This window comes from Mobula hypostoma, chromosome 6, assembly GCF_963921235.1.
Source record: "Mobula hypostoma chromosome 6, sMobHyp1.1, whole genome shotgun sequence".
Taxonomy (NCBI): domain Eukaryota; kingdom Metazoa; phylum Chordata; class Chondrichthyes; order Myliobatiformes; family Myliobatidae; genus Mobula; species Mobula hypostoma.
In genome coordinates this window covers 101614910-101881732 of record NC_086102.1, presented here as the reverse complement: position 1 = coordinate 101881732, position 266823 = coordinate 101614910, and the positions used below count along the sequence as shown (strand labels likewise).

Genomic DNA, 266823 nt, shown 5'->3' with positions numbered 1-266823 from the left:
ATAATTCCCACACCCCGTACTGCTAGGTTTTACCTCCTCCCCAAGATCCACAAACCTGACTGTCCCGGTAGACCCATAGTTTCTGCCTGCTCCTGCCCCACTGAACTTGTATCTGCCTACCTGGACTCCATTTTCTCACCCATAGTTCAGTCCCTCCCCACCTACATCCAGGATATATCCCATGCCCTCCACCTCTTCAATAACTTCCAGTTCCTCGGTCCCAACCGCTTCATCTTCACTATGGATGTCCAATCCTTATACACCTCCGTTCCCCATCAAGAAGGCCTCAAAGCCCTCCGCTACTTTCTGGACAATAGACCTCACCAGTTCTCCACCACCACTACCCTCCTCTGGTTGGCGGAACTGGTACTCACACTTAATAACTTCTCTTTTGGCTCTTTCCACTTTCTTCAGACTAAGGGTGTAGCTATGGGCACTCGCACGGGCCCCAGCTATGCCTGCCTCTTCACTGGTTATGTGGAACAGTCTGTGCTCCAAACCTATTCTGGTACTGCTCCCCAATTTTTCCTTCGCTACGTTGACAACTACATTGGTGCTGCTTCCTGCACCCATGCTGAGCTCGTCAATTTCATCGACTTTACTTCAAACTTCCACCTAGCCCTCAAATTCACTTGGTCTATCTTGGACACTTCTCTCCCCTTTCTCGATCTCTTGGTCTCCATCTCTGGAGACAGACTGTCCACTGACATCTTCTACAAGCCCACTGACTCTCATAACTACCTCGACTATACCTCTTCCCACCATGCCACATGCAAGTATGTCATTCTCTATTCCCAGTTCCTCCATCTCTGCTGCATCTGCTCCCGGGATGAGGCTTTCTGTTCCAGGACATCTCAAATGTCCTCTTTCTTTAAGGATCATGGTTTCCCTTCTGCCATCATCGATGATGCCCTCACCCGCATCTCCTCCATTTCCCGCACTTCGGCCCTCACCCCATCCTCCCGCCACCACAACAGGGACAGAGTTCCACTTGTCCTCACCTACCACCCCACCAGCCTCCGGATCCAGCACATTATCCTCCGCAACTTCCGCCACCTTCAACAGGACCCCACCACTAAGCACATCTTTCCACAGGGATCGTTCCCTCCGCGACTCCCTGGTCCACAAGTCCTTCCCCACGGATCTCTCACCCGGCACTTATCCCTGTAAGCATAAGTGAAACCCGATGCAGATTGGGGGACCGCTTCGTCAAGCGCCTCCGCTCCGTCTGCCACAACAGACAGGATCTCCCAGTTGCCACCCACTTCAACTCTGCTCTCCATTCCCATTCGGATATGTCCATACATGGCCTCCTCAACTGCCATGATGAGGCTAAACTCAGGTTGGAGGAGCAACACCTCATATACCGTCTGGGTAGTCTCCAGCCCCTTGGTATGAATATTGAATTCTCCAACTTCCGGTAATTCCCTCCCCCTCCCTTCCCGTATCCCAGTTTCACTCTGCCCCCTCCCCCAGCTGCCTATCACCTCCCTTATGGCTCCGCCTCCTTCTACTATCCATTGTTCTTCCCCCTATTCCTTCTTCACCTTTCCTGCCTATCCCCTCCCTGCTTTCCCTCCCCCACCTCTTTAACTTTCCCCTTACTGGTTTTTCACCTGGCACCTACCAGCCTTCTCTTTCCCACCTTCCCCCCACCTTCTTTATAGGGCCTCTGCCCCTTCCCTCTTCAGTCCTGATGAAGGGTTCCAGCCCAAAACGTTGACTAATCGTTTCCACTGATACTGCCCAATCTGCTGAGTTCCTCCAGCGTGTTATGAGTGTTGCTTTGACCCCAGCAACTGCAGAATATTTTTTTTTGATTCAGCCATGCATGGCTGGGGATTTAATAGAGGTTCTCACAATGACAGAGATGCAGACATTATAATTACAGGCAACATTCTATATTATTATAGATTCAAGCAAGCAAACAGCACAATTTGCACTGACATAAGGTTTCAAAGAATGATACACATCTGGAATAGGAAATGGAGTTGCAGCCTTGACTTTAGAATCATTGTGGGTTTCTGTGACAAGGAAAATATGTCTGGGTGAACTTTAACCAGTTGAGTGACTTTCTATGTCCATATGATTTTATACCTCAATTAAAATAAAAATACTCACTAAATTTCATTCTATTTCTCCTATCTGTAGTGATGTCATTAATCTAGTAAACTGAAGAACTCAGGGAGTTCTGATTAAAGACTGTATTGGATGGGGCTCATGCTGCCCACCCAAGAGTATTCAATGCAGAACATTTAATGGTATATTTTGACTGTGCAACTGTTTTGGCTGTTTTCAGGAAACTAATTATTGTGGCGAATCCCAGTGTAGAGAGCAAACTGGGAATGTTCCCAGGAATTTACTGCTTCAAGATATTCTAGCCAGCAAGTGTGCTGGAAGGAGATGGGTGAATTACACTATTCATTTCCTCCTCCCTTCTATATGGAATAACATTGATCTCTGCATGGTATTCATGTACAGAACAGTAGTGTCGCGATTAGCATAATGCTTTACAGTGCCAGAGACTTGGGTTCAAATCCCACCACCATCTGTAAGGAGTTTGTCTGTTCTTCCCATAACTGCATTTCCTCTTGGTGGTCCGGTTTCCTCCCACATTCCAAAGATACACGAGTTAGTAAGGGTTAGTAAATTATAGACATGCTAGGAGCATGGTGACATATTTGGGCTGGGCCACAGTGTGTTGGTCATTGACAGAAATGACACGTTTCATTGTATTTTTCAATGTTTCAATGAACATGCGACAAATAAAGCTAGTCTTCACCTCCATCTCCTTTAAATTCGGTGTAGTCCAAATTACATCTGGTGAGTAGCCTATCAACAAGTAATCTGTTGGTCCTCCATTTAACCTGTCACTCAGATGTCCGATGGGAAGTCTTGAAAAGACTACCCATAATTAATTTGCCAATGTTAGTCACCCCAAACAACAGCAAGAGCTGGGAAGGGGAATTTGAGAACTTCATTGATGATTAACCCAAAAACTGGAAGCTGAGAAACAACTATGTGAGCTGACAATGGTGGAATCTTATGTTACAATGAGTTTGGCAAGGCAGGCTGACACCACCATCAAGAGAGAAGACATTGTTAAATTTCAAGTTTGTGCACAAAGTTAACCCCACTAAACTGTTGAGGCCAGAAGTCCAAGACCAAAGAAACATGAAGGAAATTAAAAAAAAATTCTGGTCCCCTTATTATAGGAAGGATGTGGAAGCTTTAGAGGAGATTTACCAGGAAGCTGTCTAGATTAGAGAGTATGTTTTAAGAGACTAGTTTGAGTGAGCTAGGGCAGGTTTTTTTTGGAGCAAGGAAGGATGAGAGGTGACTTGATAGAGCCATACAAGACGATAAAAGGCATAAATAGAGAGGACAGCCAGAGACTTTTGCCCAGGGTGGAAATGGCTAGTACAAGGGAGCACAATTCAAGGGGAATGTCAGAGGTAGGTTTTTTTTCCCCACACAGAGTATGGTGAGTGTGTGGAACACTACCAGGGGTGGTGGTAGAGGCAGATACATCAGGCACATTAAGAGACTTAGATAGTCACATGGATGAAATAAAGGTGGAGGGCCTTGTGGGAGGGAAGGGTTAGATTGATGTTGAAGGTTAGAAGTTCATCACCATATCTTGGGCTGAAGGGCCTGTACTGTGCTGGACTGTTCTGTGTTCTATACATGCTCCCTGTTCACTGCCTCTGTGCCCATCAGTACAGCACAGAGCTGGCTGGGGCTATGAACCTGGACTTAGGTGCAGAGGACTAGAATCAGGCTAGGCATAGTCCCTGACATCTCATTCCTGGCCTCAGACATAGTTGGGTTGTCCCTGTGGCATGGCTTCAAGAGGGTTTCAAGCTCGTTAGGTAGCCCACAAAGCCCAGCGTTAGTACAGAGCCGAAGTCTAGCATTGAAAGAGATCAGGGGATGCAGGCAGGTAGGGCTTAGTGGGATGTGAGAACAATATGTGTGGCCCATCCCATGGTCTCCTTGTGCACCATGTACACAGATGCTTTCAAAAGAAAATTAGAGAAGGGAAAGATAGAGTTAGGGGTATGCAACCTTAGCTGGAGTATCGATTCATTAAGCCAATTGGTCTGTGTATTACAAATGTTGTGTTCTAGTGGAGTGTCTAATTTCTGGTAGTGTAATGGTTAAGATACTGGTCCAGTAACCAGAAATATGGATTACTGATTCAGAAAAAAATCCTTCCTATCAAGGCAACTGAGAAATTTAATTTCAAATAATTAAATTTAGGATAAAAAGTTGTACCATCATGATTGTATGGCCATACTTTGATCTAACTCCATCTCAAAGTTCAAAGTAGATTTATCAACATCACCATATACTACCCTTAGATTCATTTTCTAATGGGCACTCCCAGTAAGTACAAAAAAAAACACAATAGAATCAATGAAAAACTGCACACAAGATGGACAAACAACCAATTTGCAAACTACAAATACAAAAAAAACAAATAATAAATAAATATGCAATAAATGTTGGGAACATGAGATGACAAATCCTTGAAAGTGAGTGTATAGGTTGTGGGAATTGTTCCATTTTGGGGTGAGTGAAGCTATCCCCTCTGGTTCAAGAAACTGATGGTTGAGGGGTAATAACTGTTCCTGAACCTGGCAGTGTGGGTCCTGAGGCTCCTCATACCTCCTTCCTGATGGCAGCAGCAAGAAAAGAGCATGACCTGGATTGTGGAGTTCTTGATGATGGATGCTGCTTCATGCAAAAGCAGTCCTCCTCAAATCTCAAAGAATGATGAGTTGGAATACAGGAAGAGTATAGAGATCTTAGTGACATGATGCTATGACACCAACCTTTCCTTCAAAGTCAGAAAATCAAAAGAGCTGGCCATTGACTTCAGCAAGGAGCATGATGTCCATGTTTCTGTCTACAGCAACAGTGCTGAGGATCAGACCTCAAGGTTTCCTGAGCCTGTCCTGGTCCAACCACAGTAATATTACAGCCATGAGTGCTCACCAACTTTCTCAGGAGGATAAAGAAATTTGCAATGTCCCTGTCATCCCTTGCCAATTGTTATTGATGGCCCATAGAAAGCATCCTTTCTGGATGCATAGTTGCTTGCTATGGCAACTGCTCTGCGCATGACCACTAGAAAATGCAGAGTTGTGGACACAGCTTGGAACATCACTATAACCAGCCTCACCTCAGATGGATTCTGTCTATACTTCTCACTACCTCAGCAAAGTAGCCAATCTAATCATTGACCTCACCTACGCTGGACATTCTCTCTTCTCTGCTCTTGCATTTGGGCAGAAGACTCAAAAGCCTGAAAGCATGTACTACCAGTCTTCTACCCCTTTATTATGAGACTACTAAATAGATCTCCGATACAGTAAGTTAGACCCCTGACTTTACAATCTACCTCATTATGATCTTACAACTTATTGTCTACCTGCACTGCATTTTCTATGTTGCTGTTGCACTTTACTATATAACATTGTTATTGTTATACCTTGTTCTGCCTCAATGCACCATACAACGATCTCTATGAACACTATGCAAGACAAGCTTTTTACTGTATCCTGGTACATGTGATGATAAACAAATTCTAATTCCAAAGCTAAACTTCAAGACATTCAGCTCTGGAGTAACTAAGAACCAACAACAAAGTTGGTCAAGCCTGCAACACCCACAATCCCTGAGCATCAGACTGCACCTGTGAATGGCTGCAATGAATTACAGGAAGCCGGCTCCATCACAGGTGCAACTCTCCCCACCATCAAGCACGTTTTCAAGAAGGTGGCATCCATCATTAAGGACTCTCAGCATCTGGGACACGTTCTCTTCTCATTTCTACCATCAGGGAGGAGAAAAAGGAGCCTGAAGGTACACAATCAATGTTTAAGGAACAGTTTCTTCCCCAATGTCATCAGATTTCTACACAGTTCATGAACGCTACCTCATGATTCCTCTATTTCATTATTTATTATTTTTTATTCGTTATGTAACTTGATTTTTTAATGTCTTGCACTAAACTATTACCATGAAACAACAAATTTCACAGCATATGAATGTAATAATTAAACCTCTTCTGATTCTGAAGAAACAAAGTAGAAAGTTAGACCCATTGCAAGGGGATTTGATGATTCACCAAATGGAACTAAGAATAAACTAAGTCAAATATTTCAACTCGGATCAGCAGCTCAATCTGCTGAACACAAAAGGAAAGGAAAGTCTAAAGTTTCATGTATTGATCATTGCTCATCTGTTCATCTCCAAAAACAAAGCAAAAATGCTTAACTCTCATTTCTCCCAGGATTGTCACCTTGTCATGATGGAGAGGCTTGTGAGTTCCTGAGATGTCTGGAGTTTAGCCATCTAGCACTTAGCTCCTGGTAGGGTCACCCATGGTGCTAAGGTCAATGGGCAGCATCCAAATAAAGAGCAATCCAACCAAGACCTCAGTGGAGGAACTGACAGAAGATGATGACACATCACAATGGTAGCGAAGGTGGAGGAAGGCTGCAGCAGTGAAGGGTCCCCAGTCATCTTGCATTGTATGCCCAGACTTTCCAATGACCCTGACCCCAATCTGTCAAGGACCTCGTAGTAGCTGCCCATGCATCCCTAATGCACATTAAACAAAGTCACAAACAAGAATTATCTATTAAGGGAATGCGCTCCTACATGTTGGTGTGGATCCCATATTGTGCTCTTTAGCCAGCTGAAGACCCACAGATTGACAACCTCTTAGAAGAGCTGTACTGAACTCAAGTGATTGCATTACTACTACTTAGTTCTCACCTGTGGCTGCACCAAACACACCATTAAAGCAATACAATATGGAAACAGGCCCTTTGGCCCATTGCATCCATGCTAACCATCAACCATCCATTCTGACACAATTCCATTTTTATTCTAACCACATTCCCATCAACTTCCCCCAGATTCTATCACTGACCTACACAACAGGGGGTGGGAAAACTGATAGGGTGACAAGAACAGCACACTCCAGGTCAGGACTGACTGAACTCACTGCAGCACAGTGAGGCAGCACCTCTGCCAGATGACCCATGAAAACAATACATTTGTTTTTAAGATGGCTTATGTATAAAGTAGATCATAAACACAGGGCATTCTACAGATACTGGAAACCTTAAGCCATGCACAAAAAGAAATGCTGGAGAAACTCAACAGGTCAGGCAGTATCTACGGTGGAGAATAAACAGTAAATATTTTTGGGCTGAGACCCTCCATCAGAACTGGGACTTTGTAGACCCTCGGTAATTTAGCAGTAAGCGCAACATTATTCCAGCTCGGGGCCGTCTCTAAGGAGTGTGTACGTTCTTCCCATGTCTGAATGTGTATCTTTCCACAGTCCAAAGGCACGCCGGTTGGTAGGCTAATTGGACATTGTAAATTGCCCTGTGATTAGACCATGGTTAAATAGGTGAGTGTCTGGGCTGGGTGCCTCATTGGGCTGGAAAGGCCTGATCTGCGCTGTATCTCTAAATAAATTAATTAAAATAAATAAAAACAAGTAAATCCAGTCCTGATGAATGTTCTCGGCCCAAAACGTCGACTGTTCATTCTCCTCCATAGATGTGCCTGACCTGCTGAGTTCCTCAAACACTTGTTTTTTTGTGTGTTTAAAGTAAATGAAATGGTAAACAATAGATGGTGATTAGATTACACTGATAACTCTGAAAAGTGTCCCAAGATGCTTCACGGTATAAGGAGAGAGGAAATAAATCAAGATCAAAAGTAAATGTGTTGTTTGTTATTGCATCTTCTCAGGAGATTTTATTGAGGTGTATAAATCTATGAGACCAAGTAAACAGAAAGGACCTATTTCCCTGAGCAGAAAGCTCTGTAACTAGGAGACATAGATCAAAAGAAGAGAGGGTGGCTCGGTAGTGTAGTGGTCAGCACAACGATTTACAGTACCAGTGACCCGGGTTCAATTCCCATCGCACGGTAGTGTCGTGGTTAGCATGTTTTACAGTACCATTGACCCGGATTCAATTCCCATTGCATGGTAGTGTAGTGGTCAGCACGACGATTTACAGTACCAGTGACCTGGGTTCAATTCCCATCGCTCGGTAGTGTAGTGGTCAGCCCAACGCTTTACTGTACCAGTGACCCGGGTTCAATTCTCACCACTGGAGTTTGTATGTTCTCTGTGTCCATGTGGGTTTCCTCCCACATTCCAAAGGCATACTGGTTGGTAGGTTAATTCGTCATTGTCTGTCATTAGGCTAGAACTAAATTGGTGGTGTGACTCGAAGGGCCAGAAGGGCTTATTCTGTGCTGTCTCTCAATAAATAAATAAATAAAATTTGGAGGAAGTAGTATTTCAAATAATGAGTGATGGTTGTCAAGAACTCACTTAGTTATCTAGAAATACAGCACAGTAGCAGGCACTTCTGGCCAATGAGCCTGCACCACGGCTGGTGGCCAATTAACCAACCAACCTGCATGTCTTTAGAATGTGGGAGGAAATTGGAGCACCCAGAGGAGAACACGTAATCATGGGGAGAACGCACAAACTCCTTACAGCTACAGGAAATGACACACTGTGCTGTGTTAACATTCAAGCATCTTGCCAGCTGTAGTCTACAGTCAACCACAGAAACAACAGTGCTAACTCCTGATCGCTGGGTGTTTTTAAGTGTGCTGAGGAAAAGATTTACTTCAAGTAACACGCACAAAATGCAGGAGGAACTCAGCAAGCCAAGCAGCAGCTATGGAAAGGAATAAACAGTCAACTTTTGAGCCGAGACTCTTCATCAGGACTCTCCTCCATAAATGCTGCTTGGCTTGCTGAATACCTCAAGGATTTTGTGTGTGTTGCTCAAGATTTCCAACATCTGCAAAATCTCTTGAGTTTATGGTTTACTTCAAATGCCGGTCATCCCTTAAGTATAATTTCTGTTTGTTATACTATGCTGATCACAACGTGAAAATTGTCCAACCAGCTTCTCTGGGATTAAACAGCTTGTCATATGAAGAGTGTTTGATGGCTCTGGGGCTGTATTCACTGGAATTCAGAAGAATAAGGTGTGACCTCATTGAAACCTATCGAATAAGACCTTGATAGTGTGGATGTGGGGAGGATGTTTCTATAGTGGGAGAGTATAAAACCAGAGGACACTGCCTCAGAATAGAAGGGTGAGCTTTCAGAGCAGAGATGAGGAGGAACTTCTGTAGTGAGTACAGGCCTAGAGCCATCAAATGCTCCTTATATGTTAAACTTTCATTCCCAGAATCATTTTTGTGAACTTCCTCTGCACCCTCTCCAATGTCAGCATATCCTTTCTTAGATAAGTGACCCAAACCTGCTGACAATACTGTAGTGCAGTCTGGCCAATGTCTTAGCATTACATCCTTGCCTTTGTATTCTAGTTCTCTTGAAATGAATGCCAACATTGCATCTGCCTTACTCACCACTGACTCAACCTACAAGTCAACCTTTAGGGAATCCTGCACAAGGACTCCCCAAGTCCCTTTGTAGTTCTGATATCTGAATTTTCTCCCCGTTTATTCCTTAGAAGCATAGAACCATAGAACACTACAGCACAGAAAACAGGCTATTCGGCCCTTCTAGTCTGTGCCGAAACTTTATTCCGCTAGTCCCATTGACCTGCCCCCAGTCCATAACCCTTTAGACCTCTCCCATCAATGTATCTATCCAATTTATTCTTAACTTAAGAGTGAGTCCGCATTTACCACATCAAATGGCAGCTCGTTCCACACTCGCACCACTCTCTTAGTGAATAAGTTCCCCCTAATGTTCTCCCTAAACCTTTCCCCTTTCACCCTAAAGCCATGTCCTCTCATATTTATCTCTCCTAATCTAAATGGAAAAAGCCTACTCGCATTTACTCTGTCTATACCCCTCATAATTTTGTAAACCTCTATCAAGTCCTGCCTCATTCTTCTACGCTCCAAGGAATAAAGTCCTAACCTGTTCAATCTTTCCCTGTAACTCAACTCCCAAAGACCCGGCAACATCCTAGTAAATCTTCTCTGCATTCTTTCAATCTTACTGATATCCTTCCTATAGTTAGGTGACCAGAACTGCACACAATACTCCAAATTTGGCCTCACCAATGTCTTATACAACCTCCCCATAACATTCCAACTCCTATACTCAATGCGGTACTTTGATTTATGAATGCCAGGCAGGATGCCAAAAACCTTCTTTACAACCCTGTCTACCTGTGACGCCACTTTCAGGGCATTATGTATCTGAACTCCCAGATCCTTTTATTCCTCCGCACTCCTCAGTGCCCTACCATTTACTGTGTATGTCCTACCTTGATTTGTCCTTCCAAAATGCAACACCTCACACTTGTCTGCATTAAATTCCAACTGCCATATTCTGGCCCATTTTTCCAGTTGGTCCAGATCCCTCTGCAAGCTTTAAAAGCCTTCCTCGTTGTCCACAACGCCTCCAATCTTAGTGTCATCAGCAAACTTGCTGATCCAATTTACCACATTATCATCGAGATATGAACACATGACTGTGCAGCCAGATTCAAGGAGAACCTGATCATTAAATTTGCAGACGATACCACAGTGGTGGGGCTCATCAGCAAAAATGATGAAACTATGTACAGGGAGGAGGTCAAACACCTAGAGAGCTGGTGCAGGGATAACAACTTGATGCTTAATGTCACCAAAACCAAGGAGATGATTGTCGATTTCAGACGGTCTCAGCCTGAGCACACACCCCTCAGCATCAGCCGCTCCACAGTGGAGAGAGTGGAAAACATCAAGTTCCTTGGGGTGCAGATCTCGGACAATCTCTCCTGGTCCAGGAACACCACTGGGATTGTGAAATGGGCCCAGCAGAGATTGCACTTTCTGAGGAAGCTTAAACAAGCATCACTCCCCACTAACATCTTAACTACATTCTACAGAGGCGTGGTTGAGGGTGTGCTGACATTTTGCATCACAACCTGGTACTCCAGCTGCAGTGCTATCGACAAAAAAGCCTTGCAAAGGGTGGTTAGGGGAGCAGAGAAGGTTATTGGGGTCTCCCTACCTTCTGCCCAAGACCTCTTTCAGAGTTGATGCCTCCAGAAGACACGGTACCTCATTAAAGACCCCTCACACCCTCTCCATGAACTGTTTGTTCTTCTGCCATCAGGCAAACATTACAGGAGCATCAAAACTAAAACCACAAGGCTACTTAAACAGCTTCCTCCCACAGGCAGTCAGACTGCTAAATAGCTGCTCTACCTGACTCTGCTTTGGACACTTTTAACTTGCACTGGACACTTATAACTGATTTTAACTGACATGTGGCTGTTGTGTTTACTATTTATTGTTATGATTATTATTTAGTGTTGCATTTGTTATGTTATGATTGCACTTCCCCTGAGGAACGCCGTCTCATTCTGCCCTGCAGAGCTGATGTACGGTTAGAATGACAATAAAGTTTTTTGAATCTTGAATCTTTGAATCTAGATCATTGATACAGACACAAACAACAATGGTCCCAGCACGGATCCCTGAGGCACACCACTAGTCACAGGCCTCCAGTCTGAGAAGCAATCATCCACTACCACTCAACACACACCAAAGTTGCTGGTGAATGCAGCAGGCCAGGCAGCATCTCTAGGAAGAGGTACAGTCGAGACCCTTCATCAGGACTAACTGACGGAAGAGCTAGTAAGAGGTTCGAAAGTGGGAGGGGGAGGGGGAGATCCAAAATGATAGGAGAAGACAGGAGGGGAAGGGATGGAGCCAAGAGCTGGACAGGTGATTGGCAAAAGGGATATGAGAGGATCATGGGACAGGAGGCCTAGGGAGAAGGAAAAGGAGGAGGGTGGGAAAAACCCAGAGGATGGGCAAAGGGTATAGTCAGAGGGACAGAGGGAGAAAAAGGAGAGAGAGAGAAAGAATGTGTGTATATAAATAAATAACGAATGGGGTACGAGGGGGAGGTGGGCCATTAGCGGAAGCTAGAGAAGTCAATGTCGTGCCATCAGGTTGGAGGCTACCTAGACGGAATATAAGGTGTTGTTCCTCCAACCTGATTGTGGCTTCATCTTTACAGTAGAGGAGGCCGTGGATAGACATGTCAGAATGGGAATGGTTTGTGGAATTAAAATGTGTGGCCACTGGGAGATCCTGCTTTCTTGGGCGGACAGAGCACAGGTGTTCAGCAAAACGATCTCCCAGTCTGCGTCGGGTCTTGCTAATATATAGAAGGCCACATCGGGAGCACCGGACGCAGTATATCATCCCAGCCGACTCACAGGTGAAGTGTTGCCTCACCTGGAAGGACTGTCCGGGGCCCTGAATGGTGGTAAGGGAGGAAGTGTAAGGGCATGTGTAGCACTTGTTCCACTTACAAGTATAAGTGCCAGGAGGGAGATCGGTGGGGAGGGATGGGGGGGACGAATGGACAAGGGAGTCGCGTAGGGAGCGATCCCTGCAGAAAGCAGAGGCGGGGGGAGGGAAAGATGTGCTTAGTGGTGGGATCCCATTGGAGGTGGCGGAAGTTACGGAGAATAATATGTTGGACCTGGAGGCTGGTGGGGTGGTAGGTGAGGACCAGGGGAACCCTATTCCTAGTGGGGTGGTGGGAGGGTGGAGTGAGAGCAGATGTGTGTGAAATGGGGGAGATGCGTTTGAGAGCAGAGTTGATGGTGGAGGAAGGGAAGCCCCTTTCTTTAAAAAAGGAGGACATTTCCCTTGACCTGGAATGAAAAGCCTCATCCTGAGAGCAGATGCGGCGGAGACAGAGGAATTGTGAGAAGGGGATGGCATTTTTGCAAGAGTCAGGGTGAGAAGAGGAATAGTCCAGATAGCTGTGAGAGTCAGTAGGCTTATAGTAGACATCAGTAGATAACCTGTCTCCAGAGATAAGACAGAGAGATCTAGAAAGGGGAGGGAGGTGTCAGAAATGGACCAGGTAAACTTGAGGGCAGGGTGAAAGTTGGAGGCAAAGTTAATGAAGTCAATGAGCTCAGCATGCGTGCAGGAAGCAGCGCCAATGCAGTCGTCGATGTAGCGAAGGAAAAGTGGGGGACAGATACCAGAATAGGTTTGGAACATAGATTGTTCCACAAAGCCAAGAAAAAGGCAGGCATAGCTAGGACCCATACGGATGCCCATAGTTTGGAGGAAGTGGGAGGAGCCAAAGGAAAAATTATAATAATCCGGTCACCCTTCTATTCTGAGGCAGTGTCCTCTGGTTTTATACTCTCTCACTATAGAAACATCCTCTCCACATCCACACTATCAAGGTCTTATTCGATAGGTTTCGATGAGGTCACACCTTATTCTTCTGAATTCCAGTGAATACAGCCCCAGAGCCGTCAAACATTCTTCATATGACAAGCTGTTTAATCCCAGAGAAGCTGGTCGAACAATTTTCACATTGTGATCAGCATAGTATAAAAAATAGAAATTATACTTAAGGATCCCACCACTAAGCACTTCTTTCCCTCCTCCCACCTCTCTGCTTTCCGCAGAGATCGCTCCCTATGCGACTCCCTTGTCCATTCGTTCCCCCCATCCCTCCCCACTGATCTCCCTTCTGGCACTTATCCTTGTAAGCGGAACAAGTGCTACACATGCCCTTACACTTCCTTCCTTACCACCATTCAGGGCCCCGGACAGTCCTTCCAGGTGAGGCGACACTTCACCTGTGAGTCGGCTGGGGTGACATACTGCGTCCGGTGCTCCCGATGTGGCCTTCTATATATTGGCGAGACCCGACGCAGACTGGGAGATCGTTTTGCTTGTCACCTACGCTCTGTCCGCCAGAGAAAGCAGGATCTCCCAGTGGCCACACATTTTAATTCCACATACCATTCCCATTCTGACATGTCTATCCACGGCCTCCTCTACTGTAAAGATGAAGCCACACTCAGGTTGGAGGAACAACACCTTATATTCCGTCTGGGTAGCCTCCAACCTGATGGCATGAACATTGACTTCTCTAACTTCGGCTAATGTCCCACCTCCCCCTCGTACCCCATCCGTTACTTATTTATATACACACATTCTTTCTCTCACTCTCCTTTTTCTCCCTCTGTCCCTCTGAATATACCTCTTGCCCATCCTCTGGGTCCCCACCCCCCTTGTCTTTCTTCCCGGACCTCCTGTCCCCTGATCCTCTCCTATCCCCTTTTGCCTATCATCTGTCCAGCTCTTGGCTCCATCCCTCCCCCTCCTGTCTTCTCCTATCATTTTGGATCTCCCCTCCCCCTCCCACTTTCAAATCTCTTACTAGCTCTTCCTTCAGTTAGTCCTGACGAAGGGTTTCGGCCAGAAACGTTGACTGTACCTCTTCCTAGAGATGCTGCCTGGCCTGCTGCATTCACCAGCAACTTTGATGTGTGTTGCTTGAATTTCCAGCATCTGCAGAATTCCTCTTGTTGTCCACTACCACTCTCCCACACAACCAATTTCGAATCCAGTTTACAACCTCTCCATGGATACCTAGTGTCTGAACCTTCTGAACTGACCTCCCATGTGGGACCTTGTCAAAGGCCTTACTAAAGTCCATGTAGACAACATCCATGGCCTTTCCTTCGTCTACTTTCTTGGTAACCTCCTTGAAAAACTCTACAAGATTCGTTAAACACGATCTACCACGCACAAAGCCATGCTAACTATTCTTAATCAGCCCTTGTATATCCGATCTCTCAGAACACCTTCCAATTTACCTAGTACTGATGTCAGGCTAACCAGCCTCTAATTACCTGGTTTACTTTTGGAGCCTTTTTTAAACAACGGAACGGCATGAGCTACCTTCCAATCTCTGACACCATACCCGTGGCTAAGGACATTTTAAATATTTCTGCCAGGGCCCCTGCAATTTCTACACTAGTCTCTCTCAAGGTCCAAGGAAATATCATGTCAGGCCCGGGGGATTTATCTATCTTTATTCGCTGTAAGGCAGCAAGCACCTCCTCCTCTTTAATCTCTATATGTTCCATGACACTACTGCTTGTTTCCCTTCCATCCATATATACACTCTGCCAGTTTCCTCAGTAAATACTGACGCAAAAAAATTGTTTAAGATCTCCACCATCTTGTGAGGCTCCACACATAGACGAGCACTCTGTTCTTCTAGGGGACCAATTTTGTCCCTTACTACCCTTTTACTCTTAATATACTTGTAGAAACCCTTCGGGTTTACCTTCACATTATCTGCCAAAGCAATCTCATGTCTTCTTTTTGCCTTCCAGATTTCCTTCTTTAGTATTTTGTTACATTTTCTATACTCTTCAAGTACCTCATTTGTTCCTTGTTGCCTATTCCTGCTATACACCTCTCTCTTTTTCTTAACCAGATCGCCAATATCCCTTGAAAACCAAGCTTCTCTATGCCTGTTAACATTGCCTTTAATGCTGGCAGGAACATGCAAACTCTGCACTCTCAAAATTTCAGCTTTGAAGGCCTTCCACATACTGAACACATCCTTGCCAGAAAACAACTTATCCCAATCCACTCTACCTAGATCCTTTCTCATTTCCTCAAAATTGGCCCTTCTCCAATTTAGAACCTCAACTCGAGGACCAGACCTATCCTTATCCATAATTAACTTGAAACTAATGACATTATGGTCACTGGACCCAAAATGTTCACCTACACATGATTCTGTCACCTGACCTGTTTGGTTCCCTAATAAGAGATCAAGTATTGCATCCTCTCTCGTAGGTACCTCTATATATTGATTTAGAAAACTTTCCTGAACACACTTGACAAACTCCAAGCCATTTAGCCCTTTCACAGTGTGGGAGTCCCAGTCAATATGTGGAAAGTTAAAATCCGCTACTGTTACAATTTTCTGTTTCTTACATCGGTCTGCTGTCTCTCTACAGATTTACTCCTCCAATTCTCTCTGACTATTGGGCGGTCTATAATATAACCCTATTAGTGTGGTCACACCTTTCTCATTCCTCAGCTACACCCGTATGGCTTCTGTAGACGAGCCCTCCGGGCTGTCCTGTCTACGCACAGCTGTGATATTCTCCCTGACTAGTAATGCCACTCCTCCCCCTTTCATCCCTCCCCCTCTGTCACGTCTGAAACAACGGAACCCCGAAACATTAAACTGCCAGTCCTGCCCCTCCTGCAACCAAGTCTCACTAAAAGCAATAATGTCGTAATCCCACGTGCCAATCCACGCCCTAAATTCATCTGCCTTACCTACAATACTTCTTGCATTGAAATAGATACACCTGAAAACATTTCTATCACGTACAAACCTTTGATTTCTGTCTATACATGCAGTCCTCGCTTGACCTTTATCCTCCTCCACCTCACTATCTGCTCTAACGCTCTGGTTCCCCTCCCCCTGCAAATCTAGTTTAAACCCCCCAGAGCAGCACTAGCAAATCCACCCACAAGAATGTTAGTTCCCCTCCAGTTCAGGTGCAACCCATCCCATCTGAACAGGTCCCACCTTCCCTGGAACAAAGCCCAATTGTCCAGAAACATGAGCCCTCCCTCCTGCACCATCTTCTTAGCCAGGTATTTTGCTGCATTATCTTCCTATTTCTAGCCTCACTGGCACGTGGCACGGGTAGCAATCCTGAGATTGCAACCCTGGAGGTTCTGTCCTTCAACTTTGCACCTAACTCCCTAAACTCTTTGCAGGACTTCCTCCTCCTTCCTATCCACGTCATTGCTCCCTACATAGACCACAACATCTGGCTGCTCACCCTCTCTCCTGAGAATACTGAGAACTCGATCCGAGATATCGTGAACCCTGGCACCAGGGAGGCAACAGACCATCCGGGATTCTCGATCTCTCCTACAGAAACTCTTATCTGTCCCCCTAACTATCAAATCCCCTATCAGTACTGCTCTCCTCTTTTCCCTCCTTCCCTTCTGAGCTGAGGGTCCAGTCTCTGTGCCAGAGACGCGACCACTACAACTTATCCCTGGTAGGTCGTCCCCACCAACAGTATCCAAAATGGTATACTTATTGTTGATGGGAACAGTCACAGGGGTGCTCTGCTCTATCTGTCTACTCCTCTTCCCTTTCCTGACAGTCACCCAGCTACCTGCCTCCTGACTTTTTGGGGTGACTATCTCCCTGAAACTCCGGTCTATTTCTGCCTCTGCCTCCCGAATGATCCGAAGTTCATCCAGCTCCAGCTCCAGTTCCCTAACTCGGTTTGTCAGGAGCTGCAGCTGGATGCATCTTTTACAGGTGTTGTCATCAGGAACAATTGTGCTGTCCCTGACTTCCCACATACTGCTTACGGAGCACTCGACTGCCCTAACTGCTGCCTCCATTACTTACTCCTAAGTTAGTTAAATTAATTAAAGGAATTTACCCGGCCTTACATCACTGGGAACAAGCTCGTCCTCAGCCTCTGCTCGCCGAAGCCTACTACCAAAAAGCATGACTATGCACTTCCCTACAAAATATTCAATATGTCACTTCTTTGCCCATTCTCCTAATTGATCAGTCTTTCTGCAGACTCCCTACTTTCTCAACACTACCTGCCCCTCCACCTAACTTCATATCATTTGCAAACCTATCCATAAAGCCATCAACTTCATCATCCAAATCATTGACAAATAATGTGAAAAGATGTGGTCCCAACACCAATACTTGCATGAGAACAAACTGCCACCAACTCTCTTCACACATCTCCCACTCCCTCCCTCCTTTCCCACTAACTGTTGAATATTAATCTAACTCTTGCTTTACTGGAGCTCAAACTATTTTTATCTCATTATCTCTCAGAAGTCCCCTGAGAACCCCAAAGATGTTGTGTCTTTCCATTAACTTGACCACCAATTGGAAAAGACCTTTCCAGCTGAATCTTCCAGCAGTGGGTCTGTGCAGATCATGTGCAATCTGTAATTTTTGCTTCAGAACCCATTCAGACAGTGAGTTCCAGACCCAAAAAATTCAAAGCCAAAGTCAAGTTTATTGTCATAAGCGCAAAATGGAATACTTTGTGCCCCAGGAACCTTTCCCCTTAGGACTAGAGCTACAGTATGTTAACGAATTAATTAATTAATTAGAGATACAGCATGAAACAGGCCCTTCCAGTCCAACGAGCTGCACCACCCAACAACCCACCATTTCACTGGACAATTTACAATGACCAATTAACCAGCACGTGGCAGGGAACTGGAGCACCCGGAGGAAACCCACGCACTCATGGGAAGGATATACAATCTTCCTATGGAGGATGCTGGAACCGAACTGCAGACTCGGAGACCCCGAGCTGTAATAGCACTCCACTAACCACTACACTACTACGGAAATTCAAGCTTATTGTCACCCAACCATGTACACGCATACCACCAAGCAAAACAACATTCTTCTGGAATAAGATGCACAACATGGTACATATAACTCACACACATACATAAACTGACAAATAATAAAGGTGCATTTACGACACAAGTCAAAAAGTAAACAGTATAACGTTACTGGTGCCTCATACGTGGTGAGACCTGGGTGGTGGCAGGGAGTTCGGCAGTCTCTCACAGCCTGGGGAAGAAGCTGGGGGCAAGAGAAGTTATTTAATGGTGAAAAGTGAAATACTTAAGGGGAATTTGAGGGGGAACTTCTTCATTCGGGCGTACGAATGTGGAAAGAGCTGCCAGCAGAAGTGATAGGTGCAGGTTCATTTATAACATTTACGAGAAGTTTGGATGAGTACATGGATGAGAGGGGAATGGGGGGCTATGGTTCAGGTGCAGGTCGATGGGAGTAGGCAAGAGACCAGGCTGGCACAGACTAGATGAACAATGGGCATGTTTCTATGCTGAAGTGTTCTATGAGACTTCAGGTACTGGAAATCTGGAGCAACACAATAAGTTCTGGAGGAACTCAGCGGGGCAGGCAGCATCTGCGGAGAAAACCGGACAGTTGACATTTCAAGTCAAGACCCAACTTGCAGCAACATCACAGACAAGTAGCAATATACACAAGCAAAAACATAAATAAAGCTGGGTATGGTAACTGCTCCACTCGTGGCTGCAAGAAACTGCAGAAAGCTGTGGACACAGCTCAGCCCATCATGGAAACCCAACTCCCCTCCATGAACTCTGCCTGTACTTTTCACTGCCTCAGTAAAAGCAGCCAGCATAATAAAGACCCCTCCCACCCCAGGCAGCTCGTTCCATATACACACCACCCTCTGAGTGAAGAAGTTGGCCCCTCCAAGGCCCTTTTTAAGTCTTCCCCTCTCAACTTGCATGATGTAGAATTTGTACAACATCTACAAGGAGCACAGTCACAAGGAAGTAGCATCCATCATCAAGGACCTCCGCCATCTGGGCCATGCTCTCTTTTCACTGCTGCCATCGGGCAAGAGGTACAGGAGCCTCAGGTCCCACACCACCAGAGTCAGGAACTGTTATTACCTTTCAACCACCAGGCTCCTGAACCAGTATGGATAACTTCACTCACCTGATTCCACAACCGGTGGACTCACTTCCAAAGACTCTACAACTCATGTTCTCAATACTATTTATTTATTTATTATTATATTCTTTGTATTTGCAGTTTGTCTTCTTTCACACATTGTTTATTTTGTCAGTCTCTGTGTGTAGATTTTCATAGACTCTATTGTCTTCCTCTGTCCTACTGTGAATGCCTGCAAGGAAATGAGTCTCAGGGTAGAATATGGTGACATTGATTTACTTTGAACTTTGAATTTTTCAACATGTGCTTTCCAACTGGTGAAGTACTCTTTCTCTCATCAGAAATCCAAACGTATATAGTTAGTTCCTACCCTGACAGTTTATAAAGGAATAGAATATGGAGAGGAGTTGAGTGGGATCAGATAAGATAACAGACCACCAGTAAGGGCAAAGACTGATGCCCCATGCGTGAAACAGAGAACAGAAACACAATAGAAATGGAATAAAAGCATTAAAAAGATTAAAGATTAAATCAAACATGAGATTCTGCAGATGCAGGAAATCTAGACTAACACAGACAAAGTGCCAGAGGAACTCAGCAAGTCTAGCGGCATCTATGGAGAGGTGAAGTCCTGATGAAGGATCTCAACACAAAACATTGACTTGTTATTCCTCTCCATTGATACTACACAACCTGCTAAGTAACTCCAGTATTTTGTGTGTGAAGATTAAAGATTAGCTTCATTTGTCACATGTACATCAAAACACACAGTGAAGTACCAACACAGCATGCCCACACCTCCCTAACCCTAACCCTATGTCCTTAGAATGTGGGAGGAAGCTGGAGCACCCAGAGGAAACCAAGGGAAACTGAGAGACATGAAAGAATGAATGAGGTGGGTTGTCATCTCGGAGTGAGTTCCAGTGCCACTCCAAGGAGCATAGCATGAAATGCTAGGTTCACGCTCCAGATTGAGTGGACTCTAATGCATTGTAAAGATCTTGTATTTAAAATATATAAAGATATTTAAAATATATTTACAGTAGGGGACTTATCCCCAGTATCCTGTGCAATAATAATCGTTAAAATAGATTATCTTCACCATTATCTCTCTGCTGTCATTGAGATATTTCTGAGCACAGACTGGTTGCTGCATTTCCTTAAATCCAACTGCTCCCTATTGAAATGTAAGCACCATCTAATCATAAGACCATAAGACATAGGAGCAGAAGTAGGCCATCTCAACCCCAGTCTCAGAGCAGCTGCAGAAGACTCTCAAGAGGGTGGACGAGCAGTCGGAGGTCACGGTGCACATTGGGTAGAAAGGGGGAAGAGGTCCTCTGCAGTGGGTATAGGGAGTTAGGGGTGAAGCTGAAGAGCAGGATCTCTCAGGTAGTAATCTCTGGATTACTCCTAGCACCACATGCTAGTCGAGGCAGGAATAGGATGGTAGTACAGATGAATCATTGGGTGAAGGAGTCGTGCAGGGGGCAGGATTTCAGATTTCTGGATCATTGGGATCTCTTCTGGGGAAGGTATGACCTGTGGAAAAAAGGATGGGTTACACCTGAACCCAAGGGAGACCAATATCCTTGTGGGTAGGTTTGCTAATGCTGTTGGGGAGGGTTTAATCTAATTTGGTAGGGGATTAGGACTGGAATGATAGAGCTAAGGGTGGGGCAGTTGGTATACAAGTAAATGGACTGTGTAATGAGAAAGTGAAGAAGAACAGGCAGATGATGGGGCAACATTGCAGTCAGTGGGATAAGTTGAAGTGCAACATGGGGGCAAAATTGAAAAGGGTGATGATTACAAGACTGAAGGTGTAATATTTGAATGCACGCAGTGTATGGAATAAGATCTTGTAGCGCATTTAGAGATTGGCAGGTATGATGTTGTGGACATCAGTGAATCGTGACTGAAAGAAGATCAGAGTTGGGAGCCCAACATCCAAAGATACACATTGTATTGAAAGCCCAGGCAGGTAGGCAGAGGGGATGGCATGGCTCTGTTGGTAAAAAATGAAAGCAAAAACTTAGAAAGAGGTGACAGGGATTCTACATCTTTCAATCCTATATGAGTGAAATTAAGAAAGTGCAAGAGTAAAAAGACCATGATGGAAGTTATATACAGGCCCCCAAACAGTTGCCAGGATATGGAATATAAATTTCAATGGGAAATAAATAAAGGCAATGTTATGATAGTAATGGGGCATTTCAATATGCAGATAGATTGGAAAAATCAAGATGGTTCTGGATCCGAAGAGGGGGAATTTGTAAAACGTCTACAAATAGCTTTTTAGAGCAGCTTGTGGTTGAGCCCACAAGAGGAAAAGCAATTTTAGATGGGGTGTTGTGTAATGAACCAGATTTAATCAGGGAGCTTAAGGTAAAGGAACCCATAGAAGACAGTTATCATAATATGATAGAATTCAGACTGCAGTTCGAGAGGGAGAAGATAAAGTATTGGTATTACAGTAGAGTAAAGGGAATTACAGAGGCATGAGAGAAGAGCTTGCCAAAGTTGATTGGAAGCGGGTGTTAGAGTGAATTTTTTTGGGGTAGATGATTTGTTTACAGTTAAATGACTTTGGCCACCAGACTGCTATTTTAACTGTTTGACAAAGGACTGTGGATTGAGTCCACCACAATGGGCTTCCTAAAAGGTGTGAATACCAGATGCTTCTGGTGCCTGATGCTGTAGTTTCAAAGACAGTCTTATCTATACATTATAAATATTAGTTGTCTTCCATGTTAGCATGTAAAATGCCAAATAAATGTATTGTGGATTGAACTAAAGGCTGTGGATACCAACCCAGACATGTTGGCGTTGGAAAGAAAGGATAGTGTGATATTTTTATGTAACTTCAAAGGGAAACGTTGTCTATGCATTGTCTGTAACTTTTTAAGTAGCGATTGCCTTTGTGTTTAGCATATAAATATCGAGCCCACATTTAGCTAGCAGACCTTTCTGCGGAAAGCGTCTCCATCCGTAAGATGCCTGCTTGTTGTGTCGAATAAAGAAGCTGCTTTTTATCTACCAATGACTCTGTCTCTCTGGTAATTTCATCCACGCTACAACAGGGGGCACTAGCAGGGATGATGGCAAAACAACAGTTTCTGGGAGCAATTTGGAAAGTGCAGGATAGATACATCCCAAAGATGAAGAAGTATTCTAAAGGGAGGATGAAGCAACCATAGTTGACAAGAGAAGTCAAAGGCACATAAAAGCAAAAGCAAAGGCAAGTAATAGAATTAAAATTAATGGGACGTTAGAGAACTGGGAAGCTTTTAAAAACCAGCAGAAGACGACTAAAGACAAAACATAAGGAAGGAAAGATGAAATATGAAGGTAAACTAGCCAATAATATAAAAGAGGATACCAACATTTTTTTCAGATATATAAAGAGTAAAAGAGGTGAGAGTGGATATTAGACTGCTGGAAAATGATGCTGGCAAGTTAGTAATAAGGGACAAAGAAATGATGAACAAGCTTATTAAGTATTTTGGGTCACTCTTCACTGTGGAAGACACTAGCGATATACCAGAAATTCGAGAGTGTCAAGGGGTAGGAGTGGGTGTAGTTACTATTACTAAGGAGAAGATGCTTGGGAAGCTGAAAGGTCTGAAGGAGAGCATTCCGACAGGCTGCATCACCGTCTGGTATGGGGTGTGCGGGGGCTACTGCACAGGACCGAAAGAAGCTGCAGAAGGTTGTAAATCTAGTCAGTTCCATCTTGGGTACTAACCTACAAAGTACCCAGGACATCTTCAGAGAGCGGTGTCTCAGAAAGGCAGCGTCCATTATTAAGGACCTCCAGCACCCAGAGCATGCCCTTTTCTCACTGTTACCATCAGGTAGGAGATACAGAAGCCTGAAGGCACACACTCAACGATTCAGGAACAGCTTCTTCCCCTCCGCCATCCAATTCCTAAATGGACATTGAAGCTTTGGACACTACCTCACATTTTTAATATACAGTATTTCTGTTTTTGCACGTTCTTAAAAATCTATTCAATATACATAATTGATTTACTTGTTTATTTATTATTATGTTTTATTTTATTTATTATTATTATTATTTTCTCTCTCTCCACTAGATTATGTATTGCTTTGAACTGCCGCTGCTAAGTTAACAAATTTCACGTCACATGCCAGCGATAATAAACCTGATTCTGATTCTCCCTGGACCAGATGGACTACAGCCCAGGGTTCTGAAAGAGGTAGCTGAAGAGATTGTGGGGGCATTAGTAATGATCTTTCAAGAATCACTAGATTCTGGAAATGGTTCCACAGGACTGGAAAATCGTAAATTTCACTCCACTGTTTAAGAAGTGATGGAGATAGAAGAAAGGAAATTATAGGCTGGTTAGCCTGACTTCAGTGTTGGAATGATGTTGGATTCGATTTTTAAGGATGAGGTTTCAGGGTACTTGAAGGCACATGATAAAATAGGCCGAAGTCAGCATGGATTCCTTAAGGAGCAATATTGCCTGACAAAGCTGTTAGAATTCTTTGAGGAAATAACAGGCAATATAGAGAAAGGAGAGTCAGTGGATGTTCTTTACTTGGATTTTCAGAAGGCTGCTGACAAGGTGCCCTACATGAGGCTGCTTAACAAAATAAGAGCCCATGGTATTACAAGAAAAATACTCGCATGGATAGAAGATTGGCTGACTTGCAGGAGGCAAAGAGTGAGAATAAAGGGGTTGGCTTTATTTTCTGGTTGGCTGCCTGGTGACTAGTGGTGTTCTGCTGGGGGTCAGTCTTGGGACGGATTCCTTTCACATTATATGTCAACGATTTGGATTTGATGGCTTTGTGACCAAGTTTGCAGATGATACAAATATAGGTGGAGGACCAGGTCATGTTGAGGAAGCAGGGAGTCTGCAGAAGGATGTAGGCAGATTGGGAGAATGGGCAAAGAGGTGGCAGATGGAATGTAGTGTCGGGAAGTGAATGGTCATGAACCTTGGTGGAAGGAATAAAGGCATGGATTATTTTCCAAACAGAAAATTCAAAAATCAGTGGTACAAAGGGACTTGGGAGTCCTTTTGCAGGAATTCCTAGAGGTTAACTTGCAGGTTGAGTCAGTGGAAAGAAGTCAAATGCAATGTTAGATTTTATTTTGAGAGGACTAGGATATAAGAGCAAGGATGAGATGCTGAAGCTTTATAAAGCATTGGTCAGACCGCACTTGGAGTAATGTGAGTAAATTTGGGCCCTTATCTAAGAAGAGATGTGCTGGCATTGGAGAGAGTCCAGAGGAGATTCATGAGAATGATTCCAGGAATGAAAGTGTTCACATATGAGGAGTGTTTGATATCAAAAAATTAAAAAGGATTGGGAAGGAACCAAATTGAAGAAAGAATTTCAAAAATGGTCAGGGTGGGGGGGAAGGGTAAAAGAGATAATTTACTTCAAACCTTTCTATCAGTGCAGCACACTGTACTGTAAAATATCTTTAAGACTGACAAGATGAAGAAATCCTGAAGCAATCGTTCATCTGTGTCACTGAGTAACAAGAGGAGCTTCTCTGCTCAGTGCTGAGTGTGATGGATGAACAGGGAGAGGTTTGTTGAGGGTGTTATTCATTCCAGTACATCCTGAATTCCCAGATGAGTAGGACCAGCTGGTAACACATTGCCTCACCATGTATGCAAAGCTGCCAGGCATGTACTGCAGGGGAGCACCAGAGGGCAGCACTTAGCAACTCTCCTCCAAAGAGATGCCTGATCTCCAAGCCTGCTTGAGCATTGTTTGAACTTCACCGGCTGAGAGAATAACATGGGGGCTTTAAATATCTGAAATAATCTTTCACTGCTTCTACGTGCTTGTTTTAAAAAATGTAACCCTACAAAGTTAGCACTCAAAATCTAGAACATAGAGCATTACAGCACAGTACAGGCCCTTCAGCCCACGATGTTGCTCCGACCTTTTAACCTACTCCAAGGTCAATCTAACCCTTCCCTCCTACATAGTTCTCCACTTTTCTACCATTCATGTGCCTGTCTAAGAGTTTCTTAAATGTCCTGAATGTATCTGCCTTGGCAGGGTGTTCCATGCATCCACGTGTAGAAAACATACCTCAGACATATCCCCCTATACTTTCCTCCAATCTTCTTCAAATTATTCCCCCTTGTATTAGCCACTCCCACCTAATTTATTATCACTGATTTACATGACATAAAATTTGTTGTTGTGTAGCATATAGTTCAAAGATGTAACATACAGTTCAAAGACGTAGCATACAGTTGAAAGACGTAACATTAGATTATAAGACGTAACATTAGATTATAAAACGTAACATTAGATTATAAGACCATAAACATAGGAGCAGATTTAGGCCATTTGGCCCATCGAGTCTGTTTTGTCATTTGATCATGGCTGATTTATTATCTTCCCCAACCCCATTCTCCTGCCTTCCCCATGTTACCTTACTTCTTTACTAATCAAGAACCTACCAACCTCTGCTTTAAATATACCCAATGACTTGGCCTCCACAGCTGCCTATGGCAATAAATTCTTCAGATTCAACACCCTCAAGCTAAAGAAATTCATCCTCAACTCTAAAGGGACATCCTACTATTTTGAGGCTGCGACCTACGGTCCTAGGCTCCCCCACTACAGGAAACATCCTATCCATGTCCACATCCTATCCAAAGTCTTTTAATACACATTAGATTTTAATGAAGTCACCCCTCATTTTTCTAAGTTCAGAGGTACAGGTCCAAAGCCATCAAACGTACCTCATATGTAACCCTTCCTCTCCCAGGATCATTCTCATATGTAACCCTTCCTCTCCCAGGATCATTCTCATATGTAACTCTTCCTCTCCCAGGATCATTCTCATATGTAACCCTTCCACTCCCAGGATCATTCTCATATGTAACCCTTCCATTCCCAGGATCATTCTCATATGTCTCTTCTGCACCCTCTGCAATCCTTCCTACAATGAGGTGACCAGAACTAAACATAATACTCCAAGCGTGGTCTTATAGAGCTGTCACATTGTCTCATGGCTCTTGAACTCAGTCCCCCAACTACTGAAGGCCAACCCTATCAATTTGCACAGCAACTTTGAAGAATCTATAGACAAGGACCTCAAGATCCCCTTGTTCCTGCACATTTTTATTTATTTGTTTGTTTATTTATTTATTGAGATATAGCGTGGAACAGGCCCTTCCAGCCACTCTGCCCAGCAATCCCCCGATTTAACCCGAACCTATTCATGGTACGATTTACAATGACCCATTACCCTACCAAATGGTAGTTCTTTGGACTGCGGAGGAAACTGGAGCACCTGGAAGAAACCCATGCGCTCGTGGGAAGAATGTACGAACTCATTACAGGGAGTGTTTGGAATTGAACCCAGGTCACCTGTACTGTAAAGCTTTGTGCTAACCACTACGCTACCATGCCACATTGCTAAGGATCCTACCATTACCCATGTATTCTGCCTTCAATTTCAACATTACAAAAATAAATAAGTAAATAAATAAAGCTAAGAAAAAGAAATAATGAAGCAGAGTTCATGGGTTCATGAACCATGCAGAAGTGAAGAAGCTGTTCCTGAATTGTTGGGTTTGGATCTTCAGGCTCCTATACCTTCTGTCCAATGGTAGTTATCAGTCGAGGGCGTATCCAGGACGGTGAGGGTCCTTAGTAATAAATGTCACCTTCTTCACGCATTACTCTTGAAGCCACTGCCCAATATATCCTGGAGCACTCCTCCCACCCCCACACACCATCTGCAGTATCTACAGGAGGTGTTTCCTCAAGAACAAAACATCCATTATCAAAGGTCACCAGCATCCAGGCCTTGTCATCTTCTCACAGCGGCGGGTCAGAAACCTGCATTCCCACATCACAAGGTTCAACAACAGCTACTTCCCTTTAACCACTCAGTTCAAGTCAAGTCAAGTTTATTGTCATTTTGACCATAAGCTGCTGGTACAGTACACAGTAAAAATGAAACAACCTTCCTCCTAGTGCTACATGAAACAACACAAAACTACACTAGACTATGTGAGACAGCACAAGGCTACACTAGACTACGTAAAACAACATAAAAACTGCACTGGACTACAGACCTGCACAGGACTACATAAAGTGCACAAGACAGTGCAGGGCAGTACAATAATTAATAAACAAGACAATAGGCACAGTAGAGGACAAATTACAATATAATAATAAATGATGTAGGTGTCAGTCTAGACTCTGGGTATTAAGGAGTCTGATGGCTTGGGGGAAGAAACTGTTGCACAGTCTGGTTGTGAGAGCCCGAATGCTTCGGTACCTTTTGCCAGATGGCAGGAGGGAGAAGAGTTTGTATGAGGGGTGTGTGGGGTCCTTCATAATGCTGTTTGCTTTGCGGGTGCAGCGTGTGGTTTAAGTGTCTGTAATGGTGGGAAGAGAGACCCCGATGATCTTCTCAGCTGACCTCACTATCCGCAGCAGGGTCTTGCGATCCGAGACGGTGCAATTCCCGAACCAGGCAGTGATGCAGCTGCTCAGGATGCTCTCAATACAACCTCTGTAGAATGTGGTGAGGATGGGGGGTGGGAGATGGACTTTTCTCAGCCTTCGCAGAAAGTAGAGACGCTACTGGGCTTTCTATGCTATGGAGCTGGTGTTGAGGGACCCGGTGAGATTCTCCACCAGGTGAACAACAAGAAATTTGGTGCTCTTAACGGAGGAGCCGTCAACGTTCAGCGGAGAGTAGTCACTCCGTGTCCTCCTGAAGTCAACAACCATCTCTTTTGCTTTGTTCACATTCAGAGACAGGTTGTTGGCTCTGCACCAGTCCGTTAGCCACAGCACCTCCTCTCTGTATGCTGGCTCATCGTTCTTGCTGATGAGACCCATACGGCTGTGTCATCGGCGAACTTGATGATGTGGTTCGAGCTGTGTGTTGCTGCACAGGCGTGGGTCAGCAGAGGGAACAGCAGTGGACTGAGCACACAGCCCTGGGGGACCCCGTGCTCAGTGTGATGGTGTTGGAGATGCTGCTCCCGATCCGGACTGACTGAGGTCTCCCAGTCAGGAAGTCTAGGATCCAGTTGCAGAGGGAGGTGTTCAGGACCAGTAGTTTCAGCTTTCCAATCAGGTGCTGAGGAATGATTGTGTTGAATGCCGAACTGAAATCTATGAACAGCATTCGAACGTATGTGTCATTTTTGTACAGGTGGGTTAAGAACAGGTGGAGGGTGGTGGCGATGGCGTCGTCTGTTGAACGGTTGGGACGGTACGTGAACTGCAGAAGGTCCAGTGAGCGGGGCAGCAGGGTCTTGATGTGCCTCATGACGAGCCTCGCGAAACACTTCATAATGACGGATATGGGTGCAACGGGATGGTAGTCTTTGAGGCAGGACACTGAAGACTTCTTCGGCACGGGGCCGATGGTGGCAGCCTTGAAGCACGTTGGAACGACGGCGTTGCTCAGGGAGATGTTGAAGATGTCAGTGAGAACATCTGCTAGCTGGTCTCCACATCCTCTGAGCATTCTGCCAGGAATATTGTCTGGTCCAGCAGCCTTCCGTGGGTTGACCCTGCGTTCTCCTCACATTGGCCACGGTGAGACACAGCACCTGGTCATTTGGAGGAGGGGTGGTCTTCCTCGCCGCCACGTCGTTTTCCGCCTCAAAACGAGCTTAGAAGTTGTTCAGCGCATCTGGGAGGGAGGCATCACCAGCACAGTCAGGTGGTGTTGTCCTGTAGTTGGTGATGTCCTGAATGCCCTTCTACATGCACTGTGTGTTGCCACTGTCCTCGAAGTGGCTGTGGATTCGCTGGGCATGTGCACGCTTTGCCTCTCTGATGGTCCGGGACAGTTTGGCCCTCACTGTTGTTAGGGCTGCCTGGTCACCTGCTCTGAAGGCGGAGTCACGGGTCTTCAGCAGCGCATGCACCTCCGCGGCCATCCGTGCCTTCTGTTTTTTTCTAATCAAAATATACTTTATTAAAAATAAAATTATGTACAATAAACCATCCTTTACAGATGTTTCCATTACGGTCTATACATTTCCACACGTTTAGCCACCCACGTGGCACTCTGTTGTATCACCTTTCCACACCATTGTTGAGGGGTATACTCCCCACCACCCGACCCCTCCCACTCCCGCGGGTGGAGAAACCTATACTGTGGTCCTTCCCCACCGGGCCCTTGCGGTGGCTGCACCAAGTTTCAGTGCGTCCCTCAGCACGTACTCCTGCAGCCGAGAATGTGCCAGTCGGCAGCATTCTCCCACCGACATCTCCATGTGCTGGTAGATCATCAAGTTTCGGGCCGACCAAAGAGCGTCTTTCACCGAGTTGATGATCTGCCAGCAGCACCAGATGTTGGTCTCCGTGTGTGTCCCGGGAACAGCCCGTAGATCAGAGAGTCCTCTGTTACGCAGCTGCTGGGCATGAAACGTGACACTAGCCCGTTCATCCTCCTCCACACCTTCTCCGCGAACCCACAGTGTGCAAAGAGGTGGGTCACAGACTCCTCCTCACTGCAGTCCACCCGTGGGCAGCGGGGTGTGGAGACGACGTTCCGGGCGTACAGGAGGGATCTGACTGGGAGAGGCCCTCTCACCGCCGGCCAGGTGAGGTCTTGGTGCCTGTTGGTGAGGTCTGGCGATGAGGCATTTTGCCAGATGAGCTGGACGGTCTGCTCAGGGAACCACCCCACTGTGTCCATCACGTCCTTCTCTTGCAGTGCCTGCAGGACATTACGTGCCGACTACAGACTGATGGCCTTGTGGTCAAAGACGTTCTCCTGGAATAATTTTTCTACGAAGGACAGGTATGGTGGCAACGACCAGCTGACTGGGGCGTTGCGCAGGAGTGGGGCCAGACCCATCCTTCGTAGCCAGGGCGACAGGTAGAACCTGGGCACATAGCGGTACTTGGTGCCCACATATCTGGGTTCTACACACAACCTGATGCGGCCACACACCAAGCTGGCCAGCAGGGTGAGGGCGACACTGGGGACGTTCTTGCCCCCATTCTCCAGGGACTTGTGCATGACGGTCCGTTTGACCCCTCCATCTTGGATCCCCAGACGGATCTGAAGACGGCTCGAACAACAGGAATTCTGCAGATGCTGGAAATTCAAGCAACATACATCAAAGTTGCTGGTGAACGCAGCAGGCCAAGCAGCATCTATAGGAGGAGGTGCAGTCGACGTTTCAGGCCGAGACCCTTCGTCAGGACTAACTGAAGGAAGAGTGAGTAAGGGATTTGAAAGCTGGAGGGGGGGGGAGATGCAAAATGATAGGAGAAGACAGGAGGGGGAGGGATAGAGCCGAGAGCTGGACAGGTGATAGGGAAAAGGGGATACGAGAGGATCATGGGACAGGAGGTCCGGTAAGAAAGACGGGGGGGGGTGACCCAGAGGATGGGCAAGAGGTATATTCAGAGGGACAGAGGGAGAAAAAGGAGAGTGAGAGAAAGAATGTGTGCACAAAAATGAGTAACAGATGGGGTTAGAGGGGGAGGTGGGGCATTAGCGGAAGTTATAGAAGTCAATGTTCATGCCATCAGGTTGGAGGCTACCCAGACGAATACAACCTTATATTCTGTCTGGGTAGCCTCCAACCTGATGGCATGAACATCGACTTCTCTAACTTACGCTAAGGCCCCACCTCCCCCTTGTACCCCATCAGTTACTTACTTTTATGCACACATTCTTTCTCTCACTCTCCTTTTTCTCCCTCTGTCCCTCTGAATATACCCCTTGCCCATCCTCTGGGTCCCCCTCCCCCTCCTTGTCTTTCTTCCCGGACCTCCTGTCCCATGATCCTCTCGTATCCCCTTTTGCCTATCACCTGTCCAGCTCTCGGCTCTATCCCTCCCCCTCCTGTCTTCTCCTATCATTTTGCATCTCCCCCCCCCCCTCCAGCTTTCAAATCCCTTACTCACTCTTCCTTCAGTTAGTCTTGACGAAGGGTCTCGGCCTGAAACGTCGACTGCACCTCTTCCTATAGATGCTGCCTGGCCTGCTGTGTTCACCAGCAACTTTGATGTGTGTTGCCTGAAGACGGCCCGGGTGATTTCCGAGCTGTAGGTGCGGGGGACGGGCCACATCTGCGCCAAGTACAAAAGCCCTGAGAGCACCTCACATCTGATAGCCAGGTTCTTGCCCGTTATCGAAAGGGACTGCTCTCCCCACAGTCCCAGTTTCTGTTTTACCTTGGCAGTCCGCTCCTGCCAGTTCTTGTTGCACGCCTCAGCCTCGCCGAACCAGATGCCCAACACCTTCACGTGGTCAGATCTGACGGTGAAGGGGACACTGGATCGGTCGGGCCAGTTGCCGAAGAGCATGGCTTCGCTCTTCATGTGGTTGACCCTGGCCGACGCTAGCTCGAACGGTTCGCAGATGCTAATCAGTCTGCGAATTGACCTCAAATCAGAGCAGAAGATGGTGACATCGCCCATGTACAGGGAGGTTTTCACTTGGGTCCCTCCACTGCCTGGCAGCGTCACCCCTCTTATGCCCTCATCCCTCCTGATGGCTTCGGCAAAGGGCTCTATACAGCACACGAACAACACAGGGGAGAGAGAACAGCCCTGCCTGACTCCAGACCTGATGGGGAAGCTGTCTGTTTCCCACCCGTTTTCCTGGACTGTACTACGGATGTCTGTGTAGAACAGTCTGATCCAATTCCGGATTCCCTCCCCAAATCCCATTTAGGAGAGTACGTCCGCCATGTACGTGTGTGTGGCTTTCTCCTGGTCCAAGCTGACCAGGCAGGCGTCCACCCCCCTGTCCTGCACGTAGGCGATGGTGTCCCTCAGCAGCGCGAGGCTGTCCGAGATCTTCCTGCCCGGTACAGCACAGGTTTAGTCTGGGTGGATCACCTGTCCCAGAGCCGACCTGACCCTGTTGGCGATAGCCTCGGACAGGATCTTGTAGTCCACATTCAGGAGAGAGATGGGCCTCCAATTCCTAATGTCCTCCTTTTCCCCCTTCTGCTTGTAGATGAGGGTGATGATGCCCTTCCTCATGGACTCTGACATGCAGCCGGCCAGAAGCACAGCGTTGTACACTTGCAGCAGGTCAGGCCCATCCAGTTCCACAGAGCCGAATACAACTCAGCCGGTCAGCCGATGGACGACAGGAAGTTGCGGGAGGCTGTGGATTCTGTAGCCTTTTCGTCGTACAGACCTGCATAGAAGGACCTGCAGATCCTCAGTATGTCCGTCTGCGAGGACGTGACTGAGCCGTCCTCTTCCCTAAGGTTGTGGATCAGAGAGCTTCCCCCTGTGCAGCTTTTGGAAGAAGCGTGAGCACGTCTTCTGTGTCAGCGCGTGTGTGATGGTCTTGGCCGCAGTGACGTCGGCGATGCACTTGCTGATGAGGCTAGTCACTGATGCCGTGTACTCATGCCATCGGTTGCCGCCTCCCTGAACATGTGCTCAAAGCAGCCTTGCAGAGCAGAGATGGCTCCTGCTGGCCAGGTTTTCACCTGGTCTGGAGCGCCTGACGAGCCGTCTGTATGCTGGGATTAGCATAACAGAGATGTGGTCTGAGTAACCGAGGTGAGGGTGGGGCTCCGCCCGCTATGCGTCGGGGATGTTTGTATAAACAAGGTCCAACGCGTTCTCCCCTCTCGTTGCAAAGTCTACATGCTGATGGAATTTGGGGATCACTGACTTTCAGGTTCGCGTGGTTAAAATCCCCGGCGACAATAAACAGACCATCAGGGTGTGCGTTCTGCAGTTCGCTATATAGCCCCGTACAGTTCACAGAGCGCCTCCTTCGCATTAGCGCTGGGTTCTTGCTCCAACCTGCACAACATTAATTATTACCTCAGTATAAAGCACTATGACCTTCTAAGGTGAATCACTTTTCCAGATTCATAACGGCAGGTTCATAAGAAAAACACAAACTAATCGTAAAGAATGCACAATTTTTACAACAAAGCACACAACTGGAACAGAAAAGAAGTCCACCATTGTGCAAGTGGTCATAGTGTTGTGGACTGCGCACTTCAGGAAGGGAAGTCAGGAGAACAAGCACCAGTCCTCACCGAGGGGTCAGTGGTGGAAAGGATGTTCTGAGGTTCTGTCCTGGGTCCAATGCATTGATGCAATCACAAAAAAGGCATGAGTAGCCATGCTCATTAGGACCGAATTTCTACACGTTTCTACAGATGTACCGTGCAGAGCGTTCTAACTTGGTTGCATCAATGACCGGTACATGGAGGCTCCAGTTTACTGGATTGAAAGACACTGCATCACGGGCACAACCCTCACCACCATCAAAGAGATCGTCAAAAGGCAATGCCTTAAGGCAGCATTCACCCATCTGGGATATGTCCTCTTCTCATTACTACCACCAGGGAGGAGGTAGAGGGGCCTGAAGATGCACACTCACATTACAGAAACAGCTTCTTCTTCTCTGTTACCAGATTTCTAAATGGTTCAAGTAGCCATGAACATTACCTCACTATTCCCCTTTCCACTTTTTTTGTAATTTATAGTCATTTTTACGTCTTGCCCCTGTACTGCTGCCACAAAACAACAATTTTCACAGCGTCTAATAAACCAGATTCTGATTCAGATGGAGTATTGGGTTAATTCTCAGAACGAATGTGAAGGCCCTATAAATTTGCTGGGGTGGTGCCAGGGAAGAGGGGGATCTTCCCTGGGCAGGGGGATCAGGAACTGAAGGGCAAAGGTTGTAAGTGAGATGGGAAAGAGTGAACAGGAACTTGAGGGGCAACATTTTTACAGAGAGAATGGAACAAGCTGCCAGTGGATGTGGGCGAAGTAGGTGTGATAACAATATTTAGAATACAGTTGGGCAGGTACATGGATAGGGAAGGTTTAGGGCCAAATGCAGGCATTTGGATGAGGCAGCTTGCTTGGCATGGGCTAATCAGGCTGAGGGCCTCTCTCCCTGCTATGACAATGACACAAGGTTCGTCTGGGAAGGTTGGTTTCTCTTTGGAGCAGAACCTTCTGGGAATGGCCAAATTCATGACTGGCTTAGACATCAGATATAAAAGGAAGCTGACCCATGTTCACAGGGTTTGCACTTTTTAAATGTAATTTTTTATTCTTTATCACTACTGAATGTTGTCTTTGTTGCATGTTACACAGTGACCAACACACCACAGCAAATTCCTAACACACGTAAATGTGTCAGGCGAATAAAGTTCATCCTTGATCTTTGACCAGTGCTTAGATTGCCTGAATGCTCTAGGCAACCGGCCAAGTTCAAATCGGAGTCCGCTGGAGGCAGAATATGGACTGCCTTGGGGTTAGAGAACTGTGTATGTGCGTGGATGGGAGGTGTCTTGTTGTGCTCTGATTGGCTGTGCTCTATGTTATCCTGCCAAGGCATCGTGTACATGCGGCATTGGCGTTGGAATAAGTGGTGCAACTTGCGGGCTGCCTCCAACACACCCCTGCATGTGTTGGTTGTTAATGCAAACGATGCATTTCACTGTATGTTTCGATGTACACGCGATAGATAAACTTAAATCTTCGATCTTGAAGTGTTGGAGGATAGGATTAAAAAGAACGAGTGCCCGCTGGTCAATCTACACATGATGGGCTGAAAGGCCAGCCTCCATGGTTTATGGCTTCCTGAAGGGAAATAGGTTGCAAACCAGTGAAAATAACTTGTAGCACCACAGAGAAAGAGCAAGATAATGGGGCTAAGGAGAATGCTCCACAATGGACTAGTACAGTCTTGATTGGTGAATGGCCTTTTCCAGTGCTTCAAAAGTTCAGTGTTTCTACCAACTTCCATTTTAAGTAATGGATGGTAAATGAAGTAATTAATATTCACGTCACAAATTAGAATAACCTTTAGATGTTAATAACTGAATGATATTCTTAAGCATCCCACTGGGGAGAACATTTCCCCTCTACATCCCGACACCTGGCCAAAAGCCACAGGCACTCAGCTCGCCGCCATTAAACAGAAGCACTTCTACAAGCTGTGGACACCAATTCTGCGGGAGGTAAGGTCGTTAATCACTTGACAAATGCGCCGCGAAAATGCAGCATGAATGTGTTCAGGGGAACGTCCCCGCTGCTGGGTGCCTTTGTAGGTCCCTCTGGACAAACAGCAGCCCGCACCGGCCACTCCGCCCCTGGCAAAGGATTCCCGAATTCATTAGCACCCAGATTGGTCTCGGAACCCCCCCCCCCCCTTAGCAAGGAATGATGCTTCTTAAATCTGCCGGGGATCTGATCCCGCTCGATGCTGTTGCCTAGTGACTGCGGGTTGTCACCGTGGCTCTGGAGGAAGAGGGAGTGTTTGCAATGCGAGGTGCTGTTGGAAACAGACAACAAAGGCGCGAGAGAGAGGTACCCGCGCTGTCGCCGTCAGCAGCACAGGACCTTTCACATTTCTTCCTAGTCGGGGAGGAGGGAGCCCATATTCTACTGGATTTGGTTTGCTGCGCAGATCTTCAGGAGGACTGACGGGCGGACACCCTATCGCTTAGCGGTAAGACCCAGCGCCCCGCTTCCCCTGGCCGCGCCGGGACGCGCGTCCTCCTGCCGGCAGCGCTGAGCTCAGGAGCGGCGAGAGTCGGAGGCAAAACCCGTAGCACGGTATTCCCCCACTCCCCCTCAAAAAATATCGTTCGCAGGGCGAATCTTAACAAAAATCTGGCAAGTACAGGAAACAAAGATAAAGACACCGACGCTGAAAATGCGGCGTTGAAAGAGATAAGATTCGTTTGTCCAATTCCAACATTACTAAACTGATTTTCTCATCTCCTAGTTTGTTACTGTATATATACACTACAGATGTGTATGTAAATGTTGTATCATAAACACTAGATCAGAATATCTCTTACATATATATACATGTCTTATATACTATATATTTATTTTATTTATATATGTGTTAATGTTTTATGTAGATATATATTCACTGAACGTAAACGTCGGTGTACCCATATCTGTGTGTGAATGAGTATTCTATATATAATCTGTCTATGTATATAATCTTGAGCCTCCTCTCTATATTTAATATCTGTCAGCAGCATACTAATCTCAGGGGATTTCCGTAGATCTTGCCTAAATCGTGTATGTGAAATTCCGAGGGTATTGTGGCTTCCACGCGAACATATACCTGTGCACTGTTTTTTCTCTCTGCGATGTTGAAACGTTGGTTACTTTGCTCTGCCGATACTATGCGTCTATTGTCTGGGGCTGCACGTTCTCGCAGACTACTGATTAAGGAGGAAAGTTCACTCCGCAGTGGGTGTTGTTGTTCTTAAAAGACAATCAGAAGGTGAGGGGCATAAACCTTAGTATCTCTAACTTCCGTAATTTCTCCCCCTCCCCCCTCTCTTTTTCCAGTCCCCATTCTGGTTCCCTCTCACCCCTCCTCTTCTCCTCACCTGCCCATCACCATTCTCTGGTTCCCCTCCTCCCTCCCTTTGGCCCATGGTCCAATCTTCTCTCCTATCAGATTCCTTCTTCTTCAGGGCTTCATTGCTTCCACCTATCACCTCCTGGCTTCTTACTTTATTCCCCACCCACCCTCCCCCTCACCTTGTTTTACCTATCACCTGCTAACTTGTACTCCCCCCCCCCACCCACCTACCTCTTATTCTGGCTTCTTCCCCCTTCCTTTCCAGTCCTGATGAAGTGTCTCAGTCTGAAATGTAGACTGCTTCTTCTCCCTTCCACAGATGCTGTCTGACCTGCTGAGTTCTTCCAGCACTTTGTGTGTATTGCTCAAGATTTGCAGCATCTTGTGTTGATGACCATCAAAACGTTTTGTCTCTCATCTCTCCATCCACTCACCCTGCTCCCGCATCTGGGGAGTCACTCCCACAAGGTATCTGAGGGGGCCAGTGAACATCAGGGCAAAGCTCAACAGATCCTGGAGAGGCACCAGGTGGAAAGACCAACTGATGACCTCAGGCTCAACCCAGCATTGCACAGCTCAGTCTCTGCAGCAAGTACAATTTAGGACTGGTTAGATTTAGGCATCATACATCCTCCTCCAGTATAATGTTAGTAGTGCAGTTGACTTGTACTGAGCAATTGCCCTCACTGAGTCAGAGTCACAGAACATTCTAGCACAGAAACAGGCCGATTGGCCCATCTAGTCCATACCTGATTGTTATTCTGCTTAGCGTTATTGACAGGCCATATCTCTCCATACTCATTCCATTCATGTACTTATTCAATTTTTTCTTCCCTTGGTCAATTAGATAGATTGGACACAACAAGACCACTCAAGAGCTGGCAGCCACCTTTCCTCACTTGTTGTAAGTAGCCAGCTGTGGTTCTTTGGGGAGGTCTGCTCTGGGCCAGAATGAGATGAGGCTGGAGTCTTGAGAACAAAGACCCAGGTTGTCCCTTCCAGTGGTGTGGGAGGGAATTCTTCCTTGTCTAGAGTTGCCCTCCATCAGATAAGGTTTTAAATTAAGGTCCTTCCTGTTCCGCAAAAAGTGGTGGATACAGCCCAGTCTATCTCAGGTGTATCCCTCCACACCACTGAGCACATTTACAAGGAGCTGCCACAAGAAAGCATCACCCATCATCAAGGACCACACCATCCGGGCCACGCTCTCTTCTCACTGCTGCCATCGGGCAAGAGGTACAGGAGCCTTAGGTCCCACACCACCATAGAGTCATAGAGCATTACAACACTGAAACAAGGCCTTCAGCCCAATAATTATTATTCTGCCTAGTCCCACCGACCTACACCTGGACCATAACCCTCCCATCCACGTACTTAACCGAACTTCCCTTATAAATGGTCCCGGAATAGTCACTACACTACAACAATTGGTCTTCCGAACCAGCTCAACATTGAACTGAGTCCGCAATCTGTATACACTCTTCCAAGGACTCGATCTCAGTAATATCTGCGTACTTTTCTGTTAATATTTGCATTATTTGTCTTTTTTTGCATATTGATTGTTTGTCAGCTTTTGTTTATTTATAGCTTTTCATTAAATTCTGTCATATCTATTTAGTTTCCTGTAAATGCCTGCAAGAAAATTAATCTCAAGTGGTAAATGGGGGTATACAGATACTTTGCTAATAAATTTACTCCAACTTTGACTTTGATGCTAAAAGATCTGGTGGCAGTATTTGAAGAATGTAGGGTTAGAAAGTGAAGACCTTTCTCTGGCTAAGTGAGGGGCTGGTGAGAGAGCAGAGGGGCAGGATTTCCTCTCTCACTCTTCCTGTGTGCCCTGGCCAATATTTATCTTTGATCAACCTCACTACACAGTGTGGGAACTTATCGATGCCGGCCACGATTCCAAACTAAGATGATCCCATTTGCCTGTGTTTGGCCCAGATCCCTGTAATGGGGTGGCACGATAGTGTCATGGTTGGCATAGTCATAGTCATAGTCATAGTCATACTTTATTGATCCCGGGGAAATTGGTTACCCTATTGTCATAACCCTATTACAACTCTAGCAACCCGGGTGCAGTTCCACTGACGTCTGTGAGGAGTTTATACATTTTCCCCATGGCTGCACAGTTTTCCTCTGGGTGCTCTGGTTTCCTCCCACATTCCAAAGACGTACTGGTTAGTGGTGTAATAGGTCACATGGGTGGAATTGGGTGCTGGATGGGCCGGGAGGGCCTGTTACCATGCTGTATCCCGAAAGAATGAAAGAAAGAAACAAACCTCTCCTGTCCATGTACCTGCCCAGCTGCCTTTCCAATGTTGTAATTGTACCCAACCTCTACCACCTCCTCTGTGCGATATATGCACCACCCCCATGTGATAAACCTGATGTTTAAATCTTTCCCCTCTCACCTTAGTCATGGCCCTTTAGATTAAGAATCTCTTATCCTGGGAAAGACTGTGATCGTCTCACTTGCCACGCTCCTCACAAACTCAACCTTCAGCCTCCATCAACCTAGGGAAAGCAGTTCCAATCTATCCAGTCTCTCCTCATAACTCAAGCCCTCCATTCCAGGCAAAACCCTTCTGAATCCTTTCTGCACCCTCTCCAGCTTAAACACATCTTCAACAAGAGGCATCGTAGGACAAAGAATCTGCTCCTGTGGTGTTCTACACTCCATAGATGTGGGCTCCAAGACCCCTCTGTCCCACCACACTGCTAAAAATCCTGCCGTTGACCTTCTAATCTGCTTTCAGGTTCAAATGTCCAAAGAGTATCACTTCACGCTCCATCTGTCACTCTCTCCCCCAACTCTGCATCTTGTCAACGTCCCATTCTAACCTTTGACAACCTTCTACACCACCCTTTGTGTCATTGGATAACTCCTCTGCAAGTTTGCTATCATCTACTGTGCCTTCACATTCCTCCCATCTGCAGAATACAAGAAACAGTGACAGGCCATTTAGCCCTGATGTCTGCTTCACCAATCAACAAGTCCACAGTTTGGACATAGTTTCCTGAAAGTGGCAACACAGGTAAACAGGAATGGTGAAGAAGGTGTGTGGCAGGCTCACTTTGATAGGTCATGGCATTGAGGACAAGTCTTGGGACCTCATGAAACAGTTGTTGAAGACATTGCAGGACCCCACGGGAGCGTATCAGTCAGAGTACTGCTTTACAGCACCAGCAATCCAGAGATTAGGGATCAATTCCCATCGCTGTCTGTAAGGAGTTTGTACATTCCCCCTGTGACTGTGTGGATTTCCTCTGGGTGCTCCGGTTTCCTCCCACACTCCGAAGACACACAGGTTAGCATTAGTGAGCTGTGGGCACGCTATGTTGGCACCAGAACAATGGCGACACTTGTGGGCTGCCCCCAGCACATCCTCGGGCTGTGTTGGTCATTGATGTAAATGACACGTTTCACTGTGTGCGTCGATGTTTCAATGTACATGTAAATAATAAAGCTAATCTTAAACAACACACAAAATGCTGGTGGAACGCAGCAGGCCAGGCAGCATCTATAGATCATCGTTTCTGGTCGAGACCCTTTCTTCAGCTAATCTTAACATGACGCTGGTAAGACAGCACCCTGAGTCATGTGCAGTTACGACCATAACACTCTAACACCATAAGACACAGGAACATGACTGGAACATGACTAATCTTGACATGACACTGGTGAGACAATACCATGAGCAGTGTGCAGTGAAGACCTTAACACTGTAACACCATAAGAGACAGGAACAGAATCAGGCTATTCAGACCATTGAGTCTGCTCTACTCTTCAATCATAGCTGATTTGTTTTCTCTCTCAAACTCTTTCTCCTGCCTTCTCCCCGTAACCTTTGACTGATCAACAACGTATGAACCTCCACTTTAAATATACCAAATGACTTGGCCTCCACAGCCATCTGTGGCAATGAATTCCACTGATTCGCCACCCTCTGGCTAAAGAAATTGCTCTTCTTCTCTGTTCTAAAGGGACAGGCTTCTATTCTGGGCTCTCCCACTACAAGAAACAATTGTGCCACCTGTACTAATCACTCCACCACAATGATGTGTTGAAAGGGAAAAGCAATAACAGAATGCAGAATATAATTGAAAGTTCAAAGTAAATTCAACATATATGTTACCATATTCTACCTTACTAACGCTATAATGTTCCAATTAGGAGAAAGTGCAGTTGATATAAATAGTAAGGTGCAAAGCCATAATGAGGTAGATTGTGAGGTCAAGTGTCTATCTTATCATACTAGGGGGCTGTCAATAATCTTATAACCATGGGGTAGAGGCTGTTCTTAAGCCTGGTGGTATGTGCTTTCAGGCTTAGGCACTCTTTATCTATCTAAATACTGATTTATATGTTTATTTGTTTGTTTCTTGTAACAAAGTATTTTTTTCTGTCCTGCGCTGTACTGCTGCCACAAAACAACACATTTCATGCCGTATGTCACTGATAACAACACCGGTTCTGCTGCTGATTCTGCCTGACGGAAGAAGGGAGAAGAGAGCAACTCCTGAGTGGGTGGGTCAGTGATTATGTTGGCTGTTTTCCCGAAGCAGGGAGAAGAGTAGACAATCGTCGGAACTACAGAGGATCAGGGTGAGTGGAACAGACAGAATGAGGGATTCCTTTTCTGCTTCACCGATGCCATCGGTGTAGGTGCTGTGCAAGTGAACCCAATTCAGCCAAGACAATGAATCAGCTGCAGTATTTAACAATCCTAATCACATTCATTCCTGCACCAAACTGATTGATGCGGCAAATAAATGGCAGCAACGAGCCCGGCTGACGAAGGGTTTCGATTTGTCTCTTTTCCCAAACGTGATACGAACCCAGAAGGAAAAAGATCTTTATGTTCAGGATGGAAATCTGTCCAAAATTCTGTCCATATAATGCGATCCTTGGATAACTCACCGCTATACTGTGAATGATGAAACTCGCTCAGCACCAGAAGCTCAGAGTAGCATAACGATGTATCGAGTATAACTGATTCCTCATTGCACCAGAGACCTTCGTGATCAATCTCTGCTACACCACCAATAAACCATTTTTCTTTCATCATGTGCCTAGCTAAGAGTAATTAGAGCATAGAACAATAAAAGGTTGGCACAGTACATGCTGTTCAGCCTATGATGTTGTGCCAACCTTTTAACCTACTCTAAGAAATCTAGCCCTTCCTTCCCACATATCCCTCAATTTTTCTTTCATACATCTGTCTACCTCAGAACCTTAATGTTCCTAATGTATCTGCCTCTACCATCACCCCGGCACCCACCACACTCTAAAAAAAAATGTCTCTGACATCTCCCCTAAACTTTCCTCCAAAGTAAATTTATTATCAAAGTGCATTTATGTCACCATATACAACGTTGAGGTTCATTTCCTTGTGGACATACTCAGTAAATCGAAGAACCATATTAGAATCAATGAAAGACCGCACCCAAAATGGCAGATAAACGACCAGTGTGCAAAAGAGAACAAATCGTGCAAATATAAAAGAAAAAAGAAATAATAATGATAAATAAATATCGAGAACATGCAATGAAGAGTCCTTAGGTTGTATGTATACATCTTTGCTTTCTAGATGTCCCAGGGTCGAGTGAAGAGCCAATGAAATGGCATCTGCTGTTGACTTGTTGTCATAGTAGGCAAATCGGAGCAGATCCAAGTCTTTTCTCAGGCAGAAGTTGATATGTTTCATCACCAACTTCTTAAAGCACTTCATCACAGCGAGTGTAATTGCTAATGCATGATAGTCTTTGAGGCAGGTTGCTTCCCTCACCTTTAGAGAGGTTGTCTATTGTTCTCGGAATCTAACTCATCGTGGTCTTGCACGTTATTGTCTGCCTTCACTGCACTTTCTCAACATCAAAGTAAATTTACTAACCAAGTACATATATTTCACCGTATACTACCTTGTGATTCACTTTCTTGCAGGCATTTACAGGAAGATAAAGAAATACAATAGAATTTATAAAAAACTATACATAAACAAAGATAGAAAGTGCAAAAGAAGGCAAATTGTGCAAATATACAGTATATTTAAACCATTCTGAGAACATGAGTTGTAGAGTCCTTGAGTCTGTAGGTTATGGGATCAGAATTGAGGTGAGTGAAGTTCAGAAGCCTGATGGTCAATGGGAAAGAGCTGTCCCTGAACCTGGTGGTATGCAGCCTAAGGCTTCTGTACCTCCCGCCTGATAGTAGCAGTGAGAAGAGACCATGGCTTGGATGGTGGGGGTCCTTGATGATGGATGCTGCTTTTTTTAGGGAAGTGCTCAGCAGAGGGAGGGCTTTGACTGTGATGGAGGGGTTGTATCCACCACTTTCTGTAGACTTTTCTATTCCTGTGCATTGGGCTCTGTAAATGTAATGCTATATTGTGCATTCTGTTACTGCTTTTCCATTGTACCTTCCACCAATGTGATGAAATGATCTGTATGGATGGCAAGCAAACAAAGATTTTCTCTGTCCCCTGATATACTTAAACTTCTGTGACCCTATTTAAAATCAGGCATAGGTTCTAGGTTCACAGAGTAACAATAACAGTGCTTTTACATCTCCATAGAAACCAGGCTCTTTCTGTGCCATCAATTTCAGTGATGTTGTGAAGTTCCTAGGTCTGAACTTGAACCCTTGATTCACATTTGAAAGTGTAACCATAGACTTACACCTGATACTCAGAGCGTCTCATAATACAACAGGTTTGCCAGTGAGGAAAAGAAGCTGCTAATGTGATGAATAAAGGGGACAGTAAAGATCATCGATGGCTATGGAGGAGGATTGTGGAGTCATAGATCACTACAGCACCAAAACAGGCCCTTCAGCCCATCTAGTCCATGCTGAACTATTATTCTTCCTTGTTCCACTGACCTGCACCTGGTCCATACTCCCTCGCATGCATGTAGTTATCCAAACTTCTCTTCAGTGTTGCAATCAAACCTGCATCCACCACTTCGCTGGTAGCTCATTTCACATTCTCACCATCCTTTGAGTGAAGAAATTCCCCTTCAATATTTCACCTTTCACTCTTAACCTATGATCTTTATGCTACTTGTCTTGTCAAACCTTGGTGGAAAAAGCCTGCTTGCATTTACCCTATTTATACCGCTCAGAATTTTGTGCACCTCCATCAAATTTCCCTTATGGGCCAGGGGAAGAAAGGTCAACCTTTCCCTATAATTCAGGTCTTCAAGTCCCAGTATCATCTTTGTAAATTTTCTCTGTAATCTTTCAAATTTATTGATTTCTTTTCTGTAGGCGGGTGACCTGCAGTGCACACATATGCCAGATTAGGCCCCATCATCGTCAATGTAACATCCCATCTCCTGGTCTCAGTACTCTCATTTATGAAGGCCAGCGTGCCAGAAGCTCTCTTGACCACCCTGACTACCTGTGATACCATTTTCAAGGAATTATGTATCTATATTCCCAGATCCCTTTGTTCAATCACATTCCTCAGTGCCCTACTGTTCACTGTCTAAGTCCCACCCTCCCTGGTTAGTCCTGCCTTCCTGCCTCACACTTGTCTGCATTAAATTCCACCAGCCATTTTTCCGCCCATTTTTTCACTGCCCACTAGGCCACCAATGTAGGTATCATCCACAAATTTGCTGATCGACTTTACCACACGATCATCCAGATCACTGATATTGATGACAAACAACAGAGGGCCCCGCACCGATGTCAAATCCAATTTACTATGTGACCCTATACGCCAAGCGACTGAATTTCAAGAACGGAAAAGCCTATAAAAAGTGTTGGACAGAGCCCAGTCCATCCGAGCACATCTACATGGAGCACTGCTACAGGAAAGCAGCATCCATCATCAGGGACCCCCACCACCCAGGGCATGCTTCTTCTTGTCACTGCCATCAGGAAGGAGGCAGAGGAGCCTTAGGTCCCTCACCATCAGGCTCCTGAACCAGTGTGGATAACTTCACTCACCCAAACTCTGAACCCACGACACACTGAATAGCTTCCAAGGAGTACTTGTTTATTACTTGCACAGTTTGTCTTCTTTGCAGATTGGTTGTTTCTCAATCTTCGGTTGTGCATAGTTTTTCCTTGATTCTGTTGTATTTCCATATTCTACTGTGAATGCCTATAAGAAAATTAATCTCATATGGTGACACATACATCCCTTGATGATAAACTTATTTTGAACTATTCTTGACCAACGATCTGGCACCTTGTCAAAGGCCTGATCCCAGTCCCACTCCAAGTTTTGATAGTTTTCCTTGCTGTCTGAGTCTGGGGAAAGGTCTGGAAGAGGAACAAGAAAGGCAAAGGAGAAGGGAAAGGTTGAGTATGGGGTGAGAAAGGACTAGACAAGGGTCTGGGAAAGGAGAAGGGAAAGCTTGAGTATGGGGTGAGAAAGGACTAGACAAGGGTCTGGGAAAGGAGAAGGGAAAGCTTGAGTATGGGGTGAGAAAGGACTAGACAAGGGTCTGGGAAAGGAGAAGGGGAAGTCCATGAGACTATAAGTCACATGAGCAGAATTAGACCTGTTGGCCTATTGAGTCATTCCAACATTTCATCATGGTTGATTTATTATTCCTCTGAACCCCGTTCCCCAATGAGATCACCCCCTACCATTCTTCTAAACTCTAGCAAGTACAGGCCCAGAGCCATTAAATACTCCTCAAAATTAACCCTTTCCTTCCTGAGATAATTCTTGTGAACCTCCTCCAGACCCTCTTCCATGCCAGCGTATCCTTTCTTAGATAAAGGGCCCAAAACTCCCTACAATACTCCAATTGCTGTCTGACCAAAGCCTTATAAGTCCTCAGCATTACGTCCCTATGCAAGGGTGTGTAAATGGTAAGTTTCCAGGGAAGGGGACAGGCTGTAATCATGGGAATCCAGGGCCATTTGTTGAGTCTGGGACTTGCGTTGTGCTTCACTGGGTCAAAGAACAGAGAGAAATTTCTGCTGGTGTAGGAACAGTCTTCACAAAGCTGCACTCAGCACATATAGAATGCCTGTGGGTTGCAGCTGTGAGATTTGCAAGATCACACCAGGTTGTATGAATGGAATTTCAATGATGTTATTGATTTTAGGAGAAAGCGACGTCAATAAAATTAGCACTGTTCACGAATCTCTCCTGGAAATTCCAAGAAATAGATGAGTCAAGTTATGACAAACAGTGGGGATTAAGGAGCCATCACCAATGAACTGCAGTCTCGTTAATTATGTTGTTAGGTGCATCTTTTAAATAGCAAGTTAATTAAGACCCTGTTAAGACATTAAGGCATGAGATCCACAGCAACTAGTCTGTGAGTAATAGTATAGATATCACCAGTCGTTGCAGTGGTTAGTTATCAGATGAACAACCCAGTAACCACAGCAGCTTACACTAAGTAACAAACCAGAAATAAATTCAAATCTCATGAGGGCATTTGTGGATTTTAAATGTGATTCATTAAATAATGTTGAATTTAAAAATTAATTTTTGGATTGAGCAAATGAATCCCGCATGAACTGAACAGGTTGTTTCCTATTTCGTATCTTAATATAGAAAACATCGAGAGTGACAGCACAGTCCAGGCACTGCAACCCACGATATTGTGCCAACCTTTTAACCTGCTCTATGATCCATCTAACCTTCCCTCCCACATAACCCTCCATTTGTCTATCATCCATGTGCTTGTCTATGAGCTTCTTATTTGTCCCTAATATATCTGCCTTTCACACCACCAGTACCTGCTCACCACTGCATATAAGAAACTTACCTCTGATATCCCTCCAATCTCCTTAAAGTTATGACCCCTTTTTTCCACCCTGGGAAAAAGACTCTGGCTATCCACTCGATCTGTGCCTCTTATGATCTTGTACACCTCTATCTGGTTACCTCTTATTCTCCTGCAGCTTGGTAGGTTATGGGCCAATTGTAGGCTGATTAGATTAGCTCAGATAGACACCTTGGTCAGCACAAAAGAGATGGGCTGAAGGAATTGTTTACATGCTGTGTGACTCCATGACTCTATAAGCCATTGGGTTCAAGACAGTGTTTAAAGAAGGCCAGAATGGTGAGAAAGTAATCAATACAAATGAGTTTATTTATTTATTTAGAGGTAAAGCACTGAACAGGCCCTTCCAGCTCAACGAGACACTCTGCTCAGCAACCCACCTATTTAACCCTAGTCCAATCACAGGATAATTTACAATGACCTACTAACCAGTATGTCTTTGGACTGTGAGAGGAACCTGGAGCACACAGAGGACCCCCACACATTCACCGGGAGGAAGGAACAAACTCCTCACAGAAATTGAACTCTAAACTCTGAACTCGAGAATGCCCCAAGCTGTCATAGTGTCACCCTAACCACTGTGCTACCATCGTTGTGGCTATCCGTCTTCGTTCTGTTGATCTACTTATGGGCTCTCAAGTGGCTTATGAGTCCAATCTTGGCTTTGAAAGTTCTTCCACATTCAGGACAGGTAGTTCCAGAGGGCAGATCAGGCTTTGGTTGTTGTTGCCTCTCTTTCCATTTTCTTCTAACTCTGCACATTTGTTGGCTTTGAAAGTTGCTGTTCCTTCTCGGAAGATGGCTTGCCAGAGTTTCCTGTCCTTGGCATTGGTTTCCCAATTGTTGATGTTGATGTTACATTTCTTCAGGTTGGCTTTCAAGACGTCTTTGAATCTCTTCTGTTGTCCACCTCTTTTACACTTGCCTTCTTTAAGCTGGACTGCCAGTATTTTGTTATCTTTTTTCGATGTGATAGAATTAAAACACATTGGTAATCAGCGTCAACACCACTCAATAACACTGCTGAATTACTGTTAATCGGATTTATTTGACTGAAAACAGTGGGATTTTGTCAGCTTTTCTTCTGCCTGCCAATTGGTGAGATAATCCATACTCTGGCTGTCCCGGGGCAAGACATTACCAAATCCTTGAGGCATAGAGAAGGATAAATTATACTGGAGATTTAATGTTGCACGTTTGAGTGCTGGGGAAGTGTTTCATTGTTGGAGGAGCTATATTTTGGATGAGCTAAGAACTCACATTTCATGGAGTCATAGAGCACTGCAGCAGAGAACCAGACCCTTCTGACCATCTAGACCATGGCAAACTGTTATTCTGCCTGATAATAGGGCCTCAAACTCCAGACTTGCTGAAGTATCTGGACAAGCACTTAAATAACCAAAGCACAGTCATCCACAGATCCAGTTCTGGTAAATGGGGTTAGTATTGTAGCTACCTGTTGTCACGACATGTGAATATGTGAATACCTGACCTGGGTGTAAGTGATAAAACTTGTGGACTGTGAGGAGCACTAATCAGCAGATTGGTCTCCAAAGGTACAATGGAGAAATCTGATCTTCGACAACTGGGCAAGTCTTTCGTCTTCCACAGCTTAGCTGACTGCCAAGGTTAGATACTTCTGAAAACTTTGAAATTATGATGAGTAAAACTGTAAACAAGATATATTGCAGCTTTGTAACTCTAGGTAGGCCACTTCCAGAGTATTGCACCCAGTTCTGGTCACCCCATTACAGGAAGGGTGTGGAATGCAGAAAGTGCACAGAAAAGGTTTATCAGGATGCTGCCTGGATTGGAGAGCATTCGGTAGAAGGGGAGACTGGACCAACTTGTGTTGTGTTCTCTGCAGCAGTGGGTGCTGAGGGGAGAGCTGATTCTGAGAGGTAGAGATCCCTGGTATCTTTTCCCAGGGTTGAAATGTCTAATACCAGAGGGCATGCAATTAAGGCGAGAGAGATACATTTAAAGGAGATGTGCGGGACAAGTTTTTTTACGCGGAGTGTGTTGGGTGCCTAGATTGTGCTGCCTGGGGTGGTAGCGGAGGCAAGTATGAGAGAGGCCTTTCAGAGCCTCTTGGGTAGGCACATGAATGTGTAGAGAAATGAGGGATACGGATGTGGTGTAGGCAGTAGTGATTAGTTTAGTAGGGAATTTAATTAGTTAGGCAGAACATTGTGGGGTGAATAGCTTGTTCATGTACTGACTGTTCTGTATTTTTACTCAGCATCAAAGGAGTTGGTGGAATTAGTTCCAATCATTACCTCTGGATAGAGACTTAAATAGGCAAAACATAGGAGTGACACATGTATAATGCTGGAGGGACTCAGTAGGTCAGGCAACATCTGCGGAGGGGAATAAACTCAACATTTTGGGGCAAGATCCTTCCTCAGGTCTGTGGCCCAAAAAGTCTCAGCCTGAAACGTCAACTGTTTATATCCCCCCCATAAACGCTGCCTGATCTGCTGAGACCCTTCAGCATTTTGTGTGTGTTGCTCTGGATTTCCAGCATCTACAGAACCTCTTAAGGCTTGGAAGGACAGGGTGCTAATGCGGACTAATGGGATGAGCGTGGATGGGCAAAGCATTGGCATGGATGTGGTGGGTTTAGGAGCTTGTTTCTGTGCTGTACAACATGATGATGAGGTAATTAGGAGAAAAGAAATTTACCATCCCCTGGATCCTACAATCCCCACTGAAGTCAGTGGGGTAGTAGATCCCACAGCAGTCCTGATTCAGTCTTGATCTTTTCTCATACTTTTGTTCTGTTCTGTTCTGATCACTTCATTATAAGAAGGATGTGGACGTTTTAAAGATGGTGAAGAGGAGATTTGCCAGGATGCTGCCTGAATTGAAGAGCATGTGTTGTGAGGATAGGTTGAGTGAGCTAGGGCTTTTCCTTGTGGGGTGCCAGAGACTTTTTCCCATGGCAGAAATAGCTAATGTGAAAGGTATAATCTCGTGGTGATTAGGGGAAAGTATAGGAGGGTATCAGAACTGGGTTTTTTTACACAGAATGATTCAAGACTCAAGATTCAAAAAAGTTTATTGTCATTCTAACCGTACATCAGCTCTGCAGGGCAGAATGAGACGATGTTTCTCAAGGGCAGTGCAATCATAACATAACAAATGCAACACTAAACAATAAACATAACAATAAATAGTAAAACACAACAGCCACATGTCAGTTAAATCAGTTATAAGTGTTCAGTGCAAGTTAGAAGTGTCCAAAACAGAGTCAGGTGGAGCAGCTATTTAGCAGTCTGACTGCCTGTGGGAGGAAGCTGTTTGGTAGCTTTGTGGTTTTAGTTTTGATGCTCCTGTAACGTTTGCCTGATGGCAGAAGAACAAACAGTTCATGGAGAAGGTGTGAGGGGTCTTTAATGATGTACCGTGTCTTCTGGAGGCATCGACTCTGAAAGAGGTCTTGGACAGAAGGTAGGGAGACCCCAATAACCTTCTCTGCTCCCCTAACCACCCTCTGCAAGGCTTTTTTGTCGATAGCACTGCAGCTGGAGTACCAGGTTGTGATGCAAGAGGTCAGCACACTCTCAACCACGCCTCTGTAGAATGTAGTTAAGATGTTAGTGGGGAGTGATGCTTGTTTAAGCTTCCTCAGAAAGTGCAATCTCTGCTGGGCCCATTTCACAATCCCAGTGGTGTTCCTGGACCAGGTGAGATTGTCCGAGATCTGCACCCCAAGGAACTTGATGTTTTCCACTCTCTCCACTGTGGAGCTGCTGATGCTGAGGGGTGTGTGCTCAGGCTGAGACCGTCTGAAATCGACGATCATCTCCTGGGTTTTGGTGACCTTAAGCATCAAATTGTTATCACTGCACACAACCAGAATGATGGTGGTGTGGAATATCCTGCCCGGGTAATGGTACAAGCAGATACATTAGGGACATTTGAGAAACTGTTAGCCATGTGTGAGTGCCTCACTAAAGTAAAGTGAACTAGACACATTTTCTCTGGTTGCCATGGTTTTCTTTCGATTAATTTGAGGAGTTACAAAACATAACAGGCTGGAAGGACTGCTCCTGGGCTGTACTGTTCTATGTTCTATGGTTTCTGACACCAGATTCAACATCTGCTGGACGAGTGGAGCTGCCTCCGCAAATCATTGGAATAGACAGTTTCAACCTGCATCTCCACAACACTTTGATTCTTTTAATATCTATAATTGAAGCTCCACATTCTTCTGAGATGACCTTTATGTTTCACACATGTACATCGAAATATACTGTGAAATGCGTCATTTGCATCAACGACCAACACAGTTGAAAGATGTTCTGGGGGCAGCCCGTAAGTGTCACCATGCTTCTGGCACCAACGTAGTGTGCCCGCAAATTACTATCTCGAGCCGTACATCTTTGGAATATGAGAGGAAGTTGAGTGCTCCCATAGGAAACCCCTGCAGTCACAGGGAGAACATACAAACTCCTTACGGACAGCGAAGGGAATCAAACCCAGCTCTTCGCGCTGCTGTTGGAAAGTGTTGCTGTAACTGCCATGCTATCATGCCACCCCTGGTAGAGAACAAGAGTTCCCCAATGTCAGAATGAAGAAAGGTACGGAATGCCCTTGCCCTTTCTCCGAGACCCTGGCTCCTGGCATTAGACTCCTCGTGTTTACGTTTTTAAATTCACTACTGCAAAGCCTCTTCCGGTGATGCCGACACTGAAGAAGTTTAAATCTTCTCTTCGACGGGAGTACCACCTCTCACTGCTCCCCATCTGTAATTTCCTCAGCTCTTCAACTTTTTGACCACATTTTGACTCAGACTCGCTTACTAGCTCTTCCTTCAGTTAGTCCTGACGAAGGGTCTCGGCCCGAAACATCGACTGTACCTCTTCCTAGAGATGCTGCCTGGGCTGCTGCGTTCACCAGCAACTTTGATGTGTGTTGCTTGAATTTCTAGCATCTGCAGTATTCCTTGTGATTAGACTCCCCATTCCATGTTTCCACCCAGCTGATCCCAAGAGGAATTTTGTGAGTTTCAATGACATCAGTTCTGCTTGCCTCATTATAGAAAGGATGAGGAAGCTTTAGAGAGGGTGTGGAAGAGATTTATAATACCAAACGACATAGGAGCAGAATTAGGCCATCCAGCCCATCGAGTCTGCTACACCATTCCATCATGGCTGATCATGGATCCCACTCAACCCCTTACACCTGCCTTCTCGCCATATCCTTTGATGCCCTGACCGATCAGGAAACTTCAACCTTAAATATACCCACAGGCTTGGCCTCCACTGAAGTCTGTGGCAGAGCATTCCACAGATTTACTATTCCCTGGCTAAAAGAAAATCCTCTTTACCTCTGTTCTAAAGGGTCGCCCCTCAATTTAGAGGCTGTGCCCTCTAGTTCTGGATACCCCCACCTGAGGAAACATCCTCTCCACATCCACTTTATCTCGTCATTTCAACATTCAGTAGGTTTCAAACAGATTCCCCTTTGTGCATTCTTCTAAATTCCAGTGAGTACAGGCATAAAGCTGCCAACCCCTCCTCATATGCCCAGGATGCTGCCTGGAATAGAGAGTATGTCTGATGAAGATAGTTTAAGTGAGCTAGGGATTTTACCTTAGGAGCAAAGGAGGGTGAGAGGTGTCTTGACAGAGGTGTACAAGATGATCAAAGGTATACATCGAGTGGATAGTCAGGACCATGTTCCCAGGGTGGGTAAGTCTAATACAAGGCAGCATAATCTTAAGGTGATTGGAAGAAAGTATCTAGGGAGGGATGTCAGGGGGAAGTTTTCTTTATGCAGAGTGGTGGGTGTGTCACACCCTCCTAAGGGTGGTGGTAAAGGCAGATACAGAAACCTGTAGATAAGTACATGGATGATAGAAAGCTGAAGGGATATGCAGGAGGGAAGTGTTGGGTCGATCTTGGTTAAAAGGTCGGCAGAACATCGTGGGCTGAAGGTCCTGTACTGTGCTGTAGTGTTCTATCCAATACCCGAGGAAACCCTTTTAAACCTCCAATCTGATACATCTAGCAAGATCAACAACACTCTGGCGAAGCTACTGACCCAGCTGGAGATCACCGTGCCAGAAATGCTTCTTAAACTCCGGACCGCACCTGGACCCGACCAGCGAGGCCTGGACTGAGGCCCACGACGTTCCCGGAGACCCGCGGCCTGCTACCGTGCCAGAGAGCTTGGAGACACAGCCCATTCCGACCAGCAACTCTCCGGAGCAGACGACCACACAGAAGTGACGGCGGAGACCTCAAGGTGCCCCAGACGCTTCCCCAGAGCGACGACCGTAAAGCCCCGTTGCTGGCCATTCACAGCTGCTGGAAGTGAGGCCTCTGCCACTGACCTCAGAAATCGAGCCCGAGGCTCGGCTGGAGCAGAGACCTCCACAACTGTGACTCCGCTTAAGGACTTGTTTCAGCAAGCAGCCTGGCCATCCGGGATTAAGTGTCGGCTTCGGGGCCTGACCCAATCAACAGCCTGGGCCCCCGGCAGCTGGAAGTGGGGCAGCGGAGCCTCCCCCTTTACTTGGCCCGACCCGAAGCACCCGACGACGCAACCCATCAATCAATCCCCGCAGGACGTGGCCACGAAACTCAAAGAGCTGACAACAACACACTGCATCAATGGAAACCTGGAAAGATGCACTATTTACCGAGGAAGCGTGGGAAAAGAGCTGGGCTGCTGGTCAGATTGAAGCTGAGGGGCTTCAGGGTCCCTATGCCCACCATCCTCCTAGCTAATGTGCAGGCCATCGAGAACAAGGTGGATGATCTTAAAGGGAGACTCACCTACTGCAGGGAGATGAAGAACTGCTGTGTATTCAGTTTCACTGAAACCTGGCTCTCCCCTGCCACCCCAGAATGTGCCATCCGAGCGGAGGGATTTTCGATCCATTGGACGGACCGCACGGCGTCTTTGGGCAAGATGAGGGGAGGTGGTGTCTGCCTACTGATCAGCACTGCGTGGTGCTCGGACACAGTGGCACTGACAAGCTCCTGCAGCCCAGACCTGGGACACCTGTCGGTGAAGTGTCGTTCCTACTATCTGCCACGGGAATTCACCTCGGTCATACTGACAGCGGTCTACATTCCCCCCTCCGAGGCGGACGTGGAGTGTGCTCTGAACATACTGTATGCCAACATCAGTGAACTTGAGACCAGGTATCCGGAGGCTTTGCTCATTACAGCCGGGGACTTTCCCAGGCCAACCTCAGAAAGGCGCTGCCAAAGTTATACCAACATGTCTCCTGCCCCACTAGAGACCTAAATATACTTGACCACTGCTACACAGCAGTCAAGGATGCCTACCGTTCCATCCCACGACCTCACTTCGGAAAATCAGACCATCAGGCCGTACTCCTCCTCCAGGCTTACAAACAGAAACTGAAGCGGGAGGTCACAGTGTCAAAAGTGGTGTCGCGTTGACGGAGGAAACGGATGAGGTCCTCCATGACTGCTTTGAATCGGTGGACTGGTTAGTATTCGAGGACTTGGCAGCTAGCCTTGATGTATGCCTCAGCTGTCACGGACTTTATTTGGAAATGCATGGAGGACTGTGTGTCTCGCAAGACGATCCGGGTATTCCCTAACCGGAAACCTTGGATGAATTATGAGGTCAAGACCTTTTTAAAGGCTAGAGCTGTGGCTTTTAGGTCCAGGGATACCAGTCGCTACACGGAACCCAGGCGTGAACTCCAGAAAGCCGTTAAGGACGCCAAGAGGCAATATCGAGCCAAGTTGGAAGCCCAGGCTAACCAGAGGGATGCCAGTAGACTATGGCAGGGTCTAAATGAGATCACTGGGCACAAAGAAAAGGCTGGGAATATCAATAACTGTGGCACTTCTCTTCCTGACGAACTTAACGTATTCTACGCAAGATTCAAACAGAAGAGGAGCGTGCCGCTCCCTCCGGATGAACCGGACCTGGTGGCATCAAGATTCATCATCACCGAGGAGGACGTTAGAAGGGCCTTCCTGAAGATAAATCCAAGGAAGGTGACGGGCCCAGAAAGCGTCCCAGGACGGGTTCTCCGGGCCTGTGCAAGCCAGCTAGAAGGAGTGTTTGCTGACATCTTCAACTGCTCCTTGCTTCAGTCTAAGATCCCCTCATGTTTTAAGAAGGCAACGATAATCCCAGTGCCAAAGAAGAGCAAGGTGGCATGTCTGAATGACTATCGACCTGTGGCTCTGACATCAATTGCTATGAAGTGCTTCGAGAGATTGGTTATGGCACACATCAACCACAGCCTACCGGTCAACCTCGACGCTTTGCAAATCGCCTACCGGAGCAACAGGTCAATGGCAGATGCCATCTCTCTGGCCCTACATTCCTCCTTAAAACACCTGGAGAATAAAGACGCATATGTAAGGCTCCTTTTCATTGACTACAGCTCTGCCTTTAATACCATCATTCCAAATAAACTGATTCCCAAGCTCCGGAACCTGGGCCTTAGCACTCAGATCTGCAGCTGGATCTTCAACTTCCTCACAGAGAGGACGCAGGCTGTAAAAATAGGGGACAAGCTCTCCTCTACAATCACTCTGAGCACCGGTGCCCCACAAGGCTGAGTACTCAGCCCCCTGCTGTACTCACTGTACACCCATGATTGTGTAGCCAAGTTTCCATCAAACTCAATATATAAGTTTGCTGATGACACAACAATTGTAGGCCATATCTCGGGTAATGATGAGTTTGAGTACAGAGAGGAAATTAAGAACCTGGTGGCATGGTGCGAAGACAATAACCTATCCCTCAACGTCAGCAAGATGAAGGAATTGGTTGTTGACTTCAGAAGGAGTAGCGGAGTGCACGACCCAATTTACATTGGTGGTGTGCAAATGGAATAGGTCAAAAGCTTTAGGTTCCTTGGGGTCAATATCACAAGTGACCTGACTTGGTCCAACCAAGCAGAGTTCACTGCCAAGGCCCACCAGCACCTTTACTTCCTGAGAAAACCAAAGAAATTTGGCCTGTCCCCTAAAACCCTCACTAATTTTTATAGATGCACCGTAGAAAGCATTCTTCTAGGGTGCATCACAACCTGGCATGGAAATTGTCCTGTCCAAGACCGGAAGAAGCTACAGAAGATCGTGAACACGGCACAGCACATCACACAAACCAATCTTCCGTCCTTGGACTCACTTTACACCGCACGCTGTTGGAGCAGTGCTGCCAGGATAATCAAGGACACGACCCACCCTGCCAACACACTTTTTGTCCCTCTTCCCTCCGGGAGAAGGCTCAGGAGCTTGAAGATTCGTATGGCCAGATTTGGGAACAGCTTTTTTCCAACTGTGATAAGACTGCTGAACGGATCCTGACCCGGATCTGGGCCGTACCCTCCAAATATCCAGACCTGCCTCTTGGTTTTTTTGCACTACCTTACTTTCCATTTTTCTATTTTCTATTTATGATTTATAATTTAAATTTTAATATTTACTAGCGATTTGTAATCCAGGGAGCGGGAAGCGCAGAATCAAATATCGCTGTGATGATTGTACATTCTAGTATCAATTGTCTGGCGACAATAAAGTGTAAAGTATGTTTCATCTCTCATTCTTCTAAACTCTTAAGAGTCCTTGTAGAAGGAGGGAGCAAAAGTGGAGAAAGTGAGCAGTTTCAAGTTCCGGGTGTTGATACCTCTGTGAACCTAACCTGGACCCAACACATTGATGCAGCTATAAAGAAGGCAAGACAGCAGCTGCATTTCATCGGGAGTTTAAGGAGATTTGGAATGTCATGTAAAACACTCAAAAATTTCTACGGATATACTGTGGAGAGCATTCTGACTGGCTGCATTACCATCTGGTATGCGGGGCCTTCTGCACAGGATCGAAGTAAGCTGCAGAGACTTAGCGACTTAGGAATAGCTTCTTTTCCTCTGCCACGTGATTTCTAAATGCACATTGAAACCATGAACACTGCTTCAATGCTTTTTATTTAGTTTTTCTCTACTTATTTAACTATTTTATATATATATAAAATTAAATATTTACTGTAATTCAGTTTTTTTCTATATTTATCATATACTGCATTATACTGCTACCACAAAGTGAACAAATTCCACGGTGTATGCCAGTGATATTAAACCTGATTCTGATTCTGATTCAAGTCAACTTGATCTCCCTTGTTATAACAAACATGCCATCCCAGGGATGAGTCTGGTGAATCTTCACTGCACCTCCTTTATGGTGAGTGCGTCCTTCCTCAGCTGAAGCAACCAAAGATGTAGACAATGTCACTCGGGCTCTAATTACAATGCTATAATGACCACTGACCTTCATGGCATCTTATGAGCTGGCCTCCGGTGATTTCTGTGTAAGAATAACCAGGAAGAGACATTACTGTATCTAATCACATCCACAATAGTTTATTTTCATTACCCTCATCCTGCAGCACAAGAACAGCCCCTTCAGCACACAATGTCTATGTTGAACAGAATGCAAAATTAAATCAAACCTTTCTGCTCACACAATGGAATTGGTCTTTGAATTCTTTCATTATTGTCACATGTACCAAGGTACAGTGAAAAGCTGGTCTTGCAAACTGTTCACCTATTAGATTTCACACTGTGTGTTGATGCTTTGGATGATGGCTTTGTGGCCAAATTTGCAAACTGTACAACAATAGGAGGAAGGGTGGTTAGTGCTGAGGAAGCAGGGAGTCTGCAGAAGGACGTAGACAGATTGGTACAAAGGTCAATGAGGTGGCAGATAGAATATAGTGTAGGAAAGTGCATAGTCATGCACTTTGGTAGAAGGAATAAAGGCACAGTCTATTTTCTAAACAGGGAGCAAATTCATAAATCAGAGGTGCAAGGGACTTGGGAGTCCTCATGCAGAATTCCCTAAAGGTTAACTTGCAAGTTGAGTCAATGGTAAGGAACTCAAATGCAATGTTAGCATTTATTTTGAGAGGACTAGAATATAAAAGCAAGGATGTAATGTTGAGGCTCTATAAGGCACTGGTCAGACCACACAGAGTAATGTGAGCAGCTTTGGGCCCCTTATCGAAGAAGGGATGTGCTGTCATTGGAGAGGGTCCAGAGAATGTTCACAAGAAATGAAAGGGTTAACGTATGAAGAGTGATTGCTGGCTCTGGGCCTGTACTCGCTGGAGTTTAGAAGAATGAGAGAGTATCTCATTGAAGCCTATCAGATATTGAAAGACCTAGATAGAGTGGATGTGGAGAATACATTTCCTAAAGTGGGGGAGTCTAAGACCAGAGGACACAGCCGAAGAACGAAAGGGCATCCCTTTAGAACAAAGATATGGAGGAATTTCTTTAGCCAGAGATTGGTGAATCTGTGGAATTCACTGCCACAGATGGCTGTTGAGGCCAAGTGATTGAGTATATTTAAAGCAGAAGTTGATAGATTCTTGATTAGTAAAAGTGTTAGAGGTTACAGGGAGAAGGCAGAAGAATGGTGTTGAGAGGAATAATACATCAGCCATGTTGGAATAGCAGAGCAGACTTGATGAGCCAAATGGCCTAACTCTACTCCTGTGTCTTATGGTCTAATTACACGGTGTATTGAGGTAGACCAAGTTAAAACAATAGCAGAATGCAGAATAAAGTGTATCAGCTTCAGAGAAAGTGCAGTGCAGGTAAAAGATAAGGTACAAGATCATAATGAGGTAGATTGTGAGGTGAAGAGTCCAACTCAGCTCTTGCATATTCATGTATCTATTTAAAAAATTCTTAAATGTCACGATTGTATTTGTTTCTGCCACTACCATGGCAGCCCATTCCAGGCACCTTCCGATCTCTAACTAGCCTAGCACATCCTACCTAAACCTCAGCTGTGGTGCAGAAGTAAAAACAACAGATGTGGTCATTTTCCAACATTGTCATTTCTCTTTAAGAATACGCAAGGACAGCTTCTACCCATTTGTTATCAGACTTGTGAGCAGACCACTTGTACAGGCAACATGGATCATGGAAAAATGGAGGCCTACGTAGCGGGGAAGGGTTAGGTTGATCTTGGAGTAGGTTAAAGGGTCGGCACAACATTGTGGGCCGAAGGCCCTGTACTGTTTTGTGTTCTTTATTCTGCATTCTGTTGTGCTACCTCAATGTACTTATAAATAGAATGATTGTCTGGATGGCTCACAAACAAATCTTTTTACACATGTCATTATAATAAACCGATTACCAGTTGTAGGCAGCTGCCCTTAGGACCCGTGCAAATAAAGGTCCAACTACTGAATCAGTGAAAAACATGCATGCAATTTTATTAACTTGATACTTTAACACCTTCCCAGTTCTTACCAGGGCACCAACGCTCAATGGTCACTATATCAGGTACACCTGGACACCTGGACACCAGCTCGTTAATGCCAATATTGAATGAACCAATCATGTGGCAGCAACTCAATGCATAAAAGCATGCAGATATGGTCAGAAGGTTCAGATGTTGTTCAGCCTAAACATTAGAATGGGGAAGAAATGTGATCTAAGTGACTTTGACCGTGGAATGATTGTTGGTGCCAGACAGAGTGGTTTGAGTATTGCCAAAACTGTTGATCTCCTGGGAGTTTCACTTACACCACTCTCTCGAGTTTACAGAGAATGGTGCAAAAAACAAAAAAAAAAATCCAGGGAGAGGAAGTTCTGTGGGCGAAAATGTTTTGTTTTTGAGAGCAAGGTCAGAGGAGAGGCCAGACTGATTCAAGCTGACAGGAAGGTGACAGCAACTCAGATAACCACACGTTACAACAGTAGTGTGCAGAAGGGCATCTCCAAATGCACAACACTTCGAATTTTGAAGTGTATCAACTACAGTGCAGGAGACCACAAACATACGCTCAGTGGGCACTCTTTTAAGTTCAGGAGGTATCTAACAAAGTGGTCACTGAGTGTAATTGGGCATTTAGAACAACACGTAAGGCCCATCTAACTTCTGGGTGTCTCCGTTTTCATTTCTGGAGGTAGGATGTCTGAGGGAGAGATGTGTACATTCCTTGTCAGTGAAGCTGCTTACTCTTTCAGTGTTAATGTCAATGTTAATACCTTCTTACATGGCTCTACAGTAGAGGGATACTTGCTACACAGGAGATGATGCAATCTAAAAGAAGGCAGAATGCACTGGGAATTCTCAGCAGGTCAGGTAGCACCTGTGGAGAGAGGAACACTTAACATTTCAGTTTGATGACCTTTCATCAGAATTAGAATAAGCCTTCAGCGGGATGTAGATTAGATGGAAGCTGGGCAGAGCATTGGCAAAAGAAACTTAATCCTGACCAGTATGATGTGAAAAGGCAGGAGCTCCTGATGGCCATTTTGACTTCCCATTCCCATTCCCATGTCGGCCCATGGGCTCCTCTACTACCACGATGAAGGCAGGTAGTGTAATGGTTAGCAAATACTTCACAGCACCAGTGACCTAGCTTCAATGTCTGCCACCATGGGTAAGGAGTTTGTACGTTTTCCCCTTGACCGCATGTGTTTCCTCCGGGTGCTCCAGTTTCCTCCCACATTCCAAAGACATGCGGAGTAGTAGGTTAATTGGTCACATGGGCTCGGTGGGCTAGAACAGCCTGTTATTGTGCTGTATCTCTAAATTAGAAATTAGGTGAAGAAGGCATTTGGCAAGATCCCCACCATCTGGGCCATGCCACCTCTCTACTTACTGCGAAGGCTGAGGAAAGCCCATCTCCCACCCGCTATCCTCACCACATTCTACAGACATCCTGAGCAGCTGCATCACTGCCTGGTTCGGGAATTGCACCATCTCAGATCGCAAGACCCTGCAGCGGATAGTGAGGTCAGCTGAGAAGATCATCAGGGTCTCTCTTCCTGCCATTACAGACACGTACATCACACGCTGCATCCGCAAAGCAAACAGCATTATGAAGGACCCCACGCACCCCTCATACAAACTCTTCTCCCTCCTGCGATCTGGAAAAAGGCACCGAAGCATTCGGGCTCTCATGACCAGACGATGTAACAGTTTCTTCCCCCAAGCCATCAGACTCCTCAATACCCAGAGCCTGGACTGACACCAACCTACTATACCCTCTACTGTGCCTGCTGTCTGGTTTATTATTTATTGTAGTGTCTGCACTGTTTTGTGCACTTTATGCAGTCCTGGGTAGGTCTGTAGTCTAGTGTAGTTTTGTGTTGTTTTTTACGTAGTTCGGTGTAGTTTTTGTATTGTTTCATGTAGCACCATGATCCTGAAAAATGTTGTCTCATTTTTACTGTGTACTGTAGAAACGTAGAAACATAGAAAATAGGTGCAGGAGTAGGCCATTCGGCCCTTCGAGCCTGCACCGCCATTCAGTACGATCATGGCTGATCATCCAACTCAGAACCCTGTACCTGCCTTCTCTCCATACCCCCTGATCCCTTTAGCCACAAGGGCCATATCTAACTCCCTCTTAAATATAGCCAATGAACTGGCCTCAACTGTTTCCTGTGGCAGAGAATTCCACAGATTCACCACTCTCTGTGTGAAGAAGTTTTTCCTCATCTCGGTCCTAAAAGGCTTTCCCTTTATCCTCAAACTCTGACCCCTCGTTCTGGACGACCCCAACATCGGGAACAATCTTCCTACATCTAGCCAGTCCAATCCCTTTAGAATTTTATACGTTTCAATAAGATCCCCCCTCAATCTTCTGAATTCCAGAGAGTATAAGCCTAGTCGATCCAGTCTTTCATCTTCCATCCCAGGAATCAATCTGGTGAACCTTCTTTGTATTCCCTCTATGGCAAGAATGTCTTTCCTCAGATTAGGGGACCAAAACTGCACACAATACTCTAGGTGTGGTCTCACCAAGGCCTTGTACAACTGCAGTAGTACCTCCCTGCTCCTGTACTTGAATCCTCTTGCTATGAATGCCAGCATACCATTCGCCTTTTTTACTGCCTGCTGTACCTGCATGCCCACTTTCAATGACTGGTGTATAATGACACCCAGGTCTCATTCCACCTCCCCTTTTCCTAATCAGCCACGATTCAGATAATAATCAGTTTTCCTGTTCTTGCCACCAAAGTGGATAACCTCACATTTATCCACATTAAATTGCATCTGCCATGAATTTGCCCACTCACCTAACCTATCCAAGTCACCCTGCATCCTCTTAGCATCCTCCTCACAGCTAACACTGTCACCCAGCTTCGTGTTATCTGCAAACTTGGAGATGCTACGTTTAATTCCCTCGTCTAAGTCATTAATATATATTGTAAACAACTGGGGTCCCAGCACTGAGCCTTGCGGTACCCTACTAGTCACTGCCTGCCATTCTGAAAAGGTCCCGTTTATTCCCACTCTTTGCTTCCTGTCTGCCAACCAATTCTCTATCCACATCAATACCTTATCCCCAATACCGTGTGCTTTAAGTTTGCACACTAATCTCCTGTGTGGGACCTTGTCAAAAGCCTTTTGAAAATCCAAATATACCACATCCACTGGTTCTCCCCTATCCACTCTACTAGTTACATCCTCAAAAAATTCTGTGAGATTCATCAGACATGATTTTCCTTTCACAAATCCATGCTGACTTCATCTGATGATTTCACTGCTTTCCAAATGTGCTGTTATCACATCTTTGATAATTGACTCTAGCATTTTCTGCACCACCGACGTTAGGCTAACCGGTCTATAATTCCCCGGTTTCTCTCTCCCTCCTTTTTTAAGAAGTGGGGTTACATTAGCCACCCTCCAATCCTCAGGAACTAATCTAGAATCTAAAGAGTTTTGAAAAATTATCCTTAATGCATCCACTATTTCTTGTGCTACTTCCTTAAGCACTCTGGGATGCAGACGATCTGGCCCTGGGGATTTATCTGCCTTTAATCCCTTCAATTTACCTAACACCACTTCCCTACTAACATGTATTTCCCTCAGTTCCTCCATCTCACTAGACCAGCAGTAATGGTTGAAATGACAATAAAAAGTACTTGACTTGACTTCTGGCAGGACATACAGAACCCTGAGACCCACATCACCAGGCTCAGGAACCATGACTTCCCTTTAGCTATTTGATTCTTGAACGACCCGCACATTCACTACCTGGGTACAGCAACACTATGACCACTTTGCACTACAATGGACTTTGTTTCTTCTCTCTTATATAATTTTGTAAAACTCATGTTATTCTGCAGAATGTTGTTTATGTGATGCTGCTGTAACTTAACACTTTCAAAGATCAAAATTAGCTTTAATTGTTAGATTAACATTGAAACATACAGTGAAATGCATTACAACAGGAATTCTGCAGCCCGCAAGGGTCTTCATGCTTCCAACACCAACTTCACACGCCCACAAATCACTAATCCTTACTGTTGGAGATACGGGGAGAACACACAAACTGTGGTGGGAATTGAACCCTGCTACAACAGCGTTACACTAACCGCTAAGCTACCATGCCACACTGTGACCCTGTGCAGGCGCACAGTATGTGGTAATAAACCAGACTTTGACTTTGCTCATCAAAATATTTCTTAAATTCTCTGAGACAAGCTGCTCCCAACAGCCCCTCAGGCAGTGTATATCTGATTTTAAGCACCCTCTGAGTGAAAGCAGCTCCCCGCTATTCCAAGTTTATTACTCCCTGCCTTAAACCTATGTCCTGTGGTCAAAGTTCTCTCTGCCAAGCAGAAGATTTTCTCACTTTCTATCCTATCTATACCCCTCAGAATATTTCCATAGCTCTATGAGGTTTCTTCTTTGTATCCTCTGCTCTAAGGAAAAGAAAACCAGCCCATCAAGTCTCTTGTTATATTTAGACAAGAGTTTGATACGTTCTTGATTAGTCGGGGTGTCAAATGTTACGAGGAGAAAGCTGGAGATTGGGGTTATGAGGGGTAATAAGTCAGCCATGATGGAATGGCGGAGCACACTCTATGGGCCGAATGGCCTAATTCTGCCTCTATGTATAGACCCCCAAACAGTTATCACTGAGACTCCATGCCAAGACTCCAAGACCCTGGTGCGTCTCCTCTGCACTCTCTGCAACGTAATCATATCTTTCCACACTGATGATCCAGAACGATACAGAGTGCTCCAGCTGAGGCCTCCCATGGTTAACATTTCGAGAAATCAGGTCATCATAGTAGCATAGTGGTTAGCATAGCTGCTTTACAGCACCAGTGAACACCAATCGGGGTTCGATTTCTGTCGCCATCTACAAGAGGTTTGTATGTTTTCTCCGTGACTGCCGGGGTTTCCTCTGGGTGCTCTGGTTTCCTCCCACATTCCAAGTAGCATTAGTGAGTTCTGGGCATGCGAGCCTATGCCTAATCGCCTTTGGAGTAAGCCAGTTACTGAGCTATTTAAGGCAATCACATTGGTGGGACTGGAATTTCATATGTACCAGCGGGATAAACATGAAAGGCTTTTATGGAAACAGAACAATGTAGCAACATAGGAGAAGGACTATGTCTGCGTCTGCAAGTCTGGGAGAGGGATTGGAGGTTGGAGCCTCAATGTCTGCGAGTCTCAGCGATCAGGGCCAAGGACTGGTAGTCTGTCCTGGGGCTGAGGCCTGTGTGTGTGTGTGAGGGGGGTGGGTGGGAAAGGGACATGTTTCGCTGTTAGTGCCTTGTTTTATTTTCTCATTGTTGTTGCTGTTGCTTGTGTTGTTCTGCCGAACATTATGGGCATGTTATCTTGGCGCTGGAATCTGTGGCGTCACTTGCGGGCTGACTTTAACACATCTTTACTTTTTGTTGGTTGGTAACACAAACGATTTATTTCATTTGTATGTTTCGATGTAAATGTGTTAAGTAAGTCTGAATCTGAATCAACCCAATCGCAGCCTAATCTCTGTCTCAATCCCATCTCTTCACCAGGATGTTGCCTAACACAGAAGCATTCAAATGTGAGGAGAGCAGAGACTGGTGATTCGCAGACAGTCCTCCAGTAGATGGGGTGCAGCGATAGTGTTGTGGTTAGCATGACGCCACTACAGCATGGGTGTCCCGGAGTTCAGAGTTCAATGGCAGTGCCACCTGTAAGGAGATTGTACCTCCTCTCTGTGAGCATGTGGGTTTTCTCCGGGTGCTCCAGTTACTTCCCACTTGTCCATACACATACCAGCCAGGAGGTCAGCTGGTCATTGTAAAGCCACCTATGATTAGGCTAGGATTAAATAGGTGGGGTGCTGGTCGGAGCAGCTGGATGGGTCTGAAGAGCCTGTTTGGCGGTATATCTCTAAATAAATAAAACAGCACAGAAACAGGCCCTTTGGCCCAACTCACCCATTCTGACCAATGTGCCCATCTAAGCTAGAGCCCTTTGCTGCATTTCGGCCATATCCCTTGGAAACTTTCCTGTCCATATACTTACCCAAATGAGATTACGTCTGTTCTGCATGGAATAGAGGGGATATCATTGAGACACACAAGATGGTGAGGGGTCTAGACAGAACAGACTGCAGGGATGCATTCAGGCAGGGAATGGAGGAATATGCAATACGTATGTGTAGGTAGATGTGCAGTTTAATGGCACAGACTGTGTGAACTGAAGGCATTATTCCTGTACTGTACCATTCACACTCCATGGGCTATCTAATGCTGGCTGTCTCCCTATCACTCTTTAGGAACGATGTGATTATGTAGGTTTTCACAAATAAAACGAAGTGAGGCACTTTATGTTTAATGAAACCTGTAACACATTTTTATTGAACTCCAAAACCCACACACAAAAATACGCTCAGATTCCTTATGTAGCAACGTTATCACGTCAGAACAGCCTCTTAAAGTGAAACCTGGTTGTGAATTATGTACAGTTCCTCCAATTATGTTAACCTACAATTGTGCTGGAGAGGTGCCGAGGAGATTCACCAGGATATTTCAATTATGAAGGTCAGGAAAGGCTATGTTAGATTTCATTGAACCAAAGAAAGCTGAGATGAGCCCTGACTGCAGTTTGATTAGCAGTCACAGGATGAACTGTTTTCCCGTGGCAATGGGATCTAGAGCTAGACGTGAGGGGTAGGAGATTGATTAATTAATTAACTTAGTGATACAGCGCGGAACACTGACCCAGTGAGCCACTCTATCCAGCCACCGACCTATGTAACGCGAGCCTAATCACAGGACAATTTACAATGACCAAATAACCTACTAACTGATACGTCTTTCGATTGTGGGAGGAAACCGGCGTGTTCACGGGGAGGACGTACAAACTCCTTACAGACGGTGTTGGAATTGAACTCCAATCTCCAGAACAACTCAAGCTGTAATAGCATCACACTAACCTCTGAGGAAGAACTTTTGCCATAAGACATAGCAGCAGAATTAGGCTGTTTAGCCCATTGAGTCTGCTTCACTAAGGGGGTGATGCAGTGCCCGAAGGGGGTGGTGGACATTTAAGTATCTGGGCTACAGTTAAACCACCAAGGGTATGGACCAAGTGCTGATAAATATAGATGGTTGATATGAACACGGTGGGCCAAATGGCCTGTTTGTGAGCTGTGTGATTCTATATCAGTGATAGATAAAACTAGAAGATATGCGAGGCCTCCTTTGGTCGGGTCAACCATGGATGTTGTGTCCTAGCAGTCTTTGTATGTAAGCAGGGCAGTACAAGTTGGAGAGCAAGCTGTTGCCCATGCAGCAGGCTCCTCCCCACCACACAACTGATGAATCTAAATGGAGAGCAGGGAGCAGTACAGTTTTGCACCAGTGATTTCACAGGAGTCACCAGTCTGCATTGAACTCAAGGACTCCAGCTCCGGATCTTTCCTCAGGGTTTTCTCCCGAAGCCTTCCCCATCAGTGGGAATAGCCGCAAGGCAGCAGAGGATTGAGATCAGTGTTTTCCTTTTCCTAGATGAGCTGCCATCCACAGCTAACAAGCCCCATCTGCCTGAGGTGACTTGTTTGAAGGCGCCAGCAACCCACCTTCCCCCCCTCCTGTCAGTAGAAACAGTCCCACTGGGCTTGGTAGCTAAGCCACGCACAAAGGCCAGGGGCCGGACTTGGTTGTCAGAGGCTATATGAGGCACACCACTGAATAGACAATGGAAGCTTATCCCCACTAGACCACACCCCTCTCCCACTCTGACACGCTCAAGGATATAGATACAGGTTAAAAAGGTAAGGGGTGTAGAAGGATCTGAGGGGATTTCTTCACCCAGAGACTGGAATGCATTGTCTGTGCGAGTGCTGGAAGCAGAGTCACTGACACCATTTAAGAAATCTCTAGATGAGCACTAGGCATCAAACTGAATGGGGCATGAACTCATTGTGGACACGGTGGGCAACTGGCTTGTTTACGTGCTGTAGGACTCCAGGACTGGCTGTGCCCTGTAGCCCTTGATGCATGCACACTTAAAACAATACAGAACATTCTGACGTGTCACTCCGCTACTGCTAAACTCAGGCTGGAGGAACAACACCTCAACAATCGGTGTGCCTCCAACCCAATGACAGGAATTTCAATTTCTCCAGATGCTGGTAATTTCCCCTTCCATGTTTTTCATTCCCCATTCTGGCTCCCCTCTCAACCCTTCTCTTTTCCTCATCTGCTCATCATCTTCCTCTGATATCACTCCTCCTTCCCTTCTTCCATGGTCCACTGTCCTCTCCTATCAGATTCCTTCTTCTTCAGCCCTTTACCTCTTCCACCAATCACCTCTCAGCTTCTTACTGCCCCACCCATCCGCCACCCCCCTCACCTGGTTTCACCTATCACCTGTCAGTACTCCTTCACCCCCCATCCCTCACCTGGTTTCACCTATCATCTGTCAGTACCCCTTCTTCTTCACCCCCATCCCTCACCTGGTTCACATCTCAACTGTCAGTACTCCTTCTCCTTCACCCCCCATCCCTCACCTGGTTTCACCTATCATCTGTCAGTACTCCTTCTCCTTCACCCACCACCACCCCTCATCTGGTTCACATATCAACTGTCAGTACTCCTTCTCCTTCACCCCCACCCCCTCACCTGGTTTCACCTATCACCTGTCAGTAGTCCTTCTCCTTCACCCACCACCCGTCACCTGGCTTCACCTATCACCTGTCAGTACTCCTTCGCCCACCATCCCTCACCTGGTTTCACCTATCACCTGTCAGTACTCCTTCTCCTTCACCCACCACCCCCTCACCTGGTTTCACCAATCACCTGTCAGTACTCCTTCATCCTCACCCCCATCACCTGTTAGTACTCCTTCTCCTTCACCCCCATCACTCACCTGGCTTCACCTATCACCTGTCAGTACTCCTTCGCCCACCATCCCTCACCTGGTTTCACCTATCACCTGTCAGTACTCCTTCTCCTTCACCCACCACCCCCTCACCTGGTTTCACCAATCACCTGTCAGTACTCCTTCATCCTCACCCCCATCACCTGTTAGTACTCCTTCTCCTTCACCCCCATCCCTCACCTGGTTTCACCTATCACCTGTCAGTACTCCTTCACCCTCATCCTCTCACCTGGTTTCACTTATCACCTGTCAGTACTCCTTCACCCACCACCCCCTCACCTGGTTTCACCTATCACCTGTCAGTACTCTTTCACCCTTATCCCCTCACCTGGTTTCACCTATCACCTATCAGTACTCCTTCACCCTCATCCCCTCACCTGGTTTCACCTATCACCTGTCAGTACTCCTTCACCCACCCCCATCCCTCACCTGGTTTCACCCATCACCTGTCAGTACCCCTTCTTCTTCACCCCCATCCCTCACCTGGTTTCACCTATCACCTGTCAGTACTCCTTCTCCTTCACCCACCCCCACCCACTCACCTAGTTTCACCTATCACCTTTCAGTACTCCTTCTCCTTAACCCACCCTCATCCCCTCACCTGGTTTCACCTATCACCTGTCGGTATCCCTTCTCCTTAACCCACCCTCACCCCCTCACCTGGTTTCACCCATCACCTGTCAGTAGTCCTTCTCCTTCACCCACCCCCATCCCTCACCTGGGTTCACCTATCACCTGTTAGTACTTCTTCACCCACCACCCCCTCACCTGGTTTCACCTATCACCTGTCAGTACTCCTTCTGCACCACCCCCTCACCTGGTTTCACCTATCACCTGTCAGTACTCCTTCTCCACCACCCACCACCCCCACTCACCTGGTTTCAACTATCACCTGTCAGTACTCCTTCTCCTTCACCCACCACCCCCTCACCTGACTTTACCTATCACCTGTCAGTACTCCTTCTCCTTCACCTTCCTCACCTGACTTCACCTATCACCTGTCAGTACTCCTTCTCCTTCACCTTCCTCACCTGGTTTCACCTATCACCTGTCAGTACCCCTTCTCCTTCACCCCCACCCCAGGTTCCAGGTTCTTCCCCCTTACTTTCCAGTCCAGATGAAGGATCTGGCCCTAAAACGTCGACTGTTTATTCCTCTCCATATGAGATGATGCTACCTGATCTGCTGAGCTCCTCAAAGTATTTTGCGTGTGTTGCTCTAGATTTCCAGTGTTTTTTATGTTGAAAATATTGAAACCAATTTGACTAAATGAAGTAAAGAGCTCTATTTAAAGGCTAGCCTGCGCAAGTGGGCTACACTGTTGTGAGCATTTATACTTGTGTGTTGGCGTGTCTGCATCGCTCAGCAATTCACCACCAAAACGCTAGTTGGTGATGGGGTTTCTATGCCACTGTGTTGAGTTTCTTCATGTTGAAACTCAACATGAAGAAACTCAAACTTCAAATAATGGCGATTGAAACTGAAGGAGGGTGAATTTTCTGTGCTTGTCCGGCCACTCAGAGACATGGAAAAGGAAATACATTTCAAATATTTTCAGATGTCGGCAGGTAGATTTGACGATTTGGTTCATCATCTCTGACCATTTATTTTGCATCAGTGTACGCACAGTATACTCAGAGACTGGCAATCACCTTTTGAGTTTTAGCTTCAGGTGGAAGTCAACAGGCTGTAGCAGCTAGCTACAAACTGGCGTCAAGCACAGGGTCCTCCATAATTTCGGAGGTCTGTAAAACTTTATGGAAAGCATTGCAGCCAGAGTTCCTTCCCTGCCCATCAGCCGTCGAATGGAAAGCTATTAGGGCTTAATTAGGAAGGGGAAAAAAGATTATGAGAGAAAACTGGCAGAGAACATAAAAACGGACTGTAAAAGCTTTTATAGATATGTAAAAAGGAAAAGACTGGTAAAGACAAATGTAGGTCCCCTGCAGACAGAAACAGGTGAATTGATTATGGGGAGCAAGGACATGGCAGACCAATTGAATAATTATTTTGGTTCTGTCTTCACTAAGGAGGACATAAATAATCTTCCAGAAATAGTAAGGGACAGAGGGTCCAGTGAGATGGAGGAACTGAGTGAAATACATGTTAGTAGGGAAGTGGTGTTAGGTAAATTGAAGGGATTGAAGGCAGATAAATCCCCAGGGCCAGATGGTCTGCATCCCAGAGTGCTTAAGGAAGTAGCCCAAGAAATAGTGGATGCATTAGTGATAATTTTTCAAAACTCGTTAGATTCTGGACTAGTTCCTGAGGATTGGAGGGTGGCTAATGTAACCCCACTTTTTAAAAAAGGAGGGAGAGAGAAACCGGGGAATTATAGGCCGGTTAGCCTAACGTCGGTGGTGGGGAAACTGCTGGAGTCAGTTATCAAGGATGTGATAACAGCACATTTGGAAAGCGGTGAAATGATCGGACAAAGTCAGCATGGATTTGTGAAAGGAAAATCATGTCTGACGAATCTCATAGAATTTTTTGAGGATGTAACTAGTAGAGTGGATAGGGGAGAACCAGTGGATGTGGTATATTTGGATTTTCAAAAGGCTTTTGACAAGGTCCCACACAGGAGATTAGTGTGCAAACTTAAAGCACACGGTATTGGGGGTAAGGTATTGGTGTGGGTGGAGAATTGGTTAGCAAGGAAGCAAAGAGTGGGAATAAACGGGACCTTTTCAGAATGGCAGGCGGTGACTAGTGGGGTACCGCAAGGCTCAGTGCTGGGACCCCAGTTGTTTACAATATATATTAATGACTTGGATGAGGGAATTAAATGCAGCATCTCCAAGTTTGCGGATGACACGAAGCTGGGTGGCAGTGTTAGCAGTGAGGAGGATGCTAAGAGGATGCAGGGTGACTTGGATAGGTTGGGTGAGTGGGCAAACTCATGGCAGATGCAATTTAATGTGGATAAATGTGAAGTTATCCACTTTGGTGGCAAAAATAGGAAAACAGATTATTATCTGAATGGTGGCCGATTAGGAAAAGGGGAGGTGCAACGAGACCTGGGTGTCATTATACACCAGTCATTGAAAGTGGGCATGCAGGTACAGCAGGCGGTGAAAAAGGCGAATGGTATGCTGGCATTTATAGCGAGAGGATTCGAGTACAGGAGCAGGGAGGTACTACTGCAGTTGTACAAGGCCTTGGTGAGACCACACCTGGAGTATTGTGTGCAGTTTTGGTCCCCTAATCTGAGGAAAGACATCTTTGCCATAGAGGGAGTACAAAGAAGGTTCACCAGATTGATTCCTGGGATGGCAGGTCTTTCATATGAAGAAAGACTGGATGAACTGGGCTTGTACTCGTTGGAATTTAGAAGATTGAGGGGGGATCTGATTGAAACGTATAAGATCCTAAAGGGATTGGACAGGCTAGATGCGGGAAGATTGTTCCCGATGTTGGGGAGGTCCAGAACGAGGGGTCACAGTTTGAGGATAGAGGGGAAGCCTTTTAGGACCAAGATTAGGAAAAACTTCTTCACACAGAGAGTGATGAATCTGTGGAATTCTCTGCCACAGGAAACTGTTGAGGCCAGTTCATTAGCTATGTTTAAAAGGAAGTTAGATATGGCCCTTGTGGCTACAGGGGTCAGGGGGTATGGAGGGAAGGCTGGGGCGGGGTTCTGAGTTGGATGATCAGCCATGATCATAATAAATGGCGGTGCAGGCTCGAAGGGCCGAATGGCCTACTCCTGCACCTATTTTCTATATTGCAGCGTAGGAGGAAATGCGATGCTACCAAGCGGACCAATCACAGTTGTTGCGGTCTGTGTCACGGCGTGACATAGTTACATTTTGGGAGAGGTGCGCGTTAGGCTACGGAGTAGGGTTGGTGTAGAGTACAGCATAGGGTACGTGGCTACGCCGTACCTACGGCGTACATTTGATGCACAAGTATAAATCAGCCTTAACTTTCCCCTGTCAGCTAGTCAAGTCAAGTCAAGTCACTTTTTATTGTCATTTCAACCATTACTGCTGGTACAGAACATAGTAAAAATGAGACAACACTTTCCAGGATCATGGTGCTACATGAAACAATACAAAAACTACACTGAACTACGTAAGAAAAAAACACAAGAACTACACTAGACTACAGACCTATCCAGGACTGCATAAAGTGCACAAAACAGTGCAGACACTACAATAAATAATAATAAATAATAAACAAGACAATAGGTGCAGTAGAGGGCAGTAGGTTGGTGTCAGTCCAGGCTCTGGGTATTGAGGAGTCTGATGGCTTGGGGGAAGAAACTGTTACATAGTCTGGTCGTGAGAGCCGGAATGCTTCGGTGCCTTTTGCCAGATCGCAGGAGGTAGAAGAGTTTGTAAGAGGGGTGTGTGGGGTCCTTCATAATGCTGTTTGCTTTGCGGATGCAGCGTGTGGTTTAAGTGTCTGTAATGGCGGGAAGACAGACCCCGATGATCTTCTCAACTGACCTCACTATCCACTGCAGGGTCTTGCGATCCGAGATGGTGCAATTCCCGAACCAGGCAGTGATGCAGCTGCTCAGGATGCTCTCAATACAACCTCTGTAGAATGTGGTGAGGATGGGGGGGGTGGGAGATGGACTTTTCTCAGCCTTCGCAGAAAGTAGAGACGCTGCTGGGCTTTCTTTGCTATGGAGCTGGTGTTGAGGGACCCGGTGAGATTCTCCGCCAGGTGAACACCAAGAAATTTGGTGCTCTTAACAATCTCTATGGAGGAGTCGTCGATGTTCAGCGGAGAGTGGTCGCTCCGTGTCCTCCTGAAGTCAACAACCATCTCTTTTGTTTTGTTCACATTCAGAGACAGGTTGTTGGCTCTGCACCAGTTAATGCAGTCTGTCATTTCACTGGGCTTGCATCAAGTGCTCTGTTGCCCCAGGCAACTTCAGCCAGTGCTTCACTCACCCCGAGACCCAGGAAATCTGTGGACACTCACATTTCCTGCCTGGATTCGGTGTCCCAGGAACTGCTCGGGAACATCTCCTGGGCAATCGGACTGGACCCCAGCTGAAGATTGAGCCCATGATTTAGTAAGTGCTATGCTGCCATTGAAGTGTGTGGTGCCGCTTGTGGGCTGCCCTCAGCAGGTCCTTGGGTTGTGATGGGTGTTAATGCACCTGATGCATTTCACTGTGTGTTTCCATGTTCAGTACATGGCGGGGGGGGGGGGTCTCACTGAAACTGACTGAATATTGTAGGGCGGATAGAGTGGACGTAGAGAGACTTCCATACAGGAGTAGTCTTGGACCAGGGGGCACAGCCTCAGAAGATAAAGACATCCCTTTAGAACAGAGATGAGAAGGAACTTCTATAGCCAGAGGGTGGTGAATTCATTGCCACAGACGGCTGTGGAGGCCAACTCATTGGGTATATTTAAAGTGGAAGTTGATAGAATCTTGATTAGTAAGGTCGTCAAAGGTTACGGGGAGAAGGCAGGAGAATGGCATTGAGAGGGACTCAGGAGTAGATTTGATGAGACAAATTCCTAATTCTGCTCCTATGTCTTACGGTTCATGTGATAAATAAATCTGAATTTGAATCTAATTCATTTACAAATAATAATTCTCCAGTCTGGAGTTGCCTCACCCTTTTTCCCTTCATTTGCTTATTTAAATCGCTTTTCAAGTCAACTGCTAATCTACTTTCTATGCCTGCTTAATCTCGATATTCTCTGTACTTCCTCATTTATTTTGTACATTAATCTGTCACTGGCACATTGTGAGAGCATGGGAAATGAAAGGCAGGGTGACCCAAACAACATTGTATACTGTAGGATGGCTTAGTGCCTCAGACATGACGCTTCAGGACTGGAGACCTGTTAACACTTCAATCAGTTATTTCCTTTGAGGCTGTCAAGAGGAAACAAAATCATCACTACCATTCGTCAGACTCATTGCGATATTTTTAGGTTCAATAATACTCAATGTCAAATTTACAAGAACAATGCCAGGTCTTGAGGACCTAAGTTATAAGGAAAGGTTGAATAGGTTGGGACTTTAATTCCTGGAGTGTAGGAGAATGAGGGGAGATTTGATAGAGGCATACAGAATTATGAAGGGTACAGATAGGGTTAATGCGAGCAGACTTTTTCTACTGAGGTTAGGTGACACTGGTTCTTTAAGATGGTCATCGCTGGGGTGGGTAGCGGGGATAAGCTCCCACTACCTATCAAATGCTCCCAGTGCTGTGCGTCTCAAATGGCCTTCGCCTGTGCCTTTGCTACTAAGCCCGGCAGAACCATTTCTACTGTCAGGAGAAGAAACAAAGGCAGGCAGATGGAGCTCGTCTGCTGTGCTTGGCAGCTCATCCAGGAGAAGGGAAACTGTTATCTCAAGCCTCCGCTTCCGTGAGGATATGCAGGGAAGGCTTCGGAGTAAACTCCGAGGAAGAAATCCAGAGCTGGAGTTCTTCCGGCAGTCTTACATTGAGTTCAACTCCCACAACGCTGCTGGTGCAAAACTATTTTGGTCTCTGCCGTTCCTTTGGATTCATCAGCTGCAAGAAGAGGAGCAGTCTGCAACATGGGCAACAACTTGCTCTCCATATCACACTGCCCTGGCTTACATAGCACATAGACAACCAGCACTCAATATCCATGGTTGGCCGCAACCAATGGAGGGCCTCAAAGTGTGAGGTGAGAACTAGAGGTCACAAGTACAGAGTGGAAAGGAAAATACTTGGACTATAAGACATAGGAGCAGAACTAGTGGAAAGGGGCCGAAGAGGGAGGAGATGATGTGGGCCATGGGAGAAATGGAAGGAGGAGGGCTCCCGGAAAGGGAGGTGAGGAGAAGAGAAGAAGTGGGATGGTCATCAGGATGGGGAACTGAAAAAGAGTGAGGAGAAGTTGCTGGAAGTTGGAGAAATCGATGTTCATGCCATCAGGTTGGAGACTGCCCAGACAGAATATGAGGTGTTGCTCCTCCAATCTGAGTTTAGCCTAGATGGCGGTGAAGAAGGCATATAGTCGCTCCCTACGCGACTCCCTTGTCCATTCGTCCCCCCATCCCTCCCCACCGATCTCCCTCCTGGCACTTATCCTTGTAAGTGGAACAAGTGCTACACATGCCCTTACACTTCCTCCCTTGCTACCATTCAGGGCCCCAGACAGTCCTTCCAGGTGAGGCGACACTTCACCTGTGAGTTGGCTGGGGTGATATACTGCGTCCGGTGCTCCCGATGTGGCCTTCTATATATTGGCGAGACCCGACGCAGGCTGGGAGACCATTTCACTGAACACCTACGCTCTGTCCGCCAGAGAAAGCAGGATCTCCCAGTGGCCACACATTTTAATTCCACAAAATAATCTGCAGATGCTGGGGTCAAAGCAACACTCACAACACACTGGAGGAACTCAGCAGGTTAGGCAGCATCCGTGGAAAAGATTGGTCGACGTTTCGGGCCGGAACCCTTCGTCAGGACTGTAGGGGGAAGGGGCGGAGGCCCTATAAAGAAGGTGAGGGGAGGGTGGGAAGGAGAAGGCTGGTAGGTTCCAGGTGAAGAACCAGTAAGGGGAAAGATAAAGGGGTGGGGGAAGGGAGGCAGGGAGGTCCCCTATTCTTTCTTCACCTTTCCTGCCCCACCTCCCCTTCGTACCCCATCCCTTATTTATTTATTTATTTCTCTCTTTTTTTTTTCTCTCTCCCTCTGTCCCTCTCACTATAACACCTTACCCATCCTCTGGGCTCCCCTCCGCCTTTCTTTCTCCCTAGGCCTCCCGTCCATCCCATGATCCTCTCCCCAGCCTCATATCCCTTTTGCCAATCAACTTTCCAGTTCTTAGCTCCATCCCTCCCCCTCCTGTCTTCTCCTATCATTTTGGATCTCCCCCTCCCCCTCCCACTTTCAAATCTCTTCTTTCAGTTAGTCCTGACAAAGGGTCTCGGCCCGAAATGTCAACTGTACCTCTTCCTATAGATGCTACCTGGCCTTCTGTGTTCACCAGCATTTTTTATGTGTGTTGCTTGAAGGCATATAGCAAGCTGGCCTTCATGCCACACCTGTACAAGATGTTAGTGAGACTCCACATGGTGTATCGTGTTCAGTTCCGGGTTGCCCATTGTAGGAAAGGTTCATTGAAAGGGTGGTATTGGGGTTGGAGGACTTGAGTTCAAAGTTCAAAGTAAATTTACTGTCAAAGTGTGCATTTGTTACTACAACACTACCTTGAGATTCATTTTCTTGCAGGCAAATGAAAAAATACAATAGAATTTATGAACAACTCTGCATAAACAAAGACCGACAAACCAATGTTGTTCAACTAAAATAACACTTGAGAACGAGTTGTAAAGAGTCCTTGAAAGTGAGTCTGTCGTTGGTAGAATAGGTTCAGTGTTGAGGTGAATGGAGCTATCCACTCTGGTTTAGGAGACTGATGGTTGAAGGGTAATAACTGTTTCTGAACCATTGACTCCCTGTTTCCCTTTGGTTCCCTGTTTTCCCATGGCCCTCGGCCTTGGTGATTAGAGGCAATTTACTCTCGGCTGAACCGGTAGTTTGTAGTCTCCGGCTTTCAGTTGTTCAGCGTGAGAGCATTTGCAAAGTCACCAAGGTACTGCGTGCCAATGTCATCTGGCCGGAGCCAGCCTAGTCTCCGCCCAAAGCGAGTGCCGGTAATTTGCCTTTCCTCTCTGGAACAACCCTGTCAAGTTACCTCGCCAAAGCGAGCCTGCAAAGTTTCCTCACCGAGGTGGGTCCATCAGTTAACCCGCCCAAGGGAATCAAGTCTACTGTTCCCGGGCCGAGTCGAGAGCTCGCCACTACCCGGCAGCATCCAAGTTCCAAGTCAAGTCCCGTCCCTAGCGGCTTCCAAGTTCCAAGTCAAGTCCTGGCCCTGGCGGCTTCCAAGTGCTGAGTCAAGTCCCGGCCCTGGCGGCTTCCAAGTTCTGAGTTGAGTCCTGGCCCTGGCGGTCTGTGATTCCTGTCCTACCCCCTTGTCTGAATCCCTTCTGTGCCCCTCTCGCCTCTAGCCCTCGTCTGCAGCCCTCACCTGCACCTCAGTCTAGTTCTATCGCCAGAGCTAGATAGGTACTGTCTGGTGTTCTTTCGTGTTGGTCTTGTCTTGTCCTCGCCTCCGTAGGGTAAGTTAGGCCGTCTTGCCATTTCCCCATGGGGGGTCATGTCTTGTCGTGTCTTGTCCTCGCCTCCGTGGGGTAGGTCAGGCCCTCTTGCCATTGCCCCGCGGGGTGTCATTTTCTGTCTTGTCTTGTCCTCGCCTCTGTGGGGTAAGTCAGGCCGTCTTGTCGTTGCCCTGGGGGGGATCATGAGTCATGAGTCCTGGCCCAATGTCCTGTTCCCAAGGAGGGGTCCTGGCTCTCTGTTCTGTGTGTGAGTCCCGGCCCTATGTCCTCGACCCAAGGAGGGGTCCCGACTCTGTGTTCTGTGTAAGTGTCCATGGTTCCATGTACCTGCTCTCCCAAGACTGAGGCTCTGTTTTTCCATGTTCCTCCTCTCCCTATCCCATGTCATGACCATGCCTGGTTCTGGGGTCCGAGCCCGAGGCAAGACCCAGGTACTGGGTCCTTGCCCAGTCCCTGGCTCGGAGCCCATACCGTAGCCTCTTCATGTCACCTCTAGTTCTGGGATCCGATTCCAAGTCCTAGCCCAGACCCTTGTCCCAGCCTAGTAGTAATCCTGAGTCCTTGTCCAATTGGCTATTCTTGCTCCTGCCTTGCTCTCCTGGTTTTGAGCAATAAACTAAATTTAATTAACCTCACAAGACGTGTCTTGCATTTGGGTCCACCCTTGCTCCCTATGCCCCCCCCCCCCCATTGTGACAGCCAGAGGCCTACTGAAGCTAGGAGTGTGAGTACAAAAAGAGCAGACTCAAGTAAACCTGGTCTTTCTTCAGCGGCTCAGGCAAGAGGAGTGTGTATCAGGTCAGAGCCCTACGCAAGTCAGGAGAAAGAGAGAGAGAGAGAGAGAGAGGATAAAAGGAGCAGATTTGGGCAAGGCCAGTCTTTTTGGACTGCACAGGCGACGGAAGTGTCAGCATCAAAGACCTAACCTCAGCTGCAAATAAATGAAGGGGTAGGCTCAGGCCATTGTCAGAGTGTGCCAGGGCTAGAGTGGGAAGACTTTGGTGTGAACAGGTGAAGGCACAGTTAAAAAGAGGCAAGACTTTTTTGTTTGGTATAGACTGGTCAGGATGGAATGCTCCTCCTGCCAGATATGGGAATTTGGGATACCTGACGATTTCCCTGATGACTAACCCAACTTCAGCGCCTGACTGACCAGGGCAGGAAGTTGGAACTGGTGTTGGATGTACTCGTGGTCTTTCAGGAGACGAGACTTTTGATGAGGTGGTCACACCCAGACTACAGGCTTCGGACAGTAGATGGGTGACCACCAGGAGAGGTAATCAGTTAGTGCAGGGTTTCCTTGTGCCCATTCCCCTCAGCAACAAGAACAGCCCTTCAGATACTGTCGGGAATGACCCATCAGAGCACAGCAGCAGCAGCCAGACTGGTGGCACTGTGGTCAGCTTTGAGCCTTGATAGGGAAGAGTAAATTCAGGCAATGCAGTAGCTATAGGGACACGATAGTTAGGGGGACAGAAAGGAGATTCTGTGGCCACAAAGGAGATACCAGGATGGTGAGTTGCCTCCTGGCTGCCAGGGTCTAGGATGTATCGGAACAGCTGCTAGGTATTCTCAAGGGGAGGGGAACAACCAGAGGTCATGGTGCACATTGGCACTATGACATCGGCAGAAACGGGAAGCGGTCATACGCTGTGAGTGCAGAGAATTAGGAAAGAGGCTGAAGAGAAGGACTTCCAAGGTGGTAATCTCCTGATTACTCCCTGTGCCGGTAGGAATGGGGTGATAGCACGGATGAATGAGTGCCTGAGGAGATGGTGCAGGGGACAGGGTTTCGAGTTCTCGGATCATTGGAACTTTTCCTGGGGAAGGGGTGACTTGTAGAAGTGGGACGGATTGCACCTGAACTGGAGGGGAACCTGGCTGGGAAGTTTGCTGTTGCTACTCAGGAGAGTTTAAACTGGTTTTGCAGGGGACTGGGAACTGGAGCCCCAGCTCAGTTCGGGAAGGAGCGAACTGGAAGGTAGATGTCAGGGAAACTATTGAAAGGCAAAATCCAAAAAACAGGTATGATGGGTTGGATAGTTTGAAATGTGTAGATTTTAATGCTAGGAGTATTATGGGTAAGGGTGATGAACTTAGAGCACGGATCAGTACGTGGAACTGTGATGTTGTAGCCATTACTGAAACTTGGTTGAGAGAGGGGCAGGAATGGGTGATTAACGTACCAGGTTTTAGAAAAGGTAGAGGAGGAGGTAAAAGAGGGGGTGGAGTTGCACTACTAATCAGGGACAATATCACAGCTGCATTCAGGAGACATAATGGTGGGGTCAGACACTGAGTCTACTAGGGTGGAACTCAGGAACAGGAAGGGTACAATTACACTGATGGGATTGTACTACACAAAAGCCAGGAGGGGCCATGAAAAGTCCTTTGGAAGTAAGATTAAGGTGAATCCCAAGGCATTCTATACATCCATCAAGAGCAAGAGGATAACTAGGGAGAGGTGGGACCACTCAAGGATAAATGGGGGAACATTTACTTGGATGCGGAGGATGTGAGTGAGGCACTAAGTGAGTACTTTGCTTCAGTATTTACTAAAAAAAAAGGACAGGGAAGACCAGGAGGTCAGTGCTGAGTGTATTAATACATTAGGATGTTTAGAGCTCAAGGAGGAGGAAGTGTTGGGCCTCCTAATGAGTATTAATGTGGATACTTCCCCAGAGCCTGATAGGATTTGCCCCAGGTTATGGAAGGAGGCAAGAGTTGAGATTGTTGGGCCCTTGACCAGTATCTTCATGTCTCCTCTAGCCACAGCAGAGGTCCCAGAGGACTGGCTAATGTTATACCTCTATTTAAGAAGGGAATAATGGAAACTCCTGGAAACTATAGACCGATGAATCTCACACCAGCTGTAGGGAAATTGCTGGAGAAAATCCTTAGGGGCAAGATCCTTAACGGTGTTGCTGAGCAGAGAGATCTTGGGATTCATAAATCCTTGAAAGTGGCTACACAGGTCAATAAAGTGGTTAAGAAGGCTTATGGAATACTAGCTTTTATACATTGAGGCATTGAGTTGAAAAGTCAAGAGGTTATGTTGCAACTTAATAAAAATCTGGTTGGGCCACATCTGAAGTATTGCATACAGTTCTGGTGATCCCACTACAGGAAGGATGTTGAGGCTTTGGAGAGGGGCAGAAGAGGTTTACCAGGATGCTGCCTGGTTTAGAGGACATGTGCTATCGCGAGAGATTGGATAAACTTGGGTTATTTTCTCCGGAGCGTCAGAGGCTGAGGGGAGATCTGACAGAGGTACAAATCTGGCAGAGAGTACCTGTTTCCTAGGATTGAAATGTCTAATACCAGAGGGCATGCATTGAAGGTAGAGGGGGGGAGGTTCAGGGGGGATGTGAGGGGTACATTCTTTACTCAGAGTCTTGGATGCCTGGAATGCGCTGCCTCGTATGGTGACAGAGGCAAGTACATTCGAGACTTTTAAAGAGACGTTTGGATAGGCACATGGATATGAGGAAGATGGAGGGATATGGACATGGTGTAGGTCGGAGGGATTAGTGTATCAGTGCTTTTGATTTGCTTTTTAGCTGGTTTTGCACAACATTGTAGGATGAATGGCCTGTCCTGTTCTGTGTTCTGTGTTCTATCACAAAGCCATTTACCACTTCAGATGAAGTATGTCTGAAGTGTAGGGTGGGGAAGGTGGCTATGTACTGGATCCCACCGTTCTGCAGTGTGATAAAATGAGTGGCATAGTGGCACAGGTAACAGAGCCACTGCCTCACAGCTACAAAGATTCAGGTTCGATCCTAACCCTGGGTACTGTCAATGTGGAGTTTGCACGTTCACCCTGTGAACACATGGGTTTCGTCCAGGTGGTCCCACATCCCAGAGATGTATGTGTTGGTAGATTGATCATTGTAAATTGCTCCCAGTGTGTGGGTGAATGGTGATTTCTGGAGGGATTATGAGGAGAATAAAATATGACCATTATAGGATTAGTGTAGATGGCAGGAGTGAACTCAATGGGTCGAAAAGCCTGTTTCTGTGCTGTAAAGGCCTCTATAAATCAACTGGATACCATGGCTTGGAATAATTACCAGTTCTTCCTCCTTCCCTCCACCATCTTACCCTGGCGTATTCCCCCTACCTTTCCAGTCTTGTCCGGAAACTTCATCTGGTGATCTCCCAATAGATGAGAGGCTGCCTGACTGGCTGAGTGCTTCCAGTGCTTTGTGTGTGTTCTTCAAGATCCGGCATTTGTAGAACCTCTTTATGCTTGCCTTTTTGACTTTGTCTGACCTTACGTGGTGGTGGGTTTTTCAATGTTTTCTCCAAATCTAAACATTAGCCATCAGAGGAGTAATGAGAAATGTGAACAATTGATAAGTGAGGAATATCCTTCCAGCAACCAGACTAATTAACTCATTAATAATTAATAGTTCAATTACTTGCTCAGTGACTGCCAGGAGACTTGAGGCTTCTGTAAATGAGAATGTTTGCATAGTTTATTTTTTATCATTCCGTTGAAAGACACAAGGACACAACACAGTTTAATAGGAGCAGGAGAGGCCACTCGGCCCCTCTAATCTGGCCCACCATTCAATGTGATCTCAATTTCTAATGTACCAGTTCCCCATCACCCTCAATTCAGAACCAGAATCAAAATCAGGTTTAATATTTATTGAGAGTTTCAGGGCAGAGCAGACCCTTCCAGTCCAAATAGCCATGCGCCCCAGCAACCCACCAATTCCTTTTTTTAATTTTTATTTAGCCACACAGGGCAGACTAGGCCATCCCAGCCCTTGTAGTCATGTTGCCCCACTAACCCCCAACAAACCCAGTTAACCCTAACCAGACTGTGGGAGGAACTCAGAGGTCCCGGGGAAATCCACGGGCACATGTACTAACTTTCTTACAGAGAACGCCAGAATTGAACTTCGAACTCTGACGCCCCAAACCGTGATGGTGTCGCACTAATCACTACACCACTGCAGCATATGTGATAAAATGTGTTGTTTTGCAGCAGGTATACAGCGCAATACATTAAAAAACTATAAATTATAATAAATATAGATATATTACATTTACATTATTACATTTTATATATAATTAAATTAAATATATTAAAAATCACATTAAATATGTTGTGTAAAAATAGCGAGGTAGTGTTCGTGGGATGGGTACATTCAGAAATCTGAAGACAGAGGAGAAGAAGCTAGTTCCTAATGTTCCTGTGCCTCCTCCCTGATGGTAACAATGAGAATGGGCACGTCCTGGGAGATGGGGCTTCCTGACGATGGACACTGCCTTTTCAAGACATCACCTTTTAAAGATGATCTTGATGCTGGTGGCAGAGCCAGCTGAGCCCACTGCTTTCTCTGATGCTGTGCCGTGGCCCGCCGTACCAGACGGTGATGCAGCCAGTTAGGATGCTCTCCACACTACATCTGGATCATTTCGCTCCAGTTTTTGGTGAATCTCAGACTCCTAATGAAATAAAACCATTGACACGGCTTCCTTGTAATTGCACCAATTGGCCAGGATAGATCTTCAGTGACGTTGCCCAGCAAGTTGAAACTGCTCATCCTTTCCACTCCAAGTTCATTGTCATTTGACCGTACAGATGTATACAGCTAAACAAAACAACATTTGTCTGGGACCAAGGTCCAAAACACAGTACATATATCATATACAGCACATGAAACAATAATATTAACAGATAAAAAATGTATTATGTAGATGTACAATTGACATAAAGTGCACATACAACACATAGTTAAATATACAATCATGCACTGCTACTAGTGCAGTCATCAATAATGTGGCAGCAGAGTATTCACAAGTCTCACAGCCTGGGGGCAGAGGTGTTAAGTGTTACATTATGATAAGATGGACTCAATGTCACAATCTACCTGTAGATGGCCCCTGCACTGTATTGCCTGCCTGCACTGCACTCTCTGTAACTGAAGCTTTAATCTGCAGTCTGTTCTTGTTTCCTGTACGATCTCAATGCCCTTTGTTCAGAATGATATATCTGTATGACATGCAGAAGAAAGCTTTTCACTGTATCTCAGTGCATGTCACAAAAATACCAATTACCAATTAGTTCTCCAGGTGTTCCAGAGAAACAAGAGGTAGTCCATTGGCTTTCTCCATGACTTCCTGTGCACTGAGAAATTTCAGTCCAAGGACATTCCAATTTCCAACCCCATATCTGTATTGACTTCGATTTCTCTGGAAAGTTGGGATTGAGGAATAGATACAACCAGTCCTAAAACACACACAAAAGTGGGTTTGCTAATCAACCTTTCAATACCACCCTTCCCAACTTCATTTTGATTGTTCTCCAGTAAGTAGGGTAACACTATTACAGCACCAATAGCTTTCAATAGGTATATTTAAGGTCAGAGAAATTCTTTTTCTTCACAAACATCCACAAAAACAGAGGAGTGCCCCAAAGAATGAATGACAGTTAAACGTTAGAACCCTAGAACCCCTACAGCTCCCCCTTTGCAGCAGCAAAGAAATGACCCCACCACCAGCAAAAAAGCATCAGCGCCCCCCACCAAGCACTCAAGCGTGAGAAAGGCATCAATAAAGACACAGACTTGCAGTACCCCAAAGACTACTCATTCACCCAGTAATTCGACATACTCTCTCTCTCTCATGGAGAGACATGGCTCTCTCTCTCCCTAATAAGGGAAAAGGAGGCATCCCTGTTTCACAGCGAGAGGGGAGACACAACAAACAACTCATTACTTACAGTGTTAGAAGTCTGTTGCATGGCTTTTTCCGAGCTCTGTGCCCAAAGAACTCGGGTCTCCGGGCACACAGCCAGCAGCCAGCTCGCTGCTTTCGATCTTCTGTGTACTCCCATGACACACCAGTCAGTGACAGACCCATGAAAATCCGGCTCCCGGAAGGCGCGCTAGTCTTCCAGTCCCTGGCGTATCAAAAAGCAGCCAATCATGAGGCCCTGAGAGCAGGTCCCATTTCCACAAAGAACCGAAGTCAGCTTGTAACTCCAAGTCAGGGTCTCCAAAAGAACCCTGAAAGGGAAAAATAGAGATATTAAAGATAGAAATAGAGCTGTTTCCGAAGATGCAAGCAAAGGAATTGCTGTTGGGTGCCATCATCCTAAGCTGCATCCCCCACGTTCAATTCCATTACTGTCTGTAAGGAGTTTGCATGTTCTCCCAGTGACCACGTAAGTTTCCTCCGGGTGCTCCAGTTTCCTCCCAAATTCCAAAGACGTACGGTTAGTAGTTTAATTGTTCACATGGGTGTAACTGAGCCATGAGGTCTCACTGGGTCAGAAGGGCTAGTTGCTGTGCTGTACCTCTAAATAAATAGTAAGCACCCGACTTCCTGCCCACTGTTAGTACAGAGTCAGAGAACACTAATTCACAGAAACAGGCCCTTTGGCCCATTTAGTCTGTGCTGGCCTGGACTTCTGCCTACTCCCATCTACCTGCACCCATTTAGAACATTAGGCATCCATTTAGAACAGACGTAGGGAGAAACCTCTACTGCCGGAGAGTGGTAAATCTGAAGAATTCATTGATATAGTCGACTGTGAAGGCCAAGTCATAGAGTATATTTAAGGCAGAGACTGAGAGGATCTTGATTGATTAAGGGGTTAAGGGTTTTTTATGCTGTGGACCAATGCCATTAAGCAAGGGGTTTCTGGACCCCGGACTGGGAACCCCTGGGCTACAGGGATGAGGCAGGAGAATAGGGTTGAGGAAAACAAATGGTTGAATAGCTCGAAGTGCAGAATGGCTGAATTCTGCTCCTTCATCTTATAGCCTTTACATGTATCCGAGTGTCATCTGTGTACTGCAAATCAGTAACCCACGCTGGGTCCACCTTAGAGATACAGCACAGTAACAGGCCCTTTTGGCCTTTTGAGCCAATGCCGCCCAGTTCCACCCATGTGACCAATAACCTAGTGACCTGTGCAGGTTAGTACGTTAATTGGTCACGTGGACTGTGGACTGTGGGAGGAAACGGGAGCACCCGGAGGAAACCTATGCAGTCACCAGGAGAACATACAGACATCAGTGGGGATTGAATCGAGTCTCTGGTGCTGTAGTAGCGCTCCGTTAAATGTTGTGCTACCATGCCATCCCGAAGATACAGTTCTCCAACATGTAACACTTCTCAAGATGCTTCACAGGACAGATGATCAAACTGAGTTTGATATTGGGCCTCGGAGCAGATATTGGGGCATTAAGAACATTCCAAATAAGAGAATAATAATAGAAAGGTTTAGGGGAAGAAAGGTCTCAGCAACAATTGGAATAAGGGATTAATCTGAAGCAATGCACGCAAGATGCTGGAGGAACTCAGCAGGCTGGCAGCCTTTTATCTAGTCATTTATTTATTGAGATACAGTGGAATCGGCCCTTCAAGCTGCACTGCCTAGCAATCCCCTGATTTAATCCTTGCCTAATCACGGGATAATATACAATGACCAATTAACACACCAACAAGTACGTCTTTGGACTGTGGGAGGAAACCGGAGCACCCAGAGGAAACCCACGCGTTCACAGGGAGAAGGTACAAACTCCTTACAGGCAGTGGCAGGAATTGAACCCGGGTCGCTGGAACTGTAAAGCATCGTGCTAACCACTACGCTACCGTGAGGGGAATAAGCAGTAGACATTTTTGGCCTTCATCAGGGATTAACCTGAAAGTTTGTCTGCTGAGTTTCTAAGTAGTGAAGGTGTTCACCTTCTGTGCCTCGCTGGACTAAGATCACACAGGTTAATGGTAGAAGGTGCACTCAGGAAGTCATCATCTGTGGATAGCCTGACCATATCTGCTCTCTTTGCCATCATTGCTGAGGGAGGCAGTTTTCGACACACTCAGGTCTTCTTTCAGATTTCGAGCATCTGCCTTCCCCCCCAGTGGAATTCTCTTTCTCTCCTTCTGCTGTCCATGAAAACTTCTGAGCCCTGCATTAAAAATCAGCTTCATCATTTCATGAATACTTTGAAGAGCAATCTCATGATTCTCTCTCTTTCCCCCCAGTTTCTACTCTGGTTAGATTACAGTTTGCATCTGTCTGTCACCACCTTTCCCTTTCTTTGAACTGAGTGTGTCTGCTTAGTGAGTACATGCATCATATATGTGAGTGTTCCGCATGTGTGTAAGCATGTGTTTTTGCTGCATGTGTTGTGACCATAGGTATGTACATATGTGCATATCTGATGTGTGTATGTATGCACAAGTTTGCGCGCACGTGTGTGTGTGTGTATCTGTGCAAATTTATGCATGTTTGTTTGGGGGGATATACACCTGTGTGTGGCCATATGTGCAGACGTGTGTGCGTGTGAGGGTGTGTGTTTGCATTTGTGTATGTGTGCATGCATGTGCGTCTCTGTGCGTGTGATTTTTGTGTATGTGTATGTCTGTGTGTATTGTGTTGATGCATGTGTTTTCTCTCTCCCTCTTGCTCTCTCCATCAAATGGATTTGGAATTAATCCGGACTTTGAGAAACACAGCTGCTGATACACTGGACCTAATTGTCGAACTGCTAAACCTGAAGGCGTTAATAATTCATGACATATGTCAAACTGTGGTGCCCCTTCCCACCAGCGCCATTTGTGCTAACAGGCTGTCATGCTGTGTTAATATGAGGCACATTACGTTCTGTCAAGCAGGGTTCCCACGAGACAACGCCACATAACGAGGAACTGTGTGCAAGTCTCCCCAAACCCACTACAGACAAGAAGTAATGTAAATATTTAATGAGCCCTGATATTTGATCTTCACCTACAGTCACTAATGTAATTGGAATGTTCTGTCCAACCATACCAGCTGAATAAGTCACTATGGGTGTAACAGGAACTATGTAGCAAACATCCCCATTCAGCCCAATCACTCATGGAAACTACAACACAAAAACAGGCCCTTCAGCCCATCTAGCCCATGCTAAACTGTTATTCTGCCTAGTCTCATTGGCCCTCACCTGGACCATAGCTCTCCATACCTTCCCATGTATGTACTTATCCAAAATTCTAAAACCCACATCCACTACTTCTGCTGGCAACTCGACCTACACTCTCCCACCCTCTGAATGAAGAAGTTCCCAAAAAGTTTCCCTTAAATACTTCAATTTTCAACCTTAACATATGAACTCTAGTTCTAGATTCATCCAACTTAAGTGCAAAACGCCTGCTTGCATTTACCCCACATAATTTTGTATACCTCTGTCAAATCTCCCCCCATTCTGCTGCACTCCAGGGAGTGAAGGTGCGAACCTGCTCAACCCTTCCCCATAACTCAGGTCCCAGCAACATGCTGGTAAATTTTCTCTGCATTCTTTCAATCTTATTGATATCTTTCCTGTAGGTGGGTGGCCAAAACTGCACACAATACTCTGACTTTGTCCTTACCAACAAATTATACAATTTCAATATAACATCCCAACTCCTGCACTCAATACTCTGAATTATGAAAGCCAATGTGCTTCATAATTCCTACAACCCTGTCCATCTGTGACACTACTTTCAAGGAATTATGGATCTGTATTCCCAGATCCCTTTGTTGTACGGCACTCCTCAATGCCCTACCATTCACTGTGTAAGATCTACCCTGGATGTCCTCACAAAGTGCAACACCAACACCTCACACTTGTCTGCATTAAGTCCATTCAGTCAGTTTTCAGCACATTTTTCCAGATGGTCCAGATCTCACTGCAAGCTTTGATAGTCTTCTCGCTGCCAACTGTGCCCCCAGTCTTGATGTGATGGCAAATTTGCTGATCCGGTTAACCACATTATCATCCAAGTCATTGATATTATGGACGAACAACAATTATTCAAAGCAATATTAGGACTGCGGATCTTTAATATGCCTCGAACCTTCAATAGTGACAATGTTACACCCAGCCAGAATCAAAGTGTTTGGAAAATTGCACTGTAAATTAGACTTTGTGACTACAGTGTAACTAGTAGCTAGGACTGATTCCATAAATGACTATACTTCACACATTGCAGTTGCTAGACAAATATATAAAATACTGGAAGAACTCAGCAGGTCAGGCTGGAAAGGAAATAAGCAGTTGGCGTTTTAGCAAGACCTTTCATCAGGACTAATAAACAATCAACATTTTCGCTGGAGTGTAGAAGAATGAGAGATTTGATAGAGGTATACAAAATCATGTGGGGTATAGAGAGGGTAAATGCAAACAGGCTTTTGCCACTGTGGTTGGGTGAGACCAGATCTAGAGGTCATGGGTTAAGGATGAATGGTGAAATGTTGAAGGGGAATGTTGGGGGGGAGTATCTTCACTCAGAAGGTGGAGAGAGTGTGGATCGGACTGCCAGCATAAGTTAAATTTCAGCACTTGGGAGGAATTTGGATAGGTATATGGGTGGGAGGTGTATGGAGAGCCCTGGTCTGGGTGCGGGTCGATGGGACTAAGCAGATTAATAGTTTGGTATGGAATAGATGGGCTGAAGGGCCTGTGTCTGTTCGGGCTGACACCCTTCATCAAGAAAATAGGTTTCAGACGGAAACATTGACTGTATATTCCCCTCCATAGATGCTGCTTGACTTGCTGAGTTCCTGTAGGACGTTGTGTGTGTTGCTTGAGATTACCAGCATCTCTTGTGGAGAAATTATCCTGCTTTTGTCAATGGAAGTTGCTGTAGAGTCTCACCCTACTATTTCATAAACAGAATGGTTTACTCACCAGGCTTTGTTTCTTGTCTACTTTAGACACTGTGAATTGATTTCTTTTTCTTTGGGCTTTGTAGTAAGCTCATTGTTTGCTGCTTTGTAGTACTTACCTCACTGGCTGGAGATGGCCTTTGCTAGTGGCAACCACTTATTGTGAATGAAAATAGTCAGTTCCTCTGACTATTTTCATTCACAATAAGTGGTTGCCACTAGCAAAGGCCATGTTTACTGCCTATTCATAACTGCCCTTGAGGAGGTGGTGGTGAGAACATATGTATTACTGTGGCCCTGGAGTCACTCAATATTATCAAAGCCTCAGCATTTATATGGCCTCAAGACGTACGCTCAACATTTCAGGAGCAGCTTCTTCAACTTTGCCATCAGACTTCTGAACGGTCCATGAACCCAAAAATACCACCTCACTATTCCTCTTTTGTACTATTTTTTGAAATTGTAGTTGGTAATGTTTTTCTGTCCTGCACTGTACTGCTGCCACAAAACAACAAATTTCCTACGTAGGTCAGTGATAATAAACCTAATTCTGATGCTAATTCTATTTCCTACAGTACTGCCAATGACGAAATTGACACAGACTGAGGGGCCTTACCCCTTCCCTGGCTGGGGAAGTACTGTATGGTTTACACGCAGACATGCCGTCCTCTCATTCTGTTCACTGTGCACCTTCCCCATAGACTAACCTCAGCTGTGGGTAGCAAAGATTTATGCCTGTTTGAGTCAACAGAGCACATTAAATTGTGATTAGCGGGTTCTGATGTTATTCTAATGCAGGGAAGGTCAGACCAATGAAGTGGTCTGCCAAGGAAGACCATTAATTCTGTCGCAAACCAATGTTCAGAGAGTCTGTGTGGAAGAAATAACTCTTGTGTACTCCTTGGTGGAGACACACATTACAAATTGTGAAAACTATTAATCACATTGAGAGCTCTTAATATATTTACAGGGATCATTTTTAATGCATGTGATTTAGAGTAAACTTCCAAAAGAGTGCTGAGGGAGTGTGGCATTGTTTGAGATGCTGTATTTTGCAGTAAACAAAATACCTGTCTGCCTTTTAAAGTGGATGTAAGAAGTTAGGGAATATAAAGTGGAGAATATGCCCAATTCATCACAGGCAAAGCTCTCCCAGCCACTGAGCACATCTATAAGGAGCCTTTGCACAAGAAAGCAGCATCCATCATCAAGGATCCACACCATGCAGGCCACTGCTACCATCGTGAGGGAGGTACAGGAGCCTTAGGTCCCACACCACCAGGTTCAGGAACAGTTATTACCACTCAACCACCAGGCTCCTGAACCGGTGTGGGCAACTAAACTCACCTCAAATCTGAACTGTTCCCACAACCTACAGACTCACTTTCAAGAACTCTGCAACTCAATATTATTTATTTATTTATCGTTGTTGTTATTATTTCATTTTATCTTTGTATTTACAAAGTTTGTTTATCTTTACACATTGGTTGCTTGTCAGTCTTTGTGCGTGTTTTTTCATTGATTCTATTGTATGTCTGCATTCTGCTGTGAATGCCTGGGTTGTATACAGTATCATGTACATACTGGATTAAAATTCACTTTGAACTTTGAACTTTTGAACTTTTGCGCATCCCTGCTAGAAATTACCCATCAAATAACATGCCCTAAATCAGATTATGTGATCACTCAGTTTGTGAGACTTGCTGTGTTAGGCTTCTCTTTGTGCAATTTCACAACAGTGAGTTGGATTTCCATCTTACCACCTCTCCTCATGCTTTCCTTCCACTGACCCAGATCAGATGAAGAACTCCTCCAGATTGTCTGCTACATTCACCTACGTGTCATAGTGATGGAGTCATACAGCACAGAAACAGGCCCTTCAGCCCACAGCGTACAGTAATGTGCAGAAGTCTTTGGCACATACTGTACATGCCAACCTTTTAGCTAATCCCATGTGGCAGCATTAGGAACGTATCGTTCTATGCCTAGCCGATCAAGTCATAGAGTCATAGAGCATGATAGCACAGACACAGGACCTTCAGCCCATCTAGTCCATGTCAGGCTGGTCTTCTGATTGGTTCTGACTGGTATATATACACACACAAGATTACTCAAATATTATACTGCTTAATTTCACAGTTATAATGTCACTCCCACAGGAGTTATTTTTTTCTCTAGTATAAATTTTTAGTTGAATATCTGCAGGCTTCAGCTTGATATCTTTGAAATGCCGTTCAAATTCATTTTATGGAATGACTGAAACAGCTGAACCAGTGTCCAATTCCATTTTAGTTAATTTGTTGTTCACTTCTGGCATAAACCATATTTTTTGCCTATTGCAAATTTTCACCCTGTAAATCTTAAGCTACATAATCCTGTGTCACTCTCATCGTTTTCAGATTTTTCATCAATAGTATGCAGATTAGTGCTCTTTTTGAAACTGCAACTTGACTATTTAGTGTTTTCTCTTCCCTGTGCAGTCCATTTAGTTTTGTCTGCTCTTTGTTTGTGTCCTACTTTTTGCTTTTTCAGCAATTTTCACCTTTAAATCTGCATTTGTTTGGTGTACATAAGCCCCTGCCACATCAGTAACATAATTTGTTTGGCCAGGCTGGTTTCTGTTTAGACATTGCAACTTTGTTCACACTCACTTTCATTTCTGACTGCAACTTGATTGCATCTCTGTCTGCAGTTTCCATTGAAACAGCAACTTCCACTGCTCTTTTAAATGTAAGTTGTGCTTCAGTTAGGAGCCATTTTTGAATGCCTTCTTAGATCACAAACTAAGTGATCTCTTATGGTATCATTAAGCCCAATACCAACTGACAATACTCAGACAAACTCTTCAAATCAGCACCAATCCTGAAATTTCTTTTTGATTTTCCTATGAAAACTAAAGTGTTCTGCAATCAACAGTGCCTTTGGTTCCAAGTATTCCTGCATCACCTTTACAATAGTAGCAAAGCTCATTTCTGCTGGTTTGGTTGGAGCAATCAAACTTCAAAGCAAGCTGAATGCCTTTAAAGTCAATTAACTTAGCAAACTTGGAACTCATTTCTCTTTGGCTATTTGATTTGCTTCAAAGTATGGTTCCAATAGCTCAGTATGCATGAGCCAATTGCCCGTTTTGTCATTAAACTCGACCATCTTTCCAATGTATCCAGCTATTTCTGGTTTTTTAAAATGATTATTATCATCCAGTGCTCACTCTTTATATTCACTCACCCTAAATTCTTCCACTTCCAGCCTTCTTTCTTTAAAAAACTCTATCATGTCTTCTTTTCTGAAGAACATGTGCTGCTCTGTTTTGCCATTTCTCAAAGTGTTTTTGTTTAGTACGAAAATCTTGCTTTGTTTTAACAGGTTGGTAGCCATTTTGGGTTCGTTTTAAAAATGCCTCATCACCAATGTTATATTTTGTAACTTCAAAATATTAAGTTAATTCAAACGAAAATGGGAGTCCAAAAATACAAGGTTAACTTTAAGATTACTTTAAGTGAGATGTGCAAGTACCATGTGGTAGCATGATGACGTATGCAATTAATGTGTGTTTATATATAAACCACAGTTGATTATTTAAACAGAGAATACTTAATCAAACAATATATATGCAGGATTACTCAAATATTATTGAAATATTAAATACACACCTATGACCTCAGTTCTAGACTCATCCAACTTCAATGGAAAATGCCTGCTTGAATTTACTCTGTCTATACCCCTCATAATTTCGTATATCTCTATCAAATTCCCCCTCATTCTCCTATGCATAAAGTTAATTTTTTATATATATTGAGAAAGCAAATGACTGAGATAAACATGAGTAAACATGGAGAATGAGACTGGTGAATTATTAACAATAAATAATGGCCGGGACACCAAAGGCTGCAGAATATAGAGCAAAACACAAAGTGCTCAAAGCTTCACCCGTAATAATGCTCTTGGTCGTGGTCCCTTACATATAAAAGCATTGTAGTAAAAATGAAGACACTATAAAGATGATTCACCAGTCCAATTCCTGAGACAAGAGGGTTGCCCTACCAAATAAAAAGTTTGGACCTATCTCCCTTAGAGTTGACAAGTAGGAAAGGCTGACCTTTTGCAAGCATATAAGATCCTAAGGGGGCAGATGTTAGGATGACACTAGTGGGAGACTCTCAAACAAGGGGACATAACTAAAAGTTAAGGAGCTAATACTGTGGGACAGGAATTTCTGCTCACAGAGAGTGTTGGATCTCTGGAATTCTTTGTCCCAGTGGCGGTGGAAGTTGGATCATTAGAAGTATTTAAAGTGGAGATGGGAAGAAATTTTCCTTGGAATAGAGGGGTAGAGAGAAGTCATACAGAAAATGTGTAGGGGCCAGCATGGACCAGCCATGGTGGGACAGGCTTGAAGGGCATGGCAGTCTCCTCCTACTCCTGCCTCTTGTGTTCACATGATCTTTCTTGGACTACAGAGCAAATTGTGGAGTCAAGACAAAAGGTAGGCCATTTGGCCCTTCTTACCACCATTCAGAGGCTGATCATTTATCTTAGTGCTTCTTTTTTCTACACCCTGGGTCCCTGATATGCCTATTTTCTGCTGTTTTAGAGATTTATGCCTCTTCAGAGCTCAGAACATACCTGTGTTTTTCCCCTCATCAACATAAATGTTACCTCCTGGACCATTGTCTTCTGTGGTTGGAATGTGGAAGTTCTGCTCTGTTTTTAGAGCAGCACCTGCGTCTGTAGAAAACATTGCTCACCTGCTCCATGGTCTCAGAACAAGGGGCTATGTATTTAAGACTGAGGAGTGAAATAATCTCTTCTCTCAGAGGGCTGTGGGTCTTTGTGAGGGCAGAGACTATGTGTATATTTAAGGCCAAAGTATATCTCAAATCGGTCATAATCAATGCATAAGAGCAGGAAAGTGGTTTTGAGTTTGACAATCCATTGATGCGCCTGATTTGTTGAGCTTCCTCAGCGACTTGCTTGTTGCTCCAGGTTCCAGATTGGAATAGCTTTTTCCTCTCCACCATCAGATTTCTGAATGTTCCATGAACACTATCTCACTATTCCTCTTTGTACTATTTATTTATTTGTAACTTCTAGTAGTTTGTTTGTCTTGCACTGTGCTGCTGACACAAAACAACAAATTTCATGATGTATGTCAGTGATTCTGAACGGGCAAGCAGGCTTGAGGGACTGATCGGTCTGAAGGCATAAAATCTAGAAGTAACACAGTGTGGCCCAACTCATTCATGCTGACTGAGGTGCCCACCAAGCTGGTTCCATCTGCCCGTGTTTGGCCCATATCCCTCTAAACCCCTCCTATCCATGTACTTAGCTAAAAGTTTGTTAATGTTGTTATTGTATCTGCCTCAACCATTTCCTCTGACAGCTTGTTCCATCTACACCGAGTGACCACCTTATTACATAGATAGATAGATAGATAGATACTTTATTGATCCCAAAGGAAATTACAGTGTCACAGTAGCATTACAAGTGCACAGATACACAAATATTAGAATAGAAGTAAGAAAGAATTTAAAAAGTTACCTCAAACCATCTAACAGGAAGGGGTCACCACTTACCCAAGTACAGGTTGATTCATTATAGAGCCTAATGACTAAGGGTAAGAATGACCTCATATAGCGCTCTTTGGAGCAGCACAGTTGTCTTACTCTGTTACTGAAAGTGCTCCTCTGTTCAGCCAAGGTGCAGAGGGTAAGAAACATTGTCCAGAATTTCCAGGATTTTCCATAGGGTCCTTTGTTCTACCACAGTCTCCAGCTTACAGAGAATGGCACAAAGAACAAAATACATCCAGAGAGTGTCAGTTCTGTGGGCAAAACGCTTTGTTAATAAGGTCAGGGGAGAACGGCCAAACTGGTTCAAGCCGGCAGAGAGGCCAGACATTACAACAGTGGTGTGCAGAAGAGTATCTCTGTTCTCACAACACGTAACATTTTGGAGTGGATAGGCTACAACAGCAGAAGACAGTTATATTTTGTAACTCCCAAAACATAGAACTAATTAAAAGAAACACACAGAGCAGGAATGCGCATACGAGTTTTGTTTTTCTACTTTAACTGAGGTGTGTGCGTGTGACATGGTGGCATAATGACATATGCCATTCACATACTTTTACATATAACCCATAATGAATTATGTAAATAAACAAAGAATGCTTGATCAAACAATATGAGGGTATATTTACAATATTACTGAAATAGTAAATATACAACAAAGACCACAAACATACACTGAGTGTACATACCTCCATCTGTGTAAAGAAGTTGCTGCTTGGGACCCTTTTAAATCTTTCACCTCTCACTTTAAATCTGTGCTCTCTAATTTTTAGTTCCCTTTCCCCTTCTATACTCCAAATGATTTTATACAGCTCTATTTCATCACCCCTCAATCTCCCAAATTCCAGTGCCTGCCAAACCTTTCTCCATAACTTGGGCCCTGAAAACCGGGCGGCATCCTGGTAAATCTTCTCCGTGCTCTGTCCGCTTTGATGGTGTTTTTCCTACAACAGGATAACTAAAACTGTACACAGCACTCCAAGTGCAGCCTTGTACGACTGCAACATAATGTCTTAATGCCTACACTCAGTGCCAAATGTCTTCTTCACCAACCTGAGTGCCAGCGATGCCTGTACTTGTATCCCTTAGTTCCCTTGTTTTGCAAAGCTCCCTTTACTTTAAAATCCTGAAGGACAGGATGAATGCAAGTGGCTTTTCCCCTTGGGTTGTACAAGACTGGAGCTGTAGCTTTAGGGTGAAAGGTAAAATATTTAAGGGTAACCTGAGGTTGATCTTCATCACTCAGAGGATGGTGTGAGTGTGGAATGAGCAGCCAGCAGAAGTGTTAGATGCTGATATGATTGTAACATTTAAGAGAAGTTTAGATAGGTGCATGGATGGGAGAGGTATGGAGGTCTATGGTTCTAGTGCAGGTCAATGGGATTAGTGTAACAAAAATATTTTAAAATTCATTCCTTTTCCTTTTCTGATTCAGCAGCAAGAGGTATCCACAAACAAAGGAGGTTAGTGGTTAAAAAGTATTACTTTATTAGAGTTACACAAAGAATAAAAACTAGAAAAAAAAAGATTAATAAAATATAAAAAGTGACAAAATAATACTTATCAACCAATCACTAACCACATCATACAATATACTACCAGACTGTATGTGTGTGTGTGTGTGTGTGTGTGTGTGTGTGTGTGTGTGTGTGTGTGTCTGTATCTCTATCTCTCTATCTCTACCTCCAACTCTTAGCACTAATCTCGGCCCAGCCTAAGAGAAGATTTTCACTTGCACAAAGATATTGTTATACCTGTCATGACCCTTTACCCTAGTACTTTCCCAGACAGCCATGTTTTCACTGTTATCTACTCTGACTGGTACTCACACTAAGTTCTCAAAACATGGCTGAGGACCGGTTCCTTTCTACACTCTCACCTCCCAGACAAACACTACATTATGGTTTGTAACTCCAAAAAGTAAAACTAATCAAAGAAAAACAAGGGAGTCTGAAATGAGAATCTAACTTCATTCTTTATTTTAAGCGAGGCGCGTTCATATCATATGCTAGCAACAAGACATATGCAATTCACACATTTTTACATATAAACCATAATGAATCATTTAAACAAATGAAGAATATTTAATCAAACAATATATTTACAGTATTACTGGAATATTAAATACTCAACACACCATTTTGTCTTACAAACTTCCATTTAGTGTTGCACATTTTAGCATTACCAAGGAGGAATCACATCTCACTCTTATCTCGGCAGAAGAACAGGCTGGCACAGACTAGGCTGATGGTCCTGGTTTTACACTCTGGTGCTCTATGACTGTGACTGTGACTACCCGGTTCTATTCCTGTTCGCACTGCTCGTGGTAAAAAGACCAAGGTTGTAGAGGTGACTGATCACTGTCAGTGCTGATGCAAATCAGCTGTCAGTGCAGAGACACTGAGCAAGATGAAAGTGGTTGATTTACTGCAGTAAATATGCAGCAGAAAGCACACAAACAGATCTGTCAGCAACAAAATACCGAACACATAAAAGATGGGAAAATCAAAACATCCTGGTTAATATGCCAGCAACCCCAGCTGAATTCCACTGCTCTCTGGGAGGAGTTTCTACGTTCTCCCCACGACTGCGTGGGTTTCCTCTGGGAGCTCTGGTTTCCTCCCACAGTCCAAACAAGTATGGTTTGGTAGGTTAATTGGTGACATGGGTGTAATTGGGCAGCGCGGGCATATTAGGCCAGAAGAGCCTGTTACCCTGCTGTGCCTGTAAAGGTAAGTACATAGATAGATAGATAGATAGATAGACCATCCAGGCCATTGTTGCCATCAGGAAGGAGATACAATCCTCAGGTCCCACACCACCAGGTTCAGGAACAGTTATTACCATTCTGTCATCAGGCTCCTGGACGAGAGTAGATAACTTCACTCACTTCACCACTGAACTGATTCCACAACCTATGGACTCACTTTCAAGGATTCTATAACTCATGTTAGCTGTATTTAATATTATGACTTTTTTTTGTATTTGCACAGTTCGTCTTCTTTTGCACACTGGTTGTCTGTCAGTCTTTGTAAATAGTTTTTCATTAATGCTGTTGTATTTCTTTGTTGTACTGTAAATCCTGCAGGAAAATGAATCTCAGGGTAGACTATGGTGACATATACATACTTTGATAATAAACTTACTTTGAAATTCCATCTTTTAACTATTATGCTTGGTTCTGTGCTGACGCATCCTTGCACCCTCTCCAATAGGCCTTGACTTCAGTATTTAAGGATGAAGCATTTCTGAGTCTCAGTGTCTCATCCTGCATATTTAAGGACAATTTAACTCTACTCTTCCACATCAGAGTCTGGAGGGTCTCAGAACCTCCTCCTTCTGCATCTGAACTCAATGCGTAGTCGGACCAAAGTGCATAGTTCCCTGAGGGTGGAATCTCATGTGGATAAGGTGGTGAAGAAAGCTTTTGGTATGCTGGCCTTTATAAATCAGAGCATTGAGTATAGGAGTTGGGATGTAATGTTGAAAATGTACAAGGCATTGGTAAGGCCAAATTTGGAGTATTGTGTACAGTTTTGGTCACCGAATTATAGGAAAGATGTCAATAAAATTGAGAGAGTACAGAGAAGGTTTACTAGAATGTTACCTGGGTTTCATCACCTAAGTTACAGAGAAAGGTTGAACAAGTTGGGAACAACAGGAATTCTGCAGATGCTGGAAATTCAAGCAATACACATCAAAGTTGCTGGTGAACGCAGCAGGCCAGGCAGCAACTCTAGGAAGAGGTACAGTCGACGTTTTGGGCCGAGACTCTTCATCAGGACTAACTGAAGGAGGAGTTAGTAAGAGGTTTGAAAGTGGGAGGGGGAGGGGGAGATCCAAAATGATAGGAGAAGACAGGAGGGGGAGGGATGGAGCCAAGAGCTGGACAGGTGATTGGCAAAGGGGATATGAAAGGATCATGGGACAGGAGGTCCGGGGAGAAAGACAAGGCGGGGGGAACCAGAGGATGGGCAAGGGGTATAGTCAGAGGGACAGAGGGAGAAAAAAGAGAGTGAGAGAAAGAATGTGTGTATAAAAATAATTAACGGATGGGGTACAAGGGGGAGGTGGGGCATTAGCAGAAGTTAGAGAAGTCAATGTTCATGCCATCAGGTTGGAGGCTACCCAGACGGAATATAAGGTGTTGTTCCTCCAACCTGAGTGTGGCTTCATCTTTACAGTAGAGGAGGCCGTGGATAGACATGTCAGAATGGGAATGGGATGTGGAATTAAAATGTGCGGCCACTGGGAGATCCTGCTTTCTCTGGTGGACAGAGCATAGGTGTTCAGCAAAGCGGTCTCCCAGTCTGCGTCGGGTCTCGCCAATATATAGAAGGCCATATCGGGAGCACTGGACACAGTATATCACCCCAGCCAACTCACAGGTGAAGTGTCGCCTCACCTGGAAGGACTGTCTGGGGCCCTGAATGGTGGTAAGGGAGGAAGTGTAAGGGCATGTGTAGCACTTGTTCCGCTTACAAGGATAAGTGCCAGGAGGGAGATCAGTGGGGAGGGATGGGGGGGAACGAATGGACAAGGAAGTTGCGTAGGGAGCGATCCCTGCAGAAAGCAGCGAGGGGGGGAGGGAAAAATGTGCTTAGCGGTGGGATCCCGTTGGAGGTGGCGGAAGTTACGGAGCCAGGGAACTTAAAATCATCGAAAAGTTTGAGAGCGTGAGAAGTGTCATGAACATAGTAGGAAGGGATTGAACAAGGGGGGATGTCTACTATAAGCCTACTGACTCTCACAGCTATCTGGACTATTCCTCTTCTCACGCTGTCTCTTGCAAAAATGCCATCCCCTTCTCGCAATTCCTCCGTCTCTGCCGCATCTGCTCTCAGGATGAGGCTTTTCATTCCAGGACGAGGGAGATGTCTTCATTTTTTAAAGAAAGGGGCTACCCTTCCTTCACCATCATCTCTGCTCTCAAACGCATCTCCCCCATTTCATGCACATCTGCTCTCACTCCATCCTCCCGCCACCCCACTAGGAATAGGGTTCCCCTGGTCCTCACCTACCACCCCACCAGCCTCCAGGTCCAACATATTATTCTCCGTAACTTCCGCCACCTCCAACGGGATCCCACCACTAAGCACATCTTTCCCTCCCCTCCTTGCTGCTTTCCACAGGGATCGCTCCCTACACGACTCCCTTGTCCATTCGTCCCCCCCATCCCTCCCCACTGATCTCCCTTCTGGCACTTATCCTTGTAAGCGGAACAAGTGCTACACATGCCCTTACACTTCCTCCCTTACCACCATTCAGGGCCCCAGACAGTCCTTCCAGGTGAGGCAACACTTCACCTGTGAGTCGGCTGGGGTGACATACTGCGTCTGGTACTTCCGATGTGGCCTTCTATATATTGGCGAGACCCGACGCAGACTGGGAGACCGCTTTGCTGAACACCAACGCTCTGTCCGCCAGAGAAAGCAGGATCTCCCAATGGCCACACATTTTAATTCCACGTCCCATTCCCATTCTGATATGTCTATCCACGGCCTCCTGTACTGTAAAGATGAAGCCACACTCAGTTTGGAGGAACAACACCTTATATTCCGTCTGGGTAGCCTCCAACCTGATGGCATGAACATTGACTTCTCTAACTTCCGCTAATGCCCCACCTCCCCCTCGTACCCGATCAGTTATTTATTTTTATACACACATTCTTTCTCTCACTCTCCTTTTTCTCCCTCTGTTCCTCTGACTATACCCCTTGCCCATCCTCTGGTTCCCCCACCCTTGTCTTTCTCCCTGGGCCTCCTGTCCCATGATCCTCTCATATCCCTTTTGCCAATCAGCTGTCCAGCTCTTGGCTCCATCCTTCCCCCTCCTGTCTTCTCCTATCATTTTGGATCTCCCCCCCCCCTCCCACTTTCAAATCTCTTACTAACTCTTCCTTCAGTTAGTCCTGACCAAGGGCCTCGGCCTGAAACGTCGACTGTACCTCTTCCTTGAACTAGTTGGGTCTTTATTCTTTGGAGAGTAGAAGGTTGAGGGGGCCCTTGATAGAGGTATTTAAAATTATGATGGGGGGGTAGATAGAGTTGACGTGAATAGGCTTTTTCCATTGGGAGTTGGGGAGATTCAAACAAGAGGACATGAGTTGAGAGTTAAAGGGCAAAAGTTTAGGGGTAACATGAGGGGGAACTTCTTTACTCAGAGAGTGGTAGCTGTGTGGAACAAGCTTCAAGAAGTGGTTGAGGCAGGTTCGATGTTGTCGTTTAATTTAAATTGGATAGATATATGGACAGGAAAGGAATGGAGGGTTATGGGCTGAGTGCAGGTTGGTGGGACTAGGTGAGAGTAAGAGTTCGGCACGGACTAGAAGGGCCGAGATGGCCTGTTTCCGTGCTGTAATTGTTATATGGTTATATAGTTATATGTTAGCTCATGTGGAGGGAAGAGGGGCTACTGTCTAAAAGTAAGTGTCACCCATTTAGGAGAGGGATAAGGCAACTTTTTTCCTTGAGGGTCACATCTTCGGAATTTTTTCCTCTGAGGGACGTGCAACTATTGGAGATTCTTTGAACATTTTAAGGTAAATGTGTTGTAAATAGATACTTGCTGAAGCTGTAGGGTATAAAGCAACATAGGGTGGAGAGAAATTCAGAGCTGAGGTTACAATCAGAGCAGATGTGAATGAATTGCAAGTGCAGATTGTTATTAATGATTATGATATAGTTGGGATCACAGAGACATGGCTCCAGGGTGACCAAGGATGGGAGCTCAACGTTCAGGGATATTCAATATTCAGGAGGGATAGACATGAAAGAAAAGGAGGTGGAGTGGTGTTGCTGGTTAAAGAGGAGATTAACGCAATAGAAAGGAAGGACATAAGCCGGGAAGATGTGGAATCGATATGGATAGAGCTGCATAACACTAAGGGGCAGAAAACGCTGGTGGGAGTTGTGTACAGGCCACCTAACAGTAGTAGTGAGGTCGGAGATGGTATAAAACAGGAAATTAGAAATGTGTGCAATAAAGGAACAGCAGTTATAATGGGTGACTTCAATCTACATGTAGATTGGGTGAACCAAATTGGTAAAGGTGCTGAGGAAGAGGATTTCTTGGAATGTATGCGGGTTGGTTTTTTGAACCAACATGTCAAGGAACCAACTAGAGAGCAGGCTATTCTAGACTGGGTTGTGAGCAATGAGGAAGGGTTAATTAGCAATCTTGTCGTGAGAGGCCCCTTGGGTAAGAGTGACCATAATATGGTGGAATTCTTCATTAAGATGGAGAGTGACATAATTAATTCAGAAACAAAGGTTCTGAACTTAAAGAGGGGTAACTTTGAAGGTATGAGACGTGAATTAGCTAAGATAGACTGGCAAATGACACTTAAAGGATTGACGGTGGATATGCAATGGCAAGCATTTAAAGATTGCATGGATGAACTACAACAATTGTTCATCCCAGTTTGGCAAAAGAATAAATCAAGGAAGGTAGTGCACCCGTGGCTGACAAGAGAAATTAGGGATAGTATCAATTCCAAAGAAGAAGCATACAAGTTAGCCAGAAAAAGTGGCTCACCTGAGGACTGGGAGAAATTCAGAGTTCAGCAGAGGAGGACAAAGGGCTTAATTAGGAAGGGGAAAAAAGATTATGAGAGAAAACTGGCAGGGAACATAAAAACTGACTGTAAAAGCTTTTATAGATAGGTAAAAAGGAAAAGACTGATAAAGACAAATGTAGGTCCCCTGCAGACAGAAACAGGTGAATTGATTATGGGGAGCAAGGACATGGCAGACCAATTGAATAATTACTTTGGTTCTGTCTTCACTAAGGAGGACATAAATAATCTTCCAGAAATAGTAGGGGACAGAGGGTCCAGTGAGATGGAGGAACTGAGCAAAATACATGTTAGTAGGGAAGTGGTGTTAGGTAAATTGAAGGGATTAAAGGCAGATAAATCCCCAGGGACAGATGGTCTGCATCCCAGAGTGCTTAAGGAAGTAGCCCAAGAAATAGTAGATGCATTAGGGATAATTTTTCAAAACTCGTTAGATTCTGGACTAGTTCCTGAGGATTGGAGGGTGGCTAATGTAACTCCACTTTTTAAAAAAGGAGGGAGAGAGAAACCAGGGAATTATAGACCTGTTAGCCTAACGTCGGTGGTGGGGAAACTGCTGGAGTCAGTTATCAAAGATGTGATAACAGCACATTTGGAAAGCAGCGAAATCATCGGACAAAGTCAGCATGGATTTGTGAAAGGAAAATCATGTCTGACGAATCTCATAGAATTTTTTGAGGATGTAATTAGTAGAGTGGATAGGGGAGAACCAGTGGATGTGGTATATTTGGATTTTCAAAAGGCTTTTGACAAGGTCCCACACAGGAGATTAGTGTGCAAACTTAAAGCACACAGTATTGGGGGTAAGGTATTGATGTGGATAGAGAATTGGTTAGCAGACAGGAAGCAAAGAGTGGGAATAAACGGGACCTTTTCAGAATGGCAGGCAGTGACTAGTGGGGTACCGCAAGGCTCAGTGCTGGGACCCCAGTTGTTTACAATATATATTAATGACTTGGATGAGGGAATTAAATGCAGCATCTCCAAGTTTGCGGATGACACGAAGCTGGGCGGCAGTGTTAGCTGTGAGGAGGATGCTAAGAGGATGCAGGGTGACTTGGATAGGTTGGGTGAGTGGGAAAATTCATGGCAGATGCAATTTAATGTGGATAAATGTGAAGTTATCCACTTTGGTGGCAAAAATAGGAAAACAGATTATTATCTGAATGGTGGCCAATTAGGAAAAGGGGAGGTGCAACGAGACCTGGGTGTCATTATACACCAGTCATTGAAAGTGGGCATGCAGGTACAGCAGGCGGTGAAAAAGGCAAATGGTATGCTGGCATTTATAGCAAGAGGATTTAAGTACAGGAGCAGGGAGGTACTACTGCAGTTGTACAAGGCCTTGGTGAGACCACACCTGGAGTATTGTGTGCAGTTTTGGTCCCCTAATCTGAGGAAAGACATCCTTGCCATAGAGGGAGTACAAAGAAGGTTCACCAGATTGATTTCTGGGATGGCAGGACTTTCATATGAAGGAAGACTGGATGAACTAGGCTTGTACTCGTTGGAATTTAGAAGATTGAGGAGGGATCTGATTGAAACGTATAAAGTCCTAAAGGGATTGGACAGGCTAGATGCAGGAAGATTGTTCCCGATGTTGGGGAAGTCCAGAACGAGGGGTCACGGTTTGAGGATAAAGGCAAAGCCTTTTAGGGCTGAGATTAGGAAAAACTTCTTCACACAGAGAATGGTGAATCTGTGGAATTCTCTGCCACAGGAAACAGTTGAGGCTAGTTCATTGGCTATATTTAAGAGGGAGTTAGATATGGCCCTTGTGGCTAGGGGGATCAGAGGGTATGGAGGGAAGGCTGGGGCAGGGTTCTGAGTTGGATGATCAGCCATGATCATAATAAAAGGCGGTGCAGGCTCGAAGGGCCGAATGGTCTACTCCTGCACCTATTTTCTATGTTTCTATGTTTCTATTAAATGGCAGAGCAGACTCAAGCGTCCTGGTCCTAATTTGCATTGTCATGTTACTGTGGAGTTGGAGGTGTCGGAGAACGCTTATCTGCCTCTACAGGAATTACAAATTAAAGGAAGACATTGATTCATAGAATCACACAGTACAGACATGGGCAATGAGATCATTAAGCACCAATCATGCACTAATCACTTTCTATAACCTCCCCATACAACTATCGAGTCTTCCCCTAGGTTTTACCACTCAGTTCTATAACCTGCCAACCGAACCCTGTTTGGAATGTGGGGGAAACCAGAGAAACAGAGGGAACCCACATGGTGATAGAGCCACATAAAATGCTGCAGGAACTCAGCAGATCAAGCAGCTTCAACACAGGGAAATGGACAGTCAAAGGTTTGGGTCGAGACTCTTGATTCCTCTCCAGAGATGCTGCTCGACTCCAGAATTTTCAGGAACACAATCAGGTTTAATATCACTGGCTTATCTTGTGAAATTTGTGAACCTTGCAGCAGCTCTACAAAGCAATACATGGTAATATAAAAAAACATGAAATACACTAAGTACATATAGGTATACAAAATAGTTAAATAGTGCGAAAAATAGGAAATGAGGTGTTCATAGGCTCAATGTCCGTTCAGAAATCATATGGCAGAGGAAATGAAGCTGTTCCTGAACCACTGAGTGTGTGCCTTCAGGCTTCTGGACCTCCTTCCTGACGGTAAAAATTGGAAGAAGGCATGTCCTGGGTGATGGGGGTCCTTAATAATGGACGCCGCCTTTTTGGGTAGTGCGGAAGCTAGTACCCGTGATGGAGCTGACTAATTTTACAACTACGATCCTGTGCAGTAGCATCCTCCCCCTCCCCAGTACCCAATGGTGATGCAGCTGGTCAGAATATTCTTCACAGTACATCTGTAGAAATTTTCAAACATTTTAAGTGAAATTCCAAAACTCCCCAAACTCCTGATGAAATATAGCCACTGTCTTGCTTTCTTTATAGATGCATCAATATGTTGGGACCAGATTAGGTCCACAGAGATCTTGACACCTAGGAACTTGAAATTGCTCACTCCCTCCACTTCTGATCCCTCTGAGGATTGGTTTGCGTTCCCTTGTATTACCCTTTCTGAAGTCCACAGTCAGCTCTTTGCTCTTACTGATGTAGTGTGCAAGGTTGTTGCTGAGACACCACTCAATTAGCTGGTATACCCCGCTCCTGTACGCCCTCTCTTCTCCTTCTGAGATTCTGCCAACAACAGTTGTATCATCAGCAAATTTGTAGATGGCATTTGAGCTATACCTAGCCACTCAGTCATGGGTATAGAGAGAGAGTAGAGCAGTGTCCTAAGCACACACCCTTGAGGTGCACCAGTGTTGATTGTCAATGAGGTGAAGATGTTATCACCAATCCGCACAGATTGTGGTCTTCCGGTTGGGAAGTCGAGGATCCAATTGCAGAGGGAGGTACGGAGGTCCAGGTTCTGTAACTTCTCAATCAGGACTGTGGGAATGATGGTATTAAATGCTAAGCTATGGTCAATGAACAGCATCCTGACATAGGTGTTTGCGTTGTCCAGATGTTCTAAGGCAGTGTGAAGAGCCGTTGAGATTGCATCTGCCACTGACCTATTGTTGCAAAAGGCAAATTGCAGTGAGGAAGACGTTGATTCTAGCCATGACCAATTCTCTCAAAGCATTTCTTCACCTTAGATGTGAGAGCTACTGGGTGATAGTCATTAAGGCAGATCACACTGCTCTTCTAAGGCACTGGTGTAATTGCTGCCTTTTTGAAGCAGGTGGGAACTTCCGACTGTAGGAGTGAGAGGTTGAAAATGTCTTTGAACACTTCCACCTGTTGGTTGGCACAAACTTTCAGAGCCTTACCAGGGACTCCACTGGGGCCTGCAACCTTGCAAGGGTTCACCCTCCTGGAAGACAGCTTGTCATCCGTTTCCAAGACAGAGGTCACAAGGTCTTCAGATGCTGCAGGGATCCTAACAGCTATAGTTTTATTCTCCTTTTCAAGGCGAGCATAAAAGGCGTTGAGCTCATCTGGTAGTGAAGCATCACTGCCATTCATGCTATTGGGTTTCACTTTGTAGGAAGTAATGTCCTGCAAACCCTACCAGAGTTGTCGTACATCCAATCTCGTTTGGAATTGCTTCTTAGTTCTTGAAATATCCCTCCACAAGTCATACCTGACAAGAGAAAATCTGCAGATGCTGGAAATCCAAGAAACACACATCTTCAACTGTTTATTCTTTTCCATAGCCTGGCCTGCTGAGTTCCTCCAGCATTTCGTGTGTGTTGCAAATCATACCTGTTTTTTTCTTCAGACCTGGGTCACCAGACTTGAATGCCACAGATCTAGCCCTCAGCAGGCAATGTACCTCTTGGTTCATCCATGGCTTTTGGTTTGGGAGTGTACAGCAAGTTTTCATAGGCACACACTCGTCCACACAGGTGTTAATGAAGACAGTGACAACTGCAGCGTACTGATCCAGATTCGAAGACGAATCCCCGAATACAGTCCAGTCCACCAATTCAGAGCAGTCCTGTAGGTGCTCCTGTGCTTCCCTTGGCAATACCTTCTTAGGTTCTGTCGTTTTCAGTCTCTGCCTATACTCAGGGTGGAGAAGTGTGGCCAGACTTGTGTGTGTTGCTCTGGATTTCCGGCATCTGCAGCCTGTCCTGTGGTCACAGGGAGAGTGTGCAAACTCCACACAGACAACACTGCAGGTCAGGATTGAACAGGGTCATTGGAACTGTGAGGAGTTGGCTCTATTTGCTGAAACTCTCTGTTTCCTGAGGTCATCTGCTCTTACATATTCTGTCCTATTGTGACTCTTAACTGCCCTTCCTTTACAATGTCCCAGGATACAATTCACGTGGGGCATCTTATGTTGGACTTTTCCAACGTTGTCCCCATCCTGAAAGAAGGAGATGAAAAATAACGGCCGGAACACTGGTGTACCAAGCAGAGCCACTGCCTCAGTCCTGACCTTAGATACCTTCTACATGTTCTCTGCAAGAGCAAGAACCTCTGGGTGCTACGGTTCCCTCCACCTCTCAAAGACATGCAGGATCATTGGCTAATTGGCCACTGTAAATTGCCCCTGGTGTGCAAATGAGTGATAGAATCTAGGGGGAGGGCAATGTGGGGTAAATAACAAAGAGGTAGGGGGAGGGTAATGTGGGGTAGATAACAAAGTGGTAGGGGGATGGCAATGTGGGGTAAGTAACAAAGAGTAACAAAGTTGGCACGGACTCAGTGGGCGGGCGCCCGTTTTCGTGCTGTACCGCTCTACAAGGGGTGAGATTTGTTCCACTCATAGAAACATAGAATCATAGAAAACCTACAGCACAATACAGGCCCTTCAGCCCATAAAACTGTGCCGAACATGTCCTTGCCTTAGAAATTACCTACAGTTACCCATAGCCCCCTATTTTTCTAAGCTCCATGTACCTGTCCAGGAGTCTCTTAAAAGACCCTGTCATATCCGCCTCCACCACAGTCGCCAGCAGCCCATTCCACACACTCACCACTCTCTGCATAAAAAACTTACCCCTGACATCTCCTCTGTACCTGCTTCCAAGCACCTTAATACTGTGCCCTCTCATGCTAGCCATTTCAGCCCTGGGAAAAAGCCTCTGACTATCCACATGATCAATGCCTCTCATCATCTTGTACACCTCAATCAGGTCACCTCTCATCCTCCGCCGCTGCAAGGAGTAAAGGCCGAGTTCACTCAACCTATTCTCATAACGCATGCTCCCCAATGCAGCAACATCCTTGTAAATCTCCTCTGCACCCTTTCTATGGTTTTCACATCCTTCCTGCAGTGAGGCAACCAGAACTGAGCACAGTACTCCAAGTGGGGTCTGACCAGGGTCCTATATAGCTGCAACATTACCTCCCGGCTCCTAAACTCAATCCCACAATTGATGAAGGACAATGCACCATATGCTTTCTTAACCACAGAGTCAACCTGCACAGCTGCTTTGAGTGTCCTATGGACTCAGATCCCAAGATCCCTCTGATCCTCCGCACTGCCAAGAGTCTTACCATTAATACTATATTTTGCCATCATAGTTGACCTACCAAAATGAATCATCTCACACTTATCCGGGTTGAACTCCATCTGCCATTTCTCAGCCCAGTTTGCATCCTATCAAAGTCCCGCGTTAACCTCTGACAGCCCTCCACACTATCCACAACACCTCCAACCTTTGTGTCACCAGCATTTTTACTAACCCATCCCTCCACTTCCTCATCCAGGTCATTTATAAAAAAAAACACAAAGAGTAGGGGTCCCAAAACAGATCCCTGAGGCACACCATTGGTCACTGACCTCCATGCAGAATACAACCACTACAACCACTCCTTGCCTTCTGTGGGCAAGCCAGTTCTGGATCCACAAAGCATTGTCCCCTTGGATCCCATGCCTCCTTACTTTCTCAATAAGCCTTGCGTGGGGTACCTTTTCAAATGCCTTGCTGAAATCCATATACACTACATCTACTGCTTTACCTCCATCAATATGTTTAGTCACATCCTCAAAGAATTCAATCAGGCTCATAAGGCATGACCTGCCTTTGACAAAGCCATGCTGACTATTCCTAATCATATTATGCCTCTCCAAATGTTCATAAGTCCTGCCTCTCAGGATCTTTTCCGTCAGCTTACCAACCACTGAAGTAAGGCTCACTTGTCTATAATTTCCTGGGCTATCTCTACTCCCTTTCTTGAATAATTGAACAACATCCGCAACCCTCCAACCCTCCAGTACCTCTCCCGTCCCCATTGATGATGCAAAGATCATCACCAGAGGCTATCTCTACTCCCTTTCTTGAATAATTGAACAACATCCGCAACCCTCCAACCCTCCAGTACCTCTCCCGTCCCCATTGATGATGCAAAGATCATCACCAGAGGCTCAGCAATCTCCTCCCTCACCTCCTGCAGTAGCCTGGGGTACATCTCATCCGTTCCTGGTGACTTATCCAACTTGATGCTTTCCAAAAGCTCCAGCACTCCTCTTTCTTTATATCTATATGCTCAAGCTTTTCAGTCCGCTGAAAGTCATCCCTACAATCACCAAGATCCTTTTTTGTAGTGAATACTGAAGTAAAGTACTCATTAAGTACCTTTGCTGTCTCCTCCGGTTCCATACACACTTTTCCACTATCACACTTGATTGGTCCTATTCTCTCACTTCTTATCCTCTTGCTCTTCACATACTTGTAGCAAGCCTTGGGGTTTTCCTTAATCCTGCCCGCCAAGTCGTTCTCATGGCCCCTTCTGGCTCTCCTAATTTCATCCTTAAGCTCCTTCATGCTAGCCTTATAATCTTCTAGATCTCTATCATTACCTAGTTTTTTTGAAAGTTTCGTAAGCTTTTCTTTTCTTCTTGACTAGATTTACAACAGCCTTTGTACACCACGGTTCTGTACCCTACCATCTTTTCCCTGTCTCATCGGAACGTACCTATGCAGAACTCCACACAGGTATCCCCTGAACTTCTGCCATATTTCCCTGAGAATATCTGTTCCCAATTTATGCTTCCAAGTTCCTGTCTGATAGCCACATATTTCCCCTTACTCTAATTAAATGCTTTCTTAATTTGTCTGTTCCTATCCCTCTCCAATGCTATGGTAAAGGAGATAGAATTGTGGTCACTATCTCCAAAATGATCTTCCACTGAGAGATTTGACAGCTGACCAGGTTCATTTCCCAATACCAGATCAAGTACAGCGTCTCCTCTTGTAGGCTTATTTACATATTGTGTCAAGAAACCTTCCTGAACACACCTAATAAACTTCACCCAATCTAAATCCCTCACTCTAGGGAGATGCCAATCAATATTTGGGAAATTATAATCTCCCACCATGACAACTCTGTTATTATTAAACTTTTCCAGAATCTGTCTCCCTATCCGCTCCTCAATGTCCCTGTTACTATTGGGTGGTCTATAAAAAGCATGCAGTAGAGTTATTGACCCCTTCCTGTTCCTAACTTCCACCCACAGAGACTCCGTAGACAATCCCTCCATAACTTCCTCCTTTTCTGCAGCCGTGACACTATCTCTGACAGTGCCACACCCCCACCTCTTTTGCCTCCCTCCTTACCCTTTGTGAAATATCTAAAGCCTGGCACTCTAAGTCACCATTCCTGCTCATGAGCCATCCGAGTCTCTGTGATGACCACAACATCATAGCTCCTGAAACTATTACCTTGTTTTCGTGCTGTACCTCTCTGCGAGGTGTGGGACTTGTCCACTCCTGAAACTATTACCTTCTCTTGTCCAATGTCGAAGCTGTCACCTTCCCTGCATCTCAGAACCAGAAACAGCACCCTCAGCTTTGCCTTCCACTCTGTCCTCTGCTTTCAGTGCCCCAGCTCAAGTTACAAGCCATTCACAGACACGAAGCAGAATAGCAACAGTCTTTGGTTTCTGATCCTCTTCAGGTCAGCTCGACAGCATCCGCAGCGTTTCGATGCAATGCTGCAGTGAGAATGTGGAACACAACACCCATCACCTGTTGGAGCAGCTTCTTTGATTTCAGGTAGGACAAGTTGATCTATAAGTCTCGCCGATGGCCACGTAAAGGGAGCCTTTGTGATGCTGTCTGCGTAATTTGGCAGAGGGAGGTGCAGGGCTGACACTGTACAGGAGGTTTCACTCAGCACATTCCAAACATCAGACATGGTTTGTCATATGTCAACATCCCTGCTTCTTTAACCTCTGATCCTACCCCTCCCTTCCTCCAGCTACTCCCTCCTGTCCCTCCCATCTCCCTATTTCTACCTCTCCTGCCCCCACTACCTCCCCTCCCCCTCCCCTCCCTATCACCTATGTAGTTGATCCTTCCTACCTCCCTTCCCTTCTATACCTACCCCTCCCAACTGCTATCTTTTCCCTCACTTCTCCCCTTCCTCCCTCATCCCTCCATCCCTCCTACTCCTAGGTCTTCTACTCATTCTTCCCTGCCACCAACTTCCTCCCTCTTGCACTTCCCTTTCTTCAATCCCTCTCTCCCTCCTACCCCTCCCGTTCTTCTACTCCCACCCTCCCTCCCTCCAGTCCCACCATCCCTCCTCCTCCTCCCTTACACACTCCCTCCCTCCTACCCCTTCATCTCTCCCATGCCTCCCTTCCTTAAAACCCATCTCTCTCTTATATCTTTCCCTCTCCCCTAGTCCTACCTCTCCTACTCCCCTCTTTTCTTCCTCCTTCTCCCTTTCATCTACCACTGCCTTTTCTACCTCCCACTCCCCTACTCCTACCCCTCCCATTTCTACCTCTCTCTTCCCTACTCCTACTGCTCCCTTTTCTTCCTCCCTCTCCTACCCCTCCCTTTTCTTCCTCCCTTCCTTCGACACCTACCTCTCCATCTTTCCTAAATCTCCCTCCCTCCTTCTACCTACTATCCATCCCTCCCAACTACCTTTCCTCCCTTGTATCTACTCTTTCCCTCCTACCCCTCCCTCCCTTCCACTCCTCTCTCCTACCACACTGTACTTCCTACCTCCTCCTTCATTCCTCCACACCTCCTCGCTCCTACCACACCCCTCCTGTACCTTCTTCCCTCCCACTCATCCCTCTCTCTTCAACTTCTTCCTCACCCTCTTTCTTATGTCTATTACATTCTTCCTATCCCTCCATTCCTCCTACTTCCTCCAACCTCTTTCTACCCCTCCCTCCAATCTCTGCCCTCCTGCTATAGGAGCAGTTCAGAGGGTAGATTGGAGAGGTTTAGCCAGCAGAGGATTTTTGGCGGTTTTCAGTGGAGTGTTTCAATGGGCAGGATTCCTCCCAAGGTGAGTGTGATTCTGCAATGAGTCTGAATTTGCATTTGTAGTCAGCAGTGAGTTGACAATACACAGTGACCATAAGACATAGGAGCAGAATTCGGCCATTTGGCCCATCGAGTCTGCTACACCATTATCCGTCTCACCACCACTCTCCTCCCTTCTTCCCCTAATCTTTGAGGCCCTGAATGCTCAAGAATCCATCAACCTTCACTTCAAATGTACCCAACGGCTTGAACTTCACAGCAGCCTGAGACAATGAATTCCACAGATGCACTACCCTCTGGCTAAAGAAATTCCTCCTGATCTCAGTTCTAAGTGGACGTCCCTCTATTCTGAGGCTGTGCCCTCTGGTCCTGGACTCTCCCACAATAGGAAACATCCTCTCCATGTCCACTCTACCTGAGCCTTCAATATTTGATAGGATTCAATAGTTCAATGGTTCCATTTAATAAAAGAGAATGTATCCAATATACTACCTCAAATTTTTACTCTCTGCAGACATCCTCGAAACAGAAGAAAAACCCCAAAGAACGAATGACAGAAACAACGTAAGAACCAAAGCCCCCTCCCCTCCCCCCACGCAGCAGTAAAAGCATCAACGCTCCCCCCACTTATCTCAGCGTCAGCTCCAGCTCCCACTGAGCAAGCACAGCAAAGCTCCAAAGAGACCACGATCTAGAGTCCAACACAAACCAGTGTCCCTCCTAACACTTCGACACCTCGACACTAATCTCAACATTCTCTCTCCCTAATAAGGAAGAGAGAAGTATCATTCCTGCTATTTCAATGAGATCCCCCCCCCCCTCATTTTTCTAAACTCCAGCAAGTACAGGCCTGGAGCTATCAAACACTCCTCCTCCAGTAACACTTTCAGTCCCAGTATCATTATTGTGGCCCTCTCTGCATCTTTTCTTAAATAAGGACCAAAACTGCTCACAATATTCCAAGTGCTGTCTGACCAATGCCTTATAAAGCCTCAACATTACACCCTTCATTGTACATTCTAATCTTCTCAAAATGATGACTGACTTTGCATTTACCTTCCTTACCACAGACTCAACCTGCAAGCTGACCTTTAGAGAATCGTGCATGAGTGACTGAAAATATCCAATGTGTTCTTTTTAATTGGTGGCTTGAGGTCCAGTCATTATTACAAGCCCATTCTGTACTGAGGTCTCATCACTAATACAAGCCTATTCTGTATTGCCATTCTGTACTGAGGTCTGGTCATTATTACAAGCCCGTTCTGTACTGAGGTCTCATCACTAATACAAGCCTATTCTGTATTGCCATTCTGTACTGAGGTCCAGTCATTATTACAAGCCCATTCTGTACTGAGGTCTCATCACTAATACAAGCCTATTCTGTATTGCCATTCTGTACTGAGGTCCAGTCATTATTGCAAGCCCATTCTGTACTGAGGTCTCATCACTAATACAAGCCTATTCTGTATTGCCATTCTGTACTGAGGTCCAGTCATTATTACAAGCCCGTTCTGTATTGCCATTCTGTACTGAGGTCTGGTCATTATTACAAGCCCGTTCTGTATTGCCATTCTGTACTGAGGTCTGGTCATTATTGCAAGCCCATTCTGTACTGAGGTCTCATCACTAATACAAGCCCGTTCTGTATTGCCATTCTGTACTGAGGTCCAGTCATTATTACAAGCCCGTTCTGTACTGAGGTCTCATCACTAATACAAGCCCGTTCTGTATTGCCATTCTGTACTGAGGTCCAGTCATTATTACAAGCCCGTTCTGTACTGAGGTCCAGTCATTATTACAAGCCCGTTCTGTACTGAGGTCCGGTCATTATTACAAGCCCGTTCTGTACTGAGGTCCGGTCATTATTACAAGCCCGTTCTGTACTGAGGTCCGGTCATTATTACAAGCCCGTTCTGTACTGAGGTCCGGTCATTATTACAAGCCCGTTCTGTACTGGCCAAGTGATGGTGGTGGTGAGTTGCCTTCTTGAACTACTGCTGTGCACTTCTGTTGAAGATCTCCCAGTTGCTTGTCAGGAGACAGTTCCCTGGTTTAGACCCAGTGATGACGAAGGAACAGCTACAGGTTTCCTAGTGTGACCTGGAGGGGAACTTGCTGATTCCATGCATCTCCCTCTGTGGATTGGGGGACCACTTCATCAAGCAAAAGGCAGGATTTCCTGGTGGCAATCAATCAGTTCAACTCCCTAATCCCATTCCGACATGTTGGTCCATGTCCTCCTCTACTGCCACATTCCGGAAGAGGAACAACATCTCCTATTCTGTCTGGGTGGCTTCCAACCTAACAGCATGGAAATCGATTTCTCCAACTTCCAGTCATTTCTCCCCCCTCCTCCCCTTCCACTCTTTTTTCATTCACTATACTAGTTCCCCTCTTACCCCTCTCCTCATCTGCCCATCACTTCCCTCTGGTGTCCCTCTACCTTCCCTTGCTCCTATGTTCCACTCTCCTTTCCTAGCAAAATACTTCTCCAGCCTCTCACCTCTTCCACCTATCACCTGCCAGTTTCTCACTTCATCCCCTCTCCCCCACCCACCCAAACTCCCTCTCTCCTGGTCTCACCTATCACCTGTCAGCTTCTCACTTCATCCCCTTTCCCCACCCACCCAAACTCCCTCTCTCCTGGTCTCACCTATCACCTGCCAGCTTCTCACTTCATCCCCTCTCCACCATCCACCCAAATCCCCCCTCTCCTGGTCTCACCTATCACCTGTCAGCTTCTCACTTCATCCCCTCTCCACCACCCACCCAAATCCCCCCTCTCCTGGTCTCATCTATCACCTGCCAGTTTCTCACTTCATCCACTCTTCCCCACCCACCCAAATCCCCCCTCTCCTGGTCTCACCTATCACCTGCCAGCTTCTCACTTCATCCCCATTACACCATCCACCCAAACTCTCCCTCTCTTGGTCTCACCTATCACCCTGCCAGCTTCTCAATTCATCCCCTCTCCCCCACCTACCCAAATTCCCCCGTCCTGGTCTCAACTATCACCTGCCAGCTTCTCATTTCATCCCCTCTCCCCCACCCACTCAAATTCCCCTGTCCTGGTCTCACCTATCACCTGCCAGCTTCTCACTTCATCCCCTCTCCACCATCCATCCAAATCCCCCTCAGCTGGTCTCGCCTATCACCTGCCAGTTTCTCACTTCATCCCCTCTCCCCCACCCACCCAAATTCCCCTCTCCTGGTCTCACCTATCACCTACCAGCTTCTCACTTCATCCCCTCTCCCCCACCCACTCAAATCCCCCTCAGCTGGTCTCGCCTATCACCTGCCAGCTTCTCACTTCATCCCCTCTCCCCCACCCACCCAAATCCCCCTCAGCTGGTCTCGCCTATCACCTGCCAGCTTCTCATTTCATCCCCTCTCCCCCACCCACCCAAATTCCCCTCTCCTGATCTCACCTATCACCTGCCAGCTTCTCACTTCATCCCCTCTCCCCCACCCACCCAAATTCCCCTCTCCTGATCTCACCTATCACCTGCCAGTTTCTCACTTCATCCCCTCTCCCCCACCCACCCAAATTCCCCTCTCCTGATCTCACCTATCACCTGCCAGTTTCTCACTTCATCCCCTCTCCCCCACCCACCCAAATTCCCCTCTCCTGATCTCACCTATCACCTGCCAGTTTCTCACTTCATCCCCTCTCCCCCACCCACCCAAATTCCCCTCTCCTGATCTCACCTATCACCTGCCAGCTTGTACTGTCCCCCACTCCATACTTTCTGATTCTGGCTTCTGCCTTCTTCCTTTCCAGTCCGGATGAAGGGTCGAGGTCTGAAACATACTTCCCTCCATTTACCGACTGGGTTTATTGGGCATTTTGGGTGTGTGTTTTTAACATTTCCAGTGTTTGCAGAATCTGTTCTGTTTATCACCTCTTACTTTGTCCTTCTTTGAGGTGAAGGATGTGGTTTTGAGAGTTGCTGTTTGGACGCTGTCTGCTGTATATTTCGTAGATGATACACACTGTAATCACTGTAGATGATACACACTGTAATGACTGTAGATGATACACACTGGAACAACTGTAGATGATACACACTGTAATGACTGTAGATGATACACACTGTAATGACTGTAGATGATACACACTGGAACAACTGTAGATGATACACACTGTAATCACTGTAGATGATACACACTGTAATCACTGTAGATGATACACACTGGAACAACTGTAGATGATACACACTGTAATGACTGTAGATGATACACACTGTAATGACTGTAGATGATACACACTGGAACAACTGTAGATGATACACACTGTAATCACTGTAGATGATACACACTGTAATGACTGTAGATGATACACACTGGAACAACTGTAGATGATACACACTGTAATGACTGTAGATGATACACACTGGAACAACTGTAGATGATACACACTGTAATGACTGTAGATGATACACACTGGAACAACTGTAGATGATACACACTGTAATGACTGTAGATGATACACACTGGAACAACTGTGGATGATACACACTGTGGCCACTGTAGATGATACACACTGTGGCCACTGTAGATGATACACACTGGAACAACTGTGGATGATACACACTGTAATCACTGTAGATGATACACACTGTATATGATACACACTGGAGCCACTGTATATGATACACACTGTAATCGCTGTAGATGATACACACTGTATATGATACACACTGGAGCCACTGTATATGATACACACTGTAATCGCTGTAGATGATACACACTGTATATGATACACACTGGAGCCACTGTATATGATACACACTGTAATCGCTGTAGATGATACACACTGTATATGATACACACTGGAGCCACTGTATATGATACACACTGTAATCACTGTAGATGATACACACTGGAACAACTGTGGATGATACACACTGTGGCCACTGTAGATGATACACACTGTTGCCACTGTATATGATACACACTGGAACAACTGTGGATGATACACACTGTAGCCACTGTGGATGATACACACTGTAATCGCTGTAGATGATACACACTGTATATGATACACACTGGAGCCACTGTATATGATACACACTGTAATCGCTGTAGATGATACACACTGTATATGATACACACTGGAGCCACTGTATATGATACACACTGTAATCACTGTAGATGATACACACTGGAACAACTGTGGATGATACACACTGGAGCCACTGTATATGATACACACTGTAATCGCTGTAGATGATACACACTGTATATGATACACACTGGAGCCACTGTATATGATACACACTGTAATCACTGTAGATGCACACTGGTGCTGGAGGGAGTAAGTGTTAATGGTAGTGCGTGTGATGTCTGTCACATGGGCATCACACGCACTACCATTAACACTTACTCCCTCCAGCACCAGTGTGCTGAGTGGTGTTGAGCTGCTGGAACATTTTGGAAAAATTGTAAGAAACAGCCCTAAAAATCTGTCATAGAATCTCTGCGGGCTTTTTCTTTCAAAACTGACATCTGAACTGTTACTATGGCATCTGGGCAAGTGGTGGCCACAATGCTGACTTGTACTTTGTGGGTGGTGAAATAACATTCCCTGGGTGTTTCAGCTCCGATCCAGCCAGGACTCAATCTTTTCATCTAGGTTTGAGAAAAGTTTATGGGAAATCTATTTACTTACACTTTGGAAGGACAAACTCCAAGGCAGAGTACAAAGTAAATGGCAGGATACTTGGTAGTGTGGAGGACTCTAAAACTGAACTAGGCTTGTATTTATAGTAAGGTATGGTTTCTTTTATGAGTTTGAACTTTAAAGTAAGATTTTGATGAATGAGTTTTGCTTTTTTATTGTGCCTGTGTAAGTAATCAGATTGAGTTAAACTGCTACAGGATCCTTTAATGTGTTGGATTGTTTCTGGTTTCTCTTTGACATTCTCTGTCTTTATCATCTTGAATTTGTTGGTCTTTTATTATGTATTTTTTATATCTTTTGTGTTAACCACCTGGTCCTGTGTTAGCACAAGGAACCCTTCTGTTTCTGGGAAGAGGTCTCCAACTCTGAGCCAGGTGTACGACGCTTCCTTGTCAAGGTCTAGTCTGCTCAGCTAGTGGGGACATCTTCCATGGAAAGTCATTCTCTTCCATTGGTTACCTATAGCGATAATTACTTCATTTTTCTGGGTTGTGCTTTCATTTAAGTTTAGTGGTGTGCACTTCTTATCAGGATAACATATGCTCATGTAGAGTGCTGAATCCTGTTTTCATTCATGAAAATATATCCTTAGAAGTTTTATCTGCGTGTTATCATTATTATGATGATTATTATTATTATTATTATTATTATTATTATTATTAGTGTAAATTTGTCACATGTACATGGAACCATACAGTGAAGTGCATCATTTGCATCAATGCCCAACACTGTCTGAATCTGTGCTGGGACAACCCACAAATGTCGCCCTATGTCAGGCACACAGAACTTACCAACCTTTACAAATCCGTACATGTTTGGAGTGTGGGAGGAAAGCAGGGCACCTGGAGGAAACACAAACACACAGTGGGATAGAAGCTGACCTTGGGCATGGTATTGCGTGTTTTCAAGCTTTCATGTCTCCTGCCCTTTGCAAGGGGGCAAAGCGATAATGTTTGGGGTTGTGGGGTCTTTGATTATGCTGGCTACTTAACTAGGGCATAAGAAGTGTAGTTTCCGTCATGTACTGAGCAGTGTCCACAACTCTCCGCAGTTTCTTACGATTCTGGGCAGAACAGTTGCCGTACCAGGCTGTGACGTACCTGTATAGAACGCTTTCAATTGTGTGTCTGTAAAAATTCATGAGGCTTACAAATGACATACCAAATTTCTGTCCGGTTCTTAGTAGACAGAGGCATTGGTCAGCTTCCTTTGTTGTGTTGTCTATATGGTTGGTCCAGAACAAGTTATTGGTGATTTTTACCTCTAGGAACTTGAAGATTTCAACCCCTTGACCTCAGCACCATTGAGGTTAATAGGAACATGTGCACCAACTTCCTCCCTGAAGTAAGTGACTATCTCTGTCATTTTGGTGACATTGAGGACAGTTTATTGTCATGACACGATGTCACCTGGTTCTCCAGTTTCTTCCTGTACTCCCACCCATCATTATATGAGATACAGCCCACTGTGATGGTGTCATCTTCAAACTTATAGATGATGATAAAGCAGAATCTGGTCACACAGCTGTGAGAGTACAGGGAGTAGAGGGCCGAGGACACAGCCCTGTGGGGAGGATAGTTTTGGTAGGGGTATTGCTGCCCACCCTCACTGATTGTGGTCTGTTGGTCAGGAAGTCAAGCATCTAGTCACAAATCCGGAAAATGAATCTTAAGTCTCAAGCTAGTAAACAGTATTTCGAGATACGTATATATGGTGGCATGCATTTAAGGTGAAAGGGGGTAATTTCAAAGCAGATGTGAGGGGCACGTTTTTTACACAGAGAGTGGTGAGTGCTAGAGGCAGATACATTATAGACTTTTAGATAGGCACATGAAGGTGAGGAAAATGGAAGGATATGGACATTGTGTAAGCAGAGGGGATTAGTTAGGTTGGTCACTTGATTACTCACTTAATTGGATAGGTCCAACATTGTAGACCTATCCAAAGGGTCTGTTCCTGCGCTGTTTTTTTTATGTACATGCATACTTTGATAATAAATTTATTGAAGGTGGAACTTTACACTTAAAGTAGGAGGCTGAGAACACAGCCTTGTGGGGCACCAGTGCTGAGGACAATCCTTACTTGATTGCAGCCTGTTGGTCACCAAGTCAAGAATCCAGTTGCAATGGGAGGTGCTTACTTCCCTTTAGAAATAAGTTTGCATGGAATTGGAGTATTGAAAGCTGAGTATAACGTGGGTGACTTTGTTGCCCTGAAGTTTCAGCAATGAATATAGGGCCAGGGAGATAGCTCCTGTCAGGGACTTGTCTCTTTAAACGGGCCTCAGTGTCCATCCCTGACCCCCTTTCACCACTTCCAAGGACTCTACACTTTATGTTGTCAGTATTTTCATTTGTCTTCTTTTGTATATTGGCTGTTTGTTAGTCTTTGTTTATGTAGAGTTTTTCATAAATTATATTGTATTGGTTTATTTTCATCTAAATGCCTACAAGAAAATGAACCTCAAGGTAGAATATGGTGGCAAAGTAGCAGATGGTGATATATATGGTGGCAAGGTGTAGATAGTGAAATATATGGTGACAAGGTAGCACATGGTGATACATATGGTGACAAAGTAGCAGATGGTGTTATATATGGTGGCAAGGTGCAGATAGTGATATATATGGTGACAAGGTAGTATGCAGTGACATATATGGTGACAAGGTACAAATAGTGATAAACAGTGGCATGCAAAAGTTTGGTCACCCAGGTCGAAATTTCTGTTACTGTGAATAGCTAAGTGAGTAAAAGATGACCTGATTTCCAAAAGGCATAATGTTAAAGATGACACATTTCTTTAATATTTTAAGCAAGATTACTTTTTTATTTCCATCTTTTACAGTTACAAAATAATAAAAAAGGAAAAGGGCTCGAAGCAAAAGTTTGGGCATCCTGCATAGTCAGTACTTAGTAATGCCCCCTTTGGTAAGTATCACAGCTTGTAAACGCTTTCTGTAGACAGCTAAGAGTCTTTCAATTCTTGTTTGGGGGATTTTCACCCATTCTTCCTTGCAAAAGGCTTCTAGTTCTGTGAGATTCTTGGGCCGTCTTGCATGCTCTGCTCTTTTGAGGTCTATCCACAGATTTTCGATGATGTTTAGGTTGGGGGACTGTGAGGGCCATGGCAAAATCTTCAGCTTGTGCCTCTTGAGGTAGTCCATTGTGGATTTTGAGGTGTGTTTATGATCATTATCCTGTTGTAGAAGCCATCCTCTTTTCATCTTCAGCTTTTTTACAGAGAGCGTGATGTTTGCTTCCAGAATTTGCTGGTATTTAATTGAATTCATTCTTCCCTCTACCAGTGAAATGTTCCCGATGCCACTGGCTGCAACACAAGCCCAAAGCATGATCGATCCACCCCTGTGCTTAACAGTTGGAGAGGTGTTCTTTTCATGAAAGTTTGCACCCTTTTTTCTCCAAACAAAGCTTTGCACATTGCGGCCAAAAAGTTCTATTTTAACTTCATCAGTCCACAGGACTTGTTTCCAAAATGCATCAGGCTTGTTTAGATGTTCCTTTGCACACTTCTGACGCTGAATTTTGTGTTGAGGACACAGGAAAAGTTTTCTTCTGATGACTCTTCCATGAAGGTCATATTTGTGCAGGTGTCGCTGCACAGTAGAACAGTGCACCACCACTCCAGAGTCTGCTAAATATTCCTGAAGGTCTTTTGCAGTCAAATGGGGGTTTTGATTTGCCTTTCTAGCAATCCTACGAGCAGTTCTCTCAGAAAGTTGTCTTGGTCTTCCAGACCTCAACTTGACCTCCACCGTTCCTGTTAACTGCCATTTCTTAATTACATTATGAACTGAGGAAATGGCTACCTGAAAACGCTTTGCTATCTGCTTGTAGCCTTCTCCTTTGTGGGCATCATTTATTTTAATTTTCAGAGTGCTAGGCAGCTGCTTAGAGGAGCCCATGGCTGCTGATTGTTGGGACAAGGTGAGTCAGGCTTGAGTCAGGCTATAAAGCTTTGAAATTTGCATCACCTGGCCTTTCCTAACGATGATTGTGAACAAGCCACAGCCCTAACAAGCTAATTAAGGTCTGAGACCTTGGTGAAAGTTATCTGAGAGCTCAAATCTCTTGGGGTGCCCAAACTTTTGCATGGTGCTCCTTTCCTTTTTTTCACTCTAAAATTGTACAAAAAAAAATACACTAATCTTGCTTTAAATGTTAAAAAGAATGTGTCATCTTTAACTTTATGACTTTTGGAGATTAGTTCATCTTCTACTCACTTAACTATTCACAGTAACAGAAATTTTGACTGGGGTGCCCAAACTTTTGCATGCCACTGTATATGGTGACAAATATAGTGACCAGGTAGTATATGGTGACAAGTTAGCAGATGGTGATACATATGGTGACAAAGTAGTATATGGTGACAGGGTGCAGATAGTGATATATGTAGTGACAAGGTAGTATATGGTGACATATATGGTGACAAGGCAGTAGATGGTGACATACAGGTTCAAGATAATAAATTTACTTTGACTTTGACTTTTCTCTTCACAGGTACTGACCAAACTGCTGAATAGCTCTTTTAGCAATCTTCCCTCATTGTTGTAACTCTCTCATTTTGGCAACGTCGTCATAACTTGGGGTCACAGAGTATAGTGGTTAGTGTAACGCTATTACAGCACTAGTGACATGGGAACAGCTCTGCTGCTCTCTGAAGAGTTTATACATTCTCCCCGTGACCTCCTGGTGCTCCAGCTTACATAAAACATACAACATTACAGTCCAGTGCAGGCCATTCGGCCTACGATGTTGTGCCTACTCTAAGAACAATCTAATGTTTCCCTCCTACACAGCCCTCCATTTGCCTATTCAAGATTCCCTCAAATGTCCCAAATATGTCTGCTTCAGCCACCATGCTCCCACACTCCCAGTGTAAAAAACTTACCTCTGCCATCCCCTCCATACTTCCCTCCAATCACCTTAAAGTTAAGCCACCTTATATTAGCCTTTTCCACCCTGGAAAAGGTCTCTGGCTGCTTACTCTATTTTGTACCATTTTGTACACCTCTCATCCTCCTTCGCTCCAAAGAGAAAACCCTCCCACATTCCAAAGACGTACGGGTTATTAGGCTAATGGATGACATGGGCTTACCTGTGCGGTGCAGTCTTGTTGGGCTGGAAGGACCTGTTACCGTGTTGTACCTCGAAATAAAAAAAACTTTAAAAATCGCAGAGCCTGTGACTCGGAATTCAATCCTGGCCCTAGGTGCTGTCTGTGTGAGTTTACACATTTTCCTTGAGGGCACGGGTTTACCCCCAGAACACCAGGACCTGGCACCGGATATTCCTGCCTTTCCATATGATCCTTGATTCCTTACTGCAGGCCAGGCACCTCAAGGCACTGGAACATAGAAACATAGAAAACCTACAGCGCAATACAGGCCCTTTGGCCCACAAAGTTGTGCCGAACATGTCCCTACCTTAGAAATTACTAGACTTCCCCATAGCCCTCTATTTTTCTAAGCTCCATGCACCTATCTAAAAGTCTCTTAAAAGACCCTATCGTATCTGCCTCCACCAACATTGCCGGTAGCCAATGCACTCATCACTCTCTGAGTAAAAAAATTTACCCCGACATCTCGTCTGTATCTACTCCCCAGCACCTTAAACCTGTGTCCTCTTGTGGCGACCATTTCATCCCTGGGAAAAAGCCTCTGACTATCCACACGATCAATGCCTCTCATCATCTTATACACCTCTATCAGGTCACCTCTCATCCTCCGTTGCTGCAAGGAGAAAAGGCCAAGTTCACTCAACCTGTTTTCATAAGGCATGATCCTCAATCCAGGCAACGTCCTTGTAAATCTCCTCTGCATCCTTTCTATGGCTTCCACATCCTTCCTGTAGTGAGGCGACCAGACCTGAGCATAGTACTCCAAGTGGAGTCTGACCAGGGTCCTATATAGCTGCAACATTGCCTCTCGACTCCTAATTTCAATTCCACGATTGATGAAGGCCAATACACCATATGCCTTCTTAACCACAGCGTCAACATGCCCACTAATTCCTCGTGTTGCCAACGATGAACCGGGCTCTGAAACCTCACACTCGCTCCTCAATCACATTTTATTTACTTATGCACAAGGAAAGTTCAAAGTAAATTTATATATCAAAATACACTTACGTAACTGTATACTACACAGAGATTCATTTTCCTGCAGGCATTTACAGGAAAACAATGGAATCAATGACAAGCTACACACAAAGACTGACAAACAACCAGTGTGAAAAAGAAAACAAGCTGCAAATACAAATATATTAATAAGTAAATAAATAATATTTACTTGAAACTCATGGAATCAGTTCAGTGAATGCAGCAGGCCAGGCAGCATCTATAGGAAGAGGTACAGTCGACGATTCGGGCCGAGACCCTTCGTCAGGACTAACTGAAGGAAGAGCTAGTAAGAGATTTGAAAGTGGAAGGGGGAGGGGGAGATCCAAAATGATAGGAGAAGACAGGAGGGGGAGGGATGGAGCCAAGAGCTGGACAGTTGATTGGCAAAAGGGTTCTGTTAATGCCCCTCCTCCTCTTCATACCCCATCCCTTATTTATTTATTTATTTATTTATTTATTTGTTTGTTTGTTTGTTTGTTTGTTTATTTATTTATTTATCTCCCCCCCCCCCCTTTTTCTCTCTCTCTTTTTTCTCCCTCTGTCCCTCTCACTATAACTCCTCGCCTGCTCTCCATCCTCTGGGCTCCCCTCCCCCTTTCTTTCTCCCTAGGCCTCCTGTCCCATGATCCTCTCCCTTCTCCAGCCTCATCTCTTTTGCCAATCACCTGTCCAGCTCTTGGCTCCATCCCTCGCCCTCCTGTCTTCTCCCATCATTTTGGATCTCCCCCTCCCCCTCCCACTTTCAAATCTCTTACTAGCTCTTCTTTCAGTTAGTCCTGACAAAGTGTCTTGGCCTGAAACGTCGACTGTACTTCTTCCTAGAGATGCTGCCTGGCCTGCTGCATTCACCAGCATTTTTTGTGTGTGTTGCTTGAATTTCCAGCATTTGCAGATTTCCTCATGTTTGCATGAATCAGTTCAGTGTTGCGGTGAGTGAAGTTATCCACGGTGGAGGAAGAGTTTGATGGTTGAAGGGTAATAACTGCTCCTGAACCTGGTGCTGGGGATTTAAGGCTCCTGCACAGTGAGATGAGACTGTGGCCTGGATGGTGATGATGGATACTGCTCTCTTGTGACAATGCTCTTGTAGATGTGGGGAGGGCTTTGCCAATGATGGACTGGACTGTATCCAACACATTTTGCAGAAGAACTGCACAGGCCTTGTCACTACACTCTTCTTAAGTTTTACACAGAACTGACTAGTTGGATACAGATACTGCCCAATTGGTCACCTTCCTTAATGGATGATCAGTCACCAATCACACTACAGTAATACTGGTATTAATGGCCAATAGAATCTATAAACGCCAATAATACTTCAGAATTAGTGAAGTAACTGACCAATAGTAAGTGTCACCATAGAACCTGCTGAGATCCTCCAGCATTTAGTGTGTGTTCCTCTGGAATTCCAGCATCTGCAGAATCTTCTGTGTTTGTGATTTGCCTCCTTATCTTCATTAACCACCTTTTAGAACCTTCAAAACTGCAGCTACTCTGGGAGAAAAGAAACTTAATGAAACTTTCCTTTCCCTCAAACTACGAGATCACATAAATCCCAAGTCACCCTCTCTCCTGTAATCACGTGGCCTCAAAGCCTTAGGAAAGTTGATGGATGTGAAACCATCTCTCTATCAGTCCATCGCTCCAGAAAAAATAAACCATCATGGAAGCTAATTGCTTTTAGGGTTCTCACTGGAAATCCATTCTTTGCCCCAACCACTGTTTGAGAATTCCCGGGATTATTACCTTTCAGTTATTGCAGTTTATTTCAAGGCTTGTTACCATGTTAATTGAAGTCGTCTAAACTGTCCGTGCTGGGCAAACACTTCCCCCTCAGCTAATGCTCTCACCCAGTGTAAAGGCCTGCTTAACATAACATAAGCTCATCTCAGCTCACAAAGTTTATTATAGTTAACATTTAATCACCATTCACACCAGCCTTTTAACAGAAGCAGCAAAAAGAAGGTACCGAACAATTATAGCTGAAGTCCCTCCATCAAAGTCCAGGGTGCTATCCCCAGCTGGGGTGTGACAGTTGGCAATCAGCCTTTGGCTTTCACAGCAATTTCTTGTCAACTCCCTCTTTCTCCCTTGCCTCCCAAAGTGACATTAACTTCGGCAGCTTGTCAATATCTCCACGGCAACAGTCATAGCCTCTAGTGTGGACTTACCCCGCCAGGGTCTTTGTTTGCAGGCACTGAGTGTGCCTAATAATCGCATGGAGTGAAGGAAGGGGGGAGAAATGTTCCGACATGTGTAGCTGCAACAAATGGTGTTGAATTTCATGTTGTCTTCTAGCTTAAGATGAGAAACAAAAGGAGCATAACTGACTTGAGATGGCAAAATCAGTTTTATAAATATCCATTTTTTCTAACTGCTTTGCTTTTCTGCATCTTGATGTATTTGACCATTCATGGTTTGAATTTGGTAGGAAATATAGAAGGTGTCTGTGACAGCACAGCCCACGATGTTTGCCAATATGTGAACCTATTCTAAGACCATTATCACCCTTCCCTTCTACATAACCCTACATTTGTCTTTCATCCATGTGCATAAGATCCATAAGAATCTAAATACTTAGCATATTTATAGAAAAGGACAAAGAGAAAGGCAATTTTACTAGACATTGAAATTACTTCATAAAGTCAAGTTTATTGTCATATTCCAAGTACGTGCAGGCACTGATTCAATGAAAAATGTACTTGCAGCAGCATTACTGTACGCAGTGAAGTGGCCACGGAGTGTCTGTTCATGGTCTTCCACTGCTGTAGACCAGCCATTTCAAGGTTCAACATATTGTGTATTCAGGGATGTTCCTCTTCACGCCGCTGTTGTAATGTGTGTTTAACTGAGTTACCGTCGCCTTCCTATTAGCTTGAACCAGCCTGGCCATTCTCCCTTGATCTCTCTCATTAAGAAGGCATTTTTGCCTACAGAACTGCCACTCATTGGATTTTTGTTTTGTTTTTCGCACCATTCTGTGTAAACTCCCAGGAGATCAGCAGTTTCTGAGATACACCAACCATCCCGTCTGGTACCAACAATCATTCCATAGTCAAGGTCATTTAGATCACATTTCTTCCCCATTTAGTCTGAACAATAGCTGAACCTCTTGACTATGTCTGCATGCTTTTATGCACTGAGTTGCTGCCACATGATTGGCTGATCAGATATTTGTATTAATGAGCAGGTGTACAGGTGTACCTAATAAAGTGAGTGTAAATTGAAAATAAATTAATACAACTTATACAAGAAATAATACAATTGGAACAAAAAATGTCCATTTTAGTGCAAGTGATACAAGTGGTCATAGTGCTGCTAAAGTGTAGTGAGCAATACACACAAAATGCTGGAGGAACTCAGCAAGTCAGGCAGCATCTATGGAGGGGAATGAAACTGTTGACATTTTGAGTTGAGACCCTTCATCACAGAAAGGAAGGAGACTTTGGAGAAAGAGCAAAAGAGATTCACTAGAACTGGGCTTGTACTCGTTGGAATTTAGAAGATTGAGGGGGGATCTGATTGAAACATATAAGATCCTAAAGGGATTGGACAGGCTAGATGCAGGAAGATTGTTCCCAATGTTGGGGAAGTCCAGAACGAGGGGCCACAGTTTGAGGATAGAGGGGAAGCCTTTTAGGACCGAGATTAGGAAAAACTTCTTCACACAGAGAGTGGTGAATCTGTGGAATTCTCTGCCACTGGAAACAGTTGAGGCCAGTTCATTGGCTATATTTAAGAGGGAGTTAGATATGGCCCTTGTGGCTACGGGGGTCAGGGGGTATGGAGGGAAGGCTGGGGCAGGGTTCTGAGTTGGAAGATCAGCCATGATCATAATAAATGGCGGTGCGGGCTCGAAGGGCCGAATGGCCTACTCCTACACCTATTTTCTATGTTTCTATGTTTCTATGTTGCCTGGATTAGAGGGCACGTGACAAAATCTGCAGATGCTGGACATCCAAGCAACACACACAAAATACTGGAGGAACTCAGCAGGCTGAGCAGCATCTACGGAAAAAAGTAAACAGTCGATGTTTTAGGCTGAGATGCTTCATCAGGACTGGAGAAAAAAAGATGAAGAGTCAGAGTAAGAAGGTGATGGAGGGGATGAAGAAGCACAAGGTGACAGGTGAAACTGGGAGGGGGTGGAGGGGTGAAGTAAAGAGAATGGACTCATCGCTGCAGTAAAGGACTGACATGTTGGAATGAGAATGGGAAGTGGAATTAGCCCCTTCCCTCCTACATCCTTGACACTTCACACGCTTTTTATCTTTTCAATAATTTCAAGTTCCCTGGCTCCGATCATCTTATTTTGACTATGGATGTCCAGTCCCTATACACCTCCAGCCCCCACCAGGAAGGCCTCAAAGCTCTCCATTTCTTTCTGGACATCAGACCAAACCAGTTTACCTCCACCATCACTCTCCTCCATCTGGCAGACTGGTCTTCACTCTCAATAATCTCTCCTTCCGCTCCTCCACTTCCTTCAAACAAAAGGTGTAGCCATGGGCACTCACATGGGTCCCAGCTATGCCTGCCTGTTTGTTGGCTACATGGAACAGTCTATGTTGCAAGCCTACACTGTTGACCGTCCCACACTTTTCCTATGTTACCTCAATAACTGCATTGGTGCTGCTTCCTATACCCATACAGAGCTCGACAACTTCAACAACATTGCCTCCACTTCCACCCTGCCCCTAAATCTACCTGGTCCATTTCTGGTACCGCCCTCCCCTTTCTTGATCTCACTGTCTCTATCCCTGAACATAGAACGTTGAAGTTTACAGCACATTACAGGCCCTTCAGCCCACAATGTTGTGCCGACCATGTAACCTAGAGACTGCCTTGAATTTCCCTAGCACATAGCCCAGTAGATAGGCTGTCTTTGGAGACAGCTTATCTACTGATGTCTATTATAAACCCACGGACTCTCACAGCTTCCTGGACTATACCTCTTCCCACCCTGTCACTTGTAAAAATGCCATCCCCTTCTCTCAATTCCTCCGTCTCCACTGCATCTGCTCTCAGGATGGGGCTTTTCACTCCAGAATGAAGAAGGTGTCCTCTTTCTTCAAAGAAAGGGTCTTCTCTTCCTCCACCATCAATGCTGCCCTCAAATGCATCTCTTCCATTTCACGCATGTCTGCCCTCACCCCATCCTCCTGCCACCCCACCAGGGATAGGGTTCCTCATCCTCACCTACCACCCCACCAGCCTCCACGTCCAGCACATAATTCTCTGTAACTTCCGCCATCTCCAACAGGATCCCCCCATTCCCTGCTTTCTGCTCTCCACAGGGATCACTCCCTTTGCGACTCCCTTGTCCGTTTGTCCCTCCCCCTGATCTCCCTCCTGACACTTATCCTTGCAAGCGGAACAAGTGCTACACTTGTCCCTACACCTCCTCCCTCACTATCATCTAGGGCCCTAAACAGTCCTTCTGGGTGAAGCAACACTTCACCTGTGAGTCCATTGGAGTCAGCTACTGTATCTGGTGCTCTCAGTGTGGCCTCCTGTATATTGGAGAGACCTGACGTAGATTGGGAGACCACTTCGCCAAGCACCTACACTTCATCCGCCAGAAAAAGTGTGATCTCTCACTGATCACCCATTTCAATTCCACTTCCCATTACCATTCCAAGATGTCAATCCATGGCCTCGTCTACTGTTGCGATAAGGCCACACTCAGATTGGAGGAGAAACACCTTATATGCTGTATGGGTAGCATCCAACCTGACAGCATGAACATCGGTTTCAAAATCTTCCAGTAATAACCCCCCTTCACCATTCTCAGTCCCCTTTTCCCTCTCTCACCTTATCTCCTTGCCTGGCCATCACCTCCCTCTGATGCTGTTTTCCCTTCCTTTTCGTCCATGGCCTTCTGTCCTCCCCTATCAGATACTCACTTCTCCAGCCCTTTATCTCTTTCACCCATCAACTACTTAGCTCATTACTGAACTTCGCCCTACACCCGGGGTTTCACCGATCAAATACTACCTTGTATTCCTGCCTCCCCTCCACCAAGTTTCTCATTCTGACATCATCTTTTTTCCCCAAGTCCTGCTGAAAGGACTCAGCACGAAATATCAACTGCACTCTTTTGTATAGATGCTGCTTGACGTGCTGATTTCCTCTAGCATTTTTTGTGTGCAAAGGATGATCAGACAAGGGTTGATCAGACTGGGGACAATCAGACAGGGGATGATCAGACAGGGGATGATCAGAAAGGTGATTGTCAGACTGGGGATGTTCCGAATGGGGATGGTCAGACTGGGGAAGGTCAGACTGGGGATGGTCAGGCTGGGGACGGACAGACAGGTAACGATCAGACTGGGGATCATCAGACTGGGGCCGGGCAGACTGGGGATGATCAGACTGGGGATGGTCACACAGGGGATTATCAGACTGGGATCGATCAGACTGGGGATTGTCAGACTTTTGATGGTCTGACTGGGAACGATCAAGCTGGGGACTGTCAAACTGGGGATGGTCAGACTTGGGCTGGTCAGAGTGTTGATGGTCTGACTGGGGATGTTCTGACTGGGGACGGTCAGACTGGGGATAGTCAGACTGGGGATGGTCAGACTGGGGATGGTCAGACTGGGGATGATCAGACAGGGGATGATCAGACTGGGGATGATCAGACTGGGGATGGTCAGACTGGGGATTTTCAGACTGGGGATGGTAGACTGGGGATGGTCTGACTGGGGACAATCAGACTGGGGACGGTCAGACTGGGGATGGTCAGACTAAGGATGGTCAGACTAGGGAAGCTCAGACTGGGGATGATCAGACTGGGGATGATCAGAATGGGCCAGTCAGTCTGGGGATGGTCAGACTGGGGATGATCAGACTGGGGATGATCAGACTGGGGATGGTCAGACTGGGGATGATCAGACTGGAGATGATCAGACTAGGGGTGATCAGACATTGGATGCTCAGACAGGGGATGGTCAGACTGGGGACGGTCAAACTGTTGATGGTCAGACTTGGGATGGTCAGACTGGGGATGATCAGACTGAGGACAGTCAAACTGGAGACGATCAGACTGGGGATTGTCAGACTGGAGATGGTCAGACTGGGGACAATCAGACTGGGGACGGTCAGACTGCAGATGGTCAGACTGTGGGTTGTAAGACTAGGGAAGCTCAGACTGCGGATGGTCAGACTGGGGATGATCAGACTGGTGACGGTCAGATTGGAACAGTCAGACTGTTGATGGTCAGACTGGGGATGGTCAAACTGGGGATGGTCAGACTGGGGATGGTCAGACTGGGGATGGTCAGACTGGGGATGGTCAGACTGGGGACGGTCAGACTGGGGATTGTCAGACTGGGGATTGTCAGACTGGGGATGATCAGACTGGGGATGAACAGACTGGGGATGTTCAGACTGGGGATGATCAGACAGTCTGGGGATGGTCAGTCTGGGGATGATCAGACTGGGGACGGTCAGATTGGGGATGATCAGACTGGGATGATCAGACTGGAGATGATCAGACAGGGGATGATCAGTCTGGGGATGGTCAGGCTGGGTATGATCTGACTGGGGATGGTCTGACTGGGGATGATCAGACTGGGGATGGACAGACTGGAGACGTTCAGACTGGGGATGTTCAGACTGGGGATGGTCTGACTGTTGATGGTCAGAATGGGATGGTCAGACTGTTGATGATCAGACTGGGAATGTTCAGACTGGAGATGGTTTGACTGTTGATGGTCAGAATGGGATGGTCAGAATGCTGATGGTCGGACTGGGGATGGTCAGTCTAGGGATAATCAGACTGGTGATGATCAGACTGGGGATGATCAGACAAAGGATGGTCAGACTGGGGCATATCAGACTGGGGACAGTCAGACTGGGAACAGTCAGACTGGGGATGGTCAGACTGGGGATGGTCCGACTGAGGATAGTCAGACTGGGGATCGTCAGACTAGGGATGGTCTGACTGGGGATGATCGACTGTTGATGGTCTGACTGGGGACAATCAGACTGGAGACGGTCAGACTGCAGATGGTCAGACTGGGAATGGTAAGACTGGGGACGATCAATCTGGGGATGGTCAGACTTGGGCTGGTCAGACTGTTGATGGTCTGACTGGGTATGTTCTGACTGCAGATGGTCAGACTGGGGACGGTCAGACTGGGGATAATCAGACTGGGGATGGTCTGATTGGGAATTGTCAGACAGGGGATGATCAGACATGGGATCATCAGACTGGGGATGATCAGACTGGGGATGGTCAGACTGGAATGGTCAGACAGGACGGTCAGACTGGCGATTGTCAGACTGGGGATGGTCAGACTGGAAATGGTCAGACTGGGGACGATCAGAGTGGGTACGGTCAGACTGCAGATGGGCAGACTGAGGACGGTCAGACTGCAGATGGTCATACTGTTGGTTGTCAGACTAGGGAAGTTCAGACTGCGGATGATCAGACTGGAGATGGTCAGACTGGGGAAGGTCCGACTGGGGATGGTCAGGCTGGGGACGGACAGACAGGTGACGTTCAGACTGGGGATCATCAGACTGCGGCCGGGCAGACTGGGGATGGTGAGACTGGGGATTGTCAGACGGGATGATCAGACTGGGATCGATCAGACTGGTGATTTTCAGACTGCGGATGTTCTGAATGGGGATGGTCAGACTGGGGACGGTCAGACTGCAGATGGTCATACTGTTGGTTGTCAGACTAGGGAAGCTCAGACTGCGGATGATCAGACTGGGGCCGGGCAGACTTGGGCCGGGCAGACTTGGGATGGTCAGGCTGGGGATTGTCAGACAGGGAATGATCAGACCGGGGACGATCAGACTGGGGATGGTCAGACAGGGGATGATCACACAGCGGATGATCAGACTGGGATCGATCAGACTGGGGATTGTCAGATTTTTTATGGTCTGCCTGGGGACGATCAATCTGGGGATGGTCAGACTGGGGATGGTCAGACTTGGGCTGGTCAGACTGTTGATGGTCTGACTGGGTATGTTCTGACTGCAGATGGTCAGACTGGGGACGGTCAGACTGGGGATAATCAGACTGGGGATGGTCAGATTGGGAATTGTCAGACAGGGGATGATCAGACATGGGATCATCAGACTGGGGATGATCAGACTGGGGATGGTCAGACTGGAATGGTCAGACAGGACGGTCAGATTGGCGATTGTCAGACTGGGGATGGTCAGACTGGAAATGGTCAGACTGGGGACGATCAGAATGGGTACGGTCAGACTGCAGATGGTCAGACTGAGGACGGTCAGACTGCCGAAGGACAAGCTGGGGATGGTCAGACTGGGGATAGTCAGACTGGGGAAGCTCAGACTGCGGATGGTCAGGCTGGGGACGGACAGACAGGTGACGTTCAGACTGGGGATCATCAGACTGCGGCCGGTCAGACTGGGGATGGTCAGACTGGGGATTGTCAGACAGGGGATGATCAGACTGGGATCGATCAGACTGGTGATTGTCAGACTGCGGATGTTCTGAATGGGGATGGTCAGACTGGGGACGGTCAGACTGCAGATGGTCATACTGTTGGTTGTCAGACGAGGGAAGCTCAGACTGCGGATGATCAGACTGGGGCCGGGCAGACTGGGGATGGTCAGACTGGGGAAGGTCAGACTGGGGATGGTCAGGCTGGGGACGGACAGACAGGTGACGTTCAGACTGGGGATCATCAGACTGCGGCCGGGCAGACTGGGGATGGTCAGACTGGGATCGATCAGACTGGTGATTGTCAGACTGCGGATGTTCTGAATGGGGATGGTCAGACTGGGGACGGTCAGACTGCAGACGGTCAAACTGTTGGTTGTCAGACTAGGGAAGCTCAGACTGCGAATGATCAGACTGGGGCCGGGCAGACTTGGGCCGGGCAGACTTGGGATGGTCAGGCTGGGCATTGTCAGACAGGGAATGATCAGACCGTGGACGATCAGACTGGGGATGGTCAGACAGGGGATGATCACACAGCGGATGATCAGACTGGGATCGATCAGACTGGGGATTGTCAGATTTTTTATGGTCTGCCTGGGGACGATCAATCTGGGGATGGTCAGACTGGGGATGGTCAGACTTGGGCTGGTCAGACTGTTGATGGTCTGACTGGATATGTTCTGACTGCAGATGGTCAGACTGGGGACGGTCAGACTGGGGATAATCAGACTGGGGATGGTCAGATTGGGAATTGTCAGACAGGGGATGATCAGACATGGGATCATCAGACTGGGGATTATCAGACTGGGGATGGTCAGACTGTAATGGTCAGAAAGGACGGTCAGATTGGCGATTGTCAGACTGGGGATGGTCAGACTGGAAATGGTCAGACTGGGGACAATCAGAGTGGGTACGGTCAGACTGTAGATGGTCAGACTGAGGACGGTCAGACTGCCGAAGGACAAGCTGGGGATGGTCAGACTGGGGATAGTCAGACTGGGGAAGCTCAGACTGCGGATGGTCAGACTGGGGAAGGTCAGACTGGGGATAGTCAGTCTGGGGACGGACAGACAGGTGACGATCAGACTGGGGATCATCAGACTGGGGCCGGGCAGACTGGGGATGATCAGTCTGGGGATAATCAGACTGGGGATGATCCGACTGGGGATGGTCAGACAAAGGATGGTCAGACTGGGGAAGATCAGACTGGGGACAGTCAGACTGGGAACAGTCAGACTGGGAACGGTCAGACTGGGGATAGTCCAACTGAGGATGGTCAGTCTGGGGATGATCAGACTGGGGACGGTCAGATTGGGGACGATCAGACAGGCGATGATCAGTCTGGAGATGGTCAGACTGGGGATGGACTGACTGGGGATGGTCTGACTGGGGATGATCAGACTGGGGATGGACAGACTGGAGACATTCAGGCTGGGGATGTTCAGAGTGGGGATGGTCTGACTGTTGATGGTCAGAATGGGATGGTCAGACAGTTGATGATCAGACTGGGGATGGTCAGTCTGGGGATAATCAGACTGAGGTAATCAGACTGAGGAAGATCAGACTGGGGACAGTCAGACTGGGGATGGTCTGACTGGGGATGGTCAACCGTTGATGGTCTGACTGGCGACGATCAGACTGGGGATGGTCAGACTGGGGATGGTCAGACTGGGGACAATCAGAATGGGGGCGGTAAGACTGCGGATGGTCAGACTGGGAATGGTCAGACTCGGGATGATCAGACTGGGGCTGGTCAAACTGGGTATAGTCAGACTGGGAATGGTCAGATTAGGGATGGTCAGACTGGGGATGGTCCGACTGAGGATGGTCAGACTGGGGATCATCAGACTGGGGATGGTCAGACTGGGGATGATCGACTGTTGATGGTCTGACTGGGGACCATCAGACTGGGGATGGTCAGACTGCGGATGGTCAGACTGGGAATGGTCAGACTGGGGATGATCAGACTGGGGACGGTCAGACTGCAAATGGTCAGACTGTGGGTTGTCAGACTTGGGATGATCAGAAGGGGGATGATCAGAGTGGGGATATTCATACTGGGGATTATCAGACTAGGGGTGATCAGACAGTGGATTCTCAGACAGGGGATGGTCAGGCTGGGGATGGTCAGACTGGGGACAGTCAGACTGTTGATGGTCAGACTTGGGATGGTCAGACTGGGGATGGTCAGACTAGGGACAGTCAAATCCGGAGATGATCAGACTGGTGACGGTCAGACTGGAACAGTCAGACTGTTGATGGTCAGACTGGGGATGGTCAAACTGTTGATTGTCAGACTGTTGTTGGTCAGACTGGGGATGGTCAGACTGGGGACAGTCAGACTGGGGATTGTCAGACTGGGGATGAACAGACTGGGGATGGTCAAACTGGGGATGATCAGACAGGAGATGATCAGACTGGGACGATCAGACTGGGGATGGTCAGATTAGGGACGGTCAGACTAAGGATGGTCACACTGGGGATGGTCAGACTGGGGACGATCAGTCTTGGGACAGTCAGACTGGGATGATCAGACAGGGGATGGTCAGACTGGGGATGGTCAGACTGAGGACGATCAGACTGGGAATGGTCAGACTGTGGATGGTCAGGTTGGTGATGGTCAGACATTGGATGATCAGACAAGGGATGGTCAGACTGGCGATGGTCTGACTGGGGATGATCAGACTGGGAATGGTCAGACTGGGGACGTTCAGACTGGGGATGTTCAGACTGGAGATGGTCTGACTGTTGATGGTCAGAATGGGATGGTCAGACTGTTGATGGTCAGACTGGGGATGGTCAGTCTGGGGATAATAAGGCTGGGGATGGTTAGACTGGGGATTGTCAGACATGGAATGATCAGACTGGGGATGATCAGTCTGGGGATGGTCAGACTGTTGATGGTCTGACTGGGGACGATCAGACTGTGTATGGTCAGATCTGGCATTGTCAGACAGGGAATGATCAGACATGGGATGATTAGTCTGGGGATGGTCAGTCTGGGGATGATCAGACTGGGGACGGTCAGATTGGGGATGATCAGACGGGGGATGATCAGACTGGAGATGATCAGGCAGGGGATGATCAGTCTGTGGATGGTCAGACTGGTGATGGTCTGACTGAGGATGGTCAGTCTGGGGATGATCAGACTGGGGACGGTCCGACTGGCGATGGTCAGACAAAGGATAGTCAGACTGGGGAAGATCAGACTGGGGACGGTCAGACTGGGGATGGTCCGACTGAGGATGGTCAGTCTGGGGATGATCAGACTGGGGACGGTCAGATTGGGGACAATCAGACGGGGGATGTTCAGACTGGAGATGGTCAGACAGGGGATGATCAGTCTGGGGATGGTCAGACTGGGGATGGTCTGACTGGGGATGATCAGACTGGGGATGGACAGACTGGAGACGTTCAGACTGGGGATGTTCAGAATGGGGATGGTCTGACTGTTGATGGTCAGAATGGGATGGTCAGACAGTTGATGATCAGACAGGGGATGGTCAGTCTGGGGATAATCATACTTGGGTAATCAGACTGGGGAAGATCAGACTTGGGACACTCAGACTGGGGATGGTCTGACTGGGGACGGTCTGACTGGGGACAATCAGACTGGGGATGGTCAGACTGCAGATGGTCAGACTGGGAATGGTCAGACTCGGGATGATCAGACTGGGAATGGTCAAACTGGGTATAGTCAGACTGGGAACGGTCAGATTAGGGATGGTCTGACTGGGGATGATCGACTGTTGATGGTCTGACTGGGGATAATCAGACTGGGGACGGTCAGACTGCGGATGGTACAGACTGGGAATGGTCAGACTAGGGATGATCAGACTGGGGACGGTCAGACTGCAAATGGTCAGACTGTGGGTTGTCAGACTCGGGATGATCAGACGGGGGATGATCAGACTGGGGACGGTCAGACTGGGAATGGTCAGACTAGGGATGATCAGACTGGGGACGGTCAGACTGCAAATGGTCAGACTGTGGGTTGTCAGACTCGGGATGATCAGACGGGGGATGATCAGACTGGAGACGGTCAGACTGGGATCGGTCAGACTGGGGATGGTCCGACTGAGGATGGTCAGTCTGGGGATGATCAGACTGGGGACGGTCAGATTGGGGACGATCAGACAGGGGATGATCAGACTGGGGATGGTCAGACTGGGGATTGTGTGACTGGGGATGGTCTGACTGGGGATGATCAGACTGGGGATGGACAGACTGGAGACGTTCAGTCTGGGGATAATCAGACTGGGGATGATAAGACTGGGGATGGTCAGACAAAGGATGGTCAGACTGGGGAAGATCAGACTGGGGACAGTCAGACTGGGAACGGTCAGACTGGGGATGGTCAGACTGGGGATGGTCCGACTGAGGATGGTCAGACTGGGGAGGGTCAGACTGGGGATGGTCAGACTGGGGACGGTCAGACTAGGAATGGTCAGACTGTGGATGATCAGACTGGGGACGGTCAGACTGCAGATGGTGAGACTGGGAATGGTAAGACTGGGGATGATCAGACTGGGGACGGTCAGACTGCAGATGGTCATACTGTTGGTTGTCAGACTAGGGAAGCTCAGACTGCGGATGATCAGACTGGAGATGGTCAGACTGTGGGAGGTCAGACTGGGGATGGTCAGCCTGAGGACGGACAGACAGGTGACGTTCAGACTGGGGATCATCAGACTGCTGCCGGGCAGACTGGGGATGGTCAGACTGGGGATTGTCAGACAGGGGATGATCAGACTGGGATCGATCAGACTGGTGATTGTCAGACTGGGGATGTTCTGAATGGGGATGGTCAGACTGGGGAAGGTCAGACTGGGGATGGTCAGGCTGGGGACGGACAGACAGGTGACGATCAGACTGTGGATCATCAGACTGGGGCCGGGCAGACTTGGGCCGGGCAGACTTGGGATGGTCAGGCTGGGGATTGTCAGACAGGGAATGATCAGACTGGGGACGATCACACTGGGGATGGTCAGACAGGGGATGATCACACAGCGGATGATCAGACTGGGATTGATTAGACTGTGGATTGTCAGATTTTTTATGGTCTGCCTGGGGATGGTCAGACTGGGGATGGTCAGACTTGGGCTGGTCAGACTGTTGATGGTCTGACTGGGGATGTTCTGACTGCAGATGGTCAGACTGGGGACGGTCAGACTGGGGATAATCAGACTGGGGATGGTCAGACTGGGAATTGTCAGACAGGGGATGATCAGACATGGGATCATCAGACTGGGGATGGTCAGACTGGAATGGTCAGACAGGACGGTCAGATTGGCGATTGTCAGACTGGGGATGGTCAGACTGGAAAAGGTCAGACTGGGGACGATCAGAGTGGGTATGGTCAGACTGCAGATGGTCACACTCAGGACGGTCAGACTGCCGAAGGACAAACTGCGGATGGTCAGACTGGAGAAAGTCAGACTGGGGATGGTCAGGCTGGGGACGGACAACAGGTGACGATCAGACTGTGGATCATCAGACTGGGGCCGGGCAGACTTGGGCCGGGCAGACTTGGGATGGTCAGGCTGGGGATTGTCAGACAGGGAATGATCAGACTGGGGACGATCACACTGGGGATGGTCAGACAGGGGATGATCACACAGCGGATGATCAGACTGGTATCGATCAGACTGCGGATTGTCAGATTTTTTATGGTCTGCCTGGGGACGATCAATCTGGGGATGGTCAGACTGGGGATGGTCAGACTTGGGCTGGTCAGACTGTTGATGGTCTGACTGGGGATGTTCTGACTGCAGATGGTCAGACTGGGGACGGTCAGACTGGGGATAATCAGACTGGGGATGGTCAGACTGGGAATTGTCAGACAGGGGATGATCAGACATGGGATCATCAGACTGGGGATGGTCAGACTGGAATGGTCAGACAGGACGGTCAGATTGGCGATTGTCAGACTGGGGATGGTCAGACTGGAAATGGTAAGACTGGGGACGATCAGAGTGGGTACGGTCAGACTGCAAATGGTCAGACTGAGGACGGTCAGACTGCCGAAGGACAAACTGGGGATGGTCAGACTGGGGATAGTCAGACTGGGGAAGCTCAGACTGCGGATGGTCAGACTGGTGGGGAAGGTCAGACTGGGGATAGTCAGGCTGGGGACGGACAGACAGGTGACGATCAGACTGGGGCCGGGCAGACTGGGGATGGTCAGTCTGGGGATAATCAGACTGGGGATGATCCGACTGGGGATGCTCAGACAAAGGATGGTCAGACTGGGGAAGATCAGACTGGGAACGGTCAGACTGGGGATGGTCCGACTGAGGATGGTCAGTCTGGGGATGATCAGACTGGGGACGGTCAGATTGGGGACGATCAGACGGGGGATGTTCAGACTGGAGATGATCAGACAGGGGATGATCAGTCTGGGGATGGTCAGACTGGGTATGGTCTGACTGGGGATGGTCTGACTGGGGATGATCAGACTGGGGATGGACAGACTGGGGATGGTCCAACTGAGGATGGTCAGACTGGGGGTGGTCAGACTGGGGACAGTCTGACTGGGGATGATCGACTGTTGATGGTCTGACTGGGGATAATCAGACTGGGGACGGTCAGATTGCGGATGGTCAGACTGGGAATGGGCAGACTAGGGATGATCAGACTGGGGACGGTCAGACTGCAAATGGTCAGACTGTGGGTTGTCAGACTCGGGATGATCAGACGGGGGATGATCAGACTGGGGACGGTCAGACATTTGATGGTCAAACTTGGGATGGTCAGACTGGGGACAGTCAAACTGGAGATGATCAGACTGGTGACGGTCAGACTGGAACAGTCAGACTGTTGATGATCAGACTGGGGATGGTCAAACTGTTGATGGTCAGACTGTTGTTGGTCAGACTGGGGATGGTCAGACTGGGGATGGTCAGACTGGGGACAGTCAGACTGGCGATTGTCAGACTGGGGATGATCAGACTGGGGATGGTCAGACTGGGGATGGTCAGACTGGGGATGATCAGATTGGGGATCATCAGACTGGGATGATCAGACTGGGGATGGTCAGATTAGGGACGGTCAGACTGGGGATGGTCAGACTGGGGACGATCAGTCTTGGGACAGTCAGACTGGGATGATCAGACGGGATGGTCAGACTGGGGATGGTCAGACTGGGAACGGTCAGACTGTGGATGATCAGACTGTGGATGGGCAGGTTGGTGATGGTCAGACTTTAGATGATCAGACGGGGGATGATCAGACTGGCGATGGTCTGACTGGGATGATCAGACTGGGAATGGTTAGACTGGGGACATTCAGACTGGGGATGTTCAGACTGGAGATGGTCTGACTGTTGATGGTCAGAATGGGATGGTCAGACTGTTGAGGGTTAGACTGGGCATGGTCAGTCTGGGGATAATCAGACTTGGGATGATCAGACTGGGGATGGTCAGACAAAGGATGGTCAGACTGGAGAAGATCAGACTGGGACAGTCAGACTGGGAACGGACAGACTGGGGATGGTCCGACTGAGGATGGTCAGTCTGGGGATGATCAGACTGGGGACGGTCAGATTGGGGACGATCAGACGGGGGATGTTCAGACTGGAGATGATCAGACAGGGGATGATCAGTCTGGGGATGGTCAGACTGGGTATGGTCTGACTGGGGATGGTCTGACTGGGGATGATCAGACTGGGGATGGACAGACTGGAGACGTTCAGACTGGGGATGTTCAGACTGGGGACGGTCAGACTGCGGATGGTCAGACTGGGAATGGTCAGACTCGGGATGATCAGACTGGGGATGGTCAAACTGGGTATAGTCAGACTGGGAGCGGTCAGACTAGTGATGGTCAGACTGGGGATGGTCCAACTGAGGATGGTCAGACTGGGGGTGGTCAGACTGGGGACGGTCTGACTGGGGATGATCGACTGTTGATGGTCTGACTGGGGATAATCAGACTGGGGACGGTCAGATTGCGGATGGTCAGACTGGGAATGGGCAGACTGGGGATGATCAGACTGGGGACAGTCAGACTGCAAATGGTCAGACTGTGGGTTGTCAGACTCGGGATGATCAGACGGGGGATGATCAGACTGGGGACGGTCAGACTGGGGACGGTTAGACATTTGATGGTCAAACTTGGGATGGTCAGACTGGGGACAGTCAAACTGGAGATGATCAGACTGGTGACGGTCAGACTGGAACAGTCAGACTATTGATGATCAGACTGGGGATGGTCAAACTGTTGATGGTCAGACTGTTGTTGGTCAGACTGGGGATGGTCAGACTGGGGACGGTCAGACTGGGGACAGTCAGACTGGGGATTGTCAGACTGGGGATGATCAGACTGGGGATGGTCAGACTGGGGATGATCAGATTGGGGATCATCAGACTGGGATGATCAGACTGGGGATGGTCAGATTAGGGACGGTCAGACTGGGGATGGTCAGACTGCAAATGGTCAGACTGTGGGTTGTCAGACTCGGGATGATCAGACGGGGGATGATCAGACTGGGGACGGTCAGACTGGGGACGGTCAGACATTTGATGGTCAAACTTGGGATGGTCAGACTGGGGACAGTCAAACTGGAGACGATCAGACTGGTGACGGTCAGACTGGAACAATCAGACTGGGGATGGTCAAACTGTTGATGGTCAAACTGTTGATGGTCAGACTGGGGATGGTCAGACTGGGGATGGTCAGACTGGGGACAGTCAGACTGTGGATGGGCAGGTTGGTGATGGTCAGACTTTAGATGATCAGACAGGGGATGGTCAGACTGGCGATGGTCTGACTGGGGATGATCAGACTGGGAATGGTTAGACTGGGGACATTCAGACTGGGGATGTTCAGACTGGAGATGGTCTGACTGTTGATGGTCAGAATGGGATGGTCAGACTGTTGAGGGTTAGACTGGGCATGGTCAGTCTGGGGATAATCAGACTGGGGATGATCAGACTGGGGATGGTCAGACAAAGGATGGTCAGACTGGGGAAGATCAGACTGGGACAGTCAGACTGAGAACGGTCAGACTGGGGATGGTCCGACTCAGGATGGTCAGACTGGGGTTGGTCAGACTGGGGACGGTCTGACTAAGGATGGTCTGACTGGGGATGATCGACTGTTGATGGTCTGACTGGGGACAATCAGACTGGGGACGGTCAGACTGCAGATGGTCAGACTGGGAATGGTCAGACTGTGGATGATCAGACTGGGGACGGTCAGACTGCAGATGGTCAGACTGTGGGTTGTCAGACTAGGGAAGCTCAGACTGCGGATGGTCAGAATGGGAAGGTCAGACGGGATGGTCAGGCTGGGGACGGACAGACAGGTGACGATCAGACTGGGGATCATCAGACTGGGGCCAGGCAGACTGGGGATGGTCAGACTGGGGATTGTCAGACAGGGGGTGATCAGACTGGGGATAATCAGACTGGGGACGGTCAGATTGCGGATGGTCAGACTGGGAATGGGCAGACTGGGGATGATCAGACTGGGGACAGTCAGACTGCAAATGGTCAGACTGTGGGTTGTCAGACTCGGGATGATCAGACGGGGGATGATCAGACTGGGGACGGTCAGACTGGGGACGGTCAGACATTTGATGGTCAAACTTGGGATGGTCAGACTGGGGACAGTCAAACTGGAGATGATCAGACTGGTGACGGTCAGACTGGAACAGTCAGACTATTGATGATCAGACTGGGGATGGTCAAACAGTTGATGGTCAGACTGTTGTTGGTCAGACTGGGGATGGTCAGACTGGGGACGGTCAGACTGGGGACAGTCAGACTGGGGATTGTCAGACTGGGGATGATCAGACTGGGGATGGTCAGACTGGGGATGATCAGATTGGGGATCATCAGACTGGGATGATCAGACTGGGGATGGTCAGATTAGGGACGGTCAGACTGGGGATGGTCAGACTGCAAATGCTCAGACTGTGGGTTGTCAGACTCGGGATGATCAGACGGGGGATGATCAGACTGGGGACGGTCAGACTGGGGACGGTCAGACATTTGATGGTCAAACTTGGGATGGTCAGACTGGGGACAGTCAAACTGGAGATGATCAGACTGGTGACGGTCAGACTGGAACAATCAGACTGGGGATGGTCAAACTGTTGATGGTCAAACTGTTGATGGTCAGACTGGGGATGGTCAGACTGGGGATGGTCAGACTGGGGACAGTCAGACTGTGGATGGGCAGGTTGGTGATGGTCAGACTTTAGATGATCAGACGGGGGATGGTCAGACTGGCGATGGTCTGACTGGGGATGATCAGACTGGGAATGGTTAGACTGGGGACATTCAGACTGGGGATGTTCAGACTGGAGATGGTCTGACTGTTGATGGTCAGAATGGGATGGTCAGACTGTTGAGGGTTAGACTGGGCATGGTCAGTCTGGGGATAATCAGACTGGGGATGATCAGACTGGGGATGGTCAGACAAAGGATGGTCAGACTGGAGAAGATCAGACTGGGACAGTCAGACTGAGAACGGTCAGACTGGGGATGGTCCGACTCAGGATGGTCAGACTGGGGTTGGTCAGACTGGGGACGGTCTGACTAAGGATGGTCTGACTGGGGATGATCGACTGTTGATGGTCTGACTGGGGACAATCAGACTGGGGACGGTCAGACTGCAGATGGTCAGACTGGGAATGGTCAGACTGTGGATGATCAGACTGGGGACGGTCAGACTGCAGATGGTCAGACTGTGGGTTGTCAGACTAGGGAAGCTCAGACTGCGGATGGTCAGAATGGGAAGGTCAGACGGGATGGTCAGGCTGGGGACGGACAGACAGGTGACGATCAGACTGGGGATCATCAGACTGGGGCCAGGCAGACTGGGGATGGTCAGACTGGGGATTGTCAGACAGGGGGTGATCAGACTGGGGATGATCAGACTGGGATCGATCAGACTGCTGATTGTCAGACTGGGGATGTTCTGACTGGAGATGGTCAGACTGAGGACGGTCAGACCTGGGATAATCAGACTGGGGATTGTCAGACTGGGGAAGGTCAGACTGGAGATGGTCAGACTGGGGATTGTCAGACAGGGAATGATCAGACTGGGGATGATCAGACTGGGAATGGTCAGACAGGGGATGATCACACAGCGGATGATCAGACTGGGATCGATCAGACTGGGGATTGTCAGATTTTGATGGTCTGACTGGGGACGATCAATCTGGGGACGGTCAGACTGGGATGGTCAGAGTGTTGATGGTCTGACTGGGGATGTTCTGACTGGGGATGGTCAGACTGGGGACGGTCAGACTGCCGAAGGACAAACTGGGGATGGTCAGACTGGGGATAGTCAGACTGGGGACGGACAGACTGGGGATGGTCAGACTGGGGATTGTCAGACAGGGGATGATCAGACAGGGGATGATCAACTGGGATCGATCAGACTGGGGATTGTCAGACTGGGGATGCTCAGACTGCAGATGGTCAGACTGGGGACTGTCAGACTGGAGACGGTCAGACTGCGGATGGTCACACTGGGGAAGGTCAGACTGGGGATGGTCAGGCTGGGGACGGACAGACTGGGAATGGTCAGACTGGGATTGTCAGACGGGATGATCAGACAGCGGATGATCAACTGGGATCGATCAGACTGGGGATTGTCAGACTAGGGATTTTCTGACTGGGGATGGTCAGCCTGGGGACGGTCAGACTGGGGATCATCAGACTGGGGATGGTCAGACTGGGCATTGTCAGACAGGGGATGATCAGACATGGGATCACCAGACTGGGGATGATCAGACTGGGGATGGTCAGACTGGAATGGTCAGGTCAGACTGGCGATTGTCAGACTGGGGATGGTCAGACTGGGGACGATCAGAGTGGGTACGGTCAGACTGCCGAAGGACAAACTGGGGATGGTCAGTCTGGGGTTAGTAAGACTGGGGAAGCTCAGACTGCGGATGGTCAGACTGGGGATGGTCAGACAGGGGATGGTCAGGCTGGGGACGGACAGACAGGTGACGATCAGACTGGGGATCATCAGACTGTGGCCGGGCAGACTGGGGATGGTCAGACTGGGGATTGTCAGACAGAGGATGATCAGACAGGGGATGATCAACTGGGATCGATCAGACTGGGGATTGTCAGACTGGGGATGTTCTGACTGGGGATGTTCTGACTGGGGATGGTCAGCCTGGAGGTTGTCAGACAGGGGATGCTGAGACTGGGGATAATCATACTGGGGATGGTCAGACTGGGCATTGTCAGACAGGGGATGATCAGACATGGGATCATCAGACTGGGGATGATCAGACTGGGGATGGTCAGACTGGAATGGTCAGACAGGACAGTCAGACTGGGGATGGTCAGACTGTGGACGATCAGAGTGGGTACGGTCAGACTGCAGATGGTCAGACTGGGGACTGTCAGACTGGGAATGGTCAGACTGCCGAAGGACAAACTGGGGATGGTCAGACTGGGGATAGTCAGACTGCGGATGGTCTGACTGGGGAAGGTCAGACTGGGGATAATCAGACTGGGGACGGTCAGACTGCGGATGGTCAGACTGGGAATGGTCAGACTAGGGATGATCAGACTGGGGACGGTCAGACTGCAAATGGTCAGACTGTGGGTTGTCAGACTCGGGATGATCAGACGGGGGATGATCAGACTGGGGACGGTCAGACTGGGAATGGTCAGACTAGGGATGATCAGACTGGGGACGGTCAGACTGGGAACGGTCAGACTGGGGATGGTCCAACTGAGGATGGTCAGTCTGGGTATGATCAGACTGGGGACGGTCAGATTGGGGACGATCAGACGGGGGATGATCAGACTGGAGATGATCAGACAGGGGATGATCAGTCTGGGGATGGTCAGACTGGGGATTGTGTGACTGGGGATGGTCTGACTGGGGATGATCAGACTGGGGATGGACAGACTGGAGACGTTCAGTCTGGGGATAATCAGACTGGGGATGATAAGACTGGGGATGGTCAGACAAAGGATGGTCAGACTGGGGAAGATCAGACTGGGGACAGTCAGACTGGGAACGGACAGACTGGGGATGGTCAGACTGGGGATGGTCCGACTGAGGATGGTCAGACTGGGGAGGGTCAGACTGGGGACGGTCAGACTGGGGACGGTGAGACTAGGAATGGTCAGACTGTGGATGATCAGACTGGGGACGGTCAGACTGCAGATGGTGAGACTGGGAATGGTAAGACTGGGGATGATCAGACTGGGGACGGTCAGACTGCAGATGGTCATACTGTTGGTTGTCAGACTAGGGAAGCTCAGACTGCGGATGATCAGACTGGAGATGGTCAGACTGTGGGAGGTCAGACTGGGGATGGTCAGGCTGGGGACGGACAGACAGGTGACGTTCAGACTGGGGATCATCAGACTGCTGCCGGGCAGACTGGGGATGGTCAGACTGGGGATTGTCAGACAGGGGATGATCAGACTGGTGATTGTCAGACTGCGGATGTTCTGAATGGGGATGATCAGACTGGAGAAAGTCAGACTGGGGATGGTCAGGCTGGGGACGGACAACAGGTGACGATCAGACTGTGGATCATCAGACTGGGGCCGGGCAGACTTGGGATGGTCAGGCTGGGGATTGTCAGACAGGGAATGATCAGACTGGGGACGATCACACTGGGGATGGTCAGACAGGGGATGATCACACAGCGGATGATCAGACTGGGATTGATCAGACTGTGGATTGTCAGATTTTTTATGGTCTGCCTGGGGACGATCAATCTGGGGATGGTCAGACTGGGGATGGTCAGACTTGGGCTGGTCAGACTGTTGACTGGGGATGTTCTGACTGGGGATGGTCAGACTGGGAATTGTCAGACAGGGGATGATCAGACATGGGATCATCAGACTGGGGATGGTCAGACTGGAATGGTCAGACAGGACGGTCAGATTGGCGATTGTCAGACTGGGGATGGTCAGACTGGAAATGGTCAGACTGGGGACGATCAGAGTGGGTATAGTCAGACTGCAGATGGTCACACTGAGGATGGTCAGACTGCCGAAGGACAAACTGGGGATGGTCAGACTGGGGATAGTCAGACTGGGGAAGCTCAGACTGCGGATGGTCAGACTGGGGAAGGTCAGACTGGGGATAGTCAGGCTGGGGACGGACAGACAAGTGACGATCAGACTGGGGCCGGCCAGACTGGGGATGGTCAGTCTGGGGATAATCAGACTGGGGATGATCCGACTGGGGATGCTCAGACAAAGGATGGTCAGACTGGGGAAGATCAGACTGGGAACGGTCAGACTGGGGATGGTTCGACTGAGGATGGTCAGTCTGGGGATGATCAGACTGGGGACGGTCAGATTGGGGACGATCAGACGGGGGATGTTCAGACTGGAGATGATCAGACAGGGGATGATCAGTCTGGGGATGGTCAGACTGGGTATGGTCTGACTGGGGATGGTCTGACTGGGGATGATCAGACTGGGGATGGACAGACTGGAGACGTTCAGACTGGGGATGTTCAGACTGGGGACGGTCAGACTGCGGATGGTCAGACTGGGAATGGTCAGACTCGGGATGATCAGACTGGGGATGGTCAAACTGGGTATAGTCAGACTGGGAGCGGTCAGACTAGTGATGGTCAGACTGGGGATGGTCCAACTGAGGATGGTCAGACTGGGGGTGGTCAGACTGGGGACGGTCTGACTGGGGATGATCGACTGTTGATGGTCTGACTGGGGATAATCAGACTGGGGACGGTCAGATTGCGGATGGTCAGACTGGGAATGGGCAGACTGGGGATGATCAGACTGGGGACAGTCAGACTGCAAATGCTCAGACTGTGGGTTGTCAGACTCGGGATGATCAGACGGGGGATGATCAGACTGGGGACGGTCAGACTGGGGACGGTCAGACATTTGATGGTCAAACTTGGGATGGTCAGACTGGGGACAGTCAAACTGGAGATGATCAGACTGGTGACGGTCAGAGTGGAACAGTCAGACTGTTGATGATCAGACTGGGGATGGTCAAACTGTTGATGGTCAGACTGTTGTTGGTCAGACTGGGGATGGTCAGACTGGGGACGGTCAGACTGGGGACAGTCAGACTGAAGATTGTCAGACTGGGGATGATCAGACTGGGGATGGTCAGACTGGGGATGATCAGATTGGGGATCATCAGACTGGGATGATCAGACTGGGGATGGTCAGATTAGGGACGGTCAGACTGGGGATGGTCAGACTGCAAATGCTCAGACTGTGGGTTGTCAGACTCGGGATGATCAGACGGGGGATGATCAGACTGGGGACGGTCAGACTGGGGACGGTCAGACATTTGATGGTCAGACTTGGGATGGTCAGACTGGGGACAGTCAAACTGGAGATGATCAGACTGGTGACGGTCAGACTGGAACAGTCAGACTGTTGATGATCAGACTGGGGATGGTCAAACTGTTGATGGTCAGACTGTTGTTGGTCAGACTGGGGATGGTCAGACTGGGGATGGTCAGACTGGGGACAGTCAGACTGGGGATTGTCAGACTGGGGATGATCAGACTGGGGATGGTCAGACTGGGGATGGTCAGACTGGGGATGATCAGATTGGGGATCATCAGACTGGGATGATCAGACTGGGGATGGTCAGATTAGGGACGGTCAGACTGGGGATGGTCAGACTGCAAATGCTCAGACTGTGGGTTGTCAGACTCGGGATGATCAGACGGGGGATGATCAGACTGGGGACGGTCAGACTGGGGACGGTCAGACATTTGATGGTCAAACTTGGGATGGTCAGACTGGGGACAGTCAAACTGGAGATGATCAGACTGGTGACGGTCAGACTGGAACAGTCAGACTGTTGATGATCAGACTGGGGATGGTCAAACTGTTGATGGTCAGACTGTTGTTGGTCAGACTGGGGATGGTCAGACTGGGGATGGTCAGACTGGGGACAGTCAGACTGGGGATTGTCAGACTGGGGATGATCAGACTGGGGATGGTCAGACTGGGGATGATCAGATTGGGGATCATCAGACTGGGATGATCAGACTGGGGATGGTCAGACTGGGGACAGTCAGACTGGGGATTGTCAGACTGGGGATGATCAGACTGGGGATGGTCAGACTGGGGATGGTCAGACTGGGTATGATCAGATTGGGGATCATCAGACTGGGATGATCAGACTGGGGATGGTCAGATTAGGGACGGTCAGACTGGGGATGGTCACACTGGGGACGATCAGTCTTGGGACAGTCAGACTGGGATGATCAGACAGGGGATGGTCAGACTGGGGATGGTCAGACTGGGAACGGTCAGACTGTGGATGATCAGACTGTGGATGGGCAGGTTGGTGATGGTCAGACTTTAGATGATCAGATGGGGGATGATCAGACTGGCGATGGTCTGACTGGGGATGATCAGACTGGGAATGGTTAGACTGGGGACATTCAGACTGGGGATGTTCAGACTGGAGATGGTCTGACTGTTGATGGTCAGAATGGGATGGTCAGACTGTTGAGGGTTAGACTGGGCATGGTCAGTCTGGGGATAATCAGACTGGGGATGATCAGACTGGGGATGATCAGACAAAGGATGGTCAGACTGGAGAAGATCAGACTGGGACAGTCAGACTGGGAACGGACAGACTGGGGATGGTCCGACTCAGGATGGTCAGACTGGGGTTGGTCAGACTGGGGACGGTCTGACTAAGGATGGTCTGACTGGGGATGATCGACTGTTGATGGTCTGACTGGGGACAATCTGACTGGGGACGGTCAGACTGCAGATGGTCAGACTGGGAATGGTCAGACTGTGGATGATCAGACTGGGGACGGTCAGACTGCAGATGGTCAGACTGTGGGTTGTCAGACTAGGGAAGCTCAGACTGCGGATGGTCCGAATGGGAAGGTCAGACAGGGGAAGGTCAGACCTGGGATAATCAGACTGGAGATGGTCAGACTGGGGATGGTCAGGCTGGAGACGGACAGACAGGTGACGATCAGACTGGGACCAGGCAGACTGGGGATGGTCAGACTGGGGATGATCACACAGCGGATGATCAGACTGGGATCGATCAGACTGGGGATTGTCAGAATTTTGATGGTCTGACTGGGGACGATCAATCTGGGGACGGTCAGACTGGGGATGGTCAGACTTGGGCAGGTCAGACTGTTGATGGTCAGACTGGGGACGGTCAGACTGGGGATAATCAGACTGGGGACGGTCAGACTGGGCATTGTCAGAAAGGGGATGATCAGACATGGGATCATCAGACTGGGGATGATCAGGCATGGGATCATCAGACTGGGGATGGTCAGACTGGGGACGGTCAGTCTGCAGATGGTCAGACTGGGAATGGTCAGACTGGGGATGGTCAGACTGGGGACGGTCAGACTGCAGATGGTCAGACTGTGGGTTGTCAGACTAGGGAAGCTCAGACTGCGGATGGTCAGAATGGGAAGGTCAGACAGGGGATGGTCAGGCTGGGGACGGACAGACAGGTGACGATCAGACTGGGGATCATCAGACTGGGGCCGGGCAGACTGGGGATGGTCAGACTGGGGATTGTCAGACAGGGGATGATCAGACTGGGGATGATCAGACTGGGATCGATCAGACTGGGGATTGTCAGACTGGGGATGTTCTGACTGGAGATGGTCAGACTGAGGACGGTCAGACCTGGGATAATCAGACTGGGGATTGTCAGACTGGGGAAGGTCAGACTGGGGATGGTCAGACTGGGGATGGTCAGACTGGGGACAGTCAGACTGGGGATGGTCAGACTGGGGATGATCAGACTGGGGATGGTCAGACTGGGGATGGTCAGACTGGGGATGATCAGACTGGGGATGATCAGACTGGGGATAATCAGACTGGGGACGGTCAGATTGGGGACGGTCAGACTGGGGACGATCAGACTGCGGATGGACAGACTGGGGGTGGTCAGACTGGGGATGATCAGACTGGGGATGATCAGACTGGGGATGGTCAGACTGGGGACGGTCAGACATTTGATGGTCAGACTGGGGATGATCAGACTGGGGACAGTCAAACTGGGGATGATCAGACTGGGGACGGTCAGACTGGAACGGTCAGACTGGGGATGATCAGACTGGGGATGGTCAGACTGGGGATGGTCAGACTGGGGATGGTCAGACTGGGGATGGTCAGACTGGGGATGGTCAGACTGGGGACAGTCAGACTGGGGATGGTCAGACTGGGGATGATCAGACTGGGGATGGTCAGACTGGGGATGATCAGACAGGGGATAATCAGACTGGGGACGATCAGACTGGGGACGGTCAGACTGGGGACAGTCAGACTGGGGATGGTCAGACTGGGGATGATCAGACTGGGGATGGTCAGACTGGGGATGGTCAGACTGGGGATGATCAGACTGGGGATGATCAGACTGGGGATGATCAGACTGGGGATGATCAGACTGGGGACGGACAGATTGGGGACGGTCAGACTGGGGACGATCAGACTAAGGACAGTCAGACTGGGATGATCAGACTGGGGATGGTCAGACTGGGGATGGTCAGACTGGGGACGGTCAGACTGTGGATGATCAGACTGGGGATGGTCAGATTGGGGATGGTCAGACTGGGGATGATCAGACTGGGGATGATCAGACTGGGGATGGTCAGACTGGGGATGATCAGACTGGGGATGGTCAGACTGGGGATATTCAGACTGGGGATATTCAGACTGGGGATGGTCAGACTGGGGATGATCAGACAGGGGATGGTCAGACTGTTGATGGTCAGACTGGGGATGGTCAGACTGGGGATAATCAGACTGGGGATGATCAGACTGGGGATGATCAGACTGGGGATGATCAGACTGGGGATGATCAGACTGGGGACAGTCAGACTGGGGACGGTCAGACTGGGGATGATCAGACTGGGGATGGTCAGACTGGGGATGGTCAGACTGGGGACAGTCAGACTGGGGATGGTCAGACTGGGGATGATCAGACTGGTGATGGTCAGACTGGGGACAATCAGACTGGGGACGGTCAGACTGGGGATGGTCAGACTGGGAATGGTCAGACTGGGGATGATCAGACTGGGGATGGTCAGACTGGGGATGGTCAGACTGTGGGTTGTCAAACTAGGGAGCTCAGACTGCGGATGGTCAGACTGCGGATGATCAGACTGGGGACGGTCAGACTGGGGATGGTCAGACTGGGGATGGTCAGACTGGGGATGGTCAGGCTGGGGACGGACAGACAGGTGACGATCAGACTGGGACCAGGCAGACTGGGGATGGTCAGACAGGGGATGATCACACAGCGGATGATCAGACTGGGATCCATCAGACTGGGGATTGTCAGACTTTTGATGGTCTGACTGGGGACGATCAATCTGGGGACGGTCAGACTTGGGATGGTCAGACTTGGGCTGGTCAGGCTGTTGCTGGTCTGACTGGGGATGTTCTGACTGGGGATGGTCAGACTGGGCATTGTCAGACAGGGGATGATCAGACATGGGATCATCAGACTGGGGATGATCAGACATGGGATGATCAGACTGGGGATGGTCAGACTGGGGACGGTCAGACTGGGGATTGTCAGACTGGAGATGGTCAGACTGGGGACAATCAGACTGGGGACGGTCAGACTGCAGATGGTCAGACTGTGGGTTGTCAGACTAGGGAAGCTCAGACTGCAGATGGTCAGACTGGGGAAGGTCAGACTGGGGATGGTCAGGCTGGGGACGGACAGACAGGTGACGATCAGACTGGGGATCATCAGACTGGGGCCGGGCAGACTGGGGATGGTCAGACTGGGGATTGTCAGACAGGGGATGATCAGACTGGGGATGATCAGACTGGGATCGATCAGACTGGGGATTGTAAGACTGGGGATGTACTGACTGGGGATGATCAGACTGGGGACTGTCAGACTGGGGATATCAGACTGGGGACGGTCAGACTGGGGATAGTCAGACTGGGGATGGTCAGACTGGGGATTGTCAGACAGGGAATGATCAGACTGGGGATGATCAGACTGGGGATGGTCAGACAGGGGATGATCACACAGCGGATGATCAGACTGGGATCGATCAGACTGGGGATTGTCAGATTTTGATGGTCTGACTGGGGACGATCAATCTGGGGACGGTCAGACTGGGATGGTCAGAGTGTTGATGGTCTGACTGGGGATGTTCTGACTGGGGATGGTCAGACTGGGGACGGTCAGACTGCCGAAGGACAAACTGGGGATGGTCAGACCGGGGATAGTCAGACTGGGGACGGACAGACTGGGGATGGTCTGACTGGGGATGATCAGACTGGGGATGGACAGACTGGAGACGTTCAGACTGGGGATGTTCAGACTGGGGACGGTCAGACTGCGGATGGTCAGACTGGGAATGGTCAGACTCGGGATGATCAGACTGGGGATGGTCAAACTGGGTATAGTCAGACTGGGGACGGACAGACTGGGGATGGTCTGACTGGGGATGATAAGACTGGGGATGGTCAGACAAAGGATGGTCAGACTGGGGAAGATCACACTGGGGACAGTCAGACTGGGAACGGTCAGACTGGGGATGGTCAGACTGGGGATGGTCCGACTGGGGATGGTCAGACTGGGGACGGTCAGACTGGGGACGGTCAGACTGGGGACGGTGAGACTGGGAATGGTCAGACTGTGGATGATCAGACTGGGGACGGTCAGACTGCAGATGGTGAGACTGGGAATGGTAAGACTGGGGATGATCAGACTGGGGACGGTCAGACTGCAGATGGTCAGACTGTGGGTTGTCAGACTAGGGAAGCTCAGACTGCGGATGATTAGACTGGGGATGGTCAGACTGGGGAAGGTCAGACTGGGGATGGTCAGGCTGGGGACGGACAGACAGGTGTCGTTCAGACAGGGGATCATCAGACTGGGGCCGGGCAGACTGGGGATGGTCAGACTGGCGATTGTCAGACAGGGGATGATCAGAAAGGTGATTGTCAGACTGGGGATGTTCCGAATGGGGATGGTCAGACTGGGGAAGGTAAGACTGGGGATGGTCAGGCTGGGGACGGACAGACAGGTAACGATCAGACTGGGGATCATCAGACTGGGGCCGGGCAGACTGGGGATGGTCAGACTGGGGATTGTCAGACAGGGAATGATCAGACTGAGGATGATCAGACTGGGGATGGTCAGACAGGGGATGATCACACAGCGGATGATCAGACTGGGATCAGACTGGGGATTGTCAGACTTTTGATGGTCTGACTGGGGACGATCAATCTGGGGACGGTCAGACTTGGGATGGTCAGACTTGGGCTGGTCAGACTGTTGATGGTCTGACTGGGGATGTTCTGACTGGGGATGGTCAGACTGGGGACGGTCAGACTGGGGATGGTCAGACTGGGGATGGTCAGACTGGGCATTGTCAGACAGGGGATGATCAGACATGGGATCATCAGACTGGGGATGGTCAGACTGGAATGGTCAGACAGGACGGTCAGATTGGCGATTGTCAGACTGGGGATGGTCAGACTGGAAATGGTCAGACTGGGGACGATCAGAGTGGGTATAGTCAGACTGCAGATGGTCACACTGAGGACGGTCAGACTGCCGAAGGACAAACTGGGGATGGTCAGACTGGGGATAGTCAGACTGGGGAAGCTCAGACTGCGGATGGTCAGACTGGGGAAGGTCAGACTGGGGATAGTCAGGCTGGGGACGGACAGACAGGTGACGATCAGACTGGGGCCGGGCAGACTGGGGATGGTCAGTCTGGGGATAATCAGACTGGGGATGATCCGACTGGGGATGCTCAGACAAAGGATGGTCAGACTGGGGAAGATCAGACTGGGAACGGTCAGACTGGGGATGGTTCGACTGAGGATGGTCAGTCTGGGGATGATCAGACTGGGGACGGTCAAATTGGGGACGATCAGACGGGGGATGTTCAGACTGGAGATGATCAGACAGGGGATGATCAGTCTGGGGATGGTCAGACTGTGTATGATCTGACTGGGGATGGTCTGACTGGGGATGATCAGACTGGGGATGGACAGACTGGAGACGTTCAGACTGGGGATGTTCAGACTGGGGACGGTCAGACTGCGGATGGTCAGACTGGGAATGGTCAGACTCGGGATGATCAGACTGGGGATGGTCAAACTGGGTATAGTCAGACTGGGAGCGGTCAGACTAGTGATGGTCAGACTGGGGATGGTCCAACTGAGGATGGTCAGACTGGGGGTGGTCAGACTGGGGACGGTCTGACTGGGGATGATCGACTGTTGATGGTCTGACTGGGGATAATCAGACTGGGGACGGTCAGATTGCGGATGGTCAGACTGGGAATGGGCAGACTGGGGATGATCAGACTGGGGACAGTCAGACTGCAAATGCTCAGACTGTGGGTTGTCAGACTGGGGATGATCAGACTGGGGATGGTCAGACTGGGGATGATCAGATTGGGGATCATCAGACTGGGATGATCAGACTGGGGATGGTCAGATTAGGGACGGTCAGACTGGGGATGGTCAGACTGCAAATGCTCAGACTGTGGGTTGTCAGACTCGGGATGATCAGACGGGGGATGATCAGACTGGGGACGGTCAGACTGGGGACGGTCAGACATTTGATGGTCAGACTGGGGATGATCAGACTGGGGACAGTCAAACTGGAGATGATCAGACTGGTGACGGTCAGACTGGAACGGTCAGACTGTTGATGGTCAGACTGGGGATGGTCAAACTGTTGATGGTCAGACTGGGGATGGTCAGACTGGGGATGGTCAGACTGGGGATGGTCAGACTGGGGACAGTCAGACTGGGGATTGTCAGACTGGGGATGATCAGACTGGGGATGGTCAGACTGGGGATGGTCAGACTGGGGATGATCAGACTGGGGATGATCAGACTGGGGATGATCAGACTGGGGATGGTCAGACTGGGGACGGTCAGACTGGGGATGTTCAGACTGGGTATGCTCCGACTGTGGGTTGTCAGACTGGGGATGATCAGACTGGGGATGATCAGACTGGGGATGGTCAGACTGGGGATGGTCAAACTGTTGATGGTCAGACTGGGGATGATCAGACTGGGGACAGTCAAACTGGAGATGATCAGACTGGTGACGGTCAGACTGGAACGGTCAGACTGTTGATGGTCAGACTGGGGATGGTCAAACTGTTGATGGTCAGACTGTTGTTGGTCAGACTGGGGATGGTCAGACTGGGGATGGTCAGACTGGGGACAGTCAGACTGGGGATTGTCAGACTGGGGATGATCAGACTGGGGATGGTCAGACTGGGGATGATCAGACTGGGGGATATCAGACTGGGGATGATCAGACTGGGGATGGTCAGACTGGGGACAGTCAGACTGGGGATGGTCAGACTGGGGATGATCAGACTGGGGATGGTCAGACTGGGGATGGTCAGACTGGGGATGATCAGATTGGGGATCATCAGACTGGGATGATCAGACTGGGGATGGTCAGATTAGGGACGGTCAGACTGGGGATGGTCAGACTGGGGACGATCAGTCTTGGGACAGTCAGACTGGGATGATCAGACAGGGGATGGTCAGACTGGGGATGGTCAGACTGGGAACGGTCAGACTGTGGATGATCAGACTGTGGATGGGCAGGTTGGTGATGGTCAGACTTTAGATGATCAGATGGGGGATGATCAGACTGGCGATGGTCTGACTGGGGATGATCAGACTGGGAATGGTTAGACTGGGGACATTCAGACTGGGGATGTTCAGACTGGAGATGGTCTGACTGTGGATGATCAGAATGGGATGGTCAGACTGTTGATGGTCAGTCGGAGGATGGTCAGTCTAGGGATAATCAGACTGGGGATGATCAGACTGGGGATGATCAGACAAAGGATGGTCAGACTGGAGAAGATCAGACTGGGACAGTCAGACTGGGAACGGACAGACTGGGGATGGTCCGACTCAGGATGGTCAGACTGGGGTTGGTCAGACTGGGGACGGTCTGACTAAGGATGGTCTGACTGGGGATGATCGACTGTTGATGGTCTGACTGAGGACAGTCAAACTGGAGACGATCAGACTGGGGATTGTCAGACTGGAGATGGTCAGACTGGGGACAATCAGACTGGGGACGGTCAGACTGCAGATGGTCAGACTGTGGGTTGTAAGACTAGGGAAGCTCAGACTGCGGATGGTCCGAATGGGAAGGTCAGACAGGGGAAGGTCAGACCTGGGATAATCAGACTGGAGATGGTCAGACTGGGGATGGTCAGGCTGGAGACGGACAGACAGGTGACGATCAGACTGGGACCAGGCAGACTGGGGATGGTCAGACTGGGGATGATCACACAGCGGATGATCAGACTGGGATCGATCAGACTGGGGATTGTCAGAATTTTGATGGTCTGACTGGGGACGATCAATCTGGGGACGGTCAGACTGGGGATGGTCAGACTTGGGCAGGTCAGACTGTTGATGGTCAGACTGGGGACGGTCAGACTGGGGATAATCAGACTGGGGACGGTCAGACTGGGCATTGTCAGAAAGGGGATGATCAGACATGGGATCATCAGACTGGGGATGATCAGGCATGGGATCATCAGACTGTGGGTTGTCAGACTAGGGAAGCTCAGACTGCGGATGGTCAGAATGGGAAGGTCAGACAGGGGATGGTCAGGCTGGGGACGGACAGACAGGTGACGATCAGACTGGGGATCATCAGACTGGGGCCGGGCAGACTGGGGATGGTCAGACTGGGGATTGTCAGACAGGGGGTGATCAGACTGGGGATGATCAGACTGGGATCGATCAGACTGCTGATTGTCAGACTGGGGATGTTCTGACTGGAGATGGTCAGACTGAGGACGGTCAGACCTGGTATAATCAGACTGGGGATTGTCAGACTGGGGAAGGTCAGACTGGGGATGGTCAGACTGGGGATGGTCAGACTGGGAATTGTCAGACTGAGGATGATCAGACTGGGGATGGTCAGACAGGGGATGATCACACAGCGGATGATCAGACTGGGATCCATCAGACTGGGGATTGTCAGACTTTTGATGGTCTGACTGGGGACGATCAATCTGGGGACGGTCAGACTTGGGATGGTCAGAGTGTTGATGGTCTGACTGGGGATGTACTGACTGGGGATGATCAGACTGGGGACTGTCAGACTGGGGATATCAGACTGGGGACGGTCAGACTGGGGATAGTCAGACTGGGGACGATCAGACTGGGGATTGTCAGACTGGGGATGATCAGACTGGGGATGGACAGACTGGAGACGTTCAGACTGGGGATGTTCAGACTGGGGACGGTCAGACTGGGGATGGTCAGACTGGGGATGGTCAGACTGGGGATGATCAGACTGGGGATGGTCAGACTGGGGATAGTCAGACTGGGATCGATCAGACTAGTGATGGTCAGACTGGAGATGGTCCAACTGAGGATGGTCAGACTGGGGGTGGTCAGACTGGGGACGGTCTGACTGGGGATGATCGACTGTTGATGGTCTGACTGGGGATAATCAGACTGGGGACGGTCAGATTGCGGATGGTCAGACTGGGAATGGGCAGACTGGGGATGATCAGACTGGGGACAGTCAGACTGCAAATGCTCAGACTGTGGGTTGTCAGACTCGGGATGATCAGACGGGGGATGATCAGACTGGGGACGGTCAGACTGGGGACGGTCAGACATTTGATGGTCAAACTTGGGATGGTCAGACTGGGGACAGTCAAACTGGGGATGATCAGACTGGTGACGGTCAGATTGGAACAGTCAGACTGTTGATGATCAGACTGGGGATGGTCAAACTGTTGATGGTCAGACTGTTGTTGGTCAGACTGGGGATGGTCAGACTGGGGACGGTCAGACTGGGGACAGTCAGACTGGGGATTGTCAGACTGGGGATGATCAGACTGGGGATGGTCAGACTGGGGATGATCAGATTGGGGATCATCAAACTGGGATGATCAGACTGGGGATGGTCAGATTAGGGACGGTCAGACTGGGGATGGTCAGACTGCAAATGCTCAGACTGTGGGTTGTCAGACTGGGGATGATCAGACTGGGGATGTTCAGACTGGGGACGGTCAGACTGGGGACGGTCAGACATTTGATGGTCAAACTTGGGATGGTCAGACTGGGGACAGTCAAACTGGAGATGATCAGACTGGTGACGGTCAGACTGGAACAGTCAGACTGTTGATGATCAGACTGGGGATGGTCAAACTGTTGATGGTCAGACTGTTGTTGGTCAGACTGGGGATGGTCAGACTGGGGACGGTCAGACTGGGGACAGTCAGACTGGGGATGGTCAGACTGGGGATGATCAGACTGGGGATGGTCAGACTGGGGATGATCAGATTGGGGATCATCAGACTGGGATGATCAGACTGGGGATGGTCAGATTAGGGACGGTCAGACTGGGGATGGTCAGACTGCAAATGCTCAGACTGTGGGTTGTCAGACTCGGGATGATCAGACGGGGGATGATCAGACTGGGGACGGTCAGACTGGGGACGGTCAGACATTTGATGGTCAAACTTGGGATGGTCAGACTGGGGACAGTCAAACTGGAGATGATCAGACTGGTGACGGTCAGACTGGAACAGTCAGACTGTTGATGATCAGACTGGGGATGGTCAAACTGTTGATGGTCAGACTGTTGTTGGTCTGACTGGGGATGGTCAGACTGGGGATGGTCAGACTGGGGACAGTCAGACTGGGGATTGTCAGACTGGGGATGATCAGACTGGGGATGGTCAGACTGGGGATGGTCAGACTGGGGATGATCAGACTGGGGATGATCAGACTGGGGATGATCAGACTGGGGATGGTCAGACTAGGGACGGTCAGACTGGGGATGGTCAGACTGCAAATGCTCAGACTGTGGGTTGTCAGACTCGGGATGATCAGACGGGGGATGATCAGACTGGGGACGGTCAGACTGGGGACGGTCAGACATTTGATGGTCAAACTTGGGATGGTCAGACTGGGGACAGTCAAACTGGAGATGATCAGACTGGTGACGGTCAGATTGGAACAGTCAGACTGTTGATGGTCAGACTGGGGATGGTCAAACTATTGATGGTCAGACTGGGGATGGTCAGACTGGGGACAGTCAGACTGGGGATTGTCAGACTGGGGATGATCAGACTGGGGATGGTCAGACTGGGGATGGTCAGACTGGGGATGATCAGATTGGGGATCATCAGACTGGGATGATCAGACTGGGGATGGTCAGATTAGGGACGGTCAGACTGGGGATGGTCAGACTGGGGACGATCAGTCTTGGGACAGTCAGACTGGGATGATCAGACAGGGGATGGTCAGACTGGGGATGGTCAGACTGGGAACGGTCAGACTGTGGATGATCAGACTGTCGATGGGCAGGTTGGTGATGGTCAGACTTTAGATGATCAGACGGGGGATGATCAGACTGGCGATGGTCTGACTGGGGATGAGCAGACTGGGAATGGTTAGACTGGGGACATTCAGACTGGGGATGTTCAGACTGGAGATGGTCTGACTGTTGATGGTCAGAATGGGATGGTCAGACTGTTGAGGGTTAGACTGGGCATGGTCAGTCTGGGGATAATCAGACTGGGGATGGTCAGACAAAGGATGGTCAGACTGGAGAAGATCAGACTGGGACAGTCAGACTGGGAACGGACAGACTGGGGATGGTCCGACTCAGGATGGTCAGACTGGGGTTGGTCAGACTGGGGACGGTCTGACTAAGGATGGTCTGACTGGGGATGATCGACTGTTGATGGTCTGACTGGGGACAATCAGACTGGGGACGGTCAGACTGCAGATGGTCAGACTGGGAATGGTCAGACTGTGGATGATCAGACTGGGGACGGTCAGACTGCAGATGGTCAGACTGTGGGTTGTCAGACTAGGGAAGCTCAGACTGCGGATGGTCAGAATGGGAAGGTCAGACAGGGGATGGTCAGGCTGGAGACGGACAGACAGGTGACGATCAGACTGGGGATCATCAGACTGGGGCCGGGCAGACTGGGGATGGTCAGACTGGGGACGGTCAGACTGGGGATGGTCAGGCTGGGGATGGTCAGACTGGGGATGATCAGACTGGGGATGGTCAGACTGGGGATGATCAGATTGGGGATCATCAAACTGGGATGATCAGACTGGGGATGGTCAGATTAGGGACGGTCAGACTGGGGATGGTCAGACTGCAAATGCTCAGACTGTGGGTTGTCAGACTCGGGATGATCAGACGGGGGATGATCAGACTGGGGACGGTCAGACTGGGGACGGTCAGACATTTGATGGTCAAACTTGGGATGGTCAGACTGGGGACAGTCAAACTGGAGATGATCAGACTGGTGACGGTCAGACTGGAACAGTCAGACTGTTGATGATCAGACTGGGGATGGTCAAACTGTTGATGGTCAGACTGTTGTTGGTCAGACTGGGGATGGTCAGACTGGGGACGGTCAGACTGGGGACAGTCAGACTGGGGATTGTCAGACTGGGGATGATCAGACTGGGGATGGTCAGACTGGGGATGATCAGATTGGGGATCATCAGACTGGGATGATCAGACTGGGGATGGTCAGATTAGGGACGGTCAGACTGGGGATGGTCAGACTGCAAATGCTCAGACTGTGGGTTGTCAGACTCGGGATGATCAGACGGGGGATGATCAGACTGGGGACGGTCAGACTGGGGACGGTCAGACATTTGATGGTCAAACTTGGGATGGTCAGACTGGGGACAGTCAAACTGGAGATGATCAGACTGGTGACGGTCAGACTGGAACAGTCAGACTGTTGATGATCAGACTGGGGATGGTCAAACTGTTGATGGTCAGACTGTTGTTGGTCTGACTGGGGATGGTCAGACTGGGGATGGTCAGACTGGGGACAGTCAGACTGGGGATTGTCAGACTGGGGATGATCAGACTGGGGATGGTCAGACTGGGGATGGTCAGACTGGGGATGATCAGATTGGGGATCATCAGACTGGGATGATCAGACTGGGGATGGTCAGATTAGGGACGGTCAGACTGGGGATGGTCAGACTGCAAATGCTCAGACTGTGGGTTGTCAGACTCGGGATGATCAGACGGGGGATGATCAGACTGGGGACGGTCAGACTGGGGACGGTCAGACATTTGATGGTCAAACTTGGGATGGTCAGATCGGGGACAGTCAAACTGGAGATGATCAGACTGGTGACGGTCAGACTGGAACAGTCAGACTGTTGATGATCAGACTGGGGATGGTCAAACTGTTGATGGTCAGACTGTTGTTGGTCAGACTGGGGATGGTCAGACTGGGGATGGTCAGACTGGGGACAGTCAGACTGGGGATTGTCAGACTGGGGATGATCAGACTGGGGATGGTCAGACTGGGGATGGTCAGACTGGGGATGATCAGATTGGGGATCATCAGACTGGGATGATCAGACTGGGGATGGTCAGATTAGGGACGGTCAGACTGGGGATGGTCAGACTGGGGACGATCAGTCTTGGGACAGTCAGACTGGGATGATCAGACAGGGGATGGTCAGACTGGGGATGGTCAGACTGGGAACGGTCAGACTGTGGATGATCAGACTGTCGATGGGCAGGTTGGTGATGGTCAGACTTTAGATGATCAGACGGGGGATGATCAGACTGGCGATGGTCTGACTGGGGATGAGCAGACTGGGAATGGTTAGACTGGGGACATTCAGACTGGGGATGTTCAGACTGGAGATGGTCTGACTGTTGATGGTCAGAATGGGATGGTCAGACTGTTGAGGGTTAGACTGGGCATGGTCAGTCTGGGGATAATCAGACTGGGGATGATCAGACTGGGGATGGTCAGACAAAGGATGGTCAGACTGGAGAAGATCAGACTGGGACAGTCAGACTGGGAACGGACAGACTGGGGATGGTCCGACTCAGGATGGTCAGACTGGGGTTGGTCAGACTGGGGACGGTCTGACTAAGGATGGTCTGACTGGGGATGATCGACTGTTGATGGTCTGACTGGGGACAATCAGACTGGGGACGGTCAGACTGCAGATGGTCAGACTGGGAATGGTCAGACTGTGGATGATCAGACTGGGGACGGTCAGACTGCAGATGGTCAGACTGTGGGTTGTCAGACTAGGGATGCTCAGACTGCGGATGGTCAGAATGGGAAGGTCAGACAGGGGATGGTCAGGCTGGGGACGGACAGACAGGTGACGATCAGACTGGGGATCATCAGACTGGGGCCGGGCAGACTGGGGATGGTCAGACTGGGGATTGTCAGACAGGGGGTGATCAGACTGGGGATGATCAGACTGGGATCGATCAGACTGCTGATTGTCAGACTGGGGATGTTCTGACTGGAGATGGTCAGACTGAGGACGGTCAGACCTGGGATAATCAGACTGGGGATTGTCAGACTGGGGAAGGTCAGACTGGAGATGGTCAGACTGGGGATTGTCAGACAGGGAATGATCAGACTGGGGATGATCAGACTGGGGATGGTCAGACAGGGCATGATCACACAGCGGATGATCAGACTGGGATCCATCAGACTGGGGATTGTCAGACTTTTGATGGTCTGACTGGGGACGATCAATCTGGGGACGGTCAGACTGGGATGGTCAGAGTGTTGATGGTCTGACTGGGGACGATCAATCTGGGGACGGTCAGATCTGGGATAATCAGACTGAGGGTGGTCAGACTGGGGATTGTCAGACTGGGGAAGGTCAGACTGGAGATGGTCAGACTGGAGATTGTCAGACTGAGGATGATCAGACTGGGGATGGTCAGACAGGGGATGATCACACAGCGGATGATCAGACTGGGGATTGTCAGACTTTTGATGGTCTGACTGGGGACGATCAATCTGGGGACGGTCAGACTGGGATGGTCAGAGTGTTGATGGTCTGACTGGGGATGTTCTGACTGGGGATGGTCAGACTGGGGACGGTCAGACTGCCGAAGGACAAACTGGGGATGGTCAGACTGGGGATAGTCAGACTGGGGACGGACAGACTGGGGATGGTCAGACTGGGGATTGTCAGACAGGGGATGATCAGACAGGGGATGATCAACTGGGATCGATCAGACTGGGGATTGTCAGACTGGGGATGCTCAGACTGCAGATGGTCAGACTGGGGACTGTCAGACTGGAGACGCTCAGACTGCGGATGGTCACACTGGGGAAGGTCAGACTGGGGATGGTCAGGCTGGGGACGGACAGACTGGGAATGGTCAGACTGGGATTGTCAGACAGGGGATGATCAGACAGCGGATGATCAACTGGGATCGATCAGACTGGGGATTGTCAGACTGGGGATGCTCAGACTGCAGATGGTCAGACTGGGGACTGTCAGACTGGAGACGCTCAGACTGCGGATGGTCACACTGGGGAAGGTCAGACTGGGGATGGTCAGGCTGGGGACGGACAGACTGGGAATGGTCAGACTGGGATTGTCAGACAGGGGATGATCAGACAGCGGATGATCAACTGGGATCGATCAGACTGGGGATTGTCAGACTAGGGATTTTCTGACTGGGGATGGTCAGCCTGGGGACGGTCAGACTGGGGAGCATCAGACTGGGGATGGTCAGACTGGGCATTGTCAGACAGGGGATGATCAGACATGGGATCACCAGACTGGGGATGATCAGACTGGGGATGGTCAGACTGGAATGGTCAGGTCAGACTGGCGATTGTCAGACTGGGGATGGTCAGACTGGGGACGATCAGAGTGGTTACGGTCAGACTGCCAAAGGACAAACTGGGGATGGTCAGTCTGGGGATAGTAAGACTGGGGAAGCTCAGACTGCGGATGGTCAGACTGGGGATGGTCAGACAGGTGACGATCAGACTGGGGATCATCAGACTGTGGCCGGGCAGACTGGGGATGGTCAGACTGGGGATTGTCAGACAGGGGATGATCAGACAGGGGATGATCAACTGGGATCGATCAGACTGGGGATTGTCAGACTGGGGATGTTCTGACTGGGGATGGTCAGCCTGGGGACGGTCAGACTGGGGATGGTCAGACTGGAGGTTGTCAGACAGGGGATGCTCAGACTGGGGATAATCATACTGGGGATGGTCAGACTGGGCATTGTCAGACAGGGGATGATCAGACATGGGATCATCAGACTGGGGATGAGCAGACTGGGGGTGGTCAGACTGGAATGGTCAGACAGGACAGTCAGACTGGGGATGGTCAGACTGTGGATGATCAGAGTGGGTACGGTCAGACTGCAGATGGTCACACTGGGGACTGCTAGACTGGGAATGGTCAGACTGCCGAAGGACTGGGGAAGGTCAGACTGGGGATGGTCAGGCTGGGGACGGACAGACAGGTGACGATCAGACTGGGGATGGTCAGATTAGGGACGGTCAGACTGGGGATGATCAGACTGTGGACGATCAGTCTTGGGACAGTCAGACTGGGATGATCAGACAGGGGATGGTCAGACTGGGGATGGTCAGACTGAGGATGATCAGACTGGGAACGGTCAGACTGTGGATGATCAGACTGTGGATGGTCAGGTTGGTGATGGTCAGACTTTGGATGATCAGACAGGGGATGGTCAGACTGGCGATGGTCAGACTGGGGATGATCAGACTGGGAATGGTCAGACTGGGGACGTTCAGACATGGGGATGTTCAGAGTGGAGATGGTCTGACTGTTGATGGTCAGAATGGGATGGTCAAACTGTTGATGGTCAGACTGTTGTTGGTCAGACTGTTGTTAGTAAGACTGGCGATGGTCGGACTGGGGATAGTAAGACTGGGGATGCTCAAACTGCAGATGGTCAGACTCAGTATGGTCAGACAGGGAAAGGTCAGACTGGGGATGGTCAGATTAGGGACGGTCAGACTGGGGATGATCAGACTGGGGACGATCAGTCTTGGGACAGTCAGACTGGGATGATCAGACAGGGGATGGTCAGACTGGGGATGGTCAGACTGAGGACGATCAGACTGGGAACGGTCAGACTGTGGATGATCAGACTGTGGATGGTCAGGTTGGTGATGGTCAGACTTTGGATGATCAGACAGGGGATGGTCAGACTGGCGATGGTCAGACTGGGGATGATCAGACTGGGAATGGTCAGACTGGGGACGTTCAGACTGGGGATGTTCAGACTGGAGATGGTCTGACTGTTGATGGTCAGAATGGGATGGTCAAACTGTTGATGGTCAGACTGTTGTTGGTCAGACTGGGGATGGTCGGACTGGGGATGGTCAGGCTGGGGACGGACAGACAGGTGACGATCAGACTGGGGATCATCAGACTGGGGCCGGGCAGACTGGGGATGGTCAGACTGGGGATTGTCAGACAGGGGATGATCAGACAGGGGATGATCAGACTGGGATCGATCAGACTGGTGATTGTCAGACTGGGGATGTTCTGAATGGGGATGGTCAGACTGGGGAAGGTCAGACCTGGGATAATCAGACTGGAGATGGTCAGACTGGGGACGGACAGACTGGGAATGGTCAGACTGGGATTGTCAGACAGGGGATGATCAGACAGCGGATGATCAACTGGGATCGATCAGACTAGGGATTGTCAGACTAGGGATTTTCTGACTGGGGATGGTCAGCCTGGGGACGGTCAGACTGGGGAGCATCAGACTGGGGATGGTCAGACTGGGCATTGTCAGACAGGGGATGATCAGACATGGGATCACCAGACTGGGGATGATCAGACTGGGGATGGTCAGACTGGAATGGTCAGGTCAGACTGGCGATTGTCAGACTGGGGATGGTCAGACTGGGGACGATCAGAGTGGTTATGGTCAGACTGCCAAAGGACAAACTGGGGATGGTCAGTCTGGGGATAGTAAGACTGGGGAAGCTCAGACTGCGGATGGTCAGACTGGGGATGGTCAGACAGGTGACGATCAGACTGGGGATCACCAGACTGGGGCCGGGCAGACTGGGGATGGTCAGACTGGGGATTGTCAGACAGGGGATCATCAGACAGGGGATGATCAACTGGGATCGATCAGACTGGGGATTGTCAGACTGGGGATGTTCTGACTGGGGATGGTCAGCCTGGGGACGGTCAGACTGGGGATGGTCAGACTGGAGGTTGTCAGACGGGATGCTCAGACTGGGGATAATCATACTGGGGATGGTCAGACTGGGCATTGTCAGACAGGGGATGATCAGACATGGGATCATCAGACTGGGGATGGTCAGACTGGGGATGGTCAGACTGGAATGGTCAGACAGGACAGTCAGACTGGGGATGGTCAGACTGTGGACGATCAGAGTGGGTACGGTCAGACTGCAGATGGTCACACTGGGGACTGTTAGACTGGGAATGGTCAGACTGCCGAAGGACAAACTGGGGATGGTCAGACTGGGGATAGTCAGACTGCGGATGGTCTGACTGGGGAAGGTCAGACTGGGGATGGTCAGGCTGGGGACGGACAGACAGGTGACGATCAGACTGGGGATGGTCAGATTAGGGACGGTCAGACTGGGGATGATCAGACTGTGGACGATCAGTCTTGGGACAGTCAGACTGGGATGATCAGACAGGGGATGGTCAGACTGGGGATGGTCAGACTGAGGATGATCAGACTGGGAACGGTCAGACTGTGGATGATCAGACTGTGGATGGTCAGGTTGGTGATGGTCAGACTTTGGATGATCAGACAGGGGATGGTCAGACTGGCGATGGTCAGACTGGGGATGATCAGACTGGGAATGGTCAGACTGGGGACGTTCAGACATGGGGATGTTCAGAGTGGAGATGGTCTGACTGTTGATGGTCAGAATGGGATGGTCAAACTGTTGATGGTCAGACTGTTGTTGGTCAGACTGTTGTTAGTCAGACTGGCGATGGTCGGACTGGGGATAGTAAGACTGGGGATGCTCAAACTGCAGATGGTCAGACTCAGTATGGTCAGACAGGGAAAGGTCAGACTGGGGATGGTCAGATTAGGGACGGTCAGACTGGGGATGATCAGACTGGGGACGATCAGTCTTGGGACAGTCAGACTGGGATGATCAGACAGGGGATGGTCAGACTGGGGATGGTCAGACTGAGGACGATCAGACTGGGAACGGTCAGACTGTGGATGATCAGACTGTGGATGGTCAGGTTGGTGATGGTCAGACTTTGGATGATCAGACAGGGGATGGTCAGACTGGCGATGGTCTGACTGGGGATGATCACACTGGGAATGGTCAGACTGGGGACGTTCAGACTGGGGATGTTCAGACTGGAGATGGTCTGACTGTTGATGGTCAGAATGGGATGGTCAAACTGTTGATGGTCAGACTGTTGTTGGTCAGACTGGGGATGGTCGGACTGGGGATGGTCAGGCTGGGGACGGACAGACAGGTGACGATCAGACTGGGGATCATCAGACTGGAGCCGGGCAGACTGGGGATGGTCAGACTGGGGATTGTCAGACAGGGGATGATCAGACTGTGGATGACAGACTGGGATCGATCAGACTGGGGATTGTCAGACTTTTGATGGTCTGACTGGGGACGATCAATCTGGGGACGGTCAGACTGGGATGGTCAGAGTGTTGATGGTCTGACTGGGGATGTTCTGACTGGGGATGGTCAGACTGGGGACGGTCAGACTGGGGATCATCAGACTGTGGCCGGGCAGACTGGGGATGGTCAGACTGGGGATTGTCAGACAGGGGATGATCAGACAGGGGATGATCAACTGGGATCGATCAGACTGGGGATTGTCAGACTGGGGATGTTCTGACTGGGGATGGTCAGCCTGGGGACGGTCAGACTGGGGATGGTCAGACTGGAGGTTGTCAGACGGGATGCTCAGACTGGGGATAATCATACTGGGGATGGTCAGACTGGGCATTGTCAGACAGGGGATGATCAGACATGGGATCATCAGACTGGGGATGAGCAGACTGGGGATGGTCAGACTGGAATGGTCAGACAGGACAGTCAGACTGGGGATGGTCAGACTGTGGACGATCAGAGTGGGTACGGTCAGACTGCAGATGGTCACACTGGGGACTGTTAGACTGGGAATGGTCAGACTGCCGAAGGACAAACTGGGGATGGTCAGACTGGGGATAGTCAGACTGCGGATGGTCTGACTGGGGAAGGTCAGACTGGGGATGGTCAGGCTGGGGACGGACAGACAGGTGACGATCAGACTGGGGATGGTCAGATTAGGGACGGTCAGACTGGGGATGATCAGACTGTGGACGATCAGTCTTGGGACAGTCAGACTGGGATGATCAGACAGGGGATGGTCAGACTGGGAATGGTCAGACTGGGGACGTTCAGACTGGGGATGTTCAGAGTGGAGATGGTCTGACTGTTGATGGTCAGAATGGGATGGTCAAACTGTTGATGGTCAGACTGTTGTTGGTCAGACTGTTGTTAGTCAGACTGGGGATGGTCGGACTGGGGATAGTAAGACTGGGGATGCTCAAACTGCAGATGGTCAGACTCAGTATGGTCAGACAGGGAAAGGTCAGACTGGGGATGGTCAGATTAAGGACGGTCAGACTGGGGATGATCAGACTGGGGACGATCAGTCTTGGGACAGTCAGACTGGGATGATCAGACAGGGGATGGTCAGACTGGGGATGGTCAGACTGAGGACGATCAGACTGGGAACGGTCAGACTGTGGATGATCAGACTGTGGATGGTCAGGTTGGTGATGGTCAGACTTTGGATGAACAGACAGGGTATGGTCAGACTGGCGATGGTCAGACTGGGGATGATCAGACTGGGATGGTCAGACTGGGGATGTTCAGACTGGGGATGTTCAGACTGGAGATGGTCTGACTGTTGATGGTCAGAATGGGATGGTCAAACTGTTGATGGTCAGACTGTTGTTGGTCAGACTGGGGATGGTCGGACTGGGGATGGTCAGGCTGGGGACGGACAGACAGGTGACGATCAGACTGGGGATCATCAGACTGGGGCCGGGCAGACTGGGGATGGTCAGACTGGGGATTGTCAGACAGGGGATGATCAGACTGTGGATGACAGACTGGGATCGATCAGACTGGGGATTGTCAGACTTTTGATGGTCTGACTGGGGACGATCAATCTGGGGACGGTCAGACTGGGATGGTCAGAGTGTTGATGGTCTGACTGGGGATGTTATGACTGGGGATGGTCAGACTGGGGACGGTCAGACTGCCGAAGGACAAACTGGGGATGGTCAGACTGGGGATAGTCAGACTGGGGACGGACAGACTGGGGATGGTCAGACTGGGGATTGTCAGACAGGGGATGATCAGACAGGAGATGATCAACTGGGATCGATCAGACTGGGGATTGTCAGACTGGGGATGCTCAGACTGCAGATGGTCAGACTGGGGACTGTCAGACTGGAGACGGTCAGACTGCGGATGGTCACACTGGGGAAGGTCAGACTGGGGATGGTCAGGCTGGGGACGGACAGACTGGGAATGGTCAGACTGGGATTGTCAGACAGGGGATGATCAGACAGCGGATGATCAACTGGGATCGATCAGACTGGGGATTGTCAGACTGCGGATGGTCTGACTGGGGAAGGTCAGACTGGGGATGGTCAGGCTGGGTACGGACAGACAGGTGACGATCAGACTGGGGCCGGGCAGACTGGGGATGGTCAGACTGGGGATTGTCAGACAGGGGATGATCAGACAGGGGATGATCAACTGGGATCGATCAGACTGGGGATTGTCAGACTGGGGATGGTCAAACTGGAGATGATCAGACTGGTGACGGTCAGACTGGGGGTAATCAGACTGGGGATGGTCAGACTGGAGATTGTCAGACAGGGGATGATCAGACTGGGGATGATCAGTCTGGTGATGGTCAAACTGGAGATGATCAGAATGGTGATGGTCAGACTGGAACAGTCAGACTGTTGATGGTCAGACTGGGGATGCTCAAACTGTTGATGGTCAGACTGTTGTTGGTCAGACTGGGGATGGTCAGACTGGGGATGGTCAGACTGGGGACGGTCAGACTGGGGATTGTCAGACTGGGGATGGTCAGACTGGGGATGGTCAGACTGGGGACGAACAGACTGGGGATCATCAAACTAGGACGATCAGACTGTGGATGGTCAGGTTGGTGATGGTCAGACTTTGGATGATCAGACGGGATGGTCAGACTGGCGATGGTCTGACTGGGGATGATCAGACTGGGAATGGTCAGACTGGGGACGTTCAGACTGGGGATGTTCAGACTGGAGATGGTCTGACTGTTGATGGTCAGAATGGGATGGTCAAACTGTTGATGGTCAGACTGTTGTTGGTCAGACTGGGGATGGTCAGACTGGGGACGGTCAGACTGGGGAAGCTCAAACTGCAGATGGTCAGACTCAGTATGGTCAGACAGGGAAAGGTCAGACTGGGGATGGTCAGGCGGGGGACGGACAGACAGGTGATGATCAGACTGGGGATCATCAGACTGTGGCCGGGCAGACTGGGGATGGTCAGACTGGGGATTGTCAGACAGGGGATGATCAGACTGGGGATGATCAGACTGGGATCGATCAGACTGGTGATTGTCAGATTGGGGATGTTCTGACTGGGGATGGTCAGACTGGGGACGGTCAGACCTGGGATAATCAGACTGGAGATGGTCAGACTGGGGATTGTCAGACTGGGGAAGGTCAGGCTGGGGATGGTCAGGCTGGGGACGGACAGACAGGTGACGATCAGACTGGGGATCATCAGACTGGGAACAGGCAGACTGGGGATGGTCAGACTGGGGATGATCACACAGCGGATGATCAGACTGGGATCGATCAGACTGGGAATTGTCAGAATTTTGATGGTCTGACTCGGGACGATCAATCTGGGGACGGTCAGACTGGGGATGGTCAGACTTGGGCAGGTCAGACTGTTGATGGTCAGACTGGGGATAATCAGACTGGGGACGGTCAGACTGGGCATTGTCAGAAAGGGGATGATCAGACATGGGACCTCCAGACTGGGGATGATCAGACAGGGGATCATCAGACTGGGAATGGTCAGACTGGCGATTGTCAGACTGGGGATGGTCAGACTGGAAATGGTCAGACTGGGGATGATCAGAGTGGGTACGGTCAGACTGCTGATGGTCAGACTGGGGACTGTCAGACTGGGGACGGTCAGACTGCCGAAGGACAAACTGGGGATGGTCAGACTGGGGATAGTAAGATGGGGAAGCTTAGACTGCGGATGGTCAGACTGGGGATGGTCAGGCTGGGGACGGACAGACAGGTGACGATCAGACTGGGGATCATCAGACTGGGGCACCAGACTGGCAGACTGGGGATGGTCAGACTGGGGATTGTCAGACAGGGGATCATCAGACAGGGGATGATCAACTGGGATCGATTAGACTGGGGATGTTCTGACTGGGGATGGTCAGACTGGGGACGGTCAGACTGGGGATAATCAGACTGGGGACGGTCAGACTGGGGATGGTCAGACTGGGGATGGTCAGACTGGGGATGATCAGACTGGGGACGGTCAGACTGCAGATGGTCAGACTGTGGGTTGTCAGACTCGGGATGATCAGACGGGGGAAAGTCAAACTGGAGATGATCAGACTGGTGACGGTCAGACTGGAACAGTCAGACTGTTGATGGTCAGACTGGGGATGGTCAAACTGTTGATGGTCAGACTGTTGTTGGTCAGATTGGGGATGGTCAGACTGGGGATGGTCAGACTGGGGACGATCAGACTGGGGATGATCAGACTGGGGATGGTCAGACTGGGGAGGAACAGACTGGGGATGGTCAGACTGGGGATGATCAGACAGGAGATGATCAGACTGGGGATGATCAGATTGGGGATCATCAGACTGGGACGATCAGACTAGGGATGGTCAGATTAGGGACGGTCAGACTGGGGATGGTCAGACTGGGGACGATCAGTCTTGGGACAGTCAGACTGGGATGATCAGACAGGGGATGGTCAGACTGGGGATGGTCAGACTGAGGACGATCAGACTGGGAACGGTCAGACTGTGGATGATCAGACTGTGGATGGGCAGGTTGGTGATGGTCAGACTTCAGATGATCAGACAGGGGATGGTCAGACTGGCGATGGTCTGACTGGGGATGATCAGACTGGGAATGGTTAGACTGGGGACGTTCAGACTGAGGATGTTCAGACTGGAGATGGTCTGACTGTTGATGGTCAGAATGGGATGGTCAGACTGTTGATGGTCAGACTGGGCATGGTCAGTCTGGGGATAATCAGACTGGGGATGATCAGACTGGGGATGGTCAGACAAAGGATGGTCAGACTGGGGAAGGTCAGACTGGGGATGATCAGACATGGGATCATCAGACTGGGGATGATCAGACTGGGGATGGTCAGACTGGAATGGTCAGACAGGACAGTCAGACTGGGGATGGTCAGACTGGAAATGGTCAGACTGGGGATGATCAGAGTGGGTACGGTCAGACTGCAGATGGTCAGACTGGGGACTGTTAGACTGGGAATGGTCAGACTGCCGAAGGACAAACTGGGGATGGTCAGACTGGGGATAGTCAGACTGCGGATGGTCTGACTGGGGAAGGTCAGACTGGGGATGGTCAGGCTGGGGACGGACAGACAGGTGACGATCAGACTGGGGATCATCAGACTGGGGGCAATCAGACTGGGGATGGTCAGACTGGAGGTTGTCAGACAGGGGATGATCAGACTGGGGATAATCAGACTGGGGATGGTCAGACTGGGCATTGTCAGACAGGGGATGATCAGACATGGGATCATCAGACTGGGGATGATCAGACTGGGGATGGTCAGACTGGAATGGTCAGACAGGACAGTCAGACTGGCGATTGTCAGACTGGGGATGGTCAGACTGGGAATGGTCAGACTGCCGAAGGACAAACTGGGGATGCTCAGACTGGGGATAGTCAGACTGCGGATGGTCTGACTGGGGAAGGTCAGACTGGGGATGGTCAGGCTGGGTACGGACAGACAGGTGACGATCAGACTGGGGCCGGGCAGACTGGGGATGGTCAGACTGGGGATTGTCAGACAGGGGATGATCAGACAGGGGATGATCAACTGGAATCGATCAGACTGGGGATTGTCAGACTGGGGATGGTCAAACTGGAGATGATCAGACTGGTGACGGTCAGACTGGGGGTAATCAGACTGGGGATGGTCAGACTGGAGATTGTCAGACAGGGGATGATCAGACTGGGGATGATCAGTCTGGTGATGGTCAAACTGGAGATGATCAGAATGGTGATGGTCAGACTGGAACAGTCAGACTGTTGATGGTCAGACTGGGGATGCTCAAACTGTTGATGGTCAGACTGTTGTTGGTCAGACTGGGGATGGTCAGACTGGGGATGGTCAGACTGGGGACAGTCAGACTGGGGATTGTCAGACTGGGGATGGTCAGACTGGGGATGGTCAGACTGGGGACGAACAGACTGGGGATCATCAAACTAGGACGATCAGACTGTGGATGGTCAGGTTGGTGATGGTCAGACTTTGGATGATCAGACGGGATGGTCAGACTGGGGATGGTCAGACTGGGGATGATCAGACTGGGGATGGTCAGACTGGGGACGTTCAGACTGGGGATGTTCAGACTGGAGATGGTCTGACTGTTGATGGTCAGAATGGGATGGTCAAACTGTTGATGGTCAGACTGTTGTTGGTCAGACTGGGGATGGTCGGACTGGGGATAGTAAGACTGGGGAAGCTCAAACTGCAGATGGTCAGACTCAGTATGGTCAGACAGGGAAAGGTCAGACTGGGGATGGTCAGGCGGGGGACGGACAGACAGGTGATGATCAGACTGGGGATCATCAGACTGGGGCCGGGCAGACTGGGGATGGTCAGACTGGGGATTGTCAGACAGGGGATGATCAGACTGGGGATGATCAGACTGGGATCGATCAGACTGGTGATTGTCAGATTGGGGATGTTCTGACTGGGGATGGTCAGACTGGGGACGGTCAGACCTGGGATAATCAGACTGGAGATGGTCAGACTGGGGATTGTCAGACTGGGGAAGGTCAGGCTGGGGATGGTCAGGCTGGGGACGGACAGACAGGTGACGATCAGACTGGGGATCATCAGACTGGGAACAGGCAGACTGGGGATGGTCAGACTGGGGATGATCACACAGCGGATGATCAGACTGGGATCCATCAGACTAGGGATTGTCAGACTTTTGATGGTCTGACTGGGGACGATCAATCTGGGGACGGTCAGACTTGGGATGGTCAGACTTGGGCAGGTCAGACTGTTGATGGTCAGACTGGGGATAATCAGACTGGGGACGGTCAGACTGGGCATTGTCAGAAAGGGGATGATCAGACATGGGACCTCCAGACTGGGGATGATCAGACATGGGATCATCAGACTGGGAATGGTCAGACTGGCGATTGTCAGACTGGGGATGGTCAAACTGGAAATGGTCAGACTGGGGACGATCAGAGTGGGTACGGTCAGACTGCAGATGGTCAGACTGGGGACTGTCAGACTGGGGACGGTCAGACTGCCGAAGGACAAACTGGGGATGGTCAGACTGGGGATAGTAAGATGGGGAAGCTTAGACTGCGGATGGTCAGACTGGGGATGGTCAGGCTGGGGACGGACAGACAGGTGACGATCAGACTGGGGATCATCAGACTGGGGCCGGGCAGACTGGGGATGGTCAGACTGGGGATTGTCAGACAGGGGATGATCAGACAGGGGATGATCAACTGGGATCGATTAGACTGGGGATGTTCTGACTGGGGATGGTCAGACTGGGGACGGTCAGACTGGGGATAATCAGACTGGGGACGGTCAGGCTGCGGATGGTCAGACTGGGAATGGGCAGACTGGGGATGATCAGACTGGGGACGGTCAGACTGCAAATGGTCAGACTGTGGGTTGTCAGACTCGGGATGATCAGACGGGGGAAAGTCAAACTGGAGATGATCAGACTGGTGACGGTCAGACTGGAACAGTCAGACTGTTGATGGTCAGACTGGGGATGGTCAAACTGTTGATGGTCAGACTGTTGTTGGTCAGATTGGGGATGGTCAGACTGGGGATGGTCAGACTGGGGACGAACAGACTGGGGATGATCAGACTGGGGATGGTCAGACTGGGGAGGAACAGACTGGGGATGGTCAGACTGGGGATGATCAGACAGGAGATGATCAGACTGGGGATGATCAGATTGGGGATCATCAGACTGGGACGATCAGACTAGGGATGGTCAGATTAGGGACGGTCAGACTGGGGATGGTCAGACTGGGGACGATCAGTCTTGGGACAGTCAGACTGGGATGATCAGACAGGGGATGGTCAGACTGGGGATGGTCAGACTGAGGACGATCAGACTGGGAACGGTCAGACTGTGGATGATCAGACTGTGGATGGGCAGGTTGGTGATGGTCAGACTTCAGATGATCAGACAGGGGATGGTCAGACTGGCGATGGTCTGACTGGGGATGATCAGACTGGGAATGGTTAGACTGGGGACGTTCAGACTGAGGATGTTCAGACTGGAGATGGTCTGACTGTTGATGGTCAGAATGGGATGGTCAGACTGTTGATGGTCAGACTGGGCATGGTCAGTCTGGGGATAATCAGACTGGGGATGATCAGACTGGGGATGGTCAGACAAAGGATGGTCAGACTGGGGAAGGTCAGACTGGGGATGATCAGACATGGGATCATCAGACTGGGGATGATCAGACTGGGGATGGTCAGACTGGAATGGTCAGACAGGACAGTCAGACTGGGGATGGTCAGACTGGAAATGGTCAGACTGGGGATGATCAGAGTGGGTACGGTCAGACTGCAGATGGTCAGACTGGGGACTGTTAGACTGGGAATGGTCAGACTGCCGAAGGACAAACTGGGGATGGTCAGACTGGGGATAGTCAGACTGCGGATGGTCTGACTGGGGAAGGTCAGACTGGGGATGGTCAGGCTGGGGACGGACAGACAGGTGACGATCAGACTGGGGATCATCAGACTGGGGGCAATCAGACTGGGGATGGTCAGACTGGAGGTTGTCAGACAGGGGATGATCAGACTGGGGATAATCAGACTGGGGATGGTCAGACTGGGCATTGTCAGACAGGGGATGATCAGACATGGGATCATCAGACTGGGGATGATCAGACTGGGGATGGTCAGACTGGAATGGTCAGACAGGACAGTCAGACTGGCGATTGTCAGACTGGGGATGGTCAGACTGGGAATGGTCAGACTGCCGAAGGACAAACTGGGGATGCTCAGACTGGGGATAGTCAGACTGCGGATGGTCTGACTGGGGAAGGTCAGACTGGGGATGGTCAGGCTGGGTACGGACAGACAGGTGACGATCAGACTGGGGCCGGGCAGACTGGGGATGGTCAGACTGGGGATTGTCAGACAGGGGATGATCAGACAGGGGATGATCAACTGGAATCGATCAGACTGGGGATTGTCAGACTGGGGATGGTCAAACTGGAGATGATCAGACTGGTGACGGTCAGACTGGGGGTAATCAGACTGGGGATGGTCAGACTGGGCATTGTCAGACAGGGGATGATCAGACTGGGGATGATCAGTCTGGGGATGGTCAGACTGGGGATGATGGTCAGACTGGAACAGTCAGACTGTTGATGGTCAGACTGGGGATGCTCAAACTGTTGATGGTCAGACTGTTGTTGGTCAGACTGGGGATGGTCGGACTGGGGATGGTCAGACTGGGGACAGTCAGACTGGGGATTGTCAGACTGGGGATGGTCAGACTGGGGATGGTCAGACTGGGGACGAACAGACTGGGGATCATCAAACTAGGACGATCAGACTGTGGATGGTCAGGTTGGTGATGGTCAGACTTTGGATGATCAGACGGGATGGTCAGACTGGCGATGGTCTGACTGGGGATGATCAGACTGGGAATGGTCAGACTGGGGACGTTCAGACTGGGGATGTTCAGACTGGAGATGGTCTGACTGTTGATGGTCAGAATGGGATGGTCAAACTGTTGATGGTCAGACTGTTGTTGGTCAGACTGGGGATGGTCGGACTGGGGATAGTCAGACTGGGGAAGCTCACACTGCAGATGGTCAGACTCAGGATGGTCAGACAGGGAAAGGTCAGACTGGGGATGGTCAGGCGGGGGACGGACAGACAGGTGATGATCAGACTGGGGATCATCAGACTGTGGCCGGGCAGACTGGGGATGGTCAGACTGGGGATTGTCAGACAGGGGATGATCAGACTGGGGATGATCAGACTGGGATCGATCAGACTGGTGATTGTCAGATTGGGGATGTTCTGACTGGGGATGGTCAGACTGGGGACGGTCAGACCTGGGATAATCAGACTGGAGATGGTCAGACTGGGGATTGTCAGACTGGGGAAGGTCAGGCTGGGGATGGTCAGGCTGGGGACGGACAGACAGGTGACGATCAGACTGGGGATCATCAGACTGGGAACAGGCAGACTGGGGATGGTCAGACTGGGGATGATCACACAGCGGATGATCAGACTGGGATCGATCAGACTGGGAATTGTCAGAATTTTGATGGTCTGACTCGGGACGATCAATCTGGGGACGGTCAGACTGGGGATGGTCAGACTTGGGCAGGTCAGACTGTTGATGGTCAGACTGGGGATAATCAGACTGGGGACGGTCAGACTGGGCATTGTCAGAAAGGGGATGATCAGACATGGGACCTCCAGACTGGGGATGATCAGACATGGGATCATCAGACTGGGAATGGTCAGACTGGCGATTGTTAGACTGGGGATGGTCAGACTGGAAATGGTCAGACTGGGGATGATCAGAGTGGGTACGGTCAGACTGCTGATGGTCAGACTGGGGACTGTCAGACTGGGGACGGTCAGACTGCCGAAGGACAAACTGGGGATGGTCAGACTGGGGATAGTAAGATGGGGAAGCTTAGACTGCGGATGGTCAGACTGGGGATGGTCAGGCTGGGGACGGACAGACAGGTGACGATCAGACTGGGGATCATCAGACTGGGGATCACCAGACTGGGGCCGGGCAGACTGGGGATGGTCAGACTGGGGATTGTCAGACAGGGGATCATCAGACAGGGGATGATCAACTGGGATCGATTAGACTGGGGATGTTCTGACTGGGGATGGTCAGACTGGGGACGGTCAGACTGGGGATAATCAGACTGGGGACGGTCAGGCTGCGGATGGTCAGACTGGGAATGGGCAGACTGGGGATGATCAGACTGGGGACGGTCAGACTGCAAATGGTCAGACTGTGGGTTGTAAGACTAGGGAAGCTCAGACTGCGGATGGTCAGACTGGGGATGATCAGACTGGTGACGGTCAGATTGGAACAGTCAGACTGTTGATGGTCAGACTGGGGATGGTCAAACTATTGATGGTCAGACTGTTGATGGTCAGACTGGGGATGGTCAGACTGGGGACGGTCAGACTGGGGATTGTCAGACTGGGGATGATCAGACTGGGGATGGTCAGACTGGGGACGAACAGACTGGGGATGGTCAGACTGGGGATGATCAGACAGGAGATGATCAGACTGGGGATGATCAGATTGGGGATCATCAGACTGGGACGATCAGACTAGGGATGGTCAGATTAGGGACGGTCAGACTGGGGATGGTCAGACTGGGGACGATCAGTCTTGGGACAGTCAGACTGGGATGATCAGACAGGGGATGGTCAGACTGGGGATGGTCAGACTGAGGACGATCAGACTGGGAACGGTCAGACTGTGGATGATCAGACTGTGGATGGGCAGGTTGGTGATGGTCAGACTTCAGATGATCAGACAGGGGATGGTCAGACTGGCGATGGTCTGACTGGGGATGATCAGACTGGGAATGGTTAGACTGGGGACGTTCAGACTGAGGATGTTCAGACTGGAGATGGTCTGACTGTTGATGGTCAGAATGGGATGGTCAGACTGTTGATGGTCAGACTGGGCATGGTCAGTCTGGGGATAATCAGACTGGGGATGATCAGACTGGGGATGGTCAGACAAAGGATGGTCAGACTGGGGAAGGTCAGACTGGGGATGATCAGACATGGGATCATCAGACTGGGGATGATCAGACTGGGGATGGTCAGACTGGAATGGTCAGACAGGACAGTCAGACTGGGGATGGTCAGACTGGAAATGGTCAGACTGGGGATGATCAGAGTGGGTACGGTCAGACTGCAGATGGTCAGACTGGGGACTGTTAGACTGGGAATGGTCAGACTGCCGAAGGACAAACTGGGGATGGTCAGACTGGGGATAGTCAGACTGCAGATGGTCAGACTGGGGATGGTCAGACTGGGGATGGTCAGGCTGGGGACGGACAGACAGGTGACGATCAGACTGGGGATCATCAGACTGGGGGCAATCAGACTGGGGATGGTCAGACTGGAGGTTGTCAGACAGGGGATGATCAGACTGGGGATAATCAGACTGGGGATGGTCAGACTGGGCATTGTCAGACAGGGGATGATCAGACATGGGATCATCAGACTGGGGATGATCAGACTGGGGATGGTCAGACTGGAATGGTCAGACAGGACAGTCAGACTGGCGATTGTCAGACTGGGGATGGTCAGACTGGGAATGGTCAGACTGCCGAAGGACAAACTGGGGATGCTCAGACTGGGGATAGTCAGACTGCGGATGGTCTGACTGGGGAAGGTCAGACTGGGGATGGTCAGGCTGGGTACGGACAGACAGGTGACGATCAGACTGGGGCCGGGCAGACTGGGGATGGTCAGACTGGGGATTGTCAGACAGGGGATGATCAGACAGGGGATGATCAACTGGAATCGATCAGACTGGGGATTGTCAGACTGGGGATGGTCAAACTGGAGATGATCAGACTGGTGACGGTCAGACTGGGGGTAATCAGACTGGGGATGGTCAGACTGGGGATTGTCAGACAGGGGATGATCAGACTGGGGATGATCAGACTGGGGATGGTCAGACTGGAGATGATCAGAATGGTGATGGTCAGACTGGAACAGTCAGACTGTTGATGGTCAGACTGGGGATGCTCAAACTGTTGATGGTCAGACTGTTGTTGGTCAGACTGGGGATGGTCGGACTGGGGATGGTCAGACTGGGGACAGTCAGACTGGGGATGGTCAGACTGGGGATGGTCAGACTGGGGATGGTCAGACTGGGGACGAACAGACTGGGGATCATCAAACTAGGACGATCAGACTGTGGATGGTCAGGTTGGTGATGGTCAGACTTTGGATGATCAGACGGGATGGTCAGACTGGCGATGGTCTGACTGGGGATGATCAGACTGGGAATGGTCAGACTGGGGACGTTCAGACTGGGGATGTTCAGACTGGAGATGGTCTGACTGTTGATGGTCAGAATGGGATGGTCAAACTGTTGATGGTCAGACTGTTGTTGGTCAGACTGGGGATGGTCGGACTGGGGATAGTAAGACTGGGGAAGCTCAAACTGCAGATGGTCAGACTCAGTATGGTCAGACAGGGAAAGGTCAGACTGGGGATGGTCAGGCGGGGGACGGACAGACAGGTGATGATCAGACTGGGGATCATCAGACTGGGGCCGGGCAGACTGGGGATGGTCAGACTGGGGATTGTCAGACAGGGGATGATCAGACTGGGGATGATCAGACTGGGATCGATCAGACTGGTGATTGTCAGACTGGGGATGTTCTGACTGGGGATGGTCAGACTGGGGACTGTCAGACTGGGGATATCAGACTGGGGATGGTCAGACTGGGGATTGTCAGACTGGGGAAGGTCAGACTGGGGATGGTCAGGCTGGGGACGGACAGACAGGTGACGATCAGACTGGGGATCATCAGACTGGGAACAGGCAGACTGGGGATGGTCAGACTGGGGATGATCACACAGCGGATGATCAGACTGGGATCGATCAGACTGGGAATTGTCAGAATTTTGATGGTCTGACTCGGGACGATCAATCTGGGGACGGTCAGACTGGGGATGGTCAGACTTGGGCAGGTCAGACTGTTGATGGTCAGACTGGGGATAATCAGACTGGGGACGGTCAGACTGGGCATTGTCAGAAAGGGGATGATCAGACATGGGACCTCCAGACTGGGGATGATCAGACATGGGATCATCAGACTGGGAATGGTCAGACTGGCGATTGTTAGACTGGGGATGGTCAGACTGGAAATGGTCAGACTGGGGATGATCAGAGTGGGTACGGTCAGACTGCTGATGGTCAGACTGGGGACTGTCAGACTGGGGACGGTCAGACTGCCGAAGGACAAACTGGGGATGGTCAGACTGGGGATAGTAAGATGGGGAAGCTTAGACTGCGGATGGTCAGACTGGGGATGGTCAGGCTGGGGACGGACAGACAGGTGACGATCAGACTGGGGATCATCAGACTGGGGCCGGGCAGACTGGGGATGGTCAGACTGGGGATTGTCAGACAGGGGATGATCAGACAGGGGATGATCAACTGGGATCGATTAGACTGGGGATGTTCTGACTGGGGATGGTCAGACTGGGGACGGTCAGACTGGGGATAATCAGACTGGGGACGGTCAGGCTGCGGATGGTCAGACTGGGAATGGGCAGACTGGGGATGATCAGACTGGGGACGGTCAGACTGCAAATGGTCAGACTGTGGGTTGTCAGACTCGGGATGATCAGACGGGGGAAAGTCAAACTGGAGATGATCAGACTGGTGACGGTCAGACTGGAACAGTCAGACTGTTGATGGTCAGACTGGGGATGGTCAAACTGTTGATGGTCAGACTGTTGTTGGTCAGATTGGGGATGGTCAGACTGGGGATGGTCAGACTGGGGACGAACAGACTGGGGATGATCAGACTGGGGATGGTCAGACTGGGGAGGAACAGACTGGGGATGGTCAGACTGGGGATGATCAGACAGGAGATGATCAGACTGGGGATGATCAGATTGGGGATCATCAGACTGGGACGATCAGACTAGGGATGGTCAGATTAGGGACGGTCAGACTGGGGATGGTCAGACTGGGGACGATCAGTCTTGGGACAGTCAGACTGGGATGATCAGACAGGGGATGGTCAGACTGGGGATGGTCAGACTGAGGACGATCAGACTGGGAACGGTCAGACTGTGGATGATCAGACTGTGGATGGGCAGGTTGGTGATGGTCAGACTTCAGATGATCAGACAGGGGATGGTCAGACTGGCGATGGTCTGACTGGGGATGATCAGACTGGGAATGGTTAGACTGGGGACGTTCAGACTGAGGATGTTCAGACTGGAGATGGTCTGACTGTTGATGGTCAGAATGGGATGGTCAGACTGTTGATGGTCAGACTGGGCATGGTCAGTCTGGGGATAATCAGACTGGGGATGATCAGACTGGGGATGGTCAGACAAAGGATGGTCAGACTGGGGAAGGTCAGACTGGGGATGATCAGACATGGGATCATCAGACTGGGGATGATCAGACTGGGGATGGTCAGACTGGAATGGTCAGACAGGACAGTCAGACTGGGGATGGTCAGACTGGAAATGGTCAGACTGGGGATGATCAGAGTGGGTACGGTCAGACTGCAGATGGTCAGACTGGGGACTGTTAGACTGGGAATGGTCAGACTGCCGAAGGACAAACTGGGGATGGTCAGACTGGGGATAGTCAGACTGCGGATGGTCTGACTGGGGAAGGTCAGACTGGGGATGGTCAGGCTGGGGACGGACAGACAGGTGACGATCAGACTGGGGATCATCAGACTGGGGGCAATCAGACTGGGGATGGTCAGACTGGAGGTTGTCAGACAGGGGATGATCAGACTGGGGATAATCAGACTGGGGATGGTCAGACTGGGCATTGTCAGACAGGGGATGATCAGACATGGGATCATCAGACTGGGGATGATCAGACTGGGGATGGTCAGACTGGAATGGTCAGACAGGACAGTCAGACTGGCGATTGTCAGACTGGGGATGGTCAGACTGGGAATGGTCAGACTGCCGAAGGACAAACTGGGGATGCTCAGACTGGGGATAGTCAGACTGCGGATGGTCTGACTGGGGAAGGTCAGACTGGGGATGGTCAGGCTGGGTACGGACAGACAGGTGACGATCAGACTGGGGCCGGGCAGACTGGGGATGGTCAGACTGGGGATTGTCAGACAGGGGATGATCAGACAGGGGATGATCAACTGGAATCGATCAGACTGGGGATTGTCAGACTGGGGATGGTCAAACTGGAGATGATCAGACTGGTGACGGTCAGACTGGGGGTAATCAGACTGGGGATGGTCAGACTGGAGATTGTCAGACAGGGGATGATCAGACTGGGGATGATCAGTCTGGTGATGGTCAAACTGGAGATGATCAGAATGGTGATGGTCAGACTGGAACAGTCAGACTGTTGATGGTCAGACTGGGGATGCTCAAACTGTTGATGGTCAGACTGTTGTTGGTCAGACTGGGGATGGTCGGACTGGGGATGGTCAGACTGGGGACAGTCAGACTGGGGATTGTCAGACTGGGGATGGTCAGACTGGGGATGGTCAGACTGGGGACGAACAGACTGGGGATCATCAAACTAGGACGATCAGACTGTGGATGGTCAGGTTGGTGATGGTCAGACTTTGGATGATCAGACGGGATGGTCAGACTGGCGATGGTCTGACTGGGGATGATCAGACTGGGAATGGTCAGACTGGGGACGTTCAGACTGGGGATGTTCAGACTGGAGATGGTCTGACTGTTGATGGTCAGAATGGGATGGTCAAACTGTTGATGGTCAGACTGTTGTTGGTCAGACTGGGGATGGTCGGACTGGGGATAGTAAGACTGGGGAAGCTCAAACTGCAGATGGTCAGACTCAGTATGGTCAGACAGGGAAAGGTCAGACTGGGGATGGTCAGGCGGGGGACGGACAGACAGGTGATGATCAGACTGGGGATCATCAGACTGGGGCCGGGCAGACTGGGGATGGTCAGACTGGGGATTGTCAGACAGGGGATGATCAGACTGGGGATGATCAGACTGGGATCGATCAGACTGGTGATTGTCAGAGTGGGGATGTTCTGACTGGGGATGGTCAGACTGGGGACGGTCAGACCTGGGATAATCAGACTGGAGATGGTCAGACTGGGGATTGTCAGACTGGGGAAGGTCAGGCTGGGGATGGTCAGGCTGGGGACGGACAGACAGGTGACGATCAGACTGGGGATCATCAGACTGGGAACAGGCAGACTGGGGATGGTCAGACTGGGGATGATCACACAGCGGATGATCAGACTGGGATCGATCAGACTGGGAATTGTCAGAATTTTGATGGTCTGACTCGGGACGATCAATCTGGGGACGGTCAGACTGGGGATGGTCAGACTTGGGCAGGTCAGACTGTTGATGGTCAGACTGGGGATAATCAGACTGGGGACGGTCAGACTGGGCATTGTCAGAAAGGGGATGATCAGACATGGGACCTCCAGACTGGGGATGATCAGACATGGGATCATCAGACTGGGAATGGTCAGACTGGCGATTGTTAGACTGGGGATGGTCAGACTGGAAATGGTCAGACTGGGGATGATCAGAGTGGGTACGGTCAGACTGCTGATGGTCAGACTGGGGACTGTCAGACTGGGGACGGTCAGACTGCCGAAGGACAAACTGGGGATGGTCAGACTGGGGATAGTAAGATGGGGAAGCTTAGACTGCGGATGGTCAGACTGGGGATGGTCAGGCTGGGGACGGACAGACAGGTGACGATCAGACTGGGGATCATCAGACTGGGGCCGGGCAGACTGGGGATGGTCAGACTGGGGATTGTCAGACAGGGGATGATCAGACAGGGGATGATCAACTGGGATCGATTAGACTGGGGATGTTCTGACTGGGGATGGTCAGACTGGGGACGGTCAGACTGGGGATAATCAGACTGGGGACGGTCAGGCTGCGGATGGTCAGACTGGGAATGGGCAGACTGGGGATGATCAGACTGGGGACGGTCAGACTGCAAATGGTCAGACTGTGGGTTGTCAGACTCGGGATGATCAGACGGGGGAAAGTCAAACTGGAGATGATCAGACTGGTGACGGTCAGACTGGAACAGTCAGACTGTTGATGGTCAGACTGGGGATGGTCAAACTGTTGATGGTCAGACTGTTGTTGGTCAGATTGGGGATGGTCAGACTGGGGACGAACAGACTGGGGATGATCAGACTGGGGATGGTCAGACTGGGGAGGAACAGACTGGGGATGGTCAGACTGGGGATGATCAGACAGGAGATGATCAGACTGGGGATGATCAGATTGGGGATCATCAGACTGGGACGATCAGACTAGGGATGGTCAGATTAGGGACGGTCAGACTGGGGATGGTCAGACTGGGGACGATCAGTCTTGGGACAGTCAGACTGGGATGATCAGACAGGGGATGGTCAGACTGGGGATGGTCAGACTGAGGACGATCAGACTGGGAACGGTCAGACTGTGGATGATCAGACTGTGGATGGGCAGGTTGGTGATGGTCAGACTTCAGATGATCAGACAGGGGATGGTCAGACTGGCGATGGTCTGACTGGGGATGATCAGACTGGGAATGGTTAGACTGGGGACGTTCAGACTGAGGATGTTCAGACTGGAGATGGTCTGACTGTTGATGGTCAGAATGGGATGGTCAGACTGTTGATGGTCAGACTGGGCATGGTCAGTCTGGGGATAATCAGACTGGGGATGATCAGACTGGGGATGGTCAGACAAAGGATGGTCAGACTGGGGAAGGTCAGACTGGGGACAGTCAGACTGGGAACGGTCAGACTGGGGATCGTCCGACTGGGGATGGTCAGACTGGGGACGGTCTGACTAAGGGTGGTCTGACTGGGGATGATCGACTGTTGATGGTCTGACTGGGGACAATCAGACTGGGGACGGTCAGACTGCAGATGGTCAGACTGGGAATGGTCAGACTGTGGATGATCAGACTGGCCAATATTTTTTTTTCAAAAGGACATGACAAAACATATGAGTTAAAGAAGCTATCTCAGAGTGACATCTTTCACATACAGGATTATTATGGGAGTAATCCTCCCACTATATTTCATTGGTTCTCTCAAACTATGTTGTGCTTAAATTTAGAAAAAATTAGAAGTGTCATTTATGATTCTTCTATTAAATTCAAAAAGACTTAGAGGCCATTTATTCAACACTTCCATATGATGTAATTTGACCTTTTCCAAACCTATTCTATTAATTTCAAACATACGGAGAGAGAGAAGTGGAGTTAATGACACTTATGGTCCTATTTGACATAACATAGCAGCCCATGTCTTTTTCTTTTATTGGTTTGGTTGTTTACTATTGTTTAGTTTAGTTCTTTTTTTAGGGGATATTTTGTTTTTTTTTTCTTTTCTTTTTCTATGCTATTTTTATATTTTTTAAACTTATATTTGTATTCGTATTTGCAAGACTTTGGGAGGTTAATATCCGTGTGTTAACGAGTTTATATTTTTATATGTTAATTATTAATAATGTAATCCCAATAGCTTTGTATTAATATTATGTTATGTTTAACATTTTGATATCAATAAAACGATTGGAAAAGAAAGGAAGGGTATGGAGGGCTATGGCCCAGGTGTGGGATGACAGGACTAGGCAGAACAACAGTTTGACAGAGGCTAGATGGGCTGAAGAGCTTGATTTGTGCTCTGTGCTCTGTGATAATTTCCGGTAAGCTGAGGGTCAACACAGACTCAGTGAGACGAATGGCCTATTTCTGTGCAATGATCCTGTGAATTTGCCCTTCACCTATGTCAGGTTGGTTCATCTATAGTTACATCATCTGTCTATCCAATCGACCTTCATTATGTACCAGTGATCTTCCAGCATTTAGCATCTACAGCCAGTGTGGGGACTAGAATATAAAAGCAAAGATGTAATGCTGAGGTTTTGATAGGATAATGGGTCAGACCGCATTTGGACTATTATCAGCCGTTTTGTGCCCCTTATCTAAAAAAGGATGCGCTAACATTGGAGAGGGTTCAGAGAAGGCTCACGAGAATTATTCTGGGAATGATGGGGTTAATGTATGAGGAAGATTTGATGGCTGTGGGTTTTTAATCACTGGAGTTTAGAAGAATGGGGTGGGGGGGATCTCATTGGAACCTATCAAATATTGAAAGGCCTAGATAGAGTGGATATGGAGAGGATGTTTCTGATAATGGGGGAGTTGAGGTCCAGAGAGCAGAGCTTCACAAAAGAGGGGTGTCTGTTTAGAAAAGAGATGAAGAAGAATTTCTTTAGCCAAAGGGTGGTGAATCTGTGAAACTCCTTGCCACAGACAGCTGTGGCTTAATTCTGCTCCTACGGTATGTTGTCGTTATACCTCTCCGTGCCCTGTGGCGCATCGGGCTGCAACCTTGCTGTTTCTTTAGCATTTTGCCATTATAAGGCTGAGTTGCTAAACCCAGCATGGATGGAAAGCGTGCAAGGAGCCGCCCGGATTTGAACCCGGGACCACCTGTCTCGAAGTCCGGTGCTGATACCACTACGCCACCAGCAGGCACTTACAGTATCTTTTATGGTCTAATGATTTTTTTAGAGCTTCAATTACTTCCTTCGTAAATTCACTTAATCGAAAGAGATAAGCTAACAGTCCTGGCAGTTTATCTCCTTACAGTGATCGCAAACCCCTTATTATTCTGACTCTCAGTGTGTTTATCCTTCCAGTACATCATGTACCTCATACTTAACTGCAATATGTGTATCATCCTCTTCCTTTGTGTAGCAAATGCAACGTAATCATTATCAACCACCTCCACACATGCATTGTGTCTTGGGCTTCCGACAGGTCTGACTCATTCCTCTGTTGTCGATTTGCGTCTTTGTAAGACATCTTCGGTTTCCCGTACTTCACTTCATTTGCAATTTAATTTCCTCCAATGCTTTAGAGTAAACAGGAGTGAGATATAGGCAGAAATCTAGCCAGCAGATTCAGGTGATTTAAACCACATAAGAATTCATTGATCCAGACAGCAGAACTGCTTGCTTGCAGCCTTCTGCCAGACAGTTCGTGTGCCATCACCGAAGATCCTTCATACCTGGCCATTCCTTCTTCTCCCCTCTTCCCTCTAGCTTGAAAACATGCACCAACAGGCTCAAAGACAGCTTCAATCAGACTCTAGAACGGATCTCATGTACATTAAAGATGGACCTTTGATCTCTCAATCTACCTGCTCTGCCCACACTGCAGTCTGGCTCCATTGTTCTGGGTTTCACTGGATGTACTGATGTTTGCAAATGATCTATGTGGCTGGCATGCACGATTATGTTCTCTCACTGTACATGTGACAATTATAAACCAACTGCCAACCTAAACTTATTGTAGATAGGATATTGTAGATCCTCAAGATTGTGGAAATACAGACAGCCTGCACAAAATTCTGAAGGAGCTCAGCAGGTCAGGCAGCAACAATGAGAGATAAACAGTCAACGTTTCAGGCGAGACTCTTAATCAGGATTGGAAAGGAAGGGTGAAGTGTCAGAATGAGTTGAGAGGAGGGGAAAGAGGGCAAGATCAGAGAGAGGGAGCAATGAGAGAGGACCCCTCACCAAGCTCCTGATGAGGAGAAGATTCAAATTCCGTCAGGGTAGGCATACCTCTGGAGTAGCAAATCACAAGAGGTTCAACAGACACTGGGAATTCAGAGCAACACACACAAAGCAGGTCAGGGGAATAAACAGTGGACATTACAGGCCGAAACCTTTCATTAGACTGGAAAAGGAAGGGGAAAAAGCCAGAATAAGAAGATGGTGGGGGGGGGGGGAGCAGGGCAGTACGTGATGGGTGAGACCAGGTGAGCAGGTAGGTGGGTGGGTCAGAATCACAATCTTATGCCCCTTACTTTCCAGTCCTGATGAAGAGTCTCAGCCCAAAACGCTGACTGTTTATTTCCCTCCATAGGGAACGAGGGAACTGCTGAGTTCTCCAAGATTTTGTGTATATTGCTATAATGTCATTACAGTTTATACTCTTTCTGTGGTACCACTGAATGATGACAGGAGTAACAGGTCTCTCTCGCTCTCTCTCTCTCTCTCTCGCTTTCTCCCCGACTCTCTCTCCCTTTTCTTCTCTCCCCCTGTCTCCCTCCCTCTCTTTCCCTCTCTCTCTCTCTCCCCATCTCTGTTTGCCTCTCTCTCTCTCTCTCTCTCTGTGCCTTGTTCTCTGGTTCTGCATTGCCGGCTCTCTCCTGCTCTGTTACTCACTCTCTGTCTCTCTCTGCCTCACGTTGTCATTCTCTCTCTGTCTCGCTCACTAACTCTCTGCTGCACTCTTTCTCCTGATACCTCACTCTCTCTCTCGCTCTCTCTTCCTCTCTCTCCCGCTCTCTCTCTCCCACTCTGTCTGTCCCACCCTCTCTCTCTCCCCATCTCTCTCCCCCGACTCTCTCTCCCCTACTCTCTCCCCTCTCTCTCTCTTCCCCACTCTCTCTCTCCCAATCTCTCCCTCCACTCTCTCCCCCCTCCCGATCTCCCTCTCCCCCAATCTCTCTCTCTCTCTCTCTGACAGTACACTTGGCCACCACTCCACAGCTGAGATGAGACACACCAGCTCCCCATGCCGGACCTGAATGCCGAATTATGTAACCTGCTGGGAGCCTCTGCTGCGGCCAGCGGCATGGACATCAGCTGCCGCAGGGACGACCAACCCGGCCACTCTGACCTCCTGGAGCCAGGCCCAGCCAAATCAGAGGGGATCGCTAGAACTGGTGAGGGTGAGAGCCAAGGATCCTCTCTGAGCGGCCCAGCCGAGGGGTCCCAGCGCAGTCTGGGAGCCGGACAGCCATCTTTGCCAGATGTCAGGTCCTCCAGGAGTCTGGAGGAGCTCCACCAGGCCTCAGCCTCCCACCACAAGGCAGATCCCCTGGGCCCAGGCTTCTGGCAGGGGGTGGGTGTCAAGGGAGTGCCTGCAGAGGGAAGGGAGATGCCCCGTCTCCCCAGCGCCTCGCTGCAGCCCCTCCTTGCAGTGGCGGAGGGGACTGGGGGTGGTGAGACCATCCGTGTCCTGAGGGAGAGGCTCCGGATACAGAACAGCAGGCCTGCCGAAGAGGCCAGTAGGCCTCTCTGTCCCCGGCCCCCACCAGCAGAGCCTCTAGGGGGAGCACCCTCACCAGACACGGTTTTGGGGCCGACCAGCCCCATTCAGATAATGGAGGAGGCCTCGAGAAGGCTGCGGCTACGGCGGCAGAACAGTAGCCCTGACCTGGCACGGGCTCTCTTCCCTGAAGAAGAGGGGGCCAGGATTGAAGCATCCGGTTCTCAGGGGATGGGAAGGGGGCCGCCAACTCTGCAAGCTCCCAGCGGGAGCCGTCGGCCCACCCGCACCCACATCCCCTCCTTTGAGGAGTTCAAAAGGATGAGAGGGAAGAGTCAGGGGATACTGGGGGGCTCCAACGGGACCCCCAGGTCTCTCTCGGGCCCCTGTCTCACCCAGAGGGGGAATCCCCGAGCTGGGCCATCCCGCAGTGGGGACCCCCCTCACCACCACTCCTCTCTTCCTCCTCCTGCGAGCCCCAGTACAGACTGCCATGCCCCACCTGTCTGCACAGGTCCAGCTCCCAGCTCTCCCCTGCACACAGTGGCCATCCCCCTTGGCGGCTCAGAGGCCGGCAGCAAGCGTGAGGAAGTCAGCAAAGGGGATGCCAGTCTCCCAGGGAGGAGCTCAGCCACCGAAACCCAGTCGACCTGCTGCCCCACCCTCCTGCTTGAAGCAGCCGCCGACCTGTCTGCCTACGGTGTGACCCTTCAGCAAATGAAGGACGATCTGATCGGATCTGCTATTGACCTCATCAAGAAAAGGTAACTCGGTTACTGGGGGTGGTCTGGGTGTTCTGATTGGAAAACTTAATCAGCGCAAAGGAATGATGACAAGGTAGATCACAATCAGGTTTATTATCACCGACAGGTGACCTGAAATTTGTTGTTTTATGGCAGCTGAACAGTGCAATACATAAAAATTACTATAAGTTACAGTATAAGTAAATAATGCAAAAGGGAAATAGTGTTCATGGCTTCACAGACCGTTCACAAATCGAATGTAGAGGGGAGGATGCTCTTCCTAAAACGTTTAGTGTGTGTCTTCAGGCTCCTGGAGATAGTAATGAGAATTGGGCAAGTTCCAGAGCAGAGATGGTGAACCTATGGCATGTGTGACCCTCGATTCCATAAACCCTGTCCATAATAAAGTGAATAATAATAAAGAACAAACAAGGGAAAATCTGCAGATGCTGGAAATTCAAGCAACATACAAAATGCTGGAGGAACTCAGCAGGCCAGGCAGCATCTATGGAAAAGAGTATAACTGATGTTTTGGGCCGAGACCCTTCAGCAGGACTAGAAAAAAAGATGAGGAATCAGAGTAAGAAGGTGTGGGGAGGGGAGGGAGAAACACAAGGTGATGGGTGAAACTGGGAGGGGAAGGGGTGAAGTAGAGCTGGGAAGTTGATTATTGAAAGAGATACAGGGCTGGAGAAGGGGGAATCTGATAGGAGAGGACAGAAGGCCATGGAAGAAAGGGAAGGGAAAGGAGCACCAGAGGGAGGTGAGGGGCAGGCAAGGAGATAAGGTGAGAGAGGGAAAAGGGGATAGAGAATGGCGAAGGGGGGCATTACTGAAAGTTCGAGAAATCAATGTTCATGCCATCAGGTTGGAGGCTACCCAGCTGGAACATAAGGTGTTGATTCTCCAACGTGAGTGTGGCCTTATTGCAACAGTAGAGGAGGTCATGGACTGATATGTCGGAATGGAAATGGGAAGTGGAATTAAAATGGTGGCCACTAGGAGAAGCTAATTTTTCTGGCGGACAGAGCATAGGTACTTATCGAAATGGTCTCCCAATCTACATCGGGTCTCACTGATACACAGTAGGCCACACCGGGAGCACCGGACACAGTAAATAACCCCAACAGACTCACAGGTGAAGTGTCACCTCACCTGGAAGGACTGTTTGGGGCCCTGAATTGTAGTGAGAGAGTTGGTTTAGGGGCAGGTTTAGCACTTGTTCCACTTGCAAGGATAAGTGCCAGGAGGGAGATCAGTGGGGAGGGAGGAATGGACAAGGGAGTCCCTGCGGAAAGCAGAAAGTGAGAGGGCGGGGCAGGGGAAGGGAACGATGTGCTTTGTGGTGGGATCCCGTTGGAGTTGGTGGAAATTATGGAGAATTATGTGCTGGAAGGAGGCTGGTATGGTGATAGGTGGGGACAAGAAGAACCCTATCCCATATGGGTTGGCAGGAGGATGGGGTGAGGACAGACATGCGTGAAATGAGAGATGGGGGTGAGGGCAGCATTGATGGTGGAGGAAGGGAAGCCCCTTTCTTTGAAGAAGGAGGACATTTCTTTCGTGCTAAAATGAAAAGCCTCATCCTGACAGCAAATGCAGCAGGGACCGAGGAATTGAGAGAAGGGGATGGTGTTTTGCAGGTAACAGGGTGAGAGGAGCTATGGTTCAGGTAGCTCTGAGAGTCCATGGATTTACAATACACATCAGTAGATAAGCTGTCTCCAGAAGAGAGACAGAGAGATCAAGAAAGGGGAGGGAGGTGTTAGAAATGGACAAGTAAATTTGAGGGCAGGGTGGAAGTTGGAGGCAAAGTTGATGACGTCGACAAGCTCTGCATGGGTGCAGGAAGCAGCACCAACGCAGTCGTCGATATAGCGTAGGAAAAGTGTGGAACAGTCACCAGTGTAGGCTTGGAACATAGACTGTTCCACATAGCCAACAGAAAGGCAGGCATAGCTGGGACCCATGCAAGTGCCCACGGCGACACCTTTTGTTTGAAGGAAGTGGAGGAGCCGAAGGAGAGATTATTGAGAGTGAAGACCAGTCTGCCAGATGGAGGAGAGTGATGGTGGAGGGTAACTGGTTTGGTCTGGTGTCCAGAAAGAAATGGAGAGCTTTGAGGCCATCCTGATGGGAGATGGAAGTGTATAGGGGCTGGTGAAAATAAGATGATCGGGATCTAGGACCTTGAAATCATTGAGAAGTTTAAGAGCATGTGATGTGTCATGGATCTACTTAGGAAGGGACTGAACTGTGGGGGGTAAAGCTGAGTCGAGGTATACAGATACAAGTTCTCTGGGGCAGGAACATGCAGAAACAGTGGGTCTACCTGGACAAGCGGGTTTGTGGATCTTGGGTAGGAGGTTGAAACGGGAGGTGTGGCAACTATGAGGTTGGAGGCAGTGGATGGGAGATCCCCAGAGTCAATAGGATCAGTGATTGTGTGGAAGACAATGGCCTGGTGCTCCTTAGTGGGGTCCTGTTTGAGGGGTAAGAGGAGGTGTCTGAGAGTTGATGCTGGGCCTCAGCAAAGTAGAAGTCAGTCTGCTGGACTACTAGAGCCCCCACCCTGCATCTTTGGGTTTGATGGTGAGGTTAGGATTAGTGCGGAGAGGGTGAAGACCAGAGTGTGAAGAGTGTTTATTGTCCTTTTCGTGACCTTTCACAAATATGCACTAAAACTTATAATTTGTTGGCTACCCTTTTTAATTAGAGTTCCCATTCCCATTCTGTCATGTTGGTCCATGGCCTCCTCTATAGTCATGATGAAGTGACACTCAGGTTGGTGGAGCAACACCTCATATTCCATCTGGGTAGCCTCCAACCTGATGGCATGATCGTCGATTTTTCTGACTTTTTCTCATCCTCCCTTTCCTTTTGCTTTTTCCATTCACCATTCTGGCTTCCTTCTTATCTCTTCTCTTCTCCTCATCTGCCCATCACCTCTCTCTGGTTCCCCTCCTCCCTCCCTTTCTCCCATAGTCCACAGTCCTCTCCTATCAAATTCCTCCTTCTTCAGTCCTTTACGTCTTCCAACTATCACCTTCCAGCCTCTCACTTCAACCCCCTCCACCACCCACCCATCTTCCCCCTCACCTGGTCTCACCTATCACTTGCCAGCTTGTACTCCTTCCCTTTCCCACATCTTCTTATTTTGGCTTCTTCTCCCTTCATTTCCAGTCCTGACAAAGGGTCTCAGCCCAAAAGGTCAACTATTTATTCCATGCCGCATATGCTGCCTAACCCTTTGAGTTCCCTCAGCTTTTTGTGTGTGTTGTTCTGGATTTCCAGCACCTGCAGAAGCTCTTGTGTTTAAAGCTTATAATTTCACGTTCACATTTGTCTTTTTAAAAGATTAATATTAATAATTATTGTACAGGTTTTCTAAAATGGTTCATTTATTTCAATGTCTCTGTCGTTTGTTATTAAAAATGTAAGCAATGCAGACATGTAAATAAGCAACGTGACTCATCTTTTTTCCTTTAAAAGTCCATAATCATTGTTACTAATTCATTAATTATAATCTCTGCTCAAAATTACCATTGCATGTGAGAAGACCTTTTTTTTAGAAGATTATTGTCAATTTTGGCACATGCGCTCGAAAAGTCTTGCCACCCCTTAACGATGGATGCCATCTTCTTGAGGTACCACCTTGAGAAGAGTCTTTGATGGTGGTGACACGTGTGCCCACGATGAAGCTGGCTGAGTCCACTGATACAAGACTATCTACTGACAGGATATAGTTGAACAGAACAGTGGCCCTTCATCCCATGGTGTTGTGCAGTACTAATTAAACTGGTAATTAAATAACTAACTAAACTAATCCCTTCTGCCCTATGCATTGTTTATATTCCTCCATTCTCAGCATATCCAAGTGCCTATTTAAGAACCTGTTATGTGCCTCGATTGTACTAACCTCCATCATCCCTGACAGCGCATTCCAGGTACCAAGTACTCTATATGTGAGAAAACTTGCCTCACTCATCTCCTTTGAAATGACCCCCTCTTACCTTAGATGCATGCCCTCTGGTATTAGACTTTCAACTCTCAGAGAAAGATGTTGTCTATCTATGCTGCTCATAATCTTTTAACCTTCTATTTGGCTCATCGACTTTTAAGTGCTGAAGACTGGGAGGCATAGGTTTAAGGAAGAGGGGGATCGTTTAAAGGAGGCATAGATTGCCAGAAACCTTTTTCCCAAGTGAAAATGGCTAATACGAGGGGGCATAATTATAAGATGATTGGAGGAAAGTATAGAGGAGATGTCAGATATGAATTCTTTACACAGGGTACAGTGGGTGCATGGGTGCCATGGGTGATGGTGGAGGCATATATATTAAGGGCATTTAAGAAACTTCTAGATATGTCATGGTAGTGTTCAGTTAGGACAAACTGGAGAACTCGTCTAGTGAGGCATAACGGGTGCAATTGAGAAATAAGAAAGGTACGACCACGTTAATGGGATTATATTATGGACCACCCAACTGTCTGCCAGATGTAGAGCAACACTTTGTAGAGAGATGGCAGACTGTTGCAAGAAACATAAGGTTGTTATAGTAGGTGATTTTAACTTTCCACATATTGACTGGGGCTCCCATACTGTAAAAGAACTAGATGGGATAGAGTTTGACACATGTGTTCGGGAAAGTTTCCTTAATTGGTACGTAAAAGTGCAATACTTGATCTGTTACTGGGGAATAAGACAGGGCAGGTGATAGAGGTTTGTGTTGGGGAACACTCTGCATTTAGTGATCACAATGCCATTAGTTTCAAAGTAAATATGGAAAAAGATAGGTCTGGTCCTCGGGTTGAGATTCTAAATTGGAGATAAGACAATTTTAATGGCATCAGAAAGGGTTAGGCAAGTGTGGATTGGGACAGGCTGTTTTCTGGCAAAGGTGTACTTGGTAAATAGGAGGCATCCAAAAGTGAAATTTTGAGTGTACAAAGCTTGTACGTGCCTGTCAAAATAAAAGGTAAAGATAACAGGTTTAGGGAACCTTGGTTTTCAAAAGATATTGAGGCCCTGACTAAGAAAAAAAAGGTTCATAGCAGGGATAGGCAGGTGGGATCAATTGAGGTACTTGAGGAGTGTAAAAAATGTGAGAGAACATTTTAGAAACATAGAAATAGAAAATAGGTGCAGGAGTAGGCCGTTCGGCCCTTTGAGCCTGCACCGCCATTCAGAATGATCATGGCTGACCGTCCAACTCAGAACCCTGAACCAGCCTTCCCTCCATACCCCCTGATCCCTTTAGCCGCCAGGGCCATATCTAACTCCCTCTTAAATATAGCCAATGAACTGGCCTCAACTGTTTCCTGTGGCAGAGAATTCCACAGATTCACCACTCTCTGTGTGAAGAAGTCTTTCCTAATCTCGGTCCTAAAAGGCTTCCCCTTTATCCTCAAACTGTGACCTCTCGTTCTGGACTTCCCCAACATCGGGAACAATCTTCCTGCATCTAGCCTGTCCAATCCCTTTAGGATTTTATACGTTTCAATCAGATCCCCCCTCAATCTTCTAAATTCCAACGAGTATAGAAACATAGAAACATAGAAAATAGGTGCAGGAGTAGGCCATTCGGCCCTTCGAGCCTGCACCGCCATTTATTATGATCATGGCTGATCATCCAACTCAGAACCCCGCCCCAGCCTTCCCTCCATACCCCCTGACCCCCGTAGCCACAAGGGCCATATCTAACTCCCTCTTAAATATAGCCAATGAACTGGCCTCAACAGTTTCCTGTGGCAGAGAATTCCACAGATTCACCACTCTCTGTGTGAAGAAGTTTTTCCTAATCTCGGTCCTAAAAGGCTTCCGCTCTATCCTCAAACTGTGGCCCCTCGTTCTGGACTTCCCCAACATCGGGAACAATCTTCCTGCATCTAGCCTGTCCAATCCCTTTAGGATCTTATACGTTTCAATCAGATCCCCCCTCAATCTTCTAAATTCCAACGAGTACAAGCCTAGTTCATCCAGTCTTTCATTATATGAAAGTCCTGCCATCCCAGGAATCAATCTGGTGAACCTTCTTTGTACACCCTCTATGGCAAGGATGTCTTTCCTCAGATTAGGGGACCAAAACTGCACACAATACTCCAGGTGTGGTCTCACCAAGGCCTTGTACAACTGCAGTAGAACCTCCCTGCTCCTGTACTCGAATCCTCTCGCTATAAATGCCAGCATACCATTCGCCTTTTTCACCACCTGCTGTACCTGCATGCCCACTTTCAATGACTGGTGTATAATGACACCCAGGTCTCGTTGCACTTCCCCTTTTCCTAATCGGCCACCATTCAGATAATAATCTGTTTTCCTGGTTTTGCCACCAAAGTGGATAACCTCACATTTATCCACATTAAATTGCATCTGCAATGAATTTGCCCACTCACCTAACCTATCCAAGTCACCCTGCATCCTCTTAGCATCCTCCTCACAGCTAACACTGCCGCCCAGCTTCGTGTCATCCACAAACTTGGAGATGCTGCATTTAATTCCCTCATCCAAGTCATTAATATATATTGTAAACAACTGGGGTCCCAGCACTGAGCCTTGCGGTACCCCACTAGTCACTGCCTGCCATTCTGAAAAGGTCCCGTTTATTCCCACTCTTTGCTTCCTATCTGCCAACCAATTCTCCACCCACACCAATACCTTACCCCCAATACCGTGTGCTTTAAGTTTGCACACTAATCTCCTGTGTGAGACCTTGTCAAAACCCTTTAGAAAATCCAAATATACCACATCCACTGGTTCTCCCCTATCCACTCTACTAGTTACATCCTCAAAAAATTCTATGAGATTCGTCAGACATGATTTTCCTTTCACAAATCCATGCTGACTTTGTCCGATGATTTCACCACTTTCCAAATGTGCTGTTATCACATCTTTGATAACTGACTCTAGCAGTTTCCCCACCACCGATGTTAGGCTACCCGGTCTATAATTCCCTGGTTTCTCTCTCCCTCCTTTTTTCAGAAAGAAATCAGCAAGACTAAAAGAAGGCATGAGGTTGCCCTAGCAGACAAGGTGAAGGATAGTCTTAAGGGATTCTACAGATACGTTAAAAACAAAATGATTACAAGGGGCAACTGGTCCTCTGGAAGACTAGAGTGGTAATCTATGCATTGAGCCAAAAGAGACGGGAGAGATCTTAAATGGATCTTGTGCATCTGTACATACTTGAAGACAGACAGAGAATCTATAGAAGTGAGGCAAAGCAGCAGCGAGGCATGTACCCTTTACAGATTACAGAGGAGGAGGTGTTGGCTATCTCGAGGAAAATTAAGGAATTTGTCAGGGCCCGACAAGGTATTCCTGTGGACCTTGTGGAAGACAAGTGCAGAAACTGCAGGGTCCCTAGCAGAGATATTTAAGTCATCCTTAGCAACAGGTGAAGTACTAGAGGATTGGAGTATAGCTAATATTGTTCTGTTGTTCAAGAAAGGCTCTAAGAATAAACCAGGAAATTATAGGCCGGTGAGCCTGACTTCAGAAGTGAGAAACTTTTTGGAAAAAATTCAGAGACCAGATATATGAGTATTCGGATAGATAGGGACTGATTAGAGATAGTCAGCATGGATTTGTGCATGGTAGGTAATTTCTAACCAATCTTATAGAGTTTTTCGAGGAAGTTACAAAGAAAGTGGATGAAGGCAAGGCAGCAAATGTTGTCCACATCAGCATTAGTAGGGTATTTGACAAGATCCCACATGGGAGGTTGGCCAAGAAGGTTCAGTCATTCGGCATTCAAGATGAGGTAGTAAATTGGATCAGACATTGGCTTTGTGGGAGAAGCCAGAGTGTGGTAATAAATGGTTGCCTCACTGACTGGAGGCCTATGACTATTGGAGTGCCTCAGGGATCGGCTCTGGTTCTGTTGTTGTTTGTCATCTATATCAATGTGATATAGATGATAATGTGGTTAACCGGATCAGCAAATTTGTGAATGACACAAATGTGATATAGATGATAATGTGATAATGTGATATAGATGATAATGTGATAATGTGATATAGATGATAATGTGGATCAGCAAATTTGTGAATGACACAATGTGATATAGATGATAATGTGGTTAACTGAATCAGCAAATTTGTGAATGACACCAAAACTGGGGTTGTAGTGGACAGCAAGGAAGACTATCATGGCTTGCATCGGGATCTGGACCAGCTGGAAAAATGGTCTGAGAAATGGCAGATGAATTTAATGCCAATTTTGCACTTCGGTAGGACCAACCAGGGTCAGATTTACATAGTGAATGGTTAGGGGACTGAGGAGTGTGGCAGAACCAAGGGATCTGGGAATACAGGTCCATAGTTCACTGAAAGTCGCCGCACAGGTAGACTTATAAACTTATAGACTTACAGGTAGACTTAGACCTATAGGGTTATAAAGAAAGCTTTTGGCACATTGGCTTTCATAAATCAAAGTTCTGAGTTCAGGAGATGAGAAGTTATGTTGAAGTTGTATAAGACGTTGGTAAGGCCTAATTTGGAGTATTGTGTGCAGTTTTGGTCACTGACCTATAGGAAAGATGTAATTAAGGTTGAAAGAATCCAGAGGAAATTTACAATGGTGTTGCTGGGACTGGAGGACTGGTGTTATAAGGAAAGGTTGTCTAGATTATGACTTTATTTCTCAGAATGTAGAAGATTGAGGGGGATTTTTGATAGAGGTATACAAAATTATGAGGGGGTATAGATAGGGTAAATGCAAGGAGGCTTTTTCCACTGAGGTTGGGTGGGTCTACAACTAGAGGTCATGGGTTAAGGGTGAAAGTTGAAAGGTTTAAGGAGCATATGACGGGAAACCTTCACTCAGTGTCGTAAGAGCGTAGAACGAGCTGCATGTGAGCTCTCAAATGTTGAAATAGAGCCTGCATCCACCACCTCCGCTGGCATCACTCACCAGCCTCTTGAGTGAAAAAATTCCCCATCATTTTCACCTCTAAAAATTTCTTGTGAGTAGAGTTAAGAAACTGCAAGGGGAACTGCCAAGACCCTGATGGGAGTTTTATACAGGCCTCCGAACATCCGAACAGTAGCCAGGATGTGGGCTACAAATGACAATGGGAGATAGAAAAACCTTGTCAAAAGCACAATAGTCATGGGGGATTTCATTATGCAGGTAGATTAGGAAAATCAGGTTGGTGCTGAATTCCAAGAGAGAGAATTTGTAGAATATAAGTTGGCTTTTTAGAGCAGTTTACAGTTGAGCCGACCAGGGGTTCAGCTATTCTTGATTGAGTGTTGTGTAACGAACCAGATTGGATTAGGGATCTTAATGAACCCTTAGGAGCCTGTGATCCTAATGTGATAGAACTCACCCTGCAATTTGAGAGGGAGGAGCTCAAGTCAGATGTATCAGTATAACAGTGGAAAACAGGGAATTACAGAGGCAGAAGTTGACTTGAATTGAATACCAGCAGGGCTGACAGCAGAGTAGCAGTGGCTGGAGCTTCTGGGAGCAATTTGGAAGGCACAGAATAGATACATCCCAAAGAAGACAAAGTATTTTAAAGGCAGGATGATGCAAGCGTGGCTGACAAGGGAAGTCAAGGCTAACATAAAAACAAAAGAAAGGGCATATAATAGAGCAAAAATTAGTGGGAAAATTTTAAAATCCAACAGAAGGCAACTAAAAAGCCATAAGGGGGGAAAAGATGAAATATAAAGGTAAGCTAGCCAATAATTAAAAAAAAGATACAAAAGTTTTTTTCAGATATATAAAGAGTAAAAGAGAGGTAAGAATAGATATTGGACCACTGGAAAATGACACAGGAGAGGTAGTAATGAGGACAAAAAAACGGCGGTCAAACAAAATGAGTATCTTGCATCAGTCTTCACTGTGGAACACACAAGTAGAATGCTGGCTACTCGAGAGAGTCAGGGAACAGAGGGAATGTAGTTGCTATTAATAGGGGGAAGGTGCTTGGGAAACAGAAAGATCTGAAGGTAGACACGTCACCTGGACTAGATAGACTACACCCAAGGGTTCTGAAGGAGGTAGCTGAAGAGATTGTGGAGGCATCAGTAATGATCTTTCAAGAATCACTTGATTTTCCAGTTCTGGAGAACTGGAAATTTGCAAATGTCACTCCACTCTTCAAGAAGTGAGAAAGGCAGAATAAAGAAAATGATAAGCCAGTTAGCCTGACCTCAGTAGTTGGGAAGATCTTGGAGTTGATCATTAAGGATGTTCTTTTGGGTGTTTGGAGACACATGGCAAAATAGGCCAAAGTCAGCATGGTTTCCTGAAGAGAAAATCTTGCCTGACAAATCAGTTAGAATTCTTTAAGGAAATTACAAGTAGGATAGACAAAGGAGAATCAGTGGATCGGAAAATCCTACCTGACAAATCTGATAGAATTCTTTGAGGAAATTACAAGTAGGATGACAAGGGAGAATCTTGGATTTTCAGAAGGCCTGTGACAAGGTGCCACACATGAGACTGCTTAACAAGGTAAGAGCCCATGGTATTACAGAAAAGATATTAGCTTGGAAATTCAAATTCAATAGGTTTCAGTCAGATCTTCCCTCATTCTTCAAAGTTCCAGTGAATGCAGGCTTCAGTTGTACGCAAATAATATCAGTTAAATTCAGCACAAATTTCTGCTGGATGTGTTGGGCCAAATGACCCATTTCTCGCACTATTCTATGACATTATAAATCTAACAGTCTCTCCAGGGAAAATCCAGGGAAAAAGGGCTCCCTTTTCCTTTCATCCATGTGCCTATCTGAAAGTCTATTGTGTTCCTAATGCCTCTGCCTCTACCACCACCCATGGCAGCACATTTCAAGCACCCCACCCCACCCCCACCCCCGCCAACTCCCTGCTTGAAAAATGTACCTCTGACCTCCCCCTATACTTCCCACAAATCACCTTAAAATTATGCTCTCATATTAGTCAATTCCATTCTGGGAAAAAGGTGCTGGCTGTTCACTCTATCAATGCTGCTTATCATCTTATTGGCCTCTATTAAGTCATGTCTCATCCTTCTTGGCTACAAAGAGAAAAGCCCTAGTTCACTCAGCATATAAGACATGCTCTCTCATCCAGGCAGCATCCTGGTAAATCTCCTCTGCACCCCCTCTAAAATCTTCCACATCCTTCCGACAATAAGGGAATTACAGAGGCATGAGACAGGAGCTTGCCCAGGTGGATTGGAGGAGAATACTGGCAGGAATGACAACAGAGCAGACGTGGCTGAAGTTTGTGGGAAAAGTTCACAAGGCACAGGATAGATAAGTCCCACAGAGGAAGAAGTTCTCAAATGCAGGGGTAGGCAACTGTGGCTGACAAGGGAAGTTAAGGACTGCATAAAAGCCAAGGAAAGGACATATAAGGTAGCAAAAGTGAGTGGGAAATTGGATGATTGGGGATCTTTTAAAATCCAGCAAAAGGTGACTAAAAAAGCTATACGAAGGGAAAAGAAGAAATATGAGGGCAAACTAGCCAATAATATAAAGCAGGTTACTAAAAGATTTTTTTCAGTTATATAAAGAGTAAAAGAGAGGCAAGAGTTGATACTGGACCACTGGAAAATGATGCTGGTGAGGTAGGAATGAGGGCAAAGAAATGGCAGATGAAGTTAATGGGTACTTTGCATCTGTCATCACTGCGAAAGAGGTCCGTGAGTGTCAGGGAGCAGGAATGAGTGCCATTGCTATTACAAAAGAAAAAGTGCTAGGCAAACTGAAAGGCCTTTAGGGTGGATAAGACACCTGGACCAAATAGACTACATCCCAGAGTCATGAAAGAAGTTGCTGAAGAGATAACGGATGCATTGGTCATGATCTTTCAAGAATCACTTGATTCTGGCATGGTCCGGTGGGGGGACTGGAAGATTGCAAATGTCACCCCACTCTTTAAGAAGTGAGGAAGGCAAAACAAAAGAAATTATAGGCCAGTTAGTCTATCTTCAGCGTTTGGGAAAATGCTTATTAAGGACAAGATTTTGGGGTTACTTGGAGACTAATGATAAAATAAGCCAAAGTCAGCATGGTTTCTGTGAAGGGAAAACTTTCTTGACAAACCTGTTAGAGTTCTTTGAAGAAGTAACAAGCAGGGTGGACAAAGGAGAGGCAGTGGATGTCATTTACTTGGATTTTCAGAAGGCATTTGATAAGGTGCCACACATGAGGCTGCTTAACAAGATACAATCCTATGGCATTACAGGAAAGATACTGGCATGGATAGAGGAATGGCTGACAGGCAGGAGGCAGTGAATGGGAATAAAAGGGGCCTTTTCTGGTTGGCTGCTAGTGTTCCTCAGGGGTCAGTATTGAGACTGTACTTTTCACATTGTCTGTTAATAAATTAGATCAATTATGGCTTTGTGGCAAAGTTTGTGTATGATAGGTGGAGGGGTAGGTAGCGCTGAGGAAGCAATGTGATTGCAGTAGGACTTAGACAAATTGGAAAAATGGGCAAAAAAGTGGGAAATGGAATACAGTGTTGAGAAATGTATGATAATGCATTTTGGTAAAAGGAACAATAGTGCAGACTATTATCTAAATGGGGAGAAGGTTCAAACATCAGAAATGCAGAGGAATTTAGGAGTCCTTGTGAAAGACTCCCAGAAGGTTAATTTACAGGTTGAGTCTGTGGTAAAGAAGGCATTTATTTCAAGCCGAATAGAATATAGTGCTTGGAGTTTTGTCAATAATTTTGGGACCCATATCTCAGAAAGGATGTGTTGTCATTGGAGAGAGTCCAGAGGAGGTTCACAAGGATAATTCCAGGAATGAAGGGGTTAACATATGAGGAACGTTTGATAGCTTTGGGCATGTACTCACTGGAATTTAGAAGAATACATGGGGATCTCGTCGAAACCTACCAAATGTTGAAAGGACTAGATAAGGCGGATGTGGAGAGGATGTTTCTTATGGTGGGGTATCCAGAACCAGAGGGCACAGCCTCAAAATTGAGGGACTATCTTTTAGAACAGAGGTAAAGAGGAATTTGTTTAGCCAAAGTGTAGTGAATCTGTGACATGCTCTGCCACAGATTGCTGTGAAGGCCAAGTCCGTGGGTATATTTAAGGCAGAAGTTGATAGTTTCCTGATCAGTCGGGGCATCAAAGGATATGGCGAGAAGGCAGGTGTATGGGGTTGAGTGGGTTTTGTGTCAACCATGAAGGAATGGTGGAGCAGACTCGATGGGCTGAATGGCCTAATTCTGCTCCTATATCTTATGGTCTTATGTTCCTCTGGCGACCAGACCCAAACACAATACTCCAAATGTGATCTGACCAGAATTTTATAGAGAACTTAAAACATTACAGCACAGTACAGGCCCTTCGGACCGTGATGTTGTGCCAACTTTTAACCTACTATAAAAGCAGTCTACCGCTTCTCTCCTACATATCGCATTGCATCCTGCAACATTTCCTCGTGGCTCTTGAACTCGGTCCCCTGACTAACTCATTGGAGGTTGAGGCACTGATAGTTCCTGACACCTAGTCATTATAATCAATCGCAGGGCCATTCCCTGACCATATTTCCAAGCCCCCCCCCCCCCGCCACCCTTGCACTGTTCCTGCTTCCCCATTAACACAGAGACCTGGACGTCAGCAGCTGAAGTGACTGCAACCTGTGCCCCAGGGATACAGAGATATCGCTATGCTTTCAAATGCCGCATGAAGATGTCGGCTTAGATTACATGCTTGAGGTCTGGCTCTTGTGTATCAAATTGACATCTATTGGTGCCCGAGGTGGTAGCAGTACTAATTGAGCAACTAACTTTAAATAGGCATGTGTATATACACATGTTCACACACACACACACACACACACCACCACCACCACCAATGACCTCCTGTTCTAGTCTCTCCCAAACTCAATGCCTACTTGCATTTACCCTATCTATACCCCTCATAATTTTGTCCATTTCTATCAATTCTCCTCTCATTCTTCCATGCTCCAGGAAAAGAAGTCCTGGCTGGTTCATGTCCATTCCCTGTAACTCATGTTCTGAAGTCTTGGCAAAATCCTTATAGATTTTCTCCGTACTTTTTCAGTCTTATTGATATCATTCCTGTAGATATCAGTTAAACTCCAACAATCCAGAAACTTTCAAGAGTTTGATAAAGCTGGTCTGGCAGATTTTCCAGGTTATCGAATGGACTATGGCTGCTGAAATTTCAAAATTTGTAAATTTTTTATCGAAGTAAATGTATGTCAACGTATACTATCCTAAGACTCATTTTCTTGCAGGCATTCACAGTAGAACAAAGAAATACAATAGAAACAATTAAAAACTACACACAAAATTTGAAAAGTGACCAATGTGCAAAAGAAGACAAATTGTGCAAATAGAAAATGAGTAATTCTGAGAACATGATTTGTAGAGTCCTTGAAAACGAGTCTGTAGGTTATGGCATCAGTTGTGGTGAGTGAAGTTACTGATGGTTGTAAGATAATAGCTGTTTCTGAACCTAGTGATGTGGGACCTAAGGCTCCTGCATCTCTTTCCCGATGGCAGCAACAGGAAGAGGGGGCACGGCTTGGATGGTGGGGACCCTTAATGATGGATGCTGCTTTCTTATGGCAATGTTCCTTGTAGATGTGTTCAATGGTGGGGAGGGCTTTTCCTGTGATGGACTTGGTTGTATCCACCAATTTCTGTAGACTTTTCCATTGTTTTCAATTCCAATATAATTTAAAATTCCAGCTCACATTTAATACACCTGATTTTAGATATTACACAACAGTATAATAAAAATTTCAATGGGCTTGGCGGGTTTAGAGAGCATGGCAAGCAGTACTCTGGTTAGATTAAAGGGAGCCAAGCACCAGTGAGTTTAACAGGATCATGGAAAATAGGTCCCTACACTGAGTTTACAGGATGTGTGGGAAACAGGGTGCAAGCGAATTTACAAAGAAGAGGGAATATGGGAAATGGGCCCCAGTGAGACCTTCAGCATAGAAACAAGCCCTTTGGCCCATTGTTCTGTGCTAACCATCATGCCTATCTTTATCGATTCCACTTGCCTGCTTTAACTGAATATACTCTATGCCCTGCTCATTCATGTACAGGTCAAGATATGTCTTAAATGCTTGTATATAAAAGGTTATCAGATTTTATGTATGAGTTCTTGATCCACAGTTCTCGCTTTGCCAACTAGCAGAAGTAGTTTCTCGCACTAGATGCTGGAGGAGTTGCAGTCTTTTGTGTGTTGCTCCAGCTCACCTTCTAGGACTCTACAACTCACATTCTCACTGTTATTTATTTATATTTGTATTTTCACGGTTTTTCTTTCTTTGCACATTGGTTATTGTCAGTCTTTGTGTGCAGTTTTTCATTCATTCTAGTGTATTTCTTTATCCTACAGTGAATGCCGACAAGAAAATGAATCCCAGGGTTGTATATGGTGAATATATGTACTTTGATTATAAATTCACTTTGAACTTCATGTGTGTTGCTCAAGATTTCCAGAATTTGCAAAATCTCTTGTTTGTAGATGTAGTTTCTCTCTGCATATCCTAGTAGTTCACCAGAATATGTTGAAAACTTCAGTCACATCACCACATAACTTGGTAAAAAAAATTCTAAAGATGCACAATCCAAGTTTGCATAATGGAGACATGAGATGCTGGAATCTGGAGTATGAAACATGCTGGAGGAAGGGGGGGAGGGGGGGTCAGGCAGCATCTGTGCAGAGAGATGGACTTTTCCAACCACCCCCTCCAACTGAATCCATTTGACAATCACCCCAATCCAACCCCTCCCTCTCACCGGCTACCTCCCCTCTTGTTCTTTCAATCTAGATCTCCAACCATAATGTTGAAGCCATTTCCCTCCAGCAGCTTGTTTATTTTTGCCCTAAGTTGTGGATTCACTATGGCCCTCCGTGGGTACCTGTTGAGGAGCGCTGGTGGATGAGAAGTAGCTTCCCAGCACCAGACTTCAGGGCTGGTGATCTGCTTAGACAAGTCCCCTTTAAGTGTGACCAGAGCAGGCCTGCAGATGGCACAGGGATGAAAATCCTGGAGGTAGCCAGAAAGGTGCATCTGTTCTCGACTTCTCTGGGCACTAGCCCATGGAATACTCGCAAGGAAAATCACAAAATGTATGCAACACACTGTAAGTCCCTCAGTTCCACGTTATATTGAATCATGTCGTGTGTGAGAGAGGGGCCTCGCCATCCACCTTATAGGCAAAGATATTTAATTCCGTCATTTAACAGAAGCTTAAATCTGCGCGCGTGAGTGTGGGAGTCACAACTGTGACTGGGGCTCCGACCACAAAGGCTGCCGTTGAACCTGGCGATCAGATTTTGACTTGATCCGCTTCCTCTCACAGCTGCACTGCAGAGCCCGCAGCCATCCGCCGGCCGCTGGATGACATCACCGTCAATGACAAGCGCCGCCAACCAGGCCCGGTTTCCACGGCAACCCGCGACCGAAGCGCTCTGAAGGCGGCGGCTTCTGCTCGACCTCGCCAGGCCGACCGTGTAAATAAGCCAATTCTTTATCGCGCTTTACTGTGATCTGAATTAGCTCACGGGCAGGGGATAGGACAGGGCTGTTTGTGCCTCATCGTTGCAGACTGAAGCGAAATCACTCTCCTGGTTGTTAGCTGTGTGGAAGCTGGGGCTTATTGATGACCATTCGAGAGAGACAGCCATATGACTTACTGTATATGGAAAGGTTGAATAGATTAGGATATTGTTCCCTGGGGCATCGGAGAACGAGGAAAAATTTAATGGGTACACTGATTTAAGGGTTTTATATGGGATTAGTGAAAACCAGTTTGTTTCCGCTGAGGTTGGGAGAGACTAGAATTAGAGGTCATGGGTTAAGGGTGAAAGGTGAATATTTAAGGGGAACATGAGGGGAACTTCCTCACTCAGAGAGTGGTGAGAGTGTGGTAGGAGCTGCCAGTGGAAGCAGTGGATGTGGGTTCGATTGCGACAGTTAAGAGAAGTTTGAATAGGTACGTGGATGGGAGGGGTGTGGAAGGCGGGTTAATAGGACTAGGCAGAATAACAGTCGGGCATTGAATAGATGGGCTGAAGGGTCTGTTTCTGTGCTGTTAGCGCAGGTGAAAAAGGACCAAGGTTTTCGCGCAGTTCCTTCCACCACCTGATAGCTGTTTCAGAGAGCAACGTGAATGATCAAACTGCTATCAGTAAGTCAACCAACGAACCAGGCAGGAGGCGAGGGAAACAGTGTTGAGAGCTTAAATTATAACGGGTGAGCAGGATTTAGAAGCTGCAATCTAATCAAGGTTTGAGTGTTTTATGTATGAAATGAAGGATTCTGGGACTGAATTGCGGGCTGCAATCTAATGGAAGAGAGCAGTTGGCATAATTGAATGGTCTGGAGCAAACTCAGCAGCATCTGTGAGGTGACACGCTGAATTATTCCTCCAGCAGGTTTTTTGTTACTCCAGATTGCGGCATCTGCAGTTATTTAATGCCTCCAAACTCCTGGAGGAACTCAACAGGCCAGGCAGCATTGGAGAAGGGGAATGCACAGTGATCATCTTGGGTTCACCTGGACTGAAAGAGGAGAGTATAAAGGGGTGAGCCGAAGGTGTGGAACAAGAGCTGGCAAGTCAGGTGGATCCAGCTGAGGAGTGTGATAGACAGATAGAGGAGGGGAATGGTTTTACTCTAGGCAAGGAATTTCATCACATCCTGCTGTGTGAGGCTATCAGGCAGGAATTTGGAAGCATAAATTGGGAATAGATGTTCTCCAGGAAATGTACAGAAGAAATGTGGTAAATGTTCAGGGGATATTTGTGTGGGGTTCTGCATAGGTACGTTCCAATGAGACAAGGAAAGGATGGTAGGGTACAGAACCATGGTGTACAAAGGCTGTTGAAAATCTGGTCAAGAAGAAAAGAAGAGCTTACGAAAGGTTCAAAAACCTAGGTAATGATAGAGATCTAGAAGATTATAAGGCTAACAGGAAGGAGTTTAAGATTGAAATTAGGAGAGCCAGAAGGGGCCATGAGAAGGCTTTGGCGGAAGGATGAAGGAAAACCCCAAGATAATCTACAAGTAAGTGAAGAGCAAGAGGATAAGACTTCAGAGAATAGGACCAATCAAGTGTGGCAATGGAAAAGTGTGTATGGAACCGGAGAAGATAGCAGAGGTACTTAATGAATACTTTGCTTCAGTATTCACTACTGACAAGGATCTTGGCGATTGTAGAAATGACTTGTAGCAGACTGAAAAGCTTGAGCATATAGATATTAAGAAAGAGGATTTGCTGGAGCTTTTGGAAAGCATCAAGTTGGATAAGTCGCTGGGGCTGGACCCCAGGCTACTGCAGGAGGTGAGGGAGGAGATTGCTGAGCCTCTGGCGATGATCTTTGCATCATCAATGGGAACGGGAGAGGTTCTAGAGGATTGGAGGGTTGCGGATGTTGTTCCTTTATTCAAGAAAGGGAGTAGAGATAGCTCAGGAAGTTATAGACTAGTGAGTCTTACTTCAGTGGTTGTTAAGTTGATGGAGAAGATCCTGAGAGGCAGACTTATGAACATTTGGAGAGGCATAATATGATTAGGAATAGTCAGCATTGCTTTGTCAAAGGCAGGTCGTGCCTTACAAGCCTGATTGAATTTTTTGAGGATGTGACTAAACACATTGATGAAGCAGATCAGTTGATGTAGTATATATGGATTTGAGCAAGGCATTTGATAAGGTACCCCATGCAAGGACTATTGAGAAGGTAAGGAGGCATGGGATCCAAGGGGACATTGCTTTGTGGATCCAGAATTGGCTTGCCCACAGAAGGCAAAGAGTGGTTGTAGACGGGTCATATTTTGCATGGAGGTCGATCACCAGTGGTGTGCCTCAGGGATCTGTTCTGGAACCCCTTCTCTTTGTTATTTTTTTAAATGGCCTGAATGAGGAAGTGGAGGGATGGGTTAGTAAGTTTGCTGATGATACAAAGGTTGGGGGTGCTGTGGATAGTGTGGAGGGCTGTCAGAGGTTACAGCGGGACATTGATAGGATGCAAAACTGGGCTGAGAAGTGCCAGATAAGTGTGAAGTGGTTCATTTTGGTAGGTCAAATATGATGGCAGAATATAGTATTAATGGTAAGGCTCTTGGCAATGTGGAGGATCAGAGGGATCTTGGGGTCCGAGTCCATAGGACACTCAAAGCTGCTACGCAGGTTGACTCTGTGGTTATGAAGGCATACAATGCATTGGCCTTCATCAACTGTGGGATTGAGTTTAAGAGCCGAGAGGTAATGTTGCAGCTATATAGGACCCTTGTCAGACCCCACTTGGAGTACTGTGCTCAATTCTGGTTGCCTCACTACAGGAAGGACGTGAAAACCGTAGAAATGGTGCAGAGGAGATTTACAAGGATCTTGCCTGGATTGGGGAGCATGCCTTATGAGAATAGGTTGAGTGAACTCGGCCTTTTCTCCTTGGAGTGATGGAGGATGAGAGGTGACCTGAAAGAGGTGTATAAGATGATGAGAGGCATTGATCATGTGGATAATCAGAGGCTTTTTCCCAGGGCTGAAATGGCTAGCATGAGAGGGCACAGTTTTAAGGTGCTTGGAAGAAGGTACAGAGGAGATGTCAGGGGTAAGTTTTTTACGCAGATCGTGGTGAGTATGTGGAATGGGCTGCCAGCAATGGTGATGGAGGCGGAAACGATAGAGTCTATTTAAGAGACTGCTGGATAGGTACATGGAACTCAAAAAAATAGAGGGCTATGGGTAACCCTTGGTAATTTCTAAGTAAGGACGTGTTTGGCAGAGCACTGTGGGCCGAAGGGCCTGTATTGTGCTGTAGGTGTTCTCTGTTCTATGTATACAGTAGCAGAGTCTGGGAGGCTCTGGTGATCTGTTTGAAGAATAAAAACAAAATAACGTTTAAAATTTTAAAAAAACAGGAATGTTGGAAACTCTCAGCTGGTTGGGCAACATGTGTTGGAGAGAGAACTGACGATACTGGACCTGATAGGAGTATATAAAATCATGAGAGACAGAGCCGATGACTTCAAATACAATTAGTACATCCAGCTTCTAACAGACCGTGTGAAGAAGTTGGAGCTGGAACTGGATGAGCTCTGGATCATTTGGGAGGCTGAGGCGGTGATAGGCAGGACGTACAGGGAGGTAGTTACACTAAAAAAAAAACGTGTTTATTTTCTATTTAAATCCCATGACAGTGAATTTTATTCCAAGCCTCTGATTTTTAGATGGTGAATTCTGTAGGAGTGAGTATAAATGTCTCTACCACTCTGGCCAATGCTGAGGTTACCGATATTTTCTCAGGGTGCGATAGTGTAAGTATTTCAATAAAGATGCAGGACACAAGAAACTGAGTGTCAGTCAGGAGGGTGAAAGCCAGTGCAGAGAACCTCTGTGGCCAGCCCCCTCAACAGTACGTATACGTATTACTTTGGGTACTGTTGGGAGGGATGACCTAGCAGAGGATCTTACACACACAAACAAGAGAAAATCTGCAGATGCTGGAAATCCGAGCAGCACACACAAAATGCTGGAGGAACGTGTCACAGCGGTCAGGTCTCTGGCACTGAGTCTGCCTCTGTGGCTCAGAAAGGAAAGGGGAAGAAGAAATGAGCTGTGCTGATAAGGGAACAGAAAGGAGGTTCTGTGGACAAGGAGATACCCAGATGGTATATGTTGCCTCCCGGGTGCCAGGTTCTGGGGCTTCTTGGATCAAATTCTCAGCAATCTAAAGTGGGAGGGTGATCAGCCAGATGTTGTGGTCCATATGGTCACAGGTCAGAAGAGGGATGAGGTTCGGCAAAGTGAGTCAGAGAGTTCGGTGCTAAGTTAAAGGACAGGACCTCCAGGGTTGTGATCTCGGGATTGCTGCCCACAAGACCAAAAGGTATAGGAGCAGAACTGGGCCGCTTGGCCATTGGGTCTGCACCACCATTTCATCAAGGCTGATCCAATTTTCCTCTCAGCCCCCATCTCCTGCTGTCTCCCCAGATCCCTTCATGTCCTGAACTGTGCCAGGTGTCAGTGAGGGCAGAAAAAGGAAGATCATACAGTTTAACTTCGCTAGGAGTTGGTGTAGGAGGGAGAGCTTCAGATTTTTGAACCATTAGGCTCTCTTTCAGAGAAGGTGGAACTGATCCAGAAGAGATGGCTGGCACCTAAACTGGAGCTGGACAAATATCCTGGTGGGATGGTTTGCTAGTACTGCACAGGGGCATGGGGGTGTGGGGGTGTTGGTTGGGGGTTGGCAGGACCAGAGTGCCGGAGCAAAGTGTGGAGGCAGATGTTGGTAAGGCCTCAGAGAAAGTCAGGAATCAAAAGGTCAAGAATGGTGTGACTAATGTTCTGAGTTTCAAATATTTCAATGCAAGAAGTATCGTAGGAAAGGCAGATGAGCTCAGGATATGGATCAACACATGGAATTATGATATCGTAGCCGTTAGTGAGACTTGGTTGCAGGAGAAGCAGGACTGGCAGCTCAGTATCCAGGGCTGCATTATTTAAGACGTGATACAGCAGGTGGGATTAAAAGGAGAGGGGTGGCCTTACTCGTCAGGAAAAATGTCGTGGCAGTGCTCAGTCAGGGCAGACTGGAAAACTCGTCTAGTGAGGCTTTATGGGTGGAACTGAGGTATAAGAAAGGTATGACCACATTAATGGGGCTATATTACAGACTACCCAACTGTCCAGTGGATTTAGAGGAAACAATTTGTAGAGAACACGTAAAAAAGAAATCAGGAGGGCTAAAAGAAGACATGAGGTTTCCCTAACAGACAAGGTGAAGGAGAATCCCGATTGGCCCTCTGGAAGATCAGAATGTTAATCCATGTGTGGCATCAAAAGACATGGGAAGATCTTAAATTGATTTTTTTTTGCATCTGTATTTACTCGGGAGATGGACACAGAGTCTATAGAAGTGAGGCAAAGCAGCAGGGAGGTCATAGACCCTCTACAGATTACAGAGGAGGAGGTGTTTACTGCCCTGAGGCAAATCCCCAGAGCCTGAGAAGTTGTTCCCTTGGACCCAGTGGGAGGCAAGTCCAGAAATTGTCATGACCTAAACAGAGATAATTAAATCATTCTTAGTGACAGGTGAGGTAGCAGAGGATTGGAGAATAGCTAATGTTATTTCGCTTTTGAAGAAAGGCTCTAAGAATAAACCAGGAAATTATAGTCTGGTGAACCTGAGATCTGTAGAGGACAAGTTATTGGAAGTTGTTTGAAGGGACCAGATATGTGAGTATTTGGATAGACAGGGATTGCTCAGGGATAGTTAGCATGGCTTCATGTGTAGTAGGTCTAAGAGAGTTTTTTTGAGGAAATTACCAGGAACGGTGATGAAGGCAAGGCAATGGATGTTGCCTACATGGACTTAAGCAAGGCAGCTAACAAAGTCCTGCATGGGAGGCTGATGAAGAAGATTCAGTCACTTGGCATTGAAGGTGAGGTAGTAAATTTGATTAGACATTGGCTTTGATGGAGAAGCCAGAGAGTGGGAGTAGATGGTTGCCTCTCTGACTGGAGGCCTGGGACTAGTGCAGTGGTGCTGGGTCTGTTGTTGTTTGTCATGTATATCAACGATCTGGATGATGTCAATGTATGTGATCTCATTCAGCAAATAAATGAATGACACCAGGATTGGGGTGCAGTGGACAGCGAGGAAGATCATCAAAGCTTGCAGTGGGATCTGGACCAGCTGGAAAAATTGGCAGATGGGATTTCATGCAGGCAAGATTAAGGTGTTGCTCTTTGGTGGACCAACCAGGGTAGGTCTGACACAGTGAACTGCAGGGCACTGTGGAGTGCTGTCAAACAAAGGGATCTGGGAATACAGATCCATAATTTATTGAAAGCGGTGTCACAGGTCATTAAGAAAAGTTTTGGCATCTATAGGAGGGCCTGATGAAGGGTCTCAGTCTGAATCGTTGACTGTTTATTCCCTTCCATTGCTGGTCCCTGACATGCTGTGCATGTTGCTTTGTGAGACAAGGTTTATTTTACACAGAGTGGTGGGTTCCTGGCCCACCCTGCCAGTGCTGCTGATGGAAGCAGATATGATATGATTAAGCGGCATTTAGACAGAGACATGAGAGATATGGATCATGTGTAGGCAGATGGGATTGGTTTAAATTAGCATCATTGTTGGCACAGACATTCATATTGAGAGCTCTAGAATATAAATCAAGGGTGTAATGCTGAGGCTTTATAAGGCATTGGTCAGACCACATTTGGAATATTGTGAGCAGTTTTGGGTCCCTTATCTCAGAAGGGATATGTGGCATTGGGCAGAGTCCAGAGAAGGCTCATGAGAATGATCTTAGGAATGAAAGGGTTAACGTATGATGAGCATTTGATGTTTCTTGCCCTGTACTCACTGGAGTTCAGAAAATGAGGAGGGGTCTCCTTGAAACCTTTCAAATATTGAAAGGCCTAGATAGAGTGGGTATGGAGAGGATCTACAACCAGAGGGCACAGCCTCAGGATAAAGGATGCCTCCTGAGAACAGAGCTAACAAGGAATTTCTTTAGCCAGGGTGTGGTGAGTCTGTGGAATTCATTGCCACAGACGGGGGCCAAGTTCTTGAGCAGTGAGGACGTCAAAGGTTTCGGGGAGAATGGAGTTGAGAGGGATAATAAATCAGCCATGATGGAATGCGCACAGTTTAGATAGGCCGAATGGCTTATTTTTGCATCTTTGTCTTGTATCTCACGAGTGCAATGGGTGAAAGGCCTGTCCTTGTACTGCACTGCCCTGCATTCTGCCTTTCAGGATGAGTGACTTCCCAGAATCTGAATTATCAGGTGGCAGATTCTTAGCAGTGAATCCGACAGAATAAAGTCGGTTTCCTCCCACATTCCAATGTGTGGGCATGCGATGTTGGTGCAGGAAGCAAGGGGGTGCCCCCAGCACATCCTCAGACTGGTTTTGATCATTGACACAAACAACATGTTTCACTGCATGTTTTGATGTACTGGTAACAAGTAAAGCTAATCTTTAAAAATGTAGCTAATTTTTATTTTTGCCCCGGATTTATTTTTCCCTCCTCCCCACCCCCCCCCCCCCCAGCATTCCCTGCCTAGCTGTCGGAGATCCAGTTCGGACGCGGCCTATGGGACCACAGAGACAGCTAAAGCCCAGCGGGAGTGCCGGCTGCGCCCCCACTTCAGTGACCCGATGCCTGCCGATGCAGCGAAGCGGAAGCAACTGGAGATGAGGATTGCGGCGGCGGCCTGGGGCCTGGGGCAGAAACGAGGGCAGGACAAGGAAGGTGGTGGGTGTGAGTGTCGTATTGGGTACTCCAGATCGCGGCCAGCCCTCACACAGCGGGGAAGGAGGAGCTCAGGAATCCAGGACAACCCTCTGGCCCTCTGGTGCAATACAAGGGAGAGCCGTACGTCCTTTGGATAAGGAAATCCACCCCAGTCATACAGCATTCTTCATTGCAACCCATCCATGCACACCTAGCTGGTGTTGGTATTAGTAATTACTATTGTCACTATAGTCAATATTGGATTATTGCTAGCATATCAAAGACCCCACCCACCCTGCACATTCACTCTTCTCCCCCTCCCATCAGGCAGAAGATACAAAAACCTGAAAGCACGTACCACCAGTAGAATGGACCTCTTGTACGATAGATGGACTTCTGACCTCACAATCCACCTCGTTATGTTTTAGCATGGTGCTCAGCACTTTCCCTGTAGCTTTTCCACTTTATGCTGTGTTGTTACTTTTGTTTGGAGATAAAGCAGGGTAACAGGCCCTTCGGCCCAATGAGCCTGTGCTGCCCATTTACACCCATGTGACCAATTAACCTACTAACCCGTACAATATTGGAATGTGGGAGGAAACCCACTTGATCACAGGGAGAATGTACAAACTCCTTACAGACTGGATAGGAATTGAACCCGAGTTGCGGGCGCTATAATAGCATTATGTTAATCGCTACACTAATGTGCAGCCCCATGACATAATTTTACGTGTTCCACTAAATACACTGTGTAATGATCTGATCGGTATGATCAGTTTTCAAGACATGCTTTTGCCTGTATCTTGGTGCATGATAGACCAATTCCAAAATATGTACCAAGACATGGTTATGTGCCATCCAGGCAAATCATTCCATACATAAATACCTTGAGGCATTTCAAAGGGAAACAATGCAGAATGTCGACTCAGTGGCCACTTTATTAGTTACTTCCAGTACCTACTAAAGTGGTGACAGAGTGTGTGTTCATGGTCTTCTGCTGCTGTAGCCCACCCACATCGAATCTTAAAAGTGTGCGTTCAGAGATGCCCCTCTGCACACCACCGTGGTTATTTGAGTCACTGTCAGCTTGAACCAGTCTGCCATTCTCCTCTGACCTCTCTCATTAATAAGGTGTTTTCACCCACAGAACTGCCACTCACTGGATATTTATTGATTTTTGTGTCATTCCTTGTAAATTCTAGAGACTGCTGTGTAAAAATCCTAGGAGATAGCAGCTTCTGATACTCTGGCATCAACAATCATTCCACACTCAAAGGCATTTCTTACCCATTCTGATATTTGGTCTGAATAACAACTGAAGTTCTCGACCATGCCTTTACGCATTGTTGCTGCCATATGATTGGCTGATTTGATATTTACATTAACGAACAGGTGTACCTAATAAAGTGGCCTCTGAGTGTAATGTTACGGTTAAAAAGAAAGTGCAGTGCGGGTAGACGATAAGGTCTACCTGAGGTCATCCCATTTTTTGCTGTTTGGCCCATATCCCTTCAAACCTTTCCTATCCTTGTAACTGTCCAAATGTCTCTGGACATTGTAATTATACCCACCTCCGCCACTTCCTCTAGCAGCTCATTCCATGTGCCCACTACCTTCTGCATGGAAGAAGTTGCCCTTCAGGACCTTTTTAAATCCTTCCCCTCTCACATTAAACCTGTAGTTTTAGTCTCTCCTACCCTGGGGAAAATACTCTGTCCATTCGCCCTGCCTTTGTAAGCTTATACTTCAGCCTCCTATGCTCTACGGAGAAAAGTCCTAGCCTATCCGATCTTTCCTTACTTTTCCGTGACAGTAATATCCTCATAAATGTTTCTTTGCACCCTTTCCATTTTAGTAATGTTCTTCCTACAGAAGGACAACCAGAACTAGACCCAGTACTCCAAATGTGGCCTTACCAATATCGTGTACAGCTGGAGCATTTTGCCCCACTCATACCTGTTTCCATGCTGTCTAACTCTCTGACCCTATAATTCTAAACTCATGCTGCAGTGTTAAGACCAATGGCTTGACCGATGGACTCTAGTAGTTTAGCTGGCCACTGTAAATTGCCCATAGTGTGTAGGTGAGGGGTAGAATCTTGAGGCAGTTGATGGTTGTCACCTTGTCATAGTGGAGAGACTCTTGAGTTCCTGAGATTGATTCCGTTTGGAGCTTGACTCCTGGTAAGGTCACCCATGGAGGTAAGGTCAGGTGGGAGGCTCCAAAGAGCGATCCAACCAAAACCTCAGTGGTGGAGCTGGCAGAAGATGAAGACACATCACAATGGCAGTGAAGGTGAGGAAGGCTACAGCGGTGAAGGGTCCCCAGTTGTCTTGCACTCCGTGCCACTGGACCCTGATCCCATACTGTCAATGACTGTGGTGGCTGCCTGTGCATCTGCAGATTAAACAAAGTCATACACAGGCATTCTCCATTAAGGGAATAACCCTTTGGGAGAACATCACAACCCCGCCATGGACAGTCCCAAGCCTGAGTGTGAAAGGGGGAGGGTTCAGCATGGGGGGCTGGCAGCCCCATCCTCTAAAAACCCAAAGCTACAGAAATGTCAACAGAAGCCCCAAAAAGCCTCATCCCTGGGAGAGGAAGGATCTTCGCCTAGAAGACAAGATACACCTGGGGACAACTGAAAGACTGGCCCAGGAAAGAGGACTCTGAGCTACTGTCAGTGGCCTATGCCCCAGTAGGGGCAATGGGTTGAAGAAGAAGAATATGTTACTGGACCTGAGTGATCGCACTACTATCGATGGGGAAGAGAAAATGGAATTAAGTGTAGGATTAAAATGGATGGTTGGTGGTTGGCACAGACTCACTCAATGTGAGCCTCTTGTTTTTGGCTCAGAATTAGAGCTAGTGCCTAATTGTCCTTGAGTTACGTGGTTCAACCAATAAAATTTATGTGTGAAGGTCTCCTCACAGTACAGATGAGGGGAATTGGTAAATTGCAACAACTGAGCATCACAGAGGTATTCAGCATGAAACAATCCAACTGGTCCATGCTGACTGTGTTGCCCAGCAAGCCAAGCCTTCTCAATCTCTCTTTTTCATTAATATATCTAGATGGCTTTTAAATATTACTAATGTGCCCCCCTCAACCACTATTTCCAGTAGCTCATCCCAAATACACACCAGCTTTTTTTGTGAAGAAGCTGTCCCTGATGTCCCTTTTAAATTTCTTGCTTCTTACAGCACAGTACAGGCCTTTTGGTCCACAACGTTGCGCTGGCCGTTTAACCCACTCTAAGATCAATCTAAACCTTCCCTCCCACATAGCCCTCTATCTTTCTATCATCCATGTGCCTAACTAGGAATTTCTTAATTAAGAAACTGACAAAGGCATTCCACACACCTACCACACTCCATGTAAAAACACTTACCTCTGAAACCCCACCCCCCATACTTTAAAATGAAGCCCCCTTGTGTTAGCCATTTCTGCCCTGGTTAAAAGTCTTTGGCTATCCATTTGATCTTTGCCTCCTATCATCTTGTACACCTCTGCTCTCTTTTTTTTCTTTAGAGGCCCCTCCCCGTGAAAAGGATGCTTTGATTCGCTCTATGCCCTCGTGATCTTACATAGTACCTCTATCAGGTCATTCATCATTCTCCTGGGGATGAAGACCTAGACTACACAACATTCATTGTAACTCAGGCTCCCAAGTTCAGTCAACATCCTGGTAAATCTTTTCTACATTCTTTCTGGTTTATAACCATATAACAATCACAGCACAGAAACAGGCCATGTCGGCCCTTCTAGTCCATGCCGAACTCTTACTCTCACCTAGTCCCACCGACCTGCACTTAGCCCATAACCCTCCATTGCTTTCCTGTCCATATCTCTATCCAGTTTAACTTTAAACGACAACATCGAACCTGCCTCAACCACTCTTTCTGGGAGCTCATTCCACACAGCTACCACTCTCTGAGTAAGGAAATTCCCTCTCATGTTACCCCTAAACTTTTGCCCTTTAACTCTCAACTCATGTCCTCTTGTTTGAATCTTCCCCACTCTCAATGGAAAAAGCCTATCCACGTCAACTCTATCTATCCCCCTCATAATTTTAAATACCTCTATCAAGTCCCCCCTCAACCTTCTACGCTCGAAAAAATAAAGACCTAGCTTGTTCAACCTTTCTCTGTAACTTAGGAGATGAAACCCAGGCAACATTTTAGTAAATCTCTGTACTCTCTCAATTTTATTGACATCTTCCTATAATTCAGTGACCAGAATTGTACACAATACTCCAAATTTGGCCTCACCAATGCCTTATACGATTTCAACATTACATCCCAACTTCTATACTCAATTCTCTGATTTATAAAGGCCAGCATACCAAAAGCTTTCTTCATCACCCTATCCAGATGAGATTCCACCTTCAGGGAACTATGCACCGTTATTCCTAGATCCCTCTGTTCTACTGAATTCTTCAATGCCCTACCATTTACCATGTATGTCCTATTTTGATTAGTCCTACCAAAATGTAGCACCTCACATTTATCAGCATTAAACTCCATCTGCCATCTTTCAGCCCACTCTTCTAACTGGCCTAAATCTCTCTGCAAGCTTTGAAAACCTACTTCATTATCCACAATGCCACCTATCTTCTGCATACTTACTAATCCAATTTACCACCCTATCATCCAGATCATTAAATATATGACAAACAACATTGGACCCAGTACACATCCGTGAGGCACACTGTTAGACACCGTCCTCCAACCTAACACACAGTTATCCACCACTACTCTTTGGCGTCTCCCATCCAGCCACTGCTGAATCCATTTTACTACTTCGATATTAATGCCTAACGATTGAACCTTCCTAACTAACCTTCCGTGTGGATCCTTGTTCAAGGCCTTACTAAAGTCCATATAGACAACATCCACTGCTTTACCCTCGTCAACTTTCCTAGTAACCTCATCAAAAAATTCAATAAGATTCGTCAAACATGACCTTCCACGCACAAATCCATGTTGACTGTTCCTAATCAGACCCTGTCTATCCAGATAATTATATATACCATCCCTAAGAATACTTTCCATCAATTTACCCACCACTGACGTCAAACTCACAGGCCGATAATTGCTAGGTTTACTCTTAGAACAATGGAACAACATGACCAATACACCAATCCTCTGGCACCATCCCCGTTTCTAATAACATTTGAAATATTTCTGTCAGAACCCCTGCTATTTCCACACTAACTTCCCTCAAGGTCCTAGGGAATATCTTGTCCAGACCCAGAGGCTTATCCACTTTTATATTCCTTAAAAGCGCCAGTACTTCCTCTTCTTTAATCGTCATACTTTCCATAACTACCCTTCTTGTTTCCTTTACCTTACACAATTCAATATCCTTCTCCTTAGTGAATACTGAAGAAAAGGAATTGTTCAAAATCTCCCCCATCTCTTTTGGCTCCGCACATATCCATCCACTCTGATTCTCTAAGGGATCAATTTTATCCCTCACTATCCTTTTGCTATTAATATAACTGTAGAAACCCTTTGGATTTATTTTCACCCTATTTGCCAAAGCAGCCTCATATCTTCTTTTAGCTTTTCTAATCTCTTCCTTAAAGATTCTTTTTACATTCTTTATATTCACGAGCACCTCATTTACTCCAAGCTGCTTATATTTATTGTAGATCCCTCTCTTTTTCCGAACCAAGTTTCCAGAATCCCTTGAAAACCGTGGCTCTCTCAAACTTTTAACCTTTCCTTTCAACCTAACAGGAACATAAAGATCCTGTACCTTCAAAATTTCACCCCTTTAAGTGACCTCCATTCCTCTATTACATCCTTCCCATAAAATAAATTGTCCGAATCCACTCCTTCTGAACTTTTTCTCATCTCAAAGTTAGCCTTTCTCTAATCAAAAATCTCAACCCTGGGTTCAGTCCTATCCTTCTCCATAATTATTTTGAAGCTAATGGTATTGTGATCACTGGACCCCAAGTGCTCTCCAACACATACCTCCGTCACCTGCCCTATCTCATTCCCTAACTGGAGATCCAACACTGCCCCTTCTCTAGTTGGTACCTCTATGTATTGCTGCAAAAAACTATCTTGCACACATTTGACAAACTCCAAACCATCCAGCCCTTTTACAGAATGGGCTTCCCAGTCAATGTGTGGAAAATTAAAATCTCCCACAATCACAACCTTGTGCTTACTACAAATATCTGCTATCTCCTTACAAATTTGCTCTTCCAATTCTTGCTTCCCATTAGGTGGTCTATAATACACCCCTATAAGCGGCACTACACCTTTCCCATTCCTCAATTCCACCCAAATAGCCTCCCTGGACAAGTCCACTAATCTATCCTGCCAGAGCACCGCTGTTATATTTTCTCTGACAAGTAATGCAACACCTCCCCCTCTTGCCCCTCCTATTCTATCACACCTGAAGCAACGAAATCCAGGAATATTAAGTTGCCACTCACACCCCTCCTGCAACCATGTTTCACTAATAGCTACAACATCATATTTCCAAGTATCAATCCATGCTCTAAGCTCATCCACCTTTCTTACAATGCTCCTAGCATTAAAATAGATGCATTTAAGAAACTCTCCACCTCTTATTCTCTGTTTGTCCTTAATGGAGCAAACAACTTTGTTATCTTTTTCTTCCTTCTCCCCTACATCTTCGGTCTGAGTGCTCCGAATCTCTGTCTCCAGCCTATCCTCCCTCACACACTGTCTACTAGCTTTCTCTATTTGTGAACTAACCTCCTCTCTCCTAGTCTCTTCAATTTGATTCTCACCCCCCAACCATTCCAGTTTAACAATATCTTTCCAATAACAGGGTGACCAATACCTAAGTGCAGCCTTGTCAATATCTCATAACTGCAACAGAGCTGTCCAATCCCTATACTCAGTGCCCTGACAGATGAAGACCAAAGTGTTAAACACCTTCTTCAATACCTTATCCACATGATGCCACTTTCAGCGAACTATGCACTTGCACTCATCGGCCCTTCTATTTTGTAACACTCGTCAGGGCCCTACCATTCTTTGTATAAATCCTACCCTGTTTTGATCTCCCAAAATGCAAAACCTCACATTTACCTGGATTGAAAACCATTTGCTAATTCTACTCTCATACACCTAGCTGACCAAGATTCCCCTGTGGTTTTTCATAATCTTCTTCACAACAGTTCTATAACAACTATTTTAATATCATTTGCAAAATTAGTTAACATGCCTTGTCCATTCATGTCAGTAATTCATACAGTTCACACTTGTCCATTCGTCAGTAATTCATCCAGTTCACACTTGTCCATTCATCAGTAATTCATCCAGTTCACACTTGTCCATTCGTGTCAGTAATTCATCCAGTTCACACTTGTCCATTCATGTCAGTGATTCATCCAGTACACACTTGTCCATTCGTCAGTAATTCATCCAGTTCACACTTGTCCATTCGTGTCAGTAATTCATCCATTCACACTTGTCCATTCGTCAGTAATTCATCCAGTTCACACTTGTCTATTCGTCAGTAATTCATCCAGTTCACACTTGTCCATTCGTGTCAGTAATTCATCCAGTTCACACGTCCATTCGTTAGTAATTCATCCAGTACAAATTTACCTATTTGAGTCAGTAATTCATCAAGTTCACACTTGTCCATTTGTGTCAGTAATTCATCCAGTTCACACTTGTCCATTCGTCAGTAATTCATCCAGTTCACACTTGTCCATTCATCAGTAATTCATCCAGTTCACACTTGTCCATTCGTGTCAGTAATTCATCCAGTTCACACTTGTCCATTCCTGTCAGTAATTCATCCAGTTCACACTTGTCTATTCCTGTCAGTAATTCATCCAGTACACACTTGTCCATTCGTCAGTAATTCATCCAGTTCACTCTTGACAATCGTGTCAGTAGTTCATCCAGTTCACACTTGTCCATTCGTGTCAGTAATTCATTCAGTACACACTTATCCATTCGCGTCAGTATTTCATCCAGTTCACACTTGTCCATTTGTGTCAATAATTCATCCAGTTCACACTTGTTCATTCGTGTCCGTAATTCATCCAGTTCACACTTGTCCATTCGTGTCAGTAATTCATCCAGTACACACTTGTCCATTCGTCAGTAATTCATCCAGTTCACTCTTGACAATCGTGTCAGTAATTCATCCAGTTCACACTTGTCCACTCATGTCAGTAATTCATCCAGTACACACTTGTCCATTCGTCAGTAATTCATCCAGTTCACTCTTGTCCATTCGTGTCAGTAATTCATCCAGTTCACACTTGTCCATTCCTGTCAGTAATTCATCCAGTTCACACTTGTCTATTCCTGTCAGTAATTCATCCAGTACACACTTGTCCATTCGTCAGTAATTCATCCAGTTCACTCTTGTCCATTCGTGTCAGTAATTCATCCAGTTCACACTTGTCCATTCCTGTCAGTAATTCATCCAGTTCACACTTGTCTATTCCTGTCAGTAATTCATCCAGTACACACTTGTCCATTCGTCAGTAATTCATCCAGTTCACTCTTGTCCATTCGTGTCAGTAATTCATCCAGTTCACACTTGTCCATTCCTGTCAGTAATTCATCCAGTTCACACTTGTCTATTCCTGTCAGTAATTCATCCAGTACACACTTGTCCATTCGTCAGTAATTCATCCAGTTCACTCTTGACAATCGTGTCAGTAGTTCATCCAGTTCACACTTGTCCATTCGTGTCAGTAATTCATCCAGTGCACACTTGTCCATTCATGTCAGTAATTCATCCAGTTCATACTTGTTCATTCGTGTCAGTAATTCATCCAGTTCACACGTGTCCATTCATCAGTGATTCATCCAGTACAAACTTGTCCAATCGTCAGTAATTTATCCAGTTCACACGTCCGTTCGTCAGTAATTCATCCAGTTCACACTTGTCCATTCGTGTCAGTAATTCATCCAGTACAAACGTCCAATCATCAGTAATTCATCCAGTTCACACTTGTCCAGTTGTGTCAGTAATTCATCCAGTTCACACTTGTCCATTCATGTCAGTAATTCATCCAGTGCACACTTGTCCATTTGTCAGTAATTCATCCAGTTCACACTTGTCCAGTTGTGTCAGTAATTCATCCAGTTCACACTTGTCCATTCATGTCAGTAATTCATCCAGTTCACACTTGTCCATTCATCCATACAGTTGTTATGGGGGATTTCAACATGCAGGTAGACTGGAAGAATCAGGTTGGTACTGGACCCCAAGAAAAGGAGTTTGTGGAGTCCCTCCGAGATGGATTCTTAGAACAGCTTGTACTGGAGCCTACCAGAGAGAAGGCAATTCTAGATTTAGTGTTGTGCAATGAACCAGATTTGATCAGGGACCTCGAGGTAAAGGACCTATTAGGAGGTAGTGACCATAATATGATAAATTTTAATCTACAAATTGAGAGGGAGAAGGGAAAATTGGAAGTGTCAGTATTACAGTTGAACAAAGGGAACTATGGAGCTATGAGGGAGGAGCTGGCCAAAGTTCAATGGAACAATACCCTAGCAGGGATGACAGTGGAATAACAATGGCAGGTATTTCTGGGGAAAATGCAGAAGTTGCAGGATCAGTTCATTCCAAAGAGGAAGAAAGATCCTAAGGGGAGGCCGTGGCTGACAAGGGAAGTAAAGGACAGTATAAAAATAAAAGAGAAGAAGTATAACATAGCAAAGATGAGTGGGAAACTTTTAGAAAGCAACAGAAGATAACTAAAAAGGCAATACGCGGAGAAAAAATTAGGTACGAAGGTAAACTAGCCAAGAATATGAAAGAGGATAGTAAAAGCTTCTTTAGGTATGTGAAAAGGAAAAAAAATAGTTAAGACCAAAATCTGGTCCTTGAAGACAGAAACGGGTGAATTTATTATGGGGAACAAGGAAATGGCAGACGAGTTGAACAGGTACTTTGGATCTGTCTTCACTAGGGAAGACACAAACAATCTCCCAGATATAATAGTGGCCAGAGGACCTAGGGTAATGGATGAACTGAAGGAAATTTATATTAGGCAGGAAATTGTGTTGGACAGACTGTTGGGTCTGAAGGCTGATAAGTCCCCGGGACCTGATGGTCTGCATCCCAGGGTACTTAAGGAGGTGGCTTTAGAAATCATGGACGCATTGGTAATCATTTTCCAGTGTTCTATAGATTCAGGATCAGTTCCTGTGGATTGGAGGGTGGCTAATGTTGTCCCACTTTTCAAGAAAGGAGGGAGAGAGAAAACAGGGATTTATAGACTGGTTAGCCTGACGTCAAGTGGTGGGAAAGATGCTGGAGTCAATTATAAAAGATGAAATTATGACACATTTGGATAGCAGTAACAGGATAGGTCCGAGTCAGCATGGATTTATGAAGGGGAAATCGTACTTGACTAATCTTCTGGAATTTTTGAGGATGTAACTATGAAAATGGACAAGGGATAAGTCCTACATAGGAGATTAGTGGGCAAAATTAGGGCACATGGTTTTGGGGGCAGAGTACTGACATGGATTGAAAATTGGCTGGCTGATAAGGAAACAAAGAGTAGTGATTAACGGGTCCCTTTCAGGATGGCAGGCGGTGACCGGTGCAGTACCGCAGGGTTCAGTGCTGGGATCACAGCTGTTTACAATATACATTAATGATTTAGATGAAGGGATTAAAAGTAACATTAGCAAATTTGCAGATGACAGAAAGCTGAGTGACAGTGTGAAATGTGAGGAGAATGTTATGAGAATGCAGAGTGACTTGGACAGGCTGGGTGAGTGGGCAGATGCATGGCAGATGCAGTTTAATGTGGATAAATGTGAGGTTATCCACTTGGGTGGAAGAACAGGAAGGTAGATTATTATCTAAATGGAAAGTTAGGAAAAGGGGAAGTACAACAAGATCTAGGTGTTCTTGTACATCAGTCACTGAAAGCAAGCAGGCAGTGAAGAAAGTTAATGGCAGGCTGGCCTTCATAACAAGGGGAGTTGAGTATAGGAGCAAAGAGGTCCTTCTGCAGCTGTACTGGGCCCTGGTGAGACCACACCTGGAGTATTGTATGCAGTTTTGGTCTCCAAATTTGAGGAAGGACATTCTTGCTATTGAGGGAGTGCAGCATAGGTTCACAAGGTTAATTCCCGGGATGGCGGGACTGTAATATATTGAACGACTGGAGTGACTGGGCTTGTATACACTGGAATTTAGAAGGATGAGAGGGGATCCGATTGAAACATATAAGATTATTAAGGGATTGGACACGCTAGAGGCAGGAAGCATGTTCCCACTGATTGGTGAGTCCAGAACCAGAGGCCACAGTTTAAGAATAAAGGGTAGGCCATTTAGAACAGAGTTGAGGAAAAACTTTTTCACCCAGAGTGTGGTGGATACGTGGAATGCTCTGCCCCATAAGGCAGTGGAGGCCAAGTCTCTGGATGCTTTCAAGAAAGAGATGGATAAAGCTCTTAAAGATAGCAGAATCAAAAGTTATGGGGATAAGGCAGGAACTGGATACTAATTGTGGATGATCAGCCATGATCACAGTGAATGGCGGTGCCGGCTCGAAGGGCCAAATGGCCTACTCCTGCAACTATTGTCTATTGTCAGTAATTCATCCAGTACCACTACACCGTTATCATCAAAGGGATCGGCAGGGTAAATTCCAAGAGTCAGAGTCATAGAGCACTATAGTGTAGAAATAGGCCCTTCAGTCATCTAGTCAGTGCCAAATTGTCCCATTGCCCCACACCTGGACCACGGACTTCAATATGCCTCCTATCAGTGTACTTATCCAAACTTCTCCTAAATGCTGCAATCAAACCTGTATCCACTGGCAACTCATTTTACCCTCTGAGTGAAGAAATACCCCCCTCAGGTTCCCCTTAAATATTTCACTTTTCACCTTTAACCTGTGATCTTTAGTTCTAGTCTCTGGGGGAATCCACTTAAAAAGTCGATAACCGATGGATAAATGTAAGTGGCTACTTAACTGAGATTTCTTCACTCAGTGCATGGTGAATCTTTGGAGTTCTTTGTCCTAGAGTGCTGTGGCATTTAAATTCTTTCAGTACAATTTTGACACAAGGAGAAGTGAAAAATGGGCAGGAAAATCTGTGGAGAATAAACTGTGATTATGTGAAGTGTCTCCGGTGTGAATGGTTGATTCCCATATGTGTTGCTGGGTTCTTGAGGTTGGTAGAGGAGGGACTGAAGTTTATAAAATTATGAGGAGCATAGATAAAACCTCAGTCATTCTGCTAGCATAGGGAGGTAAAACAGATCATATAAAGATTAACATTATTTGTCACATGTACAGCAAATGCATTGTTTTGTGTTAACCAACACAGTCTGAGTATGTATTGGGGGCAGCCCACAAGCGTTGCTATGCTTGCAGTGCCAGTATAGTGTGCACACAACTTAGTAACCATATGTCTTTGGAATGTGGGAGGAAACCAGAGCACCCGGAGAAGCCCCACGTGGTCACGAGGAGAATGTACAAATTCCTTACAGGCAGCAGTAGGAATTGAACACAGATCGCTCGTGTTGTAATGCATTACACTTGCCACTACCCTACCCTGACACCATCTGGCCCGAAGTGAGAGAGGGAAAATGTAAAGGGGATGAGCTGCCAGAGCACATAGTGGTGGCTGATACAATTACAAGGTTTAAAAACCATTTGGACAGGTACATGGATAGCAACAGTTTAGAGGGATATGAGCCAAATACAGGTACCTGAGACTAGCTCAGATAGGCACTTTGATCGGGATGGACAAGTTGGGCCAAAGGACCCGTGTCCATGCTGTACAACTCTATGCTCCCAGCAGATAGGGGGAAGAAATTATCTGATTAGTGAATGGGAAACTCAATAGAAATATATAAAATAGAGGGTTGGAGAAAGCCCAGGGAGTAGTTTTCATGACTAATTACTTTGCTTAGTGAGTGATTACAGCTGGATATATCTCCTGGGTATTTGATTGTAACATAACCTGCATTCTTATCTAAAGGATTCCCAGTTGCTACCTATCAGCACGGTTTACACGATCGCTTTACAGTGCCAGCGATCCCTGTGACCACGTGGGTTTCCTCTGTGTGCTCTGCTTCCTCCCACCTCCCAAAGAGGTACGGTTAGCGTTAGTAAGCTGTGAGCATGCTACATGGGTGCTGGCCACAAGCACTTTTGAGCTACCTCCTGCACAATCCTCGCTGATTTCATTTGATGCATTGCACTGTATGTGGTGACAAAAAAAACTAATCTTTAAGACAAAGATTAATCTTTATTCGGTGAAGCCCCTCACTGGTACTTCACGTTGGTGCAGGATATTATTTCAAGATGCTTGTGTCTTGGTGAGCTTTCGTATCCTGGGACAGTATGCTTCAGCACTCTCAGAAAGCCTCCGCTTCAGCACTGCCAGAGAGACTCTGCTTCAGACACAAATTATAAGGCTCCAGGTTACTGAGTAGTGATACTTCCCACCAGCATCTTTCTCATGATATGTGGTAAGTCCTGTAATTATTGCCCATCCTTATTTTCCTTGGAGTCTACACATTCCATAGCTGGTAAGTGGTTTATTATTGTCACATGTAATGAAATACAGTTTTAACTGCCATACCACACATAATTACATTGAGGTTGTACTCAAGAGAAATCACTTGATAGAGGTGTACAAGATGATAAGAGGCACAGATCGAGTGGACAGTCACAGACCCCTTCCCAGGGTGGGGATAGCCAGTATTTTAAGGTGATTGCAGCAAAGTAGAGGGAAGTTCTTTATCAGAGTGGTGGGTATGTGGAATGCTCTGCCAGGGGTGGTGGTAGAGGCAGATACATTAGGGTATTTACTAAACTCTTTGATAGGCACATGTATGATAGAAAAATAGAGGGATATAGAAGGAAAGAGTTTGTTTGAATTTAGAGTACGTTAAGTGGTTGCTACAACGTCATGGGCCAAAGGGCCTGTACTGTGCTGTGGTGTTCTGTTTTCTAAAAGGAAATCAACAACTGAATGCAGAATATAGTATCAAACTTACAGAGAAAGTGTAGGCAGATGACAAGGTGTAAGGATCACAATGAGGTACAGTAAATTGGGAGGTCGAGAGGTAAGGTTAGCCTAGCATAAGAAGTTAGTGTACAAGACGTCCAGTCAAGAGTCTAATAACATTGAAGTAAGAAAGGCAAGTATGAAACAGTTACAGCTGAACGTCAGTATGATTGTTCTGTGGGAACAGTTCTTTTAAGCAGCAATGTTTAATCAGATAAACTTAAATGAATATCAACATACTGCAGACGCAGGAAGATCTGAAACAGAAAGAAAAAATTCTGGAAAATCTCAGCAGGTCAGACAGCATAGATGGAGAGAAAAGCAGTCAATTGAAGATGCTGAAGGAACTCAGCAGCTCAGGTTGCATCTGTGGAGGGAAACGGACAGTTGAGGTTTCAGGTCAAGACCCTGTGTCAGTGCAGACTCCTGATGCAAGGTCATTTTCCTCTATAGATGCTGACTGACCTGTTGAGTTCTCCCAGCATCTTTTACATTGCTCCAGATTCCAGAGGATCAAGGACAGCTTCTGTCCCAGCATGTCAAGTAGTGTCTGTGGAAAGGAATAAAGTGTTGACACTTTGGGCTGAGGTGTCCTGATGAAGGGTCATGAAATTTATTCTTTTCCCGCAGCAGTACTGCAAGACATAAAGATTACGTTAAGCTACAAAACTAACTAATGTTAAAGACGAACTATTAGGTAGCATTCATGGGTTGATGAACTGTTCAGAAATCTGATGGCGGAGAGGAAGAAAGTTGTTCTGAAAACATTGCCTGTGGGTCTATGGGCTCTTGTACCCCCTTCCCCCCCCCCCATGGTAGTAATGAGAAGAAGACATATACCGAACGGTGAGGATGTTTAATGATGCGTTGCCACCTTCCGGAGACTCCACCTCTTGAAGATGTCCTGGATGGCAGGGAAGGTTGTTCCCATGATAGAGCTGGCTGAGATAGCAACCCTCTGTAGCCTCTTGTGATCCTGTACTTTGGAGCCTCCATACCAAATGATGATGCAACAGGACAATAAGCTCTCCATGATACATCTGTAGAAACTTGCAAGAGTCTTTGGTGACATACCAAATCTCTTCAAACTCCTGATGAAGTACAGCTGCTAGTTTGCCTTCTTCACGATTCCATCAAGGTGTTGGGTCCAGTATAGATGCTCTGAGATGGTGACACCCAATATCTCAGGCAGAGAAAAGAGTTAAATGTTACAACTGAACATGCATCTACCGCTTGCTCATTCCACACTCACATTACCTTCTGAGTGAAGAAGTTCCCTCCTCACATTCCCCTTAAAGATTTCATCTTTCACCCTAAACCAATGACCTCTGGTTCTAGTCTCACTAACCTGATAGAAAAAAGCCTGCTTGCACTCACACTACCTACACCCCTCATAACTTTGTATACCTCTATTCCCTCATTCTCCTGTGCTCCAGGGAATAATTTTGTATACCTCTATTCCTTCATTCTCCTGTGCTCCAGGGAATAATTTTGTATACCTCTATCCCCTCATTCTCCTGTGCTCCAGGGAATAATTTTGTATACCTCTATTCCCTCATTCTCCTGTGCTCCAGGGAATGACTTTGTATACAGTACCTTTATTCCCTCATTCTCTTACGCTCCAAGGAATGACTTTGTATACCTCTATTCCCTCATTCTGCTGTGCTCCAGGGAATGAAGTCCTTGCCTATTCAGCCTGTTCCTATAACTCAGGTCCTCAAGTCCTGGCAACATCCTTGTCAATTTTCTATGCACTCTTTCAATCTTATTGATATCTTTCCTGTCAGTACAGTAGGTGACCAGACTTACAGACAATACTCCAAATGAGATGTCACAAATATCTTATACAACTTCAACATAACATCACAACTCCTGTACTCAGTACTTTGATTTATGAAGGCCCGTGTGCCATTAACTGAGAAGTTTAATCCAATGTGTTGAGGACACAAAGGTTGAAGGTGCTGTGGGTAGTGTGGAGGGCTGTCAAGAGATTGCAGCTAGACATCAATAGGATGCAACACTGGGCTGAGAAGTGGCAGATGGAGTTCAACCCAGATAAATGTGAGTGAGGTGATTCATTTTGGTAGGTCAAATATGATGGAAGAATATAGTATTAATGGTAAGTCTCTTGGCAGTGTGGAGGATCAGAGGGATCTTGGGGTCCAAGTCCATAGGACACTCAAAGCTGCTGCGCAGGTTGACTCTGTGGTTAAGAAAGCATACAGTGCATTGGCCTTCATCAATTGTGGGATTGAATTTAGGAGCCGAGAGGTAATGTTGCAGGTATATAGAGCCCTGGTCAGACCCCACTTGGAGTACTGTGCTCAGTTCTGGTCACCTCACTATAGGAAGGATATGGAAACCACAGAAAGGGCGCAGAGGAGATTTACAAGGACACTGCCTGCACTGGGGAATATGCTTTATGAGAATAGATTGAGTGAACCCAGCCTTTTCTCCTTGGAGCGATAGAGGGTGAGAGGTCACCTGATAGAGGTATACAATATAATGAGAGGCATTGATCATGTGGACAGTCAGAGGCTTTTTCCCAGGGCTGAAATGGCTAGCATGAAAGGGCACAGGTTTAAGGTGCTTGAAAGTAGGTACAGAGGAGATGCCAGGGGTTAAGTTTTTTATGCAGAGAGTGGTGAGTGCATGGAATGGGCTGCCGGCGATGGTGGTGGAGGCAGATACGATAGGGTCTTTTAAGAGACTCCTAGATAGGTACATGGAGCTTAGAAAAACAGAGGACTATGGGTAAACCTAGGTAATTTCTAAGGTAGGGACATGTTTGGCACAGCTTTGTGGGCCAAAGGGCCTGTATCGTGCTGTAGATTTCCTATGTTTCTGTGTACTATCGTTCATTTACAGTCTGCAGATTTTACGTTCCTGTCTCTGTCGCCTATATGGAATCTAATGCTGTTTGTAATTCTGCCATCTCTAATGCTCAGGTTCCCCGTCAAACATGGCCGCCAAGATGGATGACACATCTCCCAACCCTGGGGCCCAAGATCACCACCTTCACCCTGGGTCATCCCGCAGGCCGAAACATCGCTGGAGCAACCTCAGCACCGACAGCGGTGTTGTGGGACTGAACGACAGGGGCGAGGAGAGGGAGGACGAGGAGGAAGAGGAGGACGAGGAGGAGGAGGACAGGGGGAGGAAGAGCCGGCCGGGGGAAGTGGAGCGGACAGACAGTGGGATCGGGCCTGCCACAGCCAAGAAGTGGAGGATCCGGGTAGAGGAGACGGCACGCTCTGTGCAGGCCTGGGTGACGCACCAGCCTTGTGTGGACTGTGGTGAGAGGGACGTCTCTGAGCCCGACCCAACACCTGCCGGGCGACGGCGGGACCACCTGTGCAGCAAATGCGCCAAGCGCAGACGGGAGCGTAAGGAGGCCATCCTAGAGTTTGTCAATACCGAGTCCAGCTACGGCGAGGACCTGCGTATCATCCGCGAGGAGTTCCACCTGCCTATGCAGGCCGCCGGCCTTCTCACCCCAGAGCAGCTGGCCGTGGTCTTCAGTAACATCCAGGAGCTCATCGAGGTCAATGAGAAGTTCCTGGAGAGGCTTCAGGATTCCACAGAGCAAGCCTTCGATCAGGTATGCAGAGGCAGTATCTGTCCATCTTGTAAATTCTTACAGAGTCATACAGCATAGAAACAGGCCCTTCGGCCCATCCATGGCATCCTCCCTGCTGGTCCCAGTTGCCTGCATTCAGCCCATAACCCTCCAAGCCAATACCATAGGAGCAGAACTAGGCTATTCAGCCCATCAAGTCTGCTCCACCATTGCAACATGGCTGATTTATTTTCCCTCTCAGCCCCGTTCTCCTGCCTTCTCCCCATAACCTTTGACACCATTACTAACCAAGAACCTATGAACCTTTAAATCTACCCATGGTCTTCTGCGGCAATAAATCCCATAGATTCACCAGTCTCTGGTTTAAGAAATTGCTGCTCACCTCTGTTCTAAAGGGACATTTTTCTATTCAGAGGCTGTGTCCTCTGGTCCTAGACTCTCCTGCTATAGGAAACATCCACTCCACATCCACTCTGTCTACACCTTTCAAGCCTCTGTCCTCCATATACCTAAAATGTCTCCGAAATGTTGCAGCTGAACCTGCCTCAACCACTTCCTCTGGCAGCTCATTCCAGGTACTCACTACCTTCTCTGTAAAGAAATTATCTTTTGGGTCTCTTTTTAAATCTCTCCCCTCTTACCTTGTATCTGTGGCCTCTAGTTTTGAACTCTCCAATGCTGGGGAAAAGGTCCTGAGCATCCACCTTATTCATGCCGACCAAGATTCCCATCTAAGCTAGTGCCATTTGGCACATATCCGTCTATTCCTATCCTAGAAACCCACCCAAAGTCAATCACTTTCAAGGAATTCCTGGATTGGATCACAATTCCACACAAGAGGAGGAATTGGAAAAGCTGCTCCTATTGTGGAAGCTGAAGAGTCTGCAGGTACTGAATCTAGATGCCTGATGAAGGGTCTCCACCCAAAATGTCAACTTCCTTTCCCTCCACAGATGCTGCCTGGCTCACAGAGTTGCTCCAGTCTGTCTGTCACTTAGACACCGTAGTGTCTGAGTTCGTCTAAAGCTCTGCTGCCTGTTCAGAACCAAGTTCCACTCCCCACCACCCCACACCCCCCTATCTATACACTATCTCCTGCAAGGATACAGATTACAATGCTGAGATGTGCTTGGTCATTCAACAAAATCACAAGTAACCTCAGCTCTGCATCCGTTTCTACCCCCAGTAACCTTTCACCCCCTCCCTTGCTCAGAAAGATCTTGTCTACTTAAGGGGCAGGGGTGTCTTTATTCATTTAGAGAGTCGGCACAGTGACTGGCCCTTCCAGCCCAGCGAGCCCATGCCACCCAATCACACCCATCTGACCAATTTATCCGCACTGCCCACATGCCTTTGGAATGTGGGAAACCTACGCGATCACGGGGAGAACGTACACATTCCTTACAGATTGAACCCAGGTCACTAGCACTCTAATAGTGTTACACTAACACTACGCTACCGTGTTGCCCCCTAAGACAGACTTATCTGAGCCTCCAAGATTGCTTCCAGATCTGATATATTTTTTTAACTGACCCCTAATATTATAGCTAGAAGTTAAGCTCCCTGTTTATTCCCAATTTTCTCCATCCCATTCTCTTAGAGAACCCCAGTAGTCTTCCCCCACGCATATGCATATTAAATCCATCTTCACCTTTAGTTTGTCATCACAAATGAGAAAATCTGCCATGAGGAGGTCCCTGGGGTCCCTTTCATTTCTCAACCTTCCAGTTATGCCCCCCCCACTTCTCTATTTCCCAACCCCTTTTCCCTCTCTCAAGTTGTCTTCTTGCCTACCCATCACCTCCCTCTGGTGCTCCTCCCCCTTTTCTTTCTTCCATGGCTTTCTGTCCTCTCCTATTAGCTTTCCCCTTCTCCAGCCCTGTATCTTTTTCACTAATCAACTTCCGAGCTCTTTACTTCACCCCTCCTTTCCGGTTTCACCTATCACCTTGTGTTTCTCCCTTGTCTCCCCCCCACTTCTAACTCTGACTCCTCATCTTTATTTTTCCAGTCCTGCTGAAGGGTCTCGGCCCGAAACGTCGACTGTACTCTTTTCCATAGATGCTGCCTGGCCTGCTGAGTTCCTCCAGCATTTTGTGAGCTTCACCTTTAGTGTGTCAATTCAATGGCATCAGCTACCTCCTCTGCTACAATTCCATATTCTATCTGTTTCATGGGCACTTTGCCCATGGCCGCCAACACTCCACTAGATAGGCTGAATGCGTGCAGCCTTTTTCCTCTATGTTTGAGTAAGACTATAAAGGTCATAGATTTAAGATAAATGGTGAAAAATTTAAGGGGAACCTGAGGGAGAACTTCTTCACTCAAAAGGTAATGTAAATGCGGAATGAGGTGCCTGTGGAAGTGGTCTGGATGCAGATTTGATTATAACATTTAAGAGAAGTTTGCATAGGTAGCTGGATGGGAGGGATTTGGGGAGATAAGGTCCAAGCTGTAGGTAGATGGGACTTGGCAGAAGATCAGGCCAGCATATACTAGATGGGCTGAAGAGCCTGTTTCTGTGCTGTAGTACTCGATGACCCATAAGGCAGACATCCCACCTCTCCCGGAAGTTCCGGGAGTCTCCCGCATATTAATAGTGGCTCCCTGATGCCCGCAAATTACATATAATATCTCGGAAATCAATTTTTTGAGAGCGAGCGAATGCGAGAGAGAGAAAGCAAGAGAGAGCGAGAGAGCGTGAGCAAGCGCAAGAGCAACCACGAGAGAGAGAGAGCGCGCCATGGCAGAGTGTTCCAAAAAAAGAAAATATAAAACGTACGTCACCCCAGACTACACCAAAGTGTACCCCTGCCTAATAGAGGTCAGAAATAATGACAGTGTTGCTCGCTGCACTGTTTGCAACAGTGACTTTTCTATTGCCCATGGTGGGTTAAAATGTAAAGGGTGAGTTTAACAGGTGTCATTCATTCATTAGCATAGCTAATGTTATTTAAATTAGCTGGCTAACTGCTAAGGAGCTACTCTATTGCAGACATCCCACTTCTCCCGGAAGTTCCAGGACTCTCCCTCAAATTGATGGTGCTACCTCCCTGAAGTGAGTTTTTGCAGGGCGGGATGTCTGCATAAGGCATAGGAGCAGAATTCGGCCATTTGCCCATTGGGTCTGTTTTGCCATTCGAGCATGGCTGATTTACTTTCCCATTCTCCTGCCTTCATCCCAGAGCCTTTAATCCCATACTAATCAACCTCCACTTTAAATTTATCCAATGTCTTGCCTCCACAACATCTGTGGCAATGAATTCCACAGATTCACTACTCTCTGGCTAAAGAAATTCATCTTTCTTCTAAAGGGACATCCTTGTATTCTGAGGCAGTGCCCTCGGGTCCAAGACTTCTCCAATATAGGGAACGTCCACTCTGACTAGGCCTTTCAGTATTTGGTAGATTTCAATCTTCTAAACATCAGCAAGTACAGCCCCACAGCCATCAAATGCTCCTCGTGTGTTAACCCTGTCTTTCTCGGGATCATCCTCGTGAACATCCTCTGGACCCTGTCCAATGGCAGCACATCCTTTCTAAGATAAGGGGCCCAGGATTTACAGCCTTGCTTTTAAACTCTAGTCCTCTCAAAATGAATGTCAACATTGCCAACTGCCTTCTTCACCTGTAAGACTCAAATTCTGTCTCACTTCATATTTCACAATAGGTACTAAACAAATAAAGGTTTTGATATTGCCTTCTAATCTTCTTCTTTCTAATATGTTGTCAGAACGATGAGGACTTTTTGACTGTGTGCATTGGTGAGATGTTCCTGGAATTCGTTAATATGTTGCCGGCTTTTCAGACGTACTGCATCCACCAGTCTGCCTCTATCAACCTGCTCAACACTCTGGAGAAGGAGAAGGAATTGCTCAGGTACCAGTGCCCTCACTTGTAGAACCTGATTACGATGGAATGGACCACTGAAGAAAGCTGGATGTCTTCCATCACTGACAAACAGCATCTGTGGCAGACTTTCGGACCGAGACCCCTCATCAGGATGGGAAAGGAAGGTGGCAGAAGAAAGTGGGGGGAGGGGAAGGAGTTCAAGCTGACAGGTGATAGGTGAAATCAGGTGAGGGAAAAGGTAGGAAAATGGAAAACAGGAAAAAGAGGAATATAAGAAGCTGACAAGTGATAGGTGCAGAAGGCAAAGGAATATGATAGGAAAGGATAATTGACCATGGAATAAAGGAAAGGAAGAGGATAAAGGAGCTGGGCAGGTCAAATGGGTCCTGAGGGATAAGGAAAATGGGTCCTGAGGGATAAGGGAAATGGGGCCTGAGGGATAAGGGAAATGGGGTTGGGGGGGGGCAGGAAGCAGAGGGAGTGGCTACTGGAAGTTAGAGAAATTGATGTTGACCATTTACTTCCCTCCATATATGCTGCCTGACCTGCTGAATTTCTGCGTGTTGATCTGGACCAATCTTTGTCCATTTATTCCTCAACACCTCTCCGAACAAAACAAAATGAGCAGTTGCTGGAAATCTGAAATAAAAACAGAAAATGCTGGAAACACTCATCAGGTCAGGCAGCATCTGTGGGAGGGAAACACTTAATGTTAAAAATCCCTTGGTCCTGATCTTAGACTGGAAACAGTTACTGCTTCGTTCCCCACTGAAGCCCGCCTGACCTGCTGAATATTTCTAGAATTTTCTGTTTAAATAAATATTTAGCAAAGTGTTGGCCCGTGGAGGTCGGGTGTCATGGCTATGCAGGCTAGTCGCTCTGCAAAGTATAAACTGCACTTGGAGTCACGGGAGAGCGAAGAAGAAGAAGAGTCATTTCTATCACCACAGATGCAGCAGTGAAAGTGTCAAAATGGCTCTGGATAAAGAGGACAGATCCATGGGTTGCTGCTAGGGCACAGGCTGGGGTCTGATCAACCCCGTTCAGGTTGCCTGGGCAAGGGTGTTGAAAGACCTGAAACACCTGACAACCCCATGTAACATCACTGATGATGTGCCCCAGTTTAGCATCATGCAGATATTTCTGTAAGAATATCTCTCATTTTAATTTCAGTGAAACTAGTTCTGGAAGACTAACAATTTGTAGGGTTACAGTGAACATGGTGGATTGTGATGTTACATGGTCGGCAACAATGAATGTAGAATTGAGTCAGGTTTTATAAACAAACAGAAACATTTATTAAACTCTGTTCAAACATAGTGAAAAGTAAACAAACGACTAACTTAACCGGAAGTTAACTGCTATACGGCAATTTAACCAACAGCCAAACTCTGGAATAGTTCTTAAAGCGGTAAATTTGAACACAATCTTAAAGTGGTAAACTCGAAGGTCCAAGTGATTTATACCAGGGGTCCCCAACCTTTTTTGCACCGTGGCCCGGTTTAATATTGACAATATTCTTGCAGACCAGCCGACAGGGGGTAGGGGTGGGTAGGGTTGCCAACCGACGAGAGTAGCAGTCAGATACGTTGTGTTTACCCCGAGAAAGACTACCATGACCATGAAGCTTTGCGCGGGCACCTGTGTGTGCATGCGTGATGTGTACGTGCCGGTTTTTATCTACAAATCGTTTTTGGCGATTCTGTTCAGTGAAACTACACTGTACATACATTATTTGTACTTTATATAGGCTGTGTATTTATCATATCATTCCTGCTTTTACTATATGTTAGTGTTATTTTAGGTTTTATGTGTCGCTTGGTATGATTTGGTAGGTTATTTTTTGGGTCTGGGAACGCTCAAAAAATTTTCCCATATAAATTAATGGTAATTGCTTCTTCGCTTTACACCATTTCGGCACGAAAGGTTTCAGGGGAATGCTCTACCTTAGCGGGGGAAATGCGGGACAAGGACGGTCCCATATGGGACAAACCAATTTAGCCCCAAAATACAGGACAGTTAGCAACCCTGGGGGGGGGGGTGTTAATCACGACCGGAATATAGGTGATAAGTCAACTATAAGTCACTTATAAGTGGCTAATACACTCAATCTTGTTTCTAAAAGGGTTTATCAAACAAATTTAATATTAAACACACAGCGCATATTTTCCTCGCATGAATATAGTGATAAGGCAATTATAAGTCACTTATAAGTCAATAGCATCATAACATTTTAAGTAACGTTTGGATATTAAACACACAGCACATATTTTCCCTGTATGAACATATAAAATCATTGCAACACACCAATATCGCTGAATCAGTGGGAGCCCTGGGCTTGTTTCCCTGCAACAAGATGGTCCTATCGAGGGGTGATGGGAGACAGCGATACTCGAAGGGGGTTCCTTATGTCCAGTCTATTCCACAATTTAGTTTTCGTTGCATTCATTGCAGAAAACCCCGCTTCACAGAGATATGTTGGAAATGGAAGCAAAGTTTTCAGTGCTTTCGTGGCTATCTCAGGATATTCACCCTTGACTTTGATCCAGAATGCCGGCAGTGATGTTATGTCAAACATACTTTTCAGCCTGCCGTCACTTGCAAGCTTGAGGAGTTGATCTTCTTCCCGCGCTGACATGGATAACGTATGCGTAATGACCTCACATGCATTCAAGTTCAACAGTGGGCATGACAGGGAATGAGGAAAGGTGCAGCTGACTCATATCGCCAAATCCTATCATTTCCTCGCAGCCCGGTAGCACATGCTATGTGGCCCGGTACTGGTCGGTAAGGAGACTTCCCTGAAAACTGATTTGTCCAAAGGATTCACGACGAAGGAAATAAAATGGCTTAAAGGAACTGACCTTTTCCTGGGGGGTGAACACTGCACAAATCTTCCTGATCTTGCAGGGGTTATCTCAGATGCAGGCCACTATTCCTGAACGAAGATTCAATGAGATCGATCCTTTATAAAACCGCCGAACAACACCAACTTTACTCAATCCTTCAGGTTCCCGTACTTTGGTAAGGTCTTCACTCTCCAATACTAGACTGTAAAGGTAAAACAAAGGTGCAACAAACAAGAACTGGCAGCGATTGGCGAACTGCCGGCACAGTGCTTTTGGCACCTTACAATAGAAAGTAAAAAACTCCACTTTAAAATGAAACTGTGTTATGAGACGAATACGCAGCAAAACTAACGATCTAACGAAAACTGCGTGACAACAGGGGTTTCCCCTTATATACTTGTTGGAACATGCCATCATGTGACCTCACACTGGTGGGAAGATTACATCACCCCCCCATCACAAGACAGTTACATCATGCTCACAAGATACTCAACTACATCATGGTCATAAGACAGTCACAAGGTACCCACGAGGTATGTAACAGTGACAACACCTCCAAATTTTGAGATGGCTTCTTGGTTAACAGACCATGGAGTCAATTGCCATTGCTGAACAGCTGTGTCTTGTGGGACATCTCCAGCACCAACTGCTCCACAGCAACCACTGGTCCACCTTAGCAGACTACCACCAAGCCAGCGCAGACAGAATAATCAATAAAGATTAGCTTTATTTGTTACACATATATCGAAACATACAGTGAAATGTCTCGTTTGTGTCAATGCCTAGTCTAAGGATGTGCTGGGGGCAGCCAACAAGTGTCACCATGTTTCCAGTGCCAGCATAGCATGCTCACAACTATCTAACCCTAAACTAACCGTACGTATTTGGAGTGTAGCAGAAAACCCACCCACACAGTCATGAGGAGACTGTACAGACCTTACAGACAGCAGCAGGAGCTAAATACCTACCTGTCATCGCTGGTGGTATGAAGGGCAGAATTTGAATTTGTATTATTATTCTGGAAATTCACATTTGAATTCAGACTTCCTAACCATGCAGAAAATACTATCCATTGTGTCACTATCCAAGGAAAGGGAACTTACTTAAAATCCAAGTGAGCATAATATTTGTAGCAGAGTGGGGCAGCTAGTGGAACGATGAGGACTTTCGATCTTGACCTATGTGGAGTTTACAGGTTTCACCCTGTGACTGTGTGGGTTTCCCTAGGGTGCTCTGGTTTCCTCCCACATTCCAAGATTGTACAGTCGGTGGGTCTCTGGGCCACTGCAAATTGCCCCAAGTTTGTGGGTGAGTGGGAGAATCTGGCAAGAGTTGATGGGAGTTCTCAGAATCAGGCTTATTATCACTGGCATGTGACGTAAAATTTGTTCACTTAGCAGCAGCAGTTCAATGCAATACATAATCTAGCAGAGAGAAAAATAATAATAAAAATAATAAATAAAATAAAACAATAATAAATAAACAAGTAAATCAATTACGTATATTGAATAGATTTTTTAAAATTGTGCAAAAACAGAAATATTAAAAAAAAGGTAGTGTCCATAGCTTCAATAACCATTTAGGAATCGGATGGCAGAGGGGAAGAAGCTGTTCCTGAATCACTGAGTGTGTGCCTTCGGGCTTCTGTACCTCCTAACTGATGGTAACAGTGAGAAAAGGGCATGCCCTGGGTGCTGGAGGTCTTGGAGAGCATTGACTACAGGAATTGGGATGTTATGCTGAAGTTTTATAAGATGTTGACGAGGGCGAATTTGGAGTATTGTGTAGAGTTATGGTCACCTTCTTACAGTAAAGATAGCAATAAGCTTGAAAGAGCACAGAGAGAATTTACCTAGATGTTAGCAGGGTTTGAGGATCGGAGTTACAGGGAAAGGTTGAACAGGTTAGGATTTTATTCCCTGGAGTGTAGGAGAATGAGGGGAGATTTGATAGTTATACAAAATTATGAGGGGTAAGTTGTAGGCCCCAATCCAACAGTTTCAATGGAGAGAGATCCCGGGAGAGCGAGAGGAAAGGGAGAGGGAGAAGCTTTGTTATTTCACCATCCTAAGATACTTCTACCTTTACAAAGAATAAAGGCATGACTGCCAATGGAGGAGCCGTGAAGATTGTAAATGATCACAAGGACAGCATTAGAACTTAAGAAATAACATTGGGGTAAGTTATTTGGTCCCTCTGTCCTGCTGTCCCATTCAATGTTACTCTGCCTTATTTTCTAACTCAAACTTCACTCTTCTGCACAATCCCCATATTTCTTAATTCCTGTACTACTCTGAAACTGATTATTATTGTCATATGCACTGAGATACAATGAGGAAACCAGAACCGAACACATATGTTACCATATACAATCCTGAGATTCGTCTTTTTGTGGGCGTATTCAGTAAATCCAAGAGCCCAATGAAAGACCACACCAACAGGACAGACAAACAACCAGAGTCCTTGAAAGAGAGTCCTTAGGTTGTGAGAAAAGTTCAGTGATGGGGCAAATGAAGTTTAAGTTTTTCTTGGGCTTTCAGCTGGGTAAATTGTCAATTACAACCAAAGTTTCGATGACAAAATCTGCCATCTTCATCAGGGATAATGCACGGGTGTGTCTAATCCAGTGGTATTTATACCCCTGTAGTCTGCCCTTCCTGATTGGTTAGTCCTTATCCAATCAGGTTTCTGCTCTCCTACCTTGTTTACAATCAAATTCCAGTTCTTACTTAGAGTGCGACCTTTGGCTTTGTTTAATTGATACCTCTACCTGGCTGGAAATCCAAGAAGAATTTATTCATCATATACGCCAGGAAAGCACTGGATCCTTTTTGAATGAGGTTATTCCTACTGGTTCAAGAGCCTGATAGTTGAGGGGTAATAACTGTTCCTAAACATGATGGTGTGAGCCCTGAGGCTCCAGTACCTCCTTCTTGATGACAGCAGTGAGAAGAGAGCATGTCCTGGGTGATGGGGTTCCCTGATGACGAATGCAGTTTTCTTGCAACAGCGCTCCATGTAGATGTGTTCAATGGTGGGGAGGGCTTAACCATGATGCATTGGGCCACTACTTTTTATAACATTTCTCATTCAAGGGCATTGGTGTTTCCATACAGGGCTGTGATGCAACCAGTCAATATACTCTCCACCACACATTTATAGAAGTTTGTCAAACTATTAGATGTTATGCTGAATTTTTATAAACTCTTAAGGAAGTAGAGGCAGTGCTGTGCTTCCTTCATAATTGCAGTTACATGTTGGGCTCAGGACAAGTCCTCTGAAATGATAACACCTAGGAATTTAAAGTTGCTGACCCTCTCCACCCCGATCCCCCCATGAGGACTGGCTCATGGACCTCCAGTTTCACTCCTCCTGAACTCAATAATCAGCTCCTTGGTCTTGCTAACACAGAGTGAGAGGTTGTGTTGTGGCACTTCTCAGCCAGATTTTCAACCTCCCGCCTATATGCTGGCGTATAGAGCTGCAACATTATCTTGCGGCTCTTGAACTCAGTAGCAAGGGAGAGCTAGACAAGCAGAAGAGAAATCTATCTAATACAACTTTAAACCATCCACTTTCAACAGTATATGAGAAGCATAGGCAGGAATCCATAGACCCACAATGTGTTGCTTCTCAATCAGACAAAGCAGAAATGGCGATCTACCAAGATTATGGGGTAAGGGAAGTGCCAGAAGAACTCGGAAGGTTAGGCAGCATCTATGGAGAGGAATTTCAGACTGAGAACTTTCACAGAGCTGAAAAGAAAGGGGAAGGAAGTCAATATAAGAATATTGGGATGGGGAAGAAGCACAAGCTGTGAGGTGATAGGTGAAAGCAGGTGGGGAGGGGGGAAGGTGGGTGGGTAGGGGAGGGGAGATGAAGGGAGAAGCTGGGAGTGGCTAGGTGGAAGAGATGAAGGCTGGAAGAAGAAGGAATCTGAAAGGACAGGACAGTGGTCCATGGGAGAAAGGGAAGGAGGAGGGGCACCAGAGGGAGATGATTGGCAGGTGAAGAGAAGAGAAAGAGGGAAGCCAGAAAGAGGAATGCAAAAAGAGTGAAGGGAATGTGGGAGAAATTGTCAGCAGTTAGAGAAATCAATGTCATGCCTGTCAGGTTGGAGGCTACCTAGACCATCGTGGCAGTAGAATCTGCCATGGAAAAAGGGAAATGCAATCATTATAAGTAATTATAATCTGCATAATGATTGGAATAATCAAATTGAGAAGAGTACTGTGGAGGAAGAGCTTGTGACTGTCTCTAGGGTTGTTCCTTCAGGAACGTCCCTGGGAGTGGACCATTATAGATTGGTCATATTACTAAGGTAGGATTAGTAAAAACTGTTGTGGTTAAGGATTCCTTAGGGAACAGTGAAGAATTCTAGATACAGTTTGGGGAGCAATGAGATTCTACACTGACTGGCCACTTTATCAGGTACACCTGTCCACCTTATTACTGCAAATAATTAATCAGCCAATCATGTGGCAGCAACTCAATGCATAAATGCATATAGACATGGTCAAGAGGTTCAGTTGTTGTTCAGACCAAACATCAGAATGGAGAAGAAATGTGACTTTGACCGTGGAACGATTGTTGGTGCCAGACATAGTGATTTGAGTATCTCAGAAACTGCTGTTCTCCTGGGATTTTCACACACAACAGACTAGTGTTTACAGAGAACAGTGCAAGAAACAAAACATCCAGTGTACAACAGTTCTGTGGGAAAAAATGCCTTATGAATGAGAGAGCTTAGAGAAAAATGGCCAGACTGCTTCAAGCTGACAGAAAGGCAACAGTAATTCAAATACCTACACGTTACAACAGTGGTGTGCGGGAGTGGATGGGCTAGAACAGCAGAAGACCAAGATTACACAGTTAGGAGGTACCAAATGAAGTGGCCACTAGTGTATATCCTGGTGTATCCTTTGACAATCTTCTACACCAATCTTTAACAGGAGAGAGAGAAGATGGCGGTGTGGCGCAGCTCACAGCGGCCACTCCGGTGATGATGTCTATTACCTGTCAAGTAGGGTGCCGTGCACAATCCTGATTTGATGGAGACAGACTTGAGAGCATGGAGGAACATCTGGTGAAACTTCCAAAGTGCCTGTTTCGCTGCCGCTGCTACTGCGTGATCCAGAATCTCCGGAGGGGAAGGCCCCGAGTCCTCGGCTTTGCTTGTTGCTCGGCGGCCGGGGTGGGGTCGAAGTGCCTGGCAGAGATGGTGCTCGGTGCTGGACGGCTGGTCAGAGGCTCGAAGTTTTCAGACGGACTCAGTCGGCTGCCTCCGATGCATCGGCAAGTTTGCGGTGCTTCCGTCTGCATGGGATGATGGGGCTATCAGGACTTGAGACTTTATTTTACCGTGCCCATGGTCTACTCTTTATCAAATTACGATATTGCTTTGCACTGTTGTAACTATAAGTTAGAATTATGTGGTTTTGTCAGTTTTTAGTCTTGGTTTGTCCTGTGTTTATGTGATATCTTTCTGGAGGAACATTGTATCATTTTTTAATGCATGCATTTCTAAATGACAATAAACGAGGACTGAGTGTCCTCATAATCTAATCTAATCTAATCTAACATCTGACACAAAACTGATAGTTATTTTGTAGGTGTTACTCTCTCCACTCTCTTCCCTTGGGCAGAAGATACAAAAGCCTGTAAGCACATACCATCAGTCTCAAGGCAGCTATTACCCCGCTGTTATGACTATTGAATTGGCACATGGATGAAAGGAGTCGGAGGGCTATGCGGGAGGAAAGCGTTAGATTGATCTTGGAGGAGATTGAAATGTCATGGCTGAAGGATCTGTACTGTGCAAGAATGATTTATGTTCAATGAATTGTCCCCTAGTAGAATAAGGATGTGTTTTTGATCTCAGAATGTAGCTCCTTATGATCTCACAGCTGCACTTCACTTCACTTTCTCTGTAACTGTAACACTTTATTCTGCATTTTGTTATTGTTTTTGCTTGTACTATCTCAATGCAATGTTGCAACAAAATGATCTGCATGGAAATGATATGCAAAGCCAAGTTTATCACCGTACCTCAGTACTTGTTACATAATGCTAGTAGTCAAAGTTTTATTTTTACTTAAACATACAGCTCTCTTACAGTCCCTTCTGGCCCAGCGAGCCTGCGCCACCCAGTTACACCCAATTAACCTACCAACCTGTATGAGTCCGGAATGTGGGAAACCCATATTGCAACCGGAGCCACTGGAGGAAACCCACACGGTCACAGGGAGAACGTAAAAACTCCTTACAGGCAATGGCAGGATTTGAACCCCAGTCACTGATGCTGTAATAGAGTTACACTACCGTGGCGCCCTCTGTTGGTATTACTGAGTAATTCAGGTTGAATTGGATAATCTGGTTTCCTCGCACTTTCCAAAGACATACGAGTAAATAGGTTATTTTTTTTGTAGGTGTGGTTGGCTAGAAGGGTTTGCTGCCATGCTGTCTCTTTAAATAGATAAAATGAAGTGACTAGTCGGTGCTGTTTGTCGTGCACTAACCCAACGTTCTGTTGATTGCTCTCAGGATCTTCTTGGACGTGTCGCAGAATGACAATACCGCCCTGCGTCGCATGAACCTGCGCTCCTTCCTGATGGCACCGCTGCAGCGAGTCACCAAGTACCCGCTGCTGCTGAGCCGGATCGGCAGCTCGACTCCGGAGTTGCACCCGGACCACCGGGGCCTGCGGGAGGCCAAGAGTCGGGTGGAGTCGCACCTGGAGCACATCAACATGAAAAGCCGGCAGGAGGGCGCAGCTCTCTGGAACTTCCGCTCGCTCCGGCGCGGGAGCCGGCGGCACCGAGAAGCCGCCGACCTGGAGCTGAGGGAGGTGGCGGTCCGTGCGGTAGGGTGGCTGCGAGAGGAGACACGCTTTGCTATGGAGGGAACACTTCAGTCCTCACAGCCTGGTGACTGCCAGTGGCCCAAGAAGGGGAGCAGGTCCCTCAAGTTCCAGAGCCTCCATGCTCTGCTGCTGGTCAACAGGGCAGACCCTGAGCCCGCAGCTGGCCAGAGAGGCTCGTCGCCCAGTGGGGGCGGGCAGGAGGCACCGCGGGACGTCGCGCTGGTGCTGATCCGGGATAAGAGCGGTGGCAAGTTCTCCCTCTTCCGGCGGCCCCTCCACCTGGGCAACTGCGTGGTGTCTTCAGACCCTGACTGCGACGACACCTTCGAGCTGCTGGAGATACCCAAGGAGGTGTTTGTCTTCCGCGCCGCAGATCGGCCAAGGACCCAGCACTGGTTCCAGCTGGTTAAAGGCTACTCGCAGGATCTGGGCTCCTGGCGCAAGAGGCGCAACGCGCTTCCCAACATCATGATCAACACCTCCTGCAGCCGGGCCTGAGTCTCTGGGGGTCGATCTCTCTGAACACAGGTCATTGCTTACTGAAAGGAGGGCAGTGTGCAGGAAGGAGGAGTCTTATGGGGGGGTGGGGGTCAGGGGGGAAGTTTGGTCGGAGGTTTCTCCATCTGAACCACTGTCCACAACTGTTGGGTTGTCCAGGAGTCCCCAGGAGCTAAGATTTAATCTTGCAAGTAAAACTCAGGGCTGGGGAATACAATTAAAGAAAACTTCTGCTTTGAAGTTGTAACATTATCAGAGAAGGTTTGTGATTCACTGTCACCCCGTCAAAGAGCAACACACTAGATGGTGGGGGAACTCAGTGGGTCAGGCTGCACCTGTGGAGGGAAATGGACAGTCAGCGTTTCAGATTAACACCTTCATATGGTGGTATAGATAGAACATATACCACACAGCACAGTACAGGCACTTTGGCCCACAATGTTGTGCCATCTTTTAACAAACTCTCAGATCAATCTAACCCTTCCCTTCCACATAGCCCTCTATCTTTCTTTCACCCATGTGGCCATCTCATAAATGTCCCTAATATATCTGCCTCAACCACCAGTCCTGGCAGCACATTGCATGCACCCGCCACTCTCTGTGTGGAAAACTACCTCTACCATCCCCTTTTATCTTCCTCTAATCACATTAAAGTTATGCCCTTACATATTAGCCATTTTCACCCAGGTAAAATGGTGCTGGCAGTCCACCCTATCAATGCCTCTTACCATCTTACCTACATCAAGTCACCATGCATCCTCCATCGCTCTGAAGTGAAAAACCCTAGCTCACCCAACCTATCCTCAAGACATGCTCTCCAATCCAGGCAGCATCCTGGTAAATCTCTCTGCACCCTCTCTAAAGCTTCATATAGAGTCATTGTCCATTCCAGTTTGTGGGAGTTTCCCATGCACAATTGGCTGCTCCCATTTCCTTCATGACAACAGTGACTACACTTCAAAACCATTTCACTGACTTTGGGACATTTTGAAAGACAGGAGAGATTTAATAGGAACTTAAGGGGCAACCTTTTTTTGACACAAAGGGTGATTGCATGGAACCAGCTGCAGAGGAAGTGATTGAGGCAAGTACAATCAGAACTTGTAAGAGACATTTGTACAGGCTCACGGATTGGAAAGGGCCAAATGGGACTAGCTTGGATGAGGCATTTTGGTCAGCATGGACTAGTTGAGCCGAAGGGCCTGTTTCTGTGTGGTATGGTCTATGACGATGACGAAGGAAGACATGAGAAAGGTACTACTTAAACAAACATGTTCGGGAATAATGGAAGAAGAATTTTTTTACATATTGTAATCATTCCTTTCCTCTCCAGATTTAGCTTGCAGTGGTGACCAAAGATTAATCTTCATTTCCTTGAGACTCCAGGGACCTGCTGGGTTGGGAATGTCAAATGAGGGGATGGACGACAGGTTTGAGGAAGTAGGCTGGGAGATAAACTTCTATACATTTAAGGAAAAAATGGAATTTTGCATCCTGAACTTGCAGGTGGATGTAAACTTTGCACTGGCAATGTAACAACACACATTGAACCATACTGCCCATGGAGTTTGGAACTTTGCTCAATAGTGGTTGATTATAAAATCACTCCCTGTTCATTTATTTAACCTATGAAGCACTTTCTGTTTGCCTCTCTCCAGGAGCATCGTTGGAACCTCACATGGTTAATTTTAACTGCTTGCATTCATGTGGTTGCAGTTTCAGTGTTTGACTCACAGTACTATCCCATCTTACCACAGCCAGTCTCTGAAAGCACAAGTAATTGTGGCTTGAGTCACGTGTTTATTTATTTACCTTGCCTTGTTAAATTATTTGATTTACGCATTCAGTGGCCACTTTATTAGGTACATCTGCACACCTGCTCAGTAATGCAAATATCTAATCAGCCAATCATACGGCAGCAACTCAATGGTCAGTTCAGTTGTTCAGACCAATGGGGAAGAAATGTGATCTAAGTGGCCTTGACCATGGAATGATTGTTGGTGCCAGACAGGGTGGTTTGAGTATCTCAGAAACTGCTGATCTCCTGGGATTTTCACACGCAACAGTCTCCAGAGTTTACAGAGAATGGTGCGGAAAGCAAAACAGGTCCAATGAGTGACAGTTCTGTGGGCGAAAATGCCTTGTTGATGAGAGAGTCAGGAGAATGGCTGGAGTGCTTCAAGCTGATAGGAAAGCGACATTAACTTAAATAACTGCGCATTACAAAGTGGTGTGCAAAGAACATTTCTGAACGCTCAACATGTCGAACTTTGAAATGGATGGGCTTGGGCAGCAGAAGTCTATGAACATGCATTCATCAGGTACAGGTGGTAGCTAATGAAATGGCCACTGAGTATATATTTTACAACTGGCCTCTGAATGCCATCAATCTGTGTATGAGTGCTTGGTATTTACCCATTTAGAACGGTGATCAGTGGCACATCCCTGTCCAGAAATGTTTTCCAGTTATATTCGTGCTCCAGACCTGAGCTGGCACAAAGGGCAGCTACAGGGAATTGGCCAGTCTTACCTTTAAATATCTTCTATGTAAGTGTTATCTCTGTTGTTCTACTGAGCATTGAGGGCATGCTATCTTAGTGCCAGAATATGTGGCAACACTTGCAGGCTTCCCCCAGCACGCCCCTGGGCTGTGTTGGTTGTTATCACAAATGATGCATTTCACTGTGTGTACATGTGATAAATAACTCCAAATATCTGAGCAATATAAATGGTTGCCATCTCACCAGCTGGGCCACAAATGGGAGGAAATTGGTGATGCTGTGGGTTTAAATCTGTGTTGACTGGGTGGCTGTTTTGGTATTGAATGTAAGATATATGGATGTTGTAGTCTTCCTCCTCAACAGTAATATTCAATGAGCACAAAGACGTTTATAAGATAGTTATAAACTTTCACACTCTCTTTACTATATTCCTTGTCTAGATGTACTTCAGATTGCTGCTATAAATTCCTGGGGTCTTGGTGGGAAATGCTGGAAATCCAGAGCAGCACACACAAAATGCTGGAGGAGCTCAGAGAGTCAGGCAGCATCTATGGAGAGGAATAAACAGGCAACATTTAGTGCTGAAACTCCTGTCCTGATGAAGGGCTTCACCCTGTAATGTCAACTGTTTATTCATAACCTTGATGCTGCCTGACCTGCTGAGTTTGTCCAGCGTTTTATGGGAGAATTCAATACCACATAAACTATTTACATAGATTTCTCTCATTAAAGTGGGTTGGTTCTCTTAAAATGTGTGTGCGGTAGTGTGACGCTTGAAGTTTTGGACCATTCTCTAGTGCCTGGATTATTTACCTTGAAAAATAAGTTCAATGGTAGCTGCAGGTTCAAGCAGTTAAATAAATGTGGCATCAAATATATAACAGACTGCAATAAATACCTATCTGATTCACTAGTGCTCTTCAAATCTTGCCCTTAGCCAGGGCGTGTGTGTGTGTGTGTGTGTGTGCGCGCGTGCCCTTAACTCCTGGTGGAGTCGTTGGGGCGCCGTCATGACAAACTTTTATGCTCATCGTACGGCGTGTCTTGGGCATCTGAAACCTCTCCAGGTTTTTTTTACAAGGTCGAGTTGTTAGCTCAATACTCAACCCTGGCACAGATGGAGAGTGTGCAAGGGAACCGGCCGGATTCGAACTCCAGACCTCTCACCCCGAAGTCCAGCGCTGATGCCACTACACCACTGGCTAGGGAGTGCCACTAAAGAAACTTTGCCCTTAGCTAGGGAGTGCCACTAAAACATTGATTTGATATGAGCATTTGCAGAGATGCTTCAATGGGATATGGGGAGAGACTAAGTGAATGGGCAAGGATGAGGAAAACAGAACTAATTTTGGAAAGATGAGAGATCATCCACATTGGTGGAATATTATCTCTTAGTGTATGTAAATGGCAAAAGAACCAAAGGGGATTTGGCAGGCATGCAAGAAAGGGAACAGGAGGGGAAATTGGCCGGTGGGATTGTCCTGCTGCAAGCCAGTAGGGACTGAATGGCCTGTGTCATGTTAGTAAATAAATAGCAAAGTTGGTGGATGTGAGTTTGATTGCAAAATTCAAGAGAAGTCTGGCACCGGGGGTTATAGCTTCAAAATAAAAGGTCACCTGCTGAGTACATAAACGTGAATATAGTTCCTCACTCGGAGGATAATGAGTCTTTGGAATTCTCTGCCCAAGATCTCTATGGAGGTTTATTTGCTCAGTATATGTAAGACACAGGCTGGTGATTTTTGAATATTAAAAGATTCAAGAGCAATTGGGCTAGGGGGCTAAAGCATCACTGAGGTAAAATACTCAACATAATCTTATGGGCCAGGTAACCAACTCCTGCTCCTAGATCTTAATGTTCAAAATACCCACATTTCACCATCAAAAAGGAAATACAATTCGGATTTTTATCAATTCACAGTGCATTGATGTCACTGCCAAAGCCAGCATTTAATTCCATCCACAACTAGCCCTGAGCTAAAGAGCTGGAAAGGGGACGGGGTTTACAGGTATATCTAGAGCAGTGTAGATGAGGGTGCCAGATATCCTTCCCTGAAGAACATCAGAGGGGTTTTTATATAACATTTTTTTTTGCATTCTAGATTTTCATTCGTAACTTCAAAATGTACACAAATCAAATGTTGACTCCCCAGATATCCAGTAGCATTAATTTATTTGGCTCAGTTGTCCATGGTTCTGGGTGCTGCTATAGAAATATGTTCACTGCAGTCCCACACTACCTTCATTCTAAATACCTCTCTGTGTATTGCTTCAGCAAGGACTTGAATTTAAACACACACTTTAGTGTAGTCAAAAAACTCCTTTATGCTTTATATAGGTGGAGCTAGGAATTTATAAGGAAACTATAAATTGAAGTGGAGACCAAACTCCATTTACACATTTCAGCCCAAAATTAATTTTTTCAAATACTATGTAAATATTCAATTACTAAAACATTTATTGATGAGCATATTGATCGTATAATCAATAAATCAAATGGTTTACAAATCAGTTAAAAATTCTTTCACTGTTCTACCAAGTTCTCGTGGTTTCCAGCTGTACTATCTCAACCATTCTTCATAATGAGTTTAACTGTTGAGTGTTGTTGATATTCGTTGTCCATCTCTGATTGTCCCTGAGAAGATGTTGGTGAACTTCTTTCTTAGTTAGGGTTAGTGAGTTGTGGGCAGGCCGAAATTGTGGTGACCCTTGCACAGCCTTGGACCATTGACACAAACAATGCATTTCACTGTATATTTTGATGTGCATACGCTAATTTTTATCTTTTCTTGAACCATTGCCACTCCTCTGCCGAAGGCATTTGGAAGCACTGGCTTCAGACCCAGTGAGATAAACAATTATGTCAGGTTAGGGTGATATTAGTGTGTGGAAAATGCTACTGGATGGAAAATAAATACTGGCATTGACAGTGACATCAATACGCTGTAACTAAATAGATAAAAATCCTAATTATATTTCCATTTTGACTGTGAAATGTGGGTATTTACATCAAGACCAACATTTATTGTGCCTTGAGTGAGGTGATTTGCTAAGTGAAACAGGGAAGCATGATAGACTATTTAACCCCTTACACTTACCCCTCCATTCAATACGATAATGTCTAGTATTTTTACCTCATATGTTCAGTATGGTCAAAAATGACTAAAAACATCTCCAAATCACAAATTTCTTTCTCCGTGCCTTAAGGAGCAGGTCAGGGCCATGGTGCTGTCCTGTTAGATCATGACTTCATCTACCTGCCTTGTTTCTGTGACCTGTGACCAATTAGTTTCCATCCCTTACATACTTTTCTTATTAACTTGTACATATTGCAACTCAGTACGCATGCTACAAGTGATTGTTGTTTAAAGAAAGACCACATTTTGGTCAATGGCCACTTTATTAGGTACACCTGCTCATTAATGCAAACATCTAATCAGTTAATCTTGTGGCAGTAACTCAATGCACAAAAGAATGCAGGCATGGTCAAGAGGTTCATTTGTTCAGTCCAAACCTCAGAATGGGGAAGAAATGTTATCTAAATGACTTTGACCATGGAATGATTGTTGGTGCCAGACAGGGTGGTTTGAGTATCTCAGAAACTGCTGATACCCTGGGAATTTTACAGGGAATGGTGCAAAAAAACCAACAAAAAAAAACATGCAGTGAGTGGCAGTTCTGTGGGCTAAAATGCCTGGTTAAAGAGAGACATCAGAGGAGAATGGCCAGAGTGGTTCATGATGGGAAGGCGAAGTAACTCAGATATCCACATGTTACAACAATGGTGTGCAGAAGAGCATCTCTGAATGCACAACATGTCAGACCTCAAAGTAGTTGGGCGACAGTAGCAGAATTCCACAAACATACAATCAGTGGCCACTTTATTAGGTACAAAGAGGTATATAATAAAGTGGCCTCGAAGTGCATATGGCAGCTTCTTGTATGTCTAGCCTCATCAGACTCTGATATCTGAGTCATGCACAAACAGATGGAATAACATTGCCTATCAAGTCAAAAGCAGAGATTTGGGCTGTTGTTCGCAGTGATGCACTGTAGACTTTTAATCCTGAAAACTCAAGCTCATGAGAAACTAACCTGTGAACTGTGTTTTAATTTTGTAATTTATTTTTTCTCCATAATTTTTATACCATTGCCAGAGGGGGATCTTTATGAAAAATGCGAGCAAAACAATGATGAGGTGTGTATAGTGTATTATTGTGGATCTTAATAATGATTAAATAAAAGCAATTCTCAAAACAAAATCTGTATCTTCTTTATGTTTGTTTGCAAGTTTTTGGTGAGTTTGCTTTCATGGAAAAATGGGATCTGATCCCCGGAATAAAGATCCTTGAGATCACCTCCACTGGCTGAGTGGTAAGTTCACAAAAAAGAAAGTTGTTTGCTGCTTTTCCAACCCCTTCAAATTACATTATGAGACAGTAAGAATTAGGCCATTTGGCCCATCGTGTATATGCTCTGCCATTCCATCATAGCTGATTTATTATCCCCCTCAACCCCATTCTCCAGCCTTCTCCCAGTAACCTTACTCATCAAGAACTTTGCAGCCCCTGCTTTAAAAGTACCCAAGGTCTTGGCCTCCGTTGCTGACTGTTCTGTGGCAATGAATGCTAAGTATGTGAAACATACTGCCAGGGGTGGTGGTAAATACAGATACATTAGGGACCTTTAAGAAATTCTTAGATAGATGGATGAAATAAAAATGAAGGGCTATGTGGTAGGGAAGGGTTAGATTGATCTTGGAGTAGATTAAAAGATCTGCACATTGAGGGCCAAAGGGCCTGTACTGTTCTGCTCTATATTTAAAATTATCTCGGAAGCGATGTTATAAGAACATAAGAAATAAGAGCAGGAGTAGGCCATCCAGCCCACCAAGCCTGCCCCACCATTCAATAAGATCATGACTGATTTGTCCGTAAATTCAGCTCCATCTACCATCTGCCTTTTCCTCATAACCCTTAATTCCCCTACTATATAAAAATCTATCTAACTGTATCTTAAATATATTTAGTGAGGAAGCCTCAACTGCTTCCCTGGGCAAAGAATTCCTCAGATTCACCATTCTCTGGGAAAAACAGTTTCTCCTCATCTCCATCCTAAATTTTCTCCCCTGAATCTTGAGGCAATGTCCCCTAGTTCTAGTCTCAACTACCAATGGAAACAACTTTCCTACTTCTATCTTATCTATCTCTTTCAAAAATTTTGTATGTTTCTATAAGATCCCCTCTCATTCTTCTGAATTCCAGAGAGTACGGTCCCAGGCAACTCAATCTCTCCTCATAGGTTAACCCCTTCATCTCTGGAATCAACCTGGTGAACTTCCTCTGCACCATCTCCAAAGCCAGTATATCCTTCCTTAAGTATCCAGAACTGCACACAGTACTCCAGGTGCAGCCTCACCAGTACCCTGTATAGTTGCAGCATGACCTCCATGCTCTTGAATTCAATCCCTCTAGCAATGAAGGCTAGCAATATAGTCTGGGACGTTGTACTGCAGACGGCAATCATCTGTTGTTACCTTGTTTCTCTTCACTCAGAAACACATGCAGACTAATCAATCATAAACACAAAAGGTTCTGCAAATGCTGGAAATTCAGAGCAACGCACACAAAATGCCGGAGGAACTCAGCAAGTCAGGCAAAATCTATGGAGAGGAATAAACAGTTGATGTTTTGGTCTGAGACTCATTAGTACCAGAAATGAAAAGTGAAGAAGCCAGAATGACCTGTTCTCCCATGGTCCACTCTCCTCTCCTATCATAATCCTTCTTTAGCCCATTACCTTTTCCACCTATCACTTCATCTCCCCCTCCCCCTCACCCAGCCACCACCTTCCCCTCACTTGGTCTCACCTATCACCTGTCAGACTACACTCCACCCCTCTCCCCAACTTCTCCCTGGCTTCTTCCCCCTTCCTTCCACACTGGTTACACGCTGCAGGATGTGTCAATAGTTGCAAAGGCTCTGGGGTGTTGAGACTGTACTAACTTCCATTTAAGTGGAAGTGTTTTGGGTCATGTCCAGCCCAGTTACACAACAGTGTAATCAAATCCACTTCCCATGTCCATCTACAGCCTCCTCTACTGTCAAGATGAGCTCAAACACAGGTTGAAGGAGCAACACCTCATTTTCTGTCCAAGTAGCCTCCAACCTGATAGCATGAACATTAATTTCTCCAACTTCCAATAACTACTACCCTCTGTTTCTTTTCCCTCCCCTACCTACCCACCTTTGTTTTCACTTTCTGGTGGCACTCTCACCATTTCTCTTCCCCTCCCCTGCACATACCCTTCACCTGCCTCCTTCTGGCTCCCGTTTATTCCAGAGTCTACTTCCTCTATCAGATTCCTTTTTCTTTAATCCTTTACCTTTTCTACTAAACACCGCCTACTTCTCACATCACTCCCTTTCATCACCTCTCCCCACCAACCTACCGTCCCCCTCCCCATCACCTGCCAATTTGTACTCCCCACCAACCTACCATCCCCTCACCTATCACCTGCCAACTTGTACTCTCCACCAATCTACCTTCCCCTCCCCTATCACCTGCCAACCTGTACTCCCCACCAACCCACCGTCCCCCTCCCCATCGCCTGCCAACTTGTACTCTCCATCAACCTACCATCCCCTCACCTATCACCTGCCAACTTGTACTCTCCACCAACCTACCATCCCCCTCACCTATCACCTGCCAGCCCCTACTTCTCACCAAAAAACTGTCCCCCTCACCTATCACCTGCCAACTTGTACTCTCCACCAACCTACCATCCCCTTCCCCTATCACCTGCCAACTTGTACTCTCCACCAACCTACCATCCCCCTCCCCTATCACTTGCCAGCCTGTACTTCTCACCAACCTACCATCCCCTCACCTATCACCTGCCAACTTATACTCCCCAGCAACCTACCGTCCCCCTCACCTATCACCTGCCAACTTGTACTCTCCACCAACCTACCGTCCTCCTCCCCTATCACCTGCCAACTTGTACTCTCCACCAACCTACCGTCCCCCTGACCTATCACCTGCCAACTTGTACTCCCCACCAACCTACCTTCCCCTCACCTATCACCTGCCAGCCTGTACTCCTCCACCTCCCCCTATTTACTTATTCTGGCTTCTGGCCCCTTCCTTTCCAGTTCTGGCAGAGGGTCTCTGCCCAGAACATCAATTGTATATCCCTTCCATAGATGCTGCCTGCCAGAGCGGTCCCACACAGTGATTATAGGGAGTTAGGAAAGGGGCTAAAGAGCGTGATCTCCTGGTTCCACGTGCTAGTCACGGCAGGAATAGGATGATAGTACAAATGAATGAATGGTTGAGGAACTGGCACAGGGGCATGGTTTCAGGTTCTTGGAACATTGGAACTTCTTCTAGGCTATGGTGACCCATATAAGAGGGGCAGGTTTCACCTGTACTAGACGGGAACCAATTTCCTGGCCAGGAATTTTGCTAGTGCTACTTGGGAGAGTTTAAACTGATTCTGCAGAGGGCTGGAACCTAGAGCATCAGGTCATAAAGTAGAGGGTTGGAGAGGAAGGTAGATGCCAGGGCCAGTAAAAACAGGTAGGAGCAAAGGCCCACTGCCATGGGCCTGAATGACTTCCGTCCAGTTGCACTCACCCCCATCATTGCAAAGTGCTTTGAGAGACTGGTTCTATCACATCTGAAATCCTGTCTGCCCACTATCCTGGACCCCCATCAATTTGCCTGTCACACCAACAGGTCAACAGAGGACGCTATCTCCACAGCACTTCACTATGTCCTGACCCACCTGGACAGCTCCAATTCTTACATCAGAATGCTGTTCATTGACTTTAGTTTGGCATTCAATACTGTGATCCCCTCCAAGCTGATCGCCAAACTTCGCCCGCTTGGTATCAGCTCATCCCTCTGCAATTGGACCTTGGACTTTCTTGACTAACAGACCCCAGTTAAGTTAGACAACTTCTCCTCCTCCACTCTCACCCTGTACACCGTCGTGCCTCAAGGCTGTGTGCTGAGCCCTCTTCTGTACTCCCTTTTCACCTATGACTGCGTTCCTGTACATGGTTCTAACTCCATAATCAAGTTCGCAGACGACACCACGGTGGTTGGCCTAATCAGGGGGGATGACGAGATGGCCTACAGGGACAAGGTCCAGCACCTAGCCATGTGGTGTGCTGACAACAACCTGGCCCTTAACACCCAGAAGACCAAGGAGATCATTGTGGACTTCAGGCATGCTAGGAGCCACACTCACGTCCCCATCTACATCAACAGAGCTGTAGTGGAGCGTGTATCAAGCTTCAAATTCCTTGGTGTCCACATTTCCAAGGATCTCATCTGGTCCCTCAACTCCTCCATCCTGATCAAAAAGGCGCAACAGTGCCTTTATTTCCTGCGGAGCATCAAGAAACCTCACCTCTGTCCCAGAATACTGACGGACTCTTACCGCTGTATCATTGAGAGCATATTCACCAACTGCATCTCAGTGTGGTATGGCAATTGTCCTATATCGGACCGCAAAGCACTCCAGCGTATGGTGAAAACTTCCCAGCAGATTATCAATTGCCCACCATTGAGAATATCTACTATAAACTCGGTGCTCGGTGTCAGAGTGCTGGTCGGAGGCTCAAAGTTTTCGGACGGATTCAAGAGTCGGCTGTGGTCCGGTGCTTCCAGGGTGCTGCATCAGCAAGTTTGCGGTGCTGGAAGCTCATGGCAGGGAGAGTTTCTCCCTTCTACCGTCTGCGTGAGACGATGGGACTTTCGAGAGACTTTGAGACTTTTTTTTACCGTGCCCATGGTCTGTTCTTCATCAAATTACGGTATTGCTTTACACTGTTGTAACTATATGTTATAATTATGTGGTTTTTGTCAGTTTTTTTAAGTCTTGGTTTGTCTTGTGTTTCTGTGATATCATTCTGGAGGAACATTGTATCATTTCTTAATGCATGCATTACTAAATGACAATAAAAGAGGACTGCGTGTCCTCATAATCTAATCTAATCTAAACGCTGCCTGGGCAGGGCGAAAAGCATTATCAAGGATGCATCTCACCCTGACCGTGGGACTTTTTACTCTCCTCCCAACCGGTAGGTGCTACAGGAGCCTCTGCTCTCGCACCAGCAGGCACAGGAAGAGCTTCTTCCCTGAGGCTGTGACCCCGCTGAACCTCACATCACAGCACTAAGCAGTATTGCATCCATATTGTACTGTCTCAGTATTTTTATATTTGTGTGCTGTAGCATTTACTTTTTATTCACAGTTATTTTATAAATAACACTATTCTTTGCATTTCTGGTCAGATGCTAACTGCATTTCATTGGCTTTGTATCTGTACTTGGCACTATGACAATAAAAGTTGAATCTAAATCTAAATCTAATAGACACAATGGGACAGATAGTTTGAAGAGTGTATATGTTAATGCTAGGGGTATCATGGGTAAATGTGATGAACTTAGAGCATGAATCAGTACATGGAACTATGATGTTGTGGCCATTGCAGAGACTTGATTGAGAGAGGGACAGGAATGGGTGATTAATGCCCCAGGGTTCCGAAGTTTTAGAAAAGATAGAGGGGGAGGGAGTTAGAAGAGGTGAGGGGGGAGTTGCACTACTAATCAGGGACAATATCACAACTGCATTCAGAGGGGATATATTGGAGGGCTGGTCCACAGAGTCTATATGGGTAGAACACGAAAATAGGAAGGGCACATTTACTCTGATGGGATGCCCCAATTCCCACCGGGGCATTGAGGAGCAGATATCCAGGCAGATTAGGGAAAGGTGTGAAAACAATATGCTTGTTGTCATGGGGGACTTCAACTTCCCAAATATAAACTGGGACTTTCTTAGTACAAGAGACTTAGCTAAGGCAGAATTTGTTAGGTGCATCTGGGTGGGTTTTTAAAATCAATATGCAAATAGTCCAACAAGAGGAGGGTAATGAGCTTGGCCAGTTGACTGACTTTTCAGTGGGTGAACAGTTATGGAACAGTGACCACAACTCCTTAAGTTTTAAGATAACTATAGATAAGGATTATTATAGACCTCTTGGGAGCTAGAATCAAAAAGAACCCTTGAGATTATAAAAAAACCAGAAAGAAACTCAAGATGTAAATTCGTAACTTTATGAAACTTTATAAAACTCAAGTTAGACTACATCTGGAGTATTGCATCTATTAGAGAAAGGATGTTGAGTCTTTGGAAAGAGTGCAGAAAAGATTTACCAGGATGCTTCCTGGATTAGAGGGCACATTAAAATGACTTATATTAGAGGGCATGCATTTAAGATGAGAGGGGGTAATTTCAAGGAGATGTGAGGAACAAGTTTTTACACAGAGAGTGTTTTGGAGGGCTGGAACACACTAACTGGGGAGTGGTAGAGGCAGATACATTAGAGACTTTTAAGAGACGTTTAGATAGGTACATGAATGTGAGGAAAATGGAAGGATATAGATTCTGTGCAGGCAGGAGGGATTAGTTTAGTTGGCCAATAAATTACTAATATAATTGGTTTGATACAACATTGTGGGCCCAAGGGTGTGTTCCTGTGCTGCACTGTTCTATGACCTGCTGAATTCCTCCAGCATTTTGTGTGTACACAGCAGACAGTGTCTGTAGGATCTCTATGTTTTCTGAAAAACCTTAGATGACAGAATATTACAGCACTGATGGGGGCAGTTCAGATCCTCATGCCTGTGATCTGAGAATTGAGATCATCTCGAGACTGTCACAGAAGTGGAGGGAGGGGGTTTAAGGCCTGGGATAGACTGGCTTTGACCATGTTGAATAAAGAGAAGGGGAAATATCACCCATTTACTAGTGATCTTGGTTCAACAGAACACCTGCTCCCTCTCACCTATAACTTGCAGCCCTTACCGGTTTTTCTCTATTTGCTTCCACCATCACTTCAGGCAGCACATTCCAGTCCTGTGGATCTGCTGTGCATGAAGAAAAGTTGTTTTTTTATCTCCTCTCCAGCTCCTTAAGTCAGTGTGTTTAAGCTGTTCACCTTCCTGCCAGTGAAGGCAGTTTCTTCTCTACACAAACCATTCATGATTCTGAAGATTTCTACTAAATTTCCTTTCAACATTCACCCTTTTCACTTTTGAACAATTCCTGCTTCCCTAGTTTTCCCACACAAGTTCCTCTTCCCTGGAAAATTTCTTCAAACTCTACAAAAATTTAAAATACATCCTAAAATCGAGAATCTCCCGAGGGGAAGGCCCCGAATCCTCAGCTTTGCCTGTTGCTTAGCGGCCGGGGCCGGGGTCAAGGCGCTCGGCAGAGGTGGTGCTCGGTGCTCAGTGTCAGAGGACTGGTCGGAGGCTCGAAGTTTTCGGACAGACTCAGGAGTCAGCTGTGGTCGGGTGCTTCCAGGGTGCTGCGTTGGCAGGTTTGCGGCGCTGGAGGTTCATGGCAGACAGAGTTTTCTTCCTTCTACCGTCTGCGTGAGATGATGGAACTGTCGAGACTTTGAGACTTTTTATAACCATGCCCATGGTCTGTTCTTTATCAAATTACGGTATTGCTTTGCACTGTTGTAACTATATGCTATAATTATGTGGTTTATGTCAGTTTTTTAGTCCTGGTCTGTCTTGTGGTTCTGTGATATCATACTGGAGGAATATTGTATCATTTCTTAATGCATGCATTACTAAATGACAATAAAAAAGGACTGCATGTCCTCATAATCTAAACTAAATGGCTAGATTTGAGTAATGATCTAAATAGAAACAGATCAGATCCTTTGCTCAAAAAGCCCTTTGAGGGCCTTTGATCCATCTGACACAAATGAGGGATTGCCCGATTGCCCAATTCAAATTTTCAAATTCAGTCAAACACGTTGGTCTATGGCCTCCTCTACTACCACACAAAGAGGAGCAACAGCTCATATTCTGATGGCATGAACATCAGTTTTTCCCATTTCTAGTAATTTCTCCTCTGGCCCATCCACCTTCTTTTTCCGTTCCTCATCACCTCCCTCTGGTGCCCTTCCTCCTTCCCTTTCTCTCACAGCCCACTCTCCTTTCCTATCAGATCCCTTCTTCTTCAGCCCTTTATCTCATCCACCCCTCACCTCCCAGCTTCTTACTCCACCCCCTCTTCCCCCTCATCTGGTCTCACCCATCACTTGACAACTCTACTCCTTCCCCTCTCTCCCACCTTATTCTGACTTCTTCCCCCTTCCTCTGCAGTCCTGAGAAAGGTTCTCAGCCTGACACGTTGCCTGTTTACTTCTCACCAGAGGTGCTGCCTGACCTGCTGAACTCCCCCGTGTTGCTTCCGATTTCCAGCATCTTGCGTTCAGATCAGACCAGATCCTAATCGTGCTTGAGCAGAGCGTCACTATAAGTACCTTTACCTAGAGTCAGGTTTCAGAAATCAACTTAAATACGTAAATGAAGAATTGTTCGTAATGGGTCTTCCTACCAAATTGCTCATGAGATCCACAGTCTGAATCTGAAATGGGACGGGAGATTTAGTATGACATTGTATAGCCTAACACAACACAGCCTATCTTCAACAGAGGGGGAAGATATAGTCTGTTTCACTATATGGTAAATCTAGTCTCCTCAGAGTACAATTTGAGAATATTTTACTACTAAAGCCAGATGTAGTAATAGGTGTAAGTGATAACCCAGCAGCAGCATTCTCACCTCCACGGCAAAAGGATGTGGAACGAAAACCTGATTTTCAGGATTTAAGCCAATAATCTAGTTCTCAACTGGGGTCATGACTTTAAAAAATATACATCGTTTTTTGAACTTGGCCCGACCGACACGCGATGCTAGCGCTCGTAGTGGCAGCAGCGACTCAGCCCCGTGAGCAATCTTGTTAGAGGTCAGTATGGCCGTGTACAGTAGGACCGTGTTTATTTGTTTGAGCCCATTCTCAGCTTTTGACGTGAGATAGGGGAGTACGGTAGACTGATGGTGAGCGCTGTATTGCACGGAGAGGACGGTAGGCTGGTAATTGGTGAGCGCCGTCTCTCGGGGAGGGGAGGTCAGTAGGCTGATAATTGGTGGGCGCTGTATTGCACGGAGGGGAAGAGGGTAGGGTGATGGTTAGCGCTGTATTGCACAAAGGGGAGGACGATAGTCTGATAACTGGTGAGCACTGTATCTCATGGAGGGGAGGACAGTAGGCTGATGAGGAGCGCGAAGTCCATTTTCCGAGCATTGAATGAATCTGCCCAACTTGGGCTTTGACGGCAGCGTCTCCTACCTGAATTATCTCTCCAACTCCTCCCACGCACCGCTGACTGATTTAAGGGAGCGAACAAAGTCCCATAGAAATTGGAGGGTAATTTTCATTCTAAAGGAATTTTTCCACGCCGCGACTCAGCCGCTGGCCTGGCGCTTTGCTGTTGGTGTAAACGTTGCAAAAGGTAGATGGTGTGGGTTAGAACTGAATTGTGTTGTGAAGTAACACATACAAAATGCTGGAGGAACTCAGCAGGCCAGCCAGTGTCTATGGAAAAGAGTACAGCGGACGCTTTGGCCCGAAACCCTTAGGCAGGACTGGAAAAGTAAAGATGAGTAGAGTTAAAAGGTGGAGCGAGAGGAGGGAGAAACACAAGGTGACAGGTGAAACTGGGAGGGGGAGGGGTGAAGTAAAGAGCTGGGAAGTTGGTTGGTGAAAGAGATACAGGCCTGGAGAAGGGCGAGTCTGATAGGAGAGGACAGAAGGCCACGGAAGAAAGAAAGGGGGGAGGGAAGGAAGTACCAGAGGGAGGCGATGGGCAGGCAAGGAAATAAGGTGAGAGAGGGGAAAGGGGATGGAGAATGGTGAAGGGGATGGGTGGGGCCATTACTGGAAGTTTAGAAATCGATGTTCACGCCATCAGGTTGGAGGATAAGGTATTGTTCCTCCAACTGAGTGTGGCCTCATCGCGACAATGGAGGAGGCCATGGATAGGTTTGTGAATTGTATTGTGAAGTGTTTGTACGTTTTGTGGTTTTCTCGTTTCGTTATTTATTACGCTGTTCTTTTTTATATTTTATAAAATTGCGTTAGGCTATATTTTTATTCATATTGCCTTGGCTTATTTATTTTTAGTAACTTTACTATTCAACATTGTCAATAAATTTTCATATTGTAAGTAGCATTAAATAAAATCAATTTACAACCTTTATTTAAATTAAATCTACTGAGCCTACCTTTAGAAAAATTAAATCCCATTTTGGCTTAAGCCAGTTACTTAACAGAAATTTATTGTGTTTGCCTTATAAGTTTTTAAAATTTATGAAACAGGAAAAACAAGATTAATTTGAACAAAGGTATACTAAGCTTAACTACCTGTTTTTTCAAGAAAGGTTGGCTAAAAATTTATTCTCTACTCAAAAGAGCACTGGCAATTATTTTTGGATTATTATATCTACAACTTACTGATGACGCTAACGTACCGTGAGCTGTAGATATAATAATTTATATGCAAGGGTGCCCCGAGACCTGAAAATTATCTCAAGCATTCCTCCAGGGCAGAAAGGTTGAGAAAGGCTGATCTAGTTGTTAAAATGCTGCTCTATACTGTGGGATGAGTGTGCCCTCTAATGGTGGGAGCAACTACTACCCAGCAAGTATAGAAATATAAGGCCATAATCCGTAACACATAGGAGCAGAATTAGGCCATTCGGCCTATTAAGTCTGTTCTGCCTTTCCATCATGGCTGATTTTTTTTATCCTTCTCAACCCTACCCTACTGACATTACCTTCGGCAAGACTGGAAAAGTAAAGATGAGTAGAGTTAAAAAGTGGAGCGAGGGGAGGGAGAAACACAAGGTGATAGGTGAAACTGGGAGAGGGAGAGATGAAATAAAGAGCTGGGAAGTTGATTGGTGAAAGAGATACAGGGCTGGAGAAGGGGGAGTCTGATAGGAGAGGACAGAAGGCCACGGAAGAAAGAAAAGGGGGGAGGGAAGGAAGTATCAGAGGGAGGTGATGGGCAGGTAAGGAGATAAGGTGTGAGAGAGAAAAGGGGATAGGGAATAAAATTACACAATACATTACCCCATCACCTTTGCCTAATCAAGAACCTATCAACCTCTATTTTAAATATAACCAAAGACTAGGCTTCCACAGCCAACTGTGGCAATGAATTCCAGCTTAGAACATAGAATAGTACAGCACATTACAGGCCCTTCGGCCCACAATGTTGTGCCGACCCTCAAACCCTGCCTCCCATATAACCCACCACCTTAAATTCCTGTCTAGTAGTCTCTTAAACTTCACAAGTGTATCTGCCTCCACCACTAACTCAGGCAGTGCATTCCACGCACCAACCTCTCTCTGAGTAAAAAATCTTCCTCTAATATCCGCCTTGAACTTCCCACCCCTTACCTTAAAGCCATTTCCCCTTGTATTGAGCAGTGGTGCCCTGGGGAAGAGACGCTGGCTATCCACTCTATCTATTCCCCATATTATCTTGTACACCTCTATCATGTCTTCTCTCATCCTCCTTCTCTCCAAAGAGTAAAGCCCTAGCTCCCTTAATCTCTGATCATAATCCATACTCTCTAAACCAGGCAGCATCCTGGTAAATCTCCTCTGTACCCTTTCCAATGCTTCCACATCCTTCCTATAGTGAGGCGACCAGAACTGGACACAGTACTCCAAGTGTGGCCTAACCAGAGTTTTATAGAGCTGCATCATTACATCGCGACTCTTAAACTCTATCCCTCGACTTATGAAAGCTAACACCCCATAAGCTTTCTTAACTACCCTATCCACCTGTGAGGCAACTTGCAGGGATATGTGGACATGTAACCCCAGATCCTTCTGCTCCTCCACACAACCAAGTATCCTGCCATTTACTTTGTACTCCGCCTTGGAGTTGGTCCTTCCAAAGTGTACCACATCACACTTCTCCAGGTTGAACTCCATCTGCCACTTCTCAGCCCACTTCTGCATCCTATCAATGTCTCTCTGCAATCTTCGACAAGCTACAAGCTACAACACCACCAACCTTTGTGTCGTCTGCAAACTTGCCAACCCACCCTTCTAGCCCAACATCCAGGTCGTTATTAAAAATCACGAAAAGTAGAGGTCCCAGAACAGATCCTTGTGGGACAACACTAGTCACAATCCTCCAATCTTGAATGTATTCCCTCCACCATGACCCTCTGCCTTGTGCAGGCAAGCCAATTCTGAATCCACCTGGCCAAACTTCCCTGGATCCCATGCCTTCTGACTTTCTGAATAAGCCTACCATGTGGAAACTTGTCAAATGCCTTACTAAAATCCATATAAATCACATTCACTGCACTACCCTCATCTATATGCCTGGTCACCTCCTCAAAGAACTCTATCAGGCTTGTTAGAGCCTGCCCTTCACAAAGCCATGCTGACTGTCCCTGATCAGACCATGATTCTCTAAATGCCTATAGATCCTATCTCTAAGAATCTTTTCCAACAGCTTTCCCACCACAGACATGAGGCTCACTGGTCTATAATTACCCGGACTATCCCTACTACATTTTTTGAACAAGAGGACAACATTCGCCTCCCTCTAATCCTCCGGTACCATTCCTGTGGACAACGAGGACATAAAGATCCTAGCCAGAGGCTCAGCAATCTCTTCCCTCGCCTCGTGGAGCAGCCTGGGGAATATTCCATCAGGCCCTGGGGACTTATCCATCCTAATGTATTTTAACAATTCCAACACCTCCTCTCCCTTAATATCTACATGCTCCAGAAAATCAACCTCACTCATATTGTCCTCACCATCATCAAGTTCCCTCTCATTGGTGAATACCGAAGAGAAGTATTCATTGAGGACCTCGCTTACTTCCACAGCCTCCAGGCACACCTTCCCACCTTTATCTCTAATCTGTCCTACCTTCACTCCTGTCATCCTTTTGTTCTTCACATAATTGAAGAATGCCTTGGGGTTTTCCTTTACTCTACTCGCCAAGGCCTTCTCATGCCCCCTTCTTGCTCTTCTCAGCCCCTTCGTAAGCTCCTTTCTTGCTTCTCTATATTCCTCAATGGACCCATCTGATCCTTGCTTCCTAAACCTCATGTATGCTGCCTTCTTCCACCTGACTAGATTTTCCACCTCACTTGTCACCCATGGTTCCTTCACCCTACCATTCTTTATCTTCCTCACCGGGACAAATTTATCCCTAACATCTTGCAAGAGATCTCTAAACATTGACCACATGTCCTTAGTACATTTCCCTGCAAAAACATTGTCCCAATTCACACCCGCAAGTGCTAGCCTTATAGCCTCATAATTTGCCCTTCCCCAATTAAAAATTTTCCTGTCCTGATTCTATCCTTTTCCATGATAATGCTGAAGGCCAGGGAGCCTTCAGCATTATGGCTAAAGAAACTCCTCCCCATCTCTGTTTAAAGAGTCTCTTAAACGTC

General features: G+C 47.3%; 1 protein-coding gene across 6 annotated transcripts; it reads left to right on the top strand.

Annotated features, from left to right (window-relative positions):
• The first annotated feature begins 35257 nt into the window (after positions 1-35257).
• Positions 35258-249886, top strand: si:dkey-91i10.2 (uncharacterized protein LOC555224 homolog). 6 transcript variants are annotated; one of them, XM_063051342.1, is made up of 9 exons: positions 35607-35810; positions 109887-109984; positions 118168-118244; positions 189817-191105; positions 207397-207547; positions 215106-215316; positions 232254-232906; positions 236619-236764; positions 246130-249886. In XM_063051342.1, exons 4-9 carry the CDS (start codon positions 189865-189867, stop codon positions 246944-246946), a joined length of 3219 nt encoding a protein of 1072 aa, XP_062907412.1. In that variant the 5' UTR covers positions 35607-35810; positions 109887-109984; positions 118168-118244; positions 189817-189864; the 3' UTR covers positions 246947-249886. The 6 variants fall into 6 exon arrangements, with proteins under 6 accessions (XP_062907410.1, XP_062907412.1, XP_062907409.1 ...); XM_063051340.1 differs by lacking the exons at positions 35607-35810; positions 118168-118244 and adding an exon at positions 35258-35319; XM_063051339.1 differs by lacking the exon at positions 118168-118244.
• Positions 249887-266823: the final 16937 nt, after the last annotated feature.

Bases quoted from the DNA above. Each gene is read 5' to 3' on its own strand.
- si:dkey-91i10.2 (XM_063051340.1), top strand. From the start codon at position 189,865: ATGCCGGACCTGAATGCCGAATTATGTAACCTGCTGGGAGCCTCTGCT. The intron at 207,548-215,105 runs GTAAATAAGCCA...CCCCCCCCCCAG, and splicing joins GACCTCGCCAGGCCGACCGT to CATTCCCTGCCTAGCTGTCG. The intron at 236,765-246,129 runs GTACCAGTGCCC...GATTGCTCTCAG, and splicing joins AAGGAGAAGGAATTGCTCAG to GATCTTCTTGGACGTGTCGC.